This window comes from Myxocyprinus asiaticus, chromosome 1 (assembly GCF_019703515.2).
Source record: "Myxocyprinus asiaticus isolate MX2 ecotype Aquarium Trade chromosome 1, UBuf_Myxa_2, whole genome shotgun sequence".
Lineage (NCBI taxonomy): Eukaryota > Metazoa > Chordata > Actinopteri > Cypriniformes > Catostomidae > Myxocyprinus > Myxocyprinus asiaticus.
This window is the reverse complement of record NC_059344.1, coordinates 26676117-26896597: the sequence shown is the minus strand read 5'-3', so window position 1 is coordinate 26896597 and position 220481 is coordinate 26676117. Positions and strand designations below refer to the sequence as shown.

Sequence of the window (220481 nt, the reverse complement as noted above, 5' to 3'; positions counted from 1 at the left end):
GATGGAAAACATTTATACATATAAATGATGCGATCCAAAATGCATTTGAACAGCAGTGAAACACTTTCTTATGATGTGTTACATTCATACGAGCAGACAGAGAAGTAAGTTTGAAGTAAGTTTGGAGCAGAAGAAATAGAAATAAACCTTGTGTGAATTGTCAGCTTTACGCTAAGCTAAAATGCTATTTCTAGACATTTTACATGCACATGTTACCAGGCACGATCATATTTTTTTATCAAGAAAATTCACGTTAGTTCATAATTTCTTTTTTTTTTCTAGTAAGACCTTTGATATTAGGGCAAAAATCATATTTTTGATAATAATTTTTGTATTGTTTTCCTGTAAAAAATACTTAAAACAAGATCAGTTTGATTGATCTTGTTTTAGAAACAACACTGTATAAGATATTTAGGTTTTTCAGAGAATGCATTTTTAACATGTGTATTTTGTCTTACTGTACTGGCAGAGTTTTTATAATCAAAACAAGTGAAGAAATTTACCAGTGCTGAAGAAGTAATCCAAAGTATTTAGAATACATTACTGACCTTGAATATTCTAATGAAATACAAATTACATTTTACAGCATGTATTCTGTAATCTGTAGTGGAATACATTTCAAAAGTAACCCTCCCAACCCTGATTATGTGTATCTCACGTGAGTGTACATGATTTTAAAGAGATTTTTCAAAAGTACTATTGATTTGTTTATGTGTATAACTTTTTAATGAGGGAAAATGACTGAGTGAACATTTAAGTCCTTATAGTTTACTGGAAACTGACTTCAGGAAGCCAATTTAAATCAAAAGCAATAGATTATAGATCCTTAATCTAAACTCCAGAGAGGGAGATTCATAAACTGCTACCACCACTGAGCCCTTGAGCAAGTCACTTAACCCCAAGTTACTCCATGGGGGACTGACTGTCTGTAATACAATTAAGTCACTATGGGTAGAAGTTTTATCTAAATAATAATATATATAATAAATAAAATAAGTAACTTATCTGTAATACAACACATTGTAAAACACACTAAACGCTATTGAAAATATATTGCTTATATTAACATGCAATAGATCATTATAGGGAAATCATTCTAGGTAACAAAATATTATGTGGATGTCAATATGGTGAAATACTGATGTGTTGCCTGTGTGCATTCTCACTCACATGTATCAATGTTCACATGGTGCATGAGGCCCAGGAGAGCCACTCACTTGCAGGGAAAATGATGCATTTTTGGAAGGAGCATTCAACCGTGTCTGCTACAGGTGATGTCTGAGTATTCAAGCTAGATACATCATCATAATCATCACTCACAATGAGAGTTCATCAGTGTTCTTAAGAATGAGGTATGAACATTTGTGAAACAAGAGAACAGTGGATTTTTTGTGATGTTGAAACTCACAGACCTTAGTCAATCATTAAGAAGACTTATTTAATATCTAGAGTCATATTAAGTATTGATGTTAGAAGCTGGTTTGAAGTGAGCCATGCGCATGGACCACTAGGGGTTATCACAGAGTGGTGACAGTAAAAAATATCTGCCCTGTCCTTGTCCTCGGTTCTCATGGCGGGATGCACAGTGGAGCAGTGTAGAAGAATGACAGTAGAGGATTATGAACCTGAATGAGGCATAAAGCTCTATTATAGCAACTAGCATTAGAGTCAGATTGCCAACTTACATTTCTTGGCTTGCCACTTTGGCAAGCACTCGTTATAGAGACAAAATAGTACAAGCGCTTGTCTTTTCTAGGAAAAGTTCACTCCAAAATGAAAATTCTGTCATAATTTTTGTGCCAAATTATGTTCCAAACCCCTATGACTTTATTTCTTATGTGGAACACAAAAGAATGAGTGTAGTGATCCATATTTTCAACACAATGGCAGTGGATAGTGCCTCACTTTACAGCTTAAAAAGTACCCAAATGTCTAAGTTTAAGTTTAGCGCTGAAAACAACACAAGTTGTCATGTGAACGTGCTACTGTGAACAAACTTCTCTGGTAACGCTCATTAATGCGCAACGAATATCATCGCAAAATGATTTGAATTGTGGGTTGTTTCTCACCAAAACCAAACCTATGCCTTCAGAGGACTTGGAATATGATGCAGGAGTTGCATGGACTGTGTTTATGATACTTTTGGGTTCTTTTTAAGCTTTAAAGTGAGGCACTATTCACTGCCATTGTCATTGTAGAGTATTACAAAATGTTAGATCTAAGGCTCATCTTTGAACATTCCATTACTCATGGGCAGACTTGGGCCGCTGCATTTCATCCTTATATACTGTAAAATGTGCCAAATTAATAAGAATGTAAAGAGAGACTTGTTCCTTTACAGAGAAACGCAAGTGAATGAGAGGTGATTGAAAATGGAGGAGCATGCATGGGGGAGGAGCAGGTGGGACAGAATTTGTTCAGAAAAATGGTGCTAACTTTGACAGAGGGAGACAACAGGGGACAACAGGCAGACATAAGGGCAAGTGATGACAAGCAGAGACTGATGCCCGCATGTGCTTGCATTTACACACCTAAACACAAAGTGTAGATGCCATAACTGAAACTATAAACTAAAGACATACAGATTGTTTACTACATTAACTGGATCAGATAATATTTATGTTCGAAGTGTCTGTTATGTTCGAAGTTATATACTGACAGGAAATAGTGGAAAATTGGCTAATATGCAGGACTACTGTAATGACTGAGTGTTACAATAAAATTGGTAACACTTTAGAATAATGGTCCATCATTAATAGGTAATTATACAGAAAGTAATACAGGATTAATGAGTTGTGCTACATTAACACTTAAGTTACTACTATTAACTAATATGGAAACATGATTAACCAATCAGTAAGTAATAGTGAACTGATGACTGAGGTGGTTCATTGTTAGGTAATCAATAATTACTGAATTTGATCTGCCTCATTGAGAACTATCTACTAACTATGGCTAATTGAAAATAACTACTTATTAATTACTAATCAAAACATTAACATGTGTCTAAAATGGGAATGATTATGTTTTTATTGTGAACGTGATCATGAAATGCGCCTTCAGAGAAACATGCACCTCACATGTGTTCTTTGTGGGAATTAATTTATGAATGTAACGGCTCGCTAAATCATGGCTACAGTGTCTGCTAGAGTATCATAGTCATCTTACAGATGTATGTGCCCAACTGGTGTATTCCTTGGGATATCTCTTCTGTTCATTACAAACTGTTAACTTCGGCAGGTTTGATATTGCTGGAGGTCTTTTTTTTTTAAATAATTCTGGTAACCCATAAGTAATGAATCAAGTGTTACCACATAAACACAAAGGAATTACTAATTATTTTAAAGCGAGGATCATGGTAACACATTATTAATTAAAGGTGCAGTATGTAGGATTCAGAAACCCTTGTTATTAATGACACCTATGGCCGTTAAGTGAACTGCAGCCAGCTACCTGTTGCTTGTGCATACACTCCATAGGGACGCAAGCGAGTGTCGACCATCGACCAAAACAATGACGTAACGTACAAAGAGACTGAATGTGATCCACCGGCATCATGCTGACAGATGAGGTAGCATAATTAAAATTACACAGTTATGATTGTTTTACTACAAACTTTGAGACTGTATATTGTAGGGCTTTACTGGTTGTTTAGATCAGTGTTACTATCAGAAATAATTAATAATTATTTCTGTAGTTATTAATTAATATTTAAATTAATTAATTGGATCTAACTCATTAAAACCTCATATGGGGCTCCAGTAAATGTAGTGCGCTACGTTTAGGAGCAAGTTTGGTTATTAGCAATAATTAATAATTATCAAAGATAGTTATTAATTATTAAAATCAATAGAATATTGATGAGAATCAGTGTTAGCTTTTTTAATCCTTTCAATCAACAATTATCAAAGATAATCGTTAATTGTTAACATCGAAGAAACATTAATTAAAATTAACACTAGCTTATTGATCATTCAAATTCAACAATCATCAAAGATAATTATCAATTATCAAAAATCAATAGAATATTAATAAGGATTAACATTGACGGGGCACCACCCTGAAATCAGGGACTAATAATATGATATGATTAGATATGGAAATCAAAATAATCCTATAACACATAAGGTGTGTGTGCGTGACAGTGTGTGTGTGTGTGTGTGTGATTAGTAAGAGAGAGAGAGAGAGAGATGATTAAGTGACAGCCCTAAAGCCGATTTCGCGATAGCGGGAGAGAAAACAGCTGTGTTCATCACTCAGAGATGCGGTTTTACGAGCGGGCTCATAAAAGTCCTGCGTTATTTGACTCTTTAATGGATGAACTCAGTTTCTGTCTCACCCGCGATGGCGAAATTGCACAATCCAATTTGGTTGGACCACAATACAGCAAAACAAATTTGTGATAATTAATACCCTGAGTATTAATAATGAGCAGACATGGCGGTCCATAAACTGTACAAGCAAAAACCTTGAAACACAAGAATAACACGCTATAATATTCTATCTCTGCCCAGACGTAAACCTCTTACTTGTATCGCATGAGGACACAGGTAGAATGTGTTTAACTTTGACCCGGTTCCTTGAGGCTCGGGTGATGACGGGAGGCCGTTTCCTCGCTCTGTCGGCGGGCGGTACGGCTGTTGATTCTCGGCGGGCTGGCGGAGAACTCAGAAATGTCGACTTGATTGAAGATGGAAGAGAAATCTTTAATCTCTTCACTTCTGTAGGCAAATGGATGAAGATGCGAATTGCTCGGCGGTCTCCTTCGGATCCGTTAGAGTGTTCGGTTGAACACAGAGTAATCTCAACTCATCCAGCGAGATGGAGATTGTATGGCTACAGTTTCAAGTCGGACGTTACTTCCTTGTGCCATGAGGTTGCACCGGAGAGCAGCAAAAAAAACTATGTCTATATTCGGTGAACAAAGTCGCTGAAAGCAAATTCACGAAACATTTCAGAGGTATTTCAACTCCTGATGATGTCATGTTTGAGGGACGTTCTGTTGTGTGCATCCAATAGGAGTTGAGCGCTTGATCCTTTAGTGAGCAAGGCTTCATGGATTTGTAGTCTGTTTTGGACTCCCTTTGTTTGATTTTGGCGCAATTTTTATCAGTAAAATTTACGACATGGAATGTGTGGGGGCTGAGTTAGGTTTTACGACTTGTGTTAGGCCTGCCTTTGTCTTCTGTCTGAATACATGAGGCCCAACAATATTATATTTGACTCTCCAGTGCTGGAACAGGGCTAAAACAAAGTGTGGATATAGGTCTGACTATGCGAGCCTGTAGTTTGAAGTAATCACTTTTCTTTTGCATGATACATTGACTGCATTTATACGATTAGCTAGCTAGCCAGCTTTATCAATAGCTGTTAGCTAAATTTGGTGGATGATGACAGTAGTTGTTTATAAAATAGACTGTACATTATAAATATGTTGACACAATTCAGTATTGATGTGATTCCATTACAACTGTCATTTTGATATATCGATGCGCTATTGTTTTATAACAATAGAATGTATATATTTTCTGTATAACCAAGTTATGTTACACTAATGAATGGGTCTTTTTGCATTATCTTGAACATTGTCTAGCATTCATTTCATCTGTTATTGTAGTTTACCTTGCTGAATAATTACAGATTAACATTGTTTATGACAGTTACTGTGCAGGCAAAATCAAGTTAGCTAAAATTACACAGATCAGTTCTTACAAAAATATTTTTAAAATGAATTTTTTATTCATAGATACTGTAGGTTAATCTTACAAGAAGTGTTTATTTTTATGTGAGGTGCATTTTTTTCTGAGTAACTTAATGGATCCAATGAAAAAAAGAAAAGAATGAATGTCTGGTCCATTAAGCTTCTAATCCAATCAGTGTTCGCCATATTCAATGCTCGTGTTGAAACTGAAAGAAGAGTGAGTGTGATTGTGCTCCGCCCTCCAGTCACTCAGCCTGCAAGTGGTAAACATTAACATACTTTCTGTTCTGTTCATACTGAACATAGGCAAAGGAGGAAACATGTCAAATTAATTTGATAAAAACTGTACGCATTTACAGAGTGGGCTGTCTTGGGCGGAAGTACACATCTGGAATCGGCCTCATGCTGCACGCTGATTTTCTCTCCGTTTTCTGTTGAAGTCTTGTGGAGATCAACACACTTGTCCTTTAGACACATCAATTTTATTATTTTACTTTATGTTGAGATATAAGACTTTTAAAACATGTAGTAACCGTGAGTACCAGCAATTAAAAGCATTATCCTGCTAAAGGTTTGTAGCCTATACAATTATGTTCAATTATTTCAATGATTCATAAGTCAGTGATTCATAATTCAATGCCAGAATATTTTTTTTTTAATGTCTGTGAATGTTTGTTAACTATCTGTTTGATTAAATGAATAAAATGTAGGAACAAACACTTGAGTATTCATTACTAACTGACAGTTACTATTAATGGTTTATAATGTGTTTTCACTTTAGGAAGTTGTAATGTTGGGTTCTTGGAGAGGAAGAGAGGAGACGCAGGAGTAGATACTGTAAATCTTTTAATAATAAACGCTGGAGTGGAACAAACAATAAAGCTAAACATCATAACAACCATTAAACGTTACACTTCATGGACTGACAAAGGAATGAACAAAACAGTAGGGTATGTTTACAAACAATGACTAATGATGGAATGGAGGACAGGTGAGGAAGATTGGAAACAGATGGAAGTGATGAAGGCAGTGGATTCTGGGAGATATAGTCCAGAGGAAAACTTCAAAATAAGAGTCCTTGAAGAACATAAGGGAGACAGACTGACATTTATGTCACATAATGCCAGCTAGATGCAGGCCCGGTTCTGCAGGGTTGTGAAAGGTAGAGCACCCTCAATTGAATATGTAAGATTAATAATACTGTATATTGGCAAAGCATTTTTCCTTGAATCCCGGAGAACACACACAAAAAAATATCTGCATCAAAACCAATAAACATGTATGATTTTGCAGATCAGTGTGTCCTAATTTGCAGGCGGAGCATTCTGCAAAATAAAAACTTTTCTTTAACGAAGGCAGTGTAATTTGTGAATTAAATAATTGTTATTTGTTTTAGGATCATCAAACATGATTTCATCTAATATACACTATATTGCCAAAAGTATTCGCTCACCCATCCAAATAATTGAATGCAGGTGTTCCAATCACTTTCATGGCCACAGGTGTATAAAATGAAGCACCTAGGCATGCAGACTGCTTCTACAAACATTTGTGAAAGAATGGGCCACTCTCAGGAGCTCAGTGAATTCCAGCATGGTACTGTGATAGGATGCCACCTGTGCAACAAGTCCAGTCGTGAAATTTCCTCGCTACTAAATATTCCACAGTCAGCTGTCACTGGTATTACAACAAAGTGGAAGCGATTGGGAATGACAGCAACTCAGCCACGAAGTGGCAGGCCACGTAAAATGACAGAGCGGGGTCAGCGGATGCTGAGGCGCATAGTGCGCAGAGGTCGCCAACTTTCTGCAGAGTCAATCGCTACAGACCTCCAAAGTTCATGTGGCCTTCAGATTAGCTCAAGAACAGTGCATAGAGAGCTTCATGGAATGGGTTTCCATGGCCGAGCAGCTGCATCCAAGCCATACATCACCAAGTGCAATGCAAAGCGTCGGATGCAGTGGTGTAAAGCACGCCGCCACTGGACTCTAGAGCAGTGGAGACGCGTTCTCTGGAGTGACGAATCACGCTTCTCCATCTGGCAATCTGATGGACGAGTCTGGGTTTGGCGGTTGCCAGGAGAACGGTACTTGTCTGACTGCATTGTGCCAACTGTGAAGTTTGGTGGAGGGGGGATTATGGTGTGGGGTTGTTTTTCAGGAGCTGGGCTTGGCCCCTTAGTTCCAGTGAAAGGAACTCTGAATGCTTCAGCATACCAAGAGATTTTGGACAATTCCATGCTCCCAACTTTGTGGGAACAGTTTGGGGATGGCCCCTTCCTGTTCCAACATGACTGCGCACCAGTGCACAAAGCAAGGTCCATAAAGACATGGATGAGCGAGTTTGGTGTGGAAGAACTCGACTGGCCTGCACAGAGTCCTGACCTCAACCCGATAGAGCACCTTTGGGATGAATTAGAGCGAAGACTGCGAGCCAGGCCTTCTCGTCAAACATCAGTGTCTGACCTCACAAATGCACTTCCGGAAGAATGGTCAAAAATTCCCATAAACACTCTCCTAAACCTTGTGGAAAGCCTTCCCAGAAGAGTTGAAGCTGTTATAGCTGCAAAGGGTGGGCCGACGTCATATTAAACCCTATGGATTAAGAATGTGATGTCACTTAAGTTCATATGCGTCTAAAGGCAGATGAGCGAATACTTTTGGCAATATAGTGTATATATATATATATATATTGTACAAAATCTCACTTTATGCAGGACAAATATTTGTATTTGTTAAATCCATGGTTAAACCTTGATGTACATATAAAGAGTGCATGCACAAGACATGATCGTTTCACACATATGAAGTTCAGATTCACTTTATTATGCTTTAAAAAATATCAAGGAAAAACAAAGGGGGCACATGATATCTACCAAAATGATAATTATTATATAAATAACCACAGTCCTTTAGATTGCATATGATTCGTACATATAAAACTGTAGGGAATATTAATAAAGCAACAACACTGAAGAAGAGAAAAACATTCACTTCTCTTTTCAGGATAACTTAATAAACCCTTTAAAACTGAACACAAAATTAGGATGAGAAATTGCTCATTTTAATTTACAGACCCAAAGTCTGATAGCATTAAATCAGAAACATATTAATGTATCAAATCTACAGTATATTCATTCCGTGGAGACAACTGAAAAACTATTATGAATTTCACTTTTACCTGCAATATTTTTCCTGGTACCAGTCCATGTTTTCCTTATTGCCATAAACGACTCGAACAAACTATAAAGTTGAAAAGATTGTAGTTTTCTGGGTCGGTTGTATCACTCGGGTCCAGTTTAAACTGAAAAACGCAAATTTGCGCATATGCGAGTTTCCGTGCCAACGCACATACAGTATGTTTTATCACTTGTAGAGGCATGTTTCATGACTTGTTTAAAGTAAATAAAGGCCATTTAGAACTGAAATTTTTTAAGGCATTATTTGAAGATGTTCAATGACATATGTGCTAACAGAGAAATATTTGACTGGTTACAAATTATAAGGAAGGTCTGGTTGACCCGATTATCTAACAGCAGTTGTAAACCAGTCCAAAATAAACAGTGAGATTTTATGTACAAAAACACAACAATACAATCACATAATTTCAGATGTGTACATTACTAATCAGTTGATAATTTAATAAATGTTGGCCTATAGTCTATATTTCACCTAGAGGGGCACCTCAGCCCATGTGGGCAAAGGGCTACCCCCTGTGCTACGTTTTTGGAACCAAGTATACTACAGAGAAATTTAATATCGGAGCGAGATTTGAGCGAATGCTTTTTTACTGGTGAGCGTGAGCGGTACTTGAGTGGAGCGTCCGCTTGGGCCGTGAGCGGCTGAGCGGAGCGCACGTGCATGGAGCGGGTTATTGAGCGGAGTGTCACACCACTCCGCTTCGCTCATATGCTCTGAATCGAACCTCAAAAGTTCCCTCAAAGTCCTTCACCTTGTAAATGCTAAGTTTTGCTTCCTCTGTAACACGTCTGCCATGGATGTTCATATTCTCCCGGTTGAACAATTTACTACAAGTAGCCACGCCCTGAGATCGCGCTATAGGTTTAGATACAAAGGGGTGGGTGGAGCTTAATTTTGTGATTCCAGAAGTTTTTAGAACTGTATATTCTTCAAAAAGGGAATTGTTGAATTACTCATATGCACAGGTAAATGTTTAAACTTGCTGGGTATTACTACCTGCAGCACCTCTGCCTGGGTATTACTGCCTTCAGTTGTCCAGCTATGGGGTCATCAGCCGGGAGCCACCTATCACGCCCCATTAATCCTGGGACATCTCCTGGTGAACACCCACAGCTGGATACCGGATCCATTCGATTGCCTTTCATTCTTGCTTTCCCATCAGTTCCTCCTTTCCCGTCGAGACATACAACCAGGGTTCAATACAACCCATGAGCAGACCTACCCTACGTCCAAGGCCTCCTCTCTGTTAGAAAAAACACAAGCTATCAATCTCTGCCTACCACCAGTCCAGTGCCTATCCTTAAACCAATCCTTCAACAGATAAAGTAGGAGAGCAATGTGAGAGGCGAGCCGCAAGACTGCGTCAGCCGCCCCTCCAATGCCTAGCTTGGCCTGGTTTCGCTCCCCAACTCAATCCGTATCCAGATACCCCCGGATAAGGACCAAGAGAGTCAGAGGAAATAATTCCTCCATATCCCTTTCCTCTTCTACATGCTACCTCACCACATATCACAATTGTTTCCTATTACTTTTTCACTTCTGCACACCCCACTTTTCATCCTTCCTTTTTAACCATAGCCAGAATCTCCCTTTTTCTGATTCTTCTGCCATTTCCTTCAGAAACTTCTTCAACACTGATCCATAGATACCAATGTTTTTCAACAGGTGCTGCATTGATGTTCCAATAAACCCTCGACACCCAACCTCAACAGGGTAAGTGGCAACCCTCCATCCATTTTCCCTGCACTCTGTGGCCAGATCAGCATATTTAAGCTTCTTCCTTTCATAGGCTGCCTCTGGTACCTCTTCCCAAGGGATAGTAAGTTCAGTCATTATGACATTCCTATATCTGATGCCGACCATAACATTATATCTGGCCTAAATGAGGTAATGGTGATCTCAGAAGGAGATTTTAGCTGCTGACCAAGGTCGATCACCATTGACCAATCACTTCCATGTGCCAGGATTGACCTTTCCTCTATCTGTGCCGTGCCTTGTGCGGCACCTCCCTTTTTAATAAACTCAATGTACTTCCTCTGTGGAGCATGATGGCCTTTGTTGTCCATTATTCTACACACCTCAAAGATCTCTGCCAGATTTCGTGAACCTGATCATGTCACCACCTGTAAAGTCCTTGTGCCAAGGTGGTCTTGCACCCAACCAACATGTGCTGCAGATTTGCTCTTGGGGCCTCCCAGAGGGGACAGCTCTCCTCTTTATCATACCACAGTGACAAATTTTCAGGGCTTGGAAGAGTGTCATAGGTGGATCTTATTAGAAAACTTAGCCTGGCCTGGGGTATCTTCCACATTTCAGCCCATCCTAGAACTCTATTAAATGCACCTTCCCATACTGTCCAGTTTACATGTAGTAAACATCTAGATTATTATAAATGTTTTTTTTTGTTTGTTTTTTTGCAGTTTTTTTATTTATTTTTTATTTATTTTTTTGTGTGCAGTTTTTAGCATTTTTAGAGAAGCTGTTTTTTTTATTTTTTTTATTAAAGGGATAGTGCACTCAAAAATATAAATTCTCTCATCATTTACTCACCCTCATGTCATCACAGATGTGACTTTCTTCTGCAGAACACAAACAAAGATTTTAAGAAGAATATCTCAGCTCTGTAGGTCATCACAATGCAAGTGAATGGTGGGCAGAATTCTGAAGGTCAAAAAGCACATAAAGGCAGTATAAAAGTAATCCATCCATCAGCTTTTTACTATAAATCTCCATTTTCACTTTCACATTCATCTTTGGTTTTTGGCGATTCACATTCTTCATGCATATCTCCACCTACTGGGCAGGGAGGAGAATTAATGGTAAAAAAAGGACTTTATTGATCTGTTTCTCACCCACACCTATCATATCACTTCTGAAGATATGGATTTAATCACTGGAGTCACATGGATTACTTTTATGATGCCTTTGCATTGAATGCACCAACTGAGCTGAGATATTCTTCCAAAAATCTTCGTTTGTGTTCTGCAGAAGAAAGAAAGTCATACACATCTGAGATGGCATGAGGGTGAGTAAATGATGAGATAATTTTTATTTTTGGGTAAACTATCCCTTTAAAGTGAGTTGGATTATTATATTATAGCTTTTTAACTTAATTTAAATAATTTAAATCATATTGAGGCCTCTTGAAGTTTGTTGAGGCACCCTGGTTGTCAAGTTTAGTACTCACATATACTTTAAGTAAATTGTGTCCTAAGAGTCAGTACAGTAAATATAATCATGTTTCAGTGAATTTGGATTGTAATTTTACAGCAGAGAGACTGACCGTAAATAAACTACTTTTAATTATTTATTAATTTTATTATTATTACTTTACATAGCAATATATGAAACCCACTAAGTTTTTTCCTAATGGCCCTACATGTCTCTCTCCTTTTTTTCTCTATTACACACACACACACACACACACACACACACACACACAAACACACACACACAGCCCTTCCTGGTTTAATTAAAAGCAGAGGACAAACCCTTAGGAGACACAGCGGCAATGTAAAAGCATCCAGTGTGAGACGTTTCATAAATGAGAGTAATCGTGGCCATATGGCAGCTTCTGAGAGACTGAACCACATGTCTGGAAAAAAATATAACTGACTCCTCATTTCACACGGCATGGCAATATCAGGCTTTGCCAACCCACCTCCCTTGAATCCATCATAGTATGCCTGATGTTTATGTAAATTCAGCCACATACACTGAAAACACACATACATACATGTAATTTTCATGAAGATTTAAAATTGAAGACAACAGAGAAAATAGTTGTAGTTCTTTGTTTGTATAATAGTTCTTTGTTTGTTGGGAAAGGAGTGTGATAAAAAGAGGTTTTGTTTAAATACATAAAAAATATAGAAAATACAGTATATTCTGAACATTGCCAGAATGCTGACTGAAGTGGGGATGCAGATGTAACTGTGGGAAGGTGAAGCATCAGGAACATCGGACACTGTACTGAAAAAATCCACCTACAATTTCCATAAATATTGAACAAATAAATGTTGATTTAAGAACTGCCGCTCTATCGCTGACCAAAGCTAGACAGGCTTAAGAAGAAAAATCAATGCCCTTGATCTCCATAGATTTTTCTATGATCATATCTTGTTCACATCATTTCATGAACTCTCTCACACCAATTCCATAATCTTTTTTTCAGCCTTTCTTCTCTCTATATTCTTCTTAAAATAGCTATTTTATCACCACAAATGTGCCGTATGTTTTTAAAACCTTTTATTGGAGTGCAATAGATGCAGTCAGTCATAAATTTTCATGTCATTGCTAATTATGCCATCAGTCACAGCTGTCCTAATGTACTGTTTACTGGTCCAAGCCCAGTGTTTTCGCAAGCCTCCCAACTTACAGCTTTCTATTTCAGAACTCAACCGTTATCAAGTTGAAAATTAAACCTGAATGCAGGCGTACAAAATTGAAATAATAATCACCATAAACCAGAGCGGCTGGCAGTGTGTGACCTCATTAAAAGAAAAACAGGCACATTAGGGGAGCTATTTTCATATAAGAACTTTTATTTAACCCACAGTCATGAACAAAAGTGCTGCAACAACAGCAGGGTACAATTAGTGCAACACAGGTTTTATTTATTTATTTATTTTTTGCTTTCACCCTGATGCTATGGAGGCAGAGCAGAGGACAAGAAGGGAAAAGAAAACTTTCAAACAGGAAAATCACTGGACCAGCACCAGATCTGAGTGTTCTAGAGTTTGTGGAAGTTTTATTAGATTATGTTGCTTTTTGTCTTCAAATACAGATGCTCTTTCTCATTCTGTAACACCTTAAATGCTTCATGTCATGGTTGTCCCCTCCCTTACAACTTCACAAACTCTTCTTCACCAAAAATCCCCAACAACCTCCTATAAGTCCAGCTCTGACTGTCTGTACCCAAATTCTTCACAGAACTCACTGTTTGCAGTTAATGAAGTGAAAATCAAATTGGCATCTAAATGCGTACAAAGGTTACATGGAATGCAAAATGTGCAAATTGCATTTTAAAAATGTTTCTCTGCTGTTGTTCTAAAACTCGGAGTGATTATTGAGTGAACGCTTGAGAACGTGACAGAAGCAGTGACTTGTGATAAAAATAGTGTAAATCAAGTCTAAAGAGGAAACAGAAAAACAAACAACAAGACTGCATAATCACTCATGAACGAAAACAGGATGGACACATACACTTCCACGCTCATCCACACCCTCTCACACAAAAAACACATGCCACCAGGATTTTCTGGGATCCATTATCCATTAACTTTTCCCATTAAATAATCAATAAGCATGAACTCAGAAGAGCAGGTGCTCATTTGCTAAATTTGAGCATTTATGTTTGGAGATATGATGAGTATGGACATACATTATTGTGAATTCACAAGCATTGAGGATGTTTATCACACACATTCATTGCTGGAGTAATTCCCCTACCATTCAGAGTTGAGGGAGAAAAAAATTGCAAATGGCTCCAATGCAAATATATGTAGTAGTACTGGATCAACGGGGAGAAAAACATCCCTGCTGCTTGATAAATTAGGTGAGAATTCTTTCCTCATTTATGGCCAGATGTTTAATGTTGTCATATCAGTTGGCGTGCTGTTCAGAAATGATGGGATGAGGTGCACCTAGAAGCCAGCCGAGTGCTATACAAACCGCCTTGAAAACGGAGCTCAAATTGGATATTTATGATGTATTTATTGTATCTTGGCATTGTTGTGTGAGCTAATCTTGAAGCAAGCGAGCACATTTTACACCGATAATAAAAGTATCTATTATCTGAGTGCATGATAGATGGAAGTGGTAAAAAGAAAGCAACTCCTGTAGCTGTATGAATTACAGCAAAGCCCTTTTGGCTGCCATGCAAGATCCTGGTACTGAATGTCTCTCTCTCTCTCTCTCTCTCTCTCTCTCTCTCCCTCTCTCTCTTCCTCTCTCTCTCTTCCTCGCTCTCTAATAGTCTAAAGAAAAGCAAACTGCTGTTTTTCACAAAGCGACTAACATTCACACAGAGATTCAAATTCACACTCTCACATGCATGCAGAGAGGTGAACATTATTATTTTACAAGGAGAAAATTAGGCTCTGGCCACGGTTTGTTTTCTCAACACCTCTCGCCACAGGCTACCCTTTCTGGAGAAAATTATATACATTATGGTGAGAGGTGTACAGAATTCCCAAACCTTCTATTTACAGTGCCTTTTCAGTAGACTTTTACAACTTTTTTTTTTTATTATTATATATGGGTATGGCACACTGTAAGAAGTTGTTAACTTATGGAGCTACCTGATCTGACCTTTAAAAATTATTTTCATTGGTGTAATCTAATGTATTCAATTGTATTCAGTCAATATTTTAACCAGTTCATTTAGATTTACCACATGAAGTACAAATTAACTTTAGGTAAACTGACAATTTTTTTTTTTTTTTTTTTACATTAGGTTATGTTATGTCACAAAGGTCCTCTTTTTCATAAGATTTTGCCATATAGAGCTGTGTGACCTCTCAGTTTTTAGAGAAAATTCAGGTAAAAAAAAAAAAAACCCAGTAGAGTAATGTAGACATGCAGCACCTCCCTTTTGATTATAAACATGAACATTGCCATAGGCTTGTTTTTCACACATAACAATAGCTTTTTGAAACAGCATTTCATCTGGAAAGAGTGCCACCTATGTATTAATGGTGGTACTATTCTTTTACAGTAAATGTACAGTAAACCCTTCATTTACAGTAAAATAAAAGATGATAGTTAGTATACTTAAAAATAGTATCTGTTTGAATTTGAGAGAAAATACAGAATTTTTTAATCAAATTTTTTTTATTTCAGTATATAGTCTAAATGTCTGCCTGGCAAACCAAAAATGAGTGAAAACTTGAAAAGGTCCCCTCAGATATGTAGGAATCAGTATATCATAGCGATTTGGGGATGGTCTCTTTTGACTTGGGCCAGTAAGCATCCCTCTTGCAACCATTTAGTAATGCCCTAGCAACCATCTAGCCACACCCTGGCAATGCCTTAGTAATCACCCAAAATACCCTGACACTGCATGTATATCAAGTGTCATAAACATGTAATACCATTTATATATATATATATATATATATATATATATATATATATATATATATATATATATATATATATATATATATATATATATATATATATTGTTGGGAAGATTTCAATGGCATTTTGGCAAAATACAAGATTAACAATAGTTTTCCCACTATTATTAACTATTAAACTGTTTGAAAATAACCCGAACATAACAGGAGGGTTAGATATGATAATGGCCATTCATTACTTGTATAGTGCATTTTTATAGAAGACATTGAGGTCATTAGTCTGTGTAGAATGGTATATTACGTTCTGCTGTAAATTTTTATAAATAATGTAATTGTCTCTACAAGTGTTCTGCCGTCGCTGTGCCGTTCCCCTTGCTCCATTCCCACTGTCCGGCATAATGATTCTACAACAGATCATTATTACAGCCCCCAGCTGTCTCTGTCCCTCACTCTATGGACACAGTCCAGCAGCAGGATCACCAGCACCCTGGGCTGTCTCCTTTACTGATTTTGGATAGAACATTTCCTTTCATGCTGATCTCTGAACATCTTTTTCCTACCGAAAAATCCATGCCTTAGCAACGACAAGATAAACTGTAAAACCAAACTAACATCAGTGAAAAACGTTTGATGTTTTACACCCAAATAGCTAAACAATTGATGATGAATGTCTTGCACTAAAAGCAACTTTTATTCATCTCCCAGTTCCCTCCTATCAGCAAGCTGGCATTCTCTCTAGTGCTGATTTCTATTGTTATTCTGAACAGACAGCACTCATATCACTGCTACATGAGCCAAGGGAGTGCATCAGCCTGTCATCTACTCGCTCCCTCTCCTTTTCACTCCTTCTTTCACTTCCTATATTTTTTGCTCTCTCTCAGTCTCTGTCAGTGATTGGCAACTTGCTGTGAGGTTGTGTCAGGCAGGGGAGAGCACAACGTTGGGTGTTGCTGTGCAGACAGAATAACTGCACCCCAGGCACAGGAAGTGATTAATATGAAACAAAGCAATTGTGCTGTGGCTCCTGAAAATCGGCCTTTCCACAGTTTGGGCCTGGTTAACAGGTCCCCTGTGATACAGAGAGAGAGTGGGAGAGAGTAAGACTGGGGGAGAAGACTGAGAATAGCTGTCATGAGGAAGGTCAGCAGACTTACAAGGCATCAGTCAAAGTTGCACAATGGAAAAATTCCCAGAATAAAAACAATTACCACCAACAACTGATTCTGAAATAGGAAATTTCCGTGTCATTATGAGCAAGGATGAGACTACAGATAACTGCGATCAAAAAAGTTCAATACAAGTTAAAGACTGTAAGCATGGATCAGAATGATTTTTGTTTGTAATTGACATTGTCACTGTCATTACCTTAATTTTTATTTAATCTGGAACCATTCAAATATAGCTTCATCTGAACAAAAGTGAAAGGAATAGTTCACCCAAAAATGAAATTTCTCTCATCATTTACTCACCCTCATGCCATCCCAGATGTGTATGACTTTTTTTCTTCTGCAGAACACAAACAAAGATTTTTAGAAGAATATCTCCGCTCTGTAGGTCCATTCAATTCAAGTGAATAATGACCAGAACTTTGAAGTTCCAAAAAGCACATAAAGGCATCATAAAAGTAATCCATACAACTCCAGTGGTTAAGAAGCAATTTGATAGGTGTGGGTGAGAAACAGATCAATATTTAAGTCCTTTTTTACAATAAATCTCCACATTCACTTTCACTATTACTTTCACTTCCACATACTTCTTGTTTTTGGTGATTCGCATTGTTCTTGCATGTATGTAGCCTTCTCCTGGTCAAGGTGGGGATTTAGATGATGACTTTGGAAAGGGGGATATTTAATGTTTTTCTCAATAAACAAAGGTTTGCTGTGATAATTCCTTTTTGCTAGAACTGTACTAGTAAGAAATGTTCCTTGTCTTGGAATTATTTTAGCAAAACTAATGGTATTGCTGTGTTATAATTCAATATTTGAACAGATAAAAATACTTTGAAGTCTGGAGGCTTTATCACTCTCAGCAGGGTAAAGACTGCAACCCTCCTAAAGACAGAATATGATTTATTACACCTGACATACTGGTTCCACAAATTCAGCATAGTCTGTTTGAGAACAGAATGAATGTTGAGGAAACAGAGCAATAGAAATCAGACATTGGAATAGACAGGGCTGGGCGATATGATGATATATATATAGTGGCGACAATATAAAGTGTCAATCGATAAAGATTTTGCTACATCGTATATATCGTGATATGTAAATATCCATGTGTGCAGCATGGGCTTATCTATCAGTGGGCAAGGCTTCACGTGAGACAGAGAATTTAAGAAACAGGGTTAGGGTTAGGGTAATTTTCGGTGGCCGCCCAGGCAAATCAATTACATTCATCTCGCGTTTGGCATTTCATAAGCGCTTAATATGCTGCTGATCTGATGCGCGCATCTGTGTTTCATGTTAGCGTCTCTGGAGCACACAAGTGATATATATATATATATATATATATATATATATATATATATATATATATATATATATATATATATATATATACACTATATTGCCAAAAGTATTCGCTCACCCATCCAAATAATTGAATTCAGGTGTTCCAATCACTTCCATGGCCACAGGTGTATAAAATGAAGCACCTAGGCATGCAGACTGCTTCTACAAACATTTGTGAAAGAATGGGCCGCTCTCAGGAGCTCAGTGAATTCCAGCGTGGTACTGTGATAGGATGCCACCTGTGCAACAAGTCCAGTCGTGAAATTTCCTCGCTACTAAATATTCCACAGTCAACTGTTAGTGGTATTATAACAAAGTGGAAGCGATTGGGAATGACAGCAACTCAGCCACGAAGTGGTAGGCCACGTAAAATGACAGAGCGGTGTCAGCGGATGCTGAGGCGCATAGTGCGCAGAGGTCGCCAACTTTCTGCAGAGTCAATCGCTACAGACCTCCAAAGTTCATGTGGCCTTCAGATTAGCACAAGAACAGTGCGTAGAGAGCTTCATGGAATGGGTTTCCATGGCCGAGCAGCTGCATCCAAGCCATACATCACCAAGTGTAATGCAAAGCGTCGGATGCAGTGGTGTAAAGCACGCCGCCACTGGACTCTAGAGCAGTGGAGACGCGTTCTCTGGAGTGACGAATCACGCTTCTCCATCTGGCAATCTGATGGACGAGTCTGGGTTTGGCGGTTGCCAGGAGAACGGTACTTGTCTGACTGCATTGTGCCAACTGTGAAGTTTGGTGGAGGGGGGATTATGGTGTGGGGTTGTTTTTCAGGAGCTGGGCTTGGCCCCTTAGTTCCAGTGAAAGGAACTCTGAATGCTTCAGCATACCAAGAGATTTTGGACAATTCCATGCTCCCAACTATGTGGGAACAGTTTGGGGATGGCCCCTTCCTGTTCCAACATGACTGCGCACCAGTGCACAAAGCAAGGTCCATAAAGACATGGATGAGCAAGTTTGGTGTGGAAGAACTTGACTGGCCTGCACAGAGTCCTGACCTCAACCCGATAGAGCACCTTTGGGATGAATTAGAGCGAAGACTGCGAGCCAGGCCTTCTCATCCAACATCAGTGTCCGACCTCACAAATGCACTTCTGGAAGAATGGTCAAAAATTCCCATAAACACACTCCTAAACCTTGTGGAAAGCCTTCCCAGAAGAGTTGAAGCTGTTATAGCTGCAAAGGGTGGGCCGACATCATATTAAACCCTATGGATTAAGAATGGGATGTCACTTAAGTTCATATGCGTCTAAAGGCAGATGAGCGAATACTTTTGGCAATATAGTGTATATATATATACAGTGCATCCAGAAAGTATTCACAGCGCTTCACTTTTTCCACATTTTGTTATGTTACAGCCTTATTCCAAAATGGATTAAATTCATTATTTTCCTCAAAATTCTACAAACAATACCCCATAATGACAACGTGAAAGAAGTTTGTTTGAAATCTTTGCAAATTTATTAAAAATAAAAAACGAAAAAAATCACATGTACATAAGTATTCACAGCCTTTGCCATGACACTCAAAATTGAGCTCAGGTGCATCCTGTTTCCACTGATCATCCTTGAGATGTTTCTACAACTTGATTGGAGTCCACCTGTGGTAAATTCAGTTGATTGGACATGATTTGGAAAGGCACACACCTGTCTATGTAAGGTCCCACAGTTAACAGTGCATGTCAGAGCACAAACCAAGCCATGAAGTCCAAGGAATTGTCTGTAGACCTCCGAGACAGGATTGTATCGAGGCACAGATCTGGGGAAGGGTATAGAAACATTTCTGCAGCATTGAAGGTCCCAATGAGCACAGTGGCCTCCATCATCCTTAAATGGAAGAAGTTTGGAACCACCAGGACTCTTCCTAGAGCTGGCCGCCTGGCCAAACTGAGCGATCGGGGGAGAAGGGCCTTAGTCAGGGAGGTGACCAAGAACCCGATGGTCATTCTGACAGAGCTCCAGCGTTTCTCTGTGGAGAGAGGAGAACCTTCCAGAAGAACAACCATCTCTGCAGCACTCCACCAATCAGGCCTGTATGGTAGAGTGGCCAGACGGAAGCCACTCCTCAGTAAAAGGCACATGACAGCCTGCCTGGAGTTTGCCAAAAGGCACCTGAAGGACTCTCAGACTATGAGAAACAAAGATTGAACTCTTTGGCCTGAATGGAAAGCGTCATGTCTGGAGGAAACCAGGCACCGCTCATCACCTGGCCAATACCATCCCTACAGTGAAGCATGGTGGTGGCAGCATCATGCTGTGGGGATGTTTTTCAGCGGCAGGAACTGGGAGACTAGTCAGGATCGAGGGAAAGATGAATGCAGCAATGTACAGAGACATCCTTGATGAAAACCTGCTCCAGAGCACTCTGGACCTCAGACTGGGGCGAAGGTTCATCTTCCAACAGGACAACGACCCTAAGCACACAGCCAAGATAACAAAGGAGTGGCTACGGGACAACTCTGTGAATGTCCTTGAATGGCCCAGCCAGAGCCCAGACTTGAACCCGATTGAACATCTCTGGAGAGATCTGAAAATGGCTGTGCACCGACACTCCCCATCCAACCTGATGGAGCTTGAGAGGTCCTTGAAAGAAGAATGGGAGAAACTGCCCAAAAATACGTGTGCCAAGCTTGTAGCATCATACTCAAAAAGACTTGAGGCTGTAATTGGTGCCAAAGGTGCTTCAACAAAGTATTGAGCAAAGGCTGTGAATACTTATGTACATGTGATTATTTTTTTAATTTATTTTTTTCGTTTTTTATTTTTAATAAATTTGCAAAGATTTCAAACAAACTTCTTTCACGTTGACATTATGGGGTATTGTTTGTAGAATTTTGAGAAAAATAATGAATTTAATTCATTTTGGAATAAGGCTGTAACATAACAAAATGTGGAAAAAGTGAAGCTCTGTGAATAATTTCCGGATGCACTGTATATATATATATATATATAAGTGTTTATTTTCATTTATTTTTCTTTTTTACTTATTCTCTATGTTGTATTGCTTTGGGAAGATCTTGAGTTTCTTGAGGAAATTTTATAATAATATATTGGTCAACAACATATCAGACTGAAATGTGGCATAATGTGAAATCTAGCCTTATGGTAAGAATAATTTAAAACCAAGTTGGGGCTTTTTTGTACTTTTGACTATTGACTTTCAGACTGTTGTGCATGAGTATCCCAGGAGATCAGCAGTTACAGAAATACTCAAACCAGCCCATCTAGCACCAACAATCATTTCACAGTCCAAATCACTGAGATCACATTTTTTCCCCATTCTGATGGTTGATGTGAACATTAACTGAAGCTTCTGACCCATATCTGCATGATTTTATGCACTGCACTGCTGCAACACGACTGGATGATTAGATAATGTCATAAGTAGGTGTACAGGTGTTCCTAATAAAGTGCTCGGTAAGTGTATTTCCACATTTGTAAGTCCTTCTTGGTTGTTTTTACTATGCTATATGTCAGCCTAGCTATACAATGTTGACGTATCTGGACTGGATAGGGAATAGTTTAATTTAAAGAACATTACATAAAGTTGTCCCCTGCCAAATTTACTCATTGTGTTAACTGAAATAGAAATAAAAACGTAAAAAAATTGATAGACAAACTAAAAACTAAAACTAAAACTACTTGAAAAACTAAAACTAACAAACACTGTTGGTAAAATAATTGAAACTAAACTAAATAATAATTTGAAATTGAAAACAAAATACATATTAAAACTAATTAAAAAACCCAAAACTATAATAACCTTGTTGTACAGTCTTGGATTTACTCGAGGAGTTTCTCCAATGATGCTGGCAATGCGCTCAACTGAACCAGAGAAGATTAATGGTGTTGGACATACTCCTGTCGGCACAAACTGAACATTTTTTACACTAAATCTTCATATCAGACCATTTTTATTGACCTCTTGGACTGTTTAATTCACTAAATAACCTCTAACGGCCGCAACGTCAAAGATGACTGAAAGTTCCTCACTTTCTTTCTAGATGTGAGTTTTTGATAAATCAATATTTTACGATGTGAATGCACAATTAATGCAAACTAATTGCTGTTCGCATACAGGTATATGTTAAATGCTTCATTTTCTCATTTACTAGCGAATCTGAACTTCTGAAGCCTTCCTTATATGACGTTTTCATGGCCGTGGATTATGATAATTGTGAATAAACGTGCACGCGCGCTCTATTACGAACGTCTGGAATTAACTACATACTCAAGTTGTACTAACAAATCTGGGGAATACGAAGCATTCCTGAATCTGGCGGAAAGTTTTTGGGAATCTCAATTTTACACGGAAATGACTCCCAATCCTTTCGTATATTTATGACATTTTCATGAACGAGGCCCATTGTGTGTTCCATTAACTCCCTTTTTTCCTTGGCAAAAATGGTGGAAATGTTCAATAGAATTTTTGAAGCCATTACTTGAGGTATGTGGCCATGCAGATATTGATTAAAAAAAAAACAAAAAACAAACCCTAATAAATATTCATGTGAGTAAACAGTGTGAAAACTAGCTGGCCCCCCTAAAACCCACAGCAATGTTTTTCCAATAATAACATTAAAAATTGAGATTTGAGAGGACAGTAAGGCCAGAAATAGCTCTTTAAAGGGCTTATTTTTTTTAGGGCTTTATCATGCAAACACAAACCCATACCTGAGAAAGTCTACAGATGAATAATAAATTAATGAATATATGATGATAAATAAATGAAAAATGTATTTGTTTTTCATGGAAGAAAAAACTGTTCTGTTGAATTTTACAGGGAATAAATGACACAGTATTGACAGTATTGTAATAAGACCTGTACAGTAAAGACAGTAATGAGACCAGAGGAGAAAACATTTAGCAGAAATTCAAAACAGTTGTAAGACCCTCAAGAATCACAACACCAAATACACAGATAAAAAGTGCAATTCAGAAAGGGAACTCACTGGGGCCTGTATAAATGCTCGCTCTTTCACTCTGCTTTCCAGCCCTGCACATCCTTCCTTGTGTATATTTTGGCTTTTGGCATTAGCACTAAGGAAAAAGTGCCCTCTAATACAATTATGATCAAATGGGCAACAGATGTGTGTGTTAAGAATGAGCGTGCACAAAGCCACAATAAATATCCGTCTGAGATTGTTTGAGGACATTAAACCACTGTCTTCCTTACTCTCTCATCTCTCATGTGTATTTCTAGAATAGGCCTATATTTTTTTCTCTCTGGCAACTCAAAAGCATGAGGGCAATGTTCAACAGCTGTAGCTCTAGAGAGATGAACACAGACTTCAATTTAAGTGTCACTTTCCATGACTGTTGTCACAAGATTAATCTAATATCAGTAATGTCACTGACCTCACCAACCATAAATAGGATTCTGTAAATCCCCCTTAAGATAGTTTTCCTAAGTCTAAAAAAACAATATATAAAAGTACAGGAAATAGTATTATTAAATTAAAAAGCAGAACAATTGACTGACAATAGAGCTGAATGTATTCCTCTGAAAGTCTAGTCCTCTCTCACGTATGTGCTGTAATTTTGCCATGTGCAAAGAGCATTTTTATTTACTTTTCAATTTAATGTTCACTTGGAGGATTTCACTCAAACCTCCTCTCTGCTATTCAGTGTTGTGCCATGAATACACATCCTCACATGTTTAACACACTTCTAAAGCCGAAGAATTTGGGTACTTAGAAATGAAAACTACCATCAAACATACAACATGTGTCTTAACTGCTTTTATTAATTATCCACATACAATAAATAATAATATTCTTACTTCAGCATGAACATATTCCATATCAAAATTTAATAACAGCTGTTTCGATTGAACAATATTATTTACTGCATTCATTTTCGCAGTATGACATTTTATTCTCTTATCCTTTCTGAAACAGTAATCCATGTGCTGCGGTGGTGGAGACAGCATCTGTTCCTCCCATTATATTGTATATGATGGTCTTGATCATATAATTGTTAGATCATATTTGACCTCATATCTGTCACAGCAACAGCACTTTGGAAATTAAAAACAGCAGTTAGCGAACAGAGTTTAAGTGACTTCTTCGTAAAGTTAATATACACCAACAGCTGCTGCGGGGCAACTGCGTCTGATAGAGCAGATGCAATAACAATGACGGTTCCCCGTGAATTATCATAATTTATCTAAAATCCTGAGTTTTTCCTGATGCAATGATCTCTTGGAAATGTAAAAAAGCCCTAATCTCAAATAATCTGTGGAAAACGGGGTGTTTCAACCCCAAAAACAGCACTTTTTGGGCAGGTTCAGCGCAAATTGAGCAAAGCACCCATAGACAGCAGCTCTTTTCTGGGCAACAAAAGTACCAGGAAAGGGCAGGACGGAGCGTTTATTTGTAAACAGTAATTTCATCTATAGGAAGATTGGAACCGATGTTGTCTGAAATCGTGCTTTTTATATAAATTTGGAAAGTGCCTCATAAAGGGCAAAGGCTGTATATCAGTGCTGCACAAACATTTTTCCCAGAACGTTCTCGCGACCCAGTAGCAACTCTTCCACAGCCTGGTACTGGGTTGCAACCCGTGGGTTGGGGACCTCTGCTTTAAACGTAATGGTTTTCAGTTGCCAATGTAGAAATTGACTATTCACAGTCAGCCATGATTAATTTAATTAATGAGTGAAAGTGTCCAATAACAGGGCAGTTACTGAGACTAAGTGAGTAGAATTCGGCTGGTCATGGGTCCCTAACATGGCGGCCCCCATGAGGGGACCCTCTCCATGTAAAATAAACCAGCTTTTCTAAGGTTACTGGTATGACTGAAGTCTTCATCTCATGTGAGTGGTCATCATTTTATGCATGTTTCATGACTGGTATTAACTCCTTTACGAGTGAAACTTTTTAATACAGAAAAAATGACTGAGTGCACCTTTAATGGAGATTATACATTTGCTTTCAAAGTTTAGAGTATAACAGTCTCACAAAATAAGCAAGAGCCTCTAATCCACTGCAGACCCGTCTGGCATAGCCCATTGGAACAGGCATTGGTACAACCTACTGAAGAGTTAGTAAAATTACATTCAGTTTAGATGTGCTCTGCACTTGGAATCCATATTTATTTATAATCCACCCAGAGCCTCATGATACCTGCTTGAGTTAAGCGACATCAAAAGAACATTGGATTTTCTGCCAGCATAGTAAAACTCACATTGAAGGAGATATAACTCCACATATCTGGATACTTAATAGACAAAATAGAATTTAGAGACAATGCTCAAAGTTGACCACCATAATGAAGAACAGAATTTTCTATCATCTACTCATTGACCATACATTTTTAATAGACAGTCAAAAGTTGACAAACAGTAAATTTTGACCTTATTGTTGTTGTAATGAAACATTTGCAACTGAAATGCAGTTTCTGTTGTTTAGGCTGTGGAATAAGGTTTTATGTTATTATTTATTACGTTTCTAGTGTTTTATTTATTGTACCTTTTTTAATATTTGAGGAAATTAGAAGACTAACACATGTGAATAGTCCAGTGGTTCTTAGCTGGTTTTGCTTCAGAACCCAGCTTTTATTTTGAACATCAATTGGCGACTGGAATTGTTTACTGCACAATAGTTAACAAAATTTTTCTTATATTAAATAATGAACTTTATTAATTGGTCTGTTATTTGTTTCAAAATATCTCTTTAATTTTTATGGTTTCGTACTCTTAGTAGCCAATAGTTCACTGCACAAAACATCATATATACGTCATGTAGAGCAAAATTATAAACAGTGGTTTCAAAATTAGTTTTCAATTCTTATCCTATTCTTTTGCCATAATTAATGCTATTTATTTATCCGATCCCGGAGCTCTGCGTATGGCATCAATTTGGCCAGCGGTGGCCCTGGGTGTTGGGAATTTTAAAAATGCATAGTTTAAAAACTGTATGTGCAAATCAAGCATAATGGTTGCATAGATTCTCCTGGAAGGAAGAAACTCAACAGTGTCTTAAGTGCTACTGTGTATTTTGTCAGACATTCAGAACCACTACACAACCAATTACCCTCCAGCATCACTCCACTTGTAGCTTTTACCCAGTCCTCAGGAGTGTGTGATCTCGATAGAGAAGATGGCAATGTGGAATGATCAAGCTAAGGCAAAGAAAAGCAATATATCATCATACCATATTTTTATTTATTTATTTACAATTTATTCTTTTTCTTTTTTAGATGTTCTCTCTTTTAACATACTTCTTTTGTGTATACTCTTCAATTATTTCCAATTCTGTCATTTTTCAATCTGTACCAGATATTTTCAATTACAAAATCAAGGTCACAATGCATCTTCATGCACCAAGAGATTTCATTACAGCTGCAGAGAATTGTGATTGTATTCCATTAGACTCCATTAACTTGCACAGGTTACAGAATTCCTAATGAACCAATAAAGCTGTCAACACTCATCTTTTGAAAGTGTCTGTTCAATATTGAATGTGATTCTGTGCCAAGCTCCACATAGGCCATGATGACCAGGTGTCAGGCAACACGGCCTGTAATTATCACCATGGAGATCAGACAACTGGTTTCTCGGAGAGGGAATATTAACACACACACCTAATTGCAGTCTTTGCTTTACTGTCATTTTGAAATAATCTTAGCGACATGGTTGCCATGGTTAACTCATTAGCAGCCATGGCAATTGGATGAGGTCTAATAAAGGATTCTGTGTTTTGTGTGTCTTAGGACTGTTTACAGTTCCTTATGGTCTCATTGGAATCTCCACATCATATTGTACTAAACGTATGCATGGTCATTAGTGTAACTGAGTTCTTTCTTTAATCATGGAGAGAGAAACATACTGGACACAGTTTGAATCCGTGATGCAAATGCCAGTCATGCTTTTTGAAGAGCACCATGAGAGTGCTGACTCCCCAGACAAAAAACATAATTTCAAGCATCCTTACTCAGGTTCACTAGACCCCAAACACCAAGAAGCCTCCAATATATGAGTGCCTGAGGATTTGTACTGAGATTAAGGATTTAGAAGAAAAGACAATGGATTTAGGTCCTCTCGGCTAGAAGAGTGTTTCAAAACAAACTCGTGCTGTTGAAAAAATGGTACGTGACATAGATCGAGAACCTGTGTTTTTTGTTGCTCCTATCCAAAGGCAAATAACTTGTGGATATGCTAAAAGAGAGACTTTTTGGCATGTACATTCTGCTATTCTAGTAGCACAACTGCTACACAGTCAGATTTAGTTCATATTTTGGGAAAAAGTTCTCCTTATGTGTCTCGACTTGAGCCCACCATTAGGAAATGGGCCACTGTTTTTTTTATGAGTTCAATATATGACCAACAGTGTTGGGTAGATTACTTCAAAAATGTGGTAGTGATTACAAATTACACGACTAAAACTGTAATCAGTTATAAAATATTTTTGATTACACTTTTATCTAATCTGATCACTTTTGGATTACTTAAAATTAGATTTTCATCAAAACATATATTAAGTGTTAAGTACCAATTTACACACTTTCATTAAAATTAAACACACTTTCATTTAATATTAGTAAGCATGAATTTAAACAATAATTTGCTTTTTGTTAGTCCCTCAGGCAATTCTTAGAAAGTCAAGACTGATAGATAATGTAATCGACATGTAATCATGTAATCCATAAAAAAGTAAATGTATAACACACATTTAAATCTAAATTCTTTTTGTAATCTTATTGCATAATACAGATTACATGTAGTCCATTACTACCCAACACTGATGACCAATTACACCCACATTAAAGGAATAATTCAGGTTCAATACAAGTTAAGCTCAAATGACAGCATTTGTGACAATGTTGATAACCACAAAAAATATTCCAATCTGTCCCTCCTTTTCTTATAAAAAAAGCAAAAATCTGGGTTACAGTGAGGCACTTATAATGGAAGTGAAGTAGGCTATTTTCTGGAGGGTTTAAAGGAAGAAATTTGAAGCTTATAATTTTCTAAAAACACATATTAATTCTTCTGTTAAAACTTGTGTATTATTTGAGCTGTAAAGTTGTTTAAATTGTCTTTATTATGGTCATTTTAGTGTTTTATATATATAGAAAAAAATAATATATATATATATATATATATATATATATATATATATATATATATATATATATATATATACACAGGTGCATCTCAATAAATTAGAATGTCGTGGAAAAGTTCATTTATTCCAGTAATTCAACTCAAATTGTGAAACTCGTGTATTAAATAAATTCAATGCACACAGACTGAAGTAGTTTAAGTCTTTGGTTCTTTTAATTGTGATGATTTTGGCTCACATTTAACAAAAACCCACCAATTCACTATCTCAAAAAATTAGAATATGGTGACATGCCAATCAGCTAATCAACTCAAAACACATGCAAAGGTTTCCTGAGCCTTCAAAATGGTCTCTCAGTTTGGTTCACTAGGCTACACAATCATGGGGAAGACTGCTGATCTGACAGTTGTCCAGAAGACAATCATTGACACCCTTCACAAGGAGGGTAAGCCACAAACATTCATTGCCAAAGAAGCTGGCTGTTCACAGAGTGCTGTATCCAAGCATGTTAACAGAAAGTTGAGTGGAAGGAAAAAGTGTGGAAGAAAAAGATGCACAACCAACCAAGAGAACCGCAGCCTTATGATTGTCAAGCAAAATCGATTCAAGAATTTGGGTGAACTTCACAAGGAATGGACTGAGGCTGGGGTCAAGGCATCAAGAGCCACCACACACAGACACTACAGTTGTCGTATTCCTCTTGTTAAGCCACTCCTGAACCATAGACAACGTCAGAGGCGTCTTACCTGGGCTAAGGAGAAGAAGAACTGGACTGTTGCCCAATGGTCCAAAGTCCTCTTTTCAGATGAGAGCAAGTTTTGTATTTCATTTGGAAACCAAGGTCCTAGAGTCTGGAGGAAGGGTGGAGAAGCTCATAGCCCAAGTTGCTTGAAGTCTAGTGTTAAGTTTCCACAGTCTGTGATGATTTGGGGTGCAATGTCATCTGCTGGTGTTGGTCCATTGTGTTTTTTGAAAACCAAAGTCACTGCACCCGTTTACCAAGAAATTTGGGCACTTCATGCTTCCTTCTGCTGACCAGCTTTTTAAAGATGCTGATTTCATTTTCCAGCAGGATTTGGCACCTGCCCACACTGCCAAAAGCACCAAAAGTTGGTTAAATGACCATGGTGTTGGTGTGCTTGACTGGCCAGCAAACTCACCAGACCTGAACCCCATAGAGAATCTATGGGGTATTGTCAAGAGGAAAATGAGAAACAAGAGACCAAAAAATGCAGATGAGCTGAAGGCCACTGTCAAAGAAACCTGGGCTTCCATACCACCTCAGCAGTGCCACAAACTGATCACCTCCATGCCACGCCGAATTGAGGCAGTAATTAAAGCAAAAGGAGCCCCTACCAAGTATTGAGTACATATACAGTAAATGAACATACTTTCCAGAAGGCCAACAATTCACTAAAAATGTTTTTTTTATTGGTCTTATGATGTATTCTAATTTTTTGAGAGTGAATTGGTGGGTTTTTGTTAAATGTGAGCCAAAATCATCACAATTAAAAGAACCAAAGACTTAAACTACTTCAGTCTGTGTGCACTGAATTTATTTAATACACGAGTTTCACAATTTGAGTTGAATTACTGAAATAAATTAACTTTTCCACGACATTCTAATTTATTGAGATGCACCTGTGTGTATATATATATATATATATATATATATATATATATATATATATATATTTTTTTTTTTTCTGTCAATACCACCCATTTACCATAAATTAATAGCTCAGTCCTTTGTGGTTCTTTAGCAATAATTATATCAAAGCATGTCTCAAAGCTAGTGGTGTTTAGAAGTGGCTAAAACTTAGGGGTAGTAACTGTAAGGTTGCTGGTTTGAGCCTTGCAAAGAGCAGGCTTTGACCTATTACAGTTGTGTCCTTGAGCAAGGCACCTGAATCCCAGCCTACTCAAGGTTACTGAACAATCAAATGTGTATGCTAAATGATTACCTACAGTACTTCTAATGCCTACAAACATTTGCCATGTGTAATGACTTCAGACCAACAACCTTGTGTGATGAACAAATGTTTTACTGATTGGTAGCATCCTGCTCAGACAGTGACACACTTGCTTGACCAGCATTCGACAGCAAGCGGTTCTGGGAAAACCCTTTCTTAAAGCTGTAGTGCCACATTACATCCTTCCCTTTGTTTTTATTATTTGTTATTATTAGCATATAAGATTGGATACATACATAACTGAAAAAAATATATTTTCGTGTAATTGTGTTCAAATTATGACGAAACAACTGCAATGAAATTAGCAAAGTGGAAATGTCAACAAGTTTAAACTAACACAGGACCTAAAACACAATAGTCCTTAACTGAACTCAGGGACTGTATCCTTGTATTGTTTGGCATTTGCCTCAGTCTAAGTAATCCTTCAGTATTGGGGGTTTCTTTCTGTTCTCTCTTTTGGGATATCTTCTCTCCATTTGTACAGGACGTTCAGGTAAACTGGGGTGATTCCTGTGCTCCTGAGGTCCACCTATATCATCAGGATCATCTGTCTCATCATCAGTGTCGGAGTTGGTAAGTGGAACTGATGTGCATTGTTTCAGAGGTTTTAGATGAGAGATGTGTCTTGTGACAATGTGTCATCCTCTTTGAACTGTGATCATTGTTCCCTTGACTTTGTAGGGTTTTGGGTTGAAGGGAGTCATGTGTTTTCCTGTTCTACTTTCACGAAGAATACAACGTCACCCATATTGAGCTCTGAATGTAATGCATTCTTCCTGTTGTCAGAATATTGTTTCATCTTCTCCTTTTTGGAGCTGTCTGTGTGTCAAAGTGTGTCATTAACCACTGAACCATTTAAGGCCAGTAATTTGATGTTGATGGGTCTGCCAAACAGTAGTTCAGCAGGGGACGTCCCAGTAGTTTGATGAGGGGTTGCTCTGTAATTTCTCATAAATTTGTGGAGCTCTTGTTTCCATGATTTTCCTTCAACAGCGGCAGTGGACGTTGCCTTTTTGAGGGTTCTCATGAATCTCTCAACTTCACCGTTGGCCTGTGACCAGTAGGGGGTGATTTTGCGGTGATGAATACCAAGGTGGGTTGTGAAGTTGGCAAGTTCTTGACTAGAGAATGGAGGGTCATTGTCTGACTTTATTACTTTGGGAATACCTGCTGTAGAGAATATTTTGTCCAATAACAGAATGACTGTGTGTGCAGATGTCGATGGTGTTATCTCTACAAAGGGGAATCTGGAATATTCATCCAAAACAACTGGAAGGTGGTCACCAGAGGGGAATGGACCACAAAAGACTACAGAGACATTCTGCCATGGACCTTCAGGTAACTCTGACATCTGGAACGGTTGATGTTTGCTGTGAGCAGTTGATGCTTGACAGGGAATGCAGGCTGATATTAGTTGTTCTGTCTGTTTGTCTATTCCTGGGAACCAGACTTTTTCGCTCAACAGCTGTTTTGTTTTGACTAAAGCCTGATGGCCTTCATGTGTGAGTTCAAGTGCTCTGCGTTGCAGCGCCCTTGGCATGACAAGTACACTCCTGTCATCCAGGACGGTAAGCTCCTCTCTGACATGGTAGAATGATTTTAGATAAGACTGATCATGCTCTGTGGTGAAGTGATCATACAATGTGTGAACAGTGTGGGCGATGTTGATAATATGCTGAAGTAGGTGATCCTTTGATGTTGCAGTCTTTATTTCCTCCAGCGTCATGGCTTTAGGGATTTCATTAGTAGCAATAAAGTTGACATGTATTTCTGTGTCAACATCATCCGTGATGGAGGACATGTGGAGTTGCTGCGGGTGGCGAGACATATAGTCAGCCGGATTTGTGTTCCCTGCTTTGTAAATTACCTTGTACTTGTAAGGCTGGAGTCTGAGAGCCCATCTTTCAATTTGTGCTGGTGGTTTTGACTTAGGATTGTTGAAGATTATCTCTAGGGGTTTGTGGTCTGTGATCATGTTGAATTCAGCACCGTAGAGATATAGATAGAAGTGTTCACAGCTCCAGATGATGGCAAGAGTTTCTCTTTCTGTCTAGGAGTACCTCTGTTCAACTGGGGTTAATGCCCTGCTTGCATAAGCAACAATATATGCTTGATTAGTGTTCTTGTCTCTCTGTGCCAAGATAGCACCAAGGCCAACTGGACTAGCATCGACAATCACATTGGTTTCTCTTTCAGGGTGGAAGTAGCTCATCACAGTGGCATTGACTAGTCTTTCTTTAAGAGTCGTCAGTGCATCTGCTTGCTCTTTACCCCAGAGCCATTCGGAGTCTTTATTTGTGAGTTGTCTCAAAGGTTGTATGATTGAAGAATAGTCAGGAATGAATCTTGCACTGTAATTGGCCATTCCTAGAAGGCTTCTTACCTCACTCTGAGTTTGTGGAGATGTCATACAGGTGATTGCCTCAATATTTTTGGGATCAGCTGCGATGCCACGATTGGAGAACAAGTATCCAAAGAACTCCAGGGATGTTTTGTGAAATTCACATTTATCCTTGTTGATTGTTAGGTTGTTTTCCTGCAATCTATGAAAAACTGCTTCGAGAGATCTGTTGTGGGCATCTGCTGTGGTGCCATATACCAGGATGTCGTCACTGAAATTTCTGATTCCAGGGATACCTTGCAGGACCTGCTGAATGGTATTTTGAAAGACTTCAGCTGCAGATGAGATACCGAAGATGAGCCTTGTGTACCTTCTCAGTCCAACATGGGTTGAAAATGTTGTGATGTATCTGGACTCAGGTGCTAGCTCAAGCTGGTGATAACCTGAGTTGAGGTTAAGTTTAGAGAACATCACTGCTCCATTGAGATCGTGGATGATGTCATCCACCGTTGGTGATATGTATTTCTCTCTGAGTACAGCTTGGTTTGACAAGTGCATGTCAACGCAAATGCATATATTTTCTGGATTTTTGGGCTTAGGCATTGCTACAATGGGTGAGACCCATGGTGTTGGACCTTCCACCTTTTCTATAATGCCTTGATCTTCAAGAAGTTCTTTCTCCACCTTTTTACAGATGTGGAAAGGGATGTGACGATGTGGCTGGATGACAGGCTTGACACTGTCATCAATGTGTAGCTTAACTTGAACACTTTTCTGTTTTCCAATGCCCTTCGTAATGTTTGGGTATTGTCGCATGAGCTGATCAGCAACAGAAAAGGTAGACTGAAATATGTCTGCAGAGCAGACGATGTGAATGAGTCCAAGTTCTGAGGCTGTTTTGTGACTGAGTAGTGAACCATGATCACCTTGAACCACATAGAATGTTGCTTCAGTTGCTTCTTCCGTGAGCTGAAACATGTTTGCCATACGGTAATATTTTCTTGTTTGTTGATTCCAGTTTTGTCATCATTTTTACTCTGTCATGGGCATATTTGTCAAGAAGATTGACTGTGGCTCCAGTGTCAATTAGTATGTCCAGAGGTTGTTGAGATATCCAGACTTTGTCATTGGTTGTTCGATGTTTGAAAGTGCTTGCATGACATAGACATATTCATCGTCTGTACAAGAGGTTGCAGCTGACTCTTGGTGGGCTGTTTTCATTTATCTGTACTGTTCTCACATTATGTGTAATACTCTGTCTTTGTGGTGGTTTTGTATGTGTTCTGTGGTCTTGTTCCATGTGTTGTTTGCTGAAACAACAGCATGCAAAATGGTTTAGTTTGCCACAGGATTTGCATGACTGCCCTCTAGCTGGACATGCTGATTGTCCACCAGGATGTGGAAAAGAGCCACCACAATTTCTGCATGCTGACCGTTGTTTCTTTGTACTATTTTCTGTTGTTGGCTTTTACTTATCGTCTTTTTTTTTTTATGTTTGTCTTTGTTATCACTGCAACACGTTCGGTGTTATTTTCAGTGCCAGCTGCCTGTGTTTCTGATGTTTCAAATGCTCTGGCTAGATCCAAAAGTTGTTTCAGTATCAAACTGCTGTCTCTTAGTGCTCTCCTCCTTAGTCGTGATGATGAACATGTAAGTATGATTGGAGATTTTATTTCTCTTTCTGCATTTGAAAATTCACAGGTTGTTGTAAGCTGTCTTAACCTGGTGTGGAAGGCATTAATTGTCTCTCCTGGTTTTTATTTAGCTTGTCTAAAGACGTATACTTCATACTCAACATTGTGACTCGGACTGAAGTATTCTGTCAGAGCTTGTACGACTTTATCATAATCATTACTAGCACCATTCAAAAATGTCTTGTACTTGTTCACCTGCATAGTACAGTGGCATTGCTCATTTTCTGGTTTTATTGGATACACCAGTGGCTGTCAAAAATGTTTCAAATCTTACTATCCATTTTTTCCATTTCAATGCGAGAGATCCTTGGTCTGTGTCGATATCAAATCTTGGAAAGAATGGCAGTTCAGCAGCTGTGGCCATTCTTTAGCGACAGACAGCAGAATGCGTTTGTGAACTGCGTTTGGTTTGTTGTTTATGTATACACAGAATTTTGCGAATTATGTTAATTAATTATGTTACAGCTGCGTTGTATCCACTGTGTTTTAATCGTTTCTCTCTCTTTTTTTTTTTTTATTCCTTTTTTTTTTTTTGCTGGGTCCTAAAGCCAGGCAGAACAACTTGAAACGATACTCATTGCTGAAGTTCGTCTTTTTGCCGTGTTTGTGTTTTTCTTCCAAGTTGTATTACTGCTTAATCACTCGTCGCCATTGTAATGACTTCAGACCATCAACCTTGTGTGATGAACAAATGTTTTACTGATTGGTAGCATCCCACTCAGACAGTGGCTGTGTCTTGTTTGGAAGGCTGCGTCCTTCGGAGGTCGCATTGGTTGGCCGCATACGTCAGAGGTTGTCTCGTTTCAGAAAAGCGAGTTGGACACTTCGAATGCGACCTTCTTTCACAGGAATTTGGAGGATGCATGAGGTGTATCATTCGTGGGCACTCACAAACCACAATTCTTTGCTTCAACAGAAATGTAAAAAAAAAATGATGCCAATTTGCCTGTAAATATGATGTTCAAATGCAAGGAATGTTAATTCCCAAGTTGAAGTACTTCAGTAGATGGGTGCAGAGTATATAATATTAATAATTATATTAATATATACTTAAAATAAAGTATTAGACTAAAAGTACAACTGTAAAATCTATTTTCTTTTCTCTTTACATCATTATAACTCTCCTAAAATGTACCTCATACATTCCCTTCCAGAGGGACTTTGTTCCCTTCTCATTCAAAGTGCTCATGCTTGTTAAAGGGTGGCGTGCTGTCATAGCAACCATGATTCATTCCATTTGTCCTACGAAGGCTGTCTCATTTAAATTAGATTTGTTTAAAGGAGGACGCTCGATATACTGCAGCCTTCAAAGGACACGTCCTACCTAGCATGTAGACTTCCAAACGAGACACAGCCAGAGACACACATGCTTGACCAGCATTCGACAGCAAGCAGTTCTGGGAAAACCCTTTCTTAAAGCTGTAGTGCCACATTACACCATGTAAAGTTAATACAGCAAAAACGCTATGTTATAGCATAAAACCTGCCAAATTTAAGCATTAAATCTGCCCCATCTTCCCTTGTTACTTTTGTGAGTACAATATTTAATGCTCATTTCATGTTTTCACTAAACATTAAATGCTTTATTGTGCTTAAACTTCTCAATTGGCTAATTGACTGTAATATTTGAGGGAATATAAATTATATAATGATTAATTTACACATTTCCCATCTGACAGTCAACTGATGCTAAATAAAACTGGACCACCAATTGCGTGTCTATTGAGAGCAAAACTTAGGGGATTAAAACTCTGGTTTGCCCCGATAACTCCAACAAGGAAAGGATTATTAGTGTCCTGACCATTATCTCTCAGCCAACAGCCATGAAGAAAGTAAAACAAGCTCCGGTAGATACATTTATGAGTTACACACCAACATGCATTCTGAATGACAGCTGACCGTGAGATGAATATCAAAAGACTCTGTTTTACAAGCAAGTGATATTTGAGAATCTGTTATCCACATTGCTCCGTCTCCCACAGACGTATGGTGCTATGCTATCTCGTAACTCTCACAGCATGCTGGGGAGAGATATGGAAGAAATAGTGTTTGCACCGGTGGATGCTTACTATAGGTATCTCTCTGTTGTCAAATGCCTCGGAAAGACAGCTCTGCAATAGTTGAGGACGAGAAGGGAATTTAAAACAGAGATGGGGGACAACAACTGTCTGTGAAACAACTGTTTATTTTTTATTCCTCCTGTCTGTCAAAGTCGGCACCAGGTGCATTCATTTGAAGTTGAAAGCACAGTGAAGGGTCGCTGTAGGATCCATGATGGAGATTTCAGTTGATGAGCCTGTTATGTTCACTTGTTTCAGCTGGTCTATCTCGGTAAAGGGACAAACATGATAAGGACATTATTTTCCTTTTTTTTTCTCCCCTTTTCTCCCCAATTTGGAATGCCCATTTCCCAATGCGCTCTAAGGTGGCGTGTGAGTCTGAGCTTCTAAGGTGGCGTGTGAGTCTGAGCTCCACCCCCTCAGGACTTCAGAATTTCCACAGAATCTCTCAACAGTGCAAATGAATGCGCATCTAATGTCAGATTGTCAGATTCATCAGCCAATCAGATTGATTTATTTGTTCTTGGTGGGTGTGATCTTTAGGATATGTCCCGGTCATGGCCTTCTAGCAGTGACGCAATCACGCTTTAAGTGATTGTGGCAGGGCGGAGGGCGGGGCCGGGTCGTGATTCCGCACACCCGGCCCCTAATTAGGCTGATTAAGCCTGAGAGGTATAAGGCCGACCGGAGACGGCAGTGCGAGAGAGAGAGAGTTACGGACAGCTGTCCGACACCTGTTTGTGTTTGTGTCTTTTGGTTTAAATTTATTATTAAACTATTATTTGTTTTGTCAAGCCGGTTCTCGCCTCCTCCTTTCCATTGAATGTGTTACACTGGTGCCGAAACATGGGAAGGAGGAGGGATGCGCTGTAGTAGAGTCCTCACCACTACTAACCACCCCAATGGAGCAGCAGCGGCCATCCGCCGTGGGACAGAGGAGCCCGGCCGCCTGAGAGTGGAGGAACGGCCGCCGACAGCGAGGGGAGGAGGGGCTCCTAAACCGACGACCTGGAGCAGTCAGGGCCACTGCCAGAGGCGGAGGAGACCCCTATCATCCACCGAAAATGCAGCGGGGCGTTCCGTCCGCCAGGGGCCGGAGGACTGCCTCCTCCCGCCCGGGGAGGCACGGCTGTCGTTCACTAGAGGGTGGAGAAGTGGCTGAGGACCAGGCTACGGCGTATCGGAGAACCGGCGAGTACGTTTTTTTATTTTTTTCTCTCTCCTCTCTCTCTCCCACTGCCGCTCCGCGTTGGCCTTTCTCTCTCTTTTTAAATATTAGTGTTAATTTGGTACCATCGCCGTTACGGCGTACAAGTACTGCTTTTTTTTGTTGTTTCCCTCCCCTTGTCTCCTCCCAGATCCAGGAAGGCAGGGATGACCTGCCGGCAGACGGGGCGGAAGGCACGATGTACGTCATGCCAGGGACTCCCTGGCCTGAAAGAATGAGGGAGGAATGTGGCAGGGCGGAGGGCGGGGCCGGGTGTGCGGAATCATGACCTAATTAGGCTGATTAAGCCTGAGAGGGATAAGGCCGACTGGAGATGGCAGTGCGAGAGAGAGAAAGTTACGGACAGCTGTCCGACACCTGTGTGTGTTTGTGTCTTTTGGTTAAAGACACAAATGTAATTTTGGAAGCGAAGAGAGCCAGATCTTGCTGCCGAGTCGGCTATCATCACTGCTGGGGCAGTGGTAGCTCAGCGGTTAAGGCTCTGGGTTACTGATCAGAAGGTCGGGGGTTCAAGCCCCAGCACCGCCAAGATGCCACTGTTGGGCCCTTGAGCAAGGCCCTTAACCCTATCTGCTCCAGGGGTGCCGTATCATGGCTGACCCTGCACTCTGACCCCAGCCTAGCTGGGATATGTGAAAAAGAAGAATTTCACCGTATATGTGCAAATGTGTGATAAATAAAGAAAATTATTAAATTATTATTATTAATTATTATTAATTATTGGTATTGCAGTTGAGAAAGAGATTCTTATGGATTTACAAACCTGAGATGTTCTGCATGACCGTGTGACTGCTTAATTTATTAAACAGGAAAGGAGGACGGATTTTCACTTCAAGCAAACTGGTAAGTGCTTTTTGCATTGTTATAGCAACATCAGGAGTTTTCTAAGTGTAAATTAGGCTGCTTGAGCATAGTGTTGGATCAAGTTTTTAAAAGTAGTGCTGCGTTTCATTCAACTCGGAAAGTCGGATTTTACAACTTCCTACTAGGAAAAAGTGCAATGGAATGCATCTTTAAATCAGAATTACAACTTGTAGGCTCGTGCAGAAATTCTCAACTCCGAAATGCAGGGGCATGATGTCACACAAACATGTGGATACAACAAGGAGATATACAAAGTAAGTGATAAACATTCACTTTATTAAGTAATATCGATAAATGAGTTAGTTTCCACATTACGTGATATTAAAGCTTGTTTAAAAATCGCAAATATTATTCGATAGATTTTTCCAGGTATTATGGACCTCCTTGGTAGATTCATATGAAAAATGATGATTTTTGAGTGTCTGTTTGGGAGACGTTCATTTCACAAACAGTCATGCTGCAGTTAAAATTAGGCTTGAGCATTAAGTGTCGTTTCAAGTTCTGGCTTTCATTCGTGGACGTGTTTTTAAAATGTCACTTGGTATTATAAGTTAGCTGCGACATAATATATGATGCCCAAAGGCATTGTGAAACTGTGTTTTCTTAATGTCATGAATCACACTGAAGTCCTAGACTTTAAATGCACGGCCCACCACTACTGTCATGTGACCCTCTTGTTACACTGTTTATTAGTCCTGTCTCTTCATTGGTCTATGTTTATGAGTCTTGTTATCAGTTCTGTTTTATCATTGGTTCTTGTTTCATTGCCTTATGTTCATTAGTTTAGTCTTGTCATTGGTTGTCTCTGTCCTCATGTTTGTCATTGTCAGTTGTCAAGTATTGTGTTAATGTAACGTTGTGTCAAGTCGAGTATGTTTGTTTTGTTTTGGATTCACGTTTTTGGATATATCACTCTTCATGTAAATACACTGCACTTGGGTTCTCACACTTCATCGTTTTCATCTGCTCCTGTGTTTTCAGCCTGCTCGGTAACATTACACACCTACAAAAACAAAAAACAAAAAGGTCGCACACATACATTCAAAACTACAAATCCCTCTCCAGTGTCCCTCCCCGAGAGGCCCCCAAAAAGGCCAAACAACTGCCCCATTTTTTTATTACAAAAATCCAGGCTGCCTAGCCTTCTACATGACATCTCCTCAAATACTGCAACCCTGCCCATCTCCGTGTACCACTCCTGAAATGAGGGCGCTCCAGCCGACTTCCATCCCCTAAGGATGACCAGTCTGCCGATCATAACACTGGCTAGGAACCAATGTTTTATGTACTTATCCCCTAAATTTATGAACCCTCATCCAAAATTCTTGGATCTTAACACACCACCAAAAAACATGGGTTGTGTCCCCATCTTCTGATTGGCATCACCAGCAGGTGGGTGTATCTTATGACCAAGCCTATACAATCTAGAGGGGGTCCAATAGAATCTATGTAAAATGTTGCATCCTTGCATCTCTAGATGTAGACTTGATGTTTTTTTAGAATCCTAGCCCACACTCCATCCTCCAATACCAAGTTTAAATCTTTCTCATATAATCTCTTGAAAGAAGTTGAAGCTCCGTCCCCCAGACTCTGAATTAGCAGGGAGTAATATACTGATGCCTTATGACCTTTTCCAAAAGCAGTAATCACCACTCCCAGAGTATCTGATGCTTTAGGAGGGTGTATGATACTCCCAAAAATAGTACAGAGCAGGTGGCGCAGCAGTAAATACCTAACAAATTGAGATCTGGGAATCCCAAAATGTTGAACCAAATTTTCAAAGGATCTCAACACTCCACTCTCATATAGGTCACCGAGTGTATTAACCTCCCTCACAATCCACTCTGTCCAGCAGAAAAGGGACTTATTAATACATAACTTTGGGTTCAGCCATATGCTCGAAGCAAGATTTAAATAAATGTCCGAATTAAACACCCTGGACACTTCTGTCCATACCGCGTGCAAATGTGAGATAACGGGGTGTAACTTAACTTCTCTGGTTAGTTTGATAGAAAGGCTTTGCAATGTGAAATAGGGGCAAGAACTTCCTGTTCAATACAAAACCAGGGAGGGGCTCTCTCAGGTGGAAGTGACCAATGAGCCAAATGTCTAAGAATGCATAATAATAAAACAAAATCTTGGGTAGGCCTAGCCCACCATTGTCAATCAGCCTATGTAACTTGTTAAAATGCAATATGGGACGTTTACCATTCCAAATAAAGGGCTTCGCTATGCTATCAAATTGCTTGAAATAAGAGAGGGGGACATCTACAGGGAGAGATTGTAGCAGGTAGTTGAATTTTGGAATACAATTCATTTTAATAACATTAACCTTCCTAATCATAGATAAATGTAATGAAGCCCACCTACTCACATCACTCAAATCTTTTTATTAAAGGGTCGAAATTAACTCTAAATCACACAAATTAGCTGGGAATAAAATGCCCAAATACTTAATGCCCTGTTTGGGCTACTGGAAGGTGCCCGGCTGAAAATCCGCTACTGGGCAGTACGCTGTCAGAGCCAAAGTTTCGGATTTAGACCAATTGACTCTAAACTGAGAATTTAGAGAAGGAACTAATAATCCTGTGGAGACAAGGCATAGACCTAATGGGGTTAAAGACAAATAATGAAATATCATCTGTGTAAAGCAAAAGCTTATGCACAGGAGTTACACCTCCTGCCATCACCCTTGGAAAATCATCCTCCTTTCTTATCGCAGTTGCTAATGGTTCCAGGGCAAGACAGAACAATAATTTGGAAAGAGGGCAACCCTGCCGGGTGCCCCTATCCAGAGTAAAATAATCTGAAATTAATCCATTTGTTCACCTTAAGTGCCTCCCAAGCAACACCCACAGAGGATACTGAGGACCAGTTGGTCTCCATATAGACATTGATTTCAGCCTTTAGCATTTGTTGGAATTCAGGATTTTTCAAGAGGGATACATTAAAGTGGCAACTATATGATTTCTTTTTCTCTGTATGTGGTAACACCTCTAAACACACCAGGGCGTGATCTGAGACTAAAATGTTTCCAATTGACCAATCAACAACAGATGAAATGAGGGATTTAGATATGAAAAAATATTCTATTCTAGAATAGATTAGACTGATGAAAAAAAAATGTATAGTCCCTACCAGATGGGTTCAAAAGTCTCCAAATATCTGAAAGACCAAGATTTTTACACATCCTGTGAAGCGTCAATGTTGCTCTAGCGGGCTTGCACACTTTTGCTTCACTATGATTAAGGACTGAGTCCATCAAAAGATTTGTCTCCTCCCAATATTATATTATGAGGGGTGCCTGCGGCTTGTAACATCCCTTCAAGATCTATAAAAAAGCCCTGATCATCAGCATTAGTTGCATAAATATTAGCCAAAATAAGACTTTGTCCCTGAATTTCTGCTAAAACAATAATGTCTCTTCCTAATTTATCTTTACTCTGTTTGAGACATTTGAATTGTAGATGTTTACTTATCAGTGTAATGACTCCCCTGCTCTTACTCGAGCCAGCACTATAAAAAAAATTTACATTCCACTTGGAAAGAGACAATCCACTCATATTAACATCTGACATTTTGACATATAAGAAAAAATAGATCGTGTGTCAAAAACAAGATTATAAAGACCACTTTCCAACATTAGTGAAACCATCAAAACACAAATATCACACAGAACAAAACAAACAGAAAAAAGAAAAACGTGCGCATTAATCCTGCACACAACAGCGCCAACTGGTGTCCATCCCTCCAAACTCAAACAGTACATGTACGCCTACGAGAACCTCCGTGACAAATTTGCCGTTGGATTACTCAAGTCCTTTGTTTCTATACATATTTTGTGAGAAAGAATTACACTGCAAAAGATAATCTATAAAACAAACTCCAGCCAATAGGCGGAATAAACACAAAGAGCGTGTAGATTCATCCATAAAACTGTCCTGAAGGTTTGTCACTCTACAAAATAAACTCCAGCCACTAGGCGGAACCAGCACAAAAAAGCGTGCAGATTCGTCAAACGAATGTTCAGTGAGCCGGACCACTCGGCTGCAACATGACTGCAAACAAATGATTTAATCACTCCAATGTCTTTGCAAGAAATACTCCACAAAACAAACTACAGCCAATAGGAGGAATAAGTACAAAGAATGTGTAGATTCATCCATAAAACTGTCCTGAAGGTGTGTTGAGTGGCAGATTTAGGCATGGGCGACATGGGCAGTTGCACGGGGCCCCAATCAACACCCCCCCCCCCACCCCGGTCAACAACTTTGGGAGCGTTCTCATTTACAATCACCAACCCATGCGCACCTTCCCCGGTCAACAACTTTGGAGGCGTCTTGAAGCGGGTTTCACCCAGGGCACCATATAAGCTAGAACCGCTACTGGGTGTTACTCTTCAAAATAAACTCCAGCCTCTAGGTGGAACCAGCACAAAAAAAGCGCTCAGTTTCCTCAAACAGTCAAGTGAATGTTCAGTGAGCCGGTCCACTCGGCTGCAATGTGAGTACCACAAGATGACTTACTCACTCCATTGACTTTATGAAGGACATCGCTAGCTGTGGGCATGTGAATGTTTTACGGAACATCAGTGCAAAAGCGGCCTTCCTTTGATGTAAAAGTTCCTTGCATTCCTTGAATCGATCACGTTTCTCTCGTCAAATTCATAAAGTCTGGTTGTGGTTTTTCCAAGAAAGCCTTCCTTTACTCCTCGCCTCATGTAAAACACGATCTTTTATCGGATGATCTCAGAAATTTGCCCAGTATTGATCGGGGCCTGCCTTCCTCCACGGATCGCAGAGCAGAAACCCTGTGAGCTCGCTTGATTTCTAACTTATGGCCTGCTATGTCGAGCAGATTCGGAAGGAGCCCATTCAGGAATTTCACCATATCCTGTCCCTCTTCACCCTCAAATAATTCCGACGATACGGATGTTATTCTGTCGGCTACGGTTCTCCATGTCCTCCAACTTCTCCCAGACATGCTCCAAATCCACCTTGGTCGCTAGTGGATTAGCAGATAATTCCCTCTCCGATGACTGCAGATAATTGATACGTTTCTTGACATCCCCCACTCTTGTAACCACCTCCGTGAACTTTGCCTCCATGGCAGTGATCGATCGACGTATCACAGCAAGATCCTCCAAGTCAGCAATGACCTTCCTCAGCATTGCCGACATGTTTAACATCTCTCGCCGCATTTACCGCATTTCCCAGACTAAGTCGACTCCCATCAGCTTGAGCACGTAAGTGTCTTTTAATGTCCAGAGTCCAAGGATTTTGAATTCTTTGGCATATTGTCCTCCTAGAACAGGTATGGAACAGAGTGTGTCGAATCTCACCTGTTTATGTCATTAAAAGTGTTAAAACTCACAGCTCTTCTGATAACATTATACGTTTCATCAATATCATGTGGTCAGTGGAGAATGATCAGACTCCGGTCGCTGTCATCTCACTTGATGCCGAAAAGGCATTTGATATGGTAGAATGGGTTTATCTTTTTAAGATTTTTAGAAATATACGGGTTCGGGAATACTTTTATTGGATGGATTAAGTTACTTTATAGTCACCCGGTAGTGGTGGTACAAACAAATGGATTAATTGTATTAATTGTAATATATCAACAAATGATATATTGTTCTGTCTTGCCCTGGAACCATTAGCAGCCATGATAAGAAAGGAAGATGATTTTCCAGGGGTGGTAGTGGGAGGTATGGCGCATAAGCTTTTGCTTTACACAGATGATATTTTATTATTTGTCTCCGACCCTACTAGATCTATGCCTTGCCTCCACAGAATTATTAATTCCTTTTCTAAGTTCTCAGGATACAGAGTCAATTGGTCTAAATCTGAAGCTTTGGCTCTGATAGAGTACTGCCCAGTAACACATTTTCAGCCTGACACCTTCCAGTGGCCCAAACAGGGCATTAAGTATTTGGGCATTTTATTCCCAGCAAATTTGTGTGATTTAGTTAAGAGTTAATTTGGACCCTTTAATAAAAAGGTTTTCGAGCAATGTGGGTGGGTGGACTTCATTACATTTATGATTGGGAAGGTTAATGTTGTTAAATTGAATTGTATTCCAAAATTCAACTACCTGCTACAGTATTTCCCTGTGGATGTCCCCCTCTCTTATTTCAAACAATTTGATAGCATAGCGAAGTCCTTAATTTGGAATGGTGAGCATCCCAGATTACATTTCAATAAGTTATATAGGCCGATGCAAAGGTGGGCTAGGCCTACCCAAGATTTTGTTTTATTATCATGCATTCGGTCTCAGACATTTGGCTCACTGGTCACTTCCACCTGAGAGAGCCCCCCTTTCTATCAAACTAATCGTAGAAGTTACACCCAGTTATCTCGCCTTTGCTCTCGGTATGGACAAAAGTGTCCAGAGTGTTTAATTTGGACATTTATTTAAATGTTGCCTTGAGCATATGACTGAACACAAAATTATGTATTAATAAGTCCCCCTTTCTGCTGGTCAGAGTGGATTGTGAGGGAGGTTAATACGCTCGGTGACCTATATGAAAGTGGAGTGTTGAGATCCTTTGAAAATTTGGTTCAACATTTTGGGATTCCCAGATATCAGTTCTTTAGGTATTTACAGCTGCGCCATCTGCTCTGTACTATTTTTGGGAGTAGCTTACTCCCCTTCTAAAGCAGAAGATACTCTGGGAGTGGTGATTACTGCTTTTGGAAAATGTCATGAGGCACCAGTGTATTACTCCCTGTTAATTCAGTGTCTGGGGGACAGAGCTTCAACTTCTTTCAAGAGATTATGTGAGAAAGATTTAAACTTGGTATTGGAGGATGGAGTGTGGGGTAAGATCTAAAAAACATCAAGTCTGTATCTAGAGATGCAAGGGTGCGCCATATACAATTCAAAATTTTACATAGATTCTATTGGACCCCCTCTAGATTGTATAGGCTTGGTCTTAAAGACACACCCACCTGCTGGAGATGCCAATCAGAAGATGGAGACACAACCCATGGTTTTTGCTGGTGTGTTAATATCCAAGAATTTTGGTTAAAAGTTCAGAGTTTTATGTGTGAAGTATTGGGCACTCAAATTTCATTTTGCTCCAGACTCTGTATTTTAGGTGTTGGGACGGTCATCAATATAGGAGATAAACACATAAAAAATTGGGTCCTGACCAGTGTTATGTTAGACAGACAGATTATTTTAAGGGGATGGAAGTTAGCTAGAGCGCTCTCGTTTCGGGAGTGGTACGCGGAGATGGGGAGGGTGGCAGCTTTTGAGGAGGTGTCATGTAGAAGGCTGGGGAACTGGGATTTGTTTGATAGGAAATGGGGCAGTTATTTGGCATGTTTGGGGGACTCTCGGGGAGGGGCTGTGGAGAGAGAAGTATAGTTTTAAATGTGTATGCTTATATACTGTATATATATATATATATATATATATATATATATATATATATATACAGTGATGTGAAAAAGTGTTTGCCCCCTTCCTGATTTCTTTTTTCTTTTTTTTTTGCATGTTTGTCACACTTAAATGTTTCAGATCATCAAACAAGTTTAAATATTAGTCAAAGATAACACAAGTAAACACAAAATGCAGTTTTTAAATGAAGGTTGTTATTATTAAGGGAAAACAAAATCCAAACCTACATGGCCCTGTGTGAAAAAGTGTTTGCCCCACCTGTTAAAACATAACTTAACTGTGGTTTATCACACCTGAGTTCAATTTCTCTAGCCACACCCAGGCCTGATTACTGCCACACTGGTTCTCAATCAAGAAATCTCTTAAATAGGACCTGCCTGACAAAGTGAAGTAGACCATTAGATCTTCAAAAGCTAGACATCATGCTGAGATCCAAAGAAATTCAGGAACAAATGAGAAAGAAAGTAATTGAGATCTATCAGTCTGGAAAAGGTTATAAAGCCATTTCTAAAGCTTTGGGACTCCAGAGAACCACAGTGAGAGCCATTATCCACAAATGGTGAAAACATGGATCAGTGGTGAACCTTCCCAGGAGTGGCCGGCCGACCAAAATTACCCCAAGAGCACAGCGACGACTCATCCAAGAGGTCACAAAAGACCCCACAACAACATCCAAAGAACTGCAGGCCTCACTTTCCTCAGTTAAGGTCAGTGTTCATGACTCCACCATAAGAGAGAGACTGGGCAAAAATGGCCTGCATGGCAGAGTTCCAAGACGAAAACCACTGCTGAGCAAAAAGAACATTAAGGCTCGTCTCATTTTTGCCAGAAAACATCTCGATGATCCCCAAGACTTTTGGGAAAATACTCTGTGGACTGACGAGACAAAAGTTGAACTTTTTGGAAGGTGTGTGTCCCATTACATCTGGCGTAAAAGTAACACTGCATTTCAGAAAAAGAACATCATACCAACAGTAAAATATGGTGGTGGTAGTGAGATGGTCTGGGGCTGTTTTGCTGCTTCAGGACCTGGAAGACTTGCTGTGATAAATGGAACCATGAATTCTGCTGTCTACCAAAAAAATCCTGAAGGAGAATGTCCAGCCATCTGTTCGTGACCTCAAGCTGAAGCGAACTTGGGTTCTGCAGCAGGACAATGATCCAAAACACACCAGAAAGTCCACCTCTGAATGGCTGAAGAAAAACAAAATGAAGACTTTGGAGTGACCTAGTCATAGTCCTGACATGAATCCTATTGAGATGCTGTGGCATGACCTTAAAAAGGCAGTTCATGCTCGAAAACCCTCCAATGTGGCTGAATTACAACAATTCTGCAAAGATGAGTGGGCCAAAATTCCTCCACAGCGCTGTAAAAGACTCATTGCAAGTTATCGCAAACGCTTGATTGCAGTTGTTGCTGCTAAGGGTGGCCCAACCAGTTATTAGGTTTAGGGGGCAATCACTTTTTCACACAGGGCCATGTAGGTTTGGATTTTGTTTTCCCTTAATAATAACAACCTTCATTTAAAAACTGCATTTTGTGTTTACTTGTGTTATCTTTGACTAATTTAAACTTGTTTGATGATCTGAAACATTTAAGTGTGACAAACATGCAAAAAAAATAAGAAATCAGGAAGGGGGCAAACACTTCTTCACACCACTGTATATGTATGTGTATATATATATATATATTATTTTTTTTTTTTTGTGTGTGTATGTGACCACAGGGATGTTCGTTGGGGGTCAGGGTGGGGTTTAAATATTGATTCAGTGTATATATGTTTTGTTTTTCAATGTTTTATATACACGAATCAATAAAAAAATGTTAATCGAAAAAAAAAACGTGTTAAAACTAGCAAAGTGCACAGAGCTCGCCGTTCACATGTCCGATCCTCGCATGGCGTCACGTCCTCATTTAAGAAAAATAAAATTTGTTAATTAGCTAAATATAATCTCTTCTAATTTGAAATAAAACATGGTTGACTATTAGGTTACACTGCAGGATTTATTTTCCAGTCTCTCTAAATTGGCTCTCAAGCAAATGGTTTTAATACACTGACAACCCTGATGTCTAATCTTTACAATGTAAAAACACTTACTTTACATGATCCTGTGAATGAGTCTTAAGCCGGCGCCACACTAGCTGATTTTTCCAGTGATTTTCAGGTGTGCGCTTCATTAACATAATCGACGGCCAGGTGGAGGGAGACGAAGCATCTATCAGGAGGCCGTTATTCACTTGACATCGGGACTCCCTGCTATTGTTAATGGCTTCAAAAACTGAAGAAAAAACCCCACATCCGACTTAGTAGAAAAAATTATTCTGTCGCTGATGCGGGTGCTTGTGTTCTCATCAAGTGACCATTGAGCTTCTTCTTTTACTGAAGAACTGATAAGACATAATCCATAGTGATTCTGTCACCAAGCGCTTTTCCTGCCTTTTTTTCCTTCACTAAAATGACATTAGAAAGCGGAGCCGCAACAGTCTGTTTTTATTGAACGTAATTTCTTTACTCACTGAAAGCTGCATATGGACATACACATTCAACAGCAAGCCACAAGCCTCATCGTCTGGAGCATTCGTTTCGAAACCTGGAGCGTTTTCTCCCGTGGTTCAGATCACAGGCTTATGAACATGGCAATCGTACTTGATTGAAATCTCATTTGAATGAGAGTTCACTAATAATTTTCACAATGTTTGTAAGGGTGTGTTTGTGTGTGGGCATGGAAGGGAGAGAGAGAGAGCTCTGTGACCCTGAGAAAAGGTACTTTTCAATGTAGAATTAATGCAAAAGCAACTAATGACTGATAAAAATAACCACAAAGAAAATGTTACAGTTTTTGGTTTGTTTAAAAATATAACCTTGTTAAAGCGAACTCAACTTTGAAGAAAATTGTTTATATGCAAACACGGTACTCGGCGAGTTATTTCAGCGAGCTCCACATAACAGGGAGCGAGAGAGATTTGCGGTGAGTCTGTATGCTTGTCACCACTGCACCATTTTGTATCAGCAAGTTTGTCATACCTCTGACTGAAGAGAGTAAAAAGGTCTCGGCATGTGTGACACCCTCAGCTAAAACGGAGTTGTTTGGAGTCTGCTAGTGTGGTGCCTGCTTTAAATGTGAGCGAGCATGTTGCCTTCAGTACAATATCTGGATTTCACTTTAGGTGTGCTGTCTCAGTTGAGATGACACCAGCTAATAAGAAGTGTCACGGAAAGGACAAATCGTGACATTTAAAAATTGTGTGGGTGGTAAATTTGCATGCATCTTAAAAGGCATAATAATCTTTGACAGAGAGAAAAAGAGGGATTTGAACACAGAACCAACAAAGTATTGGATATTCAAGTAGTAACGCCTGGTACTGTAAGTTGCCGTTGTATACATATATCTGTGAATACTGAATGCATACCCTCTGCATCTGGAAAAAAAAGATCTATTAAGCAAGTACAGTACATATTATGTGATGCCACATAGATACACCCAGCCCATACAACCAGAATAAATTGAGAATCTGAGGATATTAGGAGAATAGTAACTTTAGGTGCAAATTAAACCATTTTTTCTTTTTTACAAGCAAGTTAGAAGTTTAAATTACCATTCATTTTCTCCTCAACATGCACTGTTATTAACTGCTCTCAGAAACCATTTTGTTTCTCTGAGGAGTTTTCTAGCAGATATGCCAAATATACAACTGTATGACATCAGTGAGAATTTAACAATGTACATTTCTCAGAATCAGAAAGGTATTCATAATTTATTTTACTTGTCTATAAATATGTGCCTAGTCATGCAAATATGGATGTGACACTCTCCCTCAGTATTAAACCGGTTGTGCAACAATACATTCATGAATGGTACCTCAAATTATTTGCTGTGTTGAGGAAAGACTTTTCTTAGCAATCAGACTTCCCATTTTCACATAACGGATTACAAAATGACCAGGAGAAAAAAAACAAAAAAACAAAATCCCACTGTATAGGGACAAAAACATACTTGCAGCATTTACATGAGATGAGGACTCAATTCATATTAGTAAGCTGATATATTGAGTTAAATCATGGCTCACTGTGAATAGTGAATTATCTCAATGGTATTGATAACTGAAAACTACTGCGTTTAAATGATACTGCATCCATGCCCTAGGTGTCAGTGTAAGTCAAAGACGAATTACTGATTGCACCTATAAATCTGGTAATTACATATACATTAAACAGCATAACCAGATACATGACATGTAATAGGGTAGCTACACAAGAAAAGCTATAGTCACTATATGCTGTATTACATAAAACACAGTAAGCTCCACAGCCTGCTGACATTCAATATTAAGTGTGGATGGTGCAAAGAATTACTATTAGTGTGAGTGTGCTCTAGACTCTCGGTTTGGAAACCTTTTTAATTTCAATATAGATATTACCATAGTGTTCTTAATGCATGCATGTTTTTAAACTGTCATATTTAAGGCCTTCAAGATGCAAATGTTTAAATCGGCTTCCAGAGAAGTGCTTCAATTCTTCAAGTTTGAAATGTAGATTATTGGAGATCGTTAAAGAGGCTGGGAAGGAGCAAGGATGTTATTTTAGTCTTAGCCTGCTTCAGATTATGACTTGCTACATTAACCGTAAGTGCAGGTAGAACTGAGGACACAGTACATTAGGCACCAAAAAAGTTAATTCCTCGTCTCGTCTCTTTCAGTTGCAGGGAAAGACTCAGTCAGCATCTGTCATACATGGCTGGAGAAGAGAGGGAGATGATTGTAAGTGAGGATGTAAGAAGTAAAAACAAGGTAAAAAGAGGAAAAATAGGGAATAAAAACTATTAAAAGGTGTGTGTTGGTCATTGAGTGCTAATACTGCTTTGTCTAGGCACTATCATCATTGTAATGGACTGGGAACTTGCCTTAAAGCCTCAGTAACAGCCAAAATATCCAATGAAAAAGAACACAACCTAATGCAGTTAGAGTTTAAACATATATTTAAACACACACAATAATAATAGGTGTATAGAGACACCCTAGCTTGGAAAATTACATAGTTAATGATGGGACAGTTCAGTTTCTGGCAAATGCTATGCTTCAGTGCACCAGCACATTGACCTTGCAACTGCATTTTCAATGCTTAAATGTATTTTGAAAAGGGCAAAACACACACACACACACAGACAGATCAGCCACAACATTAAAACCACTGACAGGTGAAGTGAATAACATTTATTATCTCGTTACAATGGCACCTGTCAAGGGGTGGGATATATTAGGCAGCAAGTGAACAGTCAGGTCTTGAATTTCATGTGCTGGAAGCAGCAGGATGCACCATGGGAAGAAGGCAGACCGGCGGAGGCAGTGTGATGCACTGGGCAATGTTCTGCTGGGAAACCTTGGGTCTTGGCATTCATGTTGATGTTACTTTGACACGTATCACCTACCTAAAGATTGCTGCAGACCACGTACACCTTCATGGCAACGGTTCATTTCCTGATGGCAGTGGCCTCTTTCAGCAGTGACAGACTGCTAAAATTGTTCAGGAAATGTTTGAAGAACATGAGAAAGAGTTCAAGGTGTTGACTTGGCCTCCAAATTCCCAAGATCTCAATCCGATTGAGCATCTATGGGATGTGCTGGACCAACAAGTCCAATACATGGAGGCCCTACCTCACAACTTATAGGACTTAAAGGATCTGCTGATAACGTCTTAGTGCCAGATACCACAGGACACCTTCAGAGGTCTTGTGGAGTCCATGCCTCGACGGGTCAGAGCTGTTTTGGTAGCACGAGGGGGACCAACACGATATTAGGCAGGTGGTTTTAATGTTGTAGCTGATCGGTGTACACACACACACACATATATATATATATATATATATATATATATATATATATATATATATATATATATATATATATATAAAAATCATCATCTAATCAGTCAGATGCAAAGGTAGCTGTCTAAACCTTCAGTCTTCCAGCTATATGGGGTCATCAGCCCCCCCCCCCCCCCCAAGATCAACCCCTCTCTCCCAACCCAAGATCAGTCCTACCCTACGTCCAAGGCCTCTTCTCTGTTAGAAAAGACAAGCTATCAGACTGCGCCTACCACCCCACCAATGCCTATCCTTAAACCAAGCCCCCAACAGATTAAGTAGGAGAGCGACGAGCCACAAGAGTGGATTCAGCCACCCCTCCAACACCTTTTTGCTGTTTTAGTTAAGCATTAAAAGAACCCAGCTTGTTTGAATCTGCCTGGACCTGCTTTTTGTTGAGAAACTCACACGTTTTTTGATATCCGGCCTCTCTTGATGCCACATATAGTGGGGAAGAGTGCGAGGACCTGTCAGCACAATTCTCTAAGTTAAGTACAAAAGACCACGACACTACAATGGAGGAATTATTGAAAGCAATACTAGAAAGTAATAGGATCCAGCAGCAAACCAATACAGCACTAGTGGAGGAACAAAGATGTGCAAATGAATTGAAAGCAAAGGAGCTGCAACACAAAATGGCCCCAGATGTTAACAAACTGCGAGCTAGTGACTTCATTCAAAAAATGGGGGCCAAAGATGGATGTCGGCACCTCCTCCCAGGCTCGTATCCAACCATGGAGTCCATAGCCAGAGGTGCACACTCTTTAGCCACCCACACGGGAATGCTACTTCCTCAACCAGGCCCTATGGTCGGAATGGACGTATGGGGGATACCTCTCCGGGCCAGCTCTCCCTCTCACTCGCACCCGGGTGTGAACAGAGAAAAAACACAAATTAATATGACAGCTTCAGCCAGCCACAGGGTAAATGCTTATTAAATGCCACTTAAAGTTGCCCTATTTAATGAGCCAGGCTCTCTAAGGGAGAGAGTTGGCTGTTTGAATGAACTCTGAGTTGACAGTTTTGTGTTGAAGCTTTTTGCTGTTTAAGCATTAAAAGAACCTAGTTTGTTTGAATCCGCCTGGACCTTCAATTTTTTTTTTTAGAAACCCAGAGGTTTGTTGATGCCACAAATATATATATATATATATATATATATATATATATATATATATATATATATATATATAATTTATTATTATTTATTTTTAATTAATTTTGGAGACTGTTTGGAGACCGCTATATGATTAAGACTTCTTGAAATAAATAAACTTTTTTAAACCAAAATTTATGTTGAGTGTAACAGTTGTGCTCTACTGAAACATCCAATACCTCTTTATAACTACCTGCTAAACTTGCCCATTATAATGTTGATTTCCACTGTGTCTCTGTGGCACTTTCAAACACTGATCTGTTTGTTTGAGCGACCCATCCAGCCCAACACAGAAACATTAACTTAAACAATGGAGTGAACTTTGGGCGCAGGGAATAAATGTTTGTTCGACCAATGGCAGAAATGTATTCAGAAATCTGTTTGAAATCAATATTTATTTTTGTAATTCTGATTGGTGATGCTAGTGTCACAGAAATTACATACTTCTGCTTTAAGATGTCAAAAAGAGGCACAGGTGCAATGATCCGTATGATTTTAGACTCGCACACTCAGACTTAAAGTAGATTAAATCACGATGTTACGACACAAAATAACGGTTCACAGCAATATATATACACTTAAAATTTATTACGGTAAAATACAAACACAAACAAATACAAAAAATACCCTTCCTATTGCCAATATAAAACAACACCAGTCCTCCACTGCAAAGACTCAAACACATTTTTATGGTCACTAAGAAAAGCTTTGGGACAATTAAGCAGGACTACTGCTGAACAACATTACTTGCTTATTCTTCAGTAACAACACAGCACAAATGAAATGTTCCCCTGACACAGGAAACATAATCATGTTCTGAATGGCTTGTTTTGAATATTGGTGTGAGAGTTAGTGTTAACGGATGGGGCTGTGTGGGAGAGCTGACAAAAGATTAAATGAGAAATTAAAATGAATGGGAAGAGCAAAAGGGAACATTTAAAATGGATGGACGAGAAGACAAAATTATAATGCAGGAGGTGAGGAACAGGGATTCATTCATGTACAGTAGCAGAGATACAGGAGTATGGATACCTAAGCATATTCATTGGTACTTTCAGAGGTCATCTGAGGCCAGATATCAGATGGGAGATGTGAATGAAGTGAGATATGAACATATTTCAAAGGGCTTATTTCAGGCTTGAGCCAAAGCATGCTTGTGCTTATTGCTTTTACACCAGGATTCTTGGAGATACTTGGCTTCAAATGGGCATTTTGGTGATAAAATCCCAGGGTCATGATATTCCCAAAGCGTATAGTCATTAATAAATAGCATAAGACACAAGTTGGTATAAGTAATCACTGAATTCAGTCATGACGAAAGATCAAATTCACTCATTAATGGTCTATGAAACTGTACTGTATATATCCATGTGTACCTATATATCTATTATTTATGTGCGATCTTGGACTGTACCCAACACTACATTGGTGTGGACACCAGTAGACTTTCAAAAAAGACTTTGGACACAGTTAAAAGCACTTGTTTGGCTCTGGCACACGTTTTAAGCTGTTGAAAACAGACCACTGAAAAATCATTGTTGTGTTTATCTGTCTGCAGAAGAGCATGGAGATAGACAGTTGTGTTAGTCAGTTTTTTTTTTCGAAGTCTTTATCCTCTTCAGGTTCCAGCTGAGAGATGAAATGAAGGGGAAATTGAAATGCTAGGATGTGATCCGCGAGTCTTTCATACATTCCCAGGTGTGAAATGAACAGTTTAGGGGATCTGGAGCTGCAGTTCATCCTCCTCCTCATCATCAAGGTCACAAGGAGGTCCATCTGCATCTTCAGGCCCAAAACGTGTCGAAGCCGATGTCCTCATTTTACCAAAAAGGCCAGGATTCTGCTGACGCCTTAATCTTTCCAACAGAGAAACAGATAAAAAAAGAGAGAAAATGTGAAATCAGGTGTGGCATAGTAATTATTGGCCTCAAAATGTATTTGGACACTTAAGTTATACTTAAAATGTATGAGTAGCACTGTATTTGTTGACAAATGATCAAACCAAGAGGAATTTATTTTAAAGAAAGATGGCACAAGCACGCCTTTTTAGCACAGCAGAGGTTTGTTGGGTTTGAAGTCATAAAACAATAGATACACTGTTCAAATTTAAGACAAAAAGTACTGACACATTGGTTGTAAAATTATTTGAACATGTCTATGGTTAATGTGATAAACTACATATGTGGTTACTCTACTAGTTCACCTGCATGAACTTCATACAGTACATCTACTAAAATTCAGTCCATTTGCATGCCATCTGTATAAAAGGAACTGCAAAAATGGTGCAGAAAAGCACATGCCATTTGTTTTGATATTTTGTGAGATAACGTTATGAAACTCATGCATTTTTAAATGTGGCTTAAGTTTTCAAAGTTTTTCTGGGGCCACTCCAAGTACTCCTTGAACTGACCTGATCTTGTTTACTAATAGAACTGCTGCAATACTGAGGATGGCTCTTGGTACCTCAATAGCAATTTTGTTTTTTAAAACAAAAATAAACCCAAAAACAGCAGCTCTGAGATTCGAAGTGACTGTATCATTGGTACTGAACCACTAGCAAAAATAAAAGTATATGATGTTTGGATGTTAGAAATGGAAGAAGCCAAAAATAATTATATATCTATATATATCTATCTATATATATATATATATATATATATATATATATATATATATATATATATATATATATATATATATATATACATACATATATACACACACACATACACACACTGTGAACAGCTGATGACTCACTATATTGTTATTGTTTGTATAACTGAACAGACTAAAAGCCTCTTAGCTGTCAGCAGCATGAGTGCGTATATGGGCCAGGGATCCTCCACAGGAGAGGGACCTTCTATCAGGAAACAGTAAACTCTGCTAAATTACACATTACACTCTTTGGACCTCAGCAGCTCGGAGGCTAAAAGCTTTTTGACTGAGTCTAAAACTTAATAGGTCTTCAATTGACAGAAGATTATAAATAGAGAGACACGCATACAGAGAAACAAAAGAGATTCTTGTTGAGCCCACACAGTGACTCATGTCTTCTGGCTTTATCTACAAGCTGCTGAATATTTCAGCATTTGGGTAGAAGAAAAATAACATGGATATTTTTTCCCCAACAACAACATTTACATATGGCCCCAAGAAATATTGGACACTTTGGCAATATTCACTTAGAAATGTCTTGGCATTTTTTAACAAATATCAAAGAACATGGCATTTGACTTCACAAGCATATAGTAGCCTACTCATGCAAAACATTAAAAAAAAGAAGTTTGTTAGGATTACCATAATACAATACACTGTATATTTTTTTAAATTAAGTGGAAAAATCTGGACACTTTCAGATATTCAAATTGAGCGGAACATGTCCATAAGTCAATGTGATGAACTTCACATGTGGTTGTTCTGCTAGGACAGCTGTGTGAACATGAGGGGAACTGATATACATCCCTAAAAATGACCTTGGGATCAGTTAAACATTTATTTAGTTCTGTGAAAACATGTAGCATCGTTTGTTTGGGTATGCTACTTGGTTTGACATTTTGTTTTCTATGGCAATTCATTTCCATTCATTTTTTAAATCCAAAAGTTTGAATGTTCTGGGAGTGTATATTTTAGGTGCTTTCAGTCGTATTATTTATTTATTTTCAAAAAAAGTACAAAAGAAGTTTAAAAAAAAGGGCCAATGATGTGACACAAATTTTTGCCCATACCTGTTAAGTTAAAAATGCAATTCAAACAAAATAATACTTCAATCCACCTCTACTATGATGAATATGTTTGGAGTTCAAAGTAATTGTAAAAAAAAATTCTGGGGCATAAAATCAGAAACAAAAAAAAATTGTGTAACCCTCTGGAGACAGTAAAAAGTCGAATTAATTTATTACACTGTGTAACAATATATATATATATATATATATATATAATTTTTTTTTTTTTGGGTTCCTGGGTAGTAAGTGTTATTTCTTAATTGTTTATGCCTCAAAAGTATAGAAAATGGCTATTATTCCCGACAAACTTTTGAAGAAGAAGAATAAACTTTTGAAGAAGAATATTTTGAAATGTACCAATTTCCAATGAGAAAACGGGCGAATGTGTGTCTTTTCGTTCACATAAAGTCAGAACGAAATCAACATATGAATCCAAATGAACATGTATTTATATTAAAGTAATACAAAAATGACTAAAAAAGATTTAGAAGTGAGTAGTTTTTCGAGATTTACGATTATACTGTAAATCACTTTCATGAATCAGCCCCCAAATGTAGTCTCCCATCATGTTCTCGTTATACTGTCCTTGGTAGCGGCGTTCAAAGTCCAGTATATCTTGATGGAAGAGCTCGCCTTGCTCCTCCGAGTACGCTCCCATGTTCTCCTTGAATTTATCAATTTATCAAAAACAATTTTGTTTTAAAATATGCTGTCACTGCTTGAGATTTCATGTCAACTACCTATTTACAATCTCCAAGTTATGATTGGCAACTCTGCTAGTCTTTTATTTTTTGATAATTGGGATTAACAGTAAAATTAGACTCACAGTTGTGTATTATCTGTCCTGCTTTGATATAGAGTTCCAATGTGCACCATCATTCCAGAAGAGAATACCATAAATTAGTTTTCTATTAGCCTTTTATGGAATTCACTTCTGCACAACCAAACCAGTAGAAAACCATTTTGACCAATGGGAAAGCAGCTAGGTAATTATTTCACCCCAACACTACTGGCACTGAGACATGTACAATAAAGAACATGTCAGTCAGGCACGGCTGAATGAGCAACCATGAAATCACAACGTCACATACACGATACTCCCATTCTACACCAAAAACATTTTCATTATGAAACAAACGATATATACCCAACACCCCCCCCACACACACACACACAAGTACAAAATTATGCAGAAATTGTTCACTCTCTCTCCTGCTGAAAGCTGATAAGTTGTCTGTCACTCAGTGGAGGTGTGCATTAAGTGCTTGCCTTTAAATGTCTGGAAACTCCGATAAGAACAGAACTGGTGAGCTACATTAAAGCCCCACAGTTTCATACCATCAGCTTTCCAGATCACATCTATCTCATGCACAGCTCCATGACCATCTCTGTCTCTGTGTAGTTCATTCCACCATGGAGAACCGTATCTGTCACATTCCTCAGTGCTTTCATGATATGCCTACAAAGTGCTTTACTTCGAACCAATTCTATTCACTTAAACACACAAGCACACTGACACAAACTTTCATCCTTCTTCCACCTCTGAACTCTCTGCTGTTAACGGACCCTGCTTACAAGGAATAATTCACCAAAAATGAAAATTCTCTCATTATTCACTTACACTGATGTGCTATTTATGGCTGTCTTTCTTCAGCAGAACACAAATAAAGATTTTTAGAAAAATGTTGAAGCTCTGTAGGCCATTATAATGTAAGTAAACGGGTGCCATCAGGCTGCTGGCTATTTGATGGTCCAAAAGGCATATTTAGGCAGCATAAAAGTAATGTGCATGTGCAGCACGATTGAGTATGTGCATGAGTGTGTGCATGATCATGTGTGATCATGTGTGCCAGTCTGTGTGATAATGGATCCAGAGCTGGCACACTATCCTACTTCCTGCAGGGCTTTGGAACATTGCCTGCATTCATGTATTGATTTACACTCCAAGTTTATGATTATAGACTGAAGCGTGCACAGTCAATCTACTCTCTGAATAGGCTGAGGGAAAGAGAAAGAGAGAGAAAGACATGAGAAAACACTGCAAAAAGTTTTTTCCTCCCTTTCAAGCATAAATGCAATAACATTGTGATGTTTATGCTTAAAAATTAAAAAAAAAAAAAAAAAAAACTATTTGCTAATGGTTCAAGACAAATAAACTTATCTTTAATTTATCTTGTTGTAAGGGTTTTACTGAAAAGCATTGATTAAAAAACTAATTTGTTTTGCAGTGTAAAATATAGAGAGACCTAAAGAAGAAAGAAAATAGAGCAGGGAGGAATATGAGAGAGGAGCGAGACACCGTAGCAGTGAGGACACTAATGAAGGTGAGAGGAAGGAGGGGAAGAGAAAGAGCGAGGAAGGTGGGAAGGCAGGGAGTCAGACAACAAGCTGCTGAGGTGAAACAGAGAGATGAGAGACTGATATTACAGCTTTGCACTGAAGAAAGAAGCAAATAGGCACAGTGGGGGTGCCAAATGGTGCTGCCGGTGGGCTAAGCTGAGATGCAGTCTCGTGCTGTGAGACTAACAGACAGACAGAACTGTTGCGAGCAGGACGCTGGCTGAGTATCCCTGCAAGAAAAGCAGACCTCAATCATGAGATCTGATTCTCTTCTGTTTGGCCATTGTGTGCAGAGTAGATATTGTTGTTTGTGTTTTTTTTAATGCAGGGTATGAAGCAGGTGGAGTCTTAGCCATTTTGTCCCAAACCCATATATACCGCACTTCCTTTCATCCATGGAACACAATTTCACTGCATCGTTTCTCCATACAATGAAAGTCAATGGTGACTGAGACAGTGAGTCCATAACATTCTGCCTAACAACTCCTTTTGTGTTCCAAGGAAGAAAGAAAGTCATACAGGTTTGTAACGATGAATCAGAGCAAGTACATGACAACCTAATTGTAATTTTTGGGTGAACTAACCCTTCAATACTGTCATTTTTAGTCATGTTCAGTCACCTTGACAACCCTTACTCCAAATCAGCCTCTACTAGACCATCCTCTGTCTCCATGACAACTTGGACAAGCACTCAGCTCCATCTGTCGCCCATCCACCACTAGGCTGTTTCTCCCTTCCTCTATCACTGCGATAACACGGAACCCTGGCCTACTCTCAAAGGAACGGTCTGACTGTACTCGCATCCTTTACTCATCTCATTCTCTTTTATGTTGATGTATGGTCCATGCTGATAGCATGACAAATAACATTTTATTCCACTAGTAAGCAAATTGCTTCAAGTTTTTCAGTCAACAGAATATGAACAGAACTATTACTGGCACTTGCTAAGCCAAGCATCACTATTACCATTGCTCATACATAGGATTAGGGATCTAACAAACTCTTAACCCTAAATATTAAACTTCAGAATGTACTGTTACCCATTCCAACAGCATCTGACACCTCGCATATAAAAGTAATGTGTTGAGTCTACTATTTTTACCTGGTGGACAATAAACAGCCAAAAAAAATCCCGCAGACTTAAATTGAAGGAGGGACTTGGCCCATATTGCATCTAGGGACTAGAATTTCAGAAACTTGCAGGTGGGGTTTTTGACCAAACCACCCTCAACACCATAGCTACTCGGGGGAGGCACACAGACATGTCTATGTTCATATATGTCAGATTTTTTCATATTTGGCTGCTGCAATGCGTCTAGTTGTTCCAGTGTCTCGCCTATTCCTTATTATAGCATAATCTGTTGCAAAGTAAAAAAAAATAAAAATGGCATAATGAAAATATAATTCAATATATTTTGTCTTTATGTGAAGACTCGATGACCAACTCAATGAAAGTATGCTCAGAAAGCACATCTCTCTGCTTGTGTTACAGGTAACTGTAATTATTTTAATAAGCACACACAACTTTTTTTCATTGTGGCTGGCTGAACAGTGTATTTGCAAACTGCAGTTAATTTGACTGGAGAAAAAACTATCAAGTTTTTAATACGACATGTTAAGTTGAAAATAGTTTTAAAGACCCTGCATTCTTTTCCATACAGCTGCGCTTCGTCTAGCTGTTTGAAAGGAAGAACTCACCTGGTGTGTGAGCGCTGTCTGTCCACCGGACAGAAAGTCACAGTGAGCTGTGTTGGGAGATTGTTGCTGTGATGATTCATGCTGTGTTCCATTAAATTCAGAGAGTCAGAATTTCCAAATTCCTACTAGGAAAAGTGCAATGGAACGCCACTTTATGTCAGACTTTCAACTTGAAAACTCATGCGGTTAGGGCTGCACAATTTGGACAAAAAATCTAATTGCATTTATTTTGAAAAACATTGCGATTTGAACTGCAATATGATAAACAATATGATAACGGACTCAAGATGGCGCCGAGTATGGCTGCTGCGTTGCGAGCTCCGACACAACTTAGCAATGGTTTGTTTGTTTTGTTTACAATTCTTATGTTTTTTGTCTTGGATGTTGCCTGCCTTATTGTCTACGACAGACAAACACTTTTGGACATTGGCTCAGCGATCTCACACCGTAAACCGGACTTCACATTCCTCAATGCCGACCCGCTGTTTACAAACACGCAAGCGGAGCCCTTTGTCTGTGCTGCACTGCCGCGGAAACGCAGGAGGAAAAGGGGAAACAGAGCCGGCGTTCTCATCAGAGTAAGACGCCGCGCAAATCGACCCCCGCTACCCACTATTCTACTGGCAAATGTTCAGTCTCTGGATAACAAGCTCTGCGAGCTGAAAGCGCGGATCTCTTTCCAACGAGAGACGAGGGACTGCTGCGTTATCTGCCTTACGGAAACTTGGATGTCTGCGGAGATTCCAGACTCAGCCATTGAACCCGCGGGGTTCTCCATGCTCCGAGCGGACAGAGCGAAAGACCTCTCAGGTAAAACTAGAGGAGGTGGTGTATGTTTTATGATCAACAAATCCTGGTGTGATCAGAGGAACATACATTCTATCAAGTCTTTCTGTTCTCCTGATCTGGAATTTCTTATGCTTCTGTGTCGACCATTCTGGCTACCGAGGGAATTCACAGCGGTCATTATCACTGCTGTGTACATCCCCCCACAAGCCGACACAGACCGGGCACTCAAGGAACTGTATGGGAGTATAAGTGAGCAGGAAACCGCGCACCCTGAGGCCGCGTTCATTGTGACCGGGGACTTTAATAAAGCCAGTTTAAAATCAGTCGCACCAAAATATCACCAGCACATTAGTTTCAACACACGAGGGGACCGGGTTTTGGACCATTGCTACTCTCCGTTCCGGGATGGCTACAAATCCCTCCCCCGCCCACCATTTGGCAAATCGGACCACTCTTCCATTCTGCTTCTGCCCGCTTACAGGCAGAAACTGAAACAGGAAGCACCCACCCTCAGAACGATCCAGTGCTGGTCGGACCAATCAGACTCTACGCTACAAGACTGTTTTGATCGCACGGACTGGGAGATGTTCCGGTCCGCCTCTGATGACGACATCGAGCTTTACGCTGATAGCGTAATGTGCTTCATCAGAACGTGTGTAGAGGAAGTGATTCCGACCAGAACTGTGCGAATCTATCCGAATCAGAAGCCGTGGATCAACAGCGATGTTCGCGCAGCACTTAATGTGCGGACCTCCGCTTTTAATTCCGGGAACGCGGAGGAGCATAAACAAGCCAGTTATGCCCTCCGAAAAACTATCAAAACAGCAAAACGCCAGTACAGGAGTAAGATTGAAGGACAGTTTAACACCACCAACTCTAGAAGCATGTGGCAGGGAATTAACATCATCACGGACTTTAAAGGGAATAAAAACTCCGCCATGAACACCGCTGCCTCTCTACCGGATGAGCTAAATACTTTTTATGCTCGCTTCGAGGGAAATAACACCGCCCTCGCGGAGAGAGCTCTCACGGCCGAAGCTACAGAGGTTAGTTCACTCTCCGTCTCTGTAGCGGATGTAACCCGATCATTCCGACGGGTGAATATCCGCAAAGCCGCGGGTCCAGACGGCATTCCGGGCCGCGTCATCAGAGCGTGCGCGAACCAGCTGGCTGGTGTTTTTACGGACATTTTCAACCTTTCCCTCTCTTTGTCTGTAGTCCCCACATGCTTTAAAACATCCACCATTGTGCCTGTTCCAAAACAATCAAAAATAACTTGTTTAAATGACTGGCGTCCTGTTGCTCTGACCCCCATCATCAGCAAATGTTTTGAGAGACTAATCAGAGATTACATCTGCTCTGTATTACCACTCAATCTTGACCCGCTGCAGTTTGCTTACCGTAACAACCGCTCCACTGATGATGCCATTGCATCTACAATACACACTGCTCTCTCCCACCTGGAAAAAAGGAACACTTATGTGAGAATGCTGTTTGTAGACTACAGCTCAGCATTCAACACCATAGTGCCCTCCAAGCTAGATGAGAAACTCCGGGCTCTGGGCTTAAACAGCTCGCTGTGCAGCTGGATCCTGGACTTCCTGTCAAGCAGACGCCAGGTGGTTAGAATAGGCAGCAACATCTCCTCATCACTGACCCTCAACACTGGAGCCCCACAGGGCTGTGTTCTCAGCCCACTACTGTATTCCTTGTACACACATGACTGTGTGGCAACACATAGCTCCAATGCCATCATTAAGTTTGCTGATGACACGACGGTGGTAGGTCTGATCACTGACAATGATGAAACAGCCTACAGAGAGGAGGTGCACACTCTGACACACTGGTGTCAGGAGCACAACCTCTCCCTCAACGTCAGTAAGACAAAGGAGCTTGTGGTGGACTTCAGGAGAAAAGACAGAGAACACAGTCCAATCACCATCAATGGAGCACCAGTGGAGAGAGTCAGCAGCTTCAAGTTCCTGGGTGTCCACATCACTGAGGAACTCACATGGTCCGTCCACACTGAAGTCGTTGTGAAGAAGGCTCATCAGCGCCTTTTCTTCCTGAGACGGCTGAGGAAGTTTGGAATGAACCGCCACATCCTCACACGGTTCTACACCTGCACTGTGGAGAGCATCCTGACTGGCTGTATCTCCGCCTGGTACGGCAATAGCACTGCCCACAATCGCAAAGCACTGCAAAGGGTGGTGCGAACTGCCAAACACATCATCGGAGGTGAGCTTCCCTCCCTCCAGGAAATATATACAAGGCGGTGTGTGAAAAAAGCTCAGAGGATCATCAGAGACTCCAGCCACCCGAGCCATGGGCTGTTCTCACTGCTACCATCAGGTAGGCGGTATCGCAGCATCAGGACCCGCACCAGCCGACTCCATGATAGCTTCTTCCCCCAAGCAATCAGACTTCTGAACTCTTGATCTCCCACGATCAAAATACATCATCCCTGCACTTTATTACTCTTTTATCTCACACCGGACTGTCATAAATTATATTACTGTCATTATATTATGTCTCTCTTAACAACTTACTATCAACCGACAGCCTGAATGTCAATACAGTACAATACTGTACATTCTATATATATACTTTTTTCATATATATTTTAATTTTTATTGAATAATGTGTATCTATATAGTATCTATATAGTAAAAAACAAAAAAAAACAAAAAACAAAAACAGCATATTGTATACTGTGCAATGTATGTTATTATTGTATATTGTTGAGTGTAATTGTGTATAACAGATGTTTAAATTGTGTTGTGTTAATTTGATGTTTTAAGTTGTGTAATTATGTATAACAGATGTTTAAATTGTGTTGTGTTAATTTGATGTTTTAAGTCGAGTTTAATTATGTATAACAGATGTTTAAATTGTGTTGTGTTAATTTGATGTTTATTGTAGATTGGCGTATGTCTCATCACTGTCACGACTGCTATGTTGATCGGAACTGCACCCAAGAATTTCACACACCATTGCACTTGTGTATATGGCTGTGTGACAATAAAGTGATTTGATTTGATTTTGATTTGACATGAAAAAAACAAAAAAAAACAAGAGTGATTCCTTTTGACCAAAATTAAACCATGTTTTGCCCATGATTTACTGCCGACCAGAAATACTATTCTAGAAAGGGTTTTCACACAGGAGTCCTCTAAAAAGGAAACAAACTAAATAAATAAATAAAACAGTGATACAGTGGGGAAAAACCTCCATCACAATCACGCTGCATCTGTCTGCTTTGCCCTTTTTTGTTTTGTCCAATTTGTAAAAGGGTCAACTAACTTTAAAAAAAAATATTTTTTTTAAACCCAGTCAACTTAAATATTATGTTACTGCAATATAATAATAATGTTAAGAAATTCTTATATAATTATTACTCAATAGTAATTTATTTCTTAAATAATTTCATGCTCGTGGCATTGTATGCAGTCCGGTTAAACCCCCAAACCTTTAGTTTGGCAGAAGCTTAACCTGAAGGGACAGAAGTTTCTGTTGTTTGTAGTTCAATTGACAACAGCCTTTTAATCCAGTGAAATGCTTTCATCTGCCTTGCTGTCCACAAAAGCCTGCTGTCATGGGGTTATTTAAAATTTGTACAGTAAATTGTAGTGGCCAAATATAGAGTTATGTGAAATTACACAAATGTGCAATTAAAGGGGACCTATTATGTAAGATTCACTTTTACATGGTGTTTGAACATAAATGTGAGTCAGCAGTGTGTGTACACAACCACCCTACAATGTTAAAGGTCCACCCACTCCTCTTTCTTATATTTCTATTCATCAAAAACAGTGTCTCAAAATGACTGGCTTTCGTATCCGCTCTGAAGTGATGTCACTTTAGAGCAGGCCACGCCCACGACTGGTGACAGACTCCACCCTATTATCATAGATCCTCCCGAGTGATCGACACACAGTTCGCCATTTTTTTCCGCGCTGGAGCAGCCACAGTGAGAAGATTAATGTCTCAACTTCGTAAGCGTCATATTCATGTACTCCTGGCATCAGAGCCACTGAAGACGCAGTGGACAAGTTTTGTTTTTGAAGAAAATGTGCCCCAAAACATACCAAAATTCATGTATGTTTGTGCAAATCATTTTACACCAGACTGCTTTGTGAATGAGGGTCAATTTAAAGCAGGATTTTCCAAAAATTTGACTCTCAAGCATGGATCAGTATCAACTGTTTGTGTTCCAGCTTTATATCCTGAAGATATAAGTATCACACTTTATATTTTGTGAATGTTTGCAAATCGCCTTTCCGAATGTGGTTGTTAGCTGATTCCACGGCTAATGCAGCTAAAGTTACCATTGTCTCTGATTGTATTCATGGAGACCAGAGCTATGTCATTATAGCTGTTTACACATGACATCACGTCACTGCGTTGCTGTGGCGTGAAATGCAGATGGAGGGCAGGAAGTGATTTTCTACATAAGAAGCACTATCACAAACTCAAAATGCCTATGTTTTGCGTTGTTTACGGTTGCTCATACATATATGGGTGAACTCCGGTATTTACGGTGTCAGTCATATTGGCTCTGATTTGTTGTTGCTATAGTATCCGAAGCACAAGCTGTAAAGGCACAGCCCTCTTCCGGAAAGGGGGCGGGGAGCAGCAGCTCATTTGCATTTAAAGAGACACACACGAAAACAGCGTGTTTTTGATTCCACCCAAAAAGAGGCATTTACAACATGATATAATAAATGATCCGTGGGGTATTTTGAGCTGAAACTTCACAGACACATTCTGGGGACACCTGAGACTTATATTACATCTTGTAAAAAGGGGCATAATAGGTCTCCTTTAAAGTAATTCTGGGGCGCTTTAAATATAATGCACACGTTAGCACACCGAACCAAACTCAGAAGAGCACATCAGTCACAGCAGATAGATAGAGTTTTTGTGAATCAAGCACAGAACTGCCCTGAAACCACCGAAAACACGTGTAATACACTGACCCCGTTTACATGTATTTAAGAAATGATCTACACACTACAGACAAAACAGCTACGCACATAAGTGCAGCACAGCGGGCGACATATTCAGACTGTTTATTTACTTAATTAAATCTCAGTCCTAGCGATTTGATAATCATACTTAGTCATATCATGAGTTCTACAGGCGGTATTCTTCAACTCCTATTTCACTGAGATACAGGTGTGTGACATCAGGCAAACATTTCGGCACCCAGGAAGATTTACTGAGTCAATAAACATTAACTTCCATTAAATAATATCCAAAGTTAATATATTACACGATAATAAAACTTGTTTAGCTAACGTTTGCAGAGACAGGTGTTCAAACACGGTAAATTATACTGTGTTGATTATTGTAAAACTTTAGAACAAATGCTAGCATTGCAGCAATGTTTATCAGTTTGGTTGCTGAGACGTCACTGTTGATAATCAAGGTAACGCTGAAATCACAATGTTAATCAATCTCAGAATTAAAAATAAGGCCCCTCTTTGACACTTGTTGTCGCTGAACTTCGAATTGATTGAAAAGTCACTTCACGCATTTTCATTAACGATCATCGTCTTCTTGATAGATCATTGCTATCACTTCCGAGTACTCGAGCCCATCCCTAATAGCAGCCACCTAAAACACTGCAGAAACCACTCAGAACACATAAAAAGCAGCATATCAATACCATGGAAACCATTCACAACACCTTAGCATCATGGCAGTGAGACTTCCATGGCAAGCATCACTCACGATTTTATCAGAAAATTTAAACATTTAGTTTACATTACAAAGTCATTACATCACACATGAGAGTCAACACTGTGCCTATTTGCTAAAAAAAACAATCTGGATTGAATCCAACTGACATCTCTTCCTAAAACCATTACAAAAAGACATCTTTGCAATATCCAATGTACAATACCTAATCAGCCAGACTGCACATTGTAGATCAACATGTTTTTATCACATACAGTAATTTATTCATATATACTGTAACCAGACAGGTGTGGAGGAATTTTGCTATGTGAATGTCTTAATCATTAAAAGCTTTCCATCAAAGTCCCTACAAGCACCGCCATGCTGACACGCCTGTCACTGTTTTCTCCAGCTGCAGAGGGCCCCGTGCCCACAACACTGCTTCAAGTCTCCCTGTTACTATGGTAACCCACTGCCAGGCAGCTCAGGATTGGCTGCGGGTAGGTGCTAGCCTGAATGCAGGCAGAAAAATGAGAGAGAGAGAGAGAGAGACTGAGAGAATAAGCTAGTTGAATTGTTGACAGTTTACACTGTAAACCTGCCATCTTGATGCTGTGTAACAGGGAAGCTTATCCTGTATTTATAACTGATCAAATGGGAACTGAACTTCACACATTAATCACAAATGTAGCACACAATTTTACCAAGTTCAGAGAGATTTTTGAGTCAGTGTGCATTTATCTTTGTGGTTACCTGGATTGTAGGTGCTCCAGCTGAACTTGAAGGTTCTCTGATTGCTCTACCTGCTCATCTAGGGATCTCTGAAGCTTTCTGGTCTGGTTATGAGCTTCATCCAACTAAAACACATGCATAATTTATGATTTTAATTAAATAAAATAAGCAGCACAAAGAAAACCAAAGATAAACCAAAGCTGAATTTGTTTTTTAACCAGGTTTACTGGTCTTATCTGGTTTAATCTGGTCTCTTCAGCCTTGCCAAACTGGTGCTCAGCTGGTTTAGCTGGTCTGCTAGTTGGTCTCCCAGCCTGACCAGCTGGAAAATGCCCAAAACCTCTACAAACTGGGAGATCAGCTAAGACTTAGGCAGAGTATTCTTCAAGCAATAATCTGTAGAATGCCACATAAGATTGGAAGTTTTAGTCCACTTGTACCTCATCTTCAGCCTGGCCCAGCTCTTTCTTCAGCTCCTCCACCCTCAGTCTGAGCTTCTTAACTTCAGTCTCGTGCTGCTCAACACGCCGGTTAGCATGTGTTAGCTCAGCCATCTTCTCCTGGTACTGCTTCTTAACCTTGGAGTGGATGTGTCGCAAATCTGCCAGCTCCTGCAAGAGAGGCAAAGTAATTGACACTACACTTCAAATACAGTACCAGACTGCAGAGAACTTCCATTATCACCCACCCATATACAACAGGTGTGTCATATGATTATGAGGTCTCATTCAAGATCCTTAAGATGTTATTCTGCAAAAATCTTGACTTTTGAAACTGTTTGCAAATGACAGCTACAGAGCTCCAAAAACTTACAAGTAAAGAAAAAAAGCTATGTTCTTTCCCAGATATTAATACAAAAGGACACTGTGCTTCAGCTTAGCCCTTGAGGGGGAGCACAGGTCATATCTAATCACCAAATAAAACATCTCACAACTAACCAAGAACATTATGTTGCCAAATGAAGGTCCGTAAGCCCCTTTAGTGTTTGTTAGTGTTGTTCTGCTGCCATAGGAGTCTAATGAAGCCTTGAAACAGTATGCAATAAAGTAACATTTGGCCCACCATGGCTCAAAAGAAAAGTTTTTGTACTGAACACAACTGCAGTAGGACCGCAAATATTTCCATTAAAATGTTCTATTGCTTTTTATACAACAGTTAGTTCTGGTCCTCAAATCTGATTGGACGAGAGACGTTCCATATGTACTGATGCCTCAGAACATCAAGACTTGGACACTTCACTGTTTGTATGACTCCACTTGTGTTCGTGGCGTTCTAAACCAAAGTGTAAGAGGCAGCAGATGTGCAAAAGAGCTAGTGTGTGTCTTTTCATTTATCCCTGTGACATTAAAGATTTTACCCACCAGGTGGCGACAAAAGACCATTTTTACGCGTTTTGAGACAGTTCAGTTGATGTTCATTGAGTCTGTTAGTCAGCGAATGTTACTTTGAAGTCATCAGCATTGTCTCTCACAACATGATCACTCAAATTACTACTATATTACAGTTGGGAAATCAAGTTAAACTAACAGCTTCAGCATGAAGGCTTATCACAGCTGAGAGGCACAACAGACAATGTAATCACACATACTCAAGGTGCTCACCTACCGGAGTTTGCGCATTGGGTGGAGATGTAAACATTCTACATGGCGGAGGAGAGAATGAACCGGCTACCATGAAATACTCAGGGAGGACCCGTTCAGATGACTATTATTACAAAGAGAAAATAGGATGCATTTGACCAAAATTCCATTATCTTCAGCAAGCTGACTAACACTAGAGCTGAGGAAGTGAGTTAAACATCTATAGCTTTATTGTTCATCACTGCTTGGGAGTCACGAAAGACCAAGGTAAATCGCACACACTTGACCGCTCTCTCTCTCTCTCTCTCTCAAACACACACACACCTTTGTTTCTCCAATAACTTGTTAGTAACAGCCCAAGCCATCATTAATAGTTCTAAAGTGACGTTTTTGAATTAGTAAGGGAGGCTTGTGTGCATCTTTTTAACTACCAACGGCAGATCCTGATTTGTGTTGTAAGAAAGTAGTTCCATGCACAAGTGCGTTTCTTTTGTGATAGTCCTTAGTCATTTATTTATTTACTTGTTCATTGAACTGTTGTATAAAAGCAATATCACACTCACAATCTTGCTATATGTCCCTTATATATCAGCATGGCTGTGATTACCTGTGGCACGAGGCTGAGCCTTGCTGATATAGGGCCATAAAACATAATTGTGAGTATGATGTTGCTTTTAAACAACAGCTCAATTAACAAGAAAATAAATAAATGAGGAAAAACTAAGGACTGTCAAAAAAAAAAAAAAAAAAAAACTTGTACATGGAGCTTCTTTTTTACACCACATCTGCCATTGCTAGTTCAAAAGATGTGCCCAAGCCTCTAAATTAGTACTTATTATTTACATATTTTTGTACCATAGAATTTAAAAGGCACTTCAAAGAATACCATGATTTTCCAATAGCACTGTCAATTAACACAATTACACTAATGTTCTACTGTGACAGAGTCAGTTTTTGTCATTGAAAACCAAGGAAGTATCTTTTCATACCACGGTCTCCTTAAGATGATGCGCTTATAATGTATTCATCTTTTGTAAGTCGCTTTGGATAAAAGCATCTGCCAAATGAATAAATGTAAAATGTAAATGTAAGTATCTCTCAAGACATCAAAGGTCTTGAAAACCTACCAAAACCACCACTAGAAGCTGCTTCCTGTCAAGAATCCTTAAACCATAGCCTCTAATATTTATCAAAACACATTAATAGTAAGCACATTCACATGCACACCAATATGATGATTACTCACAAAATCAGAATTTATAGTAAAAAAAAAAAAAAAAAAAAAAAGGACTTAATTATTGCAATATAATGTTTACATAAAATGCAAAATCGGGGTAATGGGCGAAAATCTACATGTGTTGATCAGTTTATGGCCTTAAACCAATAAAGGAAAGCCTTTTAATGCATTTACATGACCACACACGTTGTTGGCATAATCGGTGTAAGAATGTGCATGTAACCAGTGTTGTCCAGATCTTGTGGCAAGACAAGGCCAATGAGAAGAGAAGTTTTCTGATGTGCACCACACTGCACCCCATACACCCACTGAGAATAAATAAAAAAATTAAAAAAAAAATAAATAATAAAAAATAAAAAAAGATCAGACAAACTAAAGGTGGAAAAAAAGAGTGCCTTAAAAAGGCAATTCAATAAACTGGTCCTGACCTCAACAATGGAACTGTGTATGGTCCATCTAGCTAATTAAGATGGAGCCAAACTCTTTTAACATTACAATATTAATGTTGGACAAGAATTCATAAAATTCAGGCATTTCTGCATATTTCGTGAATGACCGCTACATTCTGAGAGCATGCATTCAATGCGCTGAAGTTTTATGAAGAAGTAAAAACACACCCTTTTTCCACATACAGTATTCAGGGATATGTTCTGTGTGAGCATACTTCATACTACATGTTCATACAATGCACAGTATGTTGGACATAGCAGAATATAGCAAATAGTTTAAAAATACGTATATTTATATTTTTTATTCAAATGATGCATTAGCAGAGTTCACTTAATTTTCAGTTGCTGCTGGATATCAAACAGACCTTTGAGGTGAATACCAAAGTGTTCATAGAGTTCAGTGTCAGGTTTATTTTGCTTATGCTTGCATACAATCTTAAGCTTAGAATGTACAAGCATGTTTCAAGCAACGCAGAAATTCTTAGATCCATTTATAAAACTGAGGTTATCTGTATTCAAATTTTGTTCATAAAAATTAGCAACAATAGTTATGGTGTGACACTACAGGGTGTGTTTTAAGACATGCAATTATCTGGACATGGTGAAACAATCACTAACATTAATATCAACAGTTGAGTCAAGTACTGTCCAGAATGATGCGCATGCCTAGGTGTGAACTGACCCAGTATGATTTACTTAACAGTGCTCTGACCTTCTCTAGTTTCTGTACACACACTAAGCTCATATAAACCCCACTGTGAGTGAGGAACAAAGAGAGGGAGAGTCTTTGGAGATTGAGGGGGATGGAAGCCAAAGGAAGCACCAGAAACCATTAATAATTTAAGAGGATAATCAAGTAGCTAGACAAATCTAATTTATAATGGACCTCCCCCATCACAAGAGCAGCCAGCCAAACTGTCTGTTTGTTTTAGAGTGGGAGCGCGTGTGTGCACATAGATATGTGCTTGTTTAGTACCAATGGTTCTCTATTCCCTATTTCATTAAAATACTGGTATTAAAGATTTTATCCTAAAGTTAAAAGAAAAATTTAAAAGACAGTAGTGGATCAGCATGAGGAGAGGATGGAAACACACACACCTCTATATTCACCTAGCTTAATGAGGACATATAGACTCCGATAGTTGATTATAACTTTCACCTTAACCTTCAAAGAAAACTTTCTTTGATAAAAAAAAGAACAAAAAAAGAAAACATTATTTTGCTTATTTATTAATTATTTTTTTATTTTCAAGGATATCCCCAAAGGAAGATTTTGTCAGATTTATTTAAGATCTGGGGACAATTTTGACCCCAAAGCAGCTAGTTAAATCCACACACACTTACTCCCTAAGCCACCGGGCAGAGTGAGAATCCCATGCTGCTGTGTTCTATTGATTTCTGGGTCACTAGAAAGGAGGACAAGATCTACTTGTATTTTTACTGAGAGAGTCACATCATAGTTAACCCCAGAGCAAATCACACCGATCTGTATGTAGAGCACATCCCTCAATACGACCTGCCAAGGTGCCGTGTGTGCATGTGTGTATGGGTATGTGTACATGCGAGTCATAAAAGGTAAAAGGAGAAGGGTATATGAAACATTATAAAAGTGCTTTTGCTAAAGGATGTTTATTAGAAACAGTTTTACTAAGTTCAATGACACCTCCTCTCTCTAAAACCCATCCTCTGCAGTCATGTCAGCAAACCTGATGTCAACAAACCAGAATGTATAAAATGACTGACAGGTAGGTAGCATTTCTAATTATTTTTTCACTGGCTATAAAAGTTTTTACAGAACCTAGGGCTGTCACAGAGCCAGTGTGATTTCACAGGACCATCTAAACATAAAGGACAGACATGTAAAGCCACCAGCCACAGTTTTTGGTTTTACGTGTTTGTGGTAGCGGGGGCATGGTCGAGCGTCCGTCGAGAGAAAGAGAGCGGTAAGGGTGCATACAACTGAGCCAAATTATGACTAACACCTGCCTCTGACCTCATCACATGCACCAACAGGCTCTGCTTGAACTCCGCCAAGATCAGGAACGCCGCTTCGATGAGGTCCTTAGAGTTCAGGCAGAGAACCGGCAGGTCATTCAGAGCCTCCTCACCCAGGAGAAAGCCCCGGCCCATGCTGTTGAAGATGGTGTGGAAGACGACCCTGAAGCCTTCCTTAACCTATTTGAGTGTACCGCTGAAATCTGGGGCTGGCCGCATGCTCAGTGGGCAGCCTGGCTCATCCCTCTGCTGTCCGGGGAAGCCCAGCTTGCAGCACAACAACTGCCGGCGGCTAATCTCCTGGTCTACAGCGATCTGAAAAAGACCATCCTGCATCGGGTCGGCCAGAGCCCAGAGCAATACCGTCAACTGCTCCGCTCGATGAAGTTGGAAGGGGCCGGTCTCCCGTTTGCCTTTTCTCAGCAGCTTCGTGATGCCTGCCGGAAATGGCTGCGAGAGGGGGACCGTGACGTCGAGGGAGTGGTCGACCAAGTGGTAATGGAACAGCTGATCTGCCGGCTTCCAGAAGGGACGGCGGAGTGGGTCCAGTGCCATCGCCCGGCGTCGCTGGAGGAAGCGGTCCAGCTAGCGGAGGAGCCCCATCTCTTTCTCTCTCCTCCCCCTGTGTTTTCTCCAGTCTCTTTCCCCTCTCCCCTCTCACCTGTCCTCTCTCCAGGCCCTGTTTCTGCAACCCAGAGACATGGAAACCCTCCGCCGAAGCCGGCTCCTCGCTTGCGCCGGTTTATCCCTTTTCCGGCGACTTCAGGGTCTACCCGCTCTCCTCCTCAGGCGGATGTACCCGCCCCCACAAGTGCGAGTGTAGCGCCTGGGCCGGCCTGCTGGCGTTGCGGGGATCAGTGTCCTGTGATGGAGCTGGGAACTGTAATCCGGATCCCCGACGCACCACAGGCTGCCCCTGATCAGGCTGGAGGGTACAGAATACCAGTAAGAATCAAGTGGAGTACACACCAAGCCTAGGTGGACATGGGTTGTAACCAAACCACTATCCACCAATGCTTGGTTCAACATGAGGCTTTGGGCACAACTAAAAGGGTGAGGGTGAAATGTGTACATGGGGATATTCACAATTACCCAGTGGTGACCCTTGCGATAACATTTCGGAGAACAAAACAGAGTGGAGGCCGCGGTTAGTTCCCGCCTCACCCATCTGCTGATTTTGGGAACTAATTGACCTGAATTCAGAAATGCACTAAAGGGAATATGCACGGATGGGTCCTGCACAAAAGCGACGAGATGTGAAATGTGCAATGCTCTGGCAGGGGAGGCAGAGCCGGGGCCTTCTTCGTCAGCTCCACATCATGATGACGTGAAGGGGGAGAGGCTGCGGCCCCTCCCATCATCAGGGGATTTCCCAAAGGGGATTTCCCTTTGGAGCAGTCGTGAGACGAAACCCTCAAGCACGCCTTTGACCAAGTGAGAGTGATCGATGGTCAACAACTCGCACTTTCGAATGTCGCACTTTCATATCCCTATTTCGCAATTATAAACAAGCGGTTGTATAGAGTGATGCACGACACTCAAAGGAAGATACAACCCAGTTCTTAATACCACGGAGCCGCCGGGAAATGGTGTTCCAGGCAGCTCATTATAATCTGATGCCGGGTTACTTAGGGGAAAGAAAAACACTGAACCAACTAATAGCCCGTTTTTATTGCCGGCGATGTTCGCAGGTGGTGTGCGGCATGCCGTGAATGTCAGTTGGTGAATCCACTTGCCACCCCAAAAGCACCATTGCACCCCCTTCCGCTGATTGAGGTCCCCTTCGAGAGAATTGGCATGGACCTTGTCGGGCCATCACTTTGTATTAGTCCTAGTGGACTATGTGGGGATCTCGATTATGAGGTAAAGCGAACCGATAGAGAGGGCAGACGTCAGATTTATCACCTTAACCTCCTGAAATTGTGGAGGGAGACGTACCCTGTGACATTGGTTATGGTAGTTCCGGAGAGGGCGGAGCTCAGAGCGTGGAGGTGAACACAAAACACAATCACGTCACCCCGGTGACATGCGGAGATCGTGATCTCCGTGCGGAGATCACCTCTCACCGAACCAACTTGCAGAGGTTGCCAAACTACAACAAGAATTCGCAGTTTTCCCCATCTACCGGGTCGCATGAACCTCATCCAACACCGCATCGAGCCGGGGGTGGTGGTACATACCCGTCCCTACCAATTGCCCGAACATACAAAAAAAAAAATAGTTCGGGAAGAATTGGATGCAATGCTCGATATGGGAGTAATAGAGGAATCCCACAGCGACTGGTCCAGCCCGGTTGTTCTGGTGCCTAAGAGCAACGGGTCTGTACGGTTCTGTGTGGATTATAGAAAAGTCAACACTGTGTATAAATTTGATGCCTACCCAATGCCTCATATTGATGAGTTGCTCGATCGGTTGGGCACTACTCGCTTTTACTCAACACTGGATTTGACAAAGGGTTATTGGCAGATCCCATTGACACCAATTTCCCCTGAAAAAATGGTTTTCTCCACTCCGTTCGGATTACACCAATTTGTGACATTTCCGTTCGGTTTGTTTGGGGCTCCGGCCACGTTTCAGAGCCTCATGGACCGAATCCTCAGACCGCATTCGGCTTATGCTGCTGCCTATTTGGATGACATCATCATTTATAGCAATGATTGGCAGCGGCATATGCAGAATCTGAGGGTGGTTCTGGGGTCGCTGCGATGGGCGGGGCTCACAGCAAACCCTAAGAAGTGCGCGACTGGGTGGGTGGAGGTACGGTATCTGGGGTTCCACTTGGGCCACGGGCAGGTGCGTCTCCAAATTGACAAGACGGCAGCGATTGCAACCTGCCCGAGACCCAAGACCAAAAAGGGGGTAAGACATTTCCTGGGGCTGGTTGGCTATTATAGGAGATTTGTGCCTAACTATTCGGATGTCACCAGCCCACTGACTGATCTCACTAAAAAGGGAGCTCCAGACCCGGTTGGAGCAGTGCTAACAGGCATTTACGCAGGTTAATGCTGCACTTTGTGGGGGGGCGCTTTTACATGCACCTAATTTCTCTCTCCCTTTTGTACTGCAGACAGACACTTCAGACAGGAGGCTGGGGGCCGTACTCTCGCAGGTGGTGGAGGGGGAGGAGCGCCCGGTGCTGTACATCAGCCGCAAGCTCTCCTTGAGGGAAAAAAGTACAGCACCATAGAAAAGGAGTGTCTGGCCATCAAGTGGGCGGTCCTCACTCTCCATTACTACCTGCTGGGGCAGGCCTTCACTCTCTGTTCAGATCACGGCCCACTCCAATGGCTCCATCGCATGAAGAATACCAATGCAGGGCTCACCTGGTGTTATCTGGCACTCTTTTTTGGGGGGGATTTTTCCCCCTTTTTTTTTTCACCCAATTTGGAATGCCCAATTCCCAAATGCACTTTTAAGTTCTTGTGGTCGCATAGTGATTCGCCTCAATCCGGGTAGCGGAGGGCGAATCCCAGCTGCCTCACGTAGCTTGTTGAGCACGTTGCCACGGAGACATAGCGCGTGTGGAGGCTTCACGCCATCCACCGCGGCATCCACGCTCAACTCACCATGCGCCCCACCGAGAACGAACCACATTATAGCGACCACGAGGAGGTTACCCCATGTGACTCTACCCTCCCTAGCAACCGGGCCAATTTGGTTGCTTAGGAGACCTGGCTGGAGTCACTCAGCATGCCCTGGGATTCGAACTAGCAAACTCCAGGGGTGGTAGCGTCTATTACCTCTGAGCTACCCAGGCCCCCCGGCACTCCAGCACTTTAAAATCAAGGTGGTCCACAGACCGGGAGCGCAGATGGCTGTCGCCAACTTTCTGTCCAGAAATGGGGGGTGGGGGGGGGGGGGGGGCGGCTGGGGTTGGCAGTCCGGATGTCTCCCCGGCCTGAGTCCGGTGATGGGGATATGGGGGATATGTGGCAGCGGGGGCGTGGTCGAGTGTTCGTCGAGAGAGAGAGAGAGAGAGAGAGAGAGAGAGAGAGAGAGAGCAGTAAGGGTGCATACATCTGAGCAGTAAGGGTGCATACATCTGAGTCAAATTATGACTAACACCTGTCTCTAATTGTAGTGAGATTGGGGAGAGCGGCATAAAAGGACCATGCCAGCGCCAGATCGAGAACTTTATTGTGAAGCTGATGAGTTATTGTGAAGCTCACGAGTTATTGTGAAGCTGTAAACCAGAGAAGTGGTCAATTAAAGGTTCCCTACCTGTGTTTGAAGAATCCAGTTCCCAGTGTCCTTCCTTGTTACAGTGTTGTTTAGGGATGGGTTTATCAGAAATAGATAATCCATAGAAGTGGATAAAAAAACTCATAAAAAACAAAAACCACAGCAGAAGATTCCACGAACAGCTGTACAGCAGAAAATGTATGTATTTTGTGACAGAACTGTTGTCTGTACAAAAGTAATAAGTACTGATATTTTCTCAGAGATAACAGAAATAAGTGGAACATACACTTCTATTCGTGTTTATCTAGTTTACTTGCAAATTAGTGCCTTAAATAAGACTTTCAGAGGCGAATTCACAAAACAGTTGCATCACTTCTGTGCATACTATTTCAGTGCAAAAACATGCATCTTGTTCGCTAACCATCTGCAATCTAGTTTAAGCAGATGCTGTCAGCACTGATTTAGCGCTGCAGTTCAGTATTTAAAGCTGAAGAATGTAACTTTTTCTATGTTAAAATATTTTCTCCTATCCCAGCTTAATATGCAGAGAAAACTATAAGTAAGCCATTCATATGGGGCCTGGGTAGTTCAGCGAGTATTGATGCTGACTACCACCCCTGGAGTTTGAATCCAGGGAGTGCTGAGTGACTCCAGCCAGGTCTCCTAAGCAACCAAATTGGCCCGGTTGCTAGGGAGGGTAAAGTCACGTGGAGTAACCTCATCGTGGTCGCAATTATGTGGTTCTCGCTTTCAATAGGGCGCGTGGTAAGTTGTGCGTGGATCGCAAAGAATAGCATGAGCCTCCACATGCTGTGAGTCTCTGCGGTGTCATGCACAGCAAGCCATATGATAATATGCGTCGACTGACTGTCTCAGAAGCAGAGGCAACTGAGACTTGTCCTCCGCCACCCAGACTGAGGTAACCGTGCCACCATGAGTACCTAGTAAGTAGTGGGATATGGGCATTCCAAAACTGGGGAGAAAAGGGGATAAAAAACAAAACAAAAACAAAAATAGTAAGCCATTCATAGGTTATTTTTCTTGAAAACTATAAGCATCCTTTCTCTCTGGCATTTTGAAAATTCCTCTGTTTGTTTAGAGTGGCCCGCCCCAACAACATTGCTCAACTAATGCTGTGAGTTGGGGGTGGGACTATCTCTTTGTTTGACCAACGGCAGACGGAGGACGTATTCAGAAAGCTATTTTGAATACAGTTTATTTTTGTAATTCGTTTGGTTGTGCTTGTGGTGCAAAAATTACATACTTCAGCTTCAAATTAAGTAATTTTCATTCCTTTCCATGCAAGCCACGTCACCTTTCTATGTAAATTAGGCTCATTATTATAGCGCGTTTATTTTAATTACTGTTATTCACAAAAATTGCCCAGCGCAATATACATCGCACTATTACTGCCAGATGAAAGCAGGCAGTAAACTGAATTTCATCTAAAAGAGAGGTTTGTACACATTTTCTATCGATCATGGCAGCAGTAATCACATAATTATAATTTAGTCATTTATCAAATGATGTTAAAGAGTGTTATAATAACCTGGTATATATACAAACGCGCTGTGTAGTCAAGCGCACTTTCAGCATGTTAAAGAGATGATTCAGGTGTCTAGATGACAGTAGTGGAGTGATGCTGTACAATCCCACCAGAATGTGTCAGACTACAGTGGTCTGCGGCATCCTCTGATTTATTGCACTAAGAATCAGCCGGCAAAATTGAAATTGCACATGCAAATTGTGTTCAGCACAGATTTTGTTACCGCATTTGCGCAGTTTCCTCATCTGCACAATTCCTTTAGTGAATCGAATGATAAAGCAGCACAGACAGTGCGTGCAAATAACCAGATGCAATTCATTCTTAGTGAAGTATCTTTCAAAAAATGTACGCCAGTAACCTGGTAAACTTTGGCAAATCCGGTGATTACATCTCACTCAAAAGTCACTAATTTTATCAACCTGGCACATTACAAACTATTTTTAGGTAGAGTGAAACAAAAGAACTGCCCTTCCTCCCGGAAGTACAGCAAAATCAGCCAATCAGATTGAATATGGCAATTTCAGAGACATTAGGGTGAGTAGGTGACACAATATTTAATAATATATAGATATGTTTGGGTAAACAAGCCTATTTAAAACATCAAAACAGCTGTACTCCAATATGAAAACACTATCAAAGCCTCTCAGTTGTCTTACATAATGTTGCATGTAATGACAGAGAGACAGACAGCCAGATGAAAAAAGTGCTGTGGTTATGTGGATTGAAGTAAAATATTTTGTCCAAAAGTGAAACACTTCAAAGGAAAGTTACAGTTCAGCATGAGGAGAGACAGATGACAGACACAAACCTGAATTTGAAGAATACATGTTCAATGGGGGGGAAAGTAAAATTAAAAATGACGTCACATCACAAAAGGGAGCCTGTGATTTAACAGCCTTCTCCACTTAAATTTTTAAATTTTAATCTGGGCCTAACCATCTTTGGTGAGTGTTCTGACAGTGAAAGACAGAAAGAGAGTGGAAGGAAGGAGAGGGCTGGATGAATAAAACATGCCATGGCTTGAAAGATCCATGATGCTACAGAAATGTACTGCAGCAGAAGGAAATGGAAGGTGAGAAATGCAAGCCAGTGAGACTGGAGCAGACACCTGATCTCACACACACACACACAGATTCTGACATACATTCTACTCACGTGGGAATACAATGAGAGGATATGAAGATTAAAAAATACTTCAAGTAATATAAAGGCACACAGACACATGCATACAGGCACACACATTCACACTGAGGAAATGAATAAAGACATGGAAGGCAGGGTAAGGTTGTACAGCCGCATGGGGGAAGGCAGTTAAATGTTTCCTCCTGACTGGCTTTCAGATCTTGAAATTTGCTTAAACATTTGGCCTACTGTGCAGAGAACACGCACCTCACAACACTAGAGACAATCACCTCTCTCTGTCTCTCACACACTCCTTTTCTAAAAGATCAGATATATAAACAAATGTACAGTCTTAGAATATTCCATTCCATTTGCCTTTCATGCAGCCTATAACAAGATCAGGGCTTTTGGACATGCTTTACAAATGGTGTGAAGCTTAAATAGGTGCCATTTACCCACAGCTGAATAGGCAGACAAGGCTTTGGAATACTACTGTATATACAGTTATAATATTATTTAGGGGAAAAAATTGATAATATAAATCCCTCTGCTCTATTTGATAAAGGGTTTAATCAGATTCTGGAGCTTGTACCTAACCAACAATTATTCACTAACACCCAACATTACAAAAAGTTAAACTCAGCCTCTGGTATGCAGTCATAGGCCAAAGGTTGTTACACAGATGAACCTCTTATATATTCACATAAAAGACGCTAACTCCCAGATAGCGAAGTTAAAGGCATGAAGTTGGCTTAAAAATTACAATGACTTTCCATCCAATCGCTGCACTGCCTGACACATGACACCGCCTGATACGGAGGATTCAAAAACACTCACTGAAAGTACATGAGCGATTTAAATGCACTCACGAAGCAGACAATGGTCCATAATCGGACCAGAACATACAGTATAGGGAGGTAAATATCTGAAGAATGCAAATATTAGGTTGCTTTGCAAAAGAAAGCATCTTCTTACTAACATAAACACTACACCTTTTTTTTTACTAGTGGTGGAACAATATGGGGTTTTTAATGGCCGATGCCGATATCCAGAGAGCAGGGTGGCCAATAAAATGCTGATATATCACACAATTTAAAGTAAATAAACATAAAATTGCAAAAACTAAATTATAATAAACTCTTATTTAGCACTATATTTACTCAATTTCACACAAAACTTAAAAATAATATTGTATTTTAAATGGTAGATTGCAGTTTCTTTAGATTTCTGTTTCATCATCAAATTTTAGTAATTTATTTGCACATGAAGAAATTGTTAATATATTAGGAAGAAGGAAATAACAGTACACACAGTAGTCCAGCAACCATGGATGGCATGTCCACGTTAGCAATCGCATTTACTCAAAAAATATCGAATCAAACCAACTGTACATACAGTGCACAGTGAATAAGACATTTACGTACAGCACACGTGAAGCGCTTTTACCTTGGACTGTATCCGAAAACGTAGGCAGCTGACTTGCTACCTAATCAGTTAATGGCTGTTTTGAATGAATGGAACTATTAAGGAAACTGGTCTCCGAACAGTTTGAAAAGCACCTTATTTTCATCATACCTCTGTTTACTGATTAGGCTGCCTCAGGAGGCAGCATTTTCCTGGTTTCGGATGCAGCCTTGAAGTTGCACTCATGCGCTCTTGTGGATCCATCGCGAGCTTCAATCTCCTGACATTTTAAACGACCTGGATCGCCTGCTTGGATTGTTTGTGAATTACATCTGTTTAAACGAGATATCTGCATATCTGCAAACGGTATATAATTGAAGTTTTATTGATATTTGCCTTTTATCATTAGAAAAGAAAGTTAAAGTTGACAGGGAACTGCAGAGGAGTGACTGTTAGAATATGTGCTTTAGAGGTAAATAACCTTACAGCTATCATTACAGTTGAAGATTAGATCGAGTCTAATAAGACTGAATGGGGGAGGGAAGTCTCAGTCGATGGGAAAATGGGGGCGATGTAGGAGCCGCTGGTGCCATAATGGTATTCTGCCAGCTTGTGGTTTCTTAACATTATTGGTCTTGACAGACTGAAAGGATGATTCACTCACTCCAGCCTCACAGTGGGTGAAAACCAGGAGCTATGAGAAAAGAGTCTCTAAGGCTGCATTTACACTGCAAGGCTTAATGCACAGATCCGATCTTTTGAACGTATCAAATTTTTTATCCCGCCTGTTTACATTCACCTTAGACACGACTCGTATCTGATATCTGTGTTTACATTAATCTTCCGCCCATACTCGAATGATTCCATTGCTGATCGCTTTCACTTGAGCGCCATGGTTTTGAACGGCCTTCTGCTATTTAATATTTTCAAAAGTAGGCAAAATTGCACGCAATTAATTTGTCAAAAAAAGGGCGAAAGCAACTTTTCACTGCTGCCACGGTAAGCACGGCTTTAATCATTTCAACATCGGTTAGAGGAAAAATGTGGCTAAAGCACTATTCAGATGGGATTAGTTTTCCTGACATATGTCTGTAAAGTAATTATTACTGCGGACATCTGTATTTACTGTCAATTCGCATGCATGGGATAAGCAATGTCTTTAAAAATCACATAGATGAGTGTGTAGGCTATACAGCATTTACACTACTGTCATGTGTAACTGACCTGTTAGAAAATGTATAATGTGCTTATTAATTACACAGGACATATTAAACATGATCATTTATCTGTGATTATAAGAAGAAATTGATTGGACTATCTGGCTAAATACAACAGAACTGGTGACATTTACAAGCCTGCAATCCTGTTATTATTAATTACACTCTTGAATTAAAAATATGGACAATCCCTTCAGATTATGTAATTTTATGTTACGAAATGCGGGACTCAACACAATTTCCCGCACTCTGCTCAAAACATTAGCAAAAACTGCTCGTTTCTCTTTTACATGGGTAAATATTTAATATTTAAAGGGCTCAAGAGCTGGAAAGTGCAGATTTACCGGCTTTTTAATAATTCGCACTGGATTATATTACCCGGGGTTATTTTACAGGCCGTTTTATGGTAGGTAATTCCGGCGCTGGAAAGCGCAGTCCGGTAAAAGTCCTGAAAAATTACTGCCATTACCAATTTGCACGGGATTAAAATTACTCTGACATTAGGTCAGATGTCCAGATATCAGATATGTATCTGATTTAAAACCACATTTGGAAGTGGCTCAGATCGGATGCGAAAGAATCAGATCTCGTGCGGATTTCTGCGCTTGCAACAATATATGGTCTGTGTCAGACCCAGTGTGAGATAATAAGATTAATAAAGTGCACATGCCAGAGACTGTTATTTTTTGTGACAGCGTAAACAGCCTCTGGCATGTGCACTTTACTAATCTTATTATCTCACACTGGACTGTCATAAATTATATTCTCTCTTAACAACACACTGGCAACTGACTATCAACCGACAGCCTGAATGTCAATTCAGTACAATACAACCTACTGTATATTTTATATCTACTTTATATACTATTTTTATTGTATACTGTGTATTCTATATTGTGTATTCTGTATTGTGTATTGTATACTGTACATTGTATATTATTACTGTGTTGTGTAATTATGTGTATATTAGATACATAAATTGTGTTGTGTAAATCTGATGTTTATTGTAAATTGGTATATGTCTCATCACTGTCATGACTGACTGCTATGTTGCTCGGAACTGCACCCAAGACTTTCACCCACTGTTGCACTTTTGATTTTGATTTGATGTTGCCATATCATTTCTAAATTAAATAAACACTGCTTCCTTTTTTTAATTTTTTATTATTCATTTAAATGGTCATAATAATAAAGTAGCCTAATTATGAAGTAAATTAAGAAAATAGTAGTCCAATAATACCAAATAAATAAAAAGCAGTCAGTGACTTTCTTTTCAATATTGTTGTTTGATTAATATAAATAATAACATAATAGACAGAGGCAGGTCTCTTACTGCATTAGTGTGTTTTTACTGCAAAATCTTATGCACAGATCCAATATGTTGACACACACCAGATTTGTTGCACCTGTTTGCATTCAGGTAAGACATAAGCGACTGTTAATCATTCGCGGGACGGGCATTGACCATGAAGTATTTAACCATTTGGGCGTGCAGCCTCATTTCCGCATTCACCAATAGTGCTCGCGCATCATGGTAAATGCGGTATGTGTAACCTTTGTGTTGTTTCATGACTCAAGGTATTTCCACCTCATTTACATGCAAGATTTAACTCAAAGCTTCAGCTCCATACTGAAAAAAAACAAAAAAAACAAAAAAAAAAAACATTCATAAGGATCCAGTTACTAAGCGTGCATTTAGCTCTGATTCAGGAAAATCTCTAGGTTTTCCCACACACTTTAGTCCGCCATCTGCGCGGATGTTTTCCATTTGCACGGGAGGAACATCTGAAGTGCGTGGCCACGCAGCTTAGAGGGAACATTGGTGACCATCCTTTACAAGCAGTATCCAAAATAACAGGCCAAGCATAAAAAGAAAATAAAACAAAAATGGCTCTGGCAATTCACTCACCACTTTATTAGGAACTGCAATATAACATATGGTTTAAATCCAGTTGTAAGAATGACAAACTGATTTTAGCTGATGAAAGTGACACGAATGATTAAAATAAAAAGGCAAATCATTCATGTCTTGAACTGTAACCTGAGTGGAAAATTTACATTTTTATCCAGAACTCTAGCTTATGTGGCAACACCAACATGCAATAGGCCTATTTAATTCTTAACATAAAGCCATCAAAATGACAATATAAGGAACAACATCACGATGGGTCTTCATGTTTTTGAGTGAAATGTAGCTTGTGCTGTTCAGTGCATCCGGAAAGTATTCACAGCACTTCACTTTTTGCACATTTTGTTATGTTACAGCCTTATTCCAAAATTGATTAAATTAATTATTTTCCTCAAAATTCTACAAACAATACCCCATAATGACAACGTGAAAGAAGCTTTTAAAAAACGAAAAAAAAAGAAAAAAAAAAAATCACATGTACATAAGTATTCACAGCCTTTGCCATGACACTCAAAATTGAGCTCAGGTGCATCCTGTTTCCACTGATCATCCTTGAGATGTTTCTACAACTTGATTGGAGTCCACCTGTGGTAAATTCAGTTGATTGGACATGATTTGGAAAGGCACACACCTGTCTATGTAAGGTCCCACAGTTAACAGTGCATGTCAGAGCACAAACCAAGACATGAAGTCCAAGGAATTGTCTGTAGACCTCCGAGACAGGATTGTATCGAGGCACAGATCTGGGGAAGGGTATAGAAACATTTCTGCAGCATTGAAGGTCCCAGTGAGCACAGTGGCCTCCATCATCCTTAAATGGAAGAAGTTTGGAACCACCAGGACTCTTCCTAGAGCTGGCCGCCTGGCCAAACTGAGCGATCGGGGGAGAAGGGCCTTAGTCAGGGAGGTGACCAAGAACCCGATGGTCACTCTGACAGAGCTCCAGCATTTCTCTGTGGAGAGAGGAGAACCTTCCAGAAGAACCACCATCTCTGCAGCACTCCACCAATCAGGCCTGAATGGTAGAGTGGCCAGACAGAAGCCACTCCTCAGTAAAAGGCACATGACAGCCAGCCTGGAGTTTGCCAAAAGGCACCTGAAGGACTCTCAGACCATGAGAAACAAAATTCTCTGGTCTGATGAAACAAAGATTGAACTCTTTGGCCTGAATGGCAAGCGTCATGTCTGGAGGAAACCAGGCACCGCTCATCACCTGGCCAATACCATCCCTACAGTGAAGCATGGTGGTGGCAGCATCATGCTGTGGGGATGTTTTTCAGCGGCAGGAACTGGGAGACTAGTCAGGATAGAGGGAAAGATGAATACAGCAAGGTCCAGAGACATCCTCGATGAAAACCTGCTCCAGAGCGCTCTGGACCTCAGACTGGGGCGAAGGTTCATCTTCCAACAGGACAACGACCCTAAGCACACAGCCAAGATAACAAAGGAGTGGCTACGGGACAACTCTGTGAATGTCCTTGAGTGGCCCAGCCAGAGCCCAGACTTGAACCCGATTGAACATCTCTGGAGAGATCTGAAAATGGCTGTGCACTGACGTTCCCCATCCAACTTGATGGAGCTTGAGAGGTCCTGCAAAGAAGAATGGGAGAAACTGCCCAAAAATAGGTGTGCCAAACTTGTAGCATCATACTCAAAAAGACTTGAGGCTGTAATTGGTGCCAAAGGTGCTTCAACAAAGTATTGAGCAAAGGCTGTGAAAACTTATGTATTGTTATTGTTTGTAGAATTTTGAGGAAAATAATTAATTTAATCCATTTTGGAATAAAGCTGTAACATAACAAAATGTGGAAAAAGTGAAGCGCTGTGAATACTTTCCGGATGCACTGAACAGCACAAAAATGAAAGAAAAAAGAGCTAAAAATGATATTGTCATAAGAATAAAATATATTTATGTTGGCTTTGACCAAAATTATCAATTGTATCTCCTCCAAGAGCTTTCAAGCTAGATCCATCAAATTTAGCACAGACCTTCATATGAACTTCTGACTGCTCTGACTCACGCTGCTATGACTTTCTAACTGATCAGAAGTACAATTTTCCTGTGATGGACAATTTAAAATCCCAAAACTGATCTATAAACATTTTTTCAACCAACCAGGACACCCTAGCAACCAGCTAGCAATGAAGCAAAAGAGACTAGCAACAAACCAAAAGCCCTAGCAACCAGCTAGAACAGCCTGGCAATGCCTATCAACCAGCCAGAACCTCTAGCAACCACTAGTATGCACTTTCAGTCTATCTGACTGACTTCGTGTCAGTCTGACAGTAGTCTCAGCCTCAGATTGCTTGCTCAAGGACCGCCTAAAGTCCGTGCTCTAACGACCAAAGTCTTTCTAGCAAGTCAATCCACTTTCGGCCATCATGACAGTGCAGCTCCTATCTACTTGAATGGGGAAAGACTGTAATCTCAAAAATAGTTAGCCCTAAACCGCACTTAATCCAAAACCGAGTGTGATTGATGGCTTCACATGTCAGTTAGACTTTTTTTCCTGTCTAAGTGGGTGATTCTTGACCCATTTAAACTGCAACTGGTCCAGATCTTTGTTTGTCATTCTTACAATTGGATTTAAACAATTTTCTTGAATCGGAGCTAAATGCACACTCGGTGTTTTAACTGGATCCATATGAATGTTATTTTTTTCCATTATGGAGCTGAAGCTTTGAGTGATTTAGTAAGTCTGATGAAGAGCGGGATGCTCGAAACGTTACTAATATTAAAATCCTGTTGATGGGAATTTTGTTTTAGGTGTGCGTCTACTTTGTTTGTACTTTTGGACTTAGAGTTTTTTGGAGTCTAACACCTGGTAAATTGGATGTGCATGCCTTTGTATTTTTTGGTCTTATATAATTTGTAATATTTACATTGTGCAGATTACCCTCTGTTATTGCAATTTTTGATGAAACTGATCATAACCACTGTACAGATGTAGGAGTTTGCAACACCTTTCTAATAACTCTGCATGCCAGTGTGCTCATGTTGACTGATCTTAACTGACTGAACAATATAAACAGAATTAGCTGTCAGCCTCAAAGTAGGTGGAGCTCCAGGTCACACCTAACGATGATGTGGACCAATAACAATAAGAATGTGTTTTGCAGCCATAAAGAAATTTTCCCAAAATTTCAGCCCCACAAGCTATTTCGAACCACCAAAACACACGCAAAAACACATTTCGCTTTGGCCAGATTTTGTTATCTCAGATCTAAATTACGTCACACCTGTTCATTTTTCAATTTTGTATAAAGTATGTAGAATTTGTGCCTTAAGGCAGAAACACATCAGTCTTTGAAAAGGGTCCATTGACCTTCCATTGGCAGATGTGGAAAAAAGGATCGTGCTAACAGGGAACAGTAGTAGAAATGTGCCATTTGACTATGCCCCATTGCTTTTTAGACAAATTAAAGCCTTGAATTTAAAATACCATTTAACCACAGTATCTAAACTAGGTTAAATAAAACCTTTATTGAAATGCCTAAAGACAGACTCACAAAAACAACCTCCACTGGCCTTGTGCTGGAGAGATCTTAATTGGAGGAATTAGTGTGCTGCTGTAGGGGTTCTAGTGGATATTAATTGCAGCATGCAAGAAACACCTCATCCTGACAGCACAGCACCCCTGAAACTTCACAACCTTTAACTCCTAGATCAGCTTTAAACTGAGACTATTTCACCTGCTCTACCCCCTCTCTCCTTTCTTATTCAATCCTGATGTTCCAATAATTTTTTCCTCTGATTCCATTTTCTCTTTCTTGCTCTCCTGTCACCTCTTCTATTCACTTTCTATGTCTCACCTTCATTACCACAATGCAATTTAACATTGTGGATCCACTGTCCTCTGTGATTGTATTGTAGATCCATCCATTTTTCCCTTTTTCACTATCTCTCTATTGTAAGTGAGATGAACACTGCACACTCTTTCGGCACATTATTCTCATATCGTCATCTCCATCAGTCTCTCTCTCTCTCTCTCTTTTCAGAGTGTCTTTTGTTTAACCTTCATTTCTCCTCCCCCACTATTCCTTCTTATCGGTCCTGAGAGGAGGCTTTTTTGCTGACCAAAAGCTCTCTCCTTGGACAGAGACATTGGTATCAGAGCTGCTCAGCCCTCACATACCAACGTCTAGGCTTATATATCTTAAAGCTAAAGTGTGTAATTTCTGCACCACTAAAGTCAAACGGAACTGCAAAAATAGCAAAAAAGGGTTCCTGAACACTCACTCTGTCCACCATTGGACGGAAAAATATATAGTCCCACCACAAACTCATGCAATTGGTTAAGCCAATGTTGCTGTGTTATGACTGCGCCACAGAGACACAGTGTTAACACTTTTTGGTGAAATCAGCCTACAAATGGCTTAATTTCTGTTGTCTCTGCATATAAGCTGGGATAGGCAAAGGTATTTTAACATAGAAAAAAAAATTCTATTTTCCATTTTAAATATTCTAAATCTACAAATATTCAGATGAAAAAAAGACTTCCCCAGATTTCAAATACTTGGCCAACATACCAATGGAAAAAATTCAGAAAAAAACATGGATCATTAAAATTATGTATTCCACACCTTGACTTTTGTCCCTTTGGGTTAGACAGTGGGCTGTAGATCAGCATTAATGGCATGTTGTCAGTGCTGGCTAACTGGGACATTAGCCTTAGTGGCTAATAAATAAACTGTAGCACTAGGTGCTAATAGGTTCATTTTGAACTCAGACCTGCGCTAACAGGGCTCTACAGACTGGCCTGAGATCCTGGGACAGTTGACTGGAACCACTGTCCTGGTCCCAATAAATACAACCAACAGATAATTACTGAAAATACTCAACACAGCATCCTGAAAAACAGCACACAGTAAGTGACATATGTTTTTAATATAAACCACCATTTGCACTGGGAAAGACACAGGGGTGCATGTAGATTTTCAATTATGTTAATAAGTAATCTGCTGACTGCAGTTTAAAGGTAGTGTGCATAATGCGTATTAAAATACATTCTCCTATCCTGTTTAATGTGCAGAGACAGATTTATTAGTAAGCCATTAGAATGTTATGTACAAGCTCTGTGGCTCTGAGCTTTTGTTTGAAAATGTCTCTTTATTTGAACAGTCCAAGAGCTTTATTGTTTACTTCTGGCTCAACCAATGCAATGCATTTGCAATGGGAACTATCTGTTTGTCCAAACAGCGAAAATGGCCCCGGCCACAGTGAGATCTTATCGGTCCACATAAATCCTGCTCCAAATCACTGTATATTAAACTTCAAATATGTTCAAACTGGCGATGATTGTGTGGCAATGTGCAGCATTTTCACTTTCACCGTGGACAGACAAATTACTTGTCAATACTGACAATATTGAGATAAAAAAAAAAAAAAAAACTTGGAACGCAATGATTAAAACAGTTGACGCATTTATTAAATCAGATGAATATGGTTCTGTTCTTGGAGCTTATTATATATGAACGGGGCCATAAAGCTCTCACCCCCCCCCCCCCCAACACAAATTTAGAAGTGATGATGAAAAACTCTCTTTACAGATTATTTGCTTTTATTTATTTATTTATATCCCCTTTTCTCCCAATTTGGAATGCCCAGTTCCCACTACTTAGTAGGTCCTCGTTGTGGTGCGGTTACTCACCTCAATCCGGGTGGCAGAGGACAAGTCTCAGTTGCCTCCGCTTCTGAGACCGTCAATCTGCGCATCTTATCACGTGGCTCATTGTGCATGACACCACAGAGACTCGCAGCATGTGGAGGCTCATGCTACTCTCCGCAATCCATGCACAACTTACCACGTGCCCCATTGAGAGCAAGAACCACTAATCGCGACTACGAGGTTACCCCATATGACTCTATCCTCCTTAGAAACCGGGCCAATTTGGTCTTAGGAGACCTGGCTGGAGTCACTCAGCACGCCCTGGATTCGAACTTGCGACTCCAGGGGTGGCAGTCTGCGTAAATATTCGCTGAGTTACCCAGGCCCTATAATTTATTTTTAAATCAAACCGAGATGCACCGGTTGAAAAAGTAAAGAGATGTGCATTATTTGAATAGTGGAATCTATAGAAACACAAACAGCAGAGCTCTTGCCTGCCACCGTCATCTATGCATAACTTCATATATGTCCATAAAATGTGGCATAAGTTGTTTTATTGTTGAGTTTTTGCACATCTGTATTGCATTCGGTAGTTGCATTTCTCGTGCAATTTTGGTGCTGATCAGGTGCAAGACGAACAGCCAAGAATCATCAGAGGCACCCTGATTGTCATGATAATGAGCCGTGAGGACCACGCGCCATTTGCAGTGGTTCACTGTATGCCCCTCTGATCCCATTTGGTTTTAATCCATGCTCCGGTTTGCTCATTAAATACACCGTGCTACATCTTTATTTACACATTTGCGTTAATCCAAATACAAGTAAATGAAAAACAAGATAATGCTTTTGTAAGCCATGATCTTCAGTCAAATTAAATAAAAACTCAGCCGTGATTAAATCAGGGACAGAAATATATCCACCATTTTCATGGGGGTCTTACTGGGGAAACAAATGAATGTGAATGTCGTTCTACAGCATTCCCATTTTAAGACCCTGTTTACAGCTGGTATTAAGACGAGTTTTGGATGATCTGATCGCAAAGGTCAGTGCTAAATATAGTTTTAAACGGGGTGCAAATTTGTTCTGTGATTGGGTCACAAAAAACACATACAGAGGTAGTCAAAAACTACATCGCATTTGAGGTATAAAACGGCATCCTGATGCGTCCCGAACAGCAGCAAAGCACCATCTCTCACCAGTCAATCACCCGCCGAACAAATGTTTAAACTTACGTGCAGATTTAAAAGGAAATAACCGTCTGATCGGAAAACTTGAAAAAGTGATTACATACCCAAGTATGAGAACTTCACAGCTCTTCCTCTGTCTGTCTGATTTGAAAATGCAGGGTGGCCAGATGACAAGTACACACATCTGAAGCTGAACTAACACAGGTACTCAACTAAAACAACCAATAATTTTGCTCAAAATGTTGCATTTGTGCTTAGATTAAATCTCAACTGCATATCAGAGAGACAGCACGGCGGTTTTGTTCGCACTGTCTTTGTTATTACTTTTTGCAGTTTATTATCGTTTATCATTAACACACTGATATATTGATTGATGTATGTCCATATGAAATCATACACATTCTCCTCAAAATCCCAACACCACAACGAAAGAATGAATGGATGTATCCCGCATCAACAGCTGTGTTAACTTGACAATGGAAGTAACGCCCATATTTCTCACCAAGCATCACAGGACGTAGGAAAAAGGTGGATAAAAACTATAATCTAAAATATGTCATGACTACTTCTACTAATAATAATAATACTACAAGGAGTAACAGAATTATATTAATAGGGTACTAGTAAGAATAACAAGCTTAAAAATAATAAATAGAATATTAGAAGTCATTAGAGCTGTTGGAAGGTCACTTAATGTGAATCATGTATAATCCCTGAATCACTTTGACTTAATATTCCTGATGCATAGTCCTATTTAAAAAAGAAAAGGAAAAAACAAAATGCTTCTTGACAAGGTTTCAGACTCACAATCAAATTTTACTGATATAAAACCTATAAAAGCCCTTATTATTTACATGATGCTACCAGTGGAATATTGGTAGAATTATAGTGGAAGTTTCTCAGAAATTCCAGTATTTACTCTTGGCTGTGCTGTACATTTTTGCAAATAGGATTTTTATGTGACATAAAATAAATACAATTTAAAAAAAAGATGTAATGAAAGATGTAATGTTGGGTGACTCGAGACTAGACTTGGACTCGTGAAAAAAGACTCGAGACTTGACTCGGACTCCAGATGAAAGACTCGTGAACACCTCTGCACTCTTGCATTGAGTAAAAATGGAAAAACTGTAAACAATTCAGATGAAAAAGTCAGAAGGAGGGGGGCAAGCAAAGAATGAAGGATGCAAAAGAAGAGAGGGAAAGAAAGTGTGTGTGACACCTCAATAAGTAAAGGGCGACCATGGTGAGAGTAACACACCAGGCCCAAATGGAAAACCTCTGGAGAAGCAGCCCACAATCTGAAAGGCAAGACAATTAATTTCACACTAGCTTACTCCAGATGTAGCACTCTAGAGGAGCTCATTTACACGCACACATGGACACATTGATTCATATGCTGCTTCCAAAGTCGGAGAGGCAAAACAGAACACATGGGCTCCCAGATTGGCTGTCGATACTGTTTACCACATTTCCATCAGAATGTGGGAGCAACTGCAGTCAGAAGCAACAAATGAGCAGCCAATACAGTGTCATTAATCATTGTGATTGGTGAACACACTTAGTCTCTATATGCCATCAGAGCAGGAGGGATAAACACCTGTGAGGAAGAGCAAGTGGCTGGCCAGATGTTGGAGTTTAAGAAGCAGGCTGTTGAACACAACGTGAAGAACACATCTGTATATGGAGAGAAGACGAAACAGATGACAGACAGAGAAAGAGTGATGTAAAGAAAAGACAAAAAAGATTGAGAGATATACCAGTTAAAAGTATGTACACAGCTGACTCAATATGTTTCCCATGATCTTAAAAAGGCTATTGATCTAAAGGCTTAAGGCTGAAACAGACTCTACGCAAGTACGTGAACACAACACAAGTACACATTGCAATATTAACGTTACAGCAAGCACCACTATAGCGGACATTAGTGTGAACTGCACACTTCTACTGTGATTTTTCTCTTTCCAGTCAACTACTATAAAGGCAGACAAACAGTTTGAAGAGAATATTGCAGAGCAAGGAAGGTAGTCAATGTATTTATAGCAACTTACCTGAATAATAACACATCCAGTTTAACTCCAAAGACTTTAAGGAAACTCTGTTGGCCCCAGTTTGTTACTGCCAATGTAACCCAAAAACGCATGCATGTTCAATCGGCCAAGTGCTCGCATTGTGCAAATGCGTAATTGTGTAAAGTATGTTTCTGGTCAAAGGCTTAAAATGCTTGAAACTAGTTTTGTAGTCTAACCTAAACTGCCTATGTAAGAATCTCTACAAAACTTAATTGATTTGAACAATTATTTGACATTTATTGATGGTTTTGGATCAGAAAGAAGGAAAAACAGCCAACAAGTGCTAAGCATACATGTCAACACCTTCAGTACTGTTTAAAAGGCATTCCAGGTGGCACATCAATTATGCTGGTTGCCAAGCTTTGATTTAAGCAAAGCGTGGCTATTTTGAAGTAGCAGAAATATAAGATAGTTTTGATTTGATTAACATGTATATGGTCACTACACAATTCCCACATTTACATTTGTGTCATTTCATTAGATATGATGACGTTAAAATTATTCTAAAATGTGGGAAACAGTAATAAAGTAGGTTAATCCCAACATTTGACAAAAAGTGTATAAATGATTTGTAGAGAGATAAAAGATGAAAGGAGTGAGAGAGTAAGAGAGATTAAAAAATGACTGCATTAAACTGACCTTCACATATACGGACTAACTTTTCTTTGATCCGGGAGCAAGAGACAGACTTTGACTCCAGTTCAAAGCTTGTCTACTCTAGACTCAACAAATCCTTTAGGAATAAAAAAAGAACAGCCTGTTTTGCCTACTTGTTTTTTCTGTTTGTTGGAAATCCAGAGTCATCATGTATTAGCCCCAAACAAATGTTCACATGAACATGATTACTTTGAAGTGTCTCTGTGTTTGTAAGAGGTCATGGGCCCAAACAAAGCCGTCAGTCTCTATGATCAAAACACAGAGAGAGACGACAGCAAAAACAACAGCCAACAGCAGAACCTCCACCTGCGGGAGCCTTTTTGATGTACTATATGTGTGATGTGCCAACCTGCAGCTGTGTGTGCATGCAACGCTCCTACAGTTTGACAGAAAGCTTTGAGTGAGCCTTGGCCAACATGGCCAAATCCACATGTTCTGCCAGATGATCCAGGCCATAGAGAAACACTTGAGAACAGACACACTAATAATTAGTCTCATCCTAGTAGTCAGGGCACCACTGGCCATTCTCAAAATCATCCCAGTGCACGGACATTTTTACTCCTAAAAATTTCCAAAATGTACCGTAAAACCAGTGTGCTTTGCTGTTTGTTATGTTCCCTTACCGGAAAAGTTGTCAAGTCGGCAGAGGATGAGCGTGTATGTACATTTATGAAGTCAAACCCTTATTGTCCTCTTTAAAAGAGATTTAGTTTATAATTATCTTCCATTTAAAATGTGCACGAAAGGGAAACAATCCTATCCACAGTTTTCCTGACCAATTACTGGGTGCCTTCATAATTAGAAGCAATGGAAAAACACTCGAAACCAGCGATCCAGATGGAGAGCAACAACCCTTTTAAGTTTTAGTTGGAATTAAAAATGAGTTCAGGCTCAACTTGTGCAGTTGTTGGCTGTCATAAAACTTTAAGTTAATAATATCAATGTAACTAGCCTCAGGACATAGCATCATGTCATCTTCCCACTCCTTAAACTTTGATGGGTGAGGCACTGTCAAAAGATGGCCAAAGTGACTAGTATCGGAACTATGGAGCAATATTCTTTTTTCCCAATTTGTACAAATTTAATTAGCTAAATATCACATTATCTGCCAAGAACATACGCCGATGCGAGTGAAAACACTGGAGACTGGAAAAAATAAAACAGGCTTCCGGTATGAATCGGGGTACATGCAAGCATTTTGGAAAAAGGTGGATAAACCTCAAAGTATTAAAGCTGTTAGAAGAAAATAAAAATACACACTTTTGTAATTTTAATTTGTTCACTGATGCATGTTGTCCTTCATAATAGCACTGTACATTGCAACATCTACAACAACAATGTAGTGTTTTGTATACGGCGATATTGTTGATTATTACCAGCTCTGTTTTAATGCACAACCTCGAAATATGTCGCATATACTGATTCATAATACAGGTAGCTAGGGAGTGAGATGAGACACACCCAATATTTAATTTCTTGTATGGATAGCAAACATCTCACACACACACACACACACACACACACACACACACACACACACACACACACACACACACACACACATCCTTGTGGGGACATTTGGTCCCCACAACGTAGGGAATACCTGGACACACACACACATTCAGTCCTATTCCAGTCTTTTGCTCATGCTGGGTTTAACGGCAGAGGCGATGGTTTATATCAATCTGAGGCAGGGAGCCGAAGAAACGCAGAAGAAAGTGACTGGACTGGGGTATGATTTCAGTATCAATCACACTTTGTTCTTTTTGTCAGTGATGGTGCGTTGTCCTCAGCGGCGTGGCCTGTTTCTCCGCTCCTGTCCTTATCGATCCATTTGCTTCAACAGCTCCTGAGCAAGCTCATCAATCTCTGATTTCTCTCCCAGACTGGAGGCCGGCAGCCACTTTCAGGACATCAATCGTGTGGGAATGTGCAACAGCATGTGGACACACACATGCAAATGCGTCACCATTCTCAAATGGCCATATGTTGTGCATTTAGCACATAAGCCAACACACATAGCCTCGTATGCAGGGATTACATGTCCATTTCCTGGCACAATATCCTTTTCCCTTGTTTACTTCCTCTTTAGTTGGTGTAATTGACATTCTAAACTCACTCTTAGCCTCTTTCTCCATTTTTTACCTCCTCTACCTCTCACCTCTAAAATAACTCTCTCTGCTCATATTCGTCTCTCTCCCTCTTCACCATTCTCTTTAAATCTTTCTTACTTTCAAGGGAGAAGAGAGAGCAGGTGAGTGAGTGATTTACAGTGCCTGTATGAAGAGAGCTTTGGATCACCTCATAAATCTCTACCTGCACTAATGGCCGCTCATAAAGGCTCTGGCCATAAGTGTCTCGATTTCCTGCCACACTACTTTAATATGCAGCATCTCACAAACACACTGTACAATTTCCTCAAAACACATCAATATAGCCAATTTACATAAGCCAAACCCTGTATCAAATCCTTTTACAATCTGCATGCAAAACTTTGCGGCAGCCATTGTTCACGTTCACAATCTTGTGGTAATGCTGACATATCCAGAGACAGTACTAGAGGGGAAGATGTGTCACTAGACAAATGGATGGGATAAATCACAGCACCCAATATGGTGGCTATAGTAATAGAAGTCTCACCTGTCAGTTAAAAGAGTCAATTGCCTTTTTGATAAGAGATATTGACTTTTTTTCTGTATTTTTTTTTTTTTAGTTTTTAAAAACTTTTGACTGGGCCAGCCTGAAAAATTATTATTTTTTTAGATTATACTATTTATAAAACAATTATGGTTTCAGGTAGACTGAAGCGTTTACATGCATTTAAAACAAGACTGAAAATGAACTTTTAAATTGCATGTAAACCTACTGACACTGGCTGGATTTATTGCAGGACTAGCCTCTAAAATCTTAAGTTGAAAGGTATCAACGTTCCACCTCCCCATTTTATTCACCTCTATCATACGCTACACAGTATCAGAGAAACTATGCTAATGTTGAGATGGCAAGAAATGTCCACTGGCTGTTTACTCATGCATACACATGATACATGAAGGATTGTTTGTCTGAGTTTACTCTGTGGACTGCGCTCTCCTCTTCTCCTCACCTTGTTCCTCTCAAACAGCTCGCACTGGATGGTCTTGAGGTCGGTGTCCAGGGCGCTGGCGGCCTGCCTGCGCTTGCGTGCCAGCTGCTCCTCCAGGTCTTCCATCTGGGCACGCAGCTTTTTGTTTTCCCTCTCCAGAGCCAGCTTTTCTGTCTCCAGACGCTCCCGACGACCCCACTCTGCTGCATTTTCCACCTGCAGACGTTCCATCTGCACACACAGGCACATACAGTTCATCCAGTACATTCAGTAAGAAAGTAGTAAGGAAAAAGAGAGAAACACATAATATTTTCAGGGGACAATGATAGTGGAAGGAAAGAATTTTCAGTATGAATTCTTGGCACTACAAGATTTTAAAAAAGCATTCCCATGAACCTCTTCACACCAAATGTGAATATTTACACTAAAATGATCCGAGTATTTTGTTGTTTTTTTTTTGCACAGTGGAAAAAACCTTATCAGCATTCCAGATAGATGCAGAGCTGCTAATTTTTGTAACTATCCTTTGTAAAGCTGTTGATTTGTATTGTGAAGTTATTTAAAACCACAGAACAGAATTTTAAAGGCCATAGCAGCTACAAAAAGAGGAGAAATATGTTAAGTAAAATATGGCAAATGGGAATTTAATGTACTGTACCTAGCAACATATTTATTATAATTGCCATACTACTTCTATTATTATTACCAACATTATTACAATAATTATACTGTCCCATTTCAGGAGTTACAACTTATCTGATACATTTTTGGGTTGAACTGTTCATTAAAGCAAGTGAAACATTAATATCTTTATCGATGGGTTGTACTTTGTCGTAAAGCATGTGAATGACATGAAAGAGTATTTAACCGTCTTTCAGATATGTGAACTTTTTTCCAGAGAAAAACAATTAAATAAATTCACATCAGACACAATCCATGTATTTCTGGTGATTTACCTCATTTTGTTGCATCATTTCTTGTCGCACTTGTTGTGAACAGGCTTTAAGGCTGATAAAAAAAAAAAAAAAAGTTGCAAAACTGCTATTTGTTAGAATTGCTGTAAAACTATTAATACAAATATGCAGAGCAGTGAATATATAAAATATGGAGACAATAATGTTACATTAGCACACTGGACTCCTATAAGCACAGAATAATTTTGAACTAAGTGAAGGGTTCTCCATGATTTCCCAGTTCTGACCTACTGCTAAAAGCAGTTTAATTGGAAACCATCTCTTTAAGATTCACGTAAGTACTGGCTGACTTTCCTGGCATATCCTAAACTCTCCCCAGACCACCTAGTCATTCATATTTCTATAATGTAATTTGCCTGCTGAGAGGAGGTAGTGTCTGTTAAACGCCTTGATTCCTGAGGGCAAAGATTAAGGAAGGTCACTGTGAGTTTTTGGAGATGAGGGGACAGAGAGGATCTGAGCGGATATGCAGGAGCGGCAGCGCTCTTTCAGAAGCGCATTGAAGTGCATAATGTCACTCTCTCCTGCCAGGTTCATCTCTTCAACACCCCACCGCAAACACTGCATGCTGGGAATGTTTTCAAGCAGCGTTCTTTCATTTGGCCAGCTTGACTAACAGGGGGTGCAGAGGCTGGCATCACACGCATCAAAACACAGGAAAGACAGCGGATGGGTGTTAAAAGCCCAGAGGGTGTTTAGCTTTGATGTAGATCACACTGTATCCTGGGGTGACAGTGAACTGGCTGGCCAATGCAAGAGTACAGCTGTGAAGGCATGGGACAGTAAGTGTATGTGTGTTTCACCTCTGTACGAAGCTCTGCCAGTTTCTTGTCCATGCTGGTACGAGCACCCAGCTCATCCTCCAGATCTTCAGACATGCGGCCCAGCTCGTCCTGATGCACCTCCTTCAGCAAGTTCAGCTGCATTAAAGAGATCGAAAAGATGGGAAGATGAGAAAGAAAGAACAGCACTCGTAACATTGCAGGAAAAAGAATATGAACCCTTGGATTCACCTTGATTTCTGTATATTGTAAATGTATCAAATTTGATCTGATCTTCAACTAAGTCTAAACCAACAAACACAATCTGCTAAAACAAAAGACACACAAACACTGATATGTTTTCATGTCTTTATTTTAATAGCACTGTGTAAACATTAAGAGCGCAGGTGGAAAAAGTATTTGTACCTTGGATTTTCACTGGTTGACCTTCCTTTCTCAGCAATAACCACCACCAAACATTTCCTGTAACTGCCAATTAGACGTGCACAATGGTCTGGAGAAATTTTGCACCATTCCTTTTTACAAATCTGTTTCAGTTGAACAATATTCTTGGGATGTCTGGTGTGAATCACTCGAGGTCATGCAAAAGCATATCTTTCAAGTTTGAGCCACTCGGTGGAAGATCGGATTTTATTTCAAATTTTATGACCATGTGTTTTTGCAAAATCACAAAGTCAATCCAAGGGTTCAGATATTTTGTCTGCAATTATGATCTGGAGTAGAACCTATTGCCCTTTACTTTATTAAAGGATATCTATGGTATTCAACTACATTTCAGGTTCTGAGTATGCAAATATATGTTATAGTCTGAGGATGTCATTGGTATTCAAACAAATTTAACATTGTGATTGTGAAAGTCTCTGGGTTTTCAACTCTCATTTCACAGTTGATGAAACTCTGTGAAAGTCTGTGCTCATTTAATATGACTTGTACTGACATTCGAGCTCTACAGTCAAAGTGTGATCTCTACACATGTCTCACACCCTGTGTACTGTGACTCAAATGCAGTGATTAATATTTCCTGCAGGTCGTGAGCTCACACAGCTCGGTGGAGACAGCAGCTCATCTATTACACTAGTGTGTGTAGCGCAGAACTCACTGACACACACACACACACACACACACACTTTCATGTATGCTTTACACTCTTCGTACTCATCTAATGGCATTCTATTGCTCATCCTTATGTGCTTCTCTTTTTAATAACTGCAACCCATTTTCTATTCCACGTTTCACTCACATTCTCTCCACTATAATGCAGTTGTTTAAGTTCAAGGTGTATGATGCTGAATCAGTTCCTTATTCCGTCTATGGAAGGCTTGTATTGAGATTTAATGTTTCTCTGAGTCTCATCAGTGTGGCTGTCTTTCATAAAATTGTGAGTGAATGAAATCCTAAGCAGCAAATCATTCATGCACAATCCCAAAACATCTCTTGCATAGAGGAAAACTGCCCCCTGGTGGAATAATATCAGACACCCATGAGGCGCATACATGCTCTTACAATAATTTTTATGTACACTACCCCGTCAAAATTGTGGACACTCTTTTCTGAATTTGTTTCTTATGATCTCAAAAGGATTTTGATATAAATGCTTAAAAATGGTTTCAACACACACACACGCACGCACTCACACACGCACACAACACCACATAATTCCCATACCCCCTTTGTGTTATTTCATAGTTTTGATGGCTTTACTGTTGTTCTAATCTAAAATGTTGAAAACAGTCCTAAAAAAGAATGAGAAGGTGTGTCCAAACTTGTGACTGGTAGTGTATGTGTGTGTGTGTCTGAAGCAGGTATGACTGTATGGAGGACTTGTGGCAGACTCATATCAGGAAGGAATATGAACTGAAGGAGTGTACCCAATGCAATCTTCATGCTTTCTTCTTACTGATTAATGCTGACTATAAATTGCCTGGAAAAAGGTCAAATAAAAGGCCACTGATTTCATGCTCTTTTGACATGAAATTGCTGGAGATCAGTTCCTTGCGAGAATAGCATTTTAGTGGTCCACAAAAATCAAATACAGCAGTGAAGCCAAAACACTAATGTTCTCCATTAAGCTCAGCAATTGTTGTCTTGACCAGCACTGGAAAAGCAACAACAATAAAACAATTTGTTTAAAATAGCTACATCAAACAAATGAAGCCATTAAGCTAAATGTTCCACAGCTGTTCATGATGTAAAGCAGCTTCATCTTAGTTTTTCATTGGTTTGGAACCATTGCAAGTTCCTGAAGAGTAATTGTGATGATACACTATATGCATGCCAGTTTGGTGAGATGGAGTCTGCCAGGACTAAAAGGAAATGTAATGAACAAGCTGGTCATGCTGATCTGATTTGGAACATTTATCTCAGTGATGTTCAGAAAGTCCTCTTTGTGGCTAAAGAATAATGAGGGTTCCTCACCTGCTTTAGGGTCTCGTGTTTGCTCTTGTTCAGTTCCTCATATTTGAGTTTCCATTGGCTCAACTCAGCCTCCAGCTTCTCAATGTTCTTAATGAGCGCATGCTTATCCCTGCAAAAGAGACACAAGACCGGCATGTTTGACAATGACACAAAGATCAGACTGACAAACTCTATATCAATAGCATGAGTGATATAGGGTAGATTTTTTTTTGTCCATTTTTTTGTCCATCAGGATTGCCATGATGCACGTATAGGTGCCACCTGGATAATTATCTCTTACTCTCGTTCTTTCAGCAGGACCTTCTGGGACTCATCCAAGCGTAGCTGGAGGGCATTAAGTTTGCTGGAGTCCTCCTCCAGGGTAGCCAGGTCCTCCCACAGCAATCTGCTTCGGTCCTGCCGACTGAGAACAGAGCGCAAGCTACTGGCACTGCGAATGTCCCATGTGTCTGGAGCCTCTGACTTTGCCCTGAGAAGAGCCTCCAATAACTCCAACTCCTGAGAGGAGAGGACAGAAAGAAAGAAAAAACAAACAACGGACAGACAGACAGAGAGAAAGCAAGAAATAAAGAAATAAAAAAGGGAAAAAATAAAGAAAGAAAAAGGCAAAGGAAGAAAGAAAAGAGAAAGAAAAAGGAACCAAGAATGAAAGAACCAACTTTTCACTAAACTGTCAAAACAAATTCATATTCCAACATTCCAAGACCATGAAAACAAATTAAAAGCATAAACATTTTAATGATTGCTTTTCTCCTTACTAAACCAAACCACAGGAGAGGCATTTTCTATGCCATCCACATAACAAATATCACATCACACCTTTCCCGTAGTTCCTGTGCGCATGAATGAAATTCACAAGCTCCTTGGAGATAATAATAAAAAATGGCTTTAAAGTTCTATGCTCCAACTCTCCTCTTTCCTTCCTACAGACAGTAGGGATTACATATCAAAGACTTGGCCTCAGAAGACAGACATGAGACACAAAATGTGCTGCCAACTTCCTGAGAACTCCAGAACAGTCACCATTGGGTAATTGAGGTAAGAGTGCAAGAACAACTCACTACCACCAGGGGGACCCAGACGAATACTTATACGCTGGATAGTCTCAAATGTGGAAGCAGATATGGGGCATCAGGAAATAGGATAGTATCAAATAATCCAGTTTGAATCAGACTAAGTAAGCTAACAGTGTTTGTTTCTTCAGCAAAGACTGAATGTAGACGCCTACTCCATCTACAGAAAATAGGTTTGTCTTGGTGCTAGCTAATAGAAAATGCAATGGCAGTTTTGCTCTTAGCAGGTAATCGCCACAGTGTTCACAGGAGTCAGAGAGACTCTTTAGCCATCAAGGCCGACAGGGACCACCTGTTGATATCTGTGTGGAAATATACATCCATCATTTTTGCGATTATGAAGGTCAAGTTTGACACTAACATTAATGTTTCCATTCCCTCTCTCTGCCTGGTGCATGTGTGGGTGCACTTTCTTAGCATCTATTTGCCAACTAAAAACAGCATGAAAAGGTTCATGTTAATGCACTCAGCAGACTAAACCACATGTGTAAGCGGTAATTCTCCTGAAAGATTCATTAAAAACACATTAAGGAAAAAACATACATGCTCAAGCAAGTCTGGGAATGAAAGGGGAATTGCTGGATAGTGGGGACTGCCGCAGTACCCCTGGCTGTGGCCCCATGGGTGAAACATGCAGGGGGTGTGTTGGGAGTAGGGTGGTTCTAATAATAGGACAAAAGAATTGAAACCAGCACACAAGCGAAAGCAGCAAGTCAGGTAAAGCAAGCACAAGGAAGTGCACCAAACCAGGTCTGTGCTTGACCTATTTAAAACAGTGCACCTGGGCCCAGAGTTGATCTCTCAGACTGGTTATTCTAAAGGTGTTTTGTGTGGGCTGAGCACATGCTTTAATTGCAAATTCTCTTTTCTGATCGTTCGATATTTTTCTCTTCCTAACAAGGAGTGATTATGTCAAGTAATCTTTCAGTCCTCTCTGAAAGTGAAATACAGGCAATAGGGAACATTATTGATGTTTATCATATAGCTACTGTGTGTAGAGTGGGATTTTAGATCAAAGATATTTTATTGTGGATGGGACAGACAGTAAACTTTGATGTGAAGTTGACCGTCATGGCTTGTTAGGACAAAAATTCAGATAAGCATGGAAGAGATGTGATTTATCACTTGATACTTCCGCATCACCCCTAGTAAAGTCATGGTGTTCAGCATTTTTGTAATACGTTTTTTCAGCGGTTAGTAGGACTGGGTATCAGTGGGTATTCAATACATATATGTCACGATTAAATACAACACGACACACAACATTATCATAACAGGATTGTGACTGAAACTGAGCCAAACACCCAAAAGAGTCCCAAACATTTCTGTGAGAGGATTATGTTGTGTAGTACAAGAAGAGAACAGATTACAAGAAATCGTTTTGTGTAATGTACACAGAACAGCAATTCAGGTAGTCCGAGAGGTGCAGCTAGTGAGGGCATGGCTTTAGTAAACCTGCTTCTTCATTATTGAACTGTTGATCACGATATGAATACACAATTTGATTAATAAAAATAGCAATACAGGGATTTAAAGTACTGATGTAATATAGAGAGGAAAAAGTATCGCGATATACTGATGTAGGATTACATCCGCACAGCCCTAATTGTGTTCAAAATGCACCTGAATTACTGAAATGATCTTTTCCACTTGGTCCCTGTACATCTGGTTGAGGAACACCCACCTTTTGCCTGTCTGGTTTGTCAGTGCCTACGTCTCTCACAGGTTCCTGCTCTGGAGAGCCTGGTCCATTGGTCACTCTCTCCTCGTTTTGGTTCTGCTGCTTTCCGTCTGGTCCCATTGGCTGGTCGGAGTGCATGGAGGCCGTTGAGGAGTCTGATGCTGGTGCAGTGGAAGCATCAGCTGGGGAGTTCTGTTCAGCCCGGACCCTTTGTGCCTCCAGTCGCAGCTGTTCGTTTTCCGCCGCAAGCTCTTGCCGTTCTCGTCTTGCCCCCGTCAGCTCCTTTGTGAGGGCATCCAGACGCTGCCTCAGCTGCCTGACCTCATCCCGCGCCCTGTTGCGCTCAGCCCGCACCTTACTCCACTTCTCCCTCCAGTTGGCTGTACAGTCTGACCACCAGCGCATAGTCTTCTCCATCTGAGCCGCCCGTGCCCGAGCCTCCTCCAGTTCGCGCAGGCGCAGCTCCTCACGGCTCTCCCAGTCCCCGCCACCATCGCAGCCCAGTCCTGGAGACAGCAGCAGAGGAGGGCTAGAGCTGGGCGTTCCTCCTGATGGGCTGGGCGTGTGGGTCAGGCTGTCCGGGGAGCGCACCCGATCCGGGCCCAAGCCCAGGCCGCACAACAAGCCCGCCCCGGACTTGGCAGCCTCTGTCATATGGGGGCTGGGTGTGTGGTTCATTACTGAGCCAATGATGGGTTCAGGGAAAGAGAAGACAGAAATGGAGAAGATTTGATCAGGGTGCCTTGATCCACTTTAACATGATGGTCTTCTGTGAAGCGAAAGCAAAATGGGTTTAGAAGATAAACCAACAGAGGACATATGCCAGCAATGCAAAACCTTTAAATGTCACAAAATTCAAAATTGGCTCTGAAACAGACAAAGCATACAGCAGCTCCTCTCAATGGAGGCACAAAAAAAAAAAAAAAAAAAAACCTTCTCTGTCAACATGTCAATGCAATATGGCCAACAATATTGAAATTGCCAATATTGAAACAATCCAAACCACACCATGACAACCCAGCGCAGCTTTGAATTGGAATTGCTTTTACTTTCTCACACTCCCACACACAGGCTGTATTTACTTAAAAGGAGAAAGCCTAGAGGGGTAGGAAGAGTGTAGGGAGATAAAGAAAGAGGTACAAGGTCAAAAGTCTTTAGCCAGAGCAGCCAGCATCTCTCACCTGCTGTGAGGAAAAAGTTACAGCTTTACAGCTTTAGGAAGTAGGACCTCGTGTTTGTGAAAAGTTCAAGGTGGTTTTTACAGAGTGTTGGATTTGTTGAGTAGAGAACAGATTTATTATATTTTTAAAAACAATCCTCCATCTGACCTGTAACTTACAAGCTATAAGGCAATATCATCTGTCTGGGCCAAAAATGAATCTAAAGCATCAGGAGACATAAAAAAATAAAAAAATACGATTTAACATTTAGGTTCATGCAGACAATGTGGAACACAAAAGAGAAATTTGAATCTTCACATGGCTTTTTACTAGTGCTGTCAGCATTAACGCATGCGATTCATTTCAAATGTATAACACGTTAATTTGTTCTTAATCGCGATAAAGGCATGTACAGATGTGATATTAGATTCTGACATTTTATTCAGCTCCGTGTGAGTTCTGAACACTGGTTAGAGGGTGGAACCCTTGCGATGTGTCCAGCGGGAACATTACACATTTACACTTGTATAAACACACTACAAACAAACACGCAACAGTGAGTCCGTGCTGGAGAAAGGACCTCTTATAAAACAAACGCTGATGGGACTTGTGGCAAAAGTTACGTTCTTCACATCTTTTGTAAGTCAGCATAAGCTTAACCATGTCAATTCTTACAAGCCTGCTGAGCAGCTTGTTCTCCCGTGGAGGGTCCGTTGATGCTCGAGCTCAAATTTAACATAATTTCAACCTTGTACCCGCTGCAGTCGATCTTCTGAAGCATCAGCTAATGATTACCAGACAATTCGGATTAATTATATTTCCAAAAGCATTACAAGACGTGCTTTTCATATGGAGTTCAACGCGGCATTTGCTGCCCTGAAACAAATCATGTGCATTCCATATTCAAAGTGAAAAGTAGGGATGGGCGGATCGATCTTAAAGTATCGATACTTCTGATACTGATGTTGTATCAAAAATATCAGAATCAGCTTAAATTGCCATGTATGCTTACACATACAAGGAATTTGTCTTGGTGACAGGAGGTTCCAGCATACAACAATACAAAAACAATATAAAAACAGCAGCAAGACATAGATAATAATAAAAAATAAAAAAGAATTATACACATACGTACAGACACACACAGACACACACATACATACATACACACATACATATGGGTAGTGCAAAATATCGATCCTCACACAAAAATATCGATTCAAAAAATTTTTTTAAAACAATTTAACCAGGGATATTATTATTTGGTTACCATGAACATGAACAATAATTATAAGCTTCAAAGTGAAATAAAAAGGATTAGGCTATATTAGCAAATACTGCCGAAGTGCAGGATGGGAACAATTTCTTCTTCCGCTCATTTTATGCTGAAAGACACAAGCAGACAAGCGCTTGTGTTGTCACAAGGCTCGTTCAAACAAGAGGGATCAGTGCCTTATATAGGTAATGATAAATAAATCAGAGAAACAACTTCTGGAGTAAATTCATGCTAAAATAACAACATATCTAAAGGTGACATTTCTTATGAGTTTGTGTGTAATTGTTGTTAATAATAATAATTAAAAAACAAAGTTAACCATGGTTTTACTAAAGTAATATTGTAGTAACCATGTTTTTTTGCTGAAACCATGGTTTACTACAGTAATATTGTAGTAGTAACCATGGTTAATTGTGTGGTAAATATGTCTTAACTAAATCCCTTAGTTAAACTATAGTTACTGTAGTGAAACTGGTTAATCTTTGTAAGGGTAAACAAAACAGAAGTCTAATAATTTTCTGTTTAGGCTCACAAATGTAAAAAAAAAAAAAAAGACGAATAATGACTAAAAATAATATTTTAAATTACCTATTTTATCCCAAGAATTCAAAAAAAAAAAAAAAAAAAATAATAGAAGTATCGGAATTGCTATCGGTATCTACGATACTGGACTTGAAATTACTGGTATCGGATCGAAAAGAAAATAAGTGGTATCGCCCATCCCTAGTGAAAAGACAGCCTGATGACAATACATTTTGTGGAGGATGAGGGTTTAAGAGATTTAATGCGCATTGCAATGAATAGCAGTTCTATCAATCGGCCAACATCACACTTGGACTTTGGTAAATGGTTAATGTTACTTGAATTGGTGCTATTTTTAGTGAATTTCTGTCTTTGTACTATGGAGTTTGGAAAATGTTAATAAAGCATTATTGTTACATATTGTTTTGTTCTATTGTGTTGTTCTTTCCAAAAAAGGAAAACGTGCATTTTGACAGGAAATAAGTTCAGCATTTCAGCACTTTTAAAATCTGAGATTAATCGCGATTAACTATGAAAAATCATGAAATCAATCATGATAAAAAAAATGTTATCTACTGACAGCACTACTTTTTACTCATGAATGTGAATGGTGACTCAGGGCTATCAAGCTCTAATCTGGAGCCATATAGTTGTTTTATGTGATGAGCAGACTGAAAGTTTATTTATTATTTATTCCCAAATCAAATCATTCATCAACTACCGTTTGCAGATCCCAAATCAAATATGGCGACTACATACATGGTGTCAAGCTTCCAGGTGGGACAAAAATACATCAACTGAAATAGGCAATCAGATGCAGATCCAAGCATTTAGTGCTCACCAAACATTTTGTGTCCTTATGGCCAAGTAAGGATGGCAGGAATTAGCTGGTTAGCAGGTCCCCTGCTGGTATATACAGGAACTACACCCTGTGGTGCATAAGAGCACGTTTCCCCAAACTTAATTCACATCCTTGTTTGACAAGACAGCAAGAGAGGACGATAAGACACCTGTTTAAAAGACTTCATGTGCATGTCTTGTGAATTTGACAGTCTGAATAAGCAAATAAACAAACGAATTTTTTTGAATTTCTTGATTTTGAATTATTGTGTAATGGTTATTTAAGCAATATTGATTATAGCAGTGTTAAAAATTAAAACATTGATTTAATTTGATATTGCATAATTCATGATACATCAATCTGGAATTATGCCATTGTTAAGAGAAGATTTAATTAGGTGAAGGATAATGAAAGTAATGGGTCAATATAATAACTTTTCTCTTAAATACTATTAAAATTATTCTAAAATAGAATTAGTAGTTTTTCTATTAATGCATGCCTGCTGCGAATTATCATTACAGGTCAGTGATAAGGGAAAAGGTTAATCAGTATAAACGTCATAGTGGCTGTCAGGACTGGACGATTTACACTGGCGGCCTAAAGTTTTGAATAATGTACAGATTTTGCTCTTATGGAAAGAAATTGGTACTTTTATTCACCAAAGTGGCATTCAACTGATCACAATGTATAGTCAGGACATTAATAACATGAAAAATTACTATTACAATTTGAAAACAATTTTCAGAACTTCTTAAACTACTTCAAATAGTTCTCATCCAAAAATCCTCCACATGCAGCAATGACAGCTTTGCAGATCCTTGGCATTCTAGCTGTCCAGATACTCAGGTGACATTTCACCCCACGCTTCCTGTAGCACTTGCCATAGATGTGGCTGTTTTGTCTGGCACTTCTCACGCACCTTACAGTCTAGCTGATCCCACAAAAGCTCAATGGGGTTAAGATCCGTAACACTCTTTTCCAAATTATCTGTTGTCCAATGTCTGTGCTTCTTTGCCCACTCTAACCTTTTCTTTTTGTTTTTCTGTTTCAAAAGTGGCATTTTCTTTGCAATTCTTCCCATAAGGCCTGCACCCCTGAGTCTTCTCTTTACTGTTGTACATGAAACTGGTGTTGAGCGGGTAGAATTCAATGAAGCTGTCAGCTGAGGACATGTGAGGTGTCTATTTCTCAAACTAGAGACTCTGATGTACTTATCCTCTTGTTTAGTTGTATATCTGGCCTTCCACATCTCTTTCTGTCCTTGTTAGAGCCAGTTGTCCTTTGTCTTGGAAGACTGTAGTGTAAACCTTTGTATGAAATCTTCAGTTTTTTGGCAATTTCAAACATTGTATAGCCTTCATTCCTCAAAACAATGATTGACTGAGGAGTTTCTAGAGAAAGCTGTTTCTTTTTTGCCATTTTGGACCTAATATTGACCTTAAGACATGCCAGTCTATTGCATACTGTGGCAACTCAAAAACAAAACACAAAGACAATGTTAAGCTTCATTTAACGAACCAAATAGCTTTCAGCAGTGTTTGATATAATGGCAAGTGATTTTCTAGTAACAAATTAGCAATTTAGCATGATTACTCAAGGATAAGGTGTTGGAGTGATGGCTGCTGGAAATGGGGCTTGTCTAGATTTGATCAAAAATGACTTTTTTCAAATAGTTTTTTTTTTTTTTTTTTTTTACATCAGTAATGTCCTGACTATACTTTGTGATCAGCTGAATGCCACTTTGGTGAATTAAAGTACCAATTTCCTTTCGAAACAGCAACATCTGTACATTATTCCAAACTTTTGGCCGCCAGTGTATGTATTTTATTTTGCACTAAAAGCCAACACGCCAATGTATGCAGCTTTCAATTGTGCTGATCGCCACACTACAGGGTCTGGTGTAAAATTCCATGGGTAAGTTTAATTTATTATTAACGCCCACACTTTGTGTTGTGACGACGCCACTTTTCTGCAGCTGTAGAGCAAACTGGTGCTAAGATGGCGCCTACTTCCTGGGTAGTCGCAGGGACCCTGTGCCAGCTGAGTAACGCAACAGAGATGAATGGGAATGTTAACTGATAGCTCTCTCCAGGTATTTTAGAGCTCCTTGCACTAAACAAACACCCACACTCCCTCCCACCTAGAGGAGCTGTTCAAATCCAGAGGAAGTTTACGGGCTGGGCCTGCGGCTTTGGGAACTGCAGACTTGTGCATTAGAACATAGAGGGGCAGGCAGGCAGGAGAGGCATAGCCTACTCATAACACCACTCATGCAAAAACCCCCCTTTAAATGAAAAGAGACTTTGAGACTATGAGGTTTGTTATGATTAAGAGAATTTAAGACAGGTGCACATACTGTAGGTTTTGGTGGCAAACAACAACTGCTGCCACTCTGGGTCAATGGGACAATAAATCAGGGCCCTGGATCAACATATTGGCTCAGGATACATGGTTTATCTTCTAGGAGGAATTGGGTGTCTGCTTTCTGAGCTACAGCTGTAGAAAGATATGTTGGAGATGAAGTAGCTGTCATGCCGAAGGCTTCTGTGAACAGGATGTGGAAGACACAGCGTCAAAGCATGACAGCTTCATCTGCAAGCACACCAGCACTCCATACTGTATGGATTGAAACAGCGCTACTGAGAAAACAGGAGGTGGCAGAAACTTTTAATTAGCTCCAGAGGCTTTCACAGAAGACCCTGATTAACTCTAATGCAATCTAAGCAGCATCTCCAGCAGAAACATAAGCAGCATGGAAAGACAAGCGAATAAAGTGAAAGAGGTGAGAAAAGAGTGCAAAAAAAGGGAGAACCTGCCATACTGCTGACAGCTAGACTGTGAGGATGAAGAAAGATCAGATGATTTAATTAAAGCAAAAGCTAAGACTTGCTAAAAAGTGACAGATTTTGGTTGAAGGTTCTGGCTTGTCTTTTGCTTGAAGTCAAAATGTAAACTTATTCCATCTTTGGGAGATTACCTGTACATATTTGACAACAGGGAAAACTATGCTTCCAATATACTGTACTGTAAGGGATGAATATAGTACCAAAATTATTCACAAATTTGTAAACACTTATCCATCAATTCGATAAATGTCATACATGCATCTTAATATCCACACACAAATGCCTTTCAACTTGTGTCTGTGAAATTCTAATTAAATGAATGTGCAGCGATTTGTACAAATAGAGACATATTTGTGAATACAAGTGTTCCCTTTTGTATAAATGTAACACAATTTGCGTGTCTAACCAACGGAAGAAGTTCCAAATTAAACACAAAATGGCCTTGTGAAGCATTGAACGTGCATTTGTGGATCAAGTGACGTGCATTCACTGAGATTTTTTTGTGTGTTTTCTTTTTTATGCATTTGAATTTTGAGACTTTTGTTTCGCTGTTTTTACCATAGCCGACCCACACACAAACAATTACCAATGAATAAGTCCTAAATTCATCCATAAGTGTGGGCACATCTACCCATCAATTTGGGAAATTCACAAATGTGTATTATTAGCCTTAAACAAATATCTTTGTACTTGTCTTAGTAATTTAATATTAAATGAATGGGCACCAATTTGTACAAATACAGATATATTTGTGAATATAAATGTTCCCTTTTGTACAAATAAATCACAGTTTGTGGAGGCAACCAAATGAAACACAAAATGGTCTTGTGAAGTATCTAATGTGCATTTGTGGATCAAGTGCATTCACTGAAATCTTTGTGTGTTTTCCGTTTCATTCATTTGAATTTTTAGATTTCCTATCCACGGTTTTGCCTTGCACGATCCACACGTAACTTTGTGCAATAAAAGCAGCTACCACTAGACGGTGGTCTCATTTTACAGATATACCATCAGGCAGGGCATGGTTTATTCCAGTGTTTCCCAACCTTTTTTCTGCCACGGCACATTTTTTACGACTAAAAAAATTCTACGGCACACCACTATCCCACAAAGCCTAACCATCGTCAATATTTTTCCTTTTCAAGAACTTGTCCATGTTTTCTGTCCGTCTTAGTAGCGTGTTTACTTGTAATGTTTGAAATTCGGCTATGCAAAAAAAAAATAAAATAAAATAAAATAAAAAAATCACATGGGTAGGCTACGCTGTGTGAGGTCACAGGTGGCAAGAGCGCTAAATGGGTAATGAAAACACAACAAATTTGCTTCTTTTCTAATTTGTAGATTTGTTTTTTCAATGCCACAACAAATTACAGGGATGCAAACTCATGAGGGGTGAAAAAGGTAAGACAATCACTGGTCCACGAAAATTTTTTCTGGGGATATTTTTTTTAAAGAATAAGCTAAAAGCACCAATTCCAGGTATTTTAGTGATTCAAGATTATTCAAGTTTACAATTGTGCAGAATTAGCTGCAAAATAAAGAGTATTTTGGTGAGGCTTGCTTCTGTTTCACAAATTTGTTCAATTTTATTAACTGATTAGTTCAGTGACCCCTTCTGGAAATGTCACTAGGTGGCGACAAATGAGCGTCTTATGTGCTGTGAGTGAGTCAGTGAATTATTTTGAGTCGTTCATGACCGAAATCTACCATGAGACTTTATAGTGTTTAAGCATTAAAAAGAACAAAGCAGATCTATAGTCTTCCTTCAGTCTCAGCATTATTTTTCATCCAAAAAGACAACAATAATAGTGAGTTTCAATAACGTCCTTACCTTCTCCTTTATTAAAACTTGCATGGCTACAAATCTACTGACTTCAGCATATGAATTATAAACACAAAGCAGATCTACGATATCATTTTCCTACAGTAGCCTATTTAAACTGCTGAGCATGGCTTTTATCAGAAAAGACCACAATAACAGACAAATAATAATATTTTTGAGTTTCAATAATGTTCTTTTATTGTAAAGCGCATTTCACATGAATGCCAGCGTCAAGCGCCGCATTGCCCTCCACATGAGTTGCATAAAGCGTCACAGGGGCAATTAACATGTATAAATATCAGTCACTTTTGCACATTAATCACTGCTCTTCACAATCACAAAAGTGACCAATTATGGTTTCAAAACGGCGAATTTCTCCGAAAGGCGAGGAGTTTGGATTCCTGAAATTGTTATTTTTTTTCATGCATGTATTTATTTTGTGGAATTTGATAATTTACAGTGGTTGGGAATTACTAGTTTATTCACAAGGCCATGGCATGTGCAGTTTACAAGCGCCACTTCAAACAAACAGCATCTGAGATCAGCAGGAAGAATCAAAGGTTTGTCTCATATACAGCCAAGGATAATGTCCTGTCACATTGTGAAAGGCGAAAAAAGCCAATTTTAGAGTGTAAGTCCTGGTGACAATATGCTTGTGTTACATGTCAGAAGCTTTCTAGCTAATAGGATTCCAACACCTGGCCAAACGGGTCTTTGTTCCAGGTCAGCGTTAGAGTCTGCTACTTCAATCTTAACCAAGTTTCTAGACTGACATTCCTGTCTACACAATGGGAAATATCAGTTTGTGTAGTCAAAGCATGAGTACAATTCTTAATGTTGTAGTATCCAATAGAGCAGTGTGAAATGGCGATATACTATATTGTGGCTACGGAATAAAGTGTCAATCGGTAGAAATGTTTCTGTATTGTTGTAAATATCTGTGCATGCAATGCTCCACTTGGCTGAAGGTGAGACTCATAGTGAGAGAGACGAACAAACAAACACAGACAGATGAACAAACAGAATGGAGGACGACTCCGAAACAAGTCAAACGCTGGAGGAGGAATATAAGGTGCGGTCTTGGGGCCTGGGTAGCTCAGTGGTAAATACGCTGGCTACCACCCCTGGAGTTCGCTAGCTTGCTAGTTCGAATCCCAGGGCATGCTGAGTGACTCCAGCCAGGTCTCCTAAGCAACCAAATTGGCCCGGTTGCTAGGGAGGGTAGAGTCACATGGGGTAAACTCCTCGTGGTTGCTATAATGTGGTTCGTTCTCGGTGGGGCGCGTGGTGAGTTGAGCGTGGTTGCCGCGGTGGACAGCGTGAAGCCTCCACACGCGCTATGTCTCCGTGGCAATGCGCTCAACAAGCCACGTGATAAGATGCGCGGGTTGACGGTCTCAGATACGGAGGCAACTGGAATTCATCCTCCACCACCCGGACTGAGGCGAATCACTACGCGACCACAAGGACTTAAAAGCACATTGGGAATTGGGCATTCCAAATTGGGAGAAATAGGGGAAAATTCCAAAAAAAAAAGAAAAAAAAAAAAGAAAGTGCAGTCTCACGTTATTGGATGGGAGCAGTTTATCAGCTGCTGTTAATTACCACTGACACCTTCAAGCTTTCCTACCGACTGTTCTCCCGCAAGCACGGACAGAGAAACGATTGCAATTACATCAGGAATTAATAAATAACACCTTTGTCAACAGTGCATTTATATCAAGTATACTATATAGTTACCAAAATGGTTTCCAGTATCTAATGGAAGACAAAATCCAAAACAAAACAGTGATTGAGGGCTTTGCTTCAGAATCAAGCAAATTCTTATATTCAAATAGAAAAGCCTATATGTGCTTGTACTGAAAAGTGATGCAGAGTAGATAAAAACAGATCAAATTATTTATTTATTGATAACGTTTTTAATTGTAATGGACTTGACAGGTCTTCCATTAGGAGATCTCATAAAACACAATACGATTATCCAAACATTCCAGAGGTTTTCAATGGGATTCAGGTCTGGAGATTGGGCTGGCCATGACAGGGTCTTGATCCGGTGGTCCTCCATCCACACCTTGATTGACCTGGCTGTGTAGCATGGAGCATTGTCCTGCTGGAAAAACCAATCCTCAGAGTTGGGGAACATTGTCAGAGCAGAAGGAAGCAAGTTTTCTTCCAGGATAACCTTGTACGTGGCTTGAAATGTCAAGAAATGTTGTCAGTACTTTATAGAATAAAACAAATGTTTGTGTACCCTACCCAAACACCTGGCACTGTTGCATCTTATCTCACAGTCAGAAGCTGTTATTTCTTGGGCTCATAAATCAGTACGATTATCTAAACCTTACTGCATTGTTTTGAATTTTTTATTGAGAGAAATAAAAAGCATTAATGCAGAAGAACAGCAGCACAGCTAGAAGTGCCTTTACAAAACATAAATCATAACTTTATCAAACATGATAAATACCTTTATATTAAGGTTTGTACAAGATCTGCTGTTGTAAGAATTGTAAATGTATATAAAAAGTGATCATTGACTCACTGCTGTCTTTTCAGATTTTCCCTGTGCTTTGCCTGTCAACTTCAAGCACTGATTCACCTGCTCCCAAACTCAGTGGTTCCAGCTCCAATACAGGATACATTTTAAAATGTATAATATGCTCCTTTATTGTTCTCTGATGTGTAGTCAGACTTAAGTAATATTTCCATGTATTCAAAAGAAAGTGCAATAAACATTTACCTAAATAATTAACATTGTCTTCTTTTGGCTGCACTTATAATCGCTCACCCAAAAATTTAAATGGTCATTATTTGCTCACCCTCATGTTGTTTCAAACCCATATGATAGATTTTTTTCCCCTGTAGAACACAAATTGTAAATGTTGACATTGCTTTTATTCCCATGTAATGAAAGTGAATGGGGACTGAGGCTGTCAGTCTCTATACATACTGCCTAACTTTTCCTTTCTTGGGACGGGAGTAAATGATGATAGTTTTCATATTTGAGTGAACTATCCCTTTAAATTTTTACATTTTTCATTCAGCGTTTAACCAAGAAATCTGAATTTAGTAGTGTTGTAAGAAAGCATGTCAATATAAAAATGACTCAAATGCAAGTCTAGTGGCTGAAGAGGTATTTATATGCACATATACAACATTTGAAACTAATAACTAATAAATGCAGGTGCACATCTGCAACTTAATATCCATTGAAAAATGGGGGGAGAAAAATGCTTGCACAATGCAAACCTTTCAGTTTAAATACAATGTTTTGACCCTGAATTAGTCTTTGTCAGGTCAAATAAAATGAAATGTTTTCTGTTTGTGTTGAAACAATGTCCTTAAAATACACGTTTTATGTACACACACAAACAATGGAATAGAACATCACACTTGGCACTTTACTTGAGGTTACTGTCGCACTGCGGTCTCCGGACGGCCTTATCCCTCTCGGGCTTAATCAGCCTAATTAGGGGCCAGGTGTGCAGAATCACAACCCGGCCCCGCCCTCCGCCCTGCCACAGGCTGTCTCTTGTTTGGAAGGATGCGTCCTCCAGAGGTCACATTTGTCGGCCGCATACGTCATCGAGGCTGTCTCGTTTCAGAAAAGAGAGCAGGACACTTCGAATGCAGCCTTCGAATGCGACCTTCTTTCACGGGAATTCAGAGGATGCATGAGGTGTATCCTTCGTGGGCACTCACAACCCACAATATTCTTTGCTTCAACGAAAATGTCAAAAAAAAAAAAATATTATGCCAATTTGCCCGTAAATATGATGTTCAAACACAAGGAATGTTAATTCCCAAGTTGAAGTACCTCAGTAAATGGGTGCAGAGTATATAATATGTATAATTATATTAATATATAATTAAAATAAAGTATAAGACTAAAAGTACACCTGTAAAATCTATTTTCTTTTCTCTTTACATCATAATAACTCTCCTAAAATGTACCTCATACATTCCCTTCCAGAGGAACACTGTTCCCTTCTCAATCAAAGCGCACTTGTTAAAGAGTGGCGTGCTGTCATAGCAACCATGTTATGTTCTGTTTCCGTTTGTCCTACGAAGGCCATCTCATTTAAACGTGGCTTGTTTAAAGGAGGACACTCGGTATACTGCAGCCTTCAAAGGACGTGTCCTACCTAGCATGCAGCCTTCCAAAAGAGACACAGCCACAGATACCCTTCCTCATTTCTACTGCATGGTGTGGTGTCAGTTGTCTGGGACTGGTACCTGTAGTCAGGGCAAGAGCAATCTGGACAGATTAACATAATAAGTACTTAAAAAAAAATTCCTGTATAAAATATAATAGAAAGAAACAAGATTGTTGCCATGAAGCCTTATGTCTTGCCAGTTGCACAAAAGCCCTGCAGCTGTGTCCTTTTTGTGATGTAGAGTAATTTTCATTAAATACATTTACATAACATGAAAAAAACAATTCTTACAACAGCAGATCTTGTACAAATCTTAATATAAGGGTGTTTATGGTATGTCTGTTGTCATGATTCATGTTTTGTAAAGACACTTCTAGCTGTGCTGCTGTTCTTCTGCATTAATGCTTTTTATTTCTCTCAATAAAAAATTCAAAACAATGCAGTAAGGTTTAGATAATCGTACTGATTTATGAGCCCAAGAAATAACAGCTTCTGACTGTGAGATAAGATGCAACAGTGCCAGGTGTTTGGGCAGGGTACACGAACATTTGTTTTATTCTATAAAGTACTGACAACATTTCTCGACATTTCAAGCCACGTACAATGTTATCCTGGAAGAAAACTTGCTTCCTTCTGCTCTGACAATGTTCCCCAACTCTGAGGATTGGTTTTTCCAGCAGGACAATGCTCCATGCTACACAGCCAGGTCAATCAAGGTGTGGATGGAGGACCACCGGATCAAGACCCTGTCATGGCCAGCCCAATCTCCAGACCTGAATCCCATTGAAAACCTCTGATATGTGATCAAGAGGAAGATGGCATGCTCTGCAAACAAAGCCAAGCTGCTTCAATTTTTTGCACCAGGAGTGGCATAAAGTCAACCAACAGCAATATGAAAGACTGTTAGAGAGCATGCCAAGACGCATGAAAGCTGTGATTGAAAATCAGGGTTATTCCACCAAATATTGATTTCTGAACTCTTCCGAAGTTAAAACATTAGTATTGTGTATCATTTTTGTTATTTTGACCAGTTGTCATTTTCTGCATATAAATCCTCTAAATGACAATATTTTTATTTAGAATTTGGAAGAAATGCTGTCAGTACATTATAGAATAAAACAATTTTAATTTTACTCAAACACATACCTATAAATAGTAAATCCAGAGAAACTGATACTTTTGCAGTGGTCTTTTTCCAGAGCTGTATATCACAATATAATATTTTTCCTGGAGAAAAAAATTAATAAAAATAGGGTGTGATTGGGGTGGGCAATATAAGCAACAAAGTACATAGTAACATGATTACAATTTTTGGTCAATAATGGTATGTATGATATGGAATATAGCCTACACATTTTGACGGAAGTGATTCAAAAACATATGAAAAATAAGTTTTTTTTTTTTTATTTAAAATGATGCCCAGTGTAGCCTAATGGAAGACCTGTCAAGTCCATTACAATGAAAAACTTAATCAATAAAAAAATATTAATCTCACCTTCAGCCAAGTGGAGCATTGCATGCACAGATATTTACCATGACAGATATTTCTACCAATTGACACTTTATTCTGTTGCCACGATATATATCGCCATTTCACATAGCCCTATGGAATACTACAACATTAAGAATTGTACTCATGCTTTGACTACACAAACTGATATTTCCCATTGTGTAGACAGGAATTTCAGTCTAGAAACTTAGTTAAGATTGAAGTAGCAGACTCTAACGCTGACCGGGAACAAAGACCTGGTTGGCCAGGTGTTGGAATCCTATTAGCTAGAAAGTTTCTGACATGTAACACAAACATACTGTCACCAGGACTTACACTTTAAATGGGCTTTTTTCGCCTTTTACAATGTGAAAGGACATTATCCTTCGTTATATATGAGAAAAATTGAGACAAACCTTTGATTTTTTTCTGTTGATCTCAGACGTTGTTTGTTTGAAGTGGGGCAATTGTAAACTATGCATGCCGAGTGACCTTGTGAATAAACCATGCCCCGTCTGATGGTACATCTGTAAAATAAGACCACCATCTAGTGGTAGCTGCTTTTATTACACAAAGTTACGTGTGGATCGTGCAAGGCAAAACCAGCGGAAAGGAATTCTCAAAATTCAAATGAATGAAACAGAAAACACACAAAAAGATCTCAGTGAATGCACGTGTCACTTGATCCACAAATGCACGTTCAATGCTTCACAAGGCCATTTTGTGTTTAATTTGGAACTTCTTCCGTTGGTTAGACACGCAAATTGTGTTACATTTATACAAAAGGGAACACTTGTATTCACAAATATGTCTCTATTTGTACAAATCGCTGCACATTCATTTAATTAGAATTTCACAGACACAAGTTGAAAGGCATTTGTGTGTGGATATTAAGATGCATGTATGACATTTATCAAATTGATGCATAATTGTTTACACATTTGTGAATAATTTTGATACTATATTCATCCTAACTTGTCAACCTAATTTGAAGCCTGGCAGGAACACCAGCACAGCAGCATGTGAGTAACTAACATTCCAACCTAAACATATGCAGGTTAGCTTATAGAAAAGAAACGAAGGAATAGTTCAACCCAAATGACTATTCTGTAATCAATTACTCACCCTCATTCCAAACCAGTATGTGCATCTTGAAGCCAAACGTCATGACCTATGACATTATGACATTTGTTCAAGAAACGCTCAAGAACCAACGAGGTTTGATGTTATTGACAAAGCCGCCATGTTGGATTTCAGCGCTGTTTGTGTGACTTGGTAAATAATGCACCAGTCACTTGGACTAACTTTATTACACTTTTGGGAGCATTTTTAAGTGGTAAAATGAGTTCCTAAATAATGCCATTGCATTGATCTTACCCAATTACACAGTGTTCCGCAGAGGAAAGAACCTAATATGGGTTTGGAACGACATAAAGAGGTAAGTAAATAATGACAGATTTTGTTTATTTTTGGGTAAACTATTCCTTTGAAGAGGTCAAAGAAATAAAGCTCACTGCTTTACTGAACAGATTCCAAAGCACTCAAGCACTTGATCAAATCAAGGAACACTTGCTTAATAATGACAGTATGAATAGACAATACTTCATGCAAAACTACAAAGCCAGAGGTTAATCAAGGAGGTATGATCACAGAACTGTCTCTGAGGATGGAGTGGTTTACCTCCTGCCAACTGTTTTTCCTCCAAACACTGCTCCTATACTGTACACCCTCTTCAGGAAATCATAAAGCCACAAATTTGCTGCCATCAGTTTGATTCACCATTGCTGACTCACCCATTTCAGGTCATATTTCATTGCCAAGGAAACATCTGGAAGCTTACAGTACCCCATACCACAACATAATGAGGCTGACAGGCATAATGGAGTGTACACAAAGACTAGTCCAGTTTATGCTCAAAGAGTTTGTTCAAAGCCTTTGCCAAGACAAAGTAGGTTAAATAGGGGTATTCTCTTCTCAAAATGGGAAAATCAAGAGAGAACTGCTTAAAGAAAAGATTATCTTTGAAGAGAAAATAGTGAACACTATCTGAGACCATGAAAATTAACACTATTATGCTTGGCATTTCAGAGAAAAATGGTTAGAACAATGTGCAGTTGTGCTTCAGCAAAACTAAGAACAATAAGTCCTTCTCAGTTTAAACATTAAATCTGAAATCTGCAAGACCACTGTTTCAAGTGACAAGAACAGTTTAAACAACTGAGACCACACACCAAGGACCAATATCTCATCTCCCCAAACTCAGCAACCAAAGAACTGCAAATCTGAAAGTCATAAGAGCCCACCAGTGAGGAGTTCTTCGATGCAGGGATGTAAAATAAACCACCTATTAAACACTATTGATTGTCTTTTTTTTTCTCCAGTGGCTCTGTAGCTTGGAGATGCCCATGGGAAAACTGAGGAATGGTGTCATTCACAGGACCCAGTGAAAGTTAAAGCCATTCTGATGGCTGTGACCCATTTCACTTCAGAGGCCCTACTGTCACTTCTTGACATAAAGCCTTTTGTTCCTTGATTCATCAGCCATGCCTGTCGTAACATAGCTGCAGGAGAACTCTTACATCAGGACAGACAAAGCGGAGTGTTTTCATAAACTCAGGGCTGTGAGTGACTGAGCTTTCAACAGGTCCACGTGAATTCTGAACCTTAAGAATTACAAAGAAAGCTTTGCAGATTTCCGTAGAATTAGGGTCTGTTTACATCAAATGAGTTTCTGCGTCTGTCTGCGCTGTTTTGCCATTGTTTTTCTACTATCAACATGAGCTAGATATACGTCTTTGAATGTTGCACCATGTCTCGCTGTTTTCTGTTTGGTGTTTTTGCAGAAGCACCACGTTTTTTTAGATGCTGTATTAAGTTATAGGGTTAGTTCACCCAAAAATGAAAATTCTCTCATCATTTATACACCCTCATGCAATCTAAGATGTGTATGACTTTAATTCTTCTACGGAAGACAAACAAAGATTTATAGAAGAATATCTCAGCTCTGTTGTTCCATTCAATGCAAATGAATGGTGGCCCGAACTTTGAAGCTTTGTTGCTGTCATAGTAACCATAAAACGTTCCGTTTCCATTTGTCCTACGAAGGCCATCTTGTGTAAACAAAGTTAATTTGAAGTTGAGGATGCTAGGTATACTGCTGCCTATACTGCTAGGTATAGCTTCCTACCTAGCACCATTCTTTGAAACGAGACGCAGCTAGTATCTAAGCAGCTAGGAAACAAAAGCTGCTATTCCACCATCAGGTCGAACGGGTCGGAGCACGGTGAGGAATGGTTCCTGATCCATTTCCATTTGAGCACAGTTCGGCACAGCACGATTAAAAACCATTCCCGGCACAGTTAGCTAACCTTGCTTTACCGTGCTGGTGGAATAGCTTTAGTATGTGCCGACTCAGTCACGACTCTCAAATATGCCAATGCCAAGGTAACTCGTTTGTTTTTTAGACAAAGGCAAACTTCACTATGTTGAGGTTAATAAAATGTAATAACAAAAATATTGTATGTTTGGTGCATCTTCATTATTTTATGATGATGGTTTCACTAGTGTAGTACATTATTTTTCTACACCTATTTCATCAGGGAGGTCGACAATAGCTAGCTCATTAAAACTCATAGAATATATAATTATTTTACTCACATAATATTTTGTCAATAAATGTCCTTATATTTATTAGCTAGTCTGGAAACTTTTACCTTTATGTGAGTTTGTATCCGGTGGCATGCACAACCCCTCAGCCTTTTTGCAACATGGGACATGTCTTTCCTTTGCTTTAGCAGAGTACAAACTAGGAGGAAATAATCCCTAAAAACTATGCAATCATCCTCCATAGCACACACTCGCTCCAATGTTTACCTCTCATGCTGTCGCCAAGTACAGTATTTGTTAAGTACATTTAAACACCATAGTTGAAAAAGAAACCGTAACCATGTCAGCTGGCCCGAAACAGCATGGAAAGGCATGGTTTCGCAAAAGTAATTCATATATCAAATATAAACATGCAACTTTAAATATTAATGAACTGCAAACTGCAATAATGTAATAAATAGGGCTGTCAACTGACTCAAATTTGTAATCAAATTAATAGCAATTAACCCAGTATGTCAATATTTACTGAGAAAGTACTATTCACACACAAAACTTTAATTGCTCCAATTATAGGAAAATACCTTACTATGTCATTTACGTTTGGATCGGGGGCATGATTAATTGCGAACATTTTTTAACATGTTATTTTTCAAATAATGAATGCACTAAGTTAACACAATATATTGACAGCCCTAGTAATAAACCAAATTTATGCTTCTGGTCCTTGTACGTCAGCCACCACCGAAGAAATATTTTGACCCAACAAAAACCCTGGAATGCCTGTCATTCATAAAATTCTACAAATCTCCCTTTGCGTGTATATTTTATTTTCAAATTTAATCATGCTTTTAGCTACCAATAAGGCTAAAGTACTCTCAGCTTTAACAAATATTTACCAAAATAACAAAAACATTTCCCTCAAAATCAGAGCAGAAGATGTGGAAAATGTCTGCAGATTCAATCTGGGCTTCGATTTGTCTGAAAACAAAGAGACTCCACCATGTGAAATGGTGAAACTGAACTAAAAATAATATATTATTGGGATTGAGAACATAGAATCACTCTACTCAACATCATATATATTTTCAGGGAAAAGTCACTCAACAGAAATGTTCTGAAATATCCAAACGAAGATAGAAATCCAATGTATTTATATATGTACAGTACTGTGCAAATGTTTTAGGCACTTGTGAAAAATGGTGCATAGTGAGGATGTCTTCAGAAATAATGCCATAAATAGTTTTCATTTATCAATTAATGTCATACAAAGTCCAGTAAACATAAAAAAGCCAAATCAATATTCGGTGCGACCACCTTTGCCTTCAAAACAGCACCCATTCTCCTGTGTACACTTGGACAGAGTTTTTCTTGGTTGATGGGAGAGAGGATGTTCCAAGCTTCTTAGAGAATTCACCACAGTTCTTCTATCTATTTTGGCTCTCAATTGCTTCTGTCTCTTTATGTAATCTCAGATTGACACAATATTCAGTGGGGGGCTCTGTGGGGACCATGCCATCTGTTGCAGGGCTCCCTGTTCTTCTATTCTATTTGCAAAAGAATTGTTTGGGAGTGTAAAATGTATATTTCCTATTGACACACTAAAGCTGAAAATATAAATAACCATCTTATGACAAATGTTTTTGTGAAGCATCTTATGTGCCTAAGACTTTTGCACAGTACTGTACATGCTCCTTTACATAAATTAGAAATGTTCTGTACTACCATTAGTGGATTATTTCAGGCACATGAAAGTGAAAGCACACCTTGACTGTAACCCGTGATCCTTGTGGTTTCAGAAGAATTTTCCCCTAAAGGAAAAGGAAGTTTGTCTGCTCGTAGTGCATGTGGTCTCTGACCGCAGACTGTGAAAGTGAAAACAATAATTTCACGTTCCACACAAACTTGATAAAAGATCTTCCGGTGTTTCGGAGGAAGAAAGAGTTCTTGCCAAGTGTAAATAAGCATGTCTTAAAAGCTGCTTATCTCTATAGCTAAGTGAACTTGCTGAAAGGTTTATAGTCATAGCCAACAGTCTTTAAAGCTACACTATGTAACTTTTGGCCCTCTAGCGGTTGAAGCATAAAACGGCAAGTTAATTGCGGAGGGACATTGTTTTGGTAATTACGTGAGGCTCTGTTCTTCTGCGTAGATGAATCTGATGGCCGGTGTAACCATGGTTACAGGTGATCATCTTATCAAAGCGAATGTCAATAATGAAGTCCCCACAAAAAATAAAATAATGAAAGAAAGAATAAGATGGATATCTGAAAAATATATCTTATGAGCAGGTAAGTAGCATATCTTCCACTGTTGTTTTGATTTATTGAAAACAATTGTTTTGAAGTAAATAATGTTACAAAAGTTAGGCAACAATGACATTAGACATAACGATTGCTAGTCATATCAGATAAAGTCAAACAGTGGAAATTATAACTTAGCTAGCAGGCAAATAGACCAATGTAGTAACTGGTTTAGAGATGGCATTGTTACCAGCATAAAGTAAAAATTTCTACTCTCCTTCCTCGAAAATGAAATCAAGCACTGCAGTACCACAATCCATAATAATACGCCACAGAGTGGCTAACACTATCTAACGAACTACCGCGCCAAGAGAGCTTCCTGGCTAACTATCGGTCCAATAAAATATCTTACCTGTCGAGCAAGAAAAAGCCATCTCTGGGTCAATTTTAAATCTTATCTGATCTCAGAGTTGTTGCCACCTCTGAAAAGCCAGATGTTGATTTGTGTTTTATTATTAAGGGCTCTGTCGCTTTCCCTTTTTGCTTGCAGATTCTTATCAGTTTGAAAATGGGTGATTCCCCAGAAGGTTGCCTTTTTGAATGATCCAAAGTTAAAGATAATGCTTTCAGCTTCAATCTACTACCACACTCATCACCACCGCACATATACATGCGCTGTAGTAGCTAGCTGGACCTAAATTTCTTTATTTATGGACATGACGTAAACACGCACGGACGACTGACAGAAGTATGCAATTTCCCACCAAATTCATCCTGACAGCTCTAAAATATTAGTATTTATTATAGGCTTACCATAGTCAATTGGAGTAAGGCAAAAACATGGTTTGGAAGACAGATTGTTGGTGTATATGATCATTACTGGAATTTTGTTCATTTCTAACAAAACAATCTTACATAGTGTAACATATAAACAGCATCCCATCTAGACAGTGGAGTATGAATGTCATGAATATATGTTTTAGTACAGCTTTAAAATTTCTGGTTTTATACAAGTGCCCAACTGAGACAATAATCAGCCACCTGACACTGCCATTTTACTTTAAACATCAACCCACTGGACCAAAACCACAAGCATTAGAACTCATAGACCCTTTTTACACCTGGTATTAAGATGTGTCTCGGGTGATCCAAACACATCTGAACAGGTGAGACGCATCACTGTATACAGCTAGTCACTTAAATGCCTCTCCTGTGACCACTTGTGATCAGATTTCAAGGGAAGGGACTCTGTTTCATGACGACATCAATAACTATGTCAGTCTGTTACTGCATGATGATAAACTGCAACAAGTCAGAAAAGCACAAAAAAAAATGGCACGCTATTTCTCCCAGATTCAGCTGAAATTTAATGCAAGCACAAAAGCAACATTTTGAGCAGAATTGTCCATTATTTTAGTGGATTAGTTGTATTAACCTGAGCTGCAGATATTCATGCTTCTCATAAGTGTCCCTGCATATTGATATCAGACACACTGAAGATCCGTCAAGTTCTCATGCTTGTGTATATATCCGCTTTTTAAAATTTTCTGATCGGATGGTTATTTCCTTTTAAACCGGCAAAGTTTAAACTGTTGTTTCAGCACAGTGGTTGACTGACAGGTAAGGGGAGGCGCTTCACTGCTGCCAGGACACATACAGGATGTATTACCGTTTACACCTCAACTGCGATGCTATCATATGCGTTTTTGACCACATTTGTATGTGGTATTTGTGATCCGATAACAAAAAGTTTTAGACCCCGTTTAGACCTGTATTTAGCACTGACCACATGTGATCGGATCACCAAAACCGCATCTGAATATTAGGTGTAAACAGGGTCTTAATGATGCCTAAAAAACAGAGGCATTTGAAGGTTTCATTTTGTGGTCTTATATCAATACAAAATAATTTTCTCTGTTTTGCCTTAGTATAACTTTGACAGTTCATTTTTCAACTAGACATCACAATAAATACCCGTAAATTCAAAAGAAATATAGTATTTCATTTATGAAGAAATGAGAGAAAGTGTAAACAGGTTCAGCTTTCCTTTGTCAAGCTTGTCATTAGCTCACACTGAGGCACCGCTGATTAAAATGCTAACGATTCACAAACCAGAAAAGTGTAGACACGCCAAAACTTTCAGACAGTAAAAACAACTAAAGCCCTCAGGCATGTTTCCTGCAAAGACTGTAAAATTGAGCACTGGAAGATCTGCAAAATCTATGCACAGTACGACACAGGTGATTGACAGGGCATGCTTTTATGTGCCCAGACTGTCATACAAAGATCAAAAAGAGTAAACTGTCATAAACATGTTTAAACTGTTAATCAAATAGAGCATTCGTAGCATATACAGAAATTTAAATCAGTGATTAATCATTTCTAAACAGAATCTTGAAAAGTTTAAATAAATCACAGGTTTCAAACTTTAAATGTGAACATATGTTTTGTAGCAACACTATATACACTACTATCCATGAAATCTGTAGGTCATGCATAATACTGGGGTTAGCAGTGTTTAAATAAATTTCGTTTGAGAAATGGGTAACATATGGAGTGTCTGTTTTGCAAGTTTGGAACAAATTTTTTTGGACACCTTTATGGTGAAGTGGTTTTCACTCAACCAGAAAGAACATAATATATCTGAAGGACATCAGCAGGCCAAGAAGAGAGTTTGTCGTTGTACCCGTTTCATAAAAAGGCCCTTTTTTCAAAGCTCAAGGTTCATGGTCAAGTGTTTATGTGATATGCTGTCAAATTATTCACTGAATAAATGTGTCTTGTAATGTTTTTTTTTTTTTTATCTGTCATACACTTGACAATAACCTACCTGCCCTCTAAAAAACTGTGCCAAATCCTAGTTATATGACACTTTCCCACATCCTGTGACATTCAGAATGAAAACTACAAAGAGAGGGACAGATGTCAGTTCACCGACTTTGCAAGACATCAGGAAAAGGTTCATTTAGTGGTTACACCAGCCTGTCACACTCTTTAGAGGGGCCTCTTGTGAAAATAATCATTGGTAATTTGATCAAAGCCTGCATCCCAAGAGGATTGTAATGGATCAGTGAGTTAGAAGCTTTACATAGGAGTATATAATAGAGGGAATTATGAGGTTAAAGCAGCCAGAAACACAGAGAGAGAGAGAGAGAGAGAGAGAGAGAGAGAGAGAGAGATAATGCTGGTGATTTGTCTGAGGAAAGTGGTCATTTGAGTGTGTTAAGCATTAAGATGTTAATCTTTTTATCGTCTCGTTCAACAAGGCATGAAACAACAATAACAAACATTCAAAATCTAGTAAGGGCAGCTTATGAGTTTGAGGTCAAGCTTGAAACCATGTAAAGTATCAACCAAAGAAAGATATGAAACAGCTATTGGGAAGAAGCTACTTCACATGTACATAGGATAAAGGAAAAGAGGGCTTCTTTGCCAAAACAAATTAAGCATGACATTAAGTTGGGGAGGGAAAACAGGGAGCAAAATTAGGACATACAAAAGACAGAAGCAGGTGAAAAGTCGAGGGAGAAGCAGTGACAGAACTAGGAATGGTTCAAGATGGTCGACTAGTCATCTAACAACTGCCTAGTCGAGAACAACTACACTGAGTGGCCAAAACAAAAGTTGCCTTTTGGATTTAAATAATGGTTATGATCTGGGGTTGCTTCAAATGGTCAGGTCTAGGCTCAGCAACGTATAAAGCATTAATTATAAAGCTGCTAAATGGACATCTCTTTTTTGTTGTTGTTTTTAAGACAGCGTGTCGAGTTGAATACAAAAACAAAAATACAGAGACGCCTAGATTCTGTTCCATTCCGCTGCTTTCCCTCTAGCAGTTTTTGGACACAAGAGCGTGCACATGTGAGCCCTAAAACAGCTTAACAGGGCTTCCAAAAAGTTGACCAGTCATTCATCCACTACAAGGCGATTTTGAAAATAGGTAGTTTTGCAAATCCCATGCCAGAACACATGCAGTAAGGGAGGTATAAAAAGGAGAGATTTCCATTACTTGATTATACCTGGATTTCACAGTATAATGACATCCTTGTAAATCCTCCCAGAATGTGGAGGGGGGCATACAGAGAACTGTAAGTCATGACAGACAGGCAGCAACATACTTGATGCCCATTTATTAACCAAAGCACAACAATCTATGAAATGCAAACAGAATCTCTTTCATGTGCAAAATAGTCCTGTAGTGTGCTCATTAACCAGACTTCTACTTCTCATTTAATAGGAAAAGGAAACACTCACAAAGCCAAGTTGCCCTGGAGCCATCCAAGAAAACTGACAAAATCAGTCAATTATTCACTAGTGGGTTTAATTAAGAGAGATGTAGAATCTGCCAACCACACACAAATACCTAAAAGGTGTTGTAGGTGATTTTGTGGAATACCACACAGAAACCATTCCTACTAGTGGACAGATATCACTGAAAAAGGTGTCATATCACATCTGTCTCTGAATCAGCCCCAGGCTCTGTTAGAAAACATAAAAGGCTCTCTTCCTTTTACATTTTTGGGTTTCCAAATCAAGCTTGGTGACATGTCTTTGGAGGGTGGGATTTTGTAGTGAGGGTGTGTGGGTGAAAGGATGGTGTGGTTAAATTTGTATAGGCTAATGCTGCATCCTAATCAAAGTCGGTTGTTGGATATTCCTACTTGATATCTCTGATCTCCGAGCATGAAGGCATTCCATTGCCCGATGCTTGGAAGATGACAAATAGGGAAACAAAAATGTAATGCTCCTGTTAGCTTAGCAGGTGTTCAACTGGATTTCTGCATAAGTTTAAGTTGGAAGTCCGAATTCAAGTGGTGTTCAATTGCATTCTTGCAAGGTGAAAGTTGGAAATTCAAACTTTCCGAGTTGAATGGAATGCAGCCTATGAATGGAAAGTCTACCGGAATTTAGCAAAATGATTGAAGTCATTTGGGTCTGATTACAGTGGCTCAACAACTGGGTAGGGTTGCACCAGCTGTGCGTAAGTTCTCACGTAAGTTAGGATGTAAAGTTCACACTAAGGGCTTAGTAACTATTAGTTAGTTTGTAACTTGTGTTACAGTCCTTAATTTGGTTGCACCACCTGTTCTTAAGGCAAGACTTAACTAGTAGATCGTAAGCTCTCCGTAAAGTCATGCGTAGTCGCATAATATGACGTTTACCTGTATTGATCCAATAAACAGCCTTCAAATTTGTACATAGAAGTATTAAAAAGCCATGAACTTCAATTTGATCTTGTTACGGTTGATGTTCAAACCTTGTTTGTTCATGTAAATGTCAGCTGTAATCAATTATATCCCCATTAAAATATGAAACGTAATAAAAGTAGATTTGATAAATAGTATATTTGCCCTATGTAGGCTATATAACAATATTATAGGAACTGTATCTAAATTAAATGAGGGGTGATAAATAAATACTAATACAACAGGCTGGAAAAACAGACATTTATTCATTTTAATATCCTATATATATTTTGAATGTGTTGAAACTTGACACCGGGCGACGCACCCTGAAAACTGCACAGTAAGAACATTTACATGCTGAAAAGTAAAGACACTTAAACACAAGACACAAGAGACTTAAAAGTAAAAAAAAAATTCTCTCTCTCTCTCTCTCTCTCTCTCTCGATTGATGCCTGTCATGCAAAACATGAGCTCATTGATGTCATAAAATATCATTCTGCTTTTTTATTCCATCCGTTACGCCTGGTCAGAGTCTGCCGTTAATATTTACTTTATACGTAGGGTTACATTCTACCTAAGTTTAATGGTGCAATGCTCAAATATTAGTAGTGCGTAAATTGTGACTTAGTGCCCATTTACGCCACAACTAAGCTAAGTTTTAACTTGCGTATAGCTGGTGCAACCGGCCCCTGTTCCTCATCCAACTACAGGGGGTAATGTTAAGTCCCAGGCAGTGTTGGGTAACGTTACTTTTAACAGTAGCTCATTAGAATATTGCATTACTCCTTAAAAAAGTAACTTAATTAAAAAGTTTAACTTTATGGAAAGTAAAGCGTTACGTTACTTTTGTTACTTTTTTCTCACAGCCACTTTCTCTTCTGCTATGCTATGCATTCCATACAAATAAGCCATGCATTGCATACAAGAGACATTACAGGTCATGCTAGCAACTGTACAACACTCATGTCAAAACAACATAGTAAACAAACAGATATTTAGAAAGTAGGTCTTCACATCATATTTATAATAAAGTATCAATAACATGAATATGCATTATCTGTTTTTCCATCAACATGGCAGTCAGTATGAATAATGAAGAATAACCACTGTCTTACCTAAAGCAGCAAAGTCCAACACTTAAACCTGCATCCTATCTGTCATCATATGCGGTGTCCATCGACAATGTCAGAGTCAACTTAAGGAGTTTTTCAAAAGTCAGGATAAAATTCAGTGGGGAATGCCAGCCTAACATGTTCAAGGAATAAGTCTGATGAATAAATTAATATTATTCACTTAAGTCATCTCAGCGCACGCTTGTTTTGAGTTGATCCAGGGTGCATACAAACACCACAACTTAAAAGGCTCATGTTGATACAACTTGAATGGAATCGTTTTTTATGCTACCAAAATGTAATAAAAACGGTTTGTATATTTTACCATTCACTTAAATAGAAGTGACTCGTCTCTGCTAAATAGTCTCTGGCCTCACACTCTATAGAAATACAATTCTCATCATGCACTACGTCTCCTCCCCAAAGTCTGCACACTTTTAATCCTGATTTCTCGCAATACAGGGAAAGTAGAGGTGTACAAAAGCAACGTGTTACTTTATCAAAAAAATATTGTTACTTTACTCGATACTTGAAAAAGTAATCTGATTAGATAACATGTGGATTGCCTTGCGCCTGGTCGACCGCGTTGCCTTTGTGAGAATCATTTTCTGACCACGAACGAATAGTACGACACATGCACACTACAACTGCTTTGTGACACTCTTTTAGTACAGTCAACAGCCAGCGCATGCACAGACGACGCGTACAGCTGACGACCACGTGCGCGAGTCAAGAAAATCTAGGTGGCATGCGGTCAAGCTGCGCAGCTGTGCTGATGACGCAATTTGCGTCACACATACTGTGTGTGGGGAATTCTACAACACGCACACCTGAAGTATACTTTGGCCATTAGGCTCAAGCTACAGGGTAACGCATGGTAATTTAAGAATAATTAACACGAGACAATCTCTTTTATCTTATGCGACTTATGCACCCTGAGGTGGTGTTTGCCTAGGAAGGATTCACTGCCTGAAATAAACCTATTAGCATGAGGATGCTGGCAGAGAGACACAATACACTCATGACTACACTGACTTTGACCCCATTTATACCTGGTATTAAGATGCGTTTTTTTAGTGATCCGATCACGTAATTAGCGCTAAATACAGGTGTAAACGAGGTCTAAAACGTTTTGTGTCCGGATCACAAAAACCACATATGAATGCAGTCAAAAACACATGTAACCACATCACATTTGAGGTGTAAATGCTAATCCATCCTGAATGTGTCCCGGACAGCAGTGGAGCACCACCCCTCACCTGTCAATCAACTGCCACTTTTTTTTTGCACTTTCTTTGTCTTATCATACTTTGTTGTGGTTTATTATCATGCAATATATCAATAAGTTGATTTATGTCATCAAATAAACGGAGTCCCTCCCCTCAAATCCGATCACAAGTGGTCACAGGAGACCCATTTAAGCGGCCAGCTGTAAACAGCGATGTGTCTAACCTGACCACATGTGATCGGATCACCTGAGACGCATCTTAATACCAGGTGTAAATGGGGTCTATGAGATCATTTCAATAACCACTGTAATTTAAGTATAAGTGAACTAAAAAAGGCTACATTTAAAAACACTTGTTTTTCATGAAAAAAGGTTTTGTCAGCCTCAGTTAGCACACAATGCAAGGTTGATGAAAGAAAACAATACTACACGTATATGATCTATGATCAATATGAGAAATATATGAGAAATTGAGGGCTCTGACTGGGCCACACATGGTATGGTTTGTCTTCCAGGTACAGATTCCATCTTTAACCTCATGAGACCTTAGCGTGACTGCTGTGTGCATTTTCCATTTCCCTTTTTGGTTTGTGACAAGTAGCACCTAATAAACATGCAAAAAAAAAAAACATTTATCCAGAGCAAATAGTTTTCTTAAAAATTTATGTCACATATGTGGACAGTGGGAACTAAGTTTTAAATAATACAAAGCTATACAAATTCAGATTTTTTTTAAATCAAATTGTTTATTATGTTTCTAGGAATGTTGGTAAGTTTTTGAGACATTACAGACATTACAGCTGATTTTCTGTAAAGCTGCTTTGGAACAATGTGTACTGGGAAAAGCACAAATAAAAAAATACAAATAAAAACTACACAATTTTTTATTTTTTTACTTGATTTGACTTATGTTACAATGTATTTTTTTCTACTTGGCAACAAAATCTCAATGTTCTCTCTTTGCACTGTCAATCAAACAAGTAATAGCCAGTCCTGAAGCATTTTACCAATTAGAAATTTTCATAAATAATTATGATTCAAAGCAATCGCCAGCATTGTCAAATCACTGCCAACCATGTTTAAATAAGAGAAAATAAGAATTCTACTGAGAACGTTCCAGTATAAATCTCTATATGGAGGAAATCAAACCTCTCTCCCAACTGATAACCCCTATATTATCAACAGCACTGATGATGTAAAGAGGAGACAAGTACACATTATCAGTTTTTAAAATACACATCATCAATCTTACTATAAATTTTTGTTTTTACTGCAGTAACACTAACTGGTAACTTGTACAGATTCATATTAAATCTGATAGACTTGATTTTTTAATACAACAATGAAAGTTGTAGTTAAACGTTTTTAAATGTGTTTAGGCTATTAGTATTTTTTTTTTAATAACAAATACTATCGTTTATTCTTTTTTAAAAGACTATCAACATTAAACTAACCACAGTAACTTGGATCCATCCATGGTCTTACCTGTTGTAATAGCCTTACCATTACAAATGCCACTGTTAAACAATATAGATGGTAAATTTAATGAAGGGGTTAAACTTCCATTAATTCAATCCTACTCCTGTTCCAACTGGCCGTGTCTGCCTTTAGATATCTTAAAGGTGACTTATAGCATTAGGCCTGTGCACCTGCTGAACTAATGTCATTTTTGTTCAAATAATATGTCCAAACAAATGCATGAAGTTACAGTCTCCAGGTTACTTTCTCACTTTTTGTGGGGTGGGGGATTTGGCTAGTTAAAATGTTGAGTGGCTGTGGCTAGTGACCTTGGAAACTACTAGCCACAGTGGCCAGTGAGCCAAAAAGTGAATTTCAAACCCTGGCTGCACAGGAAAGATATAGGATGCTCCCTTGCTCCCTATTTTGTGAATGACTTGACCTCCAGTGTGCTGTCTGTCTGCACTGGTCTCAGAACGGTTCAAAATGCACCTTATTTTCATTCATATAAAGCCTCTGGCTTTTGGATGAACCCACTGATCCTCAATGTGATAATGCACAGTAAATATAGGATTTCTAAGGAAGAAATGTGCTAAAGTACGCATTAGTGTACACTGTGCTTAGCAGCGTGCCGTTTCGCAACAAATCGCTAAAATTTTAAAAATGGTATATCAGATAAAACTAGAGACTCTAATCTTTTGACTCAAACAGTTTTCAATGTTAAAACTTACATAGGTTTCTTACCAGATGTAGTTTTGTTGGAGTATCTCCCAAAGAAAAACTCCTGTGATCGACGCCATGTTGTTTTGTCACATGACTCGAAAATTTAACCCTTTACTGACAGCCCAGAATCTTCTGAACTTAGATCAGTCAGTTTAATGAATTTAAAAAGTAAAATGTATTTAAATTATGTGTTGCATAAAGCGAAGCCAAAATACAATATCCACACTTGTGTATGTGGGGTCGCACAAGGTTAAACAAATCCATCACTCTGTCTTTAAACAGGACATAGTCTACCAACAAATCTGAAGAGAGCCCAATCTTCCCAGATCGGCCAGCATCTCATTACTGAAAAAATAGAGTTAGGACTATTGTGTAGGTGCATGTGCTTGTTGTAATACAGCCTATAACATCCGACAAATTAATGTTAACGATCTTGAACTGTCCATACACACGTTTAGTGGGTTTAAGATGGAAACAGGTTGTGTGGCTCAAGGAACAGTGCATTCCTCTTGCCATGGCCAATGGTACTCAGTCTTACAGTGCCGTTTATATCGAGTGTGTGTAGGTTGATGTGGTTTAATAAGGATCAGATGTTAAGGGCTAACAGATGCATGTGTGTGATAAGGATCCTGGAGTATGTACAATGGAAATGGACTGGAATAATCCAAGGCAGACTGAATAATGTAGACAGTCAAAGAAGGGAGGAAAGGTATGAAAAGAAGCTGTGGGAGAGAGTAAAGAGTTGAGAGAGAGAGAGAGAGAGAGAGAGAGAGAGGAAATGGGACAGTCAGTGGAGCAGCTATAGCAAAATGCAGGAGGAAAGGGAGGAAAAGAGAATGGGAGGAGGAGAAAGAGGGAAAGTCTTTGTGGCAGGGGCAGAGGACGTTTCTCTACTGAATGGACTTTCTGCCACTGATGAAATAAAATACGCTTATTTACAGCTCTGAGGGATGGTCGGGGTCCACTCTCTTTGTCCATGTCTTTGTTTTACCCTTTTTCACGTTCGCTACACGCACAGGGTTAAAAGACAGGATGCTTGATTTACAAACATCCTGTGAAAGCAAGAAATAAAGCAAAAAACTGAGTGAGTCAGACACACTGAGACAAGTTAGCTACATGTGTGCTGGGACAGGGAAAAGCAGTTCATTTCAAGAAAGTGGACATCCATTTAATTTGTAACATATTAGGTAGTGCATTACAAATGAATCCCATTTGATACGTTTTCTTGCCAGGGGAGGAAACAGACCAAATGGGAATTTTCCTCCTGCCTGACCATGTGGCCTCTTTGTCCTCTGTGGTCCACTGAGCCAGTTTTTCATTACCATGGTGAGCAGACCAGTCTCTCTTCACAGTGAGGAAGACTACACTTCTGCAACCATACAGTATGATCCATGAAATGGTCAAATGAGACTAAAAAGTAAAACTTAGGGAGACAGAGCAATCTGAAAAAAACAACACTATTGATGATGTATAATTTGCATCTTTGCAGGCTCCTGATCGCAATTAATATGGAATAATGCATTTCTCATTCTTGCTTGTCTCCAAATAAATCACTTTCAGAGAGCAGCTCACATTCTTCACATCTCTTGCAATGAATTAACAGGCTTGTGTCAGACAAACACTCACATCCTTCACATCACAGCACATTTGATGCATCTATGGCAGACAAGCATAAGTGTTGTTCTGTTTATGTCAAGTTTTGGTGGTAAATCCAAAGAAATGAACACTTCAAACACAGTGAAGCTGATGTATTTAAGTTGTTACCCAGTTACAGTGGTAAACAGTTGCCGCTTGTAGCTACTCATGTTGATGACAAAATCGGACCGCGGTTCGGACTCAAATAATTTTATGTGAACAGAGACAAGTGGGGGCAGGGGGGGGTAAACAAAATTGGGTTCAGACCAAGCAATCAAACCAAGTGTGAAAGCACCCCAACATAATTTTTGTCACATTTTAAATAAACACTCAAAATGACATATGATTTGACAGATCATTATGTTTTAAAAAAAAAATAAAAAAAATTTAAAAACAAATTACACAATTTATTATTAAAATAGTATCTAATAGGAGTGGGCGATATACTGGTAGACATGATAAACCGGTAGAAATTTGCCAACCGGTATACATTTTGGATTATCGTCTCTATCATGGTAACGCAAAATTGCCACATGCACGAGAAATGTGTACAGCACATAACACGAACGCATTACATTACTGCCATGGAGGAAGGCAGAAGGATTGCTCATTCCTCAAATTCATTTGAATGATAAGATGAGGAGATTATGAAGGAAAAAGTGCATCTCCATGGTGTGTAATTGGTTTGGCTTTAGAAAATGCAATACCGAGCAGAAAACAGTGATTTGCATGGTTTGTACATTGTGCATGTTGATATATCCATGTGCGCGTATATATCAGTGGTCAGGGCTTTATGTGAGACTGATAGAAATAATGAATGAGTTTTTCACTGACAGCTGTACGTGTTGTTAGATGAAAATCTTGTCTAGAACGGAGAAAAAAATGACACTGAATCGGCTTCTGTGGCATGAAATTTTGCTTGAGCCATCGTCAAAGCAAATTCAATGACATTCATCCCTCGCTTCAAACATGCTTCCCATCCAAACACGCGCAACTGTGTTTTGTGCGAGTGTTGGGCATGCAGTCTGCAACACGCAAGTGTGCGCAAGTTTTGAAGTCATCCCAGTCCTTTCATTTGTGCTCCTGTGACAGAAGAAGCACAATTACACCTGCTACTCATTCTGGTTTCCCTCGATGTTAAGTGGATTTTTAAAAACACATCAAAACCCTTTCTAAAATTAACATCGATGAAGAAGTTTTCATTTATAAAGTATTTAATGTTATTGATTTTTCAGAAAAATTAAACTATATTGTGATATATATCGTTATCATGATATAAAATTACTCAAATCGTGATATAGGATTTTGGTCATATCGCCCACCCCTAGTATCTAAAAACGTATATCAGTGTTTCCCCTATATACATTTTGCAGTGCTGCACCACTGTCGAATTATGAGCGCAGCTGTTTGGATTTCACATGGTTCATGTAATATTCTTGAAGCAACATAACCAGCCCCAGTCAACTGTGTGCTTTATACACTGCAAAAGAGACCCCACCACAAACATAAACAAATACACTCACTTATAGTGACGTCAAAGCATAACACTCGTCAAACTCGCTTAATTTCAAGTGGCTCGCCAGCTCATTTCTGAAACGTAGGATGGTAGGGGATCGCAAAGTTTCACTGAACAATCAGTTAGCGCTTTCCTTATGAATATAAATGAGCCTTCCCCTGTCAACTGTATATTTTGGAGCGCATTTTGCTTGCGGAATGAAACAGCACTGCACTAATTATCAACACAGCTTAATCATAGCAGCACGAGGGCAGAGCAGGTGTGGCAATTCGCAGACTGGTCTCAACCGAACAGACTATTTTAAATGCGCTTGTGAACCAGTGAGATTCGTGGCAGGGATTGGGATACCCGTTTGAATGTGGCACAGAATTGTCTGTTGCAGAACTCCAAATGTCTTGGTGATGAAACTAGTTTAAAACAAACAGCCCCACATTCTAAACGGCACAGACAAAGAAAACATAAATTAGAGGGCTTTTCAATTCAAAGATCATACTGCTTACAAAAATTTACCAAAGATTTACTGTATTAAATAGAGCCCGACCAATATGGGATTTTTGAGACCGATACCAATTTTAGAGGGGGAGAATTCACATATTACTGATATGGTGGCTGATATGAAAACAGACCTTTTCTATGTGAATTTTTCACCGATTTTGCACCGATATGACTATGCAAAGGTATTCATAAGGCTGCTTTCTTAAATATTTTTATCAAAGAATATTTGACATTATTATTATTATACACTGTCAACAAATTCTAGAAATGAACATTGAGAAAATAAAGAATAATAAAAAAATACAATAAATAGCTTAAAAAACATCAGTACTGTATGTTCAGTATCAGTCAGATGCTGACCATTTAAATAAAGAATAAATTAAAATTATAGCTAAATAAAAATCAGTACTGTATGTTTAGTATCTGTCAATGGCTGACCATTTAAATAAAGAATAAATAAAAATATAATAAATAGCAAATAAACATCAGTAGTACAGTTTAGTATCAGTCAAATGCTGACTATTTTAATATTGCCAGTCAATTATGGGCAGGTTGTAAAACAAGAAGCATTTACACCTGCCGAGTCAAGAGATAAACAGCAGCAGTGTTACACCGTATTCTGCTGTACAAGTTCAGCGGAAACTTTCAATGGTGGAAAACCAGACTTTTAAATATTACATTTTATAAATGCAACGACTGGAACTGTTCGGTTGAAGGGGGTACTAAACTGCGAATCCTGAACAAAACAGTTTGGTGAATACATGTTTACACATTAGCTTCCACTCAGCTGACAAGGGATGAAAGTAGCTATGTGGTTATTTAGTTAGCTATAAGCTCGTTTTCACACAGAGTAAAAGATGGATGTTGTTTATTTACTTTCCAGCACTGCGTCTTACCAACTAGGTAACAACGTAGCGTGAAATCAGCATTCAACAGACATAATCCACCACCGCACCGTTGTCTGCTGAGCTGCAAAAAGATGGCTCTGATGGTTACCTTTCAATCTGCTACGTTACTGACTGCACTGACAAACTATAGCTTGCTAACAGATGTGATAAACATGAGTGACATGGTTGTCAGGGACAGGATTAACATTATATTAGTTATATTGAAAAGGGAAAATGATGGGTTCATTGTTTATTAACTTTCCAGTATGTATTTCACAAACTAGTTAGCAACTTACTGTGAAGATACCAAGACACAATGAAGACGGAGTGCGCTCTGCTGGACAAACTATGTTATGACACCAATTCTAAATCACCCCAAGCATTGTCTTCTGCGTTATATGTACTGAAAAAAAGAAGTTTTCATATTTGCACATATGGGAAAACATATACGCTGATACCGATATATCTCTGAAAGGCTAATTTCAGCCAATAATATCGGTCAGGCACTAGTAGTAACACTAACTGTACTATATTACCTATGGTAGTTGTGGCAGAAAAACTATTTGCGTTACAAAAATGCCATAGTTCTTTATATAGAAACCATAGTTACTAACCATGGTAGTTTGGAGCCATGCATGGTTTTACATGGTTATCATGAACTATTACCAATATCATTGTTAAAACTATGGATGCTATGGAATAACTATGGTGCATTTTCATAATTATGGACCAAGCTATCGGTTTTCCATCTGTGTAATCTGTAATCTGTACTCTTGAAATGCTCTCTGGTTGTAGGAAAATGTAAGTTGTTTGCCTTCAGAAATTCCAAGACATGGCTGTAGTTTAATCAGAAGGAGCATTATGAAAGGAATCTGTAAAGACCCAACTTCGTCACACTGTCAGAATATTTCAATTTAGCCATATAAAAATTAGGTGTTGTAGGTGATGCTATACTGTGAAATGTGCATTTCAATGCACATATCATGTAATATTATTTGCATGGGTGCTACCAAATCAGGTGCTGGTGCCACATTTTCAACCGGTCCTTTGAGGGCACAAATAAACCTTGATGTGTCCCAGGCTGAAATGGAGTTTGACACCCTTGTTTTAATCTATTCGTCAACCAACACGCGTTAATACGGGTCCAGCATTGCAAGCACACAAACAACAGCACGGCTGCTGAAAAAATCCTAGGGGAAACACTGTGTATATGCTAACCAACAGAAATAAAATATCCCAAAAAGGATATTGATAATAGAAAATACCTGTTAACAGAAATAAACAACACCCCCTGGTTCACGTGAATGTCAGTGTACAGTTTCCACATCCACAATTAGCTTTTTTCCTCTTGATGTTAGGTCTTAAAATTTGTCATGCAAAAAGAAAGAAAAAGATTGAAGCTGCTAAAATCAAATCGATCTTTATTATTGATTGAATTTTCCATATTTTCTACTAATGGACTATTTAATTATAAATATTACATTAAGGGTGTGTTGATACTTGGCAGGTTTGGTTCGATTAAAACGAACTCTGGTGCGATTGTTCTGTTAGCGCGGTTCATTTGAACAAGTGTGAACACTGTCACCCGAACCTTTGTGCGCATCAAACAAGCGGACCAAAACCGCATGAATAGTGGGTCTCGGTCCGCTTCCAAACGAACTCTGGTGCGGTTCGACTGATATTTGAACGCCACCTGGACCAAAGATGTCTAAATGGACCAAAAACAGGAAGTAATTTGCCTAATACTGACCTCAAGCATACCTGGTTCTTCTCATCATAGGAGCTATGTTGCCCATTACAGTTTGGTACAGGCGTCGAAACCGCCGTCAGCCGTCCTTGCAGCATATCTTCGTTTGTCTGTGCAACGGAGGAATTCCTGGTGCTGTTTTGACTCCTTTACACATTTTATTAGGTCTTTGTTTGTTCTCAGCTGGTAAAAATACCACCATATATACATATATAACTATAACAAGCGCATTTCGCCCAGCAGCCAGCATTGTTTTGGATGATTGGCAAGTTTCGTCAAAAACATATACGTCATAAAAGCTGTCCAATCAGGTTGTGAATTTTCCTGATGCCTTTGGTTTTGTATCGTTAGGTTCGGTGTTAAAAATGCCAGTGTGAACGCTAAGCGAACCAGGACTAAATGTAACATTTTCTTTTTTGGTCTGGACCAAGAGGACCAAGAGAATCAAACTAAAAGTGTGAACACACCCTTATTCTTAAATTATATGGTCAAACAGTCAGCAGGATCTTGTGCCTTACCGTAGGCCTACTCTGCGAGCTATCCTTTGCTCCGCAATTCATTTCTAGTCACATTCCCACTATAAATCTTCATAATCTTAGTGCCAAATTCCTTTTTGACCTCTCTTCTTTCCCCTCATCATCTCATCTGTGTCACTGCCCAGGTTACGCCCATAAAAGCCACTTTTCATGGTTTAATGAACTGATGAAAGCTGATTTTCCAGACCTCACCAAGGAGTCACTAAGAGGTGACATTTTCAGTTTAATTCTTGGCTTGATTTCAATTGGCTGTAGGCAAGTGTTAATCATACAGTCATATAACCCCTACAAAAATAAACTGCTCTGCCAAATCAAGATGCACACGGCAAGCTTCATGCTGAACTTCAATTGCTACCCCACAATACTCTTGATTTATAAATTAACAAATCGTTTGTCAAATATGCATTAAAAAAAGTTGACTGCTTTGGATCTTTACAAATTCAAACTGATAACTTTTAAGTGCTATGTTCATGTCATAAACCATAAGGCCAGAAACATATTCTAAGAAAGCATGTAAATGTGAATCCTTGGTGATCACTTTATATATTCTTAATGTGTGTTCTCATTACTGTGGCATTTACAAACGTCAGTACTCAAGGGAGCAATAGAGTAATCTTCATTTCCATACCATTAAATGGGACATAATAATGTGATAGTTTAATCAACTTGTTTAATTATTTGCTTAACAAGAATCTCTTTAAACTGCTTCTCTGCTGTGACAATATTGACCTGAAAGAGAAAACTGAACATAGAAGAAAACTGTTTTACAAAAATGTCTGCGGCAGCAGCCCTTACGTCAATGCTGAGAATGTAACACGAACAGCACTTTTGTTGCGTTACGAATTGCGTTCTGATATTTCGGAATGCAACTTGTGAAATCTACCTTACCTAGCTAGAAGCATTCATGTACTTGTGCAGAGGTTGTTAAAATGCAGATTTTCCATCATTTATTGATTTTTTTAAAACAATTTCAAACTGCAGTCCATAATTTTTACCAAAAAAAACGCATTAAAAACGCAAGCTATTTAAACCTAGCACCTACGTTTTTATTCTAACCATATGTCATCACACAAACCCACTCTCTGTATACTTGTCTGAGAAAGAAAGCACAAGAGAGTGTGCTCAATCAAGTGACCATGAGAAAAGGCCCATTTAAAATAATGCAAATGGACCTTACGTGCAACAAGTCTGTGACTGATAATGTGGCAAATAAAGATTATTTGTGGCGCATCCTCTGGCGTAGAGTATGCTTTAGGCCAAAGTCTGGTGATAACTCCCACACACAGAGAAGCTCCACCCTTCACCTCCTCAGATCTTCAATCCAAACTACAGCTAAGAGATGACAGGGAATTCATTAAAAAGCTAAAAGTCTGTACATCCTCCATCTACCTTTTAAATGTCCTTTCCTATAAATAGAGCCCCTTTAAAATATGGTCACTCAGTTTTCAGTGTCATTAACACATAGGAGGGATGCTCAGATTCTAAGTGCAAATTCCTATAAACTAACTGCCAGTTCATAAACTTGTTCGGAACAAAAAGATTATTGACTGCCACAGTGTGGGCATGTGGTTGGCACAGACGCATCCATTGCACTTAATAGCAATCTTCCTCATAATTCATGTGATTGTGAAACGAGGCAGAGATCTGGACAGATCTCAAGGGGTCTGCATGTCAATTGCTCACTTTAGAAGACTATGTTTTCCAAGGGCTATGAGAGCAGGAATGTACAATAGATCTCTACAAAAAAAAAACTAAATCATTTGCTGCATTTCTGTGATAAAGTTGGGTTTCAGATAAACATGCCAATAAGCTGGTGAGGAAGGCAGGTGGGTTGAGATAGATGGAAAGAGTGGAAGAGGAGTGCAATACGCTTAGGTCATAACGCTACAGAAGAAACTGATTTTTGTTTTAATTTCAAAGCACGCTAGTTTTTTTTTTTTTTTTTTTTTTGGCTTTCTCCTGTCTAAATATGACACTGATTCAATTTCACATTGAGCTTTAAAATGAAGCCAGCGAGAAATCAGCAAACATCAAACAAAATAACTCAATCATAGCATGCATTTTCAGGAAAAGAGCACACTGTAAACAAATCTTTGCATGCAATCCACAAATTACAAAAAACTAGACCACCGCTCCTCTTCAAGAAGCAAACAAAAAGCCCCTGATGTTGTGCAGAGCATACAGAGTGTGGTCATATTGCATATATACAAGCAAGTCCATCTGTGAGCCCATACCACCACAGAGACAGATCAGCAGCATTCCATAGGCTGAAAAACACTGCCTTCACAAGCTATAGGTAGGAAGGCATCAAGGCACGTCTGAATCCAATGTCTGAAAGCAGTAAGTAGTTTAAGTATTGTTTTTTTTGGGGGGTTTTTTTGTGACTCCATTTCTACCAATAAATAAGTATTGTAGTTACTAAATACTTGCTTAGTTATGCCTAAAACACGCTTGAATTTGTTTTTCATTATTAGACATGATATATAACGGTGCTTTGCAGGTTTCACGAAACCAGTGTCATAAAGGAGGTCAAGGTAGATCAATGCAGCTGCCTTAGCTTTTGGATACGTAAATAATCAAGCTTATTTCCCAAGTGTGTTTGCACTTATAGAGGGTTTGACTTGGGTGGCAGCATTAGTGTATCCAATGTTCAATACTGCTCACATCGTAGAACATGTGCAAATTTACGTGAACAGAGCAGTGCTATCAGGAATATTAATGTTAAGACCTACTTCTTGAGAAATGGGGTACATCACTCTACTTGTAAATGGCATGAGCCAATAATCTCATTATTTTACAACTCATCTAGAAAGACCAGCCTGTACTGTATGGTCACCATTTGCATTAGATCTTGGTCCCCAGCAATGGATGCTGAAGTGCTAGTGTACCCATGCACCATGGTTCTAAACTAGATCAACCAGAAAGACTTTCTTGGTCAATCAGCTTCCCCTACAGCATGGTTAACAGCATGGTAAACAAGGCAGACAAGCACTATCCAGCATAAATCAGCTGGGAAATACTAAGCTGGCCCTTTTAAGTGGAAACAACTCCAAAATATAACAAAGTTTCCACATCAAAGATCAGTTTCTGAAACTCTACTTGTCTTTTACTAATACATTTACAAGTGAACTGCAGTGTAAGCATTAAATAACTTCATATATCCACACCCAACTATATATTTAGCTGTGGCTATGGTTGACTAGTGTGCCTGTGACCAGTGAGGGCCGTGGTGAAAGACCCATAGAAAACCACATATTATTCAACCAAACAAGCCTGTTTGTGTGTTATGGTTGGAATATTTCAGGACAAGTTCCCAGTTCCACTATTTCTATCCAAAATCATCTCATAAAAGATGGGACCATTAGTTTGCATCTTGCTCATGCACCTTGTTCAGTCACGTAGAATGACTATTCCCATCATATATTGGATCCTCAGTGTCAACAGGAAATTGTTGGGTTTCTTCAGACACCAAGTTTCAGGTATGAGGCTCATCTAAGACACATGGTGCATTCCTGAGCAATGACAAATGCATATATATATATATATATATATATATATATATATATCACACACACACACACACACACACACACACACACACACACACACACACACACACACACACACACACACTCTTTGCTGCAGTACTTAATCCATACACACGTACTAACACACATACTGGATTATTACATGACCACACTGATTGGTGGATGTAAAAGCAAAGTAGTGATGCATCTTGGGCGAAACAGAATATTATGGACACACTGGGACGAAAACAGAAACTGAAAACCAAAAATTATAATTTAACATTAAACTTTGTTTTGAATAATTAAACAACTTCTAAATATTATTAGGGGTACACCGAATCCATTTTCCTGTTATTACACATTTCATTATGAAATTGAGTGACAGAGAAAAATTACATAAAATATGTAGACTATTAAGAAAACCTTTACTGTTAAATACTCTACTGGATAATGCAGCAGCAAACTTAACAGTAATTCCAGTGAAAATCTTCAGTGAACATGAAGCCAGTTCTTTGACACTTTTTTCCCCCACATTTTATTTGGATCTGGAACATGGATTTGATTCTTTAGTGGATCTCTTTGTGTTCACTTTAGTTGTGATGGGATATCACTTTTCTCAGTCAATTTTAATATGATTGTAATGTAGTAGTAGCAGTATTAATAATAATAAAAAGTTATTATACACAATAATATACATTTTAGTCGTAATTTCTCAACTTTAAAACCCTCTGGCTTTTGTTTTAGTGGAACATTCCAGGAAGAACTTAGAGCTGTGCCAAAAAGCTATTTTATATATATATATATATATATATATATATATATATATATATATATATATATATATATATATATATATATATATATATATATATATACACACACACATATACATACATACATATACACACACACACACACACACACACACACACTACTGATCAAAATACACTCACCAACCACTTAGATACATCTGTACACCTACTTACTCATGCAATTATCTAATCAGCCAATCATGTGGCAGCAGTCCAATGTATAAAATCATGCAGATACAGGTCATGAACTTCAGTTAATGTTCACATCAAACATCAGAATGGAGAAAAAATTTGATCTCAGTGATGTGGACCGTGGCATGATTGATGGTGCCAGATGGGCTGGGTTTGAGTATTTCTGTAACTGCTGATCTTCTGGGACTTTTACGCACAACAGTCTCTAGAATTTACTCCAAATGGTGCCAAAAACAAAAAACATCCAGTGAGCGGCAGTTCTGTGGACAAAAACGCCTTGATGATGAGAGAGGTCAACGGAGAATGGCCAGACTGATTTGAGCTGACAGAAAGGTTACGGTAACTCAGATAACCACTCTGTACAATTGTAGTGAGCAGAATAGCAACTCAGAATGTACTACACGTCGAACCTTGAGGCGGATGGTCTAGCCCGTGTCAGGTTCCACTTCTGAGCCAAGAACAGAAAGCTGAGGCTGCAGTGGGCCTACCATCTGTGCACCTCAGCAGAAATCGAGATTCATCAGATCAGGCTACGTTTTTCCTGTCTTTAACTGTTCAGTTTTGGTGTGCCTGTGCCCACTGCAGCCTCAGTGACCAAGAGAGCGTTCACTTCACTTCTGGGGATGTGGACTTTAATGTGCAACATAAAAAATGCTTTTTCTCCATGTGAGAGTTTTTGTTCCCGGATTTTAAAATAACAGTTTCTATTAAATTTTTTGGCCTTTTTTTTCTTTTTCAGACGAAAACCAAAAACAGCATTTTTTACCATTATCGGCAGCCAAAATTTCAGTGCATCCTTAAAGCAAAGCAGATCCTCTTGTTCTTTAAAGTTTTCAAAACACTGTATTAAAATTGAAGCCATATATGCATTTCCAAAAAGCCCCAAGCTCATCTTCTTTAAAGCAGCTTTAGGCAAGCATTATGGAGATTGAGAGACATATTTTCACGAGAAATAAGAGTAGATCAAACTCTCTGCGAGTCAGAACTAAAACTCCAGACAGAAAACACGGCTACTTAAAAGAAAACCTCAAACACAATCAGAGTAATGACACTGATCCCTCAGACTACAAACATTCCTCAAACATTGTCATTACCATGACTGAACATATAAAAAGTGTGAGACTCATTTGGGTAATCAAACACAACCAAGCCTGTGAGGGGAACTGCAGAAAAATCCCAACTGAACTCCACCTGAGAGCTGAAAAAGTCAAAACACAAAAGGAATGTGTTTAGTGTGCAAGAGATCGTCGAACCACACACACACACACACGCACTCAAGCACGCACAATTCAATCTAGAGTCTTCAGGGAACTTAAAAGAAAACCACTGCCTCAGCAGAAACCTAAGTTAGCAGAATCATGTCGAGTTTTTGTAGATTGTATGAAATGGAGATAATGTCTTGTAACATGATCAAACTCAATCTGCTGCAGAAGTCAAAAACACTCGGGGTACGCTGTTTCCGTTTATAAAATGATTGAGGTTTGGAACTGAGAACCAGGTCTTACTTGGAACCGGTTTTATTTTTTTTAAATACCGGAGTGAAATGATTTCCATGTCTTTTGGTTCCGTTAACAGTTCGAAAGCATATTCTAGATGGAACACCATACTAAAATAGTGTTTCCTGCATTACTATTCAGTGGCACTGCAACAGCACTCCTGAATCTACACCCCGAAACATACAGCACAACCAGAAATATCCGATACATGAACAAATGACTCAATGAGTTGGTTCTTTTAAATCCACAGCAGGGCTCCAGACTAACATTTATATCAGTGGCACCAGTGCAACCAAGTTCTAGAGATGGTGGCACCAGCACCTGATTAGGAAGCACTGGCGGGTTTTAGGGCATTTAAATAAAAAAATAAACATAAAAACAAATAAATAAATAAATAAATAAATAAAAGACAGAAACAATAATATTAGTGTTATTATTGAATCCTAAATGCAGTTAACATTATTTAGCAATATTAATATTGCCCAGTTTTTTGTCACATAAAAATGCACATTTGACAGTAAAGCATTGATTTTGAGTTGGAATGATGATGATGATGTGAATTTACTGATATTAACAACAATACAATCTGTACAAAGATAATTAACAAATAATTTATGTAGGGTTTTGTTTAAACATCCTGAAAGTAGGACTCAATTACTGATTTTGTCTTCCTTTTATCAGGCTCTTAATTACTGAATTAACATTTTCCTTCAATTAAAGTTCATCAGAACTGAACATATTTACAGAGGAGAAAACTCATAGCTTCATCCATGGGGGTCCAGGCTTTAACACTCTTGTTAAATACTCCTTTGTACTTGCCCATATAAAAATGTACCATAGATGTTGCATAGTATTGGGAGTTAAACTGTGGTATTTGTAAGATTATGGTAATCACAGTTAAAACCATGATTCATCATTACCATGGTTAGATGTAATTGTGGTTTCTAAAAAGCAAACTATGAAATTAGTAATGATAAACAGTATCCTAAACATATGTAAAAACTATAAAAACAACAGCCATAAAAGTGACTTATATTCCCTTAATATAGAATATTTCATATAATTATAAATAGCAACATAGTAATTATAAGTAGTAACATTATTTATTTATAACATTTCTGCCAAAACACCATCATTTCTAAAGTTAGTGTTACAATATAGTAACTGCAAGGTAAATTTCTATAAGGATAGTGATGGATTAAAAAGGCTTATAATTACCGTTGTGCATGGAATGTCTTCCTGTCTACCTTGTCACTGCTGTTTAGAATGTCGGGGCTGTTTAATCAAGTTTCAACTAGCTTCAGCACGGAGCCTTTAAGGTTCCCATTCCATACGGGTGTATAACTGAGAATTCTGTGTTGAACTGAAATTGGTCGCGTGACTCGCACTGCGTTTACTACTTGGACAGCGTGGCGAGAGCGCAGAGCAGGTTCGCCAGTGCTGCACAGGACACCAGTCCTGCTCTACTCTCACGCTGCGGCCCACAAATGCACTGCATGTTTTAATCAGAGATTTTTTTATACCGAGATACCACCCTTCGCAGCTTTACCATAGAAGAGAGCATAACGGTCAACTAGCATGTTATGACACTAAACGTTTGCGAAAGGGATGACGTAAGCTCGTTGGTAAGGTGAGCTTACGTCATCCCTCTCATGAGCGCACGTCACAGGGATGTACGGAAGCGAACATTTGTAGTTAAAAAGTATATAAGTATTGTTTTGTTTCTAAAAATAATCAATCAATCGTTTGGGTTCAGAAGAACTTTGTCGACTGGAGTCGTGTGGATTATTTTGATGCACCCTAAATATGCATTTTGGACCATCAAAATGCATATTGTTCATTCACTTGCATTGTTTAGGGGAGGAGGCCTGAAATGAAATCCTAAAAGTCTTAAATTCTGTTTTGATGAAGAAAGAAACTCGGATACATCTTGGATGGCCTGAGGGCGAGTAAATTATCAGCAAATTTTCATTTTTGGGTGAACTATTCCTTTAAGTGATGAGCTGTTTCATCACAAAAGCAGTTTATTCTGCATACTGAAGAATCTCCTTCATTACCATTTATTTACCTTGAAAGCTCCCCCTTGGTAGAGTGGTTCTGGTTTAACTGGGTAGCACCATTTCATGTATTTGGCTTTTGGTGTTTCCCATGTGCAGCAGAAAATGTCAACTCTTAAATAAGTGTTAGACAATTTTGTAGTCACAATGGTGCAACCTCTAACACAATTAAGTCACACCGTCAGGAAAAGCGCTCAGAAAATGCAACCATTTAGGCATAGTCCAGAGCACTGTAAAGGGCAAAACATACAACGCTACTTCCTAAAACAAATTACTCTTAATCAGCCAGTTCTTTTGAGTGAATCAAAAACTGAATGGCAAATGTAGTAATTTAGTCATGTAAACTTGTGATACTTAAATCAAACTGACTGGTTGTTCATTTGACAATGTGTAGCTAAAGATACATATTATAAAATAATGTAAACAAATTTAAATAATAAAAATAAAATATAAATAAAATAGCTCCTCACCCAAACCATGATGATCTGCAATGTCCAAACTAAATTACCAAATTCAACCTGCCTTTGCTATGAAGCTGAAAACAGAACCATTCCACTGTACACAGCAGTTTTGATTGCAGACTGTTGAGAATACAGAGTGGCCAGACTCATGCCCACATTAGCTTTAGACCTTGTCCTTGGGAACTGAACTTGTTCCATTCCTGCAGTGTAAGTGCTGAAGCTGATGTGATAGACACATTAAACACTCTAATTGGACTCAAGTTGATCGACGAGTGTACTAATGAGTGATTTACATTAGGCACAGTAGGCAGGCTATTGATTTTGAACCATCAGTCACACCATACTCTAGATCAGTGTGACTGTTCCTCGGAAACAGCCTCAGCATCCAAATTATAAATGTGGTGTATATGCAAACAGCACAATCTGTGCTGTTAACAACACTAAAATACAGGGCAAACAGGGAAATCTGTCTTAATACAGGATAAAGTGCAGTTGCAAAGCTGGTGGAAGCCTGGCAATCTGCGTCAGTGTCAGATGGCTATTACTTATTTTATTTAAAAGGATAAATGTACCTCAGGATGAGTGGTTGAGAGAGAGAGGGTACTATTTATCAGCTTACTCTAACAGCAAACTGCTGAGACCTCTGCATCAGTCCAAAATCCATATTCAAAGCAGCTTCTCATGTGAGCAGTTCATCTTTCAAAAAAGTTTCCATACAACAAAATAATATATTTAGGAATCTCTGTTTTAGGAATGTGTTTAGGAATATTATGTTATGCCAGGTTAAAGCTGCTTCCAGATCCACACCCTGAATTACATCCACTAAAATGTAAAAAATAAAATAAAAAAAAAAGCACTCTGGGTTAGGACTCCAAGGTGGATAAACAACGCTCAAAGGACATGTTGGAGAAAGAATCGCCACTGGCTAATACATTTTTGTTTTTACACCCCAGAGGACATATAAGGGTACTAAACTGAAAAAGATATTAAAGGAATAGTTCACCCAAAAATGAACATTTGCTGATAATTTTCTCAGCCTCAGGCCATCCAAGATGTATTTGAGTTTCTTTCTTCATCAAAACAGAATTTAAGACTTTTAGGATTTCATTTCAGGCCTCCTCCTCTAAACAATGCAAGTGAATGTACTAAATTTTTTGACGGTCCAAAATGCATATTTAGGGTGCATCAAAAAAATCCACACGACTCTAGTCGACAAATAAAGTCCTTCTGAATGCAAATGATTGATTATTTTTTAGAAACAAAACAATACTTATATAATTTTTAACTACAAATGTTCGCTTCCGTACATCTCTGTGATGTGCGCTCATGAGAGGGATGACGTAAGCTCATTGATGAGGTCACGTCACGTGGAGGAGGAGGCAGGAAGCGCGTCACTGTTTACATTGTTTTTTATTATTATTATTATTATTATTATTATTTGGAAATGATTTTATATATATATATATATATATATATATATATATATATATATATATATATATATATATATATATATATAAATATATATTGTTTTGGACTGTTTTGGTTTGTGTACGGCACAAGTTTCTCTTGTAAACAATGACGCACTTCTTGACTCCTCCTCCACGTGATGCGTGATCTTACCAACGAGCTTACGTCATCCCTCTCACGAGCGCATGTCACAGAGATGTACAGAAACGAACATTTGTAGTTAAAAAGTATATAAGTATTTTTTTGTTTCTAAAAATAATCAATCGTTTGCGTTCAGAATAACTTTATTTGTCGACTGGAGTCATGTGGATTATTTTGATGCACCTTAAATATGCATTTTGGACCATCAAAAAATGGAGTACATTCACTTGCATTGTTTAGAGGAGGAGGCCTGAAATTAAATCCTAAAAGTCTTAAATTCTGTTTTGATGAAGAAAGAAACTCAGATACATCTTGGATGGCCTGAGGGCGAGTAAATTATCAGAAAATTTTCATTTTTGGGTGAACTATTCCTTTAAGTAAGCCGAGAAGGGAGCACCTTCACATATACTCTATATAGTTTTCATATATCTGACTTCATGCAATATAGTATGCGAGATTGTACATTTTATTTTATGTTTCACTTTTGATCATTTTAATCACATTTTAGATTTTTTTACAAGTACAAATTCTATCAATTTATATGATGTCATGAAATTGCATTTTTAATAATGTTACAAACTGTTGTCACTGTTTAAAATTTCATACACATTTTTAACAAAATATTCACAAGGTTGAAACCTAATAATGAAAATATATTTACACATATAAGAATTATTTTATAAAAATAATAAATTTGCAATATAAAAATAAAATGTTACTACATCAAATCTACTATGAAAAAAATTAAAGCAATTAAATATTACAGAATGTATGATTGTGCCTTTATTTATGTATTTACACATTTATTACACTTACTACATTTTGTTACATGTTTGTTTATATGCACTTGTACATTTACATTGAGTTTACATTGATCTGTACTGTATAACAAGTCTTAAAATGGTACTGTCTCTTTAAGAGAATAGACAGAGCAAATGTTTATGGTTGAATGAGCGTAGTGAGAGAAGTTGCACAGCTGTTTTTCCTTGATCTGTGCAATGTATAATTAGAATTAAAAAGTTTATTTTTTACTTTTTAATCATCAACTGACTAAATAACAAAGGATATTTAAAGAGAGGAGAAATGAAAATTTAGTGTTTGGGTCTTGTCTTTGGACACACAACACACAGAATGAAGCAAAAGAAAACTTTTACTAGCATTATGTTTATGACTTGCTTGTAAAAAGACTACTGAACAAATAAGAGTGTTGTGAAAACAGTACGTGGAAAAGTTGAACCAAAATCAGAGTTGATGCCGTTAAATGCATTGAAAATGTAATTATGGCATATCACGGCTCAACTAAAGCAATGGTGACACCGCAATCCACAACAACTCAGGACCCACTGCAGCCAGATTAGGTAAATTTCCTTCAGAGTTTGCGCTCACAAGACACAAGACTCAGTAAAAGGCAAGACTGAATACAGCTTCTTATTCTTCTTCGTAACTACCCAACTCAATCTCTGGTGAGTAAAATCTGAATATTTACTCAACAGTGGCTAATAAAAAGACATATTTTAGTCGCATAGCGTGAAATTTAGTTGCATATGCAAGTGATTTACTCGCAATGTAAAGGGCTGATAAAGCTTAATTATTGTAAAAAAAACAAACATGCCATACAATACTACATCTCGTGAAGGGTCAAATGGTCTGGATTCAAATAGGAGGAGTTGGAAACAAAAGAAGCTTTTTGACCCCTTGTCCTGTTTCAAACTCATGAAATAAAGCTGACAAACAACTGACACACATACTCACAGTTATACAGAGGGATTATAAAGGCCAACTGCTTGAGGTTTTGTAATTTCTTTGGTGGTACAGTGTGACATAAGGCTACGACAATTGCAGCGAGGGATAAGATAGTCTACAGTCCCGCAGACAGGCTCCTCAAGTTCCCCTCCAATAATGAGGATCAGATGAGGAACACAATATGACCCAACAGCGCACACACTAGGGCTGCGCAATATACCGGTATTAACAAAATATCGTGATACCAAAATAATTAAAATGTTATCATCTTGTTGCTTATTTCGGCCCCATTTTACAGTATGTTGCCATTAGCAAAATGTTATGAGATGTGAAAGTTTTGAGATGAAATTTGACAATTTGAAAATAAAAATAAATAAAAATCTCGATATGGCCAAGTGTGATCATTAAACAGCAGAAGGGTATAATTTAAATAAATAATATACAATCTCATTCACTGCATGCTACAGAACGAATGGAAGGTGCCGCTCTGCTCTATATACTTCACACACACAGACACACGCACGCATGCTCAAATCTCCTTCTCTGGTGCAGCTCGAGATTTTAGCTTGCGAGTCGCAATGGGAGTATTACAGCATTAATGCAAAGCTTGATATAACTAACCCATCAAAAAAGTCCAGCTAAAATGAAAGCTCTATTTATGCCTGAAAATTGAAGACAGAAAAATATAACGAGTGTATAAAAAATGTATATTAAAAAATTAGCAATAAACCTTATAATAACAGTAGTATAATATTAACCGGTTGTATTAAGATTATTATGATAATTATCACCTGTAAGCAATATCAAAAAAGTGTACTGAATATCAGCATGTTGTGATTCAGTCATAGCAGCCTTGAGTCTGAGGTAATCACATTTTTTTCATTAATGTTTTCATCAAAACTGTAAAGCTCTGTTGTGCATTTTATTTTACCAAAAATAAAATATGCTTTTTTTTTTTGTTAAAAATTAATTATTATATTTGTATTTGATTAAAGCTGCATGTATTAATCATAAGAGTTCATTAAAACATTTAACATGGAATCCATAAAAATGTAAATGGAAAACAGAGAGTCTGTAAGACTTTATGCAGTTCTTTTAATCAAGTAACTGATTAAATTAAATTGTGTATTTTCATCAAAAATCTGAGGTTTTTATTTGTTGCCCAAGTATCGATTTAGTATCGATAATGAGGTACCAGGGCTGGTATCGTACCAAACCCAAAATTTTGGTATCAGAGCAACCCTAGCACACACAGACACCAAAATAGTCTTGTTGCAATAAACATAAAAAGACCTCCACTGGATGTCTGTGGTAGGTAAAGACTCGAGTTTTATTGCAAGTGTGAATTATAAATATTGTAAATAAATCCAAATATATTTCAGCTGCTGAAATCTTGAGACAATCAATCAATCTACAGTGATTTCTTCTATTTCTGTGCATTTTTCATACTAAATTGTTTTAGATCTTCAAACGAGATGCAACAAAAATTCGCTTTGGATAAAAGCGTCTGCTAAATTACTAAATGTAAATTTAAAACAAAGGCAACCTGAGTAAACCAAAATACAGTTTTCAAATATATATTTTTTTTTATTCAAGCAACCCATGTGATAAACTAACTGCCCCCTTAAACTTAATAGCTGGTTGTGCCAACTTTAGCTGCAACAACTGCTACCAAATGCTTCTGATCATTGGAGATCAGTCTTTCACAACGCTGTGCTGGAATTTTGGCCGACTCTTCTTTGCAGAACTGCTTTAGTTCAGCCACATTGGAGGGTTTTCTAGCATGAACTGCCCATTTAAGGTCCTGCCACAGCATCTCAATCAGGTTCAAGTCAGGACTTTGACTAGGCCACTCCAAAACTTAAATTTAGCTTCTTTTGAGCCATTCAGAGGTGGACTTACTCCTATGCTTTGGATCATTGTCTTACTGCTTAATCCAGCTCCGTTTGAGCTTCAACTCACAGACTGATGACCAGACGTTCTCCTTCAGGACTTTCTGGTAGAGAGCAGAATTCATGTTTCCCTCAGTTACTGCAAGTCATCCAGGCCCTGAAGCAGCAAAGCTTCCCCAAACCATCACACTACCACCACCATCTTGACCGTAGGTATGATGTTCTTTTTGTGGAATTCTGTGTTTGATTTACGCCAGGACCCCTGTCTTCCAAACAGTTCCACTTTCAACTCATCAGTCCACAGAACATTCTCCCAGAAGGTTTGAGGATCATCAAGGTGTGTTTTGGCAAAATTCAGATGAGCCTTGATGTTCTTCTGGGTGATGTTTTTGGCACTGCTGTGCCAAGTTTTCTCCATTTGGAGATAATGGCTCTCACTGTGGTTCTTTGGAGACCCAGAGCCTTTGAAATAGCTTTGTATCCCTTCCCAGACTGATCTATTTCAATCACCTTTTTCCTCATAATTTCTGGAATTTCTTTCGACCTTGGCATAGTGTGCTACTGAGCGAGACCTTTTAGTCAACTTCATGCTGCTTCTATTTAGGTGTTGATTTGATTGAGCAGGACTGGCAGTAATCAGGCCTAGGTATGTCTAGTTCAGCTGAACCCAATTATGAATGCAGTTTCATAGATTTGGAGATTTAGTAACTAAGGGCCAAATACTTTTTCACACAGGCTTAGTTGGTATTGGATAACTTTTTACTTCAATAAATAACTATCATTTAAAAACTGTATTTTGTGTTTACACAGATTGCCTCTGGTTTATGTTAGATTTTGTTTGAATCTTTGATACAATTTAGTATGAGATATACACAAAAACAGAAGAAATTAGGATGGGACAAATACTTTTTCATAGCACCATATTTCAGTTAATTTTAAAGAATTATAGTCTGGAGGACAGGTATATTAACTTACACATTTCTTAATAATATCCAACAACCTGATGTGACCTCTAGTTATGAATGGAGAAAATTGAGGTTGCATCACATCATTCTGTGGTTCAGCCAGAGAACACAAAAGCCATCAGCGGAACACTTTGCACCAAAAAGAAAGCAAACATCCCTATTTCTCTCCCAAACTTTCCTTTGATTAAAGGATAGAGCGCTATAAACACAGCCAAAGTATGTTAATTTTAGACAGACAAACACATTATTTCTAGCCACTTCTGTACTTTCAAAAGGCTGGAAATGTAGAACTGCTGTATGATAAAATTGAAGACTAAAACCAATATAAACTATCTGACTGAACAGGGTAATTGTTCAGACACATCTGCAAGTGGGAGGTTAAGTGTCTATGGGGGTGGTCTTCTGTTGCTATTTGTGAGCTTTGTCAAAATGAAACTATTTGCAACGGAAAGTGTTCAGGGCCAAAAACAGACAAAGCAGACACAAAAGATGAGCACATAAGCAAAGTCCATCAACTTCTGACAGCACAGCATGGGAAAACTCCCTTACCCAAGGGGATTTTTCACAGATTGATGATGTTTATTTCCTTCAAAGAATATACCGATCTGCCACAACATTAAAACCACCTGCCTAATCTTGTGTAGGTCCCCCACGTGCCGCCAAAACAGCGCAAACCTGCATCTCAGAAAAGCATTGAGATGCTATACTTCTCACCACAATTGTACAGAGTGGTTATCTGAGTTACTGTAGACTTTGTCAGTTCGAACCAGTCTGGCCATTCTCTGTTGAACTCTCTCATCAACAAGGCATTTCTGTCCACAGAACTGCCGCTCACTGGACGTTTTTTGTTTTTGGCACCATTCTGAGTAAATTCTAGAGAATGTTGTGTGTGAAAATCCCAAGAGAGATCAGCAGTTACAGAAATTCTCAAACCAGCCCATTTGGCACCAACAATCATCCATGCGATTATCTAATCAGCCAGTCATACGGCAGCAGTGTAGTGCATAAAATCATGCAGATACGGGTCAGGAGCATCAGTTAATGTTCACATCAACCATCAGAATGGGGAAAAAATGTGGTCTCAGTGATTTGGACCATGGCATGATTTTTGGTGCCAGATGGGCTGGTTTGTGTATTTCTGTAACTGCTGATTTCCTGGGATTTTCACACACAACAGTCTCTAGAATTTACTCCAAATGGTGCCAAAAACAAAAAACATCCAGTGAGCGGTAGTTCTGCTGACAGAAATGCCTTGTTGATGAGAGAGGTCAATGGAGAATGGCCAGACTGGTTCGAGCTGACAAAGTCTACAGTAACTCAGATAACCGCTCTGTACAATTGTGGTGAGAAGAACAGCATTTTACAATGCTACTCTGAGATGTGGGTTGGCACTGTTTTGGCGGCACAAGGGGGACCTACACAATATTAGGCAGGTTGTTTTAATGTTATGGCTGATCAGTGTAAGTCTTCTGTCTGAAATTTTGAAAAACAGAATGTAGGAAAGTAACTGTGTTAAAAGACTCATTAATAAACACAGAGCAAAAAACATTATGTACTGTATATATTGGGCGACATGTTGGTCAACTTAAAATGTGGGCCGTTTTGCATCAGTGTTAGTTTTACAATGTTAGTGGGACACCGTTACGATTTCTCTCAGGAATATTGTGTTGTATTAGACAGACATCATCAACACTAATCAACACCAACTGCACTGCATCTGTGACTAACCATTGAAGTGTTGTAAACATGTCTGCTGATGGCTCAACAATGGAGAAATTGCTGGGCCAAAGAGTGTGATGTGTGTTCAAGAGGAGAAGCTTTTATCACCATGTCAGTTGTCAAGCTTGTGAAAAGTCTCCCTCCATTGATTTGAGGAGATCCAGACCAACTTTGCTTAAACAGAATGTCTTTGAATCTCAGATGATTTTAAGATAAATCATCCTCATTGAGGTACGGTTCAGCAGGATTCACAGTCGAAATGCATTCTTGCCAAGCACACACAGCGGTGATCTCAATGGACAGAATCATACAGCTGGCTTTAAAGCAGTCAATCAAGAACCAACTGAAAAGTAATCTGAGGACACCATGGGGACCTTAAGCTGATTGTATCTAAAAGGAAGGGGTCTCCTAACACAATTATTAAAGAGATGTCTGATGTCAACATATAATAAAGCAATGTCATGGTTTTCTCATCTACATCCTCAGTGGTAAAACACAATAGCCACACAATATCTACCAATTCCATGCCAGATATTGTCCACTCAAGGCAGGATCCTTCACTCTCCCTCTGAAGGTATGATAATCATACCCATATCTGCCAAAATATTAAAGGACATTTGTAAAATGCATGGTTCTTTTAGTTTTTGCTTGAACTTAAAGGGATAGTTCATTCCAAAAAAAAAAAATTTTCCCTACTGAACATCAAAGGTCATCTTTTTAATACTACCGCAAATGATAGTGACCCACTTTAAATCATATGAACACACGAGCTGCTGTAAACATGCTTCTCTCATAGTGCTCATGAACATGAAACAAACCTTCACTGAAAAATGACTTAAATTTCAGGTTGTTTCTTACCAAAACCTGTCATATGCCCTCAGACGACTTGGCAAATGATGCTTTCATGATACTTTTTAGGTCCTTAAGCTTTAAAATGAGTCATTATCACTTCCCTTTGTCCTGAAAAAAACTGAATTTTAATTTTTGGGTGAACTACTCCTTTAAGCTCTTTAAATAGAATATGCCTGTTTGACAAGCCTTAAAAAAGGGGTGAAGGGTCCGGTTCCTCTAGCAGTCCAAATCTCTAGGCTTGTGTGAACTCACAGAGGGGCCTCTTTAATAACCACTCATAGACTGTACGCCACAGCCCTTCCCTCTCAAACCCACAGACCACTGCTATGGTGCATCTGGCAGACTGCTTATGGGCCTAGGGTGCAAGCTAATTGGCAACAGGGAGGCAGAGATTATATAATGATGTAGTGCATTTATTCCCAGCTGGATTGGCCTCTACTACAGGGCTAAAAGGTGACATAACCACTCTGAAGACGGGTTGAAGAGTTGTTTCTACAGTAATGAGAGTGAGGGGGGCAGTGGGTCATCATGTGCCCCTGAGACAACATCCTTTTGACTCTGACCCCCATTCTATCAGACTTCCTGCGGCTCCAACAATAAAGTGCCAATGATCTTTATCGAGATTTCCTTCAATATCCAACACATGCAGGTAAACAACAAGGGTCAGAAAAATTGTGTTTATTTTATTTTTGTAATGCTTTGGCATAGATCGTTTTGTCCCATTAACATGAATAGCCTATATAGCGAATTTACAGGTTCTCTTTTAAAATTTACAACAGAAGTGTGATGAACTGTCAAACAAATGAAATCTATGATATTTCAAACACCATACTTCAAGTTCCACATGAAACCTGTACAAACAACTGCTTTTTCCACATGTCTTTCTGAACAGCTCGTGTGGTCTTGACCAGGCTCTGTTAACTTAAGCACTGAGGTCATCACCATAATATACAGTCCAGAGACACAGCTGGGGAAGTGACAGAAGAACGGGCTGAAAAAACATTACCTGTGTGTGAACACAGTATATGCTTGCCCAATGCTTATCTGAATGAGCTTGCAGACTGATGTAGTGAATATTGCAATAATTCAAAACAACACCAGTGATGAGGAGCAAAGCTGTAATGAGAGAGGAATATTGGTGCAATGAACATTAACAGAGTACCAGTTCACAAAAGGGTACAACAGTCTTCATGCATGAATAGGAATATTATTTTTCGAACATTTATTCTCCAACAAAATATTTGTAAATATTTTCTGGTTACTAGGGATGGAACGATACAGTTATCTAATAATTTGGTTTGATATATACGATATGAGGTTCACGATTCAATATTATCTCGATTTGATATGATTAGTGATTGACCAATATGTTTTGTTAATAAACCGATAGGTTGATACAATGCCAATATATCATACAATTTAATATACTAAATAACAAACAAACATAAAATTGCTTAAAAAAAATTAACAAACTCTTATTTAGCACTATATTTACTCAATTTCACACAAAACTTTAACTTTGTAAAAAATTATCTAAAAAATAATATTGTATTTTAAATGGTAGATAGCAGTTTCTTCTGATTTCTGTTTAGTCATTAAATTTCTGTTTAGTCATTTTATAATTTATTTGCACATGAAGAAATTGTTAATATATTAGGAAGGATGTAACAGTACACACAGTAGTCCAGCAACCATTTTGAAGATGGCATGTCCATGTTAGCAATCGCATTTTCTCAAAAAATACAGAATCAAACCAATTGTACATACAGTGCACAGTGAATATGACATTTACTTACAGCACACGTGAAGCGCTTTTACTTTGAAGATGCACTCACGTGCTTGTGCGGATCCAGCCAAAGTCTTTCTAGCAAGTCAGTCCACTGTCAGCCATGTCTGGAACGCTCCCAGGAGAATATTTTCAGTCATGCCAGTGCAGCTCCTATCTACTTGAATGGGGGAACACCGAAATCTAAAAAACGGTTGGTCAAGATTATGATCAAAGAACATATTTCAAATCAGCAGTAAAATCTGACAACACTGGTATCATAATTTGCAATTCTTTACCTCAGATTACGGTAAAAAAAACGCAAATTTCCCAGCTTGTATAGCTAATGCACGTTCTCGAGATGATTGACAGGCGATGTCTCTCTCTAAAAGGTGACTGCCTCTTTTACTAGTAAGGCGAGACTTCCTTCCTACATCCGTTGACCATTGGGAGCTAGAGCCTCTTGGATGGGCGTTCCAATTTTTCCCATTCATTTTAATAGAAGTGGCCCGTCTCTGCTGAATAGTCTCTAATCCAGCGTGAGCAGCAATCTCCTGATAGTTTAAATTGCCTGGATCGCCTGTTAGGATTGTCACAGACTGCCAGTCATGATTTGTGAATCAGCGGAACTTCTGATCCTGAAGTTTTGATTCTGGCAGATAGAATACGCGCTTCAGAGGAAGATATTAGATGAGCACTCAAGAGGAAGAAAATGCTGGATTTTCGTGAGGTTTGGGAATTACATCTGCTTAAATGAGATATCTGCTTATTTGCAAATGGTATATAATAGAAGTTTTATTGATATTTGCCATTTATCATTAGAAAAGAAAGTTAAAAGTGACAGGGATCTGCTGAGGAGAGGCTGTTAGAATACATGCTTTAGAGGTATATAAATGAGCGCTCCACAGGATGCTAGATCTGCTTAAGTTGTGTGAGGTTGGTTTATTACATCTGTTTAAATGAGATATGTGCATATGAGCAGACAGTATGTATGATATTAGTTTTATTGATATTTGCCTTTTTATCATTAGATAAGACAGTTACAGGGAACTGTTGAGGAGAGAAAAACAGGCAAGCACTTTAACATTATGAGCTCAAACGCATCTGCCGCGGCTCAGATATGTGGACTGTTTAAATGAGACTGTGTTGCACACCGGTCTATTATTGTAGTAACACGATGGCACATAAAAACAAAAACCATGACTGGTTGTTTACTTATCTCAGTTGCTTCACATGCAAGCAGGTGAAATGTATCGGTCAGTGCTGATAATTAACAAAAGTCTCATTGATATATCGGTCAACCACTAGATAACTAGATATTTTTTTATGTTTGCGCAAAATGAACATTATTATTTCTCAAAATAAAGTTCTTTAATACACAATATAAATCTTCAAAGTTAAAATATTAAGAGTTTCTCATATACCTTCCACTGTAAGAAAAGATCACAAACAAATGAGCCTTCAAAAATAGTGTACTACATTCAGGCTGATCAGGTGCAAAACAAGCAATAGCACTGAAAAGAACCTGTCCTGAAAAAGTATGTGAAAGTATATATTTATTTGTTTAATAATTTGTTTGTACTTTTAAACTTTTTAAAACTATAAAAATTGTACTTTCTATCAATTAATATTATTTCTTAAATTTGTATTTAAAATAATGATATAAGATGTCAATGTTTGAAATAATGTGTACAATTTACAAGTCATAACAGTAAGTTTACATTCATTTGTATAACTAGCGCTATAATGGTACTGTCACTTTAAGAGTTTAACGCGCATCTCACAGACTCGCACAGGTGTTGCGGTTAATTTATTAATGAGATAGAAGTCTTGTTTTTTTTAGTTGTGATTAAAATTAATATTTATTTTTACTTTTTTAACTAACTGTAAAGAACAGAGAGAATATTAAATGACACACACATTATTCAATAAAAGTGGGGAATGGGATTTCATCTTTGGACACACATTACATGGAAGAAATGGTCCATTTTAACCTAAAGCACTTTAGCGCAGTAGGGGTAAAATCAAGCAATAGAGAGATTATAATGTTTGACGGGTTATTTCATTTAGGATTCTGAAGCAAATCCATAGGTTGGTGTAAGAAACAAACTGATAATTAAAACTTCATTAACTTAAAAAAATTGCTTCCTGCCAACAGTCGACGCACCAGTGATGCAAGCACTATGGCACATACACGTGAGAAGTCGGAAGCGTGCGCTTTGTATACAACAGAGGAACGAACGTCATGCGAGAGTTAGTTCATTTCAAACAGCGATACAGCACTGGGCGGAAGCAAAGATTTAATGTTAAAAACGTTTTAATTATCGATTTGTTTCTTACACCAACCTATTGATTTACTTCAGAAGACATTAATTGATCGAATGGAGTCGTGTGGATTACTTTTATGCTGCCTAAATACGCCTTTTGTACCATCAAACTGCCAGCAGCCAGATGGCACCCATTTCCTTACATTATAAGGACCTACAGAGCTTCAACATTTTTCTAAAAATCTTAATGTGTGTTCTGCTGAAGAAAGACAGTCATACACATATGGGATGGCATCAGAGTAAGTGAATAATGAGAGAATGTTCATTTTTGGATGAACTATTCCTTTAACGCTACCTACATCTTGACTCCACTCCATTTTATTTGTTGCTTTTTCGTAACTTTTGTGTGCTTCAGTTCACTTATACTCTTGAGGTAAAATAAAAACATCTTTATTAATGCATAATACAAACAATGAAGCCTTTAAATGGTGCAAGGGAGGTAAGCAGTGCAAAAAGGTAAGCAAAATATTTAAAGCACTGAACAGTAAAATGAGCAAACTATATAAATAACAATATATTACCCAATAATCATGGAACATAAATGATTTTATGATCCTTTGTTCTTATGTAGTCTTGTTTAATTTTCTTTATTTTTAATCAACATATATTAATGTCGTCAAAGCCAAACTTCACGAGATAATCACATTAATTGCACACCTTGTTTCTGGTCGACATTTCAAACTCGCGCTGAATTTGTTCTTCTCCATAAATATTCAGATGATCCAGCACAGCAGCTTCGAATCTGTCTATCTATCAATTTTGATTTGAAAAGCCTACAATAGCAACAACTCAAAAGTTTCAATGAAGGTTACAAACCGGACTTTTAAAAATGTCCGGTATCGGCTGTCTACTGGCTAATGACACATTTTTCTTGACCAACGAGAAATGTTTGCTATTCTGACTCCAACCAATTTCAAATTACCAACTCCGGAGCAGGTACTAAAAAGGTTCAAGTTTTGGTTCAGGATTTAGTTCCAAGTGAAACTAGCTCAAGTGGTGGAAAAACAATGAGAACCTGAAATAGGGCCAAGCTCCAGGAACTAGGAAAAGTTCCTGCTGTGGAAAAATACCTAATATGTGAAACTGCAATATTTCTTATCACCAATCCTAATCCAAGCTCCATGCATCAAAATCAGAGCTAACAGTCCTTATCCTCCCATTTCATAGATATCTAATAATAAAACAAGTCACTTCCCAGTAAAAAGATTCGGAATGCTGAAGTTATTTCTTTTAGTACAACTACACTATTTTGAGTGATTCACACAAAAATACTATCAAGCTTAGTGGAACAGATCTAAGCTCTTGGAATCTATCATGTTGCAAAAATAAGGACACCATTCATTTACAGGGGACTTTTGGCTCAATGCTTAGTTTTTTGTGTGTGTGAAAGTAATCCACAGACAATGGTTGAGCCAAATGCTGGAAAAAGTCTGTCCAAAAACATGATTTGCAGTGTTAACTCATGCAGCATCCACTGGCGCAGTTAGCTTGACCTGTCCTCAAGACCACAGGCTGAATAATCTAAAAATTGATAATACTAAGATTCATTTATTTCTCCAGGAATTTAGACCAAAGGCAAACACAACATCTGACCAATAAACCTACAAAAAGAGCAAATCCTGCATTGTTGTCTCTACTACCTCTGTAGCATAGGCGTCAATTTAATTCAAATACACAGACAAAGCCTATAAGCGGATAAAGAAGGCAGTGGTAGCATTACAAAAACTACCCATTGCTCTCTCTCAAAATTTTGAGGCTTCACCAGCACACTTGTACTAATCACACTGAACCACTGTGTATCACAGAAATGCTAATCATGAACTTAGCAGCCCAAAGCTGCCACTTCCAATTAGGGGCTTCCACAGGAAAATCCTGAACTGACTTTACCAAACAGCTAGAGAATGTGAAAATGTATCTGATGCCAAGGATTGTCAAGAGGCCACACAAAAGGTCTGCGGTCACACAGAGCTCAGAGCTGGCTGGAATTATCACAGTAGGGGTGAGGTACCTCAAGAGGGCTGTCAGACTGTAGGACAATAAACTCAACTCCAATGACCACGGTTTGGTTTCCTGATGATCTGCTGTCAGAGAGGTTGTATTTCACATTCAGAGATTATCAATCATTCAGGAGAAGCAGATCTCCTGTTGCCAATTAATTCTGTCTGCACATGCCTGAACTGTGTGAAACAGAAACATTTCCGTCAGAGGTAGCATTACAAATCTATCACATCTGATTAGAGCCCATGATGAAGGAGGGCTGAGAAAGGGAACCAGAAAGAGGAAAATGAAGGGTTTAAAGGTGAGCAAACTGTGCATGAGAAGTTAAGGGATGGGTGTGGACCACTGGAATGCATTTAACTGACAACGAATGAAAGTACACTGTCAGATCATGATGCAACATAAAACAGCTGTTTTTCTGTGAAAGGTGCAAAGCTCATAAAGGAATAGTTCACAAAAAATAAATACATTAAAAAAAATAATAATTTTACTTACTCTAATGTTCACTTTTGTTGTATGGAAAAATGATGCGAAGTGAATGGTGGCTGAGACTCACATACCTACTAACATCTTCACGTGGTATGGAACAGTATGAGGGTGAGTAAATGATGACAGAAGTTTGATTTTTGGGTAAACTATCCCTTTAGCACAGATACTCAAATGTAGAACGAAACAGTCTCACTACCCTACGTACTTTGGTATTGCATTTGAAGCATTCCATCAAAACATGGGGAAAGGATGTGGGTTTTGTACGTGAGCTTAGACAAAGAAGAGCTTTCTAATAAAAAAACAAACATACAAGCACATACATGAAACCTAATATGAAATCACAACCATTCTCGTATTCTGGACTTCTCTGTCTACATGCAGCCAGCAAGCAGATGGGTCTGATTTGTCTGAAAACGTGAGGTTGCAATAGCAACCACTCACACAAGTTGTTCTCTTTTCAGTGAAAAGCAATTCAGAAGGGGCATTAGTGCTTTTTCGCCTTCCATTTGCCTGGCTAGCTGCCTCAATGCTTGGTGTGCTACCGTCAGTGAAGATAATTCCTTGAGATAGAGGGAGGTTCAGTGGCTTACAGAGGTATTTCACAAAGCAATCCACCATCTGCTGACCACTGCCAGGTTGACAGGAGAAGGTGAGGGGAGTCTAGCAGGTCTGACCTTTAGACCAAAACAAGATGCGTAATTAAATCAAGATGATGTGAAGGCCACTGACATCTAAATACATTAATATCACTATTACAAAGATCCTGCTAGAGCAAGATCACAAAATCATGTGCAGATTTAGTGTACCAAACAAACCATGACTGTTCTCTAGTTTCTGTGCCATTTTGATTTTAAGATCTTAAGACACAGAGACTTCATTTACACAAGGCCAGAGTCTTTGGAACTGACAAGCTATATTCAAACTCAATCTTGTCTGGTCATTGGCCTTTGCAATCGGGATGGTAGTGGTTAGGGCGGCCACAGGGCCAGGCTCAGTGTGGCCTTGACTGTTCCTCTTTTTATAAAGTGATGCAGAGGAGCAACTGAGAGAGAGGAGGAAGAAATCACTACATCTGTGGGCAACCAGAATGTTCCAAATGTGGGATCAAGAACATTTGTTTAAAAAAAAAAAAACTGCTGAAGAAAAAAAAAAACATGCAGACAGACACAAAAGAAAGAGAAATATGTGAAACATTGGTCCCATGTACAATAAATAGGCAAATTCTTTCCTCACACAATTTACAAAACTTTTCTGTAGATGGTGTGTTTTCAGAAAGCAAATCCATATTCCTGGATAATTATAACTCAGAAGGATAACATCCTTTGGCAGCTCTTAGAGGATTTATCACCAAAGTGTATTTCTCGGTGGTCATGGATTTGCTATTCTGAGAATGGAAAAAGTGAGCCTCGCTGTAGCTTTATGAAACTTGTACGACCTCAAATTAACAACGTTTTTGAGCGGAGGAGGCCCCCTTTTTTATCTGTTTTACAACTGTCAGGGCTCCAGACTAAAAAAATGACTTAAGAGCTATTGGCTCCTAAATTAAAACATTAAGGAGCTCAATGGCTGTTTTTAGTCAGAATTGCTCGATTTAGATTGCTGTTCAGAAACAAGATAAAAAGAAAAAGAAAGACAGCTGATATCCCATTAATCGGAGGTTTAATAAACAGTATATATAGTTGAGAAGATAAGTTTACATTCCCTTTTGTCTAAAATGTTCACACCCCTTTCAGAATTTATACAAATATAACAGATAAAATATTTTTTTTATTTAGTATTGCTCTTCAGAATCTACATTACAGATAATTACATAAAGTATTGTATGCATATAGTAGTGTGTTGTCTTCTTGAGCATCAATGAATGTTTGCACCTTGTGTTATAGTTGTGTACAAGTCCCTCAATTGTTCTAGTTGTCAAAAGCAAATATATTTTATTTATTTTTTTTATTTTTTTATTTTTTTATTGCCTTAGTCTTTCTTTACGGATAACGGAAGGCCCAGACACAGAGACTACAAGAGTGCAAATTGAATGAAATCCCAGATGCAGTTTATTGTGCTGCTCCAATCCCAATCAATAATTACCAGAAGAAAAAAAAGTGGTACACTATATGGGACTTTTAATTATAAAGAAGCCGAAATACACTTGGGACTCTTATTTTGAAATGTCTGCACCCCAGATGTGAGCTCACTGATGGCTGATTCGCTGAGAAACTGAATCTGATTCAAACTGCTTACCTGAGCTCCTGAGTTCAAACCCTCAGTTCTTTTCAGATGATTCATGAAAAAGACCCGGTTCAAAAGAGTCATTTGTTCATGACTCTTTCGTGCTGGGTTTGTTGTTGTGTACGGTGCAGCAAGCTCGTCAGAAACAGAACGGATGAAAATCAGCGCAAGACACATTGGTGGTGCGCTCTAATGATGTATTCAATAACTCACAAGATTATATCTGACGAAACCACATATGAACGCACACAACCCGCCTGTCACCAGTGGTGACAAGATGTTAAATTATTGTCACAATCAATTATTTTTGGTCGCATTTGTGACCATTTTAGTCGCAGTCTGGAGCCCTGACTGGGCGTTAAAGGGGTAGCCCAGCCTGGAGGAAAACAGATGTCAATCAAACAGATTTTAAAAGCCCTGTTTTTCTAGAGTCATTATCAGCCAGTTGGTCAAGCAAAATTACACTATTACAGTTGAAGTCAGAAGTTTACATGCACCTTAGCCAAATACATTTAAACTCAGTTTTTCACAATTCCTGACATTTAATTGTAGAAAACATTTCCTGTCTTAGGTCAGTTAGGATCACTACTTTATAAGAATGTGAAATGTCAGAATAAAAGTAGAGAGTTTTATTTCTTTCATCACATTCCGAGTGGGTCAGAAGTTTACATACCCGTGGTTAGTATTTGGTAGCACTGCCTTTAAATTGCTTAACTTGGGTCAAACGTTTTGGGTAGCCTTCCACAAGCTTCTCACAATAAGTTGCTGGAATTTTGGCCCATTCCTCCAGACAGAACTGGTGTAACTGAGCCAGGTTTGTAGGCCTCCTTGCTCGCACATGCTTTTTCAGTTCTGCCCACAAATTTTCTATCGGATTGAGGTCAGGGCTTTGTGATGGCCACTCCAATACCTTGACTTTGTTGTCCTTAAGACATTTTGCCACAAATTTGGAGGTATGCTTGGGGTCATTGTCCATTTGGAAGACCCATTTGCGACCGAGCTTTAACTTCCTGGCTGATGTCTTGATATGTTGTTCCAATATATCCACATAATTTTCCTTCCTCATGATGCCATCTATTTTGTGAAGTGCACCAGTCCCTCCTGCAGCAAAGCACCCCCACAACATGATGCTGCCACCCCCATGCTTCACGGTTGGGATGGTGTTCTTCGACTTGCAAGCCTAACCCTTTTTCCTCCAAACATAACAATGGTCATTATGGCCAAACAGTTCAATATTTATTTCATCAGACCAGAGGACATTTCTCCAGAAAGTAAGATCTTTGTCCCCATGTGCACTTGCAAACTGTAGTCTGGCTTTTTAATGGCGGTTTTGGAGCAGTGGCTTTTTCCTTGCTGAGCAGCCTTTCAGGTTATGTCGATATAGGACTCGTTTTACTGTGGATATAGATACTTGTCTACCTGTTTCCTCCAGCATCTTCACAAGGTCCTTTGCTGTTGTTCTGGGAGTGATTTGCACTTTTCGCTCCAATCTATGTTCATCTCAAGGAGACAGAATGCATCTCCTTCCTGAGGGTTATGATGGCTGTGTGGTCCCATGGTGTTTATACTTGCGTATTATTGTTTGTACAGATAAACGTGGTACCTTCAGGCGTTTAGAAATTGCTCCCAAGGATGAACCAGACTTGTGGAGGTCCACAAATTTTTTTCTGAGGTCCTGGCTGATTTCTTTTGATTTTCCCATGATGAAAAGCAAAGAGGCACTGAGTTCGAAGGTAGACATTAAAATACATCCACAGGTACACCTCCAATTGACTCCAATTAACCTATCAGAAGCTAATTGGCTAATTGCCTAAAGGCTTGACATCATTTTCTGGATTTTTCCAAGCTGCTTAAAGGCACAGTTAACTTAGTGTATGTAAACTTCTGACCCACTTGAATAGTGATACAGTCAATTAAAAGTGAAACAATCTGTCTGTAAACAATTGTTGGAAAAATGACTCGTGTCATGCACAAAATAGATGTCCTAGACGACTTGCCAAAACTATAATTTGCTAATATTAAATCCAGTGGTTAAAGAATTAGGTTTAATGACTTCAACCTAAGTGCAGTGTTGGGTGTTATGCATTACTTTTAAATTACTTTTTCATTTAAAAAAGGTAAAGTAAGGGATTACTCTGAATTTTTCAGTCATTTAATTATAGTTACTTCTGATGTAATTGCGTTAAATACTGTATAGACTATAGAACAATTCTATATAAAACAATAGTGAATTTAAAATCGAAATGTAATATCTAATGTTAAAATATGTATCTAATTTAACGCTGCCCCCTTAAATTCTTTGGCCAGTTCATGAATAATTTATTTGATTTTATATGATTTATTTTAAAGAATTAAAAGAACAGTTTCATGTCTATCCTTGTATTTTTCATCTGGTCGAGGTTGATAAGGGTTTTAGAAAGTAATTAGTAATAAGTAATGCAATTACTTTTCAGATAGAGTAATTAGTACAGTAATGTAATTACACTGTAGAAGATGAAATTAGTAGTACTTAATTACTTTTTAGAGTAACTTTCTCAACACTGCCTAATGTATGTAAACTTCTGACTTCAACTGTATATACAGCAGAAGAAGTGGATGGAGAGAGAGCACTGTAGGTCTCTTTTGTTTCAAGACTAAATACATTCTGTACTTTTTCAGTAAAACATTGGAAGCTACAACCACAGCCCTTATAAAGTCTACATTTAAACGGATTGCTTAGGGTTCTTATGTTAAATTTAAGTCTGTAACATCTTAGATATGTCATATAACACGAATAAATGACTCCGGATTTAAATAAAAGTGAACTTTTATCTGTACACTGAACCGTGTCTCTGTACCTAAATCAGCTTTAAGCTTTGCATTGCTGCCTTATTTACTTTAAGAGAATATAACCAATGTAATGCTATGAACATAATGTGATAACAGTTATAGAGAGGCTAACAACAATGACACCTCCATAAACTTCACCTTTTCACCCTCCTTAACGGTTCTTTTTCAAGTAGCTCTTATTAACAACTACGTTTCCAACGTGTAACAAGATATTCTTTGTAACAGCAACACATCGGTTGTAGAGTAAACAGTGAAGCAATTTACGGGTAAACGGGCATATTTTGGAAGTTCAGCGTTTCCACATCGACGTCTGCGTGCACATTTCTGTCGTGTTGAATGTCACTCGACACCGCTGTTCACCTAATTCACAGTAACACATCTCTGATCATGCCTTGATATATCATACACCTACCTGAACAATATGTGAAAACATGCAAGAAAATCCTCTGGCGTGTGTCACAGATGCCTGTTTTTCCGCTACAACAGCCGAGTTCAATCCACCGCGGATGTTCCAGCAGGAATTTTCCCACCGAAGGAAAAGCAGTGTGAGCGGAGGATGGAAGGGGAGGGATAACAGAGCGAAGGCGGTGCCTTCCCCGTCAACAAACTTCCAGGCTGAAGGATACAGCTTCACACATTAATTTATTTTTATTTTATATATGTTATTATTATTATTATTATTATTATTATTATTATTATTATTATTTTAACAGCCTGTATTTTGCCGAAATTACTTTTAAAAAATGACAGTGGTAACCATAGATTCCGCCAAAATACCATATAGTTACTGTTACTGCTGTGCACAATATTATAGTTTGTCTAAAAATGTAAATTCTCTCATCATTTACTTTTCATACATTTACAGATGTGTATGAATTTCTTTCTTCTGCAGAACACAAATTAATTTTTTTTAGAAGAACATAGCTGTAGGTCCATACCATGCAAGTGAATGGTGGCCAGAACTCTGAAGGTCCAAATATCACATAAAGGCATCATAAAAGTAATCCATGACTCCAGTGGTTAAATCTATATCTTCAGAAGCAAGTGTGGGTGAGAATCAGATCAATATTTAAGTTCTTTTTTTACTATAAATTCTCCTCCCTGTCCAGTAGGTGGCGATATGCACGAAGAATGTGAATCACCAAAAACAAAAGACGAATTTAATATGGATTACTTTTATGCTGACTTTATGTGCTTTTGAAGCTTCACAATTTTGGTACCTACTCACTTGCATTGTGAGGACCTACAGTGCTGAGTTATTCTAAAAATCTTTGTTTGTGTTCTGCAGAAGAAAGAAAGTCATACACATCTGGGATATCATGAGGGTGAGCTATCCCTTAAATATGGTGTCTCCTTCAAACAGTGCAAGAGGCTTTCAGAGTCTTTCTATGTTTTTTTTTATTTTTATTTTTATTTTTATTTTTTTATGTTACAGCAGATATATTTGTAATAACAGTAACACTATAGTCAGTTTCAATGGACCTTAGTTACCACTGAAATTGTTTTTTATGTTTCATTGTCATTAGGTTTGGATGTAAATAGGATATCTCTATAGTAATGCTTATTCACTGACCAAGTGTTAGACTTCCACTTGGTACATTCAGAATGGCAAGGCAATAGTCCTTTTTCCTAAATTTTATGATAAAAAGCCTCTCAGTCATTTTGTGCCCAAAAATACAAGTAAATAGGGGCATAACACATGACTGGGTCTAAGGGGGTATTATTTGGGGGCATTCCCCTCCCACACCCCACCTGAAACTTCTGACACCCCCTTCCTGGTCCGATAAAGAGGCAATCACTTTGCTCACCCTAAAACTCAAAATGCCCCCACAGAGATCACAACAAGTGTCCAGCATACATAGGAACCCCTTTCAATACACAATATACTGTATATTGTGGCACGATATATCGTTACAACAGGGCCGATACGAAGATCTTTGGGGGGTGGGGAATTTTTAGGATGGGGGGGTAAATTGTTGGATGCTTTTCCTTCACTATCCACTCAAACTCATCAGTAAAAAAGTAGTTTTGTAAAGAAATTCAAATGTACATTTTACTCATTAGCCTTTAGTGAATTTTTTTTTTTTTTTTTTTAAAGATAAAAAGAAACAAGTTCAATTGTGTCCAGACTTTAGACTGACAGGTAAATAAATTCTTGAAAAATAAAAAAAAACACAAACACATACAGACTAACACAGTGTCTTATTCATGCAAGAAGTAAAGAACCAAAACTGGCAAAATGTATATTTTGTAAAGCAACTTACTTGGCAAAATAGGATTGAAGGGAATAGGAGAGAAACTAAATGCAGGGCTATTTATAAACCGATTTGACTATCCCTTTTTTAAGATACATAAAAGTGCAAAAATGGCTATAATTTACTGATGTGCTCAATTTTAACACAGGAAGAATGCCAGGAGGAAAGAATCTAGACACATTTTGTGACCTCAGCCTGCAAATGAAACAACACACTGTTGTTGGATCAGCATCACAAACATGAGCACCATTTCCAAACCTAAAACTTTAATCTGATTGATTGTGGCAGGTATAGATTACCCAACAAAGTGCACAGACAACAGATAAACCATAAGACCTCCTGCTAAAGCAACTGCATCTCTCTCTTTACTATCATCCCCTTCTGTATTTGGTAGGAGACAGAGGCGGTGTGAATTTTAAAAAGTATAATTGGTAGCAAAGGGAGGGAATATGTCAGTAAGATTGGATTCATTTAGGGGAGTCACAAGAGAATGAGTGGAAAATAAGATGTACAAACAGGATTTTAGGCAAATTAGTGCAAGATTTTGTCACAACACAATCATTCACATTTGCAGAACATCTTAATTTAGGTTGTAAGAACTGTATGCAACAATATGGTAGGCATACACATTGAGAAAAGTAGCTATATAGGTATAGCTTTTGGTATATAACCACAGTTGAGGCGGAGTAAAAATAAATGGGGGAAAAATTCCCTGCCAGAAAAAAGGAAGTCCAGTAGGGGGAGCCATATCCAAAAACCCTAACCTAGAATTCCCCAGACTTTTGTACAGTATAAAGACTATAATTGCTTAAATAAATGCTCCATCTCAACCTTTATAACTATTTAATAGGGTACAATAAGCTAAAGGGCACCACTTAAAAAAAAAAAAAAAAATGGTCACAAAGAATTCTGCTTGCTTAGGCTTAGATTACACATTTATTGAGACACTGCTCAGAATAGACACATTGCACAGTAGATCAGCTAGTAACTAGAAACATGGATGCATGTTGTTAAGAGAATGTATAATTTCTGGAAGCTTAGTTTCAAACTGTAAAAGTAATTAAAAAGATATTAAAACAAATGAAATAATTTAATTGCATTTTAAAAGAACATTTTAATGTTCTATCACTTCTCAAGATTTAAGATGGCTACAAAAAAGAAGGAAAATCTGGTTTTAATATTTGCAATTGTAAGAATGTGTTTGTTACATAAAGTTAGCTATATGGACAGAGCCAATTAGCTGAATAGGTTTTTTTAATTGGTTCAGCACTGATACATCTATTGGCTCTGTACCAACCACGCTGTTACCATCAACTATTCCACTAGCAATGCCACCTCCCTTTCCCTCTCAGATATTGACATCACACTTACCAATACAATCCATTCATTCCCCCACTCCCCACTCTCCTTGTGGCCTGTGCATTACAACTGAGCAGGTGGAGAGGGAATTGAGGAGGCTCCATGCTGGGAAGGCAGCGGGCCCTGATGGCATAAGCTCAAGGGTCCTTATGGTATGTGCAGAACAGCTGAGTGGAGTGATGCTGTAGATGTTTAATATGAACTTGAGTCTGGGAAAGGTTCCGGTCCGCTGGAAAACTTCCTGTGTGGTGCCAGTGCCAAAAATTGGGAACTGTAAAGATCTGAATGACTTCAGGCCAGTGGCGTTGACATCGCATCTGATGAAGACACTCGAAAGGATAGTCTTGCCCCACCTTAAATCCCAGGTTGGCACTTTATTGGATCCACTGCAGTTTGCCTACCAGTCACAAGTGGGAGTGGACGATGCCATCATCCACCTCCTACACACGGCTTATCTGCATTTGGAGAAGCAAGGGATTATGGTGAGATTTATATTCTTTGATTTTTCGAGTGCTTTTAATTCTATACAGCCACGCTTACTTCAAGATAAGTTATGGGCAGCACATGTGGATGTACCTACTGAAACATGGATTACAGACTATCTGACAGGCAGACCGCAGTATGTGCGTCTACAGAACTGTATTTAAGATCTGACAGTCAGCAAAATAGGTGTGCCACAGGGGACTGTTTTGGCACCATTTCTATTCATTTTTTATACCTCTGATTTCAAATATGATACGGAGGCATGCCACCTCCTGAATTTTTCTGATGACTCTGTGATCATGGGGTGTATTAGTGATGAGGTGTACAGGAGACTGGTGGAGAACTTTGTGGACTGGTGTAAACGGAATCACCTCCAGCTTAACACCAATAAAACAAAGAGATGGTGGTTGATTTCAGGTGGGCAAAACCAGCACAGTCTCCTGTCAGTATTCATGGGGAGGACATTCAGATAGTTACCTCCTATAAATACCCTGGAGTGCACTTGGATAATAAGTTGAGCTGGGCCACCAACACAGACATTGTATATAAAAAAAGGCCAGAGCCGACTCTATTTTTTGAGGAGGCTGAGATTTTTTAGAGTTCGGGGGGTAATACTCCATTCCTTCTATGAATCTGTGGTTGCAACAATACTCTTATGCTGTTGTGTGTTGGGGGAGCGGCATTAGGGCTGGTGACATGAACAAACTGTTTTGAGGATCAGTCTTGACTCCCTAGAGGTGGTGATGGAGAGAAGAATGCTGGCTAAGCTCTCAGCCATTGTATACAACACCTCTCACCCATTACATAGCATTGTTGATGCACAGAAGAGCACATTTAGTAGGAAATTGATTCCTCCTTGATGTAAGAAAGAACGCTACTTTAGGTCATTTATATCTGCAGCAGTTAGGATGTACAACAGTACACTGAACTGAAGCATGCACAGCAGAGTATACACATATTAAGCACACTGTTTTAATTGTTTATATACTGTGTAAATTGTTATGAATTTATGTACATTTTTTATTTTTTAATATATTGGGTTGTATGCATTGACTAGCACTATTATGAACAGCAAGGTTGTTGGATATATATGGAATGTCATTGTGTGTGTATGGGTGTGTGTATGTGTATGTGATATGATTTACAAGCACTGTGATTTTTACAGAAATTATCACTGTCCGCCATTCTTACATAACATTTCTGCAAGTTAAATTTTTAATTTCCATTATTATCATTACTGCAGTATGATGATGGTGATTGATTATTTACTTTAATTTTTTTGTTGTTGTCTTTTTTCATATTTATTATTGTGTTATGTTGCATTTACTGTATTGCTATTGTTTTGTGGTCATGTCTCTGCTGCTGTAACGCCTCAATTTCCCTCTGAGGTTGAATAAAGTAGTATTGTATTGTATCGTATATGAGGTGAAAAAAATCTACTATGTACTTTCAAAATCTGTGGAAAATATTCAAGAAAGATTTTTCCTTCTTACAAAATGTTTAACTTCTGAATGAATGTTAAGAAGATATATTAAAGGAAGATAAAGCAAATTTGATCTGATGAGGAAAAATCATGATCTTCTCCAGTAGGGGACAGTACTAATCACTTTACAGTATTTTCTCCCGCTGTATCCTTTGTACAAGCACAGATGGAATCTAGGTATTTATGGAGCTGCTAATCTTAATGTGACAACATGACAGTGCCCTTAAAACAATTTGAACCATTTACTGTTTTACTGAGTATTCAGAACAGATTAAACATAGACTGATTTTCATACTTAAAGGAATGTTGTTTTTTACTTACATTTAGGTGTTGAAAATGGGTGAATAGTTTCTTAATAATAGAAAATACAAACAACACATTAAATGCCCAACCAGAGACAGAAATATACTGGATCATTGCTACACAACAATAAAGGATGCATATCACTCTATTCCTAGAGCAGCTTTGGGAATATCTGATCACTGTCTGGTTCATCTTCTTCCAACCTACAGACAGAAATTAAAATCTGCTAAGCCTGTATTAAGGACTGTAAAGAGATGAACCAACGAAGCAGAGCTGGAACTACAAGCCTGCTTTGACTGCATTGATTGGAGTGTTTTTGAGGCTACAGACACCAATCTGGACGAACTCACAGATACTGTTACATCATAAATCAGTTTTTGTGAGGATATGTGCATTCCTACTAGGACTTATTTAACATTTAACAATGACAAACCATGGTTTACAGAGGAACTCAGGCAGAGATGGGGATAAATTCTTGTACAGTCAGGCCAGGAACACACTGAATAAGGGAATCAGAGTAGCTAAAAGAAGATACTCTGAGAAGCTGAAAAACAAGTTTTCAGCTAACGACCCTGCATCAGTGTGGAGTGGCATGAAACAGCTTATGAATTACAGGACTGCTGCCACCAACCCTGTGGTGGACCAACAACTGGCTGATGACCTGAATGTATTCTACTGTAGATTTGAAAGGCCCAATCTCACACCCCACACCCACTCTGACCTTCACTTCACACAAACACCAACACCTCCTGCAACCCCCCTCCTCCCCCCTCCTGCTACTTAACCTTCACTTAAGATCTGTGAAGACGATGTGAGCCACGTCTTTCGACAACAAAGGATAAGGAAAGCACAGGGCCCAGATTGCGTTTCACCTGCATGTCTTCGATCCTGTGCTAACCAGCTGGCCCCCATCTTCACACAGATCTTCAATAGATCACTGGAGCAGTGTGAAGTCCCATGCTGCTTCAAATGTTCCACTATCATCCCCATCCCAAAGAAACCAAAAATCACAGGACATAATGACTACAGACCTGTTGCCCTGACATCTGTGGTCATGAAATCATTTGAGAGACTGGTGTTGGCCCACCTGAAGAACATCACTGGACCCTTTCTAGATCCCCTTCAGTTTGCTTATCGAGCATACAGGTCTGTGGATGATGCAGCCAACATGGGATTGCATCATATCCTGCAACATCTGGACAGACCAGGGACATATACAAGGATCCTTTTTGTGGACTTCAGTTCAGCTTTCAACACCATCATCCCAGCCATACTCCAGAATAAATTACACCAACTCTCTGTTCCCATGTCTATCTGTCAGTGGATTGCCAGCTTTCTGACGGACAGGCAGCAGCTTGTGAGACAGGGGAAACTCACTTCCAGCACCTGTACAATCAGCACTGGTGCCCCCCAGGGATGTGTGCTCTCCCCACTACTCTTCTCCCTCTACACCAATGACTGCATCACCAAGGACCCCTCTGTCAAGCTCCTGAAGTTTGCAGATGACACCACTGTCATCAGCCTCATCCGAGATGATGATGAGTCTGCATACAGAAGTGAGGTTAAACAGCTGGCTGGCTGGTGCAGTCAAAACAACCTTGAGCTGAACATGATCAAAACGGTGGAGATGATTGTGGACTTTAGGAGGAACACCCCAACACTGACCCCCATCACCATTCTAAACAGCACTGTGGCAGCAGTGGAGTCATTCAGGTTCCTGGGCACTACCATCTCACAGGACCTGAAGTGGGAGACCCACATTGACTCCATTGTGAAAAAGGCCCAGCAGAGGTTGTACTTCCTTCACCAGCTGAGGAAATTCAACCTGCCACAGGCGCTGCTGATACAGTTCTACTCAGCAGTCATTGAGTCTGTCCTCTGCACTTCAATAACTGTCTGGTTTGGTTCAGCTACGAAATCAGACATCAGAAGACTACAAAGGACAGTTTGGACTGCTGAGAGGATTATTGGTTGCCCCCTTTCATTCCTCTGAAAAAAAAAAACAAAAAAAAAACATTTGCACTGTACATAACAGATTTGTATTTACACTGTACATAACAGATTGTATTAGATTTGCACTACCCATGTGTATGTGTGTATTTATGTATGTGTGTGTCTGTACGTATGTGTATAATTATTTTTTATTCTTTATTTTTTATTATTAATAAAATTATTATTGCTGCTGTTTTTGTATTGTTTTTGTATTGTTGTACACTGGAAGCTCCTGTCACCAAGACAAATTCCTTGTATGTGTAAGCATACATGGCAATAAAGCTCATTCTGATTCTGATTCTGAAAATTGTTGCAATGCTCTTCAAGGAAATGTCTAGGTTACTGTAAATGTAGCCCGGTTCCCTGAAAGGAGGAAAGAGACTTTATTTTGTCAAATGATTACTAGGGTCACTCCAGAGTGCCCGATCTCCCAGAATAGATATAAAATAATGGCAGTCCTGATTGGCAGATGTTTATCGAAGTCCTGCCTCTAATGCTCAGTGAGCTAACATGAGACAAAATACAGGCTCATCAGGACCTTCAACTGAAGAGGCGAGAGGATCTCTAAAAGCCTTTTCAGCCGCAGTCAATATTGTGGTAAAGATAGGTAATGTCTCGTTCCCTCCTTTCAGGGAACCAGGGTTATGTTTACAGTAAACTAGACGTCCCCTTTCAAGTCAGTCAATTTGACATTATTTTGTCAAATGACAACTAGGGATCCCTATAGAACAACGCCACAATACTGATTCGCCTGCACTTGCTACCAAAAATGTGGTAGCAAGTTCGCAGAAAGCCCACTTCCACACGAGTGGGGAAGAGTCAGAGACAGTGAGTGACACATTAGTGACACTGCCATAGTCCGAGGATAGCCAATCTTCTGCATAGTACTCACGTCGGATGAGGTGATGAACTGTTTGGGGGGGGGTCTTATGGAGTGTGGTGCAGGCTAGATGTGCTAGAAACTCCTTAAATATAATCAACTCTCGCATTTTGGACACTTAAATATACTTTCAAAGTCATGACGAAACCTAAAAATACCAAAAAGTGAGAAAAGATACATGGCTTGACCATAGATTTGCCCTCAAATCAAGAAGGCCTGGCCATCACGCAGCAACAGGCTTCTAGCCATGAGGTTAGTGGCATGCAGGGGTCGGAGATCCCGTCGTTGAGCGATCGCATGGCAGCAGTGAACGCCGTCAACAATAACGTGGATGCTAAGTTCGCCACAGTTGCAGAGAATATTAACATAATGAAAGCGTCCTTGGATGCAACTCTCGGATGGCTGTGTGTATCACAGTCTGTCTCCCTCTTGTTTCCTAGGACTCTTATTTTGAAGTGTTTTCCCAGACTACATTTCCCATAATGCACTGCCCTCATCACTGCCATCTGTTCCACATCATTCTCACCTGTTTTCCATTCCCTCATTAGCCCTTGTATGTATATATACCCTCTAGTTTTGCATTTCTTTGTCAGTTCTTGTTTTTGCTGTATGAGTTCACGTTTGTTTGTTTCACTGTCATCATCGTCATTAAAAGCCTGCAATTAGATCCAGCATCTCCCGTCTCATCTCAGCATCTACTTGTGACAGAAGAACTGACCAACATAAATCTAGCAGCTGTCAGAATTCTGCTTCTCAAGCAAGGGGACCGTCCAGTTGAGGATCACTTCCATGAGTTCTTAGAACTAGTGAATTTAGTGCACTATCCAGATCGCTCTCTGGTGGTTTTCTTCCGGACCGGTCTGAATAGTGCACTGAAGGAACTAATGCCTCCAGTTGATCCTCACTGGGCACTCTGTGAATGTTGAGAAGGCTCTGGAACTATTCGGTTCCCCTTACACAGTGGATTATGGTGGGAACCCTGGGCCAAAACCTGAATCCACGGTTCCTTGCTCCAAGCCTGCCACGGCCAACGAGCCAGCGCCCACACCTGCCACGGCCAACAGGCCAGCGTCAATGCCTGCCACGGCCAACGGGCCAGTGCCCACGCCTGCCACGGCCAACAGGCCAGTGCCCACACCTGCCATGGCCAACGGGCCAGCACCCACACCTGTAGCTTCAACTGTCCCAGAGCCCATGCCTGTGGCCTTGCCCGCTCCCATAACAACACTCCCAGCAGTCTGGAAAAGGAGGAGAAGGAAAAGGACACCTTCTCCCCAGTCTCTGCCAGTCCTCACGACCACGGAGGTTGTTCCCCAATCTCTGCCAGTGCTCATGACTGCAGAGGTCATTCCCCAGTATCTGCCAGTGCTTACGACCACGGAGGTCGTTCCCCAGTCACTGCCAGTGCTCACGACCACAGAGGTCGTTCCCCAGTCACTGCCAGCTCTCGTCGAGCCTCCCACGGCTCCGCCTTCCATGGCTTCACCCCTCGAGCCTCCCACGGCTCCGCCTTCCATGGCTTCACCCCTCGAGCCTCCCACGGCTCTGCCTTCCATGGCCCTGCCCCTCGAGCCTCACACGGTTCCACCTGCCTTCGTCGAGCCTCTCCTGACTCTGCCCTCAGAGTCTTCCACGGCTCCGCCCTCTTCCCCAGAGACTCCTCCTCCAGTGGTTCCACCCACTCCCTCAGAGACTCCTCCTCCAGTAGTTGCACCCGCTCCCCCAGAGACTCCTCTTCCAGCAGTTCCGCCTGCTCCCCCAGAGACTTCTCCTCCAGCGGCTCCACTGCCTGAACCTGTGGCCACCTCCCAGGCCTCCTGACCCAGTCCTGGCCCTGTGGCCACCTCCCAGGCCTCATGATCCAGTCCCTGCCCTTTGGCCACCTCCCAGGCCTCCTGACCCTGTCCTAGCTCTGTGGCCGCCTTCCAGGCCTCCTGATCCAGACCCTGCACTGTGGCCACCTCCCAGGCCTCCTGACCCAGTCCTAGCTCTGTGGCCACCTCCCAGGTCTCCTGAACGGTCCCTGCTTTGTGGCCACCTCCCAGGCCTCCTGACCCTGTTCCCGCTCTGTGGCCACCTCCCAGGCCTCCTGACCCTGTCCCTGCTCTGTGGCCGCCTCCCATGCCTCCTGACCCTGTCCCCGCTCTGTGGCCACCTTTTAGGCCTCCTGATCCAGTCCCCGCCCTGTGGCCGCCTCCCAGGCCTCCTGACCCTGTCCGTGCTCTGTGGCCACCCCCCAGGCCTCCTGACCCTGTCCCCGCCCTGTGGCCACCTCCCAGGCCTCCTGACCCAGTCCCTGCCCTGTGGCCACACCCCAGGCCTCCTGACCCGGTCCCAGCCCTGTGGCCACCTCCCAGGCCTCCTGACCCTGTCCCTGCTCTGTGGCCAGCTCCCAGGCCTCCTGGCCTCCTGGCCCAGTACCGGCCCTATGGCTGCCTCCCAGGCCTCCTGACCCTGTCCCCGCTCTGTGGCCACCTCCCAGACCTCCTGACACAGTCTCTACCCTGAGGTGGCCCCCCCAGACCTCCGGACCCAATCCTTACCCTGGGGTCTCCTCCCTGGCCACCTGGGTGTCTTCCAGGTTCCATTCCTCACCTGTATCTTCCTGCCCTCCTCAGCCATCTTTGGGGCACCAGGAGACTACATTTCCCATAATGCGCTGCCCTCATCACTGCCATCTGTTCCCCATCATTCTCACCTGTTTTCCATTCCCTCATTAGCCCTTGTATGTATACATACCCTCTAGTTTTGCATTTCTTTGTCAGTTCTTGTTTTTGCTGTATGAGTTCATGTTTGTTTCACTGTCATCATCGTCATTAAAAGCCTGCAATTAGATCCAGTGTCTCCTGTCTCATCTCAGCATCTACTTGTGACAGTGTGATGTGGAGGAGGCAGTAAATACTCATGATCATCATATCACTAAGTTGGAGGACCAATGCAAAGAGCTGCAGGAGCTATGTGATAAACATGCCAAGAAATTGGATGATCTGGAATCTCGCTCTCGACAGCAGAATATTAGGACCATCGGAGTTCCCGAGGGCAAGGAGAAAGGGAAGCCAACAGAGTTTATAGAAATGATTCCAGCACTTCTTTGCACAGAGCATTTCAAGACAGCGGTGATGGTGGATCACGGCCATCATGTCTGGGTGCTTGCACCTGTGACAAGGGGTCGTCTCCGGCCTGTAGTGAGGCTCCACTGCTAACAGACGAAGGAGTCGATTCTCCGGCTAGTCGCACAAGAGTCCCTCTTCATTTCAGTGGTGTCAGAATTTAAATTTTTTCTGATCTGACGGAGGTGGTATGGATGCAACTTAAGGAATTTGACGGTGTCAGAGAGAGATGTAGGGCAGCTAATCTAAGGTATGGGTTTACCTTCCCTGCCAGATTCCGCATCACCATCGATGGTAACACTGTGACTTTTGATAAAGCGGAGAAGGTGGATGCATTCCTCAATGATAATATGGCATCTACCTCGATTTGAATTGCCCTTTAAAAAGTTGGAGACAATACGGCTGTTTGCATGTACTTGACTTGATCAGGTATTGGGAGCGAGTGTCTGTGGTCTTTATAATTTCTATGTTAATGTTCTGAGTTCAACATTGGTGGCATGTGCATTATTGATGGGACAGAATGAGGTTTATAACAATAAGGAAAGTGATAAAAGAAACAGTGGTGACATACTAAATATTGTCAACTGGAAAATGAGGGGCTTGGCTCACTTAAAATCACTACAGCCTGATGTTATTTTTCTCTAGGAAACGCATGCTAAGCGTACAACTGTGATATTACTTAGGGCGAAATGGCTGGGACGTGCACAGGCCAGGCAAACGATGCATCAAATTAAGAAAAATGGGGACATTATCACAGATCCGCGTGAAATAAATTCTTGTTTTGTAGAAATCTATTCGGACTTGTATAGGGCTAAATGCTATGCTAGTCAGTCAACTATAAACTAATTTCTTGAGATATGTAATTTGCCGCAGCTCGACAGGGTCGCTATAGAAGAATTGGATGCTGATATTACGCTAGAAGAAATAAAATACACAATATTTCCAAATAATAAAGCCCCTGGACTTGGTGGGTTCATCATAGAATTCTATAAGGAATATTGCTCTTTGGTTGCTCCACTTATTCTTCGCATACTCAAACACATAAAGCATACAGGTTCCTATTCACGTACATTATATCAAGCTAATATAGCACTGATTTAAAAAAAAGGATAGGGACCCCACTGACGTATCTTCATATAGACTGGTTTCTTTATTCCCATGTGAGACCAAACTACTTGGCAAATCGACTTTAACACCATATTGCTAAACTCATACACCCGGATCAGACCGGTTTCATTCCAGACCGGCACATTTACTTTAATTTACGTTGTTTATTTAATATAATCTACAGTCCGACGTGTTGGGAGGAGGATTCAGTAATTCTCCAGAGTTTCCGCGGGTCTTAAAAAGGTCTTAAAAAGTCTTAATTCACCCTTCCGCAAAATAAGGCCTTAAAAAGGTCTTAAATCGGAGAAACAAGTCTTTAATTCATAAGGTCATGGCATTAAATGTTGTATGAGGGATTGTTTTCTCATTGCGGCATTGTTTTCTCATTGCGTTTAAGTAGGGTGACCAGACATCCCGTTTTGAAGAGGTGTGTTCTGGTGTCCTGACAATTCTCTAAACATTGTAATTATGTTCTGGTTTCAGCTGGTAGGCTCACTGATTTTTTTCTACTTACATTTGATGTACTCATTTTCCTTCTCACTATTGTCTTTGGTATCGTTTGCAGAGAATAGAAGCAATTGCGAAGCGTTGCACGTTGATTTGATGATACTTTAATTCTAGTCTTTTTGCAAATCTGCTGAAATGTATCTGGAAACCATGGCATGTAATAGTTGTGTATTAGTCCCTCAATTGTCAAAATCTGGACCTCATATATAGCCACTGTTGGGAAGATCTCAAATGTGCAGAAGATGCTGAGAAACCAAACAATTTTTACTGTAGTTGGGTTTTTTTCTTAAGAAAAGTGGACATCTTCACTGCTCAGGACAAAGAAGGGATTCATGAACAATTACACAAACAGTCATTGATCATCGAGAAAGCAACACATCATATTAGAAATCATAGGAATGTAAAATTCTTAACAGGATAATGTGTAAATTCAGTTACTATTTTGTCATGTGGAATATATGTGAGGATGTGTTATGTCAAATAGCTTCTTCGGGGCAGTACTAAATAAAAAGAAAATGCAAATTTTATGATCCCTCATTTAAAAAAATGAGGGCAATTCATGCCCTTTATCACAGCGGCCTGACCTCACAGACCTGAACTCCACCTGCTTTAGCTTGGTTGCAGATAAATTCACTTGCTTAGGCAGCATGGTCACAAAAAAGTTGGAAAAGCTACTACAGGCTAATTGGGACTTCAAAATACAAAAACTTAAATGGAATATTGATTATTGGAAAACCCTCCACATCTCTATGGTAGGATGTATTTATGCCATTAAAATGATTACACTGCCCAGGTTTGTATATATTTTTCAGGCCATTCTTACTCTCATCCCTAATGCCTATTTTAAAGCTTTGAATACTATGGTATCACAGTTTGTTTGAAGTGGCAAATGACTCAGGATCTCCAGAAAACATCTATGTAAAAACAAAAAGGAGGGTGGATTTGGTCTTCCTCAATTTAAATCATACTATTTAGTCACTCACCTGAATATTCTTGCCACCTAGCGGACATGTCATGCTGATGTTTGTCTGGAGGACATGCCAGCCTGGCTACAAATAGAGCACCTTTCATGCCAAAGCTCCTCTTTACCAGCTCTGATGGATAGCCCAGTTAAACTGTCTAAATCTCTGTATACATTTAACCCAATTATTCATTACACCCTGAGGATTTGGAAGCAAATTGTATCAGTATACAAATGTTCAAATATTTCCCTCAATAGTCCTATATGCAGTAATCATATCTTCCCTCCGGCAACACAGGACACAGTTTTTTCAAGTTGGAAGGAAAAAGATATTCACAAAATGAGAGACTTATATATTGAAGATGGGCTGTTATCTTTTCAGCAGCATTTCAGTCTGCCAGCTTCTCACTTTTTTTGCTTCTTACAAGTGAGGCTTTATCTACGAACTCACTTTCTGCAATATGATTCAGCACCACAGATATCACCTCTGGAGATTCTAACTGCTCTAAAGCCATACACAAAGGGTGTGGTGTCTATTTCCTATGGCCTTTCACAAGATCTGGAGTCTACATCAACATCAACTGACTCCATTAGGATGTCTTGGGGAGAGGAATGGGGATTGAAATCTCGGGGGATTGACAATATCTATCGTAGCTCAATCAACGTAAGGCACAAATTGATTCAGTTTAAAGTGGTTCACAAGCTACACTTTTCTCCAGATAAATTACATAAGATTTTTTCAGAAGTATCTTCGCTGGGCAGCAAATGCCTTGTTGAGAAGGGGTCACTGTCTCATCAGTTTTTCTTGTGTCAGAAAGTGCTATAATTCTGGGGCCTTATATCTGGGTTTATGACGAAAGCATTAGGTCACAGTAAACACTCTTACAGCTCTGTTTGGGGTTGTAAACCCAGAAAGCTCATATAACAGACTTGAGACACAAGCGGTTTCGCTATGTACGTTAGGCAGGAAATTTATATAGCAACATTGGAAGTCTGAGGTAGTACCCACATCTGAAATGTGGCTCAGAGAATTGGGTAACGTTTTACATCTTGAAAAGATACATTTTATAATTTCTAAAAAAAGAGCTGGTAGCCTTTTTTGAAACTCATGGGTTAGCTTGTGCTTGATAGGCACAATTTGTGCTATTTTTCTTGTCTCCCTTTTCTTTTACTAATACACTGTGAAATTTGGGCAGGCTACATACTGTATGTATGTCACTCAGGTTAGCAATACCCTTGTGCAGTACCCTTGTGTTTATTTTATTTTCTTCTTTGTTATTTCTTTGAGGTTACTGTTTCACTTTCAATGTAATGGAATTGTAATTGTTTGTGTCCACCAACAGTTTGTGTTATTTGTGTTGTCTGTTTATTAAAAACAATAAAAAAAATAAAATAAAAAAAAATGAACTGTTTGCAGGGAGGACTGAATTACAGACCTTTGATCACTGTTATAAAAGAGGCACCTTAAACCTACCTATGGCAGTGTTAAATCTCCCGTGGAATCTAGGAAGAATTCGCTAGATTAACCCATTTTAGTAACTTGCTTTGCCATGTGGGAAAGTAGTTAAAAGTGATAGCTCAATGCCATAACTGCCTAACCTTCTGGTAGGTAGGTAAAACATTCTTAGTGACCAACTGTCATGCAGATACAAGATTGTAGCATGATTTGCAGTCCATCTTTAGCAAACATTTCTCTTTATAGCTAACTACTTTGCGTAGTATGCAAATGGTTTTATGCCACAAGAATAGTAAATACTAATACTGAATAATTCAGATAGGTGTATTACACATCAAAGAACAATCTTCTATTTGGTTTAAGAAAGAGACTTTGTCCCTTTGGGAAAGCCGTTAAAGTGATGACCTAATGTCATAACTGCCTATCCCTTCCAGGAGACAGATGAAGCATTCTTAGAGACCAACTGTCCGTAGCTACCAGATTAACTGACTGCTTTGGGGAGTATACAAAAGGATTTTTGCCACAAGAGCAGTCAATGCTGCTACTGTACTGAATAATCCAGGTAGAAATGATTCACCAATCATTTTCTATCTATGAGGTTTCAGAATGAAGCTTTGTCAGTTGTGAAAAAAAAAACTGTTAAAGCGATACATCAGTCCTCTAACTGCCTAAATTTATCACTAGGCAGATGAAACATTTATCTTTTTCAACAACCCGATAGAAGTGTTTTATCAAATGGATAATACTCTTCTATATGGTTTAAGAATTGAGAGCTCAACTCCCTTCACAGAAAGCACCTGTGAAGACAGGCAGAAAACTTCTAGATTATAAAATCTAGCGACCATGTTCGTGGAGGCCCAACCTGCTGCTTAGCAAATGTCTGATAAAGACAGACAATTTACCCATACTCAAGAGGAAGACATGCCCATTGTGGAGTGAGCTTTCACCCCCACAGGGCATTCCAAGCCCAGTGATTCATATGCTAACTTAATAGCATCTATGATCCAGTGAGACAGGCTCTGTTTAGAGATTGCTCTGCCTCTGGATCAGCCTCGAATCCACAAAGAGCTGACTTGAGAGCCTAAACTGGTATGTTTGCTCAATGTAAATGCGCAATGCTCGCACCGGGCAGAGCGTGCACAATAGCTTTTTTCTTCTGACTGAAAGGGAGGAAGGTTATCACCTGTGCTCTGAATGCATGGCTAAAACCTTAGGTGTATAGCCGATTTTAGGCTTCAAAATGGCTTTTGAAAGCCTGGGCCAAACTTTAGACAGGAATCCTCCACTGATAGAGCTTGGAGATCTCCCACCCACTTGACTGAAGTGAGGGCCAGTAGTAATGCAGTTTTTAACAAGAGAATACGCAATTCTACTGTTTCCAGCGGCTCAAATAGAGAGCCGTACAGAGCTTTCAGCACCAAGGACAGGTCCCCACTGGGACTGTAACCGGGCGAACAGGTCTGAGATGCCACGCTCCATGTAGGAATTTCGTAACAAGATCATGCTTGCTTATTGAAATACCAGTGACCGGGGTATGGTTTGCCGCAATAGCTACAACATACACCTTCAGCACTGATGGGGATAAACCCGCATCCAATCGCTCTTGAAGAAAGTAAAGCATCACGTTAGCCAAACTGTCTGCTGGGTTTTAGTTCCATGATTCACACCATTCTGAAAAGACTTGCCATTTCAGTGCATAGATGCACCTGGTAGAGAGGGCTCTGGCTTACATGATGGTGTCAAGAACTGTGTGTTCCTTTCAATGGCCAAATGTGCAGTTTCCACCACTGTGGCTGTGGATGCCAGATTGTGCCCTGTGCCTGAAAGAGTAAATCTCTCCTCAGCGGGATTTCCCACGGTGGAGCTTCCAACAGCTTGACCATCTCCTGAAACCAAGGCTGGTTGGGCCATTTAGTCGCATCTAACAGCACTGTTTCCTGATCTATCCTGATTTTGCAAAGCACTAGGTGTATCAGGCAGACTGGGGGAAACGTGTATTTGCATTTCTTCGCTGGCTATTTCTGGGCTAACATGCCTGTACCAGGTAGAGCCTGGCCTAGTGAGTACCACCACTGGCAGTGTGTGGCCTCTTGGGAATTGAAGAGATCCACTTCCGCTTTCCCAAAAGTCTCCCAAATTCTCAGGACCACCTGAGGATGGAGCGTCTTGACACGAGAGCAGATCGGCCCCGTAATTCAAATGGCCGGTAATGTGAACTGCCCGGACTGATTTGAAATGTTTGTGACACCCAGAAAGAAGATGACACGTCACATCAAGTATTGGATGTGACAGAATCCACCCTTGGAGATTTATATAAGCCACCACTGATGTGTTGTCCATCCGGATCAACACATGCCGACCTTGGAGTTCTGGACAAAAGGCTTTTAGAGCCAAAAATACAGCCAGCAACTCAACAAAATGTATGTGCCATTTCAGCCTCTCACCATTCCCAGTGCCAAATGCTGGACACCCATCGCACAGGGCTCCCCAGCTCCTGTTGGATGCATCCGTGGTGACCGCCTTGTGTCTGGTCACTTGTCCAAGTGTGATGCCCGTTTGATAAAACGTGGTTTTCTTCCACCGTGACAGAGCTGTTAAACAGCAGCGTGTCACCAGCAGGCTTAATTTGCCTTGATGCCATGCTTTCTTTGGCACTGTCGCATTGACCCAGCACTGAAGGGGTCTCATGCGCAGCAGACCGAGCGGTGTGGCTGCTGTAGCAGAAGCCATTAACCAGAGAGCTCTCTGAAATGATTTCAAAGTCGTCATTTTCCCCCACTTGAACTCTCACAAGTGATGGATGAATAGAGTGAATGCGTGCATCCATCAGACATGCTTGGAATATGCTCGAATCTATTTCCATTCTGAGAAACGGTATTCTCTAAGCCAGAATGAGACACACTTTTCCAAATTGACTCTCATCCCCAGTGCTAAAAGTAGCCAGTCGTCAAGGTAATTCAGAACGCGTATTCCCTGCATTCTGATAAGGGCAAGCGCTGTCTCTGAACATTTTGTGAATATGCGGGGAGCAAAGGATAACCCGAATGAGAGGACCTTGCACTGGAATAAGATCGTGAAAGTATGCATCTTTCAGGTGCAGCGCCATAAACCAGTGGTTCTCCTGGATCTGTGCAAGGATCTGCTTTTGCGTAATCATCTTGCATGAAAGGAAGGACCACAGGTGCTTAGGAGACTATAGTTCTCGCCCTGGAGCATCGGACAGAATGCAAGATGGAGGCAGGAATCAGTTTAAAAGACTTTACTTACAGTTCTTAGTTTAACAGCACAGATATATAGAGGCTTAATGAAGATGAGTGAATTCAGGCACAGAAACTGACCAATTAGTTAAAGCTCAGCTTATAATGGTGCTTAGCATGTAGAGTTGTAAATGTGTGGGTGGCTGCAAATAAGCATAAAACAATAATAATGTTACGTGTAAGGTAAATACAGCATTAATAATGTTTAACATAATGCCTGACTCAATATGACAATGCAAACAGATTATGTATTTGCAATAAATAAACATTCAACTCAATATCAACATTCACTGGCCAAATATGATTTACTATTTATTATTATAAATGTACTATTAATTATACAAGGAAAAGCATTTAAATAGAACAGGTTTGGGGCCTGGGTAGCTCAGCGAGTATTGACACTGACTACCACCCCTGCAGTCGTGAGTTCAAATCCAGGGCGTGCTGAGTGACTCCAGCCAGTTCTCCTAAGCAACCAAATTGGCCCGGTTGCTAGGGAAGATAGAGTCACATGGAGTAACCTCCTTGTGGTCGCTATAATGTGTGGTTCTCGCTCTCGGTGTGGCGTGTGGTGAGTTGTACGTGGATGCCGCGGAGAATAATGTGGGCCTCCACACATGCTACGTCTCTGTGGTAACGCGCTCAACATGCCACGTTATAAGATGCACAGATTGACGGTCTCAGACGCGGAGGCAACTGAGATTCATCCTCCGCTACCCGGATTGAGGCGAGTCACTCCGCCACCATGAGGACTTGCGCATTGGGAATTGGGCATTCCAAATTGGGGAGAAAATCAAATAAATAAATAAATAAATAAATAGAACAGGTTTGCATTGAATAATAACCTTGCTACGCAAGCTCGATTTCACGCGGTTACGTTGTGAAATTTGTCAGCTCTCAATTCATAACACAACGCAAATACGTGCTGCATTCTCAGCGTTGCCGCAAGGGGGCCTTAAGTATTATACTTAAGTATTATTTTGGCAGATTTGTACTTTACTCAAGTGCAATTTAAATGGAATACTTGTACTTTTACTTAATTACATTTCCAAAGAAAAAACTTTTTACAATTGTATTTAAAGTAGAAAATTACTCATTACATTTTTGCAGATCATTTTCTTTCATATTACTGGACGGAAGCCGCCTTTTCACTGCATCCGACAAATTACAGATTGACAAATGGGTTACAGAGTGTCACATAGCGGCTGTGTAGAGTTCTAACCATCTGCAGAGGCAGAATTTCTGATCTGATTTGAGCTTCGGATATGTTCAAATATTTGTGCGACTTGACCGTATGTGACCACCTGACTGAATGTGATGTATTCATTCAAAACTATGAGCGTGAAGTGAGAAACTGTAACAATGGCTGGCAAGGCAATGACAGGTAGACCAAGACCAGATGATGTGAAGAACCCAAGTGCAGTTTATTACAAATGTGGAATCCAAAAACTGTAAATCAAACGTGAAACAAAACAGACATAAACGACTTCACTTGACTTGACCATAGAACCAACATTACACAAACACAATACCTCAAAAAGGACCATGGCAAACATGAGGGTATAAATACATGGACAAGGGTAACAAGACAACCAGTGAACAGACAGAACTATAAACAAGATAAGACTAATAAACTAAAACCAATGACAAACTAGAACTAATAACAAGTTAACAAGACAATAAACCAATGAAAACAAGACACATGAACATGGAGGGAAACAGGATAATCACATGGCTTGACATGGAAACAGGAAATCACATAACATGACATGGAACCACATGACCTGAACAGTAACTAAACACATAAACGTGACAGAAACACTGATGGTTTTTGTCTTAAACTTTATTCTAAAGGCCTGCTACTTCTACAGTTATGAAATTATCATTCACGTTGCAAATATATATATATATATATATATATATATATATATATATATATATACACTATATTGCCAAAAGTATTCGCTCACCCATCCAAATAATTGAATTCAGGTGTTCCAATCACTTCCATGGCCACAGGTGTATAAAATGAAGCACCTAGGCATGCAGACTGCTTCTACAAACATTTGTGAAAGAATGGGCCGCTCTCAGGAGCTCAGTGAATTCCAGCGTGGTACTGTGATAGGATGCCACCTGTGCAACAAGTCCAGTCATGAAATTTCCTCGCTACTAAATATTCCACAGTCAACTGTCAGTGGTATTATAACAAAGTGGAAGCGATTGGGAGTGACAGCAACTCAGCCACAAAGTGGTAGGCCACGTAAAATGACAGAGCGGTGTCAGCGGATGCTGAGGTGCATAGTGCGCAGAGGTCGCCAACTTTCTGCAGAGCCAATCGCTACAGACCTCCAAAGTTCATGTGGCCTTCAGATTAGCTCAAGAACAGTGCGTAGAGAGCTTCATGGAATGGGTTTCCATGGCCGAGCAGCTGCATCCAAGCCATACATCACCAAGTGCAATGCAAAGCGTCGGATGCAGTGGTGTAAAGCACGCCGCCACTGGACTCTAGAGCAGTGGAGACGCGTTCTCTGGAGTGACGAATCACGCTTCTCCATCTGGCAATCTGATGGACGAGTCTGGGTTTGGCGGTTGCCAGGAGAACGGTACTTGTCTGACTGCATTGTGCCAACTGTGAAGTTTGGTGGAGGGGGATTATGGTGTGGGGTTGTTTTTCAGGAGCTGGGCTTGGCCCCTTAGTTCCAGTGAAAGGAACTCTGAATGCTTCAGTATACCAAGAGATTTTGGACAATTCCATGCTCCCAACTTTGTGGGAACAGTTTGGGGATGGCCCCTTCCTGTTCCAACATGACTGCGCACCAGTGCACAAAGCAAGGTCCATAAAGACATGGATGAGCGAGTTTGGTGTGGAAGAACTTGACTGGCCTGCACAGAGTCCTGCCCTCAACCTGATAGAGCACCTTTGGGATGAATTAGAGCGAAGACTGCAAGCCAGGCCTTCTCGTCCAACATCAGTGTCTGACCTCACAAATGCGCTTCTGGAAGAATGGTCAAAAATTCCCATAAACACACTCCTAAACTTTGTGGAAAGCCTTCCCAGAAGAGTTGAAGCTGTTATAGCTGCAAAGGGTGGGCCGACGTCATATTAAACCATATGGATTAAGAATGGGATGTCACTTAAGTTCATATGCATCTAAAGGCAGATGAGCGAATACTTTTGGCAATATAGTGTATATATATATATATATATATATATATATTTGCATATATGCGTAAATGCAATTGTCATAATGCAATTTACATTTTCTGAAGCTCAGCAAATGTAATCCGAGGTAAAGAGGGTTAGATTTAAAGTATTTCAAAGTTTTAAAATGTTCAAAAGCTTGTTTTTTTGTAGAAAATGTCATTCAGCCGACTTTATTCGTCTACAGAACATGGTAAGGCTAATTTAAGTTTGTGTAAAGAAAAGGAATATATAGGTCTAAAAATATAATTTTTTTCGTTTGGTAATTTATTTATTTTTTAATTTAATGCGTTTTTCGTTTGGTAATTAATTTAATTTAATACAGGGAATTTTGCCGGCATTTTTTCAAAAGTAAACTAAACAATAATTTGATAGAATTGGGTTATATGTTAGTGTTCCAAAAAGCACACTGAAGCTTTTCTCCTAGTATTGCGTATTTATTTTTAATTTAAAACATCTTTGTGCATAGAAATATGTTTTTTATATTGTGGGCTAATTCCATGACTGCCGTCTATTATATTGAATGGTGTGGAAAAGCAACTTTAATAAATAAACGGATGTCTACCATGATGAAATTAATCGCAAAGAGTGGCCATTCATTTGTTCTCCGTGCACTTGTCAATGTGCATGTCTTGATACAAGATATTTGTGTTGGCACTCTTGGAAGTGTCATGTCACAGATGTGTTTGCAGCATCGGATCTTTATGCCGTTCAGATCAATCCATAATCACGTACAATAATTTGGCTTTCAAGGATCCTATACCTTGTCGTCATGATTAACACAGGCTAACGATTGGGGTAAACTCTGTCATGTGACACTACATTTTTGCATTAATGCCAATTTTCTCGACAAAAAGTTTCAAAGACATGAAAATCATTCTACATGCTTCAATAGGCAACCTAGGAAGTCCGGAAAGGGCTCATTTTTTAAGTTGCGTTACAAGCCGTTCACACATTGGCAAAAAAGGCGAATATTACATGAAAATTGTTACATATTGCTGCTTTAAGATAAACAATTATAAATTATTACAAAGAATTTTATACTTTTCATATCCTATTTCAGGTATTCCAGCTGTTTTGGATTAATATTATTTTAAATCTGCTCACACAGGTGCTGGATGTTGAATAATGACAAGAGCGGATTGGTTCATTATATTGTTAATATTGTCTTACTGGCTGTTGTGGTGTTATGTTACATACATTACAGGTTCATGAAAAGAGTCAGAATTCTAGAGATGTCAAGTATTTATATATATATATATATTTGTTTTTGTGAACATTTTATGTGATATTATTTTATGTACAAATTTGATATTTTGCAGAGCTACAGTAAAGAATATAATTATTTATAACCGTTGTATTACTAAAAATGTGTTAAGGTGGCTGTGCTTGTGTATATTATTAGGTCAGTTTTTATATTTAGACAACTTCCAAAAAAATGTCTTCAATGTGTATTTTCAGAATTAAATTATATGATGCACTGTTGACCTGTAAAGTAATTGTTCCATTCTTTTACATCGAATTTGTACTTTGTGAAACAGAGGTAAACACAAAATGGACTGAATTTTTATTTTACCTTTTAATTTGTATGTCACTTTGTTGGCCTGTGTGTGTTTCAGTTGATAGATATACAGTATGTCTCTGTCTGATTGAAGGAGTAGAGTGGAAAGCATTCATTTCCCAAATTAAAACATTGACTAAGTTATCTGCTATCTCCTGATTTGTGTTTCCTTCCTTTCTGCTCAGTATTTGGACTGCACTCCAAAACAGTTTAAAAACATGGGTGGGACAACTAGACATTTGATAGTACAGTAGTTACATAACATTTAAAGCTGTCAGACATTTCTCCCAAGCAATTGGCTCTGTGCCAAAGCATATTTGCTGATATGTATGCAATCAATAAGCAATGTGGACTTGTGCGCTTCTATAATTTTGAGACTCTTCAGTACAGATTAAGGCAACCCTGGCAACATTTCACTCTAAGCTATAAATAAACCAGAATAAATCACTTGCAACACTGGCAGTCCCAGAAATGACCACAGGTCCCATGGGTCCAGCTTTAAACAGCATGTCACTAGTCAATCAGATAATTATGGTGACAGCAGAATGACCAATTCCCAGACGCAATCACAAGGCAAGTGTATCTGATGATTCAGTCTTTAACCTTTTAACGACGGGTGGGTGGAAAATGACCCACTTGCGTATTTATTTACATTTAATTTGTTTAATGCATGCTTTGTGAAATTGTAAACTAATATTGACATCCAACATACCATTTGAAAGATCTGGATCTCAAGATTTCATATATTAAAGAGATTGACGATCGCAAAGTTACAATAATTTTATTAAACGTTTCAAGAGTGAAAATCAATACACAGAAAATGAAACCGGAAGTTCTGTCTTTTACTGTCTTCCAGTCAAACACAGATGAGCACAATTGTAAGGGACTCGACATGGAGGCAAAGGTAGAATCCATATGCAAGAAGTTTATTATAATCAAACAAATCCAAGACACAAGGCAGAGATGTAATCATTGAAGCAGGCAATGTTGTCATTTCACAGGTAATCAGTCCAACCAGGCAAACAGAGCAAAACAGTAATCCAGTATCAGTAAATCCGTAAAGCAGGCACAATGGTCATAAGTAGGCAGTAAACAGGCAATGAGAATAACGCTTTGTAAGGCAGTGAAACTGGCAATACTTCGCAAAGTCACAATGGAAGAGCATGGCTATTTATATGGTTCAAACAGGAAGTAACCATAGAAGAAACGGTACAGTGTCAATATTCGGGAGAGGGCTTCCTCTGGTGGTCGGCTGAAGGGATACCAGCCTCATTCGTTACAGAACCCCCCCTCTACGAACAACTCCCAGTGTTCTTTTTCTGGGTCGTCCCCTTGGTCGTGGTGCAGGACGATTCGTGTGCACTCGGAAGTCATGGATCAATGATGGGTCCAGAATGTCCTTGGCGGCTACTAGGGGTGTAACGGTACACAGAAGTCATGGTTCAGTACGTACCACGGATCGATACGAGTTCGGTACAACAGGAGAAAAAAAAAAAAAAAAAAAAAAAAAATCCCAAATGCTAGGTCTCTTTTCATTTATTTTGAACAGACAGTAGTGCAAATTACAGTTTGTTCCACCTAGTGGCATTTAGTCCCCCCTGAGGACCTCCGTGAAGTTGGCACCCCATATAATTAAATAATCACCAAAACTATTCCATTCGTTTGTACTGTGTTTGTGCCGATTTGTGCCGCAAAAATGAACGTTTGTGCTGGTTTGGTGTTTGAGACATTAAGCATTCTTTTTTGGGCTGTGTGACCTCACTCTCCACCCCATCTCGCTCAAATCAATCCAAACCGGTGCTGGTCCTTTGTGCTCGGTTTGTGCCGTTAAAGCAAACGTTGTAACTATTTCCCTTGATTAGATATAGCAAGAATGTTTTCGGGAGCGGTGACGTCATTCTCCACCCCAAATCGCTCCAAACCGGTGTCATTCGTTTGTGCCGTTAAAATAAACACCATCTATTTCCATTCCTTAGAAATAACAATTATGATTCAGGGCTGTGACGTCACTTTCCATCCCATGTCGTCCAAATCGCTCCAAACCGGTGTCATTCATTTGTGCTCGATTTGTGTTTCTTTCAACAGCAATCTAACTAATTCCCTTACATAGATATAACAAAATTATCGCCCGGATCAGTGACGTCAGTCATGCGTTTACCTCATCTCGTCCAATGCACTAATTTTCTGACTCGTTCGTTTGTGCTCGCTCGGTGCAGGTTTCTTGCCGTTGCTGTCATTTTTATATTGACAGTTTAAACGCCAATTAGAATAGACAAAATGTTTGTCAACAATACTTGTACATGACTCATTTGACAGTGCCTTTGCTCTGCATTCTGTGATTGTGGGCCACTCTGCAATTATCTAAACAAAGAGCACACAAAAACTGAAATGTTTGATTTGGTGAAGACTATTGTCACCAAAGGAGTTGGAAAAGAAACTTATGCAAAGAGGGCAAAAATGCTGTTGGGAACATTTCAGTGTGTTCACCTTAAATCAGGTGTGAGGCAGGTCAATGCTGAGTGCAATGTTGCTAACATAGTAACATCAACAATGAAACAAGTAACAAGTGCAACAATTACGACTGAGTGCTCTTCTCCATACTGCAGTTGAAATACAAAATCTTCAAGGACCATCTCTCTCCTACCAGTCAATGTGGATATTCTCCAAACTGATGGATTGGGTAAACTCCAAGCAGCACTGGAAGATGGACTACACCTCAATAGGTCCAAGTGTCTGAAGCCACTGAAGTCTCCTCAAGAGTGCCCAAATAACTTGAAAATAAAGGATGTTTTTTCATCAATGAAATTTCTCTGCAATGGATCAGTCACACACAGCTACATCACTGGACAACTACTTTGTGTTGAAACAAGTGCTGATACAAACCATCCACTGTGTGAAATCCCTGTGAGCATGGACCTGGACAATCATTTGTTCACATTGTGAGGTGTTGTGGCATTCATTCCAGGACCCACAAGGGATTCTCTTGGATATTATGTGGTTTACTGCAGTAGAACATCTGTTGGCTGGGAAAAATATGATGACCTGTGTGACCGCATCACAACAGTACAAGCAAAAACCAAAATACAACCCCACGTCATATTGTTAACTAAAGAGCACTAAAACATTTTGTTAATCGATATCTTGTTCTGGCCTCTGCAGAAATAGTCCGTAGACCATTTCATTCCCATTTGATTTCTATTAGCCAATTGACATACTCATTTAAACAGTTCCATGTTTTTTGAACAGCAATTCTTATCAGTAATTGTTCTGTTCTGTTATTTATACATAGATCTCTTCGTTTTCACAGTTCTGTTCTAAATTCTCATCTTTGCATCTAAAAGTATACACAAGCATTGGGTGTTGTCTGTTCTTTGTTCCATCTTTAAATAGCAATGCTGTAAGCTGCATTCTGCTTGATACCTTTCAATTCTGATTACATGATGGAATTTAAACATAACTAATAACTAAATGATTTGACATTAATGATATTTCAGATGGATACAGTGTTGAAAAAAAAAAAAAAAAGAAAACACACCTAACAACAGCATAAGATGGTTTTTTGGTCTTAACTGGTCTGCCAGGCTTGTCTTTCAGCTGGCTTTAAAGGGGTTTGTGTACTTTTCAAATAGGCAGACTGGGAAAACAGGTTAAAGATAAGACTGGAAAACCAGCATAGGTTGGTTTCATATGATTAACGTTTTTTCAAACTAATTATTATTACTTTTCGCAGGTAACTAAAACGGGTTTAAAATATTTGAAACAAAACATACCTCACCTGTCCTTGCTTCACTGTTTATGCAGCTTTTTCTGAGAAATGCAAGCAGAGACGACCCAAATTTGAAGATAAAAAGCTTCACTGTCTCAACTTCTTATGAAACTGTTTATCGTATACAATCATTTAATCATCGTTGTTGCATAATGCAATAACTATTTTGAACATAAACTGCACTTATATCAAGTTACAGACTAACTAATCGAGCAAACGGTTATTATAACGCAGTGGCCTTAACGATATATTTACTGAGGTAAAGTTAGGCTACTTTTTACTTTGAATAATCTCCTAAAACATAATGGTAATAAACGAGATGTAATACTTGGTAAAGCGATTAACCAGAACACAAACATTATATTAAGTACCAATATACACAAAGTGAATTCAAACAAGTGCTACACGCGCACAAATACAGGGCATATGTGAAGTTACTGCCAATGATCAAACCGTTGCTGTCACTGACAGTAAGAAACCTTCACCGAGCGAGCACAAACGAACGAGTCAGAAAATGAGTGCATTGGACAAGATGAGGTAAATGATGACTGTCGTCACAGATCCGGGCGATAATTTTGTTATATCTATGTAAGGGAATTGGACTGTTTCTTTCAACAGCACAAATCGAGCACAAACGAATGACACCGGTTTGGAGCGATTTGGACAACATGGGGTGGAAAGTGACGTCACAGCCCCGAATCATATTTGTTATTTCTAAGGAATGGAAATAGATAAAGTGTTCATTTTAACGGCACAAACCAAGCACAAACGAATGACACCGGTTTGGAGCGATTTAGACAACATGGGGTGGAGAATGTTTTCGGGAGCGGTTAAGTCATTCTTGCTATATCTAATCAAGGGAAATAGTTACAACGTTCGTTTTAACGGCACAAACCGAGCACAAATGACCAGCACCGGTTTGGATCGATTTGAGCGAGATGGGGTGGAGAGTGAGGTCACACAGCCCCCCCAAAAATAATGCTTAATATCTCAAACACCAAACCAGCACAAACGTTCATTTTTGCGGCACAAATCAGCACAAACGAATGGAATAGTTTTGGTGATTATTTAATTATATGGGGTGCCAACTTCATGGAGGTCCCCTGAGGTAGTTGGTACAGTACAGCCTCCTTTAGTGTATTAAGCAGTAAACAGAATGCACTCTTGCATAGGTCATATTTTTTGTAGGGCTGATAAAAAACAAAAGGTATTTGGTCACAATGAGTTACAAAACAGAAAAGCATCTCTTTTGATATAAAAGTACAAAAGAAATAGAATAATGAAAAATAAAACTTGTGCATTAGGAGAAGGAGTGTTATAATTTGTTCCACTTAAACTATGTTGTTTGTGAATATGCCAATTGCCTGGATAATGACCTTGGCCCTGTCTGCTCTCACATCTAGAGACTGGTTAAAAGCTGCAGGGATAAGTTTTTGCACTTGTTGTCTTTTTCTAACTAGCTCCGATGATTGGCATATCTTGGTGATGTCGTCTGATATGTGTTAGCATGTTGGACATATTTCCACTCGCATACCATACAGCTGCCTTACAATGCCGACACACCATCCTCGTCCTCTCTACCACTCGCTCTCCACTGCTGCTGTAGTTCCCACACTGCGGATTTAAAACAAGTAGGTGGGTCTTCGAGCTCTTGTGTGTCATCTGAACTCTCCATTCTTGTTTTGGGTTGGTGCATAGCTCTTCTGCTTTTTTCCTGTTGTAGCGGTTAGCAAAAAGTGTTAAATTACAGCACGCGCCCCCTTTTGGATTGAAATGTAGGGTTGCCTGTGACTGACTCAGATGTATTCTTCGTCTGACTGCATGCACCAAACCGTGACGTCAGTACCATGACGAATACATGCACCGTTATACCCCTAGCGGCTACCCAAGATCTCTCCTCTGGTCCATAACCCTCCCAGTCCACCAGGTACTGCATCTGGCCCCCTCAACGACGTGAGTCTATGATCTCTCTGACCATGTAAGCAGGTGATCCGTCTATCTCCAATGGAGGTGGCGGCTCAGGATCCGTAGTTCCGGGGCCAGATGTTGGGTGGACAGGTTTCAACAATGACACATGACAGGAAGGAGAGATGCAGTAGTTAGAAGGTAGCTCCAGTCGGTAAGTTACAGGATTGATTTGTTTTACAATTCTGAACAGACCAACATACCTGGGGCTGAGTTTCCTGCAGGGTAGTCACAACTTGAGGTCTTGTGTAGATAGCCAGACTCTTTGGCCAGGTTGATAGTCGGGGTGGGGACACCTCCGTCGATCAGCTTGGATCTGTTGGGCCCGGACGGCCCGCTGCAATCTGACGTGCACACTGTCCCACATTTACTTGCTCCACCTGAACCAATCTTCCACCGCTGGCACCATAGAGGGTTCAACCGACCAAGGGAACATAGGAGGTTGGTAGCCCAGCACACATTGGAAGGGAGTGAGTCCAGTAGATGAGTGCGTGAGGGAGTTCTGGGCGTATTCAGCCCATGGGAGGAAGTCGCTCCACCTCTGTTGTTCTTGACTGCAGTAAGACCTGAGGTATCTGCCGATTTCCTGGTTTAGTCTCTCCACCTGTCCGTTTGCCTGAGGATGATAACCAGACGTGAGGCTGACGTTGATGTCCAGCTGTTTACAGAAAGCCTGCCAGACTCTGGAAGTGAACTGTGGTCCCCGGTCAGACACTATGTCTTCTGGCAGACCATAGATCCTGAAAACTTGGTGGAACAGAGCGTTAGCGGTTTCCATGGCAGTGGGTAGATTTTCATGGGGATTAGTCTGCATGACTTAGAGAAATGATCAGTGATAAAGTTGGTGGTATACCCATTGGAGTTTGGCAGATCGGTGATGAAGTCAACAGACAGGTGGGACCAGGGTCCCTGAAGGATAGGCAGTGGCTGTAGCAGGCCGGCTGGCAGTTCTCTGGGGGTTTTAGACTTTGCACAAACTTGACATGCTTTAATGTATGCAGTGACATCATTAATGATTGAAGGCCACCAAAATGAGTTATGTACCAGGCCTATCGTTTTCTGGATGCCAGGGTGTCCAGTGCTGAGGGAGGTATGGATCCATTGGATTGTTCTTGGGTGTAACATGCGTGGTACAAACTGTTTTGTTGGAGGGCATTCAGGTGGTGCAGGGTCTGTTTGTTGGGCTTTTTGGATCTCTTCCATGATGTCCCAGCTTATGGGTGCGATGATGACAGAAGGTGGTAGTATAGATTCGTTTTGTAGGTATGTTGTGAAGGGGATCATGACGACAGGAGAGAGCATCAGCCTTGCAGTTCTTACTGCCAGGGCAGTAAGTGACTGTGAATTGGAACCTTGTGAAGAAGAGTGACCATCGGTCTTGTCGTGGATTCAGACGTTTTGCTCCCTTGATGTTTTTGAGATTCTTATGGTCGGTGATTGCTTTGAATGGTTGGACAGAACCTTCAAGCCAGTGGCACCACTCTTCTAGCACAGCCTACATGGAGAGTAGTTCTTGGTTTCCAACATCTTAGTTCCTTTCAGCTGAGTTCAGTTTATGGGAAAAGAAAGCACAAGGATATAGTTTTCCAGGGTTACCGTGGCGTTGAGAGAGAAACGCCCCTATGCCGCAGTCTGAGGCATCCACTTCCACAATGAACGGTTGGTTAGGATCTGGGTGCTTGAGAATGGGGGCAGTCGTGAAACTTGTCTTGAGGGTGTTGAAAACTTTTTGAGCAGAGTCATTCCATGGTAGCTTGGATGGTTTTCCTTTGAGCAAAGACGTTAAGGGGGCAGAGATGAGACTGTAGTTGCAGATAAACCTTGCGTAGAAGTTCGCAAAACCCAGGAAACATTGTAGCTCCTTAACAGTGTTGGGTCTTGGCCACTCTGTGACTGACTTGATCTTGGAGTCATCCATCTCAACACCTCTATGGCTGATGATATACACTAAGAACGTTGTATGGGTAACATGGAACTCACATTTCTCTGCTTTCACGTAGAGTTGGTGTTTCAGCAGGCAGGAGAGGACCATTTTAACATCGTTATGTTGTGCTTTATCTTGGGAGTATATGAGTACATCAATGTAGGCGATGACACGTCTATTGAGGAAGTCTCTGAAGATCTCATTGATGAATGACTGGAACACAGCTGGTGCGTTGGCCAGGCCATAAGGCATCACCTGGTATGCATTGTGCCCCTCGTGGTGATAAATGTGGTTTTCCACTCGTCTCCCTCTCTTAAATGAATCAGGTTGTATGCACTTCTCAAATCCAGTTGTGTGTAGATGCGTGCTTCACGTAGTTGTTCTAGGGCAGACGGAACAAGAGGGAGTGGGTACCTGTACTTGATTGTTACAGTGTTCAATCCTCGATAGTCAATGCATGGACTGAGCCCTCCATCTTTCTTCTCAACGAAGAAGCCTGCTGAAGCTGGTGAAGTGGAAGGACGAATGAACCCTGAAGCTAAAGCCTCCTCGACGTAAGTCTCCATGGCCATGGTTTCAGGTCATGACAATGGATAGGCTTCGCTCCTAGGGGGTGCCATGTTGGGAAGTAATTCAACAGCGCAGTCCCAAGGACGATGAGGGGGTAGTTGGGTTGCCTTGACTTTGCTGAATACCTCAGCGAATTCAGAATATTCCCTTGGGACCTGGATTTGAGCTTGGTTCTCAGGACTTTTGACGCTGGTAGTCAAACATGGTATGGTGACTGTGACATGAAGACAATTAAACCGACAATAATCTGACCATTGTTTTAACTCACCCTGGTTCCCAGAGATGATGGGATCATGGATAGCCAGCCATGGATGACCCAGGATGAGAGGATACTTGGGTGAGTTGATGATATAAAGGAGATGTGATCTCTGTATGAAACAATCCAATCCGTAGTGTCACTGGAACTGTTTGGTGAGTGATGCCTGTGCCTATAGATGCATTATTCACAGCAGCAAAGTTAATTGTCAGTATACAAGGTACTGTAGGGATATGGAGTTCTCGTACTAGACCTTGGTGAATTAAATTCACGGCAGCCCCTGTGTCGATGAGTGCAGAAACACATTTCAGTTTATCATAAAAGGAGAGCTCAATGGGAAGAGTGAAACTGTGGAGTGTGGAAGATGAAATATTCATGGTACTCAAAACAGTTCTGGAGTCTTGATATTTCTTGCCTGTGAGAGCATGTGGCGTTTTGATGATTCCTTTCACCACAGTAATAACACAGTCGCTCCTTATGAGGATGATCGCGTTTTTCATCAGAAACTCTGGTATAGGTGAACTGCATCAGTTCAGGAGCTTTGGGGCATGCCTTGACTTTGGACTGATGGTTGTAAAGGAGCTAATCCTTGAGTGTGGTGAATTATGCAGTAAATTATCAATCCTTACTGCCAATGATATGAATTCAGTAAGTGTTGCATCCTCACACTTACATGCAAGTTCGGCCTGCAGATTGTAGGTCAGTCCCTCTCTGAACACAGTCTTGAGTGCTGTCTCATTCCATCCACTTTGGGCTGCTAATGTCCTGAAATGTATGGCAAAGTCAGCTACAGAACGTGAACCCTGGTGCACATGAAGCAGCTGAACAGAGACATTTTTTCCTCCCTCTGGGTATTCAAACACTTCATGGATCTGGGAAGCGAAGTAATTGAAAGACGTTTGAATCTGATTATCGCTCTCCCAAACAGCTGAGGCCCAGACTAACGCCTTTCCGGTAAGTAATGTCATCATAAATGCACATTTATTGGACTTCTGACAGAATGACTCTTGTTGGTTGGAGAAATATATTTTACATTGATGCAAAAACCCCTTACATTTCTCTGGTGAGCCATCAAATTTATCAGGAAGAGCGAATCTTACTGGTGTAGCTTGTGGTGAAGGAAGAGAATGGATATAGTGGGTGAGGTTCTCATTTGCAGCTCTTAGGTAGTTAAGTTGTTCCTGGTAACCTTTGAGAAGCTCACTCTGGGAAGCGAATGCAGCCTGGAGCTGAGAAAGTATTCTGTAAGGGACTCGACATGGAGGCGAAGGTAGAATCCATATGCAAGAAGTTATTATAATCAGCAAACAAATCCAAGACACAAGGCAGAGATGTAATCGTTGAAGCAGGCAATGTTGTCGTTTCACAGGTAATCAGTCCAACCAGGCAAACAGAGCAAAACAGTAATCCAGTATCAGTAAATCCGTAAAGTAGGCACAATGGTCATAACAAGTAGGCAGTAAACAGGCAATGAGAATAACGCTTGGTAAGGCAGTGAAACTGGCAATACTTCACAAAGTCACAATGGAAGAGCATGGCTATTTATATGGTTCAAACAGGAAGTAACCATAGAAGAAACGGTACAGTGTCAGTATTCGGGAGAGGGCTCCCTCTGGTGGTCGGCTGAAGGGATACCAGCCTCATTTGTTACAACAATCCTCCAAACTTCAGTATGCTTTTCATTGCAAGAGTCCAATAAATAAAATCCATTAGAGATGTTAGTCCAAAAATGAAGAAATATTGATCAATCTGTCTTTGTTCAGGTTTTATATATTTAACACAAGTTATCATTCCTGTCCATTCTCTGTGAAATCTTGCACTCTGTGTAGTTTCAGTAGCAAAACACCCAAACATGATATTTATGAGGGTCTTACGAACAAAATGCGCCCTCCCAAAATTTTCTGTGCAGTTGTGATTGGGTAGTCATTCTGAATGGCCAAACAGGACAGTCAACACGAGTGACATAAAGATTTGTGTCATCCATGTTTGTCTCTGGATAAAGCCGGCTAATGAAAAGCTAGATAATTTTTGACTGATGGGTCGTGTAGCTAATGAAAAGATGAAAACAACGATATGAGGGTTGTATACATCCTTGATGCCAATTCGCGAAGGTTCGGAGTGGAAAACCGTGGACAGTGTTTGTGTGGGTTTTGCACTTTTATGCATGGTGTGCAGTTATAGTCATAGTTTACTGCCATACTGTTGACAAAGAACTTGGCTTTTGGACCCACGATCTGATCCACCCTCCTCGGCTTCAGTCACCATCACTGAGGGTTTAGAGAACACGCACTCCTGACATTTTTTCATCAAACCCCCTGTTCAACTGCATTTTTTTACTGCTTTTGCTTTGCCGTTCACCCAAGGCCTTTAGCCTCCACCTCAAGCTGAGAGGCGCCACCCTCCTCGGCTTCAGTCATCATCACCGAGGGCCTGGAGGAAACACTCCTCCCGACTGCATTTTCACTCAAACCCCCTGTTCAACTGCACATCCAGGGGGCTCGGACATGTCATTCAAGCCGAGATGAGCCACCCTCCCCGGCTTCGCTCACCATGAGTTAGACCCTGCAGCACACGCACTCCTAATGCATTGACTTAGGCTTTTTTTCACTGCTTTTGCCGTTCACCCAGGGCCTTTAGCCTCTGCCTCAAGCTGAGAGGCGCCACCCTACTCGGCTTCAGTCACCATCACCGAGGGCCTGGAGGAATCGCTCCTCCCGACTGCATTTTCACTCAAACCCCCTGTTCAACTGCAGATCCAGGGGGCTCAGGCACGCCATTCATCCCGAGGGGAGCCACCCTCCTCGGCTTCAGTCACCATCACCGAGGGCCTGGAGGAACCGCTCCTCCCGACTGCATTTTTCATCAAACCCCCTGTTCAACTGCACATCCAGGAGGCTCTTGCATGTCATTCAAGCCAAGATGAACCACCCTCCCTGGCTTCGCTCACCGTGAGTTAGACCGCGGAGCACACACGCTCCCAATGCATTGACTAATAAAAAAAAATAAATGTATATCATGTATATTTTGGTGTGTTTTTTTTTTTTTACATTGAAATATAAACAAACTGTGTGTTTTGAACCACTTTGATAATTGGTTTACGGAGTTACTACAAGTGGTCTATGGGCACCTCCAAGTGGCCTTTTTTTGGAAGTACACTTACATAAATCATTATGGAACAAAGAGTTTTAGTCATATCGATTTCAAAATTGTGTTAGACCTTCATCAGACATGTGGCTTTGTATCAGATGTGTTTTTGTGGCACTGCGCATTGTCTTGCATATAAAATAAATATATATTTTATAAATAATGTTTGTGGACACTATTCAAAATATTTGAATAGCTCTAACTAAATTTTTATACAACAATGACACATTTTTACTCTTGAATAACAAATGTCGGTGACGCCATGCGAGAAGCAGACGTGTGAGCGGCTAGCTCTGCGCACTTTGCTGGTTTTTTGATTATTTTCATGTTATAACCGGTGAGATTCGATACACCCAGTTACATATTTGCTCTTTGAGGTAAACATGGCAAAGAAGTAAAAATCCTCAAACTCTGGGGACATTAAAAGACACTTACATGTTCAAGCTGAGGCCTCTGATGGGACTGTTGGTCACAGGAGTGACAGAAGTTGAGAAACGAATCAATTGTCTGGAATCATCGGAAACAGACTTGGAATTTATTTTGGAAAAACTGGAAGATCTTGAAAATAGGAATCGAAGGAACAATATTCGAATTGTTGGAGTTCCTGAACATGAAGAGGGCAGAGATATGGTGAAATTCCTAGATGAGCTCTTCCCGATTCTGCTCAACATAACAGGCCATAAGCTGGAAATCGAGCAAGCTCACACAGTCCCAGCTCGCAAATCTGCTGAGGGAGACAGGCCCCGATCAATTCTGGCCAAATTTCTGAGATCATCCGATAAAGATATTGTGTTGCGCCAGGCAAGGAGCAAAGGAAAGCTTTCTTGGAAGAATCACAATATTTTCTTGTTCCCGGATTTTGTGAATTCGACAATAGAGAAATGCGATTGGTTCAAGGAATGTAAGAAACTCTTCCATCAATAGAAGATTGCTTCGGCACTGATGTTTCCGGCCAAACTGAGAATAGACACCAAGGATGGCAGCAAAGTATTTGCCAGATGATTTTGCCGCTGAATTGTTTAGATCTTATGCTGCAGAACTGACTCCACTTTTATTAGAAGTTTATACGGAATCATTAAAGAATGGAAAGCTTCCGCTAACCATGACGCAAGCCCGGATCAGTCTGATTCTTAAAAAGGACAACGATCCAAGCGAGTGTAAGAGTTACCGTCCAATTTCTCTGATCCAGCTAGATGTAAAAATATTGTCAAAAATTTTGGCTAATCAATTAAGTAAAGTTATGACATCTCTTATACATATAGATCAGGTGGTGTTATCAGGGGCCGCAGCTCTTCTGACAACATTAGGTGTTTCATCAATATCATGTGGTCAGTGGCGAATGATCAGACTCCGGTCGCTGCCATCTCACTTGACGCCGAAAAGGCATTTGATATGGTAGAATGGGATTATCGTTTTAAGATTTTGGAAATATATGGGTTTGAGAGTACATTTATTGGTTGGATTAAGTTAATTTATAGACACCCTGTAGCGGCGGTACAATCAAATGGATTAATTTCAGATTATTTTACTTTGAATAGGGGCAATCAGCAGGGTTGCCCTCTTTCCCCATTATTGTTCTGTCTTGCCCTTGAACCATTAGCAGCTGCGATAAGTAAGGAGGAGGATTTTCCAGGGGTGGTGGTGGGAAGTGTGGCGCATAAGGTTTTGCTTTACCCAGATGATATTTTATTATTCGTCTCTGACCCTACTAGATCTATGCCTTTCTTCCACAGTTACAGGGATAGTTAGTGTATATATATATGTTTTGCTGTTTCTTTCTAATAGATGAAACAATAAAAATGTTAATCGCAAAAAAAAAAAAAAAAACCGGAAGAACTGGAAAAGTTTTACTTTGGGTATGTTGTTTTCAAGCTCATGCACAAAAAGAGGCCAGATGTTAAGAGGTTAAATGCATTTTAATAATGTAGGGGTGATCTGTTAGTCAGTTGAAAACCTGAACCGATTATCAGCTGACAGATAAACCAATGGCTGACCTCAGATGAACGTTGCAGACATCACACAATCATTGTATCTGAGCACACACCACAATGACAAACAACGATGTCAAAACCTCCTGATTTACCACAGCAGGATGAGGGTCAGAGAAAAGAAACAGAAAGCTAGAGGAGGTCAAAAGAGAAGTAGAAATGGAATAAAGCTTGAAAGAGAGATTTGGAACAGCATGAATGCAAACACAATGAGTTTGCTATTATGTGAAAAAAGATACAGTACATTAATACAAGTAAGATTTGAGTGAACCAACTCATTTATACAAGCTATTTTAAATAAAAACATAAAGATAAGAAACTATATATATATATATATATATATATATATATATATATATATATATATATATATATATATATATATATATATATATATATATATATTATTAATGGGGAATTGATTGGATTGTGAGTGGATGTTCCATACCAGAATGGAGCAAGAGCTAAATGTGAGTTTGCAGTCAATGCCGGAGGACCACAAAAAAAAAAATAAATAAATAAATAAAATCTCATCATTTATTCACCCTCATGCCATCACAGATGTGTTTGACTTTCTTTCTTCTGCTGAACACAAACAAAGATTTTAAGAAGAACATCTTAGCTCTGTAGGTCAATTCAATGCAAGTGAATGGTTGCTAGACATTTGAAGCTCCAAAAATAAAATAAAGGCAACATTAAAGTAATCCATAAGACTCCAGTGGTTAAATCAATGTCATCTGAAGTGATCCAGTCAGTTTTGGGTGAGAACAGAACAAAATTTTTCACTATAAATCTTGATGGCAGTCTCCTTGGCGATCATGATTTCAAGCTTGATTACGCTTCCTATAGCACCATCTAGCGCTCTGCTTATGTGTCAAGCACTAAGAAGTGTAATTGAGCTTGAAATCATGATCGTGCCTAGAGACTGCAATGGCAAGATGCACAGTGAAAAAGGAGTTACATTTTGGTCTGTTCTCACCCAAAACCGACTGGATCACTTCAGAAGATGTTAATTAATCCACTGGAGTCGAATGGATTACTTTAATGTTGCCTTGATGTGCTTTTTGGAGCTTCAAAGGTCTGGCCACCATTCAATTGCATTGTATGGAACTACAGAGCAGAGATATTCTTCTAAAAATCTTAATTTGTGTTCTGCCGAAGAAAGAAAGTCATACATATCTGGGATGACATGAGGACAAGTAAAAGAAAGCAGAATTCTCATTTTTGGGTAAACTATTGCTTTAAGATTATCCAAAAGGACAATAGAGCTGCATATATCAGCTGAAAAGGAGCTAGAAATGAATCATACACAATTAGACCAGAAATGTTGGTTAACAGTACAGTAGGTACAATTTACAATTAACAGCCACACCTTCAGAACAGAAACACAGATATGTACTGTATTAGAGTCCACTCCAGATAATTGGTTGGTGGAGAGATTTGGGTTGCCTTGCCCTAACATATCGCACATTTTTTCATTATTTAGTCAAATAAGCATGTTTGGGCTGGGCTTGGACCTGTTTTCATGTCTGTGTCTGTGTTTTTCTATGAGTGGGTGAAACTCTTTCATGCTGGTACTCTTAATCTCTCTTTATAAACACCAATTTGGAGTTCCCCTGGCCTCTGAGATCACAGCGGATTAACACAGTTGGAGTCAGCGCTACCTCATGAAGGCTGAGAGAAGCAACAAAAGAGCAGAGCCACCTTTGTTGGCTAGTTGCCTTTTCACTATATACCATCTGCACTAGCTGCCATCTGTTTTGTGTTGCTTTGGATTAGGGCAAAATAGACATGCATAGAGAGATTGGCTTGATTTAGCAAAAATATGTATGTGCTTGTGAGTGCATGAGTGTTCGTATATATACCTGTATAGCCTAAACAGTATGTACCTGTAGGTATACCTGTTACTACATCTCTCGTGTTCTTTGAAGTATGTACATGGCTGTTTAGCACAGAAGCAGAGATGTAGCCTGAAAATGCTGTAAAGCATAAACAGGGCTCCCTAATGCTGTCGTAAACCAGTTTGTTGTCTGTATTGTTGCGCTGGTGATGTTGTGGCCTCAAACTCCTATAAAACTGACAACATTGCAAACAAGAAGAGTAAGATGTTTAAAGAAAAGACCAGAAGACTGTGAAAAGCCTGTTTTTTTTTTTAATCCCACATACAAGTTCAGACATAAACGCTGCATTAGCAATCTGAAACCTCATTGAAAGGAGTTAATGTCCTGTTGGGGAACAAGTTACACATTGTCTATAGCTTCACCATGCAAGATGATTAGCTATAGGGAAATTCTTAGTTCTTATAAGGAAGTGGTGACCAGTTCAGAGCTTTCAGTCATGTAAAAAATAAAATAAAAATAAATTAAACACAGGCAGTCTCACAATTTGAACTGATATGAGGTTGACAGGAGAAAATTGTAAGAAAAAAAAAAAGAGCCACAAAAAATAATATAAACGACAAAAAACAGGCATTTAATGTGGTAAACCCAGATTGTGTGCAATCAGCTTTATCACCCTGAATTAGTACAGACCTTGTGAAAGTGCCTGCAGGTTAGGTACCTCATTGTGGCAGAAGAAAATTCCTTGTAATGGAATATTCCGGGTTCAATACAAGTTCAATCGACAACATTTGTGGCTGATAACCACAAAAATTAATCTAGACTTGTCCCTCCTTTTCTTAAACAAAGCAAAAATACAGAAAAAATGTTACATTGAGGCTCTTACTAGGGAAGAAAATGGGGGCCAAGTTTTTAAGGGTTTAAAGGCAGAAATGTGAAGCCCATAATTTTAAAAAGGCGCTTACACTAATTCTTCTGTTAAAACTTGTCTATGATTTGAGCTGTAAAGTTGTTCAAACTGTCGTTTTTGCAGGATTACAGGGTTTATGGCGGTTACATCGTCATGGCAATGAAGCTGCAAAATTGGCTATAACTTTACACAGAAAAAGTTAGTAAGCTATTTTCTCACACTAAAATCAAGTTAACACACATATTGTTTACGTCTTGTGGCTATACTTTTGAAACAGTGAGTATTTTAACATTTACAGATTACCCTCATTCACTTCCATTGTAAATGCCTCACTATAACCCAGATTTAAAAAATAATAATAATAATAATAATAATAATAATAATAATAATAATAATAATTTTATTTTTAAAGTCAAAGTAATTTTTTATGGTAAATGACATTATGCCACAAATGCTGTCGACTGAGCTTAACTTTTATCAAATCCAGAATATTCTTTTAAGTTTTATAAAGACGTCTATGTCTATGACCTAGATCAGAGGACAGATTATTACAGTAATGTTGCTTTTCACAACACTTTATGTCAATAAGACCCTCTTACTTTCCTTTATATGTTTATTTTTATTTTTTTGCCTGAACAATAGTCCCTGTGCATGCCAAAGTTTGATACATTTTCCAGAAATACATATAAAACCCTTCAACAGGCACATGACTATAATTTATAGGTTTTCTCATACAACCCCAATTCCGAAAAAGTTGGGACTATATTGAAAGCACTACAACTAAACATTATATGTTGTTTTACCTTGAAAATGTTCAGTAATTTCAAATCAGATGACTGCAACACACTCCAAAAAGTTGGAACAGTCGAGTGTTTACCACTGTGAAACATCACCATTTCTTCTAATAACGCTTATTAAGCATTTGGGCACAAGTTTGTTAAGTTTAAAAAGTGGAATTTTCCCCCATTCATCCATTATGTAGGTCTTCAGCTGCACAATTGTACAGGGTCTTCGTTGCCATTTTGTGCACTTCATAATGCGCCACATATTCTCAACTGGAGACAGTTCAGGACTGCAGGCAGGCCAATCTAGCACCCACACTCTCTGCTTATTCAGCCAGTATGTGTTTTGAAGTTGTCCTGCTGAAAATTCCGGGACATCCCTGGAAAAGACAGTGGTGGATGGCAGTATATGCTGCACCAAAATTTGTACATATATGTCTGCATTTATGGTGTTCTCACAGAAGTGCGAGTTGCCCATGCCATGGGCACTGACACACCTCTGGCCCATACAGACACTGACTTTTGGACCTGACGCTGATAACAGATTGGATGGTCCTTTTCCTCTTTGGCCCGGAGAACACGACGGCTGTGTTTTTCAAAAATTATTTGAAATGTGGACCCATCGGACCAAACAATGCGGTTCCACTGTTCTACTTTCCTTCTAAGATGAGACCGTGCCCAGAGAAGTCGGCAGCACTTCTGGACAGTGTTGATTTTTAAGACAGTGATGTCTGAGGGATCAGAGATCACGTGCATTCAGAAGTGTTTTTTTGTCTTGCCCTTTACGCACCGTGATTTGACTAGATTCCTTGAATCTTTTAATAATATTGTGCACTGTAGAGGGTGAAATAGCCAAAATCCTTCCAATTTGTCTTTGGGGAACATTGTTCTCAAAGTGCTGGATTATTTGCTGAAACATCTGTTGGCAAATTGACAAGTCTCGAATGATCCTTGCTCTTGAAGGACTAGGCTGTGTTTGGAGGCTCCTTATATGACACAATTGCCTCACCTGTTTAACATCTCCTGTTTCACATCGCCTTGTTATTTTAATTTGTCAAATTGTTGTTGTCATTGCCCGTCTCAACTTTTTTGGAGCGTGTTGCAATCATCTGATTTGAAATTACTGTACAAACAATGAAATTCACGAGGTAAATCATCATATAATGTTTAGTTGTAGTGCTTTCAATATAAGAGTGAATATAATTTACAAATCTACATTTTGTTTTTATTAGCATTTTTCATAATGTCCCAACTTTTTTGGAATTGGGGTTATACATTCTGCTGTACTATGTCAATGTGATACCAGTATAATGAGTCACTTTTAACCAGTAGGAAAGAGTCTTATCAAAACATAATCAAGCATGCAATCAGTATAACTGCCAGACTCCTTATTTATGACCTTTCAACAAAAGTCTTGGAGAAACAGACAAGTCTTTGTCAAACCTTGGCCTTCATAAAAGCTGTCGAAATAGCAGCTGAGAAGCACAGGAAGCCAGGTGCTCTAACCGATCAACAGACAGTACACACACACACACACATACACGCGCGCGCGCACACACGCACACACACTCATGTTGGTGCGGCTATCCTTTTGAGGACTCTCCATAGACATAATGATTTTTATACTGTATGAACTACAGATTCTATCCTGTATATATTTTTAAATTTTCAATAAAACATTGTTTAGTATGTTTTTTAAGCTATTTGAATTATGGGGACACTAGAAATGTCCTCATAAACTACATTTATAGCATAATACCCTTGTAATTACCAGTTTGTAACCTAACATAAAATTCCTTGTAAACCACCCAAACCCACCCACACACACAGACAGACAGACAGACACACACACACACACACACACATGTTGGTGCAGCTATCATTATGAGGACTCTCCATAGACAAAATGATTTTTATACTGTATGAACTATAGATTCTATCCCAAACACACACACACACACACACACACAATCCTTCCTCTCCTTGTCCAGTTTTATAGCCACCACCAGCAATGGAACCTTATCAGTTTCCTGGATATAACGGCTGCATTGTAGGGTTTAATTTGTAACAAATTTCCAGCCATAAAAGAGGTTGCCCTTGAAAAGAACAGACTGTTAATAATGAGAAACACTTCTTGTTTTGCTTTAGTTAGTCCCAGCTTTTTTCGGATGCAAAAATAAAGCCTGTTTATGGAAACTAATTCTCACAGGTGCACAGCCACCTTAAGAACTCCTCTCTTTTCTAACCTTTCTGTGACTTCTATTGCAAATACAACATAAAACAAAACAAAAATATAGCTAGGGCACTGTGTAACAATATACAAACATCACACAAACGAATCCAAAATACTGCAAAGTGGCCAAGTTTTGACCGCTTTTGTCCCTCTAGAGCAGACAGACTGCTGTGTGAGAAAGGTCGAAGTACTTCGGCTTTCTGTATGACTAGATCATAATGTGTCAAGAGTGCTGCTGCAGTTTTTCACACGCGCTCAGACTGAATCACTGTAAACTGCGCGGAGTCTGTGAGAACGAGTAAATTCGAAGGTCGCTCACATTTATCGCTCTTCGGCTCGAATTTGCTTATTCGTTTTTTGACATGCACTGTCTCTCCGGGAAAATTACTGTGAAATAACAGTGTACGAGATCTTACCAAGCGAGTATTTTGTCGGCGCGAGGAAGACAGCAAGTGTCGCACGTTTCGTTTGTCCACGAAAGGTGAGAGATTTTCCCGAAATATATTTCCGTATGATCATTCGATCTTCAAGGCGTATTAAAGTGAAGATTATATTTTTATATACGTTCAAATCAGTCAATTTAATGACAGGGAAAATATAGCCTAATATATGGATGGACATAATTAAAGAGGTTTTACAGATTTTATGTAATTATTGTTTAAAAGTGTGCATTTGTGCATATGGAGATTAATGTGCCATTTGACATGTAGTAGCCTATACCTTTTCATTAGTTTTGTTTAAAGTAATCTCTAAAATGTTAACTGAGACGCGCTGCTATTCTTTTTATTTATTTATTATTATTATTATTATTTATTTATTTATTTTATTTTTTTGACTATTGAAACCGGGTTTAATTTGAGTATTTTCCTTTGTTTTTTCCCATTTGTTCGTTTCATTACTGTGGGCTATTAGATGAAACTTGAAGTTCATTGTGTTATTTATTATTATTTATTGTGAAGCATTTATTAACTTCAAGCCTTTATCAGATATGCATGCAATCTTTTTTTTTTTTTTCATGCATTGCTCTCTTTCATTTGAACATTTCACGCTCAGTGTTGTAATATATGAGAGTCTTGGAGATCCTTGGGGAAATTGGAGCGCAGGTGGAGGAGCAGCAGGCGCATATTTACTCCGAGGCTATGAACAAATCAAAGAAACACTGCGACTGCATGCTTTAGTGAAATCCTCCTCAATCCTGTAACCCCCTCAGCCACTTCACCTCAATAGAAAGGAATGCTCTCTTTATCTACCTTCTAGGCTATATAACTGACTGATGGTTTACTTCATGCGTAAGAAACAGTAGGCTACGAGCACAGTTAAATACACTATTTTTCTTTTTAGTTTCTCTACATGTCGTTAGTGTTTTGTGTCTTGGTTTTCCTGTCTGCACCACAGTGGTTGATCTACATAACTAAACATCTACCTGTCTGTTCGCTTTAATGTACCATAGCTCTTGTGCGGCCGCAGTTCTGTAGCATATATTTTCAGGACACTGCCACTAAATGGTTGAAAGGCCTTTGCCCTCAACCCCTGCTACTCATCATTTCAGCTCAGAAGAATGGAAGGGAATGAAAGGCCTCTCTCTTTTTTTGTCTGGCATTGATGTCACAAAGCAAAAGCACAATGGCTTGACCTAGTTCATCTCAAAGTTCACATTCTTTTTCTGTTTAGGTTGTTAGTTTTGTAGACACCACAGCAGCAATGGAAACGCTACTGCAGCAACATTGAGTCTTGCACCGCACTGTGTCTTGTTTGGGGCTGGTTGCACAGTAGATAAAGTAATATTTAAAACAAGCTGAATAATTTCATAAGATTTTATCAGCCGGAGGAAATTTAGATAGTGCTGAAATTGAAGTGGAGACACAAAAGTTCATGACATTTGAAAGTTGTTACATTTCCTAGGTCACTGAGTCACTGTAAGAGGAAACGCAGTGCATTGGTGTGTAGTTCTATAAGAGAAAAAGTAATGTTTGGTTTTAATGCATGGAGGGTAGTGGGAAACAACAAAAACATAACAAGGGCAAGAGAATTTTAAGAATTTGTGCAAAAATGCCTTTATTTACAATGGTTGGCAACCAGTCCCCCTATGTAAATGGACTGCACCAGCTTCCTTTCAATACTGGTGCTTTGAGAGGAGAAAAGGGACATTCTTTGACTGCTGTGAGGTCCACATAGCTGGAACAATGGCAGAGAAAAAGAGGGCCAGAAAGGGCGGAGGAACAGACGCACCCTTCTCAAACACAGCAGCACAGAGGAATTGGGCACTCTCAGAGTGGTAGTCAATAGTGTGCTCTATTATGGTCCTTTTCAGCAGTTTTGTCCCATTTTTTTTGTTCTTGAGGTTTAAATACAGCATTTAAGCTTTTTTTATTGTTCATGTTCGATTGGTTTAACTGTAATAGCACCAAATATATTTTAACAGTTGCCTTTTAAAGGGATAGTTCACCCAAAAATGATAATTCTCTCATCATTTACTCATCCTCATGCCGTCTCAAACTTGTATGATTTTCTGTCTTCTGCTGAACACAAACGAAGATACACTGTATTATGAAGTATGTTTGATGTGTTTTTATCCGTACAATGTACATTAATAGGGTCCAAAAATGTCAAGCTCCCAAAAGGACATAAAGGCAGCACAAAAGTAATCCATGCGACTCGAGTGGTTTAATCCATTTCTTCGGAAGTGATACAGTCATGTTCACACAAAATCTAAAATGAAATTTTTACTCCATTGAAGGTTAGTTCATGGTTGGGGTTTATGGGTAAAGTTAATGAAGTATGCATGCCTGTTGACTGAATTACAGTACATCTAAAAATACAATTAGCTTTTGGCGCTACTCTGTGGCCATTTCACTCAGAAACTGGAGCCCAAACGTGACAAAACTTACAACAACACTTCCAGCTGGTGGGCCTGGGTAGCTCAGCACAGACGCTAACTACCACACCTGGAGTCGCAAGTTCGAATCCAGGGCGTGCTGAGTGACTCCAGTCAGGCTTCCTAAGCAACCAATTGGCCCAGTTGCTAGGGTGGGTAGAGTCACTTTCCTCGTGGTCACCATAATGTGGTTCTCGCTCTCGGTGGGGCGCGTGGTGAGTTGTGCGTGGATGCCGTGGAGAATAGCGTGAAGCCTCCACACGCGCTAGGTCTCCACGGTAACGGGCTCAACAAGCCACGTGATAAGATGCGCGGATTGGCGGTCTCAGATGTGGAGGCAACTGAGATTCGTCCTCCACCACCCAGATTTAGGCGAGTCACTACGCCACCACGAGGACTTAGAGTGCATTGGGAATTGGGCATTCCAGATTGCGGAGAAAAGGGGAGAAGAAGAAAAACACTTCCAGCTTTGGCCACTGGGGGGCAGTGATTCGAATTTCGGTAATCATAAACCAGTGGCTCTAAATAGGCGGACTCCGGTTGGGATCCAAGCTCTAAACCTTTGTGCTAGTTATCTGACACCTGACTAAGTGATTGTGTTAGTGTATGTGTATATGCGCGCAGAGCGGGAATAAAGCACGTTCAGCGCTAGAGAAAAATACAAAGTGCGTAGCACCGGACGCGCTTTATTCCCGCTCCGTGCACGTTGCCTCTCTCCCCGCATTTGACATTTACTAATTTACTGTACGTATGAGTTGCAGGTGCGGTTAATTTAACAAAGAACGTTAACATAAAAAATGTTAACATCAAAAACATTAACATCAGAAACGTTAACGTGGTGCCTTTAGATGATAACTTTGTTCCGTCCAAAATTAGCTTTAATAATCAGCATGTTATGAGCCTTTCATAATAAACAAACAGATTTTTGTTATGTAATTTCATGGATGGAGATTAGAAACTATTTATACTTAAGCAAACAGTATTTAATGTTTCACTGTTGTTATGTAAATTGTTTGTTGTTTTGTTGTTAATAGATTCTCACTTTAAGGATTTACAGACACTTTTAGGACATTCAGACTTTTTTTTTTCTCCCCAAATTGGAATGCCCAATTCCCACTGTGCTCTAGGTCCTCGTGGTGGTATAGCGACTCGCCTCAATCCAGGTGCCGGAGGACGAATCTCAGTTGCCTCCGTGTCTGAGACCGTCAATTCACACATCTTATCACATGGTTTGTTGAGCGCGTTAGCATGGAGACACAGTGCATGTGGAGGCTTCATGCTATACACCACAGCATCTGTGCACAACTCACCACGCACCCCACCGAAAGCGAGAACCACACTATAGTGACCATGAGGAGGTTACCCCATGTGACTCTAACCTCCCTAGAAACCGGGCCAATTTGGTTGCTTAGGAGACCTGGCTGGAGTCACTCAGCACACCCTGGATTCAAACTCACGACTCCAGGGGTGGTAGTCAGCATCTTTACTCACTGAGCTACCCAGGCCCCACCACATTTAGACTTTTAAATTTTAACATTTAAAATACAGTGTTTTTTTTATCTGTCAAAAGGCCTCCTGTGTCACAGTTGAGGTCAGAAGTTTACATACACTTAGGTTGAAGTCATTAAAAGTCATTTTTTAACCACTCCACAGATTTAATAACAGACAGATTGTTTCACTAAGTATACTGTGCCTTTAAGCAGCTTGGAAAATTCATGAAAATTATGTCAAGCCTTTAGGCAATTAGCCAATTAGCTTCTGATAGGAGGTGGACTGAATTGGAGGTGTATCTGTGGATGTATTTTAAGGCCAACCTTCAAACTCAGTGCCTCTTTGCTTGACATCATGGGGAAATTAAAAGAATTCAGCCAAGACCTCAGGAAAAACAATTGTGGACTTCCACAAGTCTGGTTCATCCTTGGGAGCAATTTCTAAATGCCTGAATGTACCACATTCATCTGTACAAACAATAATACGCAAGTATAAATACCATGGGACCACGCGGCCATCATACAGCTCAGGAAGGAGATGCCTTCTGTCTCCTAGAGATGAACGTTGTTTGGTGCGAAAAGTGCAAATGAAGATGCGGGAGGAAACAGGTAGACAAGTATCTATATCCACAGTAAAACGAGTCCTATATTGACATAACCTGAAAGGCTGCTCAGCCACTGCTCCAAAACTGCCATAAAAAAGCCAGACTAGAGTTTGCAAGTGCACATGGGAACAAAGATCTTACTTTTTGGATGTCTTGTGGTCTAATGAAACAAAAATTTAACTATTTAGCCATAATGACCATCATTATGTTTGGAAGAAAAAGGGTGAGGCTTTCAAGCTGAAGAACACCATCCCAACCATGAAGCATGGGGGTGGCAGCATCATGTTGTGGGGGTGCTTTGCTGCAGGAGGGACTGGTACACTTCACAAAATAGATGGCATCATGAGGAAGGAAAGTTACGAGGATATATTGAAGCAACATCTCAAGACATCAGCCAGGAAGTTAAAGCTCGGTCGCAAATGGGTCTTCCAAATGGACAATGACCCCAAGCATACCTCCAAAGTTGTGGCAAAATGGCTTAAGGACAACAAAGTCAAGGTACTGGAGTGGCCATCACAAAGCCCTGACCTCAGTCTGATAGAAAATTTGTGGGCAGAACTGAAATAGTGTGTGTGAGCAAGGAGGCCTACAAACCTGACTCAGTTACACCAGTTCTGTCTGGAGGAATGGACCAAAATTCCAGCAACTTATTGTGAGAAGCTTGTGGAAGGCTACCAAAAACGTTTGACCCAAGTTAAACCATTTAAATGTAATGCTACCAAATACTAACAAAGTGTATGTAAACTTCTGACCCACTCGGAATGTGATGAAAGAAATACAAGCTGAAATATATCATTTTCTCTACTATTATTCTGACATTTTACATTCTTAAAATAAAGTAGTGATCCTAACTGACCTAAGACAGGGAATGTTTTCTATGATTAAATGTCAGAAATTGTGAAAATCTTTAATGTATTAATATTAAATGTATGTTTAAATGTATTTGGCTAAGGTGTATGTAAACTTCTGACTTCAACTATATATATATATATATATATAAAGCTACATAATTTCCTAGCCATATAACTACTGACTGACACTTTGTAAGCTACATATTATTGTCCGGACCTTTGCTGGGAAGGAAATTTAGAGACCGGACCTCTCGGAATTTTAATTGAATTCCCCTGTCATAGACCGATTTCAGCAACAGAACTTTTTCAAACGTGATCAGTAAAAATCACCATAAAATGATAAAATCACCATAAAATAATTCCATATGAATCATGCACTATTTTTCAAGTCTTCTGAAACCTTAAAGACAGATTTGTGTGAGAGACAGGCCCATCTATAAGTCATTATTCATTTCAATCTTACTCTTCGCTGCAGCTCTCAATAGTGATGAGTGATTAATGAATGAACAAATCGTTCTTGTGCATTGATTATTTTGAATGAATTAGTTGATCACAAACTGGACTGAATGATTAGTTCATGAATCAGATTGATTTAACTTTATGATCCAGTCAGAGCAGATCTTGAGTTAACAGCTCACTATAGGAGAAGATAACCAATACAAAATGCCTTCAGTTTGGATCTGTTCCTCACACAAAATTAATGCATAACTCCTTTTTGGGGCTTGACAGATGGTCACTATGTACTGTTGTTGAATGGAAAAGATGTTTGTGTGAAGATTCTAAAAATTCTCCTTTTGTGATCCACTGAAAGAAATAATGGGAATGGAATGATGGTAAGACAGAATTTCTAGTTTTGGGTGAACGATTCTTTTAAAATAGAGCTCAGTACTCTTAAGAGCAAATGCTGGTGAAAGGAAGATTGTGTATTATCACTGTTTTGATCTGTTTATCATTGATCTGTTTACACAGTTGGTAATCATTTCATCTTAGCACCTCTCTCTCTCTCTCAATCTCTCTCTCTCTCTCAATCTCTCTCTCTCTCTCTCTCTCTCTCTGTGTGTGTGTGTGTGTGTGTGTGTGTGTGTGTGTGTGTGTGTGTGTTTCTCATATCCTTCATTTCTCTAATATGTCTCTCTTTACTTCAATTACACAGTAGTTTAGTAGAACTATTACATATTCAGCTACCTTATTGTAGTAGCAGCAGTGGTAAAGCACGTTGTTTCAACCTCCCAAATCGAGAATCTGCAGACGGGGTGTTTTGCATAATGCCTGCCGCAACAGGTTGATGCATGTCAAGTCGGTAAATGCAGGAAAGCCACAGTGGTGTCTCATAAACTATGTCTCCATCATTTTCATTGTTTGGTTCATATCTTAGTCACATAAAAAGGTCAATATGCAGAAAAGCAATACACAAAATGGTAGAACTGTTTTGAGTGAGTGAACTGATTAAAGACTATATGTATTTTTGGCCTAGTGGCTCTTACCTACATTAAGGTTATATTTAAAAAAAAATCCTTCTGCTGTTTACCTACCATGTTCTCATTTTTGAGCCCTCCATATGCTGTCTAATGTTTTAACAGAGGAAAAAAACACAAAAAAAAAAAAAAAAAAAAATATATATATATATATATATATATATATATAT

General features: G+C 39.4%; 2 protein-coding genes across 7 annotated transcripts in view; one reads left to right on the top strand and one right to left on the bottom strand.

Annotated features, from left to right (window-relative positions):
• Nucleotides 1–53571: 53571 nt before the first annotated feature.
• On the bottom strand, nt 53572–170275 carry LOC127412332 (coiled-coil domain-containing protein 102A-like). Of its 6 annotated transcripts, none has more exons than XM_051648634.1 (10): nt 170136–170262; nt 159889–160061; nt 104290–105055; nt 101813–102030; nt 101533–101641; nt 99139–99255; nt 97383–97592; nt 68554–68724; nt 68135–68238; nt 53572–55006 (listed from the first exon to the last, which is right to left on the bottom strand). In XM_051648634.1, the coding sequence occupies exons 3-10, from the start codon at nt 104962–104964 to the stop codon at nt 54865–54867; spliced, it is 1746 nt and encodes a 581-aa protein (XP_051504594.1). In that variant the 5' UTR covers nt 104965–105055; nt 159889–160061; nt 170136–170262; the 3' UTR covers nt 53572–54864. The 6 variants fall into 6 exon arrangements, 5 of the variants coding, with proteins under 5 accessions (XP_051504594.1, XP_051504760.1, XP_051504841.1 ...); XM_051648800.1 differs by having other exon boundaries at nt 159928–160061; XM_051648881.1 differs by lacking the exon at nt 159889–160061 and adding an exon at nt 165262–165345 and having other exon boundaries at nt 170136–170254.
• Nucleotides 170276–213242: 42967 nt separating this feature from the next.
• LOC127412063 (adhesion G-protein coupled receptor G5-like) overlaps nt 213243–220481 on the top strand; it is a 17484-nt gene continuing 10245 nt past the window's right edge. Inside the window, exon 1 of the mRNA XM_051648141.1 lies at nt 213243–213496. The gene's annotated coding sequence lies outside the window, so the exon portion shown is untranslated. The remainder of the gene's footprint in view (nt 213497–220481) is intronic.

Bases quoted from the DNA above. Each gene is read 5' to 3' on its own strand.
- LOC127412332 (XM_051648716.1), bottom strand. From the start codon at position 104,964: ATGAACCACACACCCAGCCCCCATATGACAGAGGCTGCCAAGTCCGGG. The intron at 97,593-99,138 runs GTGAAACACACA...CTGTGTGTGCAG, and splicing joins TGGCAGAGCTTCGTACAGAG to ATGGAACGTCTGCAGGTGGA. The intron at 68,725-97,382 runs GTGAGGAGAAGA...CCTCTCTTGCAG, and splicing joins AGCTGTTTGAGAGGAACAAG to GAGCTGGCAGATTTGCGACA.